The 263,012-nt window shown below is 42.3% G+C and overlaps 1 protein-coding gene and 2 pseudogenes across 5 annotated transcripts; all 3 read right to left on the bottom strand.

Annotated features, from left to right (window-relative positions):
- Window positions 1-11,372: 11,372 nt before the first annotated feature.
- LOC141411371 (protein kinase C zeta type pseudogene) lies at window positions 11,373-33,339 on the bottom strand (annotated as a pseudogene).
- A 14,241-nt stretch (window positions 33,340-47,580) lies between these two features.
- On the bottom strand, window positions 47,581-169,111 carry Cryl1 (crystallin lambda 1). 5 transcript variants are annotated; one of them, XM_074043673.1, is made up of 10 exons: window positions 168,982-169,085; window positions 164,707-164,758; window positions 158,000-158,107; window positions 151,296-151,346; window positions 134,021-134,147; window positions 78,629-78,790; window positions 71,521-71,715; window positions 55,153-55,258; window positions 48,465-48,571; window positions 47,581-48,122 (listed from the first exon to the last, which is right to left on the bottom strand). In XM_074043673.1, exons 3-10 carry the CDS (start codon window positions 158,080-158,082, stop codon window positions 48,009-48,011), a joined length of 945 nt encoding a protein of 314 aa, XP_073899774.1. In that variant the 5' UTR covers window positions 158,083-158,107; window positions 164,707-164,758; window positions 168,982-169,085; the 3' UTR covers window positions 47,581-48,008. The 5 variants fall into 5 exon arrangements, with proteins under 5 accessions (XP_073899774.1, XP_073899775.1, XP_073899772.1 ...); XM_074043674.1 differs by lacking the exon at window positions 151,296-151,346 and having other exon boundaries at window positions 168,982-169,083; XM_074043671.1 differs by lacking the exons at window positions 164,707-164,758; window positions 168,982-169,085 and adding an exon at window positions 167,704-167,834.
- Window positions 169,112-171,590: 2,479 nt separating this feature from the next.
- Window positions 171,591-171,690, bottom strand: LOC141413145 (U6 spliceosomal RNA; annotated as a pseudogene).
- Window positions 171,691-263,012: the final 91,322 nt, after the last annotated feature.

The raw sequence follows: 263,012 nt of genomic DNA on the forward strand, positions 1-263,012 counted from the left end.
GAGAATCTGATATTCCTCCTCCTAAACCTAAGAGGTTTTCACTGGAACCGGGCATAGCTGTGTTCTACATATAAATCCTATAGCGCCGTGCCCAGGGAGACCAAGACAAGAACAAAGCCCTCCAGCAAGACTGCTGCCCCTGCACAGGAGTCACTAACCAGCACCTCTGGAAACTCCGCTCACAGTAATTATTCTCAAGTCCTCAGGCCAAGCGATGCCATGACTTACATGTATCCAATTCTTACCCTGCTCCTGCCATGTGAAAAGAGCCTGGGGTTTATGCGATGCTGCTCTGCTAGATGAAGGGGACCAGTCATTTGTGGGGCACAGTGCCAGGCACCTTCATAGGTGCTTGGTCACTGTGTGTTGACTGAATGTTTAGTACAGCTGGGTCCCATTAGCTTTGAAGGCATACAAAGGATATGACACACAGCTGGAAGTCAGGCGGTCTATACTTCAGTCCTGGCTGTGCCACTTGCCACCAGAGACCCTGGGTTCCCTGTTTCACTTCTCTAGGTTCTGCTTGTGTGTGTGTGTGTGTGTGTGTGTGTGTGTGTGGTACTGAGGTTTGAACTCAGGGCCTAGTGCTTGCTAGGCAAGTGCTCTATTTGGACTGAAGCCACACCCCCAATTCTTTTTCTGCTTTGGTTATTTTTGAGATAAATTCTCTCCTTTATACTCAGGCTGGCCTGGACTGAGATCCTCCTGTTTACACTTCCCACATAGCTGGGATGACAGGCACACGCCACCATGCCCAGCTTTTTTGTTGAGAGGGGGAGTCTTGTGCTCACTTTTTGCCCAGGTTGTCCTCAAACCACCATCCTTCTGATGTCTGCCTCCCAAGTAGCTAGAATTATAGGCATGAGCCACGGTGCCTGACTGTGAGTTCTGCTTCTTCTATAAAATGACAGAAACGGTCAGTAGACTTCCACTCAAATGCCTTTCACAGTTAGTTGGTGGTGGCCGGTGAAGAAGGTTGTGGCCAGGCTCTTGGAAGGAGAGCTGGCGGGGGAAGGAGAGGACGATGCTATCTGGCAAGACCCTAGACATTTGCCACCCATCATTGGACTGAGTCATCTCAAAGACCTTTTAGTTTTATGAATCTGTAGCCAAGAAGGGTGGTTAGATTTGTAGAAACTGAATTTTAGAATTATCTCATGTGGCACATTGTAATTTCTGTGTTTTATATCAGAAAGCATCTTTTCCTGTGTTCCTGGGACCCAAGAAAAAGAATAAATCAGAGATCCGTATATTGGGGCAGGACTAGTGTTAGTTCATAGGCTGCGCAAACTCCCCTGAAGCTCTCCTGGCATCTTTAGGAGGTAAAGAGAGTTGATTACTTAGCACAATATTATTTCTCCATTTTACAGACAGGCTTAGAGTCTAACAGGCAGAATTATCTGCCTCAGGTCATTTGTAGGTCTGGGTATGTAATTAGGTCATTAAACCCATTCACGTTTTCTTTCCCAGTAGAAAGAGCCACAGCTCATTCAGTGTTTTCTCCTTACAGCCCCCGGACCTTACCACCGCCATTGTGAAAAGGAAAAACCTTGGTGAATGAACTTTAACAGAGTCTAACTGAGCAAAGGACTCCTAAATCAGTCAGCCCTCGGGAGCAGAACAGGTTCTAAAAATTCCTGTGACATGGTCAGAACAGAAAACAGAGTGACACATGGGGCATAAGCTACAGCTAGGCATTTTGCCTTAACTCAGCTGTCCTGAGATTGAAGCCAGCTGCCAGAAGTGACTGAGCCTCGATTCTCTGTTATAACACTCTCCAGCCATGTGTCCTTTAATGACAGGGACACATTCTGAGAAGGGCATCCTTAGGTGATTGTGTCCTTGTGCAAACATCCTAGAGTGTACTCACACCAACCTAGACTGTCTAGGCCAGTCATTTGGTGTGGCGTGTGCATGCGATCAAGAGACGGGTTCGTGCGAGATGGATGAGTCTGGCATACTGTTTAATAAGTAGGAGGACTCGCTAAAGTAACGACTAAAAGCCTAGGTAGTAAGTACGTAAGCCAGTACCATGGTCTTTACTGCCATCACCTAGTCGGATACTGCTTGTACCACGTTGCTTTCTTTACATAGGACTGATCGTGCAGTGGTGTGTCTACGCCAGCGTCACCACACATGGGTGATGTGCCTTCCTGTCATGTCACATTGGCTACATCACCATGTGAAAGGAATTTTTCTCTTAAGGACCATTGCTTACTGACTGGGGGATCACTATGGAGTTCAAGGTCTATTGCCCGACATTAGGCTCTCATTGGTTTCTGTCCTGAGCAAGGCTGCAGCTTGTTATGTAAGAATTCGAGGACAGAGAACTCGAGGACTCAGGCCTCGTTTAGTTTAATTTCCCACCATGGATGCCTGGTTGCTGGCAGGGATTCTCTGTGACCTGCTTCCCATGAAAGGCTGTTTATTCTTTGTCACCTCTCTATGACTCTCACCTCATTGCAACTATTTCCATGTAGGAACTTTAGCAGACCAAACTCAACACACTCCTGCCCTCTCTATTCTGTCTCCTAAGGCCATCTTAGCTAGGGGACAGCATAGAACATGTCTACCAAGCGTGTTTGTTGTAGGTCTGGGGACCAAACTCAGGGCCTCATGTCTGCAAGGCAAGTGCTCTACCACTGAGCCACATCCCCAGGTCCCCTGAGTTTAAATGTCACAGGAGGTTGAGGTGTTTCTGAGAATAGAACCCACTAGAATATGCCAGTGCTTTGCTGAAACACCCCTTAGAACAGTAATGGTCACATGGTCACATGATAGGAAAACTATTGCCTTGGAGTTGGACCCAGATTTTAGTTTCAGCTGGATGATCAGTTTCCTTGGAAATAAAATGGGCAGGATAAGGGTGGTTGTGAGAAAAAACGGACAGGATGTTTATGAAGTACCTTCTATAACATATGGGCTGTCACAGGGGTGCTACTTTCTTCCTCCAGGAAGAAAAAAATCATGTCACAAAATGATAACTTCAAAATTAGCACCAAAATATCCTCAAAGTTAAAAGTACTTGAGCAGTCACCACTTAGTCTCTCTCTCTCTCTCTCTCTGTGTGTGTGTGTGTGTGTGTGTGTGTGTGTGTTTGTGAGGGTGGCTGTGTTGTTGCTGTCTGTGTGTTTTGTGAGTGGTTCAGGCTGCAGTGGGGATTGATGGAGGCTACCCAGAGTTCTTGGAGCCGGCCAAGAAAGGAGGGGACAGGGTCAAATGGAAACTCTTAATGAGGGAAAAGTCTTTTCCGATAAAGTGTCATAAATTTAAATTACTATCATAAACAGGAGGTCAGCAGTGTGGGCTGAGTAAGGCTAGAAACCCTTGAGGTGCTAGACACTCCACTGTGAGGGGACTCATGGAAGGGATGCACGGAGCACTTGCCCGAGCCCCTCAGAGGGAACGTTCTGGAGTGTCAGGAAACCTTTCTTTTATTTTATTTTAATTTTATTAGTATATTATTGTTGTACTGGGGGTATATTGTGCCATTTGTAAAAGTTCTTACGATATATCATAGTTGTATCCACCTTTCATTGTTCTCCTTTAACGCCCCCCACATGCTTAGAATACTTTCAACAGGTCTCATTTCTCCATTTTCTTATGTGACTACATAAGAGTTCCACCATATTCACCTCCTCCACCCTTTCCTTATCTCCTCCCCCTCCCTCTGGCACCAACCCCCAGACAGGGCCTGTTTTACCTTCTTCTTCTCCAGTTTTGAAAAGACATTATTGTTTATTTAAGACATCTATACTGAGAAATTCATTAATGACATTTCCATGTATTTTATCCTGAATTGGTCACCTCTATTTTTCTCCTTTCTACCTTAGTTCCCTTCTTATGGTGATTTCAACAGGTTTAAAAATTCTATATTTGTTCTTGTTTAGAAAGTTCATCATCCATATTCATCTTCCTCACTTCCTTCTTTTACCACCCCCATCAATCCCCTCCCCAGCAGCCTGTCACAAAATGATAACTTCAAAATTAGCACCAAAAAGTCCCCAAAGTTAAAAATACTTGAGCAGTCACCACTTTGTGTGTGTGTGTGTGTGTGTGTGTGTGTGTGTTGCCGTCTGTATGTGTTGTGAACTCCAGGACGAGTTCCTGCACGTCCTGGAGCAGGTCTGAATGACCTAAGAGGTGTGTCCCAGGGTTAGCCTGGCACCCCCAGTGCCCAGTCTGAGGCCAGGGGCACAGAGGAGTTCCCAGCTGACACTGAGCTCCTGTGAGGGTGGCTGAGAATGGGGCCAGCCCAGACTGCACCCCTGACTCAGAGCTGTCCTATGGCACTGCTAAGGGCTTGGGCTAGTGGGCCTTTACCAACCCCGGGTGTGAAGGTCTCACAAACCTCACCAGGCACCGGTGGTCACGCCTGTAATCCTAACTACTCAGGAGGCAGAGATCAGGAAGATCCCAGTTCAAAGCCACTCTGGGCAAACAGTTCGTGAGACCCTATCTTGAAAAACCCTCACACACACAAAAGAAAAGGGCTGGTGGAATGGTTCAAGGTGTAGGCCCTGAATTCAAAGCCTAGTACCACAAAAACAAAACAAAACAAAACAACAACAAAAAAATAGCACCCTTCCCAGGGACCAAAGACTTTGTAGAGAGAACTTGGGGTACTAGTGTCCTCAGCCCCAGCCTCTACTCTCCTTTCCACAGGACAGTCCTGGTATTGAAGATGACAGATGGAGGCCAAGGCAAGGCTGCAGTGAGTGATGACACTGTCCAGGTCACTGCAGGGAGCTGCCCTCACGGCTGCTGGGGACCTTAGGTGGTACTGTATGACAACACTGTAGCACATGCATACAAAACCGTGGCCTCCTCCTGTCCTTTGACTTGGGAGATCTGCTTTCTGGATTTGTCACAGGAAATAGCAGACCATCTGACAAAGACTTTGAGGAAAAGACTGACTAATAAAATTGATTCCTGGTGCATATCATGGGCCCCATCAGAGGGGCCCTGGTCCTGTGCTCTAGGAGAGGTCTCAGAGAGCAAAGTGCCATGTAGCACTAACTTAAAGGGGACCCCAGATGACTCACAGTGACACTAGACAGATGCTCAACCCAGGGAGAAAGTTGGTATTAACCACCTGCCTCCACTATACTCAGGACATAGGATGTTCTAACTGGTGAATTTACCACTGAAATAGAAGTAAACCCGGTAAGGGAAGTTTCATTCCCTGCCCTCATGGGCTGTGGACTGTAACTCACATTTGGTACACTGTAGGTACAATATTACATAGAAAACCCACTCAGAATATAACAGGATATGGGTGAGTTATATAAACAACATACATCTGCAGGGTTAGACAAAAAGGCTAGAAGAAAACGTCCCTTCTCTCTCAACATGTCTGTGTGTGCCACCTGTGCCAGAACACTTTCTATGGCCCCACTGTGTGAGCTTTGATCATTCTCTATTCTGCACATTTGCTACCTTATATTGCCATGCAATTAAAATCATTGAAACGTTTAGCAAAGTTTTGTCTTTCTAAACTATGGGTCAATTTTTAAAATCATATAAAATCTGTATTTGGGACAATGTTTCTTACTCTCAAATATTTCCACATAGAAAACTTGTTCAAGGTAAGACCAAATGCCAGAACTTTCTGTCCCACATTAAACTCTGGTCATATTTTTAGTAAGAACTGGGGTTACTGGTGTTTAAAACTGAAAAGCCCTTATTTCCCATTTCAACATGTGCACTGTTGATACAATCATCAGCTGATTCCAGCTCTACTGCTTCAGCTGGGAAAGAAACACAGGTTTCCTTCCTCAACTGTGAGCTCTGACTCCCTTTCCTCCCTCTATTTGATCAATAAACCTTCGTTAACTCACTGTAACAGGAATAATTGTAAGGGAAAAAAGAATGTGAAATACCACCCAAATTACTAGCTACTGTCTCCACATCTCCCATTTAAAATATTCACTAGGATTGCATTATACATACACCAATTCCAGGAGAACGTCAACCGTGCAGTCTACAGAATATAAATGCAGTTATTTGTATTTATTAAGTGAAAGAAAGCAATTCATTGTGTAGACCTGTAGATGGTGGAGTCAGACCTCTGCCAAGTGTATGAGGACTGTAGCAGAGGCCTGAGCACAGACACTTCAGGGGTAAGCTGAGAAACGCTAAGAGGAACTGCACCCATGGCTTCCACTCCAGGCCCTCAATTTTCCCCTCACTTCAGCTTGCTGATGATTTGTTCTGCTATGGTTTTGATAAGTGCATGCCCAAAACACAGTTCCCAGTCTGTGTCACTATTGGGAGGTAGTGGAACTTCAAAGAGGTGGGGCCTAGTGGGGGGAAGTTAGGTTCCAGGGCACCCCAGCCCCTTCCTAGCTTTCTTTGCTTTCCAGCTGCCATGAGATGAACAGAGCTCCCACCAGGATGTGCTGTGTTGCCACAGGCCAAGGCAGCAGATGACTGAAAACTCTGAGACCAGGAATCAAAATGAGCATCTCCTTTGAAATTGATTGTCTCGTGTGTTTCGCCACAGCAATGGAAGGCTGACTAGCACAGCAACCCACATGGGCATTGGGGTACTTGGTCCTGGGAGAAAGGAACAGGCTTCAGGTGTGTGTGGGGGAGAGGTTGGGGGGACTCTCGTTTCATCTGTGTGACACACACTGGGATGGGTAGTCTTGCCCAGGCCGGGGAAGGGAGGGACCCTGTGGGAGGTCATGAAGGGAGGGTGTGTAGGTAACAGCATGTCGTAAGGGGGCCACGAGCACTGCAGAACACCACACAGCAACAGGATGCCTGTGTACCCCCACTGAGCCCATTCTTCCCCCACGCTGCATTCCTCCCTCCTCACCCCACCACCACCATCATTAACACCTGCAAATGTGAATGGGACAACCTTGTGTCCTACCAGCATGGAGCAGTGCACAGGGACATGGACAGCGAGGTCATGTCCACACCTCAGATCCAAGTCAGACTGGCTGGGTTATTCTTACACTCATTGCTACAGCCAGAAATTAAATCTAGAATCGCATTCCAAAAGCACCTCATTGGGATTTCAGTTGGGACCATGTTAAAATGTTGTTAGCTAATTTGTGACATTTGTATCTTTGTATGATCTGGTTGTCCACTCTTCCAGTCTTCCTTGGATAGATTAGGATCAGGAAGCCAACAACTAAAAAACAACTTTGGAAATGGTGACAGGAACTGTTCAATGTCCCTGCAACTTTGCAAATCTCTTGCGTGATCATGAATTCATCATTGTACATGCTCACCCCTGCTCCCACACATGCTCTCTCACACATGCTCACACGCCCACATCACTCAGAGCCACCCCACTCCATGGGGCTGCACTGATTCCTCCTGTGGATGCTGCCCTGCTTCCCAACCCTTTCCCTGCCTCATGTTGCCCATTCCTGGTCCTCTAGAGACCTGCCCAGGTGTTGCTTGGCACTTCCCTACCACACCATTCCTGTCCTCAGCTTCTACTTGGGAGCTCCCTGGAGCAGGGCAGAGCTCAGCAGAGCTGGCACCTGGGCTGAGTCTGGTGATGCCTAGTGGTGTGCGCCCTGCTCACTGAGGCTGAGTGCCTCCCTCAGCAGGGTCTCCTTGCCTTGTCTTCCCTCGGTGCCACTTGGGCTCCTGGGCTGGTTTGCTGGCTCTGCGGCTTACTCCTGTCCTTGGCCACCAGCTCTGAGCTCCCTAAGCAGATGGCCCAGGCCCTGCAGGCTCTGCTTTCCTCCCAGAGCCGCTCCCTTTGCAAAACTTTTCGGAAAACAAGAAGAGCACAGAAAAGTGGTCTTGCCCTCCTACAGCCCTGCTCCCCTCTCCACAGGGGCCCAGCAAGGACCCCGTGGCTGCCATGGGACAGGCACAGATGCCTTCAGTGAGAGGCGCAGGGATGCTTTCTGACTTTGAACATGAGACGCTGTCCTCAGAGCCCGGCCCCGCAGGAAACACAAGTGCTTTGTTGTCCTCCTTCCAGAGGACTAAGCTGGAGGCCACTCACCTCACCCACAATGCCCAGGGTTTGGGGAAATCAGGACTTGGGGCTGCTGATCTGCAGGCAGCATCTGCTCCCATCAGCCTTTGCTGCCTGGTCCCCAACAGTGGGAGGGAAACAGGGGACAACACAGCCAGTGCTCCCAGGGCCCATGGGGACCCAGAAGAGAGGGAACTCCAGAGACAGGGCTGCACTCAGGATTCATCATGCCTCTGGGGAAAGTCCCTCTAAATTAATGTTCAAGGGATCTCACCTCCTGCACTTGGCATTGGGATGGTTTCAAGATGCACCTGTGACCTGAGAGAAGAGTCACTATTGTTGTGTCACTAGCTGATCACACAACGGAGGTCCATTTATCAAGTGAGCAAAGTATTGCAGACTAGTCAACATTGAGTCACAATTGTTTGTTTTTTTTTTAATTTTTATTTTATTCATATGTGCATACAATGTTTGGGTCATTTATCCCCACTTTTCCCACCCCCTCCCTTACCTCCCCACCTCCCCCCCACTCTCCCCCTACCCCCTCAATACCCGGCAGAAACTATTTTGCCCTTATCTCTAATTTTGTTGTAGAGAGAGTATAAGCAATAATCGGAAGGACCAAGGGTTTTTGCTAGTTGAGATAAGGATAGCTATACAGGGAGTTGACTCGCATTGATTTCCTGTGCATGTGTGTTACCTTCTAAGTTAATTCTTCTTGATCTAACCTTTTCTCTAGTTCCTGGTCCCCTTCTCCTATTGGTCTCAGTTGCTTTAAGGTATCTGCTTTAGATTCTCTGCGTTGAGAGCAACAAATGCTATCTAGTTTTTTTAGGTGTCTTACCTATCCTCATATCTCCCTTGTGTGCTCTCGCTTTATCATGTGATCAAAATCCAGTCCCCTTGTTGTGTTTGCCCTTGATCTAATGTCCGCATATGAGGGAGAACATACAATTTTTGGTCTTTTGGGCCAGGCTAACTTCACTCAGAATGATGTTCTCCAATTCCATCCATTTACCTGTGAATGATAACAATTTGTTCTTCTTCATGGCTGCATAAAATTCCATTGTGTATAAATACCACATTTTCTTGATCCTTTCGTCAGTAGTGGGGCATCTTGGCTGTTTCCATAACTTGGCTATTGTGAGTAGTGCTGCAATAAACATGGGTGTGCAGGTGCCTCTGGAGTAACCTGTGTCACAGTCTTTTGTGTATATCCCCAAGAGTGGTATTGCTGGATCAAATGGTAGATCAATGTTTAGCTTTTTAAGTGGCCTCCAATTTTTTTTCCGGAGTGGTTGTACTAGTTTACATTCCCACCAGGAGTGTAAGACGGTTCCTTTTTCCCTGCATCCTTACCGACACCTGTTGTTGGTGGTGTTGCTGATGATGGCTATTCTAACAGGGGTAAGGTGGACTCTTAGTGTGGTTTTAATTTGCATTTCCTTTGTTGCTAGAGATGGTGAGCATTTTTCCATGTGTTTTTTGGCCATTTGAATTTTTTCTTTTGAGAAAGTTCTGTTTAGTTCGCTTGTCCATTTCTTTATTGGTTCATTAGTTTTGGGAGAATTTAGTTTTTTGAGTTCCCTATATATTCTGGTTATCAATCCCTTGTCTGATGTATAGCTGGCAAATATTTTCTCCCACTTTATGGGTGGTCTCTTCAGTTTAGAGACCATTTCTTTTGTTGAACAGAAGCTTTTTAGTTTTATGAAGTCTCATTTATCTATGCTATCTCTTAGTTGCTGTGCTGCTGGGGTTCCATTGAGAAAGTTTTTGCCTATACCTATTAATTCCAGAGTATTTCCTACTCTTTCCTATATTAACTTTAGAGTTCGGGGTCTGATATTAAGATCCTTGATCCATTTTGAGTTAATCTTGGTATAGGGTGATATACATGGATCTAGTTTCAGTTTTTTGCAGACTGCTAACCAGTTTTCCCAGCAGTTTTTGTTGAAGAGGCTGTCTTTTCTGCATCGTATATTTTTAGCTCCTTTGTCAAAGACAAGTTGGTTATAGTTGTGTGGCTTCATATCTGGGTCCTCTATTCTGTTCCACTGGTCTTCATGTCTGTTTTTGTGCCAGTACCATGCTGTTTTTATTGTTATTGCTTTGTAATATAGTTTGAAGTTGGGTATCTCACGATTGTTTTCAAAGTGACTTCCACTGAAGTTAGATAGTGGCTGGTGAACTGATTGTCACCTTCTCGGGGTGGACTTCAACACTGATGTTGAAAGCCAGGCTCACAGGCAGCTCAGGGTGAGGTTTTAATTGCATCTCATTGCTAGTCTCTGCTCTGCTGGGGCGGGTTGGAGGGGAGCAGGCTCCTGTCAGATAAGGCCAAGTGCAGGTTGAAGACAGTGAGCTCGTGTGCCTTTTCCTGGAGCGGCCAGACGGGATTATAGAGTTGTAAGTAATTTTTACAACTGTATAACAGAAAAGTTATGGCCATCACCCGATGAATGTACAAATAAAACATGGCATATCCATTCAATGGCATATTACTCAGCCACAAAAAGGAACAAAGCACTGACAGTTGCTGCAGAGCCTTGAAACCAGTCACAGTGGGACAAATAATGCGTGATTCCATTTATATGAGCAGCACATGGAGACTGAAAGCACATTTGTGGTTTCCAGAGAATGGGGAGTGTTGTTAATGGTTACAGGGTTTCTTTGTGGAGTGACAAATGTTGCAAATTTGACTGCAGTTATGGTTGCACAACTCTGTCACTGTATGACGGGCCACTGAACGGTACACTTCACGTGGGTGAATCACGGTACGTGATCTGTATGGCAATAAGACTTATTTAAAAACAGCTTTCTTTCATTCTATATGCCCATTGAACACAATCCAGGGTTAGTTTTTAAAGGAATCTTTTGAGTTTACAGCTCAGCCTTCCCCACTTGGTGAGAAATGTGAGCACAGATATGGTGAGGGCTCATAAGAAGGCAGCAGTGACCCCAAATACATTGGTAGTTGGCAATGCTGTAAGTGGGCTAGACTCTTGAGGTGGAAGTGAGGTCCCGAGCCACCTGTGCTGCGCTGATTCCCATGTGCACTTCTCCAGCTCTGATCTTCACCCTCTGTTGCAAACTTCCACACCTGTGTCCCCACGGGAGACTCTCATACGTAAGCACGCCCTCTCATCTCCTTCCACCTCACTCTTGCTCACTCTTGGGGACGCACCTGCTCAGCTGCTCATAGCATTTTTAGTTGCACTCACGTTTTCACCATTCCTGCACAAACCCTGTTAGCAAGTCCTGCCCTTTACCTCCCCAGTGCCTCATGGGTCTCTCTCCATTGCCATTGCATAGCTCAAGCCAAGTTCTCCTTGGTTTCTCTAACTCATCCTTCTGAAGGCCACCCCAAAGTCTGTTTCCCCCCACCACACCCCCTGCAAACCACTCCCTGTGCAGGAAACTGAGGATGTTTAAGACTAAAATATTTTATATTTTCAATACTATATACTCTATATTTTATAGCTTGTAAAGCACAATAATAAAATAACACTAGAGACTCCCTCTCCCTCAACTGAAGAATTAGCAGAATGTTCTTGCAAAAATTAAATCTGAAGATTGGGGATGTGGCTCAGTGGTAGAGCACTTGCCTGGCATGTATGAAGCCCTGGGTTTGATCCCCAGCACTGCCAAAAGAGAAAAAAAACTTAACGTCTTAATATGTTACTCTCCTCTGCTTAAAACTTCCAGTGGTGGCTGAAGGTGTGGCTCATGTGGTAAGCAGAGTGCCTACCTAGCAAGTGCCAGATCCTGAGTTCAATTCCCAGTGTCGCCAAAACCAAAACCAAAACAAAACCCCCCAATGGCCTCTGTTACAACTAAAACACAACACTTACTCCTTAGTTCTCTAAACTCTCCTCTTTCTGCCTGAGATCCTATCACATTGGTCTTCTTTCCTGCTCCTAGGACATGCCCCGGGGCCTTTGCACTCACTGATGTCTCTGCCCTAGATCTTCAGAGAGCCAAGTCTTTGTGTCATTCAAGTCTCACCTTTCTAAAGAGACCTGTCATGACCCCCTTATCTCAAGAATACTTCTACATGAGTCCTGATTCATTTTCTTCAGAACACTTGTCACTACCCAAAGGTACCTAATTCATTTTTTTTTATTCTTTGCTTCATGAGAGCGGACAGCTCGCCTGCCTGGATAATCCCTTTATGTCTAGGACATAATTGTGCGCAATAAACATTTGTTGAGTAAGTACACAAACCAATACACTTGAACTAAGCTATAAAGAGTGAATTGTGGTTAACACTTCGTGTTTGATTTCTCTTTGAGTTCCTTGTTTTAGAGTTCATGTCATTCTTTCATGAGAATGATCAGCCCCAGAAACCCTGAAAACGTTAGCGCTGTGTGGGAAACCGGCGTTTCTAAATCTAGCTTGGTTTGGAGCACTGGTGACAACTTCAGGTTTGCCTGCACGCCCCCCACCTGAGGCAGGTAAACAGGTGGACCATGTTCTCTTTCACAAGAGGCAGCCATGAAGCAGGCCCAGCCTTGAGTGCTGTCTGCCTGATTTAGCCACATCATATGATTCTATGACATTTATACCGTGTGTTTTCCTGGGGGCCATTGATAAACCGCACATCTCCTTTCTACTTTCGCGCCTGCTAGACGAGAGGTCGTTTTAGATCACAAGACATCTCGCATTCCAACTACGTCTAACAGTTATTTGATGGCCCAGGTTCCACACACTTCCATCCCTGGGATCTGGCATGCTGGGGACTCAGTGCATAGCAGTCACCTGGGTGGGTTAAAAGTGCAGCCTCTGGGCTCTGATCCAATTTGGTAAGTTTGAGGTAGGACCCAGATTTGTACCTCCTAATCCATCTACATCAAACTCAGGCCGGCTGCCAACTCTGCTCAGACAAGCCCCCAGGGACCTGGCTGGGACTTGCTGGGACTCACAGCTCGGTGCCTCAGGCCTGGGGACACCTGTTACCACTTGGAGCAAAACTTCCAGAAACTCTGGTGTCCCTGTTTGCCCGTGGGTATTGGCTCTCTTTTCCCGGTTCACTGTTTACCAAACGATTCCACACTGCATAGCTAGATAGCTGATTATTCATTAAAAATTTACACTGATACATCTTGCCAAAGGGTGTTTTTTAACAGGCTTTTTTTTTTTTAAGGCACAGTTGTTTTTTTTTTAAAGGAGCAGAATAAGGCATATTGAGGGTTTATTCTTTCTGCAGTTTCCATCAAGGATCCCCTCTTGGCGCTGCACATTGTATGGGCTTGGATAAACGTACAATGACATGTACTCAACCATGGCACCCTCACACAGTCACCCAGAACCAGTTCATCACTGTGAAATTCCTGGGACTCCCTGCCTGCTCATCCTGCTTTCCCTCCTCCAAAGGACACCTCTCACTTTAGTGGGTATCCTCAAAGGATGAAAACTAGCTTTACCACCTCTACACTTTCTTGTTTTCAGAAATGTCTTCAGTCTCAAAGGGTGGTTTTGGATAGTCTTTAGACTTGATATAATTTATTGGGTTGCACCTGAAAGTTATCTAGCTGGGCCCTCCCCCCACAGCCATTGGCTGGGTCACATTCCGGTGCTGCTCAGGCCTGTGCTGTGAGCTTTCCTTGAGGTGCCTGCGGTCCTCACTCATCTGTCACAGTCACAACGAGGGTGCTGGCTGGGTCAGTACCCAGACAAGAGGAGATTCCATGGAGGAGGTACTGGGATTGTATAAAATTCATGTTGGCCCAAGGCTGGGGCTGTCTTCTTTACAGCATCAATTTCCCAAAGTACTGTCTAACCAGCTATGCACTGAAGGCCAAATTTAGGGGCAGCTATGGCTGCCCAGCCACCTGCCTACTTGGGTATTGTAGGGGAGGGGTCCTCTAGAAGGGCCCCAGAGGTGGTGACAGACATACCTTCAAAGAATTTCACAGGGGTTGGGGGGGAAGTGGCACAAACAATGTATACACATGTAAGTAAGTATAAAAAGGATAAAATAAAAGGACGAAGAAAAAAAAAAAAGGATTTCAAAGGGAGCTTTATTTCCTCCACTAGCTCACTGGCTGTGGTTTGCGTGTGGTGTGTCTCCATGTGTTCATACGCTGGCCGCTCTGTCGGTCCTCGGTGTCATGCCGTGAGCTGGTGGAGCCTTTAAGAGTTGGGGCCTTGCACAAGGTGGTTTGACATTGGGGGGCTGCCCTCGGAAGGGATCAGTGGAGTTCTCTCAGGACCGGGTTAGTTTCTGAGAGAACATGTTGTAATAAAAAGATCCATCCTTACCCTCTAGTCCTCTGGCTTCCTGTCTTACCATCTGCCTTCCAAACTGCTGTCCCCTGATGCTTTCCGCCATGTTGTGTTATACTCACCAGTGCAGAGCAGAGTCTGGTGCTGTGCTCTTTCAGCCTCTAAAACAGTGAGTTTATTAGACCTCCACACTGGGCATGGTGACTCATGCCCACATCCCAGTACTCAGGAGGCTGAAGCAGGAGGATTGATAGTTCAAGGCCAGCCTGGGCTACATAGTGAGACCCTATCCCAAACAAACAAAATAGACCTCCTTTTTTTATGCATTACCCAGCCTCAGCTGTTTTGTTACAGCAAAAGAACAGATACCCACTATGGTATCAGCTGCTTCTGCTCATTCCCAGTGTTTAAGCTGAAGGAGTTTTTACCCTCCAGCTTTGTCTGGAGCCTCTACCATTTTTATGACCAAGAGTATAAGAGACAGATGAGCTATCTATGGCTCTCGATAAAGAAAACGACTATTTATTTGTGTTTAGGTTATTGTGGACCTTAACCATCGGCAAGTAGAGAGTGTGATTATAAAGTTTCCATTCTCGCTGATGTTTTGAAGCCTGTGTGTGCGTGTTTAATCTTTTTTTTTTTTTTTTTTTAACAGAAAAGGGCTACATAAAGAATAAGAAGTTGGCTGGAGGGAACTCGTGAGTATGTGTCATGGAGCTTAGTGTCAGGTTCTGTCTGCTCACTGACACCTAGAAGGCTCTCTGTCCCGGGGTGTCCTTTCTTCCTCCACACTGAGGTATGACTTGACACGGTGCACCACCCCTCCTAAGTCAGGACACCACCAGCTCCCCACCCTGTGGGAATGTATTTCCCGGGGGTCTTGGACATCATGTGGGGGGCGTCAGGGTGAGCAGCAGGTTCTGGCCTTCCAGCAAATGCACCCAGACATCTTGGTGACCATCCCCTGGCCCAGCAGTTACAACAGATGACAGATCTGTCGCCTGTGATCACACAGTGACTTGGTCTCCCAGAAGACTAGGGAGAGGTGGGCTCCAGGATTGCTTCCTCCATAAGGGGGTACAGTGAGTCCAACTCCTGTTTTCAGCTAGTCCCCGGGGGGGCCTGATGCATCTGCACCAGGTGGCTGATCCCCTCTCTCAGGTGGCTGGTCCTCACTCCTGAGGCATTGGCAGCTCTAGGACTCTCAAACCTAGAGTCCTGTGTAGCTGGGCCAGGGCTCAGAGAATGGCAGATTCCATGTTCTCCTGGAGTCACACATCAGCTTTTACGTCTGTCACTTTGCAACAACTCACCCCTCACCCCCCCTCGCTCTATGGACTCAAGAAATCACCAGCTACTTAGAGAGTGCAGCCCATGGTGTGGGGGGATGGCCAGGCAAGAATGAATTTTGCGTCAGGACCCTCTCCCTCTCCAGGCAGATCCCTCCCACTTTGGTGACATGCTCTGGGCTCTCAGAGGAGGGAAGAGCAGAGAGGGTCAGGCCCTTGGTAGCACCTGCCTGCCTCTGGTTATTAAAGGCCACCACAAAAAAGCCCCAAATACCACCAAAAAGGGAGCTGTAAACATATGTCCCCCACAGGTTACTCCAGAGGCACCTGCACACCCATGTTTATTGCGGCACTATTCACAATAGCCAAGTTATGGAAACTGCCAAGATGCCCCACTACTGACGAATGGATCAAGAAAATGTGGTATCTATACACAATGGAATTTTATGCAGCCATGAAGAAGAACAAAATGTTATCATTTGCTGGTAAATGGATGGAATTGGAGAACATCATTCTGAGTGAAGTTAGCCTGGCCCAAAAGACCAAAAATCGTATGTTCTCCCTCATATGTGGACATTAGATCAAGGGCAAACACAACAAGGGGATTAGACTTTGAGCACATGATAAAAGCGAGAGCACACAGGGAGGGGTGAGGATAGGTAAGACACCTGAAAAAATTAGCTAACATTTGTTGCCCTTAACGCAGAGAAACTAAAGCAGATACCTTAAAAGCAACTGAGGCCAATAGGAGAAGGGGACCAGGAACTAGAGAAAAGGTTAGATCAAAAAGAATTAACTTAGAAGGTAACACACACGCACAGGAAATCAATGTGAGTCAATGCCCTGTATAGCTATTCTTATCTCAACCAGCAGAAACCCTTGTTCCTTCCTATTATTGCTTATACTCTCTCTACAACAAAATTAGAAATAAGGGCAAAATAGTTTCTGCTGGGTATTGAGGGGGGGGGAGAGGGAGGGAGCGGAGTGGGTGGTAAGGGAGGGGGTGGGGGCACATATGAATAATAAAATAAAAAAAAAAGGATAAGGAAAAAAAATATGTCCCCAACCTTGCTGTCAAGTCATTTGGACCATAAATACTTTCACTGTTTTTAATAATAGCTCTGTTGAGACATACATCACTTACCAGAAAGTGTTCCCTTTTAAAGTTTACAGTGCAAGGTTTTTAGTATATTTTGAGCTTTGCAACCATCACCAATATGTAATTTTTAGACCATTTTCATTACTCCAGAAAGAAGCCCTATCACCTCACTCCTGCCTCTCCCCAGCCCCTGGCTACCACGCTACTATTTCCCGTCTCTATGGATTTATTTATTCCCAGTATTTCATATAAATGGGACATGCAATATGTGTTGTCTAGCCCCAACTTCTTTGACTTAGCATGATTTTGAGGTTCATCCATGTTGTGCCATGTATCAGTAATTTATTGCTTCTTAAGACTACATAATGTTCTATTGTGTGAATATACCAATTAGGCTGGTCCTTTTGTCCATGGATGGATACCTCAGTTGTTTCCATTTTCTGGCTATCATGTACCTTACAGCTATGAACACCTGTGTGCACATTTTCCTGAGGATGTTTGTTTTCTGTTCTCTGGGTCTTCCTAGGAATGGAATGGCTGGGTTACTTTCTTTTTAAATGAATGGAACTTCACTCTGATGTGTGAACTCTTGCTCGTATGCGATTATAGCCAAACATTCTGGGAACGTGGCCTGATCTTTTCCTTGCACAAGACAAAGTGTGTTTGAAGGTGTGGCAGATTGCCTGCTGTTGCTGAGCTAGGGACAAAGCACTGGCTTTGTTTAGTCCCCTTCAGTGTCTCCTCTGCCCTGCTCTGCCCCTCTGCTCTGCCCTGGTCAAGCCCAGGGTGTTTTAGGATACTTCTACCCTTAAGTTCATCTATATATCAGGGTAGTCTGTCTAAGGTGGCATGTCACCCCCTGCCTTAACCTCTCTGGGAGACCCAGTCACCTATGGGGTAACCCCAGCACACATGGGCCAGGACTTGTATGACCTTTACTTCTCTAGCTGCAATGGGAGCTACACAATCAGGAGTGTCCTGAACTTGAACCTTGCCAGTGAAAGCCCGCAGGAGCAACTTATAGGTGACCAGACACTGCTTGCTGTGTTTTGGTCCCATGGAATCCTTTCCCTTAAGTCACCCAATGGTGCGTGGAGTGTCTGTGACATACCAGAATTTGGGATTTAGCAGCAAATGAGACAGACACGATCCCACCTTTCCTTTATAAATCAGCCTTCTTACAGGCCCCCATTAACCTAGCAACGCTTGCCTTCCTTCTGGAAACTTCCATAACTTACATGTTCCCTCTCTGCTTGGACATTACAGGAGGAAGCAGGAGAGGCTCCATGAGGTATGGCTCAGATCCAACCTCAGCTTCTCAGGAACTGTAAATTGTCAGCAAGTTATGCGTCCTTTGAGCTTAAACTGCCTCGTCTGAATGATGGGGATGAGGCAATGGCAGTGTAAATTGTGTGTGTGCGGTGCACTGCCTGGCTGGGAAGCTCACACTTTCTTCCACCGCTGTGTGAGAAGTTAGCAGACTGACTCTAGGGGGTGTTATCCCATTGCCTGGCCGTTGATTTAAGGCATTCTCAGGGGCAGTAACAATTGTTGACTTTGGAGTCCCTCCTTCCTGGCACAACTCCTGAGAATAAATCACTGGCTTGCCCTCCCCTTGTGTTAATCACCTGAGAGGCAGCGAAGCACTGTCACTATGCTGCCAGCTTCGTGTTTTTCTAGTAACAGGCAGAACGGCCCCAGGGCCCAGAGAAGGAATGAATGGCTCAGATGGGCCCCAGGTGACCACACTCAGGGCCCCATCCCTAAAACCGATCTGCTTTCATGGTGGCCTCCCCACCCCCACCCTGGGCTTACACACAGTGCAGAAGCCTGCTTGTGTGGAGAGCACTTCACAGATGGGGACTGTCATGTGAGCAGCCGCCTCTGCTGTCCAGGTCAGATGGACACCAGGCACAGCCGTTTGTAGGGGTAGAGGATACAGTAGAAGCAGGTACAGGAGGCTGGGGCACACAAGGGGCACCTTAGGTCACGCTTTACCCTGCAGACACTTTGTAGGGCAGAGAAGAGACACTGCTGACCCCCTGCAGGGGAGGGCTGGGGGAGAGAGGCTAGGGACAGCATGTGTCTACTGCAGTAGTCCAGGCCAGCATCTTAGTGTCCCCTCCACTAGGGCAGTGATTGTGCCAAGGAGACATTAATGTCAACTCAGTTGAGCAAACACTGGGAAAGTGCTGTGTGTAAAGTGGGTGACATTTGGAGGCATTGCTCCCTGTTTAAAGTGGCCGGGTGTCCTTGTCACAGTCAATGCTGCTGCCAAGTGGCAGGGGCTGTGTCCACTGCTGAGAAATGGGGGAAGAGTGGGAGAAACTGATTTCATCGGTGATTAAGTAAGATGTAATAGATACGGCTAATTACCAGAAGAAGAGGGACGTACAGTCTCTCCTAGGATGGAAGCTTCTAGAAAGCATGATTGTCTTGGCACCAAATCTATGAGGGGAGAGCTGTCTTCTAACTTTACAGAAGTCCCTGTTCTGCTCATGTCCTAAGTGGCCATCAGGGTGTGTGGTGGCCCCGGCCAATGTCAGGACCCAGCTCCCACAGTGAGTTCAGTTAGGAGCATCAGAGTAAAAATGGCTGCTCTCGTCCAAGGAGAGCAACGTGTTTCATCTATGGCTTCATTTGTCCTCAATTCCTCAGCTGTGGACTGCGTGATCCCATATGAGCATGGGGCCATGAGCAAAGCTCGGTTGCAGGAAGTGAGTCCACCAGAGGGGCTTTTAGTGGAAAGAGATTGATTACGAGTTATTGAACGGCCAACTGCATGAGCAGGACACTCATCACCCAAACGCTTGGGGCCAGTGCTTCAGAGTTTAAAACTTCTTTTCGGATTTTCATCTCTAGAACGAGATAGACTGGGGACAGGACCCAAGTTGAACCATGAAACTTGTTCATGTGTCGTACACACCTTCTACACTAACCGGAAGCTGATGGTATACGAGATCATCAGTGTGCCTGACTCTTGACTGGAACTGTCACATGAGGTCAGCTGTCGAGTTTACCAGTGGTGCTGCTGGTGCTCAGAAGACTCCCGATTTTGGAGCATTTTGGATTTCAGATTTTCAGCTTAGGGATGTTCATTCAATCTATATTACATGAGAATTGAAAAAATAGACTCAAGGTTCAGAAATGAATCCTACAGCAACACCTCAGAACCAGGCCATGAGGAAGCTCTACCTCTCCCAGCTCTGGAAACTTCCAGTTCCAGAACCACCTTGCCTCTTCCTTCACCTGATCAGAACCACAGCCTCTCTCCTCTGGCTCCTGAACCAAAGCCCTGCTGTGATCTGAGTACCACATGTAGTGATACTCCCTGAAGCTGTTTCTGCGACCTCTGCTGAGCCAGCATCTGCAAGCTGAACCTGCCTGGACAGCAAGGTGGCGGCCTCCCTCCCTCCATCAGGGCCACCCCCCACCCTGCCCCAGGCCCTGCCCCTGGGGCTCCCCAAGTGCCTAATCAGCTGAACATAGTCATGTGCAAGTCAAGTTCAGTTTCTGCAAAACAGGAAGGAAAGTGGAGAGTGGAAAGAACCTTGACACCAGCTCCATACATGAGCTGCTGGGGGTCACAGGGAATACAGAGACTCAGACTGGTTCCAGACTCAGGAACCATGGAAATCAGGTCTCACCACCATTCCTCCCTGGCATGTGGTCTGACAGGCTGGTTGGTTCACCTTGTACCCCAAGTGCATCCTCCTAACAACCTGTTCACTGCTGTCTGCTTAAAAGAGTCTCTCCCAGCCCTCAAAATACAGTTCAGTTCTTTAAGGAAGACTTCTCTGACTGCTGACATCAAGAGGGTTCCCTCTCCCTGAGCACTCTGTCCTATCACTCACTCCAAACACCTTAGCGTGTGTGTGTCCTCAGTGTGAGAGCCACTGACTGGCCTCTAGTTGCATCCTGTATAACAACCTTAAAGCTCCCATTAGATCAAGAGTCCTATAGAGGTTGGGTATAGTGACATACGCCTGTAATCCAGGCACTCAGCAGCTGAGCAGGAGGATCTTGAGTTGTAGGCCAGCCTGGGGCTACATAACAAAAGCTTGAAAGGATTAATAGTGCCAGCCCTGTGTGTGTGTGTGTGTGTGTGTGTGTGTGTGTGTGTATGTTTTATTGTACTCAAGACCAAACGAGTGACTGGGTGCTGATGGCTCACGCCTGTAATCCTAGCTACTCAGGAGACAGAGATCAGGAGGATCGGGGTTCGAAGCCATCCCAGGAAAAGTTTGTGAAACCTACCTCAAAAAAAACTATCACAAAAAAGGACTGGTGGAGTGGCCCAAGCTGTCAGAATGCTTGCCTGTCCCAGTGCTACCCTCCCCTCAAAAAAAAGATGGAAAGAGTTAACACTGTGAGCTACCGGTACTGTTAACTTAATGTCTTGCTGCAAGTGAGCCCAAGAACTTGACTATCCATTCGGGTCTGGCCTGCAGGCCTCTGGCTCTGTGGAGATGTGACGAGCTGGGTTCTCTTGGGCACACAGCTTAAGTGAAGCATGCGCATGGAGCAAGAAGACTGGGGATGGGCCACCCAGCGTATGCTTTGAGCTTGGCTGTCGGAACTAATTAGAGTTGGTGCAAGTGAAAATGTCTCGTTTCCGTGCTTCTCCAAAACAAGCAGAGTTGAATAAGAGTCCTCCTTCAACACCTGGAAGAACATCCTGTTCTTCCTTTTCAGGAGGCCATCAGGGTGGTTGGTCGTGGCCGGCTTGGTCTGGGATGTTGCAGAGCTCAGTGCTGGGTTCAGATGGGAGAGAGGAGAGAGCTTGGGGAAGCATCAACAGTTTCCCTGCATCACACTCCTCACCTAGAGAAAGGAAGAACTGTTCCGTAACTAGATACAGCTGGAGAACTTATAAGAATTTATTTACCTCAGTTCCAGAGTCCACAAGCACAGTGTCCATGTCCGCTGGACTCTGATGAGGGCCTCTTGGTGGAAGGTGTGACATGAGGGGAGTGTGTGCACGACAGACATGAGGGAAGGGGCCAGGTTTGCCCTCAAACTAGCCCACCATCAGGAACCCAGATGCCTCTTAAAGAACTCTCTGCCTCTCAAGACTACTTTGGGGACCAGGCCTCAGGCTGACTTTTGGTGGGGACAAACCACACTCCAACCACAGCAGAAAACAAGCAGACTTTTGATGGATGCTGACACTTGTCTTCAACACAAATGCAACTTCACTCAAAATCATTATATCTGGTCTGCTTATTCAATAGAAAATACTTTTTCCAGAAAAATCAACGTGGTGTTGTTTAAGAAAGCAGAACTGAAATGCAATCAATGAAAATCCTTCAGAGTATGTCCAACGAGACAATTGCAGTCTGGGTAATTTTGTGCCTCTGTCTGGATTCTTATGCAGACTAAGTACAAATGTGTCAGAACCACACGCCCTTTTATCTGTCTTTCCCATCACTGACTTGCATATATTCACTGGGACAAAGTTGTGATTCACCATGAATTTTCTTAATTCATTTCTATTACTTTCTCATTCATGACTTTTCAAAGAAAAAATAATTTTTTCTCAGTGCTGGGCATTGAACCCAGGACTTTGTGAATGCTGATGCCACAGGCAGTCCTCTGTGTCAGTTCTTTTTTATTTGGTGGGACTGGGGTTTGAACTCAGGGCTTTGAGATTGCAAAGCAGGCACTCTACCACTTGAGCCACTCCTCCAGTCCATTTTGCTCTGGTTATTTTGGAGATGGAGTCTGGAGAACTATTTGCCTGGGCTGGTCTTGAACCTCAATTTCCCGATCTCAGCCTCCCACGTAGATGGGATTACAGGTGTGAGCCACTGGCACCTGGCTTTTTCTTGACCATACTAAGGATTGTAATAGAGTTTTGTTGTTTTCTTTTTTTGGTGGGACTGGGATTTGAACTAAGGACTTTGTGTTTGCAAAGCAGATACTCTACCACTGAGCCACACCTCCAGTCCTTTGTGCCAATTCTCACCTGAAGTAAACAGCCTAGTTGTTTTCCAGACCCTGTGTGTAATTAATTAGCAGCGAAATGTGACAGATGATCACAGTGGGACTCTAGTATTAAAGTATGAAAGACAGGCAATGACCAGGGAGCGGTGGCTTATTTGGGGATTGTCAGTAAGGAAAATAAGTGTGACTTGGGAGATGACACTCTTTCAGAGAAGTGATAGGGAGGTTTGCAGGTGATGCATTTGGTTCCGGTGTTTGGGATGTAACAATGACCCTTGAGGCTATAAGAGTTTGATGCTTTAAAACAGCACGGTCCATACCCAGAACTTAGGCCTGTGGGTGCAGATGGAACATCAGACATGGAGTGTGTGAGCGGGCATCTGTGTGCTCAGAAGCATGGCGACCTGGTCCGAGGCAATCATGTGGCAACATCAGCCTGCCCTAGTTGGCTCAGGCTAGTACAAAGGAGGAAGCCACTTTGCAGTGTTCCAGCCGGGTCATACCCTTTTGCCTCCCCCATGAGTGCTCACCTCTCTATGTAGCTTGTCCCCCTTTCGGTCATGGCACTTGCAAAGCAGCTGCAGAGGAGACACAAGCTTTAAGGCTGGGATTGGATCCAAACCCTCAACTGCCAACTGCATGAAGTCGCTTCCCCCAAAAATGTGACAGGCCGACTGGTCCTCACCCTGTGCAGAACAACCCAACTCTGCTGCCTTGTGTTATCCTTATTTCATCGTACTTTTTACTTTAGAGAGGGGCTTGGTCCGTAGCCCAAGCTGGCCTCGAACTCAACATCCTTCTGCCTCCTGCCTCTGCTCCCTGGGTTGGAATTACAGGTGTGCACAACCACACCCAGTTCCTGACTTGTTTTAAATGACAAGATGCAATGGAAAGATGGCCACAATTTCCTGACTACCATGCCTTTTGTAGAAAGAGTGATACTTCCTCCTGTTAAAAGTGCCATAGTTGGTAAGTATACAAAAAAATTAAATTCAAACATAAATTTGTATAAAAAAGAACTGTTCTTTTAGGAACTATTAAGAAAATGATAAAAGTCACAGACTGGGAGGAAAATCTGCAGGACACAGTATCTTGCAAGGGACTTCTATCCAAAATATATGAAGAATTCCCTCAAATATGCAATAGCAAGTGTCAACTAAAAACTGAAATTCCAAAAAGAGAATTTCTGGAAGGAGATGTATGAATGCCCAAAAGGTACACAAAAAGATCCTCAACATTATCACCAGAAAATTTTAAATTAAAAGCACAGTAGGATACCATCACTCTTGAAGATGTAAGTGTAGGTAACAGCTTTCTGAATAGATCACCAACTGCTCAGGAAATAAGAGCAAGAATTGACAAATGGGATTGCATCACATTGAAAAGTTTCTGCACAGCAAAGGAAACATTGAACAGAATCAAGAGACATCCTACAGAATGGGAGAAAATCTTTGGCAACTCTTCATCAGATGAAGGATTAATATCCAGAGTACATAAAGGGCTCCAAAAATTAAACACCCAAAGAGCATATAATTCAATTAATGAATGGGAAAAGGAATTGACAGACAGTTCTCAAATGAAGAAACACAAAGGGTCCATAAACACATGAAGAAATGTTCAGCATCCTTAGTCAGAATGGAAATGCAAATCAAAACTACACTGAGATTCCATCTCATCCCAGTCAGAATGGCCATCACCAAGAAAACAAACCCATTAAAATTGTTTAAATAGAGGGAGAATAGTAAAAGAAACAGTAATAGAGGGGTGAATTTGATCAAAGTACATTGCATGCATGTATGGAAATATCACAGTGAAACCCCTTTGTACAATTATTGTACAGTGACAAAGAGAAAGAGAGAAGGATGGCGACAATCCAAAAGAATGACTATCGTAAGTGCTGACAGATGTGGTGCTCCTGAGACTCCTACACTGCTGATCAGATAAAAATGGCACATCACATGGAAAAACAGATTGGTTGTTTCTTATAAAGTTAGACTAGCACAGCTGCATTTTTTTTAAATTATCAGGGGTACATTTTATTCCTCAAGACATTACATGCTTACTTTCCTGGAAAAGCACACCAGTGCATCAAGTTCTGTTTCTGCAGAAAATGTGCACCTTCGAAATGGTGTGACAGTGTCCCCCTCAGGCAGGACCACTGCAGCTGGACACAACACAGGCACAGGAAGCAATTCCTCTAGCACTAAGCTGGCCTCTGAGGCCCAGGTGCGAGGGACTGCTCTTCCCAGAAGCACACACTGGATGCCTTCCTCTGGGTCTTGGCAGCCAGCATCCCTCCGTGACCGCTCGGATCTGTGTGCCCAGCCTGGCATGCAGATGGTGTGGTTAAGGATGAAGTTACGGGGTCATTCATGGGTGTGTCCATGACAAGAGATGCATGCCAGTTCACATGGACCCCTCAGTGGAGAGCAGAAGCGGGTTGATGTACTTGAAGCCCTTGGACTGGTCAATTCTCTTATGACGTCCTCGTCACCTGGGGTCAGCTGCACAGGCTCACTGTGAGCCATGTGTCACCTGTGATCTGTGGCTGGAGGGGAGGTAAGGCCTGCTTCTCCTCCAGCAGGTTCCTGTCTGTGCTTTGGAAGAAGGTGTGGGACTTGATGTCCGAAAACCCAGTCCGTGGCCAGCAGCCAAGTCTCTCTTTGGGGTCCTTATTTAAAAATCTTTTCAAGACGTGAGGCTTTAATGGAGAAGAAGTGGGGGATAACTTGGAAAAGGTAGTCCTCTATGCCGTGTCAGGGCTGTCAGTGATGATGCTGAAGGGGGAATGCTCAGCCATCATCTCAAACGTGAGTACACCCAGCACCCGCCAGTCCACACTGAACCCATATCCCCCAGCAGGATTTCTGGGGCGATGTAGTTTGGGGTTCCGCAGAAAGTGCTTGTCGTGTCACCAGGGCCCAGACCTTCCTTGCACATGCGGTAGTCTGATGGGGCTGAGCAGGGAAGTGTCAGCTTCAGGTTCTGGTAGATGATCCCTCTCTCGTGCAGGCAGGTTGAGGGCGATGCAGATCTCAGCAGTGCAGAACCTGGCATGGCCCTTCAGAAGTTTCCCGTCTCTGCATGTGGCACAGGAGATCTCCCCTGCTGACTGGACTCTGTGACAGGAACCTCTGGCTTGCTGTCTGGAAGGAGGCGTGTAGGCCTGGGTTGTATTTTTCCCAGAGAGAGCATTTTGAGATGTAAGAAAAGGCTCCATAGTTGTTGGGCCTTAGAGAAAACACAACTATATACTTATTCCTTCTGTGCTTTCTAAGAGAACTGCGGTGGGAAGATAGGCAGGGAGTGGTGTTATGGTAGGTGAGGAGGTCATTGCTCCTTGACTAAAGAGGTGGAAAGATCTAGGAAGTCACAGGTCTCAGAATTATTTATATGCGTCATGTTTTGACTTCCAACTCTTTCCTCTTCCATAACAAAGGTTTTTAGCAAATTCATAGGACTGCTGTGGCTTGAGCCATACTTCCAGTCCTTAGTAAGGCTCTTCAATGTCCCTTAAAGGTCCATGTGTTGAAGACTTGGTCCCCAGCCTGTGGCTCTATTAGGAGGGTGGAACCTGCAAGAAGTGGAGCCTACCAGGAGGAAATTAGTTCCCTGGGGACATGCCTCTGGAGGGATATTGGCCCTGGTGCCTCTTCTCTCTTTTTGCTTCTCAGGTACCCTGAGGTGAGCAGTTTCTTCTGCCACCTGCTCCCTGCCATAACGTGCTTTCTTCCCATAGGCCCAAAAACCATGTAACCCACCACCACAGAGTGAAACATCTGAAAATGTGAGCTCAAATCAATTTTCCTCCTTCTAAGTGGTTTATCGCAGATATTTTGTCACATGACAAAAAGCTGACTGATAAATATGATTCAAAAAATTCCCTTTCTGGACGTATAAATAAAAACACAGTTTTACAAAAGACTTGTATACCAACAGTCACAGAAAAGTTATTCATAAAAGCCAAAAACTTTTGTGTGGACACTAAACAACTCAAGTGTCCATCAACAGGTGAATGAAAAAACTGTGCCCTGTCCAAACAGTAAACGTCATCCACATTCAGCAATTACAAAAAGAGCTCCTGGTACCTGACCACATGGATGACTCTCAACCCCACTATGATTCGAGCAAAAGAAGCAGACACACGGGACTTCATACTGTGACCCCCCTGCAGGAAGTCCTAGAACTGTAGGAACTCACCTCTAGTGACAGGGATACTTGCCTGGGGTCAGAAGTTAGAGGGAGAAGAAGTCACTTCAAAGGGCACTGAGACGTTCACCCGATGAGTAAAATGTTCCATATCTGGATTGGGACAGGGGTTACATGGACGAACACCTTAGTCAAAAGTCACCGAAGCAGGGCTGGAGGTACAGCTTGGTGGCAGCACACTTGCATAGCTTGGGCTCAATGCCAGCAACACACATGCACACACACACACACACACACACACACACACACACACACACGCACGCACTTCACCGAAGGGTAAGGGTATGTAAATTCGTTGGTTTGCACACAGAACAGACTTCTGAATCTATCATCTGTGGAATACTCCATCTCTTCCAGGGTGGCATTTTTCAGTGTGGATGTGACAGCAATTGTTCCTGGATTCAGCATCCATCATCATCTTGAACAGGACCCATCTTTACCTGGTTTTTGTATACTCTTCGGAGGTCAGGAAGTTACTTGGCTTATTCAGCAGATTCTGCATTCACTCCGAAGTTTCCATTTTAAGCATGGCTTTGAATTTCCCCTGTAGCACTGCTGTTCTGTTAGAGTTCTTCACAAAAGTGCATCTTAAGAAGAAAAATTCAGGACGTTGTGCCATAGACAGGTGCACGGAGCCTGGTCTTAATTTCCATTGTATTTTCAATTTGAAACCATGTGCAAGTGACATGTCATGTACCTGTTATAAAAAATGTCTTTTAAAAATGAAAAAGAGCCTGGTGCCAGTGGCTCATGCATCCTAGCAACTTGGGAGACTGAGATCAGGAGGATTGTGGGTTTGAGGCCAGCGTGGGCACAAGACCCCATCTCCAAAATACCCAGAACAAAAAGGGCTGGAAGTGTGGCTCAAGCAGTAGAGCACCTGCTTTGCTAGCGTGAAGCCCTGAGTTCAAACCCCAGTCCCGCCAAAAAAAAAATTCATTAATTAAATTAAATAAATAAGAGCTAAGAACCTCAAACAACGCTCCTGCTCCAGCCCCATCACACATTTGGCCACAAGTTCTCTTTGCTGCCCCTGGCCCCTCACCGTGGAAGGGAAAGGCAGTCCATGCAGAAAAGGTATCCCAGGTTACTCCTAATACCCAAACATCTCACTTCCTCATCAACCCTCATAAATCACAGCAAAGGTGAATATGGCAAGGAATTGTGAAAGGGTAAACACAGAAGGAAATTCATAGGTGGCCCCAGGCACGCTGGCCAGGACTGTGACTCAGCCTCAGCAGCAGAAGGACCTGTTCCCCGGGATGGGCATGTCTGTGCCATGTGGATGGTGACAGCCTCTCACCTTCTACTCACTGGCCTTTACTGGGACCCCACAGACAGATGGAACAAGCACATTCCAATGGCCAGATAGGTGACCAGAAAGATGGAATAGAAATCAACTTCACATTCAGAGTGGAGGTGCAAATAAAAACAGTTCCTCGGGGAACCCGAATTCTTGTCCATCATGAAAGGAACTCGGTAATATGTGCCAGGACTTTTTAAGCTCCTTTCTCTGCTAATAATTCATCCTAAGTAAATAAATATTTACATAGCTTTATGTGCAAAACAGTTCATAGAAAATAATTTGTACTACCCCATATACTGACAACATCCTAGCTATTCCATATGTCCACTATAATATAGGGAATTTTAAAACAAATTATGGCAATATGATGAACACTATTCGCACAAAACTAAATTGCTGATCAGCCATTCTAAACTTGTCCTCCCAAAAATCACAATAATGCAGCGTTAGAGGTCTGACATCAGACTGGCTGCTTGCAAATCCTGGGCCCTCTGTGGGGTGCTGGAACATTTCTTCAACCTGCCTCCAAGCCTCCGCTTTCTCTATAGAATTAAGAAAAGTCCTGACATAATAAGAGCTAAACAAACACGGATGTTGGCGACTTTGATGGCACACAGAAGTCACTTAGGGCCTTTCAAAAACACTGTGGCTTGGCTATCACACCCAGAAGTCCTAATGTGACTGGCAGGTGGTATAGACAAGGCATCCTGGATGTTGGAAGATCCTTACACAGGCTGTGATTCTGGTCGTGAGAGGGTAACTTGTCTTGCTAATGTCAACTGCAGAGTGTCATCAAAATAGAAACAACAGTTGGCAATCCTGGGAGACCCACCAGAAGCAGAGGTGGGGGGCGTGCATGGACAAGCACACTAGTGTGCCACACAGTCTGCCTTGTCTTTGAGGGCTCTGCTCTGTCCAGTAGCCTAAATGAGAAGCCAGAGGGGTGTTTGAGCAGAAACTGGCAATAATATTGTGCCAAAGACACAGAGGTTGAAGTTCAGAACTGCCACCACAGGTGAAAATGGAAAATAAAAATCCTGGAAAGGAGAATGAATGCATGGCAAACCATCAAATCAGAGTGCAACTCTTGTAGCTCTGTGGCTACTTTAGGAACTGTGTGTGTGACATGGGGGAAGAGATGGCAGGAACCCATCAGAGAACGGTTAGCTAGAGGTCAAAAGCTGCATCTCGTCAGATGCTGGGTGCTCTGCTCTGAGTTCAAGTCCCACTTAAGGTTTGGCAAACACTGCAGGCTCTTTCTGAAAAACTAGAACCACACTTTAGATGTAAGGACCATGTCCCAGGAGAATGACAAAACCTGAAACCATACTTTCACAGATCCAGGTGTTCATCAGTCACTTAAATGCCTTCACGAACCAAACAGTACATTTGAAAAGAAGGTAGTGGAATTCAGGCTCTCTACCACATACCCACTGCCGCCCAAACTGTAATCATTCTTTTTAACAGGCAGCAAGCAAGCACACTCAAGATAATAGAAACAGGCCTATGTATAACCTAGATATTGAACTTATCAGACAGGCAATTTTAACCAGCTATTATAAATGTGCTGTGGGGGCTGGTGGAGTGGCTCAAGAGGTGGAGCATCTGCCTAGCAAACATGAGGCCCTGAGTTCAAATCCCAGTACTGCCAAAAAAAGGTAAATGTGCTAGAAGATTTACAAGGGGGGGATGGAAAGAAGGGGCAAAGAGGCAGGATCTCAGTAGAGAAATAGAAATTTTTTTTAAAGGAATTCTAGAATTGACAACTCTAACTAGAATTTAAATTCATTGTCTTCACTAAAGACTCCACACAACAGACGAGGGGATCATGGACTTGCAAGCAAGTGACAGAAGTCATCTACTTCCTGAAGTACCAAGAGGAAAGAAATTTAAACCAAATAGAACACCTGAGTCCTGAGGAGCAGTCACAAATGGCTGGTCTAACATGTACAACTAACTGGAGGACAGAGGGAGAGGACAGAGAGAGGTCAGCAAATGAAATATTTAATGAGGCAATGACCATTTTCCCCAAAGTGAAACAAGACAACCCACAGATCCAGGTTGCTAAGCACCCCAACCTAAAGGACCTATCATGGTCAAGTTTCCAAAAATGAAATAGAAAGAAAACATTGGGGGGGAAGAAAAGACACATTAGATTCAGGGCAATGGCAAAAATAACCATTGGCTCCCATCTCAACAGAAAGAATAAAAGTTGGAAGACACTTGAAAACATCTTTAAAGTGCTGGGAACATACCAGTCTGCAGTCCTGTGTGAAGCAAATATCCTTTGAAGATATACACAGAGTAAGGATATTTTTTGGCAAAAACAGAAAATTCATTGTAAGCAAATCCTCCCTGCATGAATATTTAAGAAACTCTTCAGGCTGCAGGGAGATGATCCCAGATGTAAATCGAATCTGCAAGAAAGACTGGCCATCAGCACAATGGGAAACCTGTGGGTATGTGTTAAAGGTCATTTTTTCTTAATTATTTAAAAAATATTGTCTATAAGATGCAAAAATAATAAAAACATGTTTGTTATATGATTTATCCCTAAGTAGAAGCTGTCGAAGCTAACATAAGAAGAAATAATGTGAATAGCCATTTTCTATTAAGGGAACTGAATTTTTCATTTAAAAACTTTCCCACAAAGAAAAATGGCAGGCCTCTATAGCTTCACAGGTGAGTTCTACCAAGCATTTAAGGAAGAAATAATATCACTCCACCAAAACTCTGTCTGAGCAGAGAGAAATAATTAGAAGGACTGTTTCACAGGTCATTCTATGAGACAATCACCCAAGACCACAAGCAGCCAGAGGCTGCAAAAAGAAACCAAATGAGCTATGTGCCAGTGTCCCTCCTGATCGTCAGTGCTGTGATCCTAAAAAGGGCCTAGCAAATTAACTTTGGCTTATGTATGATAAAGGTGTTAGCCCCTATTTCTTTTATTTTCTGTTTTAAAATTGACATATATTTTACATACTAGATCTTAAGTGGATATGGTTTGAAAAGTATATACAATATACAACCTTCTAACTATAAGAAAAATCAGTCAAGTGCTGGTGGCTCATGCCTGTAATCCTGGCTGCTTAGGAGGTAGAGATCAGGAGGACCACAGTTCAAAGCCAGCCCCTGGCAAATAGTTCATGAGACTCCATCAAGCAGTAGAGTGCCGGCCTACCAAGTGTGAAGTCCTGAGTTCAAACCCCAATACTGCCAAAAAAAAAAAAAAAGTCAAGATAGAGAATATTTCTATGTAGAACACTTCTAATTGACCCCTGAAAGGCCTGTGACCTTCAAAGGTCAATATTACCTTGTTATGATTTCTGCCCTATAGAGTATTTTTAAAGGTTAATTTCATATAAACATAATGCATTATTAATTTTCTTGCATGGTTTCTTCTCAACACTGGGTCTTAGAGATTTACTACATAACTTTACTAAGCTACGTAGTACTCCATTATGTGAACATATTATCTTTTATCCATTGACCTGTGAGAGAGCATTTAAGGTTTTTTCAACTTTGAAGAACAAAGCTACATGCCAGGCATGGTGGCTAATACTGTAGTCCCAACTAATCAGGAGGCAGAGATCTGCAAGATAAAGGTTGAGGCCAGTTCAGGCAAAAGTTAGTGAGACTCCATCTCAACCAAGCAAGCCCAGTGTGGTGGTACACATTTGTAATTCCAGCTATGAGGGAGGCGTAGCAGGTGGATAGGCATCTAAGGCCAGCCCTGGGCAAAAATCTGAAACCCTATCTGAAAACTAAAGCCAAAAAAAAGAAAAAAAAAAAAAGCTGGTGTGAACATAGTGCTTATGCTTTTGTGTGTATTACACACAAGACCAGAAAGATCCCATATAGACACTGGTTATTCAGGGCTGCAAGATTATAAGTGATTCTCTCTTCCTTTGATTTCTTCCTTTACACTGTTTACATACTTTCAAGTTTTTTATAATGGACATGCAAGACAGAATCAGAAACAATGAAATTAAGAACAAATTTCATGATATCTGAAGAGCGTGGGGTTCCAGGCCAGTCGTGACCCAGCCCCATGGGGCCAATACCCCAGGTCTGTGCCGGGATCACCAGTGACAATCAGGGGTGCCCTCAGTGTCTCCTGCCGCCCCGGACATCTCTCTGGGCAGATCTCCACTCCAGGTCCAGCCTCTTCTGGAGCCCTGGAATCTGTGGCTTGACTTTGCTTCTCCAGTAGTTGCAAGTCACTAGTGGCTTGGGAGTGAAAGTACAGCCCGATGTCTTTCTTCTAGATTCTGAGTGAGCCTCCTCGGTTTCCCTGGGAGCAGTGGGGACAATGTGACTTTCCCTGATGGGACAACTAGAGAAATGCACCTGAGATACTCCATAGGCGCCTTACAGTCAACTGGAGATGCATCCATTCCACTTACTGGAAATTTAAAGATAAAATGTTTTGTATGCAAACAATACACAGGTTGGTGGTGTAGTGGTAGTAATAGGTGAAACACGTCCACCACAATGCCAAATTTCTTGGGTGTATCCTGGCTTTTCTCTGCCTGTGGTTCTAGCACCTACATTGTATCCAGTTTGCACAGGAGAAAACTGAGCCCAAGTTGGGTGCCAGTGGCTCACGCCTGTAATCCCAGCTACTCAGGAGGCAGACATTAGGAGGATCAGAGTTTGAAGCCAGCCCCAGGCAAATACTCACGAGATCCTATCTGGAAAAAACCCTTCACGAAAAAGGGCTCAAGGTGTAGACCCTGAGTTCAAGAAAAAAGAAAGAGAAAAGAAAAAAAAAAAAAAAAAACGAGCCCAAGAGAGGTAAGAACACTCTCAGTTCGTAGTTGCCGTTTCATGGCGGCAGAGCAGAACCTGAACTGAGGTCAGTCTGACACCAGAGCAGGCTCAGCGGTCCCCTCAACACAAGAAATGTCCACGTCTGGATCCTCAGGACCTGTGAGTGTGACCTTCTTTGGAAAAAAGATTTCAGAATAACTCCTGGATTAAATGCAAAGACAGTGCCCTTCTAAGAGCGGGGTGGAGGGACATTAGAGGAGAGATGGGAGTGACACGGGCCCGAGAACACCCGCAGCCACCAGAAGCCAACAGGCAAGGAAGGCCCCCTCCCCTGGAGTGCTTGGGGGGACTGCAGCCCTGCTGCCCCTTCACTCTGGACGTCTGGCCTCTAGGACTGTGAGAGAACAAATGAGTGTGCTGTAATCCCCGTTGGGTCACTGTCATGGCAGTGCTGGGGCATCACATGACCTCAGCCCTGAGTTTGAACCCAGCACTGTCTCCACCCCATCAAGAGGCTCACCTGCTGTGGTGCAGTCATTGACGACTCACTGACCCTTCCTCACACCATGGCCTACTTCCTATTGAGTCTGCTGTCCTGAAAGATCTGAATTTGAGCAAGTGCCTAGCGAGCTCCACTCCTGCCACCCTTTCATGTGGTTAAGCTCCAGGTGCTTAGGACGGTGTGACCATGGAATCTGCCACGGAACATTCCTGTGCAATAAAGACAAATGGTTCCATCTGTGGGGACAGTTTCCTCTGGGGCTTTCCACAGGGTCACTCTGTCACCTCAAAGTCATCCCAGTAATTTTACAATGAACAGAGCTCTTGGTTTTGATCCATGATGGAATTCATCCTTTCAACGACTCCCCCTGGGATCAGGAGTGCTTGCTGTAAGTCAATCAATACATCAGTAACAAAAGTGTAGAGTCCCTCTAAAACAGAGGAATAATCAATTTTCAGAGTAGGAATATGAATTTCAAAAATGTTTATCCTTAAGGTGAATTTTTTTTATTTTGGTGGTATGGGATTTGAACTCAGGGCCTCGCATTTGCTATGCAGACACTCTACCACTTGAGTCACTCCACTGCCAGCCCATATTATGATTATGGGTTTTTTTTTTTTTTGGGACAGGATCTTGTGAACTAATTGCCCAGGGCTGGCTTCAAACTGCTATCCTCCCGATCTCTGCCTCCCAAGTAGCTAGGATTACAGGTGTGATCCATCAGCACCTGACTCGTAAGGTAATTTTTAAAATGTTTACAGCAAAGACTGTAAATCCACAAGAAGGCATCTTTGAACCACCTGGATTGGAACAAATGCTGGTGCAACCTCACTCAGTCTTTCCCTTCCTCACAGTGTTTTACTTGCTAAGGCTTGACTTTAAGCATGTGGGTGAATGTATTGAATGCACAGCAAAGAGAGGCTGATTTCCCTAGAGAGATTCCCGAGACTCACTGGGAAGAAACCACTTGAAGTGCAGGCCTCAGCTGATGGAAAGCAGAAACCAATTTTCCCCTTAGTTCATCTGCAAATGCGAGCCAATTTGGGAGGGCTGGAAGCCATCTCTGGACTTCTCTGCTCTGTGCTGTTGACCCTCCCCTCTATTGCCTGGTTATTCATACTGAAAACATTTTATATTCATACTTTCTCTAAAAGCAAGGAAAGATTCAGGAAACAGGGGTGAAAGAAGTGACTTTGAAGATCCTGGTTCTGGGTTCAATCCCCTTTGCCATAAAGATAATTTTTGGGGGCAGCACAGGGGTTTGACCTCAGGGCTTCAAGCTTGCTGGGCAGGTGCTCTACTATTTGAGGCACTCTGCCAGCCCCCAGATGTTACTTTTAAAGTAAGATTTCATATCGCCACAAATTCTTTCTATACCACCATGGCAGTTTTCAGTTGTAGATGCAGACAGGTAAGGCAAAGTTGCATTTAGGATCAGAGGAGAAATACTCTGTTAAGCTAGTACTTATGGCTTTTGGTAATATGACTTCACATACCCTTCATATGTTTGAAAAGCCCCAAATTTTCTTGTAGAAAATTTCAAGCATCATCAAAATAGTAAATATTTTCAACCTGAAACACACCTCATTGGACGCAAGCAACTTTTTCCACAATGGTTTGGAAATAAGGAAACACTGTTCTGTGACTCTAACCACTGCTGATTGAATTGAGGGGGCGGTGTGATTGATTACATGCATGAGAAATCTTCATAAAGGAGGATGATGGAGGGGTGAATTCAACCGTGCTACATTGCAAGAACCTTTGTAAATGCCACAACAATAATAAAAATAATAAAAATATATAAATGAATCTTAAAAACAAGCTAAACAATCAAACTCAACGTCTCCCTATCTGCCTGAAAGAGTTAAGCATCTTCCCAAAGTGCTTAACAAGGAATGGTTAGCTCAGCTGTAAGGCATATTTGAGTGGAACGCGGGTATTTCAAGGGAAGTAATAACATTTGCCCTGACGCTTGGAAGACCTTTTTTTTTTTTTTTTGTGGTACTGGGATTTGAACTCAGGGCCTTCAGCTTGAGCCACTCCACCAGCTTTATTTTTGTGAAAGGGTTTTTTTGAGGTAGGGTCTTGCAGAAGAACTATTTGCCCAGGTTGGCTTCAAACAATCCTCCTGATTTCTGCCTCTTGAGTAGCTAGGATTACAGGTGTGAGCCACCAATGCCTGGCTTGGAAGGGGATCTTGATCAGGCGCCTTGTACTTTCCTGCATCATGCTGGAAAGTTTTCTCAACCCCCAGCATCGGGCAAGATTTATTACTGGTTTAGTTTTCAGATTCCACATGCAAGCTTTTCATATGAAAGGCCAACTTTCTCTGCTCACACCATTCTCCTAGCAAGGCATTGGGATACAAGCTTCTAGATCTTGGATCTAAAGCGATAATGTCAATGTGTAGGTCGCTGAAACCCTGTGAATATTAAGTTTTGACTCAGATCCAAATGGATGACTTCATAGCAAATTTAACATGACACAACTCAGGATTTTCAGAAGAGTTCCGTTTACTATCATTGATTTGGAGGGTTCCCTTTTTCCTCCTCATAGAAAATGCCATTTTCTTGAAACACAGTTGCTCTTCAAATTGCATAAGAACCACAAAACTGAGGAGAACTCTGACACTTGTTATATAAGTAACACTGTAAAGGATCAAGGATCTTTAATATGTTTTTAAGATTCTTAGCCTTGGCCAGATTCTGGAGGGTTTCACATGCATACAACTATAGTGCAGGCTGTGGCTGACTGCAAGCTTCAGATGCGACACCACTATATGGGGACTGGGAGGAGCTTGGCACAGTAGGCCAGCACTGGCAGGCACAGGCCGGCTCCAGTCCACTGCCACACAGCATGGTGCCTAGGTCAGCGGGGGAGTCCTGGGACCTGCCACTCCTCTGTGAAAGGTAGGTACTATTGTCAGGGCCTGGGAAAGCCACTTGCATGAGCCTGCAGTGCCATATGTGGGTGTTCCAGTGTGGTGGGTAGAGGTTCCCAGATTTAAAATTGAGATAAACTTGGGGTTGTTAATAAAAAGGTAAAGACAAGGATTTTTTGTTTTTGAGATAGGCTAGCCTTGAACTTTCGATCTTCCTGCCTCAGCCTCTCAAGTGCTGGGATCACAGGCATGTGCCACCATGCTGGCCTGGAATTATTTTCTGAAGGATGGAAGTGTTGCATTTCTAGTCTTAAAGGAAGAAAGCAGTGAAGAGATGGAAGAATCAAGAGGGAGAGGACGTGATTTACAGAAGCTACTTATAGGATTCTGGTATCAACTCCTGTGTCAGTTGTTTGAATTGCAAATGTCTTCTTCCATTGTAGGGCAGGTATTGCACCAGAATGACACAGTGTTACTATAATCAAGCTTATAATCTTTCCCTTTATTGTTAATGTTGTTGATATCTTGATTACAAAACATTCTACCGTCAAGATTAGAAAAATAAGAACATCTGTGTTTCCTTCTAGACATGCCATAATTTCTCTTTCACATGGAGGTCTATAGCTTTCCTTAGCTAGTTCTGTGTATGGTAGGGGGAGGCAGATGTCTAATTTCATTTTTCCCTGTGTGGACACCCATCCTTTCACTCCTGATGCTGCCTCTACTATGAATCAGTTGTCTATGTCTGCTTGAATTCGTTTCTGAGCACCTTATTCTGTTCTAGTGATCTATCTTGATGTTCACATTACACCATTTTAGTATAGCTTTATAATACCTCTTGATATCTGCTATAGCAAATATCTGTCTCATTACTATTATTTTATTAGAATGCTTTGACTTTTCTTGCCCATTGCATCTCCAAATAAAATTCAAAACAACTTATCAAGCTATACACACACACACACAAATCACACACACACACACACACACACACAAATCACACACACACATACACACATACACACACACATTGGGATGACATCAAGTCATCTGTAATTGCTCCAAGAGCAATTTTGGGAGTGTTATACTTTGGCGCTGGAATGTCTCCCAAAAGCCCATGTGTTAAAGACTTTGTCCCCCATGTGCTACTACAGAGAGGTGATAGAACCTGTAAGAGGCAGGACTCTGGGAGGAAGTTAAATCACTACGGGAGATGCCCTCTCTCTTTTTTCACTTTCCAGCGATGAAGTGTGAGTGGTTTTACTCTGTCCTGCATTCTCTGCTATGGGGTGCTGCCTGCCTCACCACAGGCCCCAAAGCAGCCGGGCCAACAACACATCGTGGGCTGAAACTTTCCAAACTGTGTGTCAAAGCAATTCTCTCTTCTTCAAAGGTTGATTTGTCTTGGTATTTGTGATGGAAAGCTGACTAACACAGAGAGAGTTGACGTGATTTTAATTCTGAGCTTTCTAACATGTGAACATGGCTTACATATCCATGTGTTAATGTCTTCTGTAATATTTGGCCATAATGACTTGAAGTTGTAACCAGAGAGGTGCCCCAACACTTCGGCCTCCCTTTTCCTAGACATGTCCCCTCTTCTCTGATGCTATGACAATCTCTCCTGTGCTCAATTATCCATTTGTTACTTTTTATATAAGTACAAATTGATCTCTGTATATTGATTTTATATCCAGCCAATGTGGGAAACTCTCATATTAATTCTAAAAATGAATACATAGGACTGGAGATGTGACTCAATGGTAGAGCACTTCCCTAGCACGCACAACTCCCTGGCACTGCGTTCAATGCTCACTATCACAAAATAGATAAATACCTAAAAATTCTTTACATTTTCTATATAGAGAAGTATATTGCCTGTGAATAATGGAGCTTTGTTCCTTCTGTTCTAGTTCTGATAGCTCTTCTTACTCTTGATTAATTGCCAGATGATGGACAGATGTGTTGGCTTTGTCTCTTTGTTAATCTCAGAGCAAATGCTTCCTGCAAATCACCCTGTTGCATAAAACTTGCTCAGGTTTTTGTTGATCTCTTAATGGAAGTACCTGTCAACTCCTTGTTTGTGAAGAGAATTTTATTGAACATACTTTATTGCAACAACTGAGAGGATCTTCCCCCTCTTTTGTGTGCTAAGATGGCTGCTGTAGTTGAAAGGTTCATGTATTACAAAGCTAATCTCCAAATGCATGTTAATGATGCTTGGAGGTGGAGTCTTTGGGAGGAGATTAGGAATAGATGAGGCCATGATGGTGGGGCCTCTATGATGGCATTAGTGGCTTTATAAGAGACCCTCTGTCTTGCCATTTGACACCTCTGCCATGTTGTAGTGCAGCAGAAGGCCCTCACCACATGTCAAGTGGGTTGCCAGTGCCATGTTCTGGGGCTTCCCAGCCTTCAGAGCCATGAGCCAAACAAACTCCTACTCTTTATTTATTTATGCATTTATTTATTTTTATAGTACTGGGGTTTGAACTCAGAGTCTCTACACCTTGAGCCACTCTACCAGCCCTTTTTTTGTGATTTTTTTTTTTTTCGAGATAGTATCTCATGAACAATTTGCCCAGGCTGACGTGGAATGGTAATCCTCCTGATCTCTACCTCCTAAGTAGCTAGGATTATAGGTGTGAGTCACCAGTGCCTGGCTCTGCCTACTCTTTATAAATTACCTGATTGCAGGTATTTTGTCATAGAACAGAAAATGGACTAAGATGATGGTAAATGATAAATGCTAACTTTCTAATGTTAAGTAATCTTGCTTCTGTGGCATAAAATCAACTTGATAGAGTTGTATTACTCTGATCATGAAACATTGGCTTGCTTTGCTGCTATTTTTGTATGGAGATTGGCAGAAAATTGTATTTTCTCATACTGTTTTTGATCAAGTTTTAGTATGACTGTTATCTAGCTTTATAAAATTTCTCCAGAATAGTTTATATGATATTGAAATTAATCTATCAGTGAATGTTAATACATATCCCCAGAGAAGCTTCCTGGCCTGGTGTTTCTCATTTGGGAAGGATTTGATGACTGAGTCAATTTTTTCAATGGTTAGAGTACATTCTGTTTTTTAAAAAATTTTTGTCTTTTAGAATGAATTTTGATTAAAAAATATGTTTTCCAGAAATAGTTTTTTTCCCCAGCTCTCCCATTGGTTGGCATTTGTAAGTTGTTCATGGTACTGTCTTGCTTTGTGTGACTGCAGCAGCTGTAGACGGTTTGGAGAGCGTGTAATGCCAGCGGGCTCCTCATTATCACTGCCTAGATCTACCTGCACCTTGATGGTTTTCTGTAAAATTGCAATTTTATAATTCAATCATTCTTTTTTTTGTTGGGGGATTATGCCCAGGACCCCTTGGGCACTAAGCATGTGCTCTGCCACTGAGCTGTACCCCTATGCTGGCCTTCCATCATGCTTAAGTGAATATAGAGAGCAAAACCTGCCCTTGACTATTTGTTTACTCCGAGGCATATTGCTTGTAAGAAAAGCAGGTTAAATGTTGAGCTCTTCTCTTTATTTGCCTTTTTTCAGAATAGGGAGTTGTTGGTAACCAGTCCAAAGGTAACCTGTGAGATTTTTAAATGTATTAGTAATATTACAAGCTCAGGGATACTGACACATTGGTTGGGTTTTAATGTGCTGCAGCTCTACTGAGCCACTGGACAAGTTGCAAACACTGAGGCCAATGAAACCTGTAAAACCAATGAGTGAGGGTGCTGGGGACCATTCCCTCCATACCCTGGTCTTGACCAGGTAGAAGTACCAATGTTAACAGCAGGAAGGTTTTTAATGTAAAAATAACATATGCTTTTGGAGAAAGAGTATAAAGAAAAACCATGATAATCAGAAACATCCAAAACCAAGGGCAACCTTAACATCTTGATGTACTTCCTTCCAGGTGTTAATGGCCTTTTGTCTTTTAAGAAGATCTGGCTTCACCTATTTTAAAGTCCCAGAGATCAGTGTGTTGCCTCTTTCAGTGAGAAGCTCCAGTATTACCAGCTTTTACCACCTGAGAAAGCACCTTTATAGATCTAAATTCAGAGTGTGAAGTTGGAGCCCTGGTGGTCCTGCAGATAGGTGGCTCCTCTATGCCCATCGAGACCACAAAGAGATGCCACACAGCCCTTACTGGGAGCTCCACTTGGCCTCACAGTCTGGTAATCACCTGCTTAATAAGAATCTTGCAGCCCAGTGCTAAAGAGGCAAAGAGGGAGAATCCTTGGACACATGTCTCCTTGTCAGAGTTCCTGCTGGACACTCTAGGCTGTGACCTCCCTTGGAGATCACTGGGCCTTTTCTAGACATCTGTGCAGCATGCGTCTGTTTCATCAACGATGCTATTTTGCACCATACTTACATCCAATATATTAGGAGTTATATTTACAGTTTGTAGAGTTTGTTTTGAAACAGTGAGAGTAATACAAACAAAAAGGAACAGAGAAAAACCTAAAGAGAAAGTGACAAATTCCAAACCAAGTGACTATAATTCTCTTCAGTTCAATCCACTGATGGTGCTAAACTCTCTGGATTTTGTCCAAGTTAGGAGAAAGCCAGTAGAACTAGAAGCCATTTGGTGGCCACATGGGTGGTGATTTAATCAATGTCTAATAAGTTTCCCCTTAAACCTAGACATGAGGTTATTCTCAGTGAGGCATAGTAGGACGTCTTCCAAACACTTTCTGAGAGTGGCTATAAGGAGCCATGCTGCAGTTCCAGGCCACTCCAGTTCACAAGGTGTTTATTCAGCCATGCTCAGCTCCTCCCTCAACCCCCTTTGCTCAATCTTCCCTTCAACAATTACACTGCCTGTGTGTCCAGTCCAATCCAAGGGAAGGGGTCAACCTCTGCCAGGCTCATTTCCTCCCCCTTTTCACTTTCAGCTTTTGTGGGAATATAATTTATTTAATGGACAAAACCAACTTATTTGGAATAACAGTTAATAAAATGTCCTCTCACTTTTTAATATTGACAACTGAGACATCATTGGCTTAAAAAAAAACTTGTGTTTTTCCTCAAATGTGGAAGCTGGACCTATAAATGTACACATAAATATATATACAATCTTATATACATATTCCTATATATATGTATATCCATATATATATAAAGAGAGAGTGAGAGAGAACAAGATTGTATCAGTGGGTCTGTCTGAGGCACTATGGGAGGCCAAGTGAAAGAGAATGTTAGGGAGTGAAAAATATTGAAACATTGCATCTGTGTATGACGATAATATAACACAACGCACTGTATGCTACTGAACAGCAGAGGAGCAGGATGATAGAGAAAGAGTAAGTAATGGGGGACTGTTAATCTGATTAAAGAACCAAATGTGTATGTCTGAAATGCCGAGGTGAAACACCCTTGGACTATCAATATACACTTTAAAAAACGAAGGGCAGGAAGGTAAAACAGGTCTTTGCAAGAGGTGGGTACCAGAAGAAGGGGGGAGGTCATAAGGAAAGGATGAATGATGGCAAATATGGTGGATGAATTTTGTATTCATATACAAAAATACAAGAATGAAATCTGTTGAAATTGCTCTAAGAAGGGGGGAATGGGGAATGAAGGAAGATGGAGGAGGTGAATCTAATTAAGATATATTGCAAGCACATATGCAAATATCACAATGTATCCCCTGCACAACTATTTAGGCTGATAACAAAAAAAATAAAGGGGGCTGGAGGTGTGGCTCAAGTGAAAGCACCTGTTTCGCAAGCACGGAGCCCTGAGTTCAAGCCTCAGTCCCACCTCAAAATACAAATTAGTAAAATAAAGGAAAAGAAAAGAAATCTGCTGATGCCCCAGTGCTCTCGCCAGCTCAGCTGGGGCTTCCTGGGTGCTACTAAGACCCCTGGTGCAGAGGTCTCTTTTTGCCCCCACAACTGTATCCTTCATGCATTCTTTTTCTCCACAACTGTGAGTTGATCACTTCTATAGCTCAAACCCTACACAACACACAGCATGGCCTGAAATATCTTTATTGACTAAGGAAACTGTGGTGCTATCATCCTGTTCACCTGTCTAAAGATAACAAGGTAAAAATCTAGAGGCCTTGAGGGGCCGGGGCTTTGCCTCCATCATCACCATGCTGGCAAAGCATTCCCCTCCTGTCTGACCCAAGTGCCCCTTCCACCTGGCAGGCATCACCTGAGACTAAGAGGAGTGGACATAAGGACAGTCACAGCTCAGCAGCACCCTTGTACTCCTCACTCGAGCTTCCCCACCCCAGTAAAGGGCAGCTCTCCATCCTTCCAATCCCAGTCCTGCAATCATCCTTGACTTCTACCTCTCTCTCCTCTCACCCTCCACTGTCAGCACAGCCTGTCAGTGGCACCTCCAAGACAGAGCCATAATCTGCTGCTTCTTACTCCTACCATTACCACCTCCTTCAAACCTCTGCAGCCATCTCTGACCAGGAGAGTGACCAGACAGCCTGGTCTACCTCCCCCAGGCCTCCTGACAGTCCCTTCTCAACACAAGGCTGAAAAGTGTTGAGTCTTGAGTCAGTGATCATCTTCCACTCCAATGCTCCTTGCACAGGGTATGGGTGTCAAGGCCCACCCTTGCCCCTCTCTCCTCTCTGACACCTTCCTTCCTCCCTCTTGCTGCTCAGCCACATGAATCTCCAGCTGTTCCTTGGAAGCTCCACTTTGACTCCTGTTTCAGGGTCTCTGTTCCCTCTCTCTGTAGCACCCTTCCCCAGATCTCACAGTGGCCTCATTCCTCACTTCCTTGGGTCTCTTCTCAACCAGCGTTCCTTGATTACATCTTTCAAGATAAGACTGATAGGCACCACCTGTACTCCTGGGGCATTTATTTTTCAGTTTTTGAGGGGCAGCAGATGGAATCCAGGAGAACCTCGTGCATAGCATGCAAGTGATCTACTACTGACTTGTACCCCGGCTACTCACTTTATTTTATTCAATAACCACTTTCTGACATATTCTATACATTGCCAGTTGAGTTCTTTTCTTTCCTCACTCTAGTACTACAGTAGAAGTCCATGAGAGCAAGGTTTTTTTTCTCCTGTTTTGTTTATTGCTCTGTCTTCAACATTTATAGCAGGTCCTGGCATACAGCTGATATTCAGTAAATGCTCATTGGATGAATCCAGTGAAAATGAACAAACCTGGCATTCTGGCCTTGACTTCAGTCTTTCAAGTTTGATATCACAAGAACATCCTCTCATCACTCATCCTGTACGTGCACTAGGCCAATGGTTCCTGGATGTTCAGGCCACGTGATTTCTACTTGGACAAAGACCACAGATTAAAGACAAATGGGGCTGGGAACTGTGGAAAACGAATGCCAATGTGACAGTCTAGGTCACTTATGTGGTTCCCTGTAGGGATCCATTCTCTGATAAGACCAATGAGAATCAAGGCCCACACCACCCAGAAGGACACCACGACCACCTGGGTTCTTCGTTGCATATGATGTTGCAGTTCATTCATTCAACGCTGGGTGCAAAGTAAAGCTTCTGACACAGAAGCCACAGTTGCTGCTCAGGCTTGTGACTCACGTCAAAATCCAGCCCATCGTTTCACAGTGAAGGAGGCCATGACACAAGAGGACTTGGTCCCATTCGCCCGTGGCAAATCGCCTCCATCAGACAGACCTCTCAGCCCCTCCCCCTGCCAGGCTACTGGTGAAGTCCCAAGACCACTGATGCTTATTCAGGGGGCAGGGGATTGTGTTAGTTCAACAAACTGAACTTTTAAACCAAGAACTGGATATGCATGGTAGGGACCCCACTGCTTACCCCTCAGTGAATACTCAGGACAGGGAGACCATTTGGCTTCTGCATACATGGATCACTGTGGGTGCTTTGGGACAGACATTTGGACTCAGAGACCAACATGAGAACGGTGTGCGCATTACACCATGTGCATAGAGATTTCTGTCTTTGCCATGCTGAGACAATGACTTAGGAACCAGCCAGGATAATATATGATTGGGCCAACTCTTCTAATTAGTTTCCTATTTTCTAATAGTGATTCACAGTTGAGAAACCTTTCAAAGCCATGCAATGAAAGTCAACATCCCCAATGATGTCACCTGATCAGTGCAGGCCCCCTGATTTTAAGTGACGAGAAGGACACTTCACCTAATCCCAAAACTGGTCCCAGTGTCATGAGAAAAACATCAGACAAACCCAGACTAGGGACTTGGCTGGGTTCCTCAGGACTGTCAAAGTCATGAAAAGAAGATAAGACTGAGAAGCAGTGTGCAGGTGGCTCAGGCCTGTAATCCTAGCTACTCGGAGGCAGAGATCAGGAGGATCACAGTTCAAAGCCAGCTTGGGCAGATAGTTCGTTAGACCCTATCTAGAAAACACACAACACAAAAAAAGGGCTGGTGGAATGGCTGAGGTAGTAAAGTGCCATCTACTAAGTATGAGGCCCTGAGTTAAAACCCCAGTACTGCCAGGAAAAAAAAAAAAAAAAAGATCGAGAAATTGACACAGACCAATGGAGGCTGGGCAAACGATGCTGTGCAAAATGGAATCTGGATGTAATACTGGACAGGAGGACATGAATGGGAAAATGGGTCCATTTAGTGGAGAAATGCTACTCCACTAAACCCACTGAGCAAGCAGGCACTTTACTACCAGGCCCCAGTGATGAAATGGGTGACAAGCTGGAAGCAGAAAAGCCTGCACGAGCTGAGCTGCCCTCTTAGTGTGACGATACCTCTAAAAGACATGATTCCTTGGTGTTGTGTGAGGTGGACTCACATTCCAGATAGTTCATTCGAGAATAATTCCTGACTCTCCAGCTGTTTCCAGAACTGTCTTCCTGAAGCTTGGTCCAGAAAACATATGTGCACTCAGTTGTTCTATTTTTTTTTCAGCTTTTAGGTGAGAATCTCTCAGTATTCTCACAGCCCATCCCTTCCTTAGCTCTTCCTTATCGTATTTTGTGACAGCTACAAGCAAAGCCATGAGCACTTCACTGCTGAATGTAGTCATGCCTAAGTACCCTTTGGGCTCAGTTCCAGACAAAATCTGCAGATCTCAAGTCCTTCATATAAGATGGCATAGTATTTGCACAGAACCTATGATGATTTATAATACCTACTACAATGTAAATGCCATGTAGACAGTTGGACAGTTGTCATGATGTGTTGCTTAGACAAAAACAATTTTAAAAAAGCTTGCACATGCTGCTTTTAGGCCTTTCTGGAATTTTTTTCCCTAATAGTTTTGATCCTTAGTTGGCTGAATCCTCAGATTCTGAACCTGCAGACATGGGAAACCAACTATATCTCAGAACATGCCTCACAATCACACAGAAATATTTGACAGAAAAAATGGAAAATAGAACTTGGACACAGAAATGAATGTGCTCCCAAATGGTGCCCACCTCCGGCCCTCATGTGGCATTGCTGCAGGGGCCTCTAAGATGGCTGTCTGGTTGTCCTGGGGCCTCACCTCTGTGGCCTTGGCCCAACAGCCCACCATGGCCAGTCCCTCCAGAACCCTCATGGCTCACTGATGCCATGAGCTGGACAGACTGTGGTGTGGTCCATCACGCTCCACACGCTGTTAAGTCATCCTTGAATCAGTGCCCCACACTGGGTGTGGGGACTGCGTGGCTCTGGTAGGCTCATGACGGAAGGGCCTGGGCTGCTCTGAGAACTCTGAAGTGATTCAGCAGACAAGACTGGGAGTTGCATGGGGGAAGGTGGCAGGGCCCAGCCTATGCTGCAGGGAACCCAAGGGCTGCCTGTGGTAGTGTGAGGCCAGCTGGCAACCCCATGAAGAGGCGGCAGGATTGAGTCATCAGAGCTCAGGAGTACCTATTACTTCATCACACAGAGAAGGGGTGGCCTTCCTGGCTCAGAACTTCTTTCCCATCTGCTGCATTATCTTTCTAATCTGGGACATTGAGGTTTCCTGCCTCCCTCCTTACTTCCTGACCTTGCACAAGCAGTTCCCTGACCTGCCAGCACCTCCCCACTCCCATGATAGGCAGTTCTCCCAGGAGGACTTCCAAGTTCACTGCTCCATAGTCCTCACCTGGACCACAGCAGCCTAACCTACAGTTTGATCCCTTCTGCTGTCAGAATGAACTTGCTGAGACCCTGACCTGATTGGGTGGTTCCATGCCTACAGACTGCTTTGGTCCCAGGTAAAGGTCTAACCGTTGGTGGCCTTGTGCTTTTCTTACTCAGGCCCAGCATGCCTGCCTCCAGAGCTCCTTCCTGACCATAGTGAGCTGAGCTTCTTCCTTTCCAGAGTAGCTTGGTCCTCCCACTCCCTTCCTCTGCTGACTCCTACCACCTGTTACCCAAACCAACTCACGGGCCACCTCCCAGAAGCCTCCAGGGTGCACCTCGCAGGTGCCATGCTTCCGTGTGCATGGTTCTTCTGGGGCACCGAGCCCGTTTTATGCTTATTTTCTGCTGTCTTAGAATAACTTTTAGAAAGGCAGGGGCCACATGCTCAATGCCTGGCATGTCCCACTACTCAGTGTGTGTTGTGAAAATACCTGAGTGTGATGATTGAGCCTGTGTCACACCGTAGCAGAAATGACTACTTCCACATGGCTTTTGACTAGAGACACTGCTTCCAATACCACAGGAGCCTTGGCCTGAGGAAAGAAAGCTTCCTCCCAGGTGGACCTGGGATGCGGTCACCTGGGCTGAGAGCTATCAGGGAACCCTGCAGCAGCATCCAAACATCCCTGTGATATGTGTGGCCTCACTAGTGGAGGAGCACTGGTATTCCCCAGTGTCCTGAGCTAGCACTACAAAAAACTTCATGCTAAAGAAGGGATGGAAACGATAGGTTGAACAAAGGTGTCTTTGCCATAGAACCTTGTGACCTTTGATTTGCTACAGATGTTCAAATCACAAGGGCTGGGCAGTTGACAATATTTCTCAAACATATTTGACCAGAGTGTTCAAAACCCTAGTACTGCAATCCCCCCCAAAGTAAAATAAAGACCCCCCCCCCAAAAAAAACCTCAAAACAAAAATCAGGCTGGGCCTAACATGCATTAACATGCATGAGGTTCTGGGTTCAAACCTTAGCACCACACAAAAAAAGGACTGGGGGCATAGCTCAAGTGGTAGTGGTGCCTGTCTAGCACTGGGAGGCCCTGAGTCTAAGCCCCAGTACTGCCCTCTACCAAAAAAAAAATTACATACATTTATATATATATAAATATATATATATATACGGCCAGAGAACCACAGGCCACCATTGGACAACTTTGGGAAACACTAGCCCAAATTACTAGACTTTTATTGGATGACAAAGGACCAAGAACAAAGTATTTGCTTATTATTCATCTATCATGGTCATTCCAAAACATGCTGATGGTGAGGACTAAGTGCTTCGTTCTCAGAGCTGAAGAAAAGAGATGTCTTTATGGAATCAAAAACTTTTATTCAAAAGAAGCATTAGCAAAATAGAGATCATTGCTTCACAAGTGCAGAGAACTCAGAAAGAGAATAAAAAAATGATTACAAGAATATTTCCGTACTTTTAAAATGATCTATTAGCAACTGACTGTAAAGTACAGCTGTGTGTAATCACACTGGAAAGACGAGGTTAAAAATCTTCAGACTATTTGCCCAGGTGGGAGGAAACCCACACCTCAGATCTGGAAGACTGCTGTGACAGCCCAGTCCAGGGTTAGGCACAACTTGATGGAAGAACTTGGCCTCTACGACCTCTGAATGTTCAAGCCAAGCACCCCAGGGCTTCTCATTGCTTTAGAGATTAGAGCAAGTGCTTTTGATTTTCCCCAACAGGACGTTCAAGAGAGGAGTGACACTGGCATTTCAAGAAACTCACTGGGGCTGCACCTGGCTTTTCAGCTTAGCAAGTCTCATGAGACAGTCATCCCTCCACTGCCTCCTGGCAGCTAAGTGCCCTGGGTCATCAGGAACCTTCAGACACAGGTCCTGGGAGGAGGAGAAAGCATAGGAGGAAATCAGTTGCCTGAAATGGAACTCTTTCCTAACTATGCTAACTGTGCAGACATTGCTTTCAAAGACACCAAGGCAGAGAAAACACAAGCTTTCCAAGTCTTGAGAGATTTTGGAGACAGATAAAGTGAGCTACTGTTCACAGGTCACATTGCTCATAAGTTCTCCTGGTGATCAGGATGAAAGTGTGGGCAAAGGCAGGAAAAGGAACTATCAAAATCAAGGGCCAAGGTTCCAGTTACCTGCAGGAGGCAGAAGGGAGGAAACAGCTGGCAATGTGATAGCCCACAGGCTGCTCTAGGCCGGGAGTCTACCTACCTGGTTAACTTTCTCCACTGTGGCCCTGGAAAATTCTGGAATGGGTCCAAAAGTCTTCAGGACACGTTTCATGCCTTCACTGTATCTGTCACAGTAGCTTATCATACCTGAAATGGTATGAACACAAGAATCCATCATATCAGCAAAAACATTCTGTGAACTGCAAACTAGGAGGCCTGTTTCAGGGGTTTTGCCCTGGGGAACAGGGTATCTACATTTTTCTCCTCCAGGCATAAAGGAAACACAGAGGAAGGAGATGAGTCAACCAGAAGGCTTGGAGCAAACTGGACCCTCCCAGTTCCTCTTCACACATGCTTTCTCTAGGAAACTTGAGCCCCGAGAAGTGCTGGCGTCATTCCTGGCCCACGGCCTCTCCCGGTCCATGTCGGAGGCACTCAGCAGGCCAGCATTCACATCTGACTTGCTGAACATCACTGTCCTCCCTCATTTATCAGAACCACCTCCTTCAACAATGGGTTAAGGTTATTTGTGTGCAGGCATGAACACATGTTCTATGAACCAATGATGTCCAAACTCAAGTCAACTCCTACTCATCCCACTCTCAAGGCACAAATCCAGTTACCACTTTCTCTGGTAGCTGCAGGGAAGCAGACAATTGCACACGGGGTTGCATCTTTCACTTGCTCAAGCTTGGGTGGAGGTGGCCTGTCAGAGCCCCGTGTATGTATCCTCTGGAAGCAATTCTTACACTGCAGGACTTTGGTAAAGAAACACCAAGAAGAGTTTTATCCGTTAGAGAGAGAAGGGAGAAGTGCAGCCATGCATGAGCAGACTCAGATGGGCACAAGGGGATAGCACAGGCCGGGTCAAGCTTTAGCACCTCCGGCAGTACACACACAGCCATGGCTGCTCGACGTCCTCCCCTCCTCTCCATCCTGACTGCTGGGGCTGCTGGAGCAGAATGGAAACAAGAGAGAAGCCAGGCCTAAGATTCTGGAGGCTCAGGAGTCCTGAAATCCTGCCTGCTCCAACTTTGGCCCATTTCTTTTTAATATTATTTTTTTATGATGCTGGGGATCAGTCCAGAGCCTGTGCATACTAAACATGAGTTCTGCCACTGAGCTCCACACTCAGGCCCACAAAGCCCTGATCAGCAGTGGGTCATTTCAGCCAAAAAAGATAACAAGGGCACAATTAAATTAGAGAATTTGCAGACACCCCCAAAAGCATGGCCCTCACCCTATGAAAACTATGATTACTGCAAAATAAAATGATCAGTGTTAGTCCTCTTAAAAAAAGACAAACAACTCCTTTTGGGTTTATTTTTTGACCTACATGATGTGTGTGCCTGAATTCACTGGGTTTCCATTTTAGCTCCTTCAAATAGTTTTCCTTCCCTCTCAGTGTGCTAAAAGTTTAAGAAAAGAGAAAGCCCAATTAATTTTCTGACACTAACACTTGAAATTACTCAGTAGATAATTTTTTAAAGAAATGGTTTTACTTCTTTTTATGTAAGTGTTAACTTGGCAACTCAGAATTCTGGAAATTTCTGTAACTGTTTTAGGGATGGCTGAAACCACCTCAGATGGTTTATCATTTCTAGAGACCAGAAAAAACAACCTAAATATTTATTTCCTTTCAGAAATGAAGCATTTACTTCACTTTTTCTATTTGCTCACTTATTCACACCCAAAATTATAAACATTTTGACACAAAGGCAGAAACACAAAAATGGAGTAAGCTGGGAAGATACTAAGTGAGAAGATGTGTGAGCTTTCTATCACTATGACAAAATACCAAAGGTAAGCAACTTAAAAAGAGGAAAGGTCTGTTTTGGCTTATGGTTTCAGAGGTTTCAGTCCATGCTCCCTTGGTCCTATTGCTCTGGACCTGATCAAGGCAGAACACCATGGTTGGAGTCCATGAGGAGGAGCTGTGTACCTCATAGTGGCCAGGAAGCAGACACAGGACGGGGCTAGTCTCCCAACATCTGCTCAAGGGTGCCCCCAGTAACCTCACTTCCTGCCACCAGACCCTACCTCCTAAAGGTGCCACCCTCCCCCAGGAGCACCACAGGCTGGTGACCAAGCCTTCCTCACATGAGCCTTCTGGGGACATTTAAGATCCAAACCTCCCTGAAACCATCTGAATTGCCCATAACTTTCTAGAACGAATTTTCCCTACTGCCTTTTGTGAAACTTTTAAGGGCACATTTGTTTATTTAACATAGAATAAAATATGGTAAAGCTGTTTAGAGTAAAACTTATCCCTCCGTTCAACAAAATTCTGAGTGGAAATTAAAATACCAATTCCATCAGAAATGGGGAAAACTCAACACAGTGCCTTCCCCTTTCATCCCACTAGCTGGTCCTTACCTATGTTCCAACCCAGTCTAGCCTTCCCTGCATCTTTCCTTCCATGTGTCCGTGCCCTCTGTTTGCTTGAGCTCTGCTCTTCCAAAAACCCTTGGAGAACTTAGCTTTTCAAAACACTCTGAACATAATTTCTGAAGAGATGCTTATATGGAAAAAGAAAAAAAATGGAGCCAGGTGTGGTGGTGCACACCTATAATTCTAACTATGAGCCAGGTGTGGTGGTGCACACCTGTAATTCTAACTATGAGCCAGGTGTGGTGGTGCACACCTGTAATTCTAACTATGAGCCAGGTGTGGTGGTGCACACCTGTAATTGTAACTATGAGCCAGGTGTGGTGGTGCACACCTGTAATTGTAACTATGAGCCAGGTGTGGTGGTGCACACCTGTAATTGTAACTATGAGCCAGGTGTGGTGGTGCACACCTGTAATTGTAACTATGAGCCAGGTGTGGTGGTGCACACCTGTAATTGTAACTATGAGCCAGGTGTGGTGGTGCACACCTGTAATTGTAACTATGAGCCAGGTGTGGTGGTGCACACCTGTAATTCTAACTATGAGCCAGGCGTGGTGGTGCACACCTGTAATTCTAACTATGAGCCAGGTGTGGTGGTGCACACCTGTAATTCTAACTATGAGCCAGGTGTAGGTGGGAAGACTGATCCAAGGCTGGTCCAGAGCAAAAACGCAAGACCCTACCTGAAAAATTACTAAAGCAAAAAAGAGCTGGTGGCGTGGCTTAAGTGGAAGAGCACCTGCCTAGCAGTGTGAGGCCCTGAGTTCAAATCCTAGTACTGCATGAAAAGGAAAAAGAATGGAGTCTGATGAGACTCAGTTGAGCTTATCTTGGTGGTCTGGGATTCTTCAGCTGTGGAGCTGTGAAGCCACTGGTTTTCCTGACACTATTCTGGGCACACTAGTGTTCAGTTTCTTGGACAGCACTCTTGCTGCCCACACCAGATGAATCTGGTTTCACCCAGCTGATGACCCTCACCTACATAAATTCACCGGTTTTAAGAAACAGGGTTTCACAGAACTTATTAAAGCAGATGAAAAATGCCGAAAGCACAGAGCAATTGTTATCTACTACCCCTCCTGGGATCAAATTCCCAAACCTGAGTAAGGACTTGCCCAGGGCCCAGAAGGTAGAGCCAACCTGGAACCACTTCCCTCAACAAGTCCCCACCTTCAGCTCAGCTGTTTCCACAGCAAGTGACAGTCCCACACAGATGACCCCAAACCCACCAGGCAGGCATCCTGGCCAATCTAGCCATGAGAGGAAATTTCTGTGGCGAAATGGTAAACAACCAGTTCACCTGGAGGTGAATTCTAGGGGCTGGCAGATTCTGAGACACCGTTGTTCTCAGAAGAAAATACCAAGACAGCTCAGACAGCCATCCGGGACATAGTAGGACCATGACTTAGCAAAGAAACAAACCAGGCCCAACAAAAACTGTCCTCATCGTATTTATTCTGTATTTCTCTCTCATGTACATGTGAAACATTTGGGGAGAATTAAACAAACTGAAACCAAAAAAAATCCTATAAGAGCAATAAATTAAACAAGACGAAACTGCATGAAGGTAACATTTATTAAAGACCACACCACTCAGTTCTTCCTTCTGGCTTCATTCTCACACCTGGAAGGGGTTGCTGTTGTTGTTCCTGCTTAGCAGTTGTGAAAACTGAGGTGCACTGACCCCAAGTTGTACAGCCAGTAAGTGGGAGAGCCAGGGCAAGGCCCCCACCATCTGGCCCCACCAGTTGGAACCACCACTCTCACAGCCTGTGCTTCATGGGGAATACATCGAAAAAGTAGCCAGAGGGGCAGAGCAAGCACCTTGCACTCCTGTTTCTTAGATGCTGCTTTCTTAGACTAAAAACAAATCCTAAAGTATTTGCACTAGTTCTAGATGAACAGTAGCTTCCAAGACTAAAATCACTCCTTAACTTGAGCTGCTTGGCTCTATGAAAACAGTATTACAAAACAGAAGCATTCCCTCACCTACCTATCGACTTCTGGCCAGATCTTCTAACTGTCCACCTGCAGCCTTGGAATGCTCTGAACTTGAATGCTGCATCCGTCGCATTATCACAGAAGCCAATTAGGTTTCTTATCATACCAGCTTTGTTTGAAAAACTGGGCCTCCTTCCTGTCTGCCACCCCACTCGACTCCTGAGTTTCTGTTGTCACTGGCTTCTGTTTCTATTTATTTCAGACTCAAAGCTATTCTCAGTTCTCTCCCTATTGATTTCTCATACCTCAACTATCTTCTTTTTCTCAAGAAAAAAAAAAAGAAAGTAAGTTATGGTGGTTTATCAGGCAGTGTCCATATCTACTTCAAATGCTTGAGTGTATTCAGCACTTAGAAGGTCCGGCTGGAACATCTGAAATCACCCATCATCTTAATGATGTTCTCTTAGTTCACTTGTACAAGGGCGTCTTTCTTCACTTGGTCTTCCTGTGACCACGGTCATCCTTTCTCATCATCTTTCAGCATGGTGGGGTGGCTGGGAGCCTCCTGTACTCCTTCAGCTACTTTTAGCAAAGTGTGATGTCAGGAAGACCCCCCCAGCACATATTGGACTACAGCACACATGGCCAGTCCACTCCTGAAATCATTTGCGTCTGCACTATGTAAGACGAGTCTAGAAAAGCTGTCCTTAACATTCACTGGAAAGTGAATATTATGCTTCCTTAACTACTCTGGGGGAAATTGAGATAGTACCAAAGCATGGCAAAATTACAGGCCTGAAGTCAGATCTATGAGGTCACTAACTCCACTTCCCACACCAAGCAGGAGTTCCTCTCCATGTGTGACTTTGGCCCCTCACCACTCACAGTACCACCTCCTCCTGGTCATCAGGTACTACAAACTTCTTCATGCCACATACCGAGAACAAACCTGTCTACCTGCCATGTCTAGTTTTTTGTTCTGGTCCTGACACACACACACCCGTGACACACACACACACACACACACACACACACACCCCTGACACACACACACACCCCTGACACACACACACACACACACCCGTGACACACACACACACCCCTGACACACACACACACACACACACACACACACACACACACACATACACCCCCGTCACCCTTTTCCTGGATAAGTTACAGTTTCTCACTCTCCTTTGTTAAATGCAGACAATGGAGCTGTGACCAACATTTCTTTTCTCTTTCCACATATGTTTTACCAGTTAAAGATGTCACTGTTAAAGCAATATACAGTAATTGTATAAATGTATAACAATACAGAAAACCAAAAAGATAATAAAAATTTTTAAATGTTACAAGACCATAGGAAAAAAATTTTAAAAATAAAAATTACAAGGGCTGGGATACAGCTCAGTGGTAGAGGGCTCGCCTAGCATGTGTGAGGCCTAGGTTCCAACCTCAACACCACAAAACAAAAAATTTTATATTGTGCCCAGCATGGTGCCGCACAACTATAATCCCAGCACTGAGGAGGCAGAAGCAGGAGGAATGACAGTTCAAGGCCAGCCTGAACTACTGAGTTCGAAGTTATCCTGGGCTACAACAGAGAGATCTGTTTTAAAAAAAAAAAACTAAACTAAAAATTTTATTTTAACACCAAGAGATAGCCATGATATCTATGTGACTTCTTTCCAGATTTTGATGATAGCTTTTTTACTTACTTTGCTTAAATTTGGTATAGGTTTTATTGGTTAGTTGTTTTATAAACAACATCTTCTTTATGGATTGTTTAAAGTCTGGTTCAGGGAGTTTCATTCTTATCCTCCTCAAGTTCTTTCTTTAGGCGTTACCAGTCATGGGCTTCTGCTGACTTCCCCCAAGACTTCTGAGGTCAGATGTCAGGCACCTGCCTGGACAGCCCTGCTCTGCACGCCTGTACCAGCCTGAGTCCTGTGGCAGCACCTGCCTCATGGCTTCCCAGCCTGCCAGAAGGCAAAGCACACCTATCAGTTGCCCATACATAAGCCAAAGCCACCTCGGGCACTGGCTGTTTACACTCCTATCTTCTAATCTTTTTTTAATCCTTTTCTTCTTGCCTCCATAGACAACCTCATTGCCTTCTCCAGAAAAATTCCACTTTTCTTCCCATCATGCCACATCCCTCTCTTAGTTTCCCCCCAGGAGCTGCTGAACAATCAGAGCTCTGAGTTCACTGGTTCACTGTGGATCTATTCCTCCGTGCACAGCGCTCTGTGTTCCAGCCTATACCTGTGAGCTACCAGGGGCCATAGTCTCCCAGTGTGCCATTTCTACTCAGCTTAAAAAGACTGCTATAGAACCACGCAAATACTCACAGCACAGAACCCCATGCTCAACACTGGAGTCCCGATGCATACCTTCAGCATTCAGGTGCATCGTTTCCAGGGGTCCGATGAACGCATACCGCATGCCCAATCCGTCTGACATGACAAGGTCCAGGTCACTAGGAGACACTATTCCTTCCTATGTGGGGAGAAGCGGGAAGCACACAGATGAGTTCTCTGGAAAGGCAATGTCTCTGCTGCCGCTTCCATCCTACCTTCTTTAGGGTAATATCCCTTAAATACTCTCCAAAAGATTCTCTAGAATTGTATTTGCATTGAATTTGCACAACAGAGCTATCCTATATACATGGGTCCTGAAGAGATTATTCTATTAAATGGTCAAATACCCATTTCTCATCCCTGCAGTTAACCTGCACCCCCTGTCCTCCTCACCATGCCTGCCCTACAGCCCTACAGGATAAAGTATGGGAGGAAAAGGGCAAGAAGGATTTTCTGGATGTTTGCTTAGAAGGTGGGGAGTAAGTCTGAGACATCCAAAGATCTGGAAGGCACTATCAGAACTCATCTGCCTGCAAGTCTGGCCTTGTTCCATGTTCAATGAGTTTGTAAAAAGTACCGTATTTTGAAGAAGTGCAGCTTGGAACCATGGGTATGTGTGCCAAGGTGGGGCTCTAGAATCTTCTGCAAACACACATGGCAAAGCCAGAGGCAAGTTGCTCTGCTCTTGGCTTAGGCATCCAAGAGATCACCTATGCTCCTTGGCCTATTTTTGATCCAGCCTCTCTCAGAGGGCACAGGGCAGGGGCACATAAATAAATCTCTGTGTGATCTCTGGACCGACTGCCAGGCCATTCCCACCTGAGGTCCTCTGTACCTTAGACATTTCAACCGTCAGTTGTGAGGGCAGATGTGAGGGAAGCCATGACACTTGGTCAGACTGGCAGCATTCCTGTGGGAACTGTAGCTCTGGTCTCCTTTCCTGAGCACTTTCTTTCATAGAGCACTGTTGGGCATGCTGTCTGTCAGAGGCCACTAGCTGTGCCACCTCTCCCTTTGGTAGTCCTCAACTGGGGGCCCCAGTTCCCACACCCCACAGGCACATCACATACCATGCACTTGGTTTGCAGTGACAGGCTGGGAGCCACCAGACATATCCCCTTCACTCTGGGTTTGGGTCATTCCCTGAAAGGGCTGCCTGATGTCCTACTTGAGAAGAATGTCCTCATCAGCCTGAGGGAGGGCTCTGAGGGTCAGTTTGGCTCTCTGGGCCATAGGGAGGCATTTTCTGGCCTTCAGGCAGCCCAGGATGTTTGGGCCCTGAGGTTGGAGCAGTCTAGTCTGTCCTGGCTTGCTGGTACTTCCCACTGCCTAGACTTCAAAGGCAGCCAGAGACCCTCGATGCTTTAGAGAGAAAAGCTGCCACCTGCAGGTCTCAGGAGCCTCAGGTCTCCCTGGGTGTCTGGACCACTCCCGGTTGTCTGAGAGTCCATGGCAAGACCGACTGGGGAGGATGGAGCTGAAGAGCCAAGATAAAGACAGAGCCCACCATCTATGAAGGGCAAGTATGACCTATGCCCAACTGACCAACTCTACTCCTAAGAGTCACTTTCCATGTAGCAGGCAAGTGTGTGCATGCGTCTGTGAGACACACACAAAACAGACACCTGCGTAGGTCACACACAGAGCCAGCATGCCCTCCTTCCTAGAGACAGACACCCTGACTTCCACTGCCACTTCTCAGCCTTCGAAACTGACCATCTATGTCTACATTCAACAGGAGTTTGCTTTTGGCCTATTTCTAATATTCCAGCTCATGGAGCCAAGAGATATGCATTCTTGTGCTACTTGCATCTGTTTCTCAGTATATTTATAAGATGCACACAGGACTGGGCATTTGGCTCCGTAGCAGAGCACTTGCCCACTATACCCAAGGCCCTGGATTTGATCTCTAACACCAAATAAATAAGCACCTGTGCTGTATGTATCTGTAATTTTTCCATTCTTGTTGATGTACAAAAGTCACAGCTGACTATCCATCCTTTTGCTTGTGAACATCTGAGTTGCTTCCGGTGTGTGGATTCTGTACACAGGACAACAGAGAACATTCTGGAACACATCTCTGGTCCATGTCCAAGTGGAATAGCTGGGAACGACAGCAGGCCACCCTCCATCTTCCGCTTTATGAGGCAACACTAAGCAGTTCTCCAAAGCAATGTCTCATCGTCACTGCCTCTGGCACCATGTGCAGAGTTCTTCCCACCATTCTGTGTCCTCCTGTCACTGGGTGATGTCATGCCTGCTGAACTATGCTGATCTGCTAAGGTGCGATGGTGTCTCACTGCACTTCTTGTTAGTTCTCAATCATCCTACCATGGGTTCAGTTGAACTGCCAGGGATGGCAAATAACTTATTAAATGCTGACAGGTGTCTCTCCTTTCAGTTCTCAAAACAGAGCGGTAAGGTCAGAGGGGCACCGCAGAGGAGGAAATCATTCACAGAAGGCCCACGGTCCTGCACAGAACCACTGAGAAACCCATCAGATGGAAAACTACCAATCCCACCTGCCTGTCCCTGCTTCACAAGCACTCAGGGCAGGAAAAGTGGCTCTGGCCTTTCTCCAGGCTGCCTGGTGGCTGGGCTGTGTGTTTCTGCACCCTGTGGGCTCTGGAATGCTGTGAAGGGCAGCCAGGCATGGCTCTGAGGACACCCCTCAGAATCAGTTTCCAGGTCAACATTCCAAAGTCTAAAGTTTTCACTGTAGCCTTCAAACTGTGAAGGATGCAAATACGGAAGTCACCGTACACTCACAGTGCTGTTTGGCTTGACATTTTTCTTTACAGTTGGAGTTGGTATATTTAGAGCTGCTTATAAAGGGATTTCAAAATATACAAAAGGTGAGCCACTCAGAGTAGTTAAGTTTTGTTTTGTCTTTGCTGGGGATCAAACCTAGGACTCATATATGCTAGGCAAGTGCTCTCCCACTGAGCTACAGCCCCCGCCCTGGAGTGACTGCATCTTGACTCATGTCATCTCGCTAACTGCACCCTAACTCCAGCTTGAAATAGGGGAGAGCATCATTGGAGGCGACACACACTCTCCAATTCCCAGATGTTCTCCTCACCTTCCGATTTCATCTAAGGGAGGGGGTCTCTTTTTTATTAGTCACTACCCCCAGTAGGACAAGTTAGGATAGGAAATAACCTTGATATATTCACTTCCGCATTTCTTCTTACCCTGCTTAGAATTTCTAAAGGATATTTCTCAACAAATGTGTTTTTACCAAGAAGCTAAATCCAGAGAAAGAAAGCAACCATGGGTAATTCAATTCCTTGCTGACTGAAATTTCACAATGCCAAGGCAAAAATGTGAAGCTATATTCAGCATTGTGATAAATGTTTCACATTCAGTGTGTGTTGAAACTGTTTTGCTCCTGAACTCAACTCCAGCCAAAGCCTATGGTATCTGTTACCTAAATTATCCTAACAATAAGAAAAGGCAGAAACAGTGTTAATGTTGAAACACTGGACTGCCTGACATTTCTGGGGAGATCAGTGGAGTATGGCACACTTGTTTGAAGGCTGCACCCCCACCCAGAGGTAAAGCATTTGTCTGAGCAGTTATCAGTACTTCCTTCATATTGCGGCAAAATTCTCAAGTCATGTGTACAAAGAAGAGTTCTAAGAGGTTAAGAGATTCCTAAAAACTCATATACAGCAACACACTAAGATCATGGTTAGTTCAAACCCTGCTTTTGTAACCATATCATGAACAATCACAGGGGAAAAAGGCCCAGGTGGAGGGGCAAGGAATCCCCTTTCATTGGAAAGCTTCTTGCCTCTTCTTTCTTGAGCTAAAATCAGGGACTTACCACAAACAACTGACACACACAGGGCCCAGGCACATGCTTTGCTAAAATTCCATGCCCAAGCTGGGTGTGGGGGAGGCCACGAGACAGTTACAGTAAAGTAAGAGATGATAAAGATAGATAGTATATGAGGTACTCAATTACTATGATCCACATTTTAAGTATAATTAAAGATTTAGGGATGTATCAGTCAGGGTCCTTCCAGAAAAATCTGTGGATACTCAAATTCCTGAATTAAATTGTCAAAGAAATTGCATAAAACCATATACATCCTTCCATATTCTTTCAATCACCTCTAGATGACCTTGAGCACCTAAGGCCATGTAAACGGTATAAAAATAGTTTTTATGCCATATCGTTTAGGAAATAATGATAAGAAAAAAAATCAGTCATTTTCAGTACAGATGCACATTTTTTTCCACAGCTGGTTGAATCTGTGATCCGCAGGTACAGATAGCTCACTGTATTTGAACAAACGTCTAAGTGTGAAGAGATTTATTTCAATGAACTGGCTTAAGTGGGTGTGGGATGGTGAGTGTGAAATCCTAGCACAGCTCTCAGGAGGGAAGGCTGGTCACCCTGCAGGCCAGAGTTGGCACTTCTTCAGGGAAGACTCATTTCTGCCTTCCAGACTTTTCAGGCAATGGGATGTAGCCCACTAGACTATAGAAAATAATCTCCTTTATTTAAAGTTGATTAATCTATAAAATATCTCCACAGACAGAGTCAGACTGTGCTTGACGGAACAGCTGGGCACTCTGGGCTGGCCAAGTCCAATTCTGTAAGGAACAAAAGCTCAAAGCCTGGTTTTCACCCTTAGGCATTTAGGATCTGCCACTTTTGCTTGGGGTGGGGAGAGGAATCAGCAAGATTTACCTAATGATTAACAATGAAATGATGGTGGATCTGGTCCTCTGATAGACCCAGAAGACAGGAGGCAGGTGATGGTCTCACTTGGATTCAGTGGACAGCGTTTGATGAAGGAATGCCTGACTGAGCTCCAACTACTCAGAATCATCTCTCCTCTCTAATCATCCCATGCTTCCAATTTTCTTATTCAATCCATGTAGTTTCTACATGACTTTTCATTTTTTCTCATTTTTCTTCATGCCACCTTCCCTTGTCTAATTCTTCTTTACTAATTCCCAGTTTTTTGTTTTGCTTGGCATTTCCTCCCACTAGGTCCCAAATCTAAAGTTTTTGTGTGCAAATACTCCTTTAACTCCGTCACTCCCAGGAGCACAGATTCTCCACCCAGGAATGCAGGTGAGGTTCCAAATGAATCCCTACACCCCTCCTCCCCCTGCCTCTAGGTTATTAGGGTACAAGTCCATTGTCTTAACTGAGAAACAAAAAGGGAGAGGAATAAGAAAAGGCTTTACCTCAGGTAGGCTAGATAATGAAATGCACAGTGAGACAGAGGGGACTCTGCCATCTTCAGTCATCTGAGGTGACAAGAAGGAAGCACCAACCCCATCAGATGCCAGGGAGAAGGGATGACAGACAGAGGGGCCACCTTGATCTCTGCAAAGATGAACTAGCTTAAACTTGGGCAATTCCCTTGTCCCCACAAATGTCCAGGCCTGGCTGTGTGAGAACAGCTGGTGGCACAGAAGTCACTCCAGAATGGCTGAGGGTGCTGAGCTGAGCATCCATCCCTGCTGTCCTTGCAAACAGCCCAGGGAGGAACAGAATTCCAGACCTGGAAGTTTAAATTGAGAGCTACCACAATGACTCAGGAGGTTCTCATGAGAAGCGAGTTAGAATTGTGACTTAGTCCCCTCCATCAACACATTCTTATATGCTTTTGTTTTCTATTTTCTTTGCCACACACTGATTCTCTTCCACACACCATGAAACTGGCTCTGAAGCAAGGAAGAAACACCCAGGCAGCATCTCCACCCACGCTGCCTTCCAGAGAGAAGGTGAGGCGGACAGGAGATCTCAGTAAGGAGAAAAGAAAAGGCGGCCAAGTGACGCCACTGTCACTCACAGGCTTGTGGTGGGGTTGTGAGTGGACAAACTCTTACCAACACCTACAAATTTTCTTGGAGGAGCGACACAGACATTCCTGCACAATGACTCAGAAGATTTTGCCAACTCTAGAATAGTGGACTGATAGGACACTGAGTCATGTCCATAAAACACCATCCTGGAAGAAAAGAGCCCTCCTAGAGGACTGGAGAGCCAAGCTCAGTGGGAAGAAGAGAGGAAAGGGCCAGTGGTCACTGCAGGTCGTGCAGTTAGAGACCACAGGAGAGGTGTTTGGCCACCTATAACAAGTGGTAAAAGCACCTCTCTCTGGCAGGGCGAGCCCACACCCACAGATTTCTCCATGCAATGACCCAGAGGAAGAGGCTCATGTGCAAAGGGGTCACAGAGGTGCCATCATGACAAAAAACCTGAAGCCCACCAAACCACCCCCAATGGAGGAAGCACTCAAAGTTTTAAAAATTCAACTAAATGAAGTCTTAGGATGTCATTAAAAGTGAATAAAAACCTGAGTGAAGTGTTCACAATAACTAGAGGCTAGACAAGAACACAGAGGAAAGCAGTTTGGCCTGGGGGAGGGCGAACAGGTGATAGTTTTCCCTTTGAATTTTTTTTGAAGTTTTAAAAGAGGCACAAACCAAAAAAATGGAGGGGAAAGGAGGGGCCCAGAGAAAATTCCCTGGGTACTTTTTCTTAGTATGCTATGTGTATTACAATGTTTTCAGGGCAAAACCAACAGCAGCAAAGAATCTGAAGGAAAGGAAAGGTTTTCCCCTTAGTAAACACAAGGACAAAAAGAATCGCTCTCACTTGCATGACTGGAAATAATTTACTACCTTTCTGTAAAGGCTGAGCATCACTTATCTGAAACCAAAGGGCAGAGACCAAAAGTACCCTGGATTTCAGAGTTTTTCACATTTTAGAATATTTGCGTGGACTATCAGCTGAGTATCCCCAATCAGAAAATCTGAAACCTGAAGCTTTCTGGACTCCAATGTGAAGACCACAGAACTTTACATTTTGGAGCATTTCAAATTTCAGGTACTCACATTAGGGATGCCTGACTTGTACCTTAACTGAGGGATCCTCTGGGAATAAAGTTTTTTATAGAGAGGTTTGAATCAGAGGGTAAGTCTGCACAGCCCACTTCTGTCTGTCCCCTGATAATTCCTGCCAGAGCTTTATGCTCTGTGCTGTGCTGCTCCCTGCTCCACCGTGCTGCACCCCTGCCCAGCTTCTACCTGCAGCTGGTAGCAGGTGAGGAAGACCATGTCCCACAGGAAGAGAGCCCTGCAGAGTTCACCTCCCCTCCTCTTGGCCTTCTCTCTTGGGGACATTGTTGCCCCATTGTCCCTGCTTGCTAACTTCTCAGCTGCAAACTGGAGGAGCTGAAACCCACTTTTACTTTTTTTTTTTTGGAGGGGGGATGGTACTGGGGTTTGAAGTCAGGACATCATGCTTGCTTGGCAGGTGCTCTACTGCTTGATCAAAACCATCAAAACCCACCATTTCTGACAGATTGATCGCCTGCTGGTGAGGCTTAGTAGTAGAGTAGTGAAATGCTGTTACTGTACCCCCAGCCCACAGCTGGGGGTGCCATTTCCATCTGCTTCTCCTCAGGGATGTACTTCTGTCTACACAGGCCCTCTACTCCTAACAAGACACCATGATCATAATTTGCATCCCTGCTTAGGAAGTCATAGGGCTGGCAGGTGGCTGGTGACAAGTGTGTGAATGGGACAAAGGCACAGGGTGTTGGCCTCCAAGCAAGTCCAGGTATAGCAGAATCTGGCTTATGATTTAGAAGAGCCATTATCACCTTCTGGACAGTTATAACCTCTCATTCTTTTATTCTGATACTTATGTTTTAGTGAAAAGTAAACTGAAACTTTTAAAAATGATTTCAAATTTCATGTCACTTTGGGGATAGCCAGAGGTAGTAGTGTCTTTAACTAGGACTGTAAATCATAGCTATATCGTGATCATGCCTTTATCTGAGTGGAAGCACATGTATCTACCATAAACCCAAGTCTGAAATAAAGAGAAGCCATAAAGAGACACATATATGTAGGCAGAGAAATAAAGGAGAAAGATAAACAACCAAGGAAGTGAAATAGTCTGTATCTCATGAAATGAAGACTCCATCAACTGAAAGCTAAATTGGAATTTAATGTTCCATGAAGGAAGAAAACATCAATCATAACATGTAGGTTGATTTGGGGCATGTTAAACTGTAACCCCCAAAAGAGTTCATCTTAGAACAAAGGAAACATAATATATCAAGACTCTGGGCTTGAGCCTTAGGGAAGTCACATAAATCAGTGCTTGTTGGACTTTGATGTCCACAGAATCTCCTGGTTTATTACAATGCATTCTGCTTCTGTAGGCCTGGGAAACTCCAGCAGCTGCACTTCTAGCAAGCTCCCAGGTAAGACCCATGCTGCCCTCAGGGACAACACCTGAGCAGAGAGATAGGAAATGAGCCCTTTGGCTCAGAGATCACTCTGAGCAGCTGTTGCGCACAGAAAAGAAAAATGGATTCAGAAAGCAGCATCATTGTAAACTGTGCACACACAGTGCAAGCCGTCTGTACAAAGGCCATTAATCCTCACTGAATCCCAGTAAGAAACAGGCCCATTGCATCTCCACTCCAACTCCTGATTATCCTCAGGTAAATGGTATTCAACAGAAGACCCTGAAGAGTTCAACACAAGATGACTTATCTGCTAGTCTGACCACATGATCTTTGAGGTACCCTTTATTAACTGGAACAAATCCTTCTAGCAGTTGCCAATCATGTCTGAAATAAAGTCCGATGACAAAGTTCTAGAACCCCAAGAAGCCCTGCTCAGATGCCACAGACCATAGTCTCTGTGACAAGTCAAGAGGTGGGAAAATGGGACCAGCACCTGTGAGGCAATACTACAGACCCCAGCTCCTTCATTTCTGCAGCCTGGGATGAAGGGGGTCCCAGGCTGTCTCCTCACCCTGGTATGCTGATTATCCTAAATTAAAGATGCTGGACACCAGCAGATGCTAGAGATGCTAAAGACCAGACCGACAAAGGAAAACAATTGCCTTCACTTCCCACTGAGGTTTTGTTAACTAAACAATGCATCACCTGAAGGAAGATTGAGACTGCCACCACACTTAGATAGACTTTGTCACAAGATATTGTCTGTCTCCTAGGCCTGCTTAACTTTCAAGAGAATCATTTACAAACTACAGTCTGTCTCCCAGGTCATTCTTTTCCCCTATAAAATTTTTAACTACCCCTCAAAAGGGGCCTATGTTTCCCCATCTCCCTCTACCCTATGAAGAAGGGCACATGACCCTCTGGACCTCCTGGGCTTACTGGGTACTCACTGTCCTCTGATTCCCCCAGGCATGTTAATAAATAGGTATGTCTTTCTCCTGTCAATCTGCCGATTGTCAGCTCATTTAGCAAACCCACTTCTTGCTCCTATACAGTCCTAAGAATGAAAATCCAGCTGAGGGATTACAACACCCAGAAGAATAAAACCAAGGTAAGCAATTTCCAAGGCTCATCATCAAAACACACTAGCAGCTGAGAACCTGTTAAGGGCTTCATGATTCATTCCCAACTCCTCCAACTACCTTGCCCTGATGAGGCAACAAACTCAGCTATTGTCTGGCCAAAAAGTTTTTCATCACAACACAACTTCCCTCATTGTGTTAATGCCTCAGGAATATGAACTTGAAATTACATCCCCAGCCAAAAGGATCTTGTCACCCAATGACCCTGGCTCCTGTCAAGGGAAATAATTGTTACTAGTGTGGCCAGATATATCCGTTTGGCATTTGCCAGTCCACAGAGGGCTTCTCTGTCCCAAATGTGAAACCAAACTAGAAGAGGGGAAGAAATGGGAGGAATACCAAGAGGCAATACTACAGACCCCAGCTCTTTCATTACCTTGGACACCAGCTACTTGTTCTGCTCCAGAGGATCTGAGGTGATCACAGGGCTGTGTGGGAAAAGTCTGTGAACTGGCTAGGGCAAGACAACGTGCCATGCCCTAGACTGCAAAGACAAGACAAGAAAGTGCTTCTCATTCCCACCATTTTCTCCTTCTCACCTAGAAATGATGCTACAGCATGATACTCCCCTCACCCAAAACGGATGTGTCTGCATGGGAGACTTCTCTTCTGCTCACCCCCATCTCCTTCCCCTCCTCCTCTCCTTAGAATCTCTCCTGCTTGCTTGAATGAAAGTATTCGAATATGCCTTCCAGGGTTAGTGACTGAGAATGAAAATGGGGGAAAATCACTGAAACAGTTTAAGTTATCATTTGGGTCTTAAATGTCCCCCAAAGGCCCATGTGGTAAAAGCTTAGTCCCCTGTTTCTCTTTGACACTATTGGGAAGTGGTGGAACCTTTAAGAGGACCCCTTCCAGTCACTAGGGATGTGCCCTTGAAGGAAATATTGGGAGCCCCAGCCCCTCCTCTTCTTCTATTTTCTGTGCCTGATCACCATGAAGTGATTAGGCCTCCTCTGCCATGTGCTCCCACCATGATGTACTGCCATGATGTTTTGCCACAGGCCCAAAACCAATGACACCAACCACCTATGGACTGAACCCTCCAAAGCCGTGAGTCAAAATTAAACAACTTCCTTTTTAAGTTGATAATCTCAGTTATTTTATAACAGTTACGGAAAGCTGGCTAATACAGTTTTGCTTCTCAAAAAAAAAACCTGATAAACCTCTAGCAAGATGACAAAGGAAAAAAAAAATCAGGCACGAATCAATTTCAGGAACAAAGCCAGGGAAGTCACTACAGACTTAAATGTATTAAAAGGAATGCTCAGAAATTCAACACCTTAGAAGAAATGGCTGATTTCTCAATCACCACAAACCACCACTCAATAAAAAGGAAACAACCTGAATGGTTTTATAACTATTAAAGAAGTTTAATTTGTAATGTAAACATTCTTGCAAAAGAATTCACTGGGTCCCGATGGCTTCTGTGAAGAATCCTATCAAACATTCAACAAAGCAATTACATAATGTCTTATAGAAAACAGAAAAAGGAGGAAAATTTTCCCGACTCATTTTAGGCAGACAGTATTACCTTGGCATCAAAATCAAAGATGGTACAGAAAAACCTACAGATGAATATCTCCTATGAATTAAGATGCAAAAAAATTCTTAACACAATATAAGCAAATCTAAAACATATAACACACCACATGGGAATATACATTGATGTAGCCATTATGGAGAACAGAATGGATATTCTTTAAAAAAAATTAAAAAGCTGAACTTCCACGTGATCCAACAATCCCACCTCTGGGTATATATCCGAAAGAACTAAAATCAACATGTTAAAAACAACATCTTCACTGTTCACAGCCAAGATAAGGAATCAACCTAGGTGTCCATCAATGAATGAAAATGTGGTGTATATACACAGTGGAATATTATTTATCCTTAAAAAAGAAAGAAATCCTGTCATTTACAATTAAATGAATGGACCTGGAGGACATTATATTAAGGTAAATAACCCAGGCACTAAGACAAACATCACATGCTGTCACTTACATGTGGCACCTAAACAAGTTGAACTCATAGAAAGGATGCTGCCAGGGAGTGGGGAAAGAGGGACACAGAGACATTGATCAAAGGGAATCAAGTTTTAATTAGCCAGGAGGAATAAGTGCTCAAGATCATTTGCACAATAAGGTGACCATAGTTAATAATAATGTACTATATATTGAAAACTGTTTGAAGAATAGATTTTAAATGTTCTCATTACAAAAAGATTATATCTACATATAGATTATATATAATAATATAAAATATATACATATATATAATATATATATATATAAAAAAATATATATATATATATTTCCACCCATGTGGGATGGAAATACAAGTCCTTGCTCTGACCAGGTCCACTGCCTGTCCTCATCCAGCCCAGACCCCAACCTGGGCCAGAGCCTGGAAACCCATGCCTGGGTTTTATCTACTTAGAGCTGTTGGAATACAGATGACAGGGAACAGCATTTCTCTCTGGCCTGGCCTGCCCAGCACTCCAGACACCTAGACAGAGGCTCACAGGTCTGTATCTAACAGGCTCCCTTCACATCCCAAACCACCTGGTACTTTTCTTACCCTGAAAGTTGTATGGACCCCATCCCTAACCAGTGAATGCACCAAGCTTAGATGAAGCAGAAAAGGCCCTGACCACTTTCAATGTGCTCTGTGATACAGAGAACACCAAGACAGAACATGTGCAGGCATTCCTGGGTAAAGCCTCCTCTTGCATGTGGAATCCCATTCTGTTTTCTTGGTCCTGGGTCAGTGTCAGATACTTCTGGCCACTGGTAGAGCCCAGCCCAGGCCTCACTTGCAAAAAGAAGCCCTGCAAGGTCCATGAGCTTCTAAACTTAGCATGAGTACAAGTCATAAGCCTCACTGTGTAACTCCTCCAGGCCTGTTCTTTTTTAATTGTTTATTCATTTACTCGTATGTGTATACATTGTTTGGGCCGTCAAGGTCTGTTCTTTTTGGTATTAAAGTTGCTAAGTTTTGAGGCAAACTTGGGAAACTTCAAATCTAAGTTCAACCGTTGAAACACCCCAAAATGTAAGTTCACTGGCTCTGATGCTGAGTCAGAGGGATGTCATTTAACCCTCACCTGCACATGCCTCAGAGCACGTATGCAAACTTGCAACAGGGGAGGGCGGGGCTTTGAAGAGGTTTTCTAACCTTTGCTGACTTGCAATACCTGAAGAGGAACCTGGCACAAGCAGCACGGACTTTCTTGTAAGACTCCATACAAAGCCGATCACCACCTGTAGTCCCAGTTACTTGGGAGGCTGAGATCAGGAGGATCATGAAGCCAGTCTGGGGACACAGTTTGTAAGACTCCATCTCAATCAATAGTTGGGCACAGTGCAGTGGCATACACCTATCATCGCAAGTTACGTGGAAGGCTGAGATCAGGAAGATTGAAGTTCTAGGTCAGCCCCAGCAAAAAAGCATGTGAGACCTCATCTCAATAGAAAAAAAAACTGGGCATGGTGGAGCACACCTGTCATTCCAGCCACAGCAGGAAGCTTAAAAGGAAGAATCTCCAAAATAACCAGAGCAAAAAGCGTTAGAGGTGTGTCTCAAGCAGTAAAGCACTTGCTTAGGAAGCACAAAGCTCTGAGTTCAAACCCCAGTACTGCCCTTGCCCCCTAAAACGAACTCCATATAGTAGTCAAATATCCTTAAACCAATCCATCTCATGGGAACAACACAGGCACATGGCTGCCTTCATAAGAAGTGCTCAGTGCTGGCTCATGAGCATGTGGTGGATTTCTCCAGGTAAGCTTGAGGTGTGCAGAGCCTCGTCACCCAGCCTTGGCTCTGTGGAAAGCACGGCATCCACATGGACATCTCATGCATCCATGCCAGCAGCTGCCAATGTCCTGGGCCCTCCCAAATCTGCTGAGTTCCTGGGAGGAACCAAGGTGCCACCGCTGAGCAGAGACGGTGAAAGTAGGGACAATACCAGCAGTCCCAGCCTCCTCCCATATCTCTCTCTGCACATCTTGCCCTGCTGGAACTCAGGATTCCAGGAGCTCTGTTCCCATCCCATCCTTCCCCACAGACTGGAAAGCCATTCCTGCAGTTCCCAGATTGTCTCAGTCCTAACAACCTGCAGATCTCCTTTGCTTTTCAACAAAGACAATCGCCTAACTTTCATGAAAGGCAAGAAGTTGGGTTCTATTCATACCCCTCAGCCTTCCCTTTTCTGTTGCCTCTTCTCGTGTTGGCACCCATCATATCCTGCCAGATTTAGCACTCTCTCTGGGCCTGAGGCTCCATAGCAGCCTACAGAGAGACACATGCAGGATTTGCTTTCTTAGGAAGTATGTCATCCATGCAACCCTGCAGTGAGGACATCACAGCCAATAACATCAATATAGGGGTTAGGAGGGGAGTCAGAAGACCTGATGGCTAAGAATGACGGCTTGGATGGTGATAATGAATCACGTCCCTTGACCACTGACATTAACACAATGGCTGTGACATATGGCAGGGTCTTGCTGACCCATGGCCCCATATTTGACCCTGGATGCTCAGAACACCCAAGAACTCCCTTGCTTGACATTTGAGGGGAGTTAATGATGCATAACTCAGTCTCCAGAAGTTTTCCAGGACTGACCACCCCATTTTATTGGGAACCCAATAAAGCTTAGGTCCAGCAGAGAGCGCTTTTCTTTGTTTTCACTGTGCTTTGCATTAATACACCCCCTCATGCTTAAGTTGCCTCTATGTCCATCCTTGAATTCTTTCTCTGATGTAGCCAAGAATTTTCTGGCCCCCCAGATCAGGTGAGCCAAGTCTAGTCACAATATGAAAACACTCAGTCTACCGCAAACCCCAAGAAACAAGACAACAGAAATTATTAAGAGCTCTAGAGAAGCAAATTCAACAGCTGCCCTCCTCCAAGAATGAAAGGCAAGATGGAGATCCTGCTAGGGTTTTTGGAACTGCTGCCAGGCTCCCAGAATTCTGTGGTACCTTCTGCCAATTTTCTTACACCAGTGTCTCCACATTATTTCTGGAGTTGGCTCACATCTTCCAGATAGACAAAGCAAAACTTAACTTAATATTTGTAATATCTTACAAATATAAAGTTAAAAGTGCTACAAAACCCCACCACATTTTATTGCAGTATCAAATTTTTCTTGTGGTCTAGTAAATTGTTGCCCTATTCCAGATAAGTGAGAATATTTAAAATAGATCTCAAAGGGGATACTTAAAGTTCAGAGTTTCTTTAAAATACCCTAACACTGACTGATACTTGAAAACAGTCTGCAAGTACTAAGAAATGAAAACTGGCATTGTAACAAAGGAAATCCCAGCACCACATCTCACAGGTGTGGGAGAGTTCACCATCCAGCCCATGGTGTGCTTAGTGCCCAGAGCAGTGGGGCCAGATGACAAGTTGAACAGGAAAGTGGGAAGGTCACGTACATCATGCACATCTGCCAGGGTTAGGAGGAAAATCTGGGCATAGCTTCCTGGTTCCTGTCTCAGATGAGGCTTGGTGTGCAGCCCTGCAAGACCCAACATGGAACAGCGGGGCCACAGGTACAGGCAGCTAAAGGCAAGCACTGCCCTCTTCCTCTGTAGACTGTGACCTCAGCCCTCTGTCATGCGCCTGCAGCTTGGGTGGGGCCACATTGTTCTAGACCCATACAGAATCTGGGCAAGAGTCAGGAGTCCTACCCCAAGACTGCCACTTTCCACTCCATTGTCCAGGGACCATTGAGCCTCAAACAAATGTGTAGCTAGGTGTGCACTCACATGTAAAATCTTCAAATAAAGCAAGAGGCTAAATAGATACAGAGGTCCCTAGGTATCCATGGGAGACTGGTTCCAGGACCCTCCAGACACCACAATCTTCAGATGCTCAAGTCCTATTATATAAAGATGTATCGTATTTACACGGAACCTACACACATCCTTCCATATATTTCAAATTACCCTTAGATGGTGTACAACACATAATACTTTGGAAATGCTATGTATATAGCTATGCTATATTGCTTAGAGAACAATAACAATAAAGCTGTATGCACATGTTCACAACAGATGCATTTTAAAATTGTTTTCATCTGTGGTTAGTTGATTCCATGAATACAGAACTCATGGATATGTATGACCAACTATTTGTATGTAAGATAAGCCTATTACTAACAAGTTTAATATTTATTCATTTTTTCTTCCCCAGGTTCTAGAAACAAGTTGTTTTATTTTAGGGAATACAAGTTTACTTTGTGCAAAATATAATTTTTTTCCTCCTACAAAATTTTAACACTAGAGTTCTATTAACTGGTAGATCACAGATTGTATCTGTCATATTTCTCATGATAGATGTTTTTTACTGTTGAGCAAATAGTTCAAAATTATATTATATGGAATTTGCATTTGAGTTTTGCCAAAATTAGTTTTCATTGGAAAGGAATTCTGAACTATCTCCAAAGCAGTTTACTCATCAGTTGAAAGTACTCCAAGCAGAGACTATTGGGAAACCATTGTGTGTGGTGGAGAAAAAGAAAAGCTCCCTTGGTTTTTGGAGGGAATAACTTTAAAAATACTTAATTGGATAAGTTAACTTGGAGAAATTAAGAATTAAATTTGTCAATTTTAACACTGCTTCCTCATCTGAAATATATTTCTATGATGTTCTGGTAGCCAAAAAAAAAAAAAATTTTAACATTGTAAGGTGAAATCTATCTGTGGAAACGCAGTGTTGCCACACAGGTAATTTTGTGAAGATACTGTGAAAGGGCAGGAAAGAGGGTATCACTGTGTCCTGGCATCCAATGCCTGACTGTAAGCCAGACAATGAACAAGTACATTACATTCTAGCTCCAATGCTTGTCCTGTTCTCCAGGAAACAGCAAGAAGCACTCAGTGCCCTCTGATTTTCCCAGCTCCCAGTGCACGGGGAAATGACTGCTACTGTCCTGCTCAACCATGGAAGGAGGGAGGGAAGCAGGGAGAGAAAGATGAAGGAAGGAGGGAAGAATGGGAGGGAGCAGCGTAGAACACACCTCCACCAGCCTCCAGGCCTCACTGATGATGGCGTATTGCAGGCGGTTCAGGACGAAGCCGTCTATCTCCCTCAGGACTCGCACTGGGGACTGTCCGATCTTCCTCAGCAGTGCGTGGGTTCGGTCCATGGTGGCTGGAGATGTCTCAGGGTGAGGGACCAGCTCAACCAGAGGGACATAATATGGTGGATTCACCTTGGGAGGCAGAAAGAAGAGGAGGATTAAGGGCTCTGAGTGTGTGTGTGGGGTTACTCTGCTCATGGTCAGGTGAGGTGGGGGCATCTTTGGAAAGTGTCAGTTCAATGACGAGACACTTGAGAAGACACTCATTCAAGGAGAGAGAAAAAAGAATGAGTGTAGCATTATATGGCTTTATTTTGTTGTTCAAATCATAACCAGCACATGAGGTGCATCCTACCATGACTAATCCCCAGATCCTTGGCCTCCCTAGGAGACAGTGTTTTTGTTAGCAAGTGTCCTATATTCACAGCTTCTTTGCATCCCACCCTCCAGAACCACTTTTCCCACCCTAGTCCCTATAGGCACTGGCATTCTCCTGTGCAGGAGTTAAGAACATGAATAGCACTCCTTAAAGCTTGGGATTTCCCTGATTCCTTCACAGTGCACCCCAAACATCTACTTCTCCACCTCAGCACCTCACACCAGGCAGTGGCCTGAGCTAAGAGGGCCTCTGTCCATGAGAAGATGCCCTATGGTAGGGGGGAGGGCCATCCACAGGGAGGATGTCTGTCTGCAGGGAGGATGTCTGTCCACAGGACCTCTTCCATCCATGGGAGGGAGCCAGGGGAAATGCTGGCTTTCTTGGTTAACACTGACTTGGCTATTCCTTACCAAGAATTATGGAATGTCTCAAGAAAATGTTGCTTGGTAGCACCTGGCTGGCCTTGTCACTGAGCCAAATGGACTATAGCAGCCTGTTTTCCCTCCATACATGGGTGATGACTATAGACCTTAACATTTCCTAAGTTACTACACAAGCTTCCATCCTGAAATGATTTCCACAGCAAAGGAAAAAAGAAGTGGACATTGCCTTACAGAGGCAGCTGGTGTACCCCTGGGCTCACCTTTAAATAAATAAATTATAGATCAATGCCCCAAACCAATCACCTGCCTCCTATTGAATTCTTATAAAAACATTAAGCCCCGACCTTTTAAAAACTCAGGTTTATAAAAACTGGAAGTGCACCTGCATCAGAGGAACTCTACTTAGTACACAGCAGGGGTGCTGGACTGGGAGTCTTTAACACTGCAAGCATCACAGGAAACAAAAGGAGAAAGAGATGGACGCGTATTGCTCTATGACATGGATGCTTTCTGAGAAAAGCTTTGCTGGTGATTGTGTCTGTCGTGTGTACATGCAAACCTAAGACAGCAACATCAGTAGGTCACACAACCTCTGGGACCACTGCTGGGCATGCAGTCGGATGTCAGCTGAAACATTAGCATGATGCATGACAGCTGGCAAGAAGCACTTTCACAAATGACTCACCAGTTCACTTGTCTTGGTCATGCAGCTGTCCTCTAAGTGATGGTGCTACCCCCAGCTGCCAGAGTTACCCTCCACCTGTGTCCACTCCCTGGGCATCACCACCACCTAGGACACCCAGATACACTGTGGGCAAAATTTCCAATTGTACCCTGGACATCATCCTGTGGCACAGCATAGGCACGCACAGGTTGCTGTCTCTCTCCTGGGAAAATGGCCCTCATTGAGCTCTCATCTCCAAGAGAACGTGTCACATCTCCCCCACCCAAGGTAGCACCAAGAGAAGTGGCCTTGGTTCCTCATCTCTCTGACTTTGCGTTAGTGTTACTAAAGTCTTGTGAATTCCATCCACATCTCTCAAAAAGTCCACCCCTGCTGCCAGCTTGGCTTCTGACCCTTTCTTCTCTGGCCTCCCCCTGGGTCTCTGTTTCTCTGCCTCATCCCCTATGGCTGCCAGAGCTATCTGTAGTGAGACAGAAGCCTGACAGATTCAGGGGCACCAGGAAGAGCATGGCAGTTGGGTCTGGGGAGAGATGAAGCCTTCTGGAGACAGATGGTGGTGACAGCTGCACAGCAGTGAGAATGGACTTGATGACACTGAAATGAATACTTGTACATGGTTAAAGTGGCCAATTTTGTGGTACATGTACTTATCACAACTAAAAAAAAAAAGAGCCTGGTGCCCATGGCTCATGCCTATAATCCTAGCTGCTCAGAAGGCAGAGATCAGGAGGATCACAGGTAGAAACCAGCCCTAGATAAATAGTTCATGAGACCCTATCTTGAAAACACACATCAAAAAAAAAAAAAAAAAAAAGAGCTGGATGAATGGCTCAAGGTGTAGGCCCTGAGTTCAAACCCCAGTACCACAAAAATAAATAAATAAATAAAAATTTTAAAAAAGAAGAAATCACCACCTTCCACTCAAAATTCCACAGTGTTGTCCCATTACCATGACAGGACAAGAGGCAGCAACTAACAAGTACCTTTGGAGCCCTTTGTGGCTAGACTCTTTCCACCTCCTGAAATGGACATAGCCCACACTTCTGGGTCTCTGTACCCAAGCTGCCAGTGGCCGAGCAAAGACCTGGAGATGCCTTGGACAGGGATAATGTCACTCTGCCCAGAGCACCCTTGACCTAACCAGTGAGGTCAATCCCTGTCCCTATCAAAGAACTAGACAGAGAAGGTGCCCTGGGGTTTCATGCAGTAGGTAGAGGAGAGGAGAAAGCTGAGGGCAGTGCTGCATAGGCTACAGGACAGATAAGCCCCAGCATTCCTCCTTTTTCGAGAGGCCCTTCTGATGTGGACTGAGGGAAGCTGGGAGCCATGCCTTGCAGATGGGAAAAGAGTAGCACAGGAAAGAAGTCCTTTCTTGAAAGGCTGAGCACCAGGGGTGCGTTGTGGGTGGGGGCCTGGGAGGGGCTGCGGCTGCCAGGCTCTGAGAGCTCAGCTGGGCCAGGCACAAGGGGAACATTCTTCACTTTAGGGAACTGAACCCGAGCCCAGCACATGTGATCTCAGATAGCACCGTGCCAACAGAGCCTTCCTTCACCCTCTCCCGGGATGGAACCAGCCAGCCCCACAGGGGAGGTGACCAGCCGTCCTAGGAGACAGCCATCCATTGACAATTCATCCACACGCAGCATGGCAGGAGGGGAGGGGCGGGTCCTCTTCCCCTTCCCTGTAGGAAGCAAAGGTGAAGAAGAAGGAGAGGACTGAAGATCTGTATTTCAATGCTGTCCGTAAGCAGCGCTTTCCTCTGGCAGAGATTGCTGAAAGGCGTCCTCTGGATCACAGCAGTGCCAAGCCTGAACCAGGTGCCACCAAAATGCAGACAGATGCTCAAATGAGCACAGAACACAAATGCTCCACAGAGGCAAGTTCATGAGCTGCATACGTAAATGATCAACACCAAGGCAAACGTTTCTGTGTCAGGTAGGAGGGGACACCCGAACATGTACAAGTGAGCTGGCCTAGTAGTGTAGCAACCAGGTGGTGGAGTCAGGAGGATGACAAGTTCCAGGCCAGCCTGGGCAACTTAGTGAGACTCCATGTCAAAGTAAAGTGGAAAAGGTCTGGGGTGTTAGTCAGTGCTAGAGTACTTGCCTAGCACACTCAAGACCCTGAGTCCCATTCCCAGCACAGGAAAGAAAGAAAGGAAAGCGAATGGAAGGAGGAAGAAATGGAGGGAGGGAGGGAGGGAGGGAGGGAGGGGAGGAGAGGGATAGGAAAGGAGGAGCATGCAAGGTGACTAGGGGGATATTCTGGCATCTTATGGAAGGAAGTAGGAGGCTCAATGGCTGACCTGCTTTGGAGCCAAGCATCGTGGCAAATGACTCCACTCCAGGGTGCACCTCTCCCATGCACACCTCCTTCCAGACAGCCTCATCCACAGAGCAGGGCACTGACAGGCCAAGGAGACCCTTACCAGCTCCACCAGACCATCTTGTTCCCCAAACAGAGATCAGGGAGGAAAGAGAAGGAAGGCCTTTTTGAATCACTGAGTGCTTTGATGGATGGCTGACACAGGTTGACAGAGCTGCAGTGGGAGCAGCTTTCAATCTGCAGCCAACATGCCCCCACCTGCCGCATGGTCCTCTCTACACTCCTCTCTACAGGGCGACATGAGGAAAGTTGCCACAAAACACAGTTGGGAGGAAAAGTGTCCTAAACAGAGAAAATGGGTGCACAAGCACCCATCTTCCTTCCTCCTTACCCCTCTGGGCTTTTGTGTGACTGTGCCCACTGCCACTTTTGCTGGCCATCTAGGAAGCCACGCTAAAGCCCCAAATGAACTTCCTAGTCACTGGCAGCACACGTCCACCTATCAGTGTCTGGGGTTGAGATGACCAGAAATCCTGCCCCACCCCTGCAGACCACATGGCTGTCATCTCATGCTGGCTGGCGGCTTCCCTGTGCAGGGGTGGAGGTGACAGCTTTACCAATGGCAGCTTTACCACCTGTGCCTGGACCTTTCAGACTCCCTCTCCTCCACCCTATTTCCTGTCCAGGCAGAGGTGAGGGAGGGTTGCAGGGCTGAGGCTGCTGGGCACTCCACCTCCCCTGTCTAGGCAGGGGTACTGGGGAAATTGCAGGTCCTCAAACACTAGCAATGGCTTTTCATTGTGTAGGCCTGATATACCCCTAGGGTCCAGCAATGGTCAGATCTTGCATGACAAAGAAACAGGAGACAAATTCCAAAGGTGGCTAACTTGCTTTAGATAACATAAGTTTTAAAAGTTAAAACACTTCATAAAAGCAAAAAATTAATTTTTAAAATAAGATTTGGACTTACTTTAACTTTTGTTTGTCTTTGATTAAATAAATAAAGGCAAACAATACTGGATAGGAGAGTGACAAGAGAGAAATGCCACTATTCAAGTTACTGACCATTTAGCTGGTCAAAGGACAGTGCTGGGGATGACAAAAAACAAGGTGAATCAAGAGTGATCTCACCCATTGGATAGCTTAAAATCCAAGAGTCTTGGGAAGAGTCTTGTCAAAGGAGGAGGTAGTTCTGAACCATTTGATTTACTTTAGGCAGTCTTTTAAAAGTTTTTAAAAATCCAATTTAAAAGCAGAAATCCTGGTTAGATATTGGGAGCTTTCTTACAAGCAACCATCTTCCACTAAAGCAACGAATAACAATCTAAACAGTGGACTGCGACTTCCAAAAGTGTTTTCATGACATGTACTGAAGCAAAGTAACTTGATACTTAGGGCTTGCAGTTAGAACCCCTCTTGGTTCTGACTTCACTAATGTTTGAGTGGTAACTAAATGTGGCTGTCTGTCCTATGTCCTGTTGCTCTTTTCCTCGCATTTGGCAACCATCCTTTACTCTTTTCCTTGTACTTAAGAACACAGCTTTGAGAATGGTACTCCTGGTTGCCCCACCCTTGGCATAGGAGACCTGGTATGCACCACCCTGATTAGTCTGCTGCCTCCCTGCTCTCTACTGCTCTTACTCAGGAGACTTCCCTGCTCTCAAACCTAAGCCCTGGTCACTCAAGCTTTGAGCACAGCCCCATGTCCTGTGTTGCAGGTATTTCCCTCTCTGAACTGTTCTTCACTGTAAAAGGACCCTACCAAAGCAGGATTTCCACACATCACATGGTCACTCTGGACCTAAGCCAGTCCCAATTCTTCAGAGTAACTCTCATGATTCTTTACAACTCACTACTGGTCCACCTTTCCTAATCTGAAAATCCAAACTCTGAAATATATGGAAATCAGATTTTTTTGAGCACTGACATAAGGCTTGAGTTTTAAGGCTAGTGGAGTGGTTCAACTGGTAGAGCACCTGCCTAGCAAGCATGAGATCCTGAGTTGAAACCCCAGTATTATTCAAAAGAAAAATCTTTGAGTTTTAAAACACTTCTGATTTTGCATTTTGGGGATTAGGAATGTTCAACTGGTAAAGTCTATGCTAACATTCCAAAATCCAAAAGACCTCCCCACCAAGTCTGAAACACTTCAAACATCTCAGATAAAGGACACAACCTGTATTTTCCCACTGCTCCCCAGCTGGGTGGGTTCTCCCAGCCTTGGGGCCACCCAAAGATCCTGCACAGCCCACCTGTTCTTGGCCCCACCTCAAACACCCTTCAGCCCAGCCCAATCCTATGTAGGGGACTCAGCTCCTCAGTGTGGCTTCTCCCCAAATTTAACCTCTGATGGCCTGGGCATGCCAAGGGTGAGGCTACCATTCCGTACTACCAGCTGAAGTAGATTTCTGGTCCCAGCAGGCTGTCCTAGCTCTCCAAAGTCATGCTGAGCTCCCATCTGGACTCCAGTGTCCTTCATTGGGGGAATCCTTGAATATCTTCTCTCATCCCCCACCCTCCGCATTTACACATTAATCTCAGAAAGATTCACAGAACGCTCGCAGGTAATTTGGATCCTATTTGCTCAGTACACGCCATAATGCACTCCAGGTAAGGATGCTAACTAGCTAATTACAATGGATGGGTAAAGGAACAACAGGGAAGGGTGAGTTTGAAGTCAGACCTCCTGAATTGGGATCTCAGCAATGAGACCCACACTTGAGCAAACCTGATCCTCCTCTGAATTGCCTTCAATAACCACACAGGACAAGTGACCACAGGTACCCACAAAATCCCACTTAACATGAACATCCATAATGCAGCACCTTTAGCTAGGTGGTGGCCAGCCACATCAGGCCCTGTCAGTTACTCAAGGGCTAAAGCCTCACACACTGCTCCTCCTATGCCAATGAGCCTTAGGTGCACAGATAAAGAACTAAGGACTTGGGTTTTATATATATATATATATATATATATATTTTAGAATGCCACTATTGTACAACTCTAAATCCATCAAGAATTGTTGAATTATCTGATTGCAATTAGCAGATTGTATAGTGTGTGAATTGCATCTCAATAAAGCAGTTCAAAATACTAACAGATTCACTGAAATTTATTGCCCCTGAATAAAAGAATGAGATACAATCAATTCCCCAGGCTTAAAACACAGGAGCTTATGGGTACCTTGGTGGTAGAGCACTTGCCTAGCATGTGTGAGGCTTTGGGTCCCATCCCCCGCACCGTAAAAACAAAAAAAAAACTCCAAACACTCACAGGATGAGCCACGATGCATTGCTTCACATGTGCCAGACCCACAAACAGCTTGGAAGGCAGAAGGCAAGAGGTGGAGCTGCTTAAGACGACTCTATCATCAACGAGGCCATCCAGCTGGGTGAAAATCTTCTTCTTCAGTTCCAGGTTTTCAGGTACACATTCCTGAAAAGGACATGCTTAATGTATCACTGCACACATACAGGCCAAGCAAGGATTGTGTCTGTTCACTCCTAGAGTGAACCAACTTGGAAATGGTGTGGTTTAGGACACACCACTCCAACATGTAACATTTGCATTTGACAGAACAGCTGAAGCACAACAAAGTTTGCCCTGACCTTCTCCCCTGCAGCTGCTGTAAAAGTCTCTGTCCTTTCCCCAAAGCAGCCCATAAGACCCTTGTTCTCCTATGGGGGAAGCACACAGAGCAAAGAAATGTCCTTGTCTCTGAAGGCACAGGGGCTCAGGGAAGAACCTGGACCAACAGCCCCTGCTCATCCCCCTGCCCCCAGTTGGGACCATTGGCTCAGGGCCACTTGACCAATCAGGCCTGTCCACTCTTCACCAAGCTTGAGTAACAGCGCACAGGCTTCCCTGTTTCTTTGGACCTTTACTTTTGAGAGTTCCCGTGTTGTGCAAAACACACTGTTAAGTGAATGTGTGTGCTTTTCTCTCACTAATCTGTATTTTGTCATAGGAGCCTCAGCCACTGGTGAGGAAAAGACTACCTGTTCTCCACTACAAAAAACCACTAGGGAAAATTAACAACAGAAAAGGCTGCTGAAAATTTTGAGAAATCATAAGAACGCTGGAGAGAGCCGATGAATATGCGAATATGTGGGTGTCTGTTGTGTTTTGTAGTTTTGTGTAATTTGAAAATTCTCATTATGAAAAAATCGGCAAGGCTGGGAGTGTGGCTCAGTGGTAGGGTACTTGCCCAGCAAGGCCCTGGGTTCCATCCACAGCACCCTAGAAGTCTGCTATCTGAAAATTCTCACCATGAGGGTTGTATACAACAGAACTCACCCCTCAGCCCCTCCAGTGAAGGGCTGTAAAACTCAGTGGTTTCATCACCACATACTTGCGCTATCTGTTCTGACCATCAGATCAACTGATCTTGAAGGCAAACTCATCATCCCTCTTGAAATTAACAAACATGTTACATCTGTAACTCCCTGAAGGCTTCTTGACAAGGGCTCTCTAATTGGGAGTCTGGGAGTCCTTTTGAAAAAGACCTTTGTTTCTAACAATCACAAATTACCTGAGTGGGTGGGGGAGGGGACAGAGGAGTAAGTTCAGATTAATTACTGCAGACACCAACCACACCATCCTGAAATTCTAATTGCAAAGTCAGATGGGAGTGAGATAACACTCTTGTGGAGGAGGTGAGGGCAGTCAGTAAAAGAGAGTGGTCGGTGGAGGAGGTGAAGGTGGTCATGGGAACCTGAGGCTGGGTGGACCTCAGCCTGTACTGGACCTGAGGGACAGGAACGTTGGAGCTGCTCACATCCTTTGCCCTCCTGTCCCCTGCACATCTGGGGGTTGCGCAAGGGGTCACTCTTACCCAAGGTTTGGTCCTGCTCACTGGGGTCAGCTGCTGCTGAGGGCACAGCTGCATGGACAACCAACATTCCTGGCAACTTGAGCATCATTTTCTTTTTCTCAGTATGGTTCAATAACCACCAATCAAAATCAATGGAGTGCTTGTTAAAAATACAAATTCTCAGACCCCATCCCAGACCTACTGAATCAGAATGGGGTGGGGAATGGACAAGAACCTGCATTTTTTTTTTTTTTTGGCAGTATTAGGGGTTTGAACTCAGGACCTTGCACTTGCTAGGCATGTGATCTACCACTTGAGCCATGCCCCCAGCCTCCTTTGCTTTAGTGATTTTTCAGGGACAGTCTCACACTTTTTCCCATGCCAACCTCAGACCATGATCTTATGACTTATGCTTCTCCATAGCTGGGACCACAGGTGTGAACCACCATACCTGGCTTGTAGGTTGAGATGGGGTCTTGCTAACATTTTTTTCTGGCTTGGCCTCAAGCCTGTATCCTCCCAATTGCTGCTTCCCAAATAGCTAGGATTATAGGCATAAGTTGCTGTGCCCAGTCCAGGAGCCTGCATTTTTAATAAGCTTGGAACTACTATTTTGATGAGCGGGCCCAAAGTGCGATACTCCCTACCCTTGAGAAAAGTGGGTACTCTCTAGATGGTGTGCTACCAAATGTGCCTTCCATAATCCTCCCTCCACTCTCGTGTCAGGGTCCCCTCCTCTTCCAGCAACTCAGGAATAACCAAGTATTCCCAAGTAAGTATGGGAAATAGAAGCATATTGTCACTGTGGTCACTTTGTGGTCGGTCTTCTAATCACCCTGCCAATTTCAATGAAATGTTAAATTTATATATCATATAATGGAATGAATGAAGTAATGGAAACAGCCAGAAATGTGCAACAATAGAAATCCAGTGTTGAAATTCTGCTAGAAGGTATATCAGAGTCACTTGTCAAAAATAAAGAAACTCTTTTCAGGTTTGGTTTAATAATAGCTACTAGGTAACACTACAGTTAACTACTGTAGTTGAAATCAATTATATAAGTATCAGGACATGTCAATTTTGCTTCTAAATCATCTACATGGTTTAAAAAGTTTTATTCAAAGGGGAGGAGTTATTATTCTGTTTATTTATACTTTAAAAAGACATAATCAGGCCACATGAAATTTTATTAGGAACAAAAGGTCACATAAGCATGCATCTCAAAGACAGAAGAAAAAAACAGAGTCATTTAAGAACTGTAAAGCCCATTGTGTTCAGCCCCCTTATCAACAGGGGAAAAGAGCTACAGTGGCTGGCTGGTCCTATTGAGTCACTCCTGAATCAGTTAAGTCTGTGGCTGGGTTAGGTTTAAATGGAGCCTTGTAGCCAGCAGGCCCTGTGTGAGCTAATAAAGGGCCTGCCGGTGAATGGCCCCATTGTGAGTCTGTCCTGCAGATTCCCCCTGAAATCCTATGCCTTTCTTCAGATTGTCTGATTATCAAAGAGGCACGATAACTTGAACCAGAGGAAACCCAAACCTGCTACAATTATGTCAAGGTTTAGTGGCATGTTGGCTTAAAGTACACTTGTTTTTGGTGCGGTCTTTAAGGGTAACCCAATTGTGTGTGATATTTGGGACATAGTTCACAGGCTTCTGTCCATGGCACATTTCCTGGCCATCCACTAGGGTCCCCTGATCTGAGAAAGGAGTGGGCCCCGTTACTCAGGACCTCATCCTGGCAGTATGTTGAAGCCCTGAGGGGCCAGAGGAGGGAAACATATCAAATGGGTGACTGGGAGAACCAGCTGTTCGGCTCTCTGGGAACTAGCCTTCTGTGCCTTCCCAAGCAACCCTGTCTTCAGGCTCTCCTGGAGAAAGCCACCTGGTAGCTGTTCTCATTGCTATCACTCCTGCAGGCAAGCAGCTTGCTCTGCTAGTGAGACTTGGACAGCATCTCCCAACTGTGTGTGTGTTTGGGTTTTGTTTGTTTTGAGGGAGAGAGAGGCCATAACAAACATATAACAAATGCCATCACAGGTATGCCCGGATTCTGACCAACAAAACAAAAATCTGTGAAGTGAAGCATAAGACCTCCCAATGGTTGTATTGCGCATGGTTGATCTTTTTCCTGTTTGCCGCAGCTGCAACTGACAGGTGACATTAAGTTTCAATGCTGTCCCTTTCCCCATCCCTTCTTGCATGGAAGAAACAAGATGGTGTAACTCTTACTTCTAACCTATTTTTAATGTAAGTATGCATACACATTACTGTTGTTTTTTTTTTTCTCTGTTTTGGTGGGACTAGAGTTTGAACTCATTTGCAAAGCAGGTGCTCTATTACTTATGTCACACCTCCAGCCAATTTTGCTCTGGTTATTTTGGAGATGGGCTCTCCTGAACTACTTTAACTGTGGCCTTGAACTGTAATTCTCCTGATCTCAGCCTCCCAAGTAACTGGGATTATAGACATGACCCACTGGTGCCTGGTTAAAAGTCAAAAGTTTTTTAAAGCCTATTACAAATGGTAAAGAGATCTCTGCAGTCAGCCAGAACAAATCATACCCAGCAAGGGAGACCTTTTCAAAGTGAAAATCAGGGCTGGGTGTATTTTGGAGCTGACTTCCTGGGGCTTAGGTGTTCTGCTCATAAGATTACTGTTGTTTGTGTTAGAGGTTAGGCCTGCCCTGGTGACCACACAAAACCCACAGGGACAAAGGTGGTACAGGTCAGGACTGTCCTGCTGTGTGTCTCTTCCCATCCTCATTCCAGTGAGATTTATGTTCCCTTATAAAATGATTTATTTAGAATTTAGATGTTTGGCATGAGAAATATTTCACTTACACCTGCAATTATCTTATAGTTTTACTGTGTTTCTAAAATTTCTTACAAGGAAGAAGTGAGATTTTAAATATAAGTTGTTGGGGATTTTTTTTGAACCAAGTGCTGGGACTAGCACAAAATTAGAAAAAAGATTCTGTGGTTGAGGTATAAGGAATTAATTTTTACAAGGAAATGGAAAATAAATCCATCAATGTGGAAGATGTCAGTAACTCATAGTAGCCAACAATCATGTACACCATTTATTACTAGAGACGAAGAGCTTTAAATTTTCACTGACAACTTTCTGTCTCTAGATTGGACACATAGATTTCTCCCAATGACCTGTTTATGATGGGGCAATTCTCAAAAGGGTCGGGGAAGTCTGCTTGTGGTTTGGGGAAGAAACCCTGAAGTTTAAACACACTCTTCCTCCTGAGAAAAATTAACTAGATGTTTTGAACATGTCATTATTGCTTTGAGTAAAACAACGATTTGCATTTGGTATATTTTGTTAGGATATGAACCACTGTTTCATGGAAACAGTCTCATTTTTGAAAACTCAAGTACGTTTTGCAGTCCCATAACTTAGGTTTACTTGCAACTATAATACACTATTTTCAACAGGAACAGCAACTTCAAGTCATAGCTGTACCTTGGGTCATTAAGAAGTGAAGCCATTTATGCCTACAGTTGCAAAAGGGCAACAGAACTTCAAAAGTTATTCTAATGGCACTTTTTCTCATTTTAAAGTGATACATTCTCTCCAGTTACAGGGATAAGAAGTTTGTAGTAAAGGAAAGTACTTTAAGAATTGAGGTTTCCAAGATGATCTGGATTTAAAAGCTTCAGTAGAAATTACATAGCTTTTTAGAAGACATCCCATCTATTTCCATTATCGTAGAAATACACACAATTATATTTTTAACCACAACATTTGTTTGATTTAGCCTTGATAATCAGATATGTTTGCTTCTTTTCCTGATTCCTTTCTTATCTGCTCAATCTCTCTTATCTATGTCACTGAAGGTAACCAAAATCTTATTCTCTTTTCAAAAGAGTTATAATTCTGCCTGTTATACTGAACATGTTTAATTTTATTTTAAATTTGTTTTCTTTTTAAAAAATGAAATCTAATTGCTTTTTTTTTAAACAATTCTCATTTGATCACGGGTTTGACATGAATTACTGGGTATCATGATTGCCCTGTCCTGTTCTCCAAAACATTCATAAAGTCACCAAAAGTTTCAGAAAGCCACCAAGCAGTGGTGCCAGACACCATAAAACAGGTACATCTTATGCATCCTGTGCCCCAGGTACAGTCCTCCTCACCCTCAAACCACGTAGCTTCCTGGAAGGTATCAGAGTCAGGGGAAGGCATGGTGGGTTAGCACTTCAATGATCTTCCTTACACGCTACACAAAATAGAGCCTTTGGGAGTACACAGCAGGGCTTTGTATGAAATGATCACATCTATATTTTGGTTTCATCTATTGCTCCTAACCATAGCTCCCTTTACAAGGCAGCTATAGAAACTAGAAGACCTCTTTTCCATGGCATATCAAAGAAACTCTAATCTCCCCCAGCCTTTAGCTGGCCATAAAGAGTTCTTGACCTTCCCTTGGCTTATAGCAGGTCCTAAGACTCCTAATTGCAGAAGCGTCCTGCCCACCCCCTGGAGGCACGAATGCTGCAGAGAGGCCGAGGAATACCTGGAGCAGTAAGGCTTTGCTGAGTCCCCCACCCAGTCAGTTGGCATTAGATCACATCCTTTTTGTCCAATCACATTTCAGCACATTGTCCATGCTTCAACCACACTTACGCAATGTAGCCTCCAAACAAACACCAAGGACAGGACTCAGGTGAGCTTCTGCACAGAGGAGAAGCTCATTCTCTCCAGGTAGATAGTGTCAGATCTACTTGAGAAGAGGACACTCAGCTGTTGCTGTGGTTCATGTGAGGGAAAGTGTTGACTGCCCTGAGAGAGCAGAGTTGGAGGACTGACACTTTGTTGGTGACTGACACACTTGGTTTAACAACAGTGCTGAAATCTTACCTCCCATCAGGAAAACCAATAGAGGAGTGTCAAAAAAGATAAAATGTATGTATGTTTTTGTTTACTTATTGGCTTGTCTGTGTGTTTTGTTGAACGCTTACCTTTGGCCTACAATAGAATTCAACTAAAAATAGTTACTCACCAGATTCCCCAATAGGCACTACAGTAGCTATGAGAAAAAGAAAATGCATATGGCCCTGAAAACAAAGGTAGATAGGTAATTTCCTGCCAAATCTTTTTTTTTAAATTAAGAGAGAAACTGAGAGAGATGTTGGGGGAGGAGGGTGCATACCTGTAATCTGAGTGCTCAGGAAGCTGAGGCAGGAGGATTGCAAGTTGCAGACCAGCCAGAACTACATAGTGAGACTCACTCAAAAAATGCAGAGGGCTGGAGGTATGGCTCAAGCAGTAGAGCAACTGCCTAGCAAGTGTGACTCTGAGTTCAAATCCCAGTGCCACCAAAAAAACAAAACAAAAAACAGAGGGGGAGAATTGGAAGAGAGAAAGAGAATGGACATTCATGCTACTACAACTTTCTCCCATAAATCCACTGTGGACTTCTGGTCCGGCAATATGACAGGCTGGAAAACTTAGTCCTCCCTCCACAAATACTGGATAACTCTCCATAAACTCACCCATCTTTTAAAACGAAGAGCTGAACTGTCAGAAAAGTAATGAAAATACCAGCTAAAAAAATCAAAGCAGCCAGAATTACAGCCAGTTCTTGGGTGCCCTGGGGTGGAGAGTCAATGTTAGTGCTCAGTGCTGGGGATGGGTTAAAATGTCTTCAGGAAGGGCTGAAGCCATGGGCCATGTGGCCCCTAGGAGGAATATGAGACACTCCAAAGGCAATATGTTCAGTGAATCTGTTGACTTGTTTAAACAAAACAACAGTCCACATGCTGAGGACAAAGATGGAGATGCTGGTCTGGTTCTGACCTCCAGACAGGAAGGTCACAGGTGGAAGGAGAGTAACTTAACATGTGAATTCGTATTGATAAGCCTGAATCTCATGAAGGTGTGAGGTTCAGTGTGATACTACATATGTGGTCTTTACACATGACGAGCCTGGTAGAAGCAAGCACAAAGTGCTCTGTGAGGCCACAGGGAAAGAGGCCGCATCTTTCTTCAGTTTCACAGGTGACAACTCCACTGAAAATACTCACAATTCAAAATGTAAACACAAGAAACCACCGAAACAGAACACAGATCAAGACCAGCTAGCACAGAATTTCACATGGCTGAAAGAAAGGAAGAGTTTACTAGAGTAAGTAAAACATAAGAAAAGCTTCAAACCCAGAAAGACTAGGCAGATTAGAAAAGGCACTAATTAGAACATCTTGAAATTAAAATAAAGCCACTGAATTTTTTGAAATTAAAGGTTAAGCAATAAAGTAAAGATAGCTGAAAAGAAAATTAGTAAGTACAAGATAGAGCTAAGGAAATTACCCAAAATGCCATACATGACAAAATGTATACAGCAAAAAAATGACACCAAAAGGAGACTCAGGGCTGGGGCCTCATGGATTAAATGAAATCCTAATGGAAATTAAAATATGCTTATAATTGAACAATAACCAAAATGTTGCCCATCAATATTTGTGGAGTTCAAGCAAAAAGTTTCCTTTTGTCTTTTCTTTTTTGTTTTTATTTTGAGACAGGGTCTTGCTAGTAGCCCAGGCTGGCTTCAAATTCCCAATCCTCCTGCCTCAGCCTCCTGAGTGTGTGATACATTGGGATTACAGGTGTGAACCACCATTGCTGGCCCAAGTGAAATATTTCCTAAGGAAAATTTTACACTTGAAATATTTTCTTTAACAAAAAAGAAAGCCTAGACCTAGGCATAGTGGCTCATGCCTGTAATCCTAGCTACTCAGCAGGCAGATATAGGTAGTTTGGTGCTATCCCAGGCAAAAAGTTAGCAAGACCCCATCTCAACCAACAAGCTGGGCATGGTGGCACAATCCTGTCATCCCAACTACACAGGAGCCAGTCCAAGGCTACCCCATGCAAAAATGGGAGCAATAAATAAAAAGTAAATAAGGGCTGGGAGTGTGGCTCAGGTGGTAGAGCACATACCAAGCAAGCAGGAGACCCTGAGTTTAAACCTCAGTACCAGAGAGACAGAGAGAGGGAGCTAGCAAGCTTGGCAAGCCTTTGGAAAAGATTCTTCTATCTAGCCATTAATTAAGAACTGGAGTTTCACAAAGCTCAGTCTCAGCCCTCTTCCCCCCAACCTACCCCAACCATCCACTGTCCCTAAGAAAACCAACAAAGCCTATAGCTTAGGTCACTCATGACTCATTTCTCCTTCTCAGACCATCTACATATGGATACTCCATAGACATCTCAAATTTACGTAATATGGTCCCCACTTCTGGTGCCAATTGGCATATAAATTTGGCAATTTAGAAAGCAGAACTTTAAATAAGGTTAACTTAATGAACAATCCAGAGGAAAGGGACTCTGCCATAAAATTACTACGTTTGGTCTATCAAGTCTCATTATTTTGTAAAATATGTACACATTAAATTTATGCAATAAAATTTAATTTTTAGTATTCTAGTGCCAGGCAACATTTTTTACTGACTATCTACCATGTGCTTAAAGATGTCATAAGGCTATTCACCCTCCTCAGTAAGAGAATATTACACTTAGGGCAGACAGGAGTATGAATAAACATGGTACAAATCCCAAGACTAGAGGTGAAGACATTTTATATTTCTGTATTTTAAAAAGCTACATCTCACATGCAGGAGAAAACATAATCTTAGTATAGGGTGGGGGTGTGGCTCAGTGCTAGAGCACTTGCCTAATGCATGGAGGCCATGGTTCAAATCTCAGTACCGCAAAAACATCTCTAGAATTGACATTGAGAAAATGGTTATATTTAAACAAACATCAATATTCTAAAATAGAACTCAAAGATGTAGATTAAGGTCTGTATTTTTTGTTTATGGCTATATTTCCAACTCTGTGAAGAGTGCCTGACACAAAGAAGATATTTGGTAAATACTTGTTGAATCAACTATTGAAAAATTCTGGGATTGTAGCTGTTGACTTCATGCAATGCCCAGGCTTGATGACTTTCCTCATCTAGTGTGCTCTATCACTCCATTATTTTAGAGGAAATATCTAATGTGGGCCAGAGGAAGAAACACAAGGCAAATCCTGCCTTTAAGTGGCCTAGGAACACCAGCCCACGCTGTATCCGCACGTTAAATACAGACTCCTCTGGGCTAGGAGGTAGCTCAGTGGTAGAGAGTGCTTGCCTACTATGCACTAGCTCCTGGGTTTCATTCCCAGCAGTGCAAAACAAATAAATATAAACAAGTTAAAAGAAAATGAAATAGACTTCTCTTTGCTGTGAACTAAAAGTCTGTGCGTTTAGTCTTGGTTCTTCTGGCTCAGGTTGGCTCTGTTGGGGGTCTGGGCAGTAGTCTCTGCCCCCCTCTAGAGGAGCATTTGGAACCTTGAAGGTGGAGTACATGAAGAGGACCCATTGACAGGACCTCAGGAAGTGGTCCTGGACCAACTACAACACTGATACACAGAATCAACATACCCTGTTAAGGAACTGGAACCTATAAGGAACTTTGCCAGCTGAACAAGACGAGACACAGTCTGCTTGTCAAGGAACACATGGTCCAGGGGATGACAGACACAATAGTAGGGCAGGTGCTGTGACAAAAGTAAGCAAAATGATGCTATCATGCCACGTCAAACTACCATGTCTATATGCTGGTCAGACTTGCTAACAACAGACACTTAGAATGTGTTCTGGTCACAACCAGAAGACTGATGATAACAGAAGGAGCAAACATCTCCATCAGATCTTATTTAGCACAGAGCCCAGGGCCAAGAACCAGGCCAGCAGTATGTCCACAATACTGGTAGGCAGACATCCATCCACTTCTGTCAATGGTGGACTAGGTTGCTTGTTACAAACCCTTCTGCTGAGAATAACTGAAAAGGCTGGGGAAAATGTAAGAATTAATCTTTTAAGGCTGGGTGTGGTGGCACACATTTGTGATCTCAGCACTCAGGAGGTGGAGGCAAGAAGATCCTGAGTTCGAGGCCAGCAAGACCCCGTCTCAAAAAAAAAAATAACCATCATTTTGAAGATATTGGAAACACCCAAAACAGTGAAAAAATTGTTGCATCAAAATCCAGGTAGCAGAGAAGCCTAGCCTTTCATGTGGCTTCATTTTCTGTTAGATCCAATTGCTTATTTCAAAGGCACAGGGGAAAAAAAAAAAAGGTTGAAATGATAAGCAGAGCTTTTAACACACTTAGCGTGCTGGGTGAATTTTTGGCATTCAGGGCCTAGAACGGCTCCAGGCTTCCAACTGGGGGGCTCCATGGGCTATTTCCCAGCAGCAACACTAACAAGAAACAGAATAGTCCTCATGAGGACTGAACTCATTGCAATCCACGATTAAACTGGGGAGATGTGCTCCTGCCCATTTGCCTTCTAGAAAAGTACCTCTGGAGGAACTTGCAGCAACCAGAGCCTTGGGTTTTCATAAGCAATGTCTCACACTCAAGAGAAGAAACAAAGCAGGATTAGGGAAACTTGACATAAGACCAAGTGAGACAGCAGACTTTAGAAAGAAACCCATCCGACATTCAGAGATGGGTGTTACCAGGCATGAACTTTAAAATAACTGAAATTAGTATGTTTAGGGAAGGAAATGGTTTTGAACAATTTCAGCATATTACAAAATGATACAAAAAATCAAATGGAACTTCAACACCTGAAAAATAGAACCAACTTCAAGGATGAATTTAAAAGCAGATTATATTTAGCTAAAGAAATAATTAATAAACTGGGAAGTATAACAAATAAAATATCTAGACTGAAGAATGGAGACATAAAAGAAAAAAATAGAGAAAAGAACATAGGAAATGTTGAAAAGTTCTAATATACCAGTAAAAGCAGTCCTAGAAAGGAAGGGGGGAGGGAAAGGAAAGAGGAGCAAAGGAGGAGGGGGAGAGAGAGAACATGAAAGAAGCAGAATGGAGCAGAAAAAACAAAGAGATAATTTCCAAAACTGATTTAAAAGTCACTGTAAAATGATTATGACAATCTTATCCAGGGAGAATGACATATTGTAATTAAAGCCAGGTATGGTGGTACATGCCTAGAATCCCAGCCCTTGGGAGGCTGAGATCACCTGGGATGCATAGTAAAACCTTGCCTTAAAAAACCATCCCTCCCAAAAAATGCATAGTTGCCCCTAGGTATCCATGGGAGAGTGGTTCCAGGACCCCCACAGACAACCAAATCCATAGATGGGACTTTTATCCTCTAATATTTTTGATCTGTAGTTAGGTGAATCCCTGAACGTGGAGCCCATGGATACAGAGGGCTGACTTTATTTGGAATGAAGGAAAAGCAGTGCATAAAAATACTGTCAAAACAATGGTCTTGCTGCCCTGACATTGAGCATTTTTTTCTTTAATTTTTCCAATTTTTTACATTAACTTTAAGGCAGGTCAGTGTTTAAGGACAGTGTGAAGAACTATGAAGATCTTACTCTACAAACTAGGCAGTTAACCTGCTAGTTTCATGGATGCTAGAAGAAAACATGAGACACTGGGGTCAGAGACAAAGGACTGTACCATGTACTGGCTATCCAACTTCCTGTTTTCATTAGTCTCCCTCACCCCCAAGTTCCATGGGGTGATACAAAGGGACCCAGGTGGCTTCTGGGTTCATGCTACAGCTGAGGAACCCTGAACTCAGGGAACACAAATGTTTTCTAACAGACCACAAGCAAACCTACCTATCCTTTGCCACAGAGGGAGACACTAGTTCTGTCTTCCAAGTCTGTCAGTTACACAAATATCCCTGAAAAGATCATCAGGGCAGAAGAGCAGTTGGTGACTGATCACAAGAGTGCAGAAACCAAGATCCAGCCATGGAGAACGAACTCCAACAGCCAGGCCTCCAGGACACTGAGAAAAAGTGCTTTCTAATCTCTTTCTTCCCATGTGCCCTGAAAAGAAAAACAGGTAATGAGTTTCCCTGATATAAGATAAAGAGTCTTGGTCCAGGAGCTGATTTAAGGATAAAGTAAAATTCTAAGCCTGTCCTAAACCTTCAGTCCAAGAAAGGAAAGAGTCCCTTCTCGCTAAAGATTTGGAAGGGTTTCTCTAGCACTACCTACCACCAAATGAAAGGTGCTCATCAATGCAAGCACAATGTCATGTGGACACGGTGTTGGGAACACACACAGACATCAACAGGTAAGAGCCTCTGGATGGACAACGTGGCCACATCCTTCTTGTTTGGGACAAAGCAAACATCTTCTGAAGCCATGAGTCACAAGTCTGAAATTAAGGGGGACAAGTTCGATTTTAAGAACTGAGCGCTTAGGTGTCAGCTACTTTCATCACCTTACTGGTCATCAGTTGATTTGCTGGTCCAGCAAGTTCTACCCTTTCTGTTCACATGGGGATGCTCAATCCACTCAACAAAAAATAACCACTCTTATGGCTCAAGGGTAGAGTGTCTGCCTAGCAAGTGCAAAGCCCTGAGTTCAAACCCGAGAACTGCCAAAAGATTAAAAAGAAAAAACAAACCAGAAACAAAAAGTAACCCCCCTTCTTTAAAAAATGTGCAAAGTATCAATCACTGGGCATCTTTCCCCCATTTTCCCCAGCTACACTGTATATCATTCAAACCAGGCCACTAGAATATGTGCCCACCCCCCCAACTGCATACTAAAAACTCTCAGTTGAAGAATAAGTAAACTATCTGGGCACAGTGGGGCATGCCTATAGTCCCAGCTACTTGAGTCCAGGAGTTCAGGGTTGTGGTGCACTATGCCAACTGGGTGTCCGTGCTAAGTTTGACCTCATTATGGTGACTTCCCAGAAGTGGTGGGACCACCAGATTGCACATGGTGACCAGTAGTGGGATTGTGCTATGACCCAGTCATGGCACTCTAGCCTGGGCAATAAGGTGAGACCCTGTCTCTTTAAAAAAAAAAAAAAAAAGTTTAATAGCAGCCATTCTGCTCTTATTTACTGTGTGCTGCTTCAAAACAGCTTAGGGTATAGCTAATGTGCCTCACCATTGCACTCACTTGAGCAATACTTTTGACTGAAGATCTCTGGGAAGCGAGCTCAAAGACAGGACCAGCCGAGCTGATTAATAATGTCCACACATCTGTCCATCTTGTTTGATCCAACAACAGAGTCATCTAAAAACTAACTACTTCAATGAGCCATCTAAAAACTAACTACTAAGCACTAAAAAGAAAGCAGCCATTCCCTCATGCAAAACTATTTTATAATCTATTTTGAACATTTTTCAATTGGCAATAACCATGCTGAGGACAAACCTCACTGGCTATGATACGGCCACTATCATATGTTCCAACACTAGCTGGAACATTTTTTAGCACTCGGTTTTCTTAGGTCTGTAAATATGGCAGAAAGATTCAACCAGCAGCCAAAACATTCTGTTTCATGTTGCAACAGCTTTTGGTGTTGACGATAGCTGGATAAGATTACTCCTGGCCACAAGACAGCCTGACAGAAAACCCTTGCAGTATAGAATGAGGCCCACTGATTTTCCAATCCACTTAGGACTGCGATAAGCTGACATAAACCTCTTGAAAGTCTGAATGTCTATAGGAAAAATGAAGGGGGGAACAACTGAGGCTCTTTATGACATCAAGGGTCAACCCACCATCTGATTCATTCAGTATGTAATACAAGTGCATTTTAATTCACTGAAGCGACTGGAGAGGTAGCCCCAAAAATCTCATTACTGAACTTAAATAAAAGGCATTGAAATAAAAACCCTCATGCCTGGAGGGGAGCAGGAATAGATGGTGCCCACCCCATGGAAAGCCAGAAAGTCTCCCCCAAGCCCCAGGGACAGAATGCCTAAGACTAAAGTTAAACCAGAACCTCCCCAGGCTGACGAGTATTAAGTAGCAAGTAACAGAAGAATACTTTTGGGAGAAGGACAGAAGAACACAGAACGAGATGCATTATGAGGGGCGTGCAAAGGGAAGACTGAAAGTGGAGGATGAAGTAGATATGGACGGAAAAAGGTCCTCAGGCCAACCAGCCCTCATCTTGGACACACAGCATTACTAGAGGAACTGGAAACCTTTCCCACACCAAAGGTAACCATAGCAACTACAAATGTTAAACCTTGCCCGATTCCTAGCCAGATTAACACAAATCTCCACGATAAAAGTCTAGAAGGAAGGGAATGCCAGTTTCCAGACATTAGAAACTCTTTATCTCAGCATCTATGATGGCTGATTTTCAAAACCAAAATAATGGTCAGGCATGCAAAAAAAGCGAAAAAAAAAAACCAATTTCCATCAGAAGACACACTGACCATCAGAAGCAGACTCAGATGTGACTCAGATAATGGAAAAGTCTGACAATAAATTTTAAATAACTATGAGGAATACACTAAGGGCACTAATGAGCAATGGGAGTATATGCAAAATCCTCTAAGTAAATCATGAGAGAGTGACAAAAAGAATGCTAAAATGGCAAAAGAAAGTCACAGGGACAATGTCTTCAACTCAGAGGAAGGAGTCTGTAAACTTAAAGATTAGATGAGTTAATAAAAATCATCCAAAATGAAAAGCAAAGAGAAAAAAAGACTAAGAACAGAGCATCCAAGACCTCCAGTGAAAATATCAAATGATCCAATACATGTGTAATTGAGATTTCAGTAGAAGAGACAGAAAATGTGACAGATGAACAATTAAAATGAATAATGGCTAAGAATATTATAAACTAATGAAAGTCACCAAATCACAGGTCCAAGAAACTCAAAGAACACAAAGCAGGATAAATACCCTGCCTTTCCCTAAAGCTTCTATACACTTAGGTATATTATTGATAAGGAAACCTAGAGAAAGATCAAAGCTGGGGAAAGGATCAAAGACGAGTAAAGCCCTTCCCCTTAGGCGGGGCCCCTGCATCCAGCTATCTCATTAGAAACTGTGGATGGCCTTCATCCACAGCTGTGCTGACATGATATATTGTAACTTTGAACAGCTAACTGCCAAGTCTGCTTCTGCACTCCCTGCTTGCCTGCTGCTGCTTTTCTCAGTATAAAACCTCAATCACACTGAGCTCCAGGCCTGAGCCATTTTGGAGATACCCAGGTGCTGGCCCGATAGCATAATAAACCTTCCTTTCCTCCAACCACCTGGGTTTGAGTCTTATTCTCACTGGTCAGTCATACTGTCTGTAATGTTTTCTGCAATATTATATTGAAATTACTGAAAACAAAAGACAGAAATACTGAGAGCAGTCAGAGGAAAATGTCACATAAATCCAGAACTACCACAGACTTTTTGTTAGAAATGATACAAGATAGCCAACAATGCAGTGGCATCTTTAAATGTGGAAAGAAAAACTTGTCCATCTATAATTCTATACCCAATAAAAGTATTTTTCAAAATCCAAGAAGAAACAGAAATGCGTCTGAGGAAAACAACTGAGAGAAATCATCCTCAGCACAGCCAAGGCATTTATGATAAAGGTTGGAGGAAAGTCTGAAGGCAGAAGGAGAAAAAGAAACCAGACAGAAAACTGGATCTAGGCAAAGAAATGGAGAACACTGGAAATAGAATAACTGAGGGCAGAACAAAGTTTTTGTGCTGCCAACTGCTCTGGAATATAACTAACCAAACAAGAATAGTAACAATGTATTATAAAGTCACATGTACAAGTAAATGTAGGAGAACAATGGCGGAAAGAATGTGAGGCAGAGTTGTAGTATACTTTAAGCATTACTAATTACCAAATAGTGGAGATAAAACAGAATCATGAAACTGTTCAATTAGCACAAATTCAAGGAAAAGAAAGAACAGATGAGATAAACAAAAAACCCTAACGTTATATTTAAACTATCTGTAGCAATAATCACATTACATAGTCTAAACACATCAATTAGAAAGCAGAGATTTTCAAATTGGATTTTTAAAAATTAAGACCCAATTCTAAGCTATCTAGAAAAAATAAACGTATAGACTTAGATAGGTTCAAAGTAAAAAAAATGGGAAACTGCTATGTGGCTCACGCCTTTAATCCTAGTTATTTGGGAAATCACGAGAATGGAGATTTGAGGCCAGTCCAGGCAAAAAGTTCGAGAGACCCCATCTCAACCAATGGCTTGGTGTGGTGGTGTGCACCTCTCATCACAGCTATACGGGGAAGCACAAATAGGAGGATCACACCCAGGCATAAAGCAAGACCCATCTGAAAAATACCGAAAGCTAAAGGAATGGCAGAGTGGCTCAAATGGTAGAGCGCTAACCTAGAAAGCCTGAAGTCCTGAGTTCAACCCTGAGTACCAGAAAGAAATAATAATAAGACAATGGGAAAACCTCTACAGTTTGGATGTGGTTTGTTACCTAAGAACTCAGTGTGATGATGTTAGGAGGTTATAAATCATGGTAGGAGGAAGAGCCTGGTGCAAGAGCTCCTTTCAGAAGTGATATAGTTCTCACGGGACCCTGGTTAGTTCTTGAGAGAGGGTTCTACAACAGAGCAAGCCCAGCCCTCCCTGGCTTCTCTGTGGTTTCCTGTTTTGTCATGTGATCTTTCCCTCTCACATGATGCCATCACCATCATGTGACACAGCCAAAAGGGCCCTAACCAGAGCCAGCACAGTGCTGTTTGAATTTTCAGCCTCCAAAACTATGAGCTAAATAAATGTCTTTTCTTTATTAAGTGCCCAGCCTCAGGTATTTTGTTATAGCAAAGGAAAGTAAATATAAAACAGACTCCTCATAAACACTAACTGAAGAAATCTGGAGTAGCTATATCAATATCTAAAAAGCAGAGTGAAGAACAAAGAATAGTATTCAAGATAAAGAGGAGAAAATAAAATGATAAAGGGATCAATGTTCCCAAAAAATATAACAATCCCAAATACTTATGTATCTGACAACAGAGCTACAAAATACATGAAGTTAGGGTGGGGATGAACAGACAGAGTACAGAGGATGTTTAGGGCTGTGAAATACTCTGATACTATAATGATGGCTACATGTCAAGGTCCATTTGTTCAAAGCCACAGAATGAATGCTACCAAGAGTAAACCCCCAACATGAGTAATCATGATGGGTCAAAGTCAGCTCATCAATGAGAACAAATGTACCACTGTGGCAGGGATGCTGAAATAGAGAAATCTACAATTATGCTGGAGACCTCAATAAATCTCTCTCTCAAAAAGTAAAGTAATGGCCGACCTGAGGAACATTTTTAAGCAACTCCATTTACTCGGCATTTACAGATGACTAATACATGCTTTTACCAAGTGCACATGGCATAGTCACCAAAATAGAGCATATTCTGGCCATGAAATAAACCTCAAATTTAAAAGAATAAAGATCATAGTAGCGTGTTCTCTCACTGTAATTGAATTAAAGTAGAAATGTGCAACAGAAGCAAAACTGGGGAATTTCCAAATATTTGGAAATTAAATAAGACACTTCAGATCAAAGTGAATTCTCATGGAAAATTAGAACATTTTAAATTTGACTAAAATTCAAACAATATATAAAATAATTGATTTCAACTAAAGCAGTGTTAAGAGGGAAACTCATAGCCTTACATGTTTATATTAAAGAAGAAAAAAAATCTCAAATCTTTCATCCAAGTCTCTCCCTCAAGAAACCACAAAAAGAAGAAAAAATTAAATATGAAGAACTAAGAAGGAAGGAAATAATTAAGTAAGAGCAAAAATCAATGAAACTGAAAACAGAAACAATAGAGAAAAATCAATAAAATCAGAGCTATGGGGAAAACAATAAAATGAACTGCAATGCAGACTGAACAATAGAAAGAGAGAAGACACAAATGCTCATGTCAAAATTGGAAGAGGGGACATAATTCATCCTATAGCCATTAAAAGAAGAATAAAGGAGTACAATGAGCAATTCTTTATATCAATAAATCCTGTAACATAGATCAATCTTGAAAGACATGAAGTGCCAAAACTCACTTGAGAAGAAGAGAAAGCCTTACTAGTTTATGTCTAATAAAGAAACTGAATTTGTAGTTTATAACCTGTTAGCACAGAAAACTCCAAATCCCAGAGGTTTCACTGCCAAATTTTGCTGAACATTTTAAACGAGCTACTATCAATCTATATAACCTTTCAGAAAATAAAAGAGGAGGAAACATTTCCTAACTAATTTTATGAAGCTAGTATCAAAGACATTACAAGTAAATAACAATATCCACCCTGAAAACAGATGCACAATTCTCAACCACAAAGATTAATACATCATAAGCTGATCCCATCAATGTAAGGCTGGCTTAATGTTTTTAAACCAACTAGTGTAAAAGAACTTGTAGAAGACCAATCATGATTGTTCTAATAGATGTAAAAAAATCATTTATTAAAAAAAACTCTCAGCAAAGTAGGAAAAGAAGGGACTCCTATAACATGATAAAGAGTAACTATAAAATCCCATGCTAACATCATACCTCTCTGTGAAAGACTGAAGACTTTCCCTTCACTGTTGGGAACAAGGCAAGATGTCCTGTCTCACCAGTTCTATTCATGTACAGGATTTCCTAGCTAGTGCAATAAGGTAAGAAAAAGAAGTAAAAAGCTTATGATTTAAAAAACTGTCTTGATTCATATAAAACATGAATGTCTACGTTCATGCTAAATTCCAAATGTCTAAATTCCAAAGCATCTGTGAAAAACTTCAAGGACTACTGAGCCCAGCAAGACTGGAATTTTACATTTTACTTAAAGAACTTGAGCATCCATGGATTTTGGTATCCACAGGGGTCCTAGAACCTTCATGAATACCAAAGGAGGACTACACTATGTTCATTAACTAGAATACTTAATTAAGATGTGCTATTAAAATGTTAGTAGGACTATACCATGTTTATGAACTGGAACACTCAATTAAAATGTGCTAGGAAGATGCTAGTTCTCAATTTGTCTACTGATACACTGAAACACCAGTAAAAATCCCAGTAGGTTATTATTATTATTTTTTCTTTTATTATTCATATGTGCATACAAGGCTTGGGTCATTTCTCCCCCCTGCCCCCACCCCCTCCCTTACCATCCACCCCACCCCATCCCTCTCCCCCCCACCCCCTCAATACCCAGCAGAAACTATTTTGCCCTTATTTCTAATTTTGTTGAAGAGAGAGTATAAGCAATAATAGGAAGGAACAAGGGTTTCTGCTGGTTGAGATAAGGATAGCTATACAGGGCATTGACTCACATTGATTTCCTGTGCATGTGTGTTACCTTCTAGGTTAATTCTTTTTGATCTAACCTTTTCTCTAGTTCCTGGTCCCCTTCTCCTATTGGCCTCAGTTGCTTTTAAGGTATCTGCTTTAGTTTCTCTGCGTTAAGGGCAACAAATGCTAGCTAGTTTTTTAGGTGTCTTACCTATCCTCACCCCTCCCTTGTGTGCTCTCGCTTTTATCATGTGCTCAAAGTCCAATCCCATCGTGTGTTTGCCCTTGATCTAATGTCCACATATGAGGGAGAACATATGATTTTTGGTCTTTTGGGCCAGGCTAACCTCACTCAGAATGATGTTCTCCAATTCCATCCATTTACCAGCGAATGATAACATTTCGTTCTTCTTCATGGCTGCATAAAATTCCATTGTGTATAGATACCACATTTTCTTAATCCATTCGTCAGTGGTGGGGCATCTTGGCTGTTTCCATAACTTGGCTATTGTGAATAGTGCTGCAATAAACATGGGTGTGCAGGTGCCTCTGGAGTAACCTGTGTCACAGTCTTTTGGGTATATCCCCAAGAGTGGTATTGCTGGATCAAATGGTAGATCAATGTCTAGCTTTTTAAGTAGCCTCCAAATTTTTTTCCAGAGTGGTTGTACTAGTTTACATTCCCACCAACAGTGTAAGAGGGTTCCTTTTTCCCCGCATCCTCGCCAACACCTGTTGTTGGTGGTGTTGCTGATGATGGCTATTCTAACAGGGGTGAGGTGGAATCTTAGCGTGGTTTTAATTTGCATTTCCTTTATTTCAGCAGGTTATTTTGCTGGTATCAACAAACTGATTTTAAAAGTTATATGAAAAGTCAAAGTAGGTATGTGGAACCTTAAGCATTTTACAATGTATACACATATCAAAACATTACATAGCATCCCATAAATACATGCAATTTTTGTGTTTTAAAATAAATTTAATTTGGGAGGCGCAGACAAGAGGATTGAGGAGGCCAGCCTGGACTACATAACAAGACCCTGTTTCAAATATCCAAGGGCTCCACTACTCAGTGGTAGAATAATCCCTTGGCATGTACAAGGCCTGGGTCCCAACCCTAGCACCATAAATTAATTGATTAATTAATTTAAATTTAGAAAAAGTAAAGGGACCTGAGTAGCCAAAACAAACAATTTTGAGAAACAACAAAGTTAAATGGCACGTTTTCTAATTGTAAGACTTTCTTTATAGAAATTAAGAGAGAGTAACACTGACCCATAGAACAATATAATATAAAGAGAGCCAAAGATAAATTCTTACAAATATGGTCATCTGATTGTTTTACAAAGGTGCAGAGACAAGTCAATGAAGAAAAGAGTGTGCAACAAATGGTGCTGGTATAAATGGATTTTCATAAGCAAAGGAATGAAACTTGGGGTATACTACATACCAACCAGTTCAAGTGGATCATAAAAATATAAAACTTTAATATTATAAATGTATTGACTAAAACTTAAGAGAAGATCTGTGTGACATTGTGTTAGATAACGAATTTTAGATATGGTTCTAGTATCAGAAAGAATAACAGAAAAAAGTGGATGAGTTGGACTTTTTTGAAACAAAAATATTTTGCTGTGTTACTGTTTATAAAAATGCAGACTACTCCTTTGATGGGATTGTAACTTATGATTTTTAGAGAGGAATGGACTCAGAACAATTTCTGAATTGGTAAGATTTAAGAGATACTTCAGTGTTATAATTTTAAGTCTTTAAACCTCACAATGGAAAAGAGGGAGCAAAGGAACACAGTTCGTATTTTGGTTTTTTTGAGACACGCTTTCCCTGTGCAGCCCTAGCTGGCCTCAAACTCGAGACCCTCCTGCCTCAACTTCCCAATTGGGAAGGTGGGATTACAGGCATGTGCCATCATGCTGGGCAAATGATTCTTTATTATGGCCCAACTCTTCTTAAACAACCTCCCCAATGAAAACTGAGGGCAAGGACTAGATGCTCAGCTACTGAGGACAGAAGACTTCCATTTCACTGGTAGTTTATGTGTATGCTTTGGGTATCACCTGGAAGTGCTCAGAGTGAGTACTGTCCTCATTTTAGAGTACAGCCTGGAAAACAGACCCAGAATGGTTATTTACCTTGCCCAGGGCAACGCTGAGTTAATAAAGCAAGGACCCCACTTCCTGGCTAGAGAAATCTTTCCCACCACTCACCAGTGCATTCCCAGCCTCCCGCTCTGCCTTTGCTTCTCACACAGGATTCCATCATTTCCACCGTGCCCCTTCTGCTTCCAGAGCTGATAACTGGAGAGAGGGAACACGTGCCCTATCCTCTGAGGATGTGATAACTGAATCTATGAAATAGACTGACAGCAAGCAGACGGTCAGGAACAGGGGTACAAATGCATCATGTGCACACAGCATGGCAGGAAAATAAGTGGGTCCTCAAAAGAACATGGGGTGGGGGGAGTGGTGAAAGGATGAATAGAAAACTCTCAGGAAATCAGAACAAAATATTTGCAAATTGTATTTCTGACAAAGGACTTGTATCCAAAATATAACAACTTCTCAAAGCTCAAAAATAAACCAAGTGGTAATACCTCTAACCAGTATGTGGGAACTTGACAGATACCAAATGTGTGTGTGGAAAAACCTCAACATCATTCATGTTTAGGGAAATGCAAATTAGTCACTTCAGTTAGATCTTTTCTCTAGCTTACACACATACATAAGTGACATGGATTTTTGGGGGGGTGTTGAAATCAGGACCTCATATTTGCTAGATAGGCACTCTGACACTTAGCCACACTCCCAGCCCTTTTTTCTTTCATTATATTTCAGATAGGGTCTTGTGTTTCTTATCCAGCCAGCCTGTTTATGCCTCCCATGTAACTGGGATGACAGGCACACCACATCCACCTTTCTGTGTTGCGATGGTGTCTCCCTAACTTTTTACACAGATTGGCCTTGAACTGCAATCCTCCCAATCTCTGAATCCCAAGTAACTGGACAGAATTTTTTTATTTTATATTTATTTATTTTGGTGGTCCTGGGGTTTGAACTCAGGGCTTTGGCTTGCAAGGTAGGTGCTCTACCAGTTGAGCCACAGCTCCAGTCCATTTCACTCTGGTTATTTTGGAGATGGGGGTCTCATGAACCATTTGCACAGGCCTCAAATCTCAATCTTCCCAATCTCAGCCTCCCAAGCAGCTAGGATCACAGCCCTGAGTCACCAGCGCCTGGCTACAATGGTGCCCATTTTATATATCATTTAGCAATATATAATCCCTATATACCTTTAACAGCTCCATGGGTTTCAGTGGAACGGACATGCCAAGACTTACTACTTCTCTGCCTATGTACACTCAGGTTGCTTCTTGCTTTTGTTATGACCAACAATGCTGTGCTGAAATCTTTGCTCTACCTTGTACATGTGTGTGTATGTGTTCCGCAACATAAGTTTCTAGAGCACAGGGATCCATAGTTTAATTTTTCATTACTAATTGCCAAGTTATCCATCCTCTGGGGAGGATAGCTGGCGGTACCAATTTACCCTCCCAAGGAAACACAGAAGAATCCCTACTTCAGCACGTCTTCATCAACACCGGGTGTTGCCTCTTTAATCTCTGCCAGTCTCAGAGGCAAACAGAACAGGCAGTTACTCTTTTCTAAATCATAAATGTTTGGGAGAGCAGCACACACAGAACAGTGCACATATGATGGACATGGTGCTGAGTTTTTACAATGTGGACACTGTGGGCCAGCACAGAACCCTCCCCAGCAGCCCCAGGACCCTCGGCCTTGTGTGGACACCCTTCCCCACTCCAGGGGCAGCCACTGTTTTGACCTCTGTAGTCTAGTATTGCTTTATTTTCCATTTTCCCGAGTATTTATAAGGTTTACCAACTTTCATATATTCACTGACCATTTGCCTATTTCTATCCTTTGCCTACTTTTCTGTTGGGTTCTTTGTCCTTTTTTTTCCTTTCTTTTATTGGCAGGGGGAAGGGGAGATAGTCTTACTATGTAGCCTAGGTAATCCCACCTCTGCCTTCCAAGTGCTGGGATTAGAGGCATGCATCACTATGTTTGGCTCTGTATATTTTTCTTATGTAATACATACATACATATATATATATATATATACACACACACACACACACACACACATATATATCTCATAAATACTTGGATACATATATATTATATATATAATATATATACATATATATATACACACACATATATATAATATGTGTGTGTGTGTGTGTTAGTAGGGATTGAATCCAGAGCCTCATGAATGCAAGGCAAACACTCAACCACTGGCCCTGGAGTTATTTTTTAAACAGGATTTGGACACTGTGAATATTTTTTTCCTGATCTGCTGCTTAGCTTCTAATATTGTTCACAGTATCTCTTGCCCCACGGAAGGTTAATGTTTATAAACCCAGAATTTGTTTTTGTAGGCCTATTGGTTTTATATATCACTGTTGAGGCCCTTCTCCTTCCAAGTAACAGGACCTATGTTTTCTTCTAGAAGCCTGAGTGTCTTTAAATGCTTATATAAGCTATCTTTTGCTTGTTCGTTTCATCATTTCACATATACATATATAAATACATATCCATCTATATATAATGGTAAGATTTACTAATCTTCAGTAAAAAGACCAGACAGTTGTGGAACACCATCTTTCCTTAGAGAACTGTCTCGAGTACCAGGGTAAAAACTGGCATGATTAGTCTCACGTGGACACAGGCTTGCACTCAAGCAGCTCAGAGTCAAATAGGGAGACATCCAAACAAACAAACCACCACAGCACAGCAGGGTCCATCCCATGACAAGAGCACAGAAATGGTTCAGTGGTGGGGTAGAACCCAATTATTTTAAAAGCACATAAGCACAAGAATGGACTTTCTCCAAGTTGCTAAGGAGAGTAAGCTTTGTCTCTGGTTGTTCAATAGGAAATGGTGTTTAGGGACCATTCACTAATATTGAATCCAGGGATGTGTGAAAATGAAGAAGTCCTCGCAGAATGACTGCCCTGTCAGATCTGGTGGCCTCGTCTGGACAAGGCCTCTCCTGAGCAGGAGCCTGCACTTGGGGCATATGATGCGTCCCCATGCTCACAACTGCACGGAATGGTGGGTCAATGTGGGGGTCTGGAGCTGAGCAGGACGCCAGGCATTGGCTCAGGTGCGCTGGCAGAAGGGGGCTCTAGACACTGACGGTAAGATAACTATCTTCAAGTAGGTGGGTATTAGAATGTGCTGTCAGCACTCACACAGTAAAAGCAACGACCAAACAGCAACAGTGCCTGAAAAGAAAGCAACAAAATAAACCACAACAGGTTTGAGCTTTGCCCTACAGACAGTCTGGGAAGCCAGCCAGGCGCCTCAGGAAGAGAACCTTTTCCATGGCTTGCCAGTGTGAACATCCTTGTGGTCACCTCATCTCATGGAAGCCATCACATACCAGCACAAGCCATTCAGCAGCCTACATCTAAAACCTTAAGTAGGCAGTTGTTTCACTCTTGGCTGTATTTTCAAGGTGAGAGCACACATTTCGTCCACCAGGCTTTGTTTGGGCCTGTGGCTGTGCCTAAGTCCAAGGCTCTCATTGTAAGGGGGCCTCTGGTGTGGCCATTGGTTTCATTCTACAGGGGAGGGGGTTACTGGGTTTATTCCTCCCTGAAGCAAAGGGCATTAGGTATGTTTTTCTAATATGTACAGGAAATGTGCCTTCCCACGGCCTTCATAACCAGAAACAAAGCCAAAGGTGACTAAGTTGCCTTAAATGTGAGAAAGCACAGGTAACTGTTGGCAGACATCATTACCATGACTAATTTTCCAAGCATTTCAAACAGCATCTGATAGGTGGTAAGCAATTTCTACACCCTTTTATTTAATTCTCAGACTAGTCATGCTATAGTTTGGATCCAAAATGTACCCCCTAAAGTCCATATGGTAAATGCTTTGTCTCTAGCCTGGGACACATTGGGAGGTGGTGGAAACTTTAAGGGGTGAGGCCTCGTGAAGGGTCATTGGGGCATGCCCTTGGAAGGGGCTAGGGGACAAGGGCCTATTCCTTCCTCTTCCTCTTTGCTTCTTGTTTACCCTAGGTGAGCAGCCACCTCCAGCCCATGCTCCCGCCATGATACACTGCCTCACCACAGCCTTAAAGCAATGGAGCCCACACACCATGGCAGAAACCTCCAAACTAAACCTTGATGCTTTCTGGATTGACTTATCTCAGGCATTTGTCACAGTAATGAAAAGCTAACACAAATCATACACTTGTATTGCTCACATTTTGTAAGTGAGAAAGGCTTCACAGAGCTCATAGGACTAAGGAGGAAACAGGAGTGGGACTTGAAAGCCACCTCTATCCAGCTCCCAAGCCTCCATCAGGACAACTGCTCTCTCTGGCATCCCATTGATGAAGCAAACAGTGTAGCAACTTACACATCACTCACACCTGCCAGGCAACTGCACATGAAGGGCTTCTAAAAAATATGCATGTTTTTTTACCTCCACAAAAGTAAGATATGTTTGCTACTAAAAATTTAGGTGTGTCTCACTCTAACTCTAAGAGATAAAGATCACTGAAACTTGTATTTTCCCCAAAAAACCAGACTGATGTACATACAAGCTTGCAATCTGGAATTCCTCATCAGGGTAGTATGAACAGCTCACTCCAAGTGAAGTTTTGTTATGACACACAATGCTTGATTTTACTCAAGAAAAAAAATGTAAGCCTCTTTCCCCTTCTTCCTTGGCACTCTGAAGGGAGCCAATCTGTATAAAGACCTTACAGCATCTGTCTAGTGAGCTTGTTGCTTCAGCCTCCAACAGGCTGGGGAAAGCTGATCATTCCCTTCCTGAATTTGGCATTAAACTTACCTCAGACCCCAATTACTTCCAACAGAAGGTAGAGGATCCTCCAAGGCAAAAGTCACCCATGTGCTTGCTAAGCTGAGAGCCCATTTGTCCTGTTCTGAGCAAAGACTGTTGGCTCTCTGTCATTTAATTTCAAGGTTAACCATGGAGATGCAAATTTCATCAACCCCATCAACCCATACCCAACAGACTGGCAAAAACTAAAGACTCTTAACAAAGATGTGGAGAAGTGAAAACTTAATACAGTCAGAAAAGGTGTAAAATGACACACTTTAGACACTATGACAATAAGACATAAGACAACATGCATAAAAGCTGGAACTACACAAGCCTGCAAGCCAGCTCTGCTAACATAAGCACATATGCAGAGAGCTCGCTCACATGTCCATGGGAAGCTAAAAAATCCTAACGGACATCAAACGGAGATTGTATGAACAGTAGCCTATCTGTATTAACTGACGTTAAAATGGATAAAAAAAGGAGTTTCAAAAATATGTACATGTGTCTATGTATATATGCATTATGTAAGTTACATGTAGCATTTAAATAAAATTTAAAGCAAGTGTATCCTCCAAAAACTACAATGAACTCTTTATCTCTGGTACCCTTCTTTAGGAATGGGGCCTTTGCAAATGTAATCATGTTAAGATGGGGTCTTATATGGGGCCTCTGGGGTTACAGAGTGAATGCCAAAAACAGAGACTAGTATCTTTATATGGGAAAGGGGACAGAGAAGAGGGCCATGTGAAGGCAGAGACAGACTGGAGCAGTACGGCTGCCGTCCATGGAATGCCAAGGACTGACCACCACACCAGAAGCTGGGAAGGGGCCAGCCGATTCTTCTCATAGCCTGCAGAGGAAGCGTGGCCCAGCTGACACCCTGCATAACAGAGAGATTCATTTCTGCTGTTTTAAGTCACCAAGTTTGGGTAATTTGTCCTGGCAGCCCTAGGAAACTCATATAGGGAGAAATCAGCCCTGATTCCTGGGACTAGACCTCTGCCACCAGGAGTGTCTCAACATGTACTCACCAAAGCTACTGTATCAGTCCCTCAATTTTCCAGTTTGATGGGGCAAAAAGACTGAGACACTTACCTAGGTTTTGGATTGTGGGTATATTTTATGTGTATGCATCAGCCATTCATACCCTTTGGCCATCTTAACACTAGGTTCCTTATACCTTTCTTCATGTACAGTAGTTCTTTATATGGTAAGTTTTTTGAAATAGTTTTTTACTGCTACAGTTCTCCCAATCTCTGTGTGCTGTCTGGTTTCACTCAGCATCTGCCTCACAAAAGTGCTTTAATCAGGTGAGGATTTGTCACTTTGCTCTAGATTCTTCTTCATGTTCAGAAAGCCAGACAACTTTCAAGAATATGAAAGCATTCTTCCAGGGCAATAGTATCATTCACACACTGGGAGCCAGTGGCTCACACCTGTAATCCTAGTTATTTGGGAGGCTCAGATTGGGAGGATCGCAGTTTGAGGCTAGCCTGGGCAAACAGTCCATGAGACCCCATTTCCAAAGCAACCAGAGCAAAATGGACTGGAGGCATGGCTCAAGTGGTAGAATGCCCACCTAGCAAGCATGAAGCCCTGAGTTTAAAACCCAGTCCCGCCAAAAAAAAAGCCATTCACAGCCACCTTCACTGGAGGCCTGAAAGAAAACCTCTTCACATTTTTCAAAGCAAATTCAATGATAAGTCAATTAAGATTTTTACTGAATCTTACTTTTATAAAAGACATACAGATTGAGTATCCCATAGCTGAAATGATTAGGACCAGAAGTGGTTTGGATTTGTTTTTTTCCCAAAATTTTGGAATGCTTGCATACACATGAGACATGTTGGGATGAAGTACTAAACATGGACTTCACTTATATGTTAGGGCCTAGTGTTAGGAAGTCAGCTCATTGGAGTGTGCCCTTCAAAAGGGTATTAGGACTCTAGCCCCTTCCTGTCTCTCTCTCTCTTTTTGCTTCCTGGCCACTAGGAGGTAAACAGGCCTCCTCTGCCATACACTCCACCAAAGATGTCCTGTGCTGCTACAGGACCAAAGCAACTGGGCCAAAAAAACATGGACTGGAACCTCTGAAAATGATATACATGGTAGGGCCCACCTCCCACCTCTCCTTGGGGCCCTGGCCAGGAGTTAAGCATTATCAGAGCCCTGTTAAATACTGTTCAAACACTGTTACTAACAAAACTTTGTTGCAAGCACCCTTCTGAATGTTTATTTTTCCTTTAAATGTGCTAAGAGTTTGGGAGCTAGGGTGGGCTTAGCCCTATCTCTGGAGGCTTCCTGGCTGCCTTGGGCAAAGGACTGCCCTCAGCTGGCACTGGCCACTTTGAACCCAAAGCATAACCCTGGCTCTAGAAAGCACTGCTCCAAGAAGCAGCTTACACCAGACTTTTGTCACCATAGCAGCCACTTCCACCAAGGCCAGAAGGGGAGCACTTTCTTCAGTTTAGGGCCCAGCAGATGACCTGTGACTGGTGCAAACACAGTACTTCATTTGCATAATAAACTTCCATGACTGGTAACAGACTGTATCATGATTGGTGGAAATACAATCCTTCATTTGCATGAGGGGACTGCCATGATTGGTGCAGACACCTTTGTCACACCTTCTGGCTATAAACAGAGATTGCAGACACCCTTCTGTGCTGCCCCTGGTATTGCCACAGCAGGTCCAATAAAGACTTCTTTTGATTCTCATCATCAGTAGAGCATCAACAGAGCTGGTGACAGGAAGAGAAGGGAAGTAGTGGGGGAGGTGGTGGCTGTGACTAGAGCAACAGCAAAGAATTCCTGCAGTAATGGGAGCCACCCACAGGAGCCACATGGGGACCAGGGGTAAGAACAGTGGCAGGGCATCCAGAGCCATTCCCACAAGGGCAGCAGCAGAGCAGGGGCCTCCCCTGCTGGGTGGAAACACCAGTGTATGCCCACAGCAGAGGAACTGTGCTTGCTTTGGTGGCTCACTGGGGCTGCAGTGGCAGAGGCAAAAATGCAGCAGGGTGGCTGAAGTTGCCTGGGAATAAAAGTGACAAGAGTGACTAATCAGGGTCACTGGGATTCACAGCATCAGGTCCTGGCTGAGCTGAACAGCAGTGACACTCAGACCTCAAGTGTCTTGGACTTGGCCCAAGCCCCCAAGTCCAGAATCTTTTGTGTCACCCCAGCTGTCAAAGGCTTTGGACCCTGAACTCCCAAGGTGTGGGAGCTGTGACACTAGAGGGTGCCACCTGCTGTTACCCGCTGTCATGCACTGCCCCTGCTTGCCAACACCGGCCAAGGGTCTGGAACAACTGAAGGCGCTTCTCCTAGCCTACCCCAGCCATGTGGTTTGTGACAAAATAATGAACCAAAATAAATCTAAGTTGATTTCCAAGTTGATTGTTTTATGACAGGGACAAAAAGCTGACCTGCACATGCCTTCACTAATACGCTGCAAGTAATTTTATACCATCAATAATTTTGTTCATGAAATAAAGTTTCAAGGTATGGGACTTTCCACTTGTGGCATCATGTTAGTGCTCCAAAAGTTTTGGGCTCTGGATCATTCTGGACTTTAGATTTTTGGATTGGGATGTAACACCAACTTAATGTTTATATAGAAGAGTGCAATCATTTCTTTAACAGTCCTGTACAAACATTTATAGTCTGGACAATACCCACACCTTAAAGGAGCTCAGACTTTTAACTATCCCAGCTGTTCCCTAAGCTTACTAGCCTAAAGGACAAATAAACAAAGTTTCACAGCAGAGAACAGTTTGGACAAAGCAAAAAACTAAACTGGGAGTCACAGAAACCGGCAATGCTCCCTGCTTCCCGCTGACCTGCTGCATGGTCCCCAGCAAGCCACTGGGCCTCTTAGACCACTGAACGTCAAAGAAACAAACACACAGTGATTCAGCAGGGCCAAAGGTTTTCAGGGGCTGGGCTTGGGTGAAAAGTTCCTAGGAACTCCTTGGGAGTAACGGGAAGGTTGGGTTTCATTCTCTCCCTCATGAAATCAAAGAGCCCTCAGCAAGCAGCTGGAGGACACGGCTGGTGCACTTCAGAGGGGACAATACAGCCCTTGAGCAAGGGTCAGAGAAAACAGAGGAGGTGCCAATCACACTGCGGCTTTGCAGGGTCCAAGGGGTGGGTTCCAGCCATTCCCATTTTGCAGCGTTATTCTGAAGAATCTCTTCTCAGTGAAGACCTGGCATTGGCCCATAGAGAGTTTGCCAGAATACTGGCAGCCATGACAGATGTGCTTCCCGCAGGCATGGCCTCTCAGAGTTCCAGCTGTCCAATCAGCAGAGGGGACGAGGAATTCTTAAAAAAGCATGAAAGAGCACAGGAGATAAGGGAAAAGATTGGTGAATTTGACCATGTTGAAATTTAAAAAAGAAAAAAAGAAGCTTATGTGTTTAAGAGACACCAGAAACAAAGCAAGACAGCACAATGTGTGATATTTTTTTTAAAGAAGGGATTTAGTATGCAAAATATAAAAACAATTGCTGTAAGTTCAGAATCACAGTACAGTATTATACATTGCTCACGGCTACATTTACATGGAGTAAAAGTACACATGGGTGAGAGTAAGCAGATGCATAAAAATACAAATGGCAAGTTTCATACAGTGATCCTTTGGAGGCAAAGGAACTACAATAGGCAGTGGTACTTGTGAAGTTTGGGGGGTTTCTCTTAAACTGGGTGGATATGGATATTCCTATTATATTATTTGGTATCTTTTTGTATGTCTAAAATATTTCCTTAAAAATGCTACAAGAGCCAGGAGCTGGTGGCCCACACCTATAATCCTAGCTACTCAGCAGGCAGAAGTCAGAAAGATAGAGCTTTGGAGCCAGTTCAGCAAATAGTTTGAGAGACACTATCTTGAAAAAACCCAACACAAAACAGGGCTAGCAGAGTGGCTCAAGTGGTAGAGTGCCTTCCTAGCAAGAGTGAGGTCCTGAGTTCAAACCCTAGTACTGCCAGGAAAAAAAAAAAGCTTCAAGGCCCACCTTAAAAATATCTGGGAAAATAGACAAACACTGTGACAATGAAATATATTAACTATTTGAATTTTGCAAAAGAGTTAAAAAGCCTACAATGTGCCACTTTTGCAAGGAGGGGCACTGTTCTCTGATTCCATGTCTCCTCAGAGCTCACTTTGTATGTGGAAGTCTGAATTAGCTATCTAGTGAGTCCCAGTATAAACCAATTACCACTGGTCAGATTCACTCCCCTGGCTTTCAATGGAGCAAGTGAGAAGTTGGCTTCTGGGTCTTCTTTCTAGAAATGCCAGCATCACCTCTCTGTACCCGCTTTTCCAGGTTCTCAGTGTGCTGTGCATCAGAGCACTAGCTCTTAGGCTTCTAGAAACTTCAGTATGAAGTAAGCCACAACGAATGCTGACTCTAAGCCCCACTCCCACGGACAGCAGCCCTCTTGTAATTCCACCCACAGTTGGGTTTTTCAACAAGTCTTCAGTGTTTGCCAGAGACACAACAATAACCTACTTTCTGAGGCCTTCTGCCTAAAATAAATGGTGGCAGTCTTTAACCATGTGTGCCATTTCCTTCAGAAGATGAACCACACAGGAGATGTCAAGAAGACAAAGCCAAGTTCAAATCTAGGAGTGGTCTTTTCAATTCATTTCTTCTCATAATTCAAACCCAAGCCCAACAGTGATTTATAAATACAACTTTAATTTTTCTTCTATAAATCTGCAGACAAAACAAGCACCCAAAACCTATAGCCAGGTTGTAAAAGCTCCCAGAAAGCCTTGAGAAGTTCAAGTGTGGGTCAGCATGCAACATGTCACATGTACCATAAGGATGCCCTGAGATACCTGGAGTCAAACACCTCAGTCAGCCCACCTTAAGCAGTAAAGAAACAGATCGGCTCTGTCACACAAAGGCCAGAGGTCAGGCAGGCTCAGGGTTCTATCCCACGGCCACTGTGGCTCAGCCCCAGGCTGGTTACATGACTATACCGCCAAGGGTGACAATTTCTTCCCATGGTTTTCTTAGAAGAAGAAAGAACCCAAGTCCCAGGATACTTGTGAAACTGGGGTGGAGCCACTGGCTTCCCTTTGCACCAACACCTGGTGGCACAAGAGAGAGCTACCATGACAGGGTGCAGTTGATGGCTGTGGACAGGGAAGGCCTGCCCTTAAAGCTGAAGCCACTCCTTCTATCAAATGCGAGACAAAAGCCAGGTAAATTGGGTCTTGAGGGTGTCTTAGTCCATCTTCTGCTGCTAGTAACACACCACCACAGACTGGGTAAGTTATGAAGAGGTTTATCATGGCTCACAGCTCTGTTCTCAGGTTGATGGCCTTCTTGCTGCCGAGTCCCAAATGGCTCAGGGCCACATGGTGAGAGGCAGGGAACATACAAGCGCTCTGCCCAAGCTGGTTTTTATAGCAGAGCCACTCTCAAGACAAGTTAGGAACCCAGTCATCACATGAAAACATCAGTCATTCACAAGGAGTGAGCCTTAATCACCTATTAAAGGTCCCACCTCTTAATAATAATGGAGATTAAATTTCACCATGAATTTCAGAGATCAATTCATATTCAGTGCAGAGCAAGAGGTCAATCACAGTACTTATTATTTAATATACGAATGCAGAAGTTTAGGGTCCAGTCCAATCTTTCCCCCTCCTCTGGCAGTAGTACTGGGGTTTGAAATCAGGGCCTGGCACTTGCTAGGCACGTGCTCAACCTCTTGAGCCATACCCTCAGTTCTTTTGCTTTAGTTATTTTTCAGATTATGTCTTACATTTTTGCCTGGGCTAACCTCAGACCATGATCCTCCTACCTATTATAGGTGTAAACCACCACACCGAGCTTATTGGTTAGGATAGAGTCTTGCTAACTTTTTGCCCAGGCTGGCCTTGAAACATAACCCTCCCAATCTCTGCCTCCTGAGTAGATCAAGTTTAAACCTTTACAGATAATGGTCCTCAGGATGGCTGTTGACAGCAAGACAGCCTGGAATTCTGGTATAAAGCTCAAACTACCTTCCCTATGTAACAAAGTTCCTTCTTCCCTTAAATATGCCAGGAACAGAAACAGTCTCATCAGCCCACTGTCACCAAAAACACAATAATCACAAAAGAGGCTGCTGGAGAGGCACTTGGACCTCCTCTCTGGCACTGGAAAACCTCTCCCCAACCCCACAACTTAGCACAGCCCTGGACACAAGTTCACAAGGAGGCTAGAGCTCTGGTCTGCACATAAGTGTGTTCCACAGAGTCCAGGAAGCTGCCCAAGCTAGAAGAAAGACCCAGCCAAGGTCGCCAGCCACCTGGATTGAAGCCTCTCAGCACGAGGACAGTGACATCAGTCAGTCTCCTGGGAGCTTTCTACTTTTCTTGGGACCAATACAAAAAACCAATTCTTATTCTCACTAACAACAGATGAGAACAGAAAGGAAGGGGGAGCACTTTTGAATGACTACATTTAAACCCCAAACTTCATTTCTCCTAGAGTCTTAAGACAAAAACAATAAAACAATTATATACATGCCCTTTTGGAAAGCAAATGAGATGAGAATCTTTTCTCTTTCAAGTTTCTAAGAGTACAAGTTTGTAGTACTATTGTACTAGAGGTAGTCCAATAGTCTTACTTTAAGGAGATTATATATACATGATTTTAAGATATATATAACAAAATTTCCCTCTACACACAGAAGTTGTTTTAGATATTGAAAAGGTATTATAATTGTGGAATAACAATTATATCTGGTATATTATGATACTGTGATACACCAAGCCAAATGTATCACAGTATCATAAAAGAATATTGTGTGGCCAATGCAAGAACAGCCCTGAGAATTACAAAGCAACCTGGAACATTTATGTTCAAGAATTGCTTCACTTTGATGACAAATGTATACCAATATAAAAGATTTACATGAAAAAAGAAATACAAAATTGATATTAATGGTGACACAGGTTGAGTATCCCCTGTCCTAAATACTTGGAACCAAAAGTGTTTAGGATTCAGAGCTTTTCAAATTTTGGAATATCTGTACAGGCTTTAACACTTGGGCACTTCTAATTCAAAAATCTAAAAATCCAACATGCTCCAAAATCTCAGATTTCACAATTACACAGCCTAATTTCCCAATTACACAATTATACAGCCTAATTTCCCAATTATACAATTACACAGCCTAATTTCCCACTTTTGACTGAGATGTAGAACTACAAACTATTGCACTTTCCCTCCACGTGAAGGAGAACAGTGCAAAGCCAGTGATGAGTGGCCATGGACCTTGGCCTTGGGACTGAGCAGACAGCAGAGCAGGGGCAGAGGCAGAGCCTCTGGGTTTCCTGTCTGCACACTGCTGTTGGAGCACCCCATTTTTAGGAGTTGCTAAACAGGTACAACTGATGTGGAAGTTTCCAGACTTTCAAACACTAGTGAGTCACTCAAACAAACAAAACATGACTTTCAAACCTGTGCTTGCCCACATTCGCTCCTGAACTAGTCCTAGGCTGGAAGAACTGAGGAACCTGGTTATCTCAGGGACCTGGGCCTGGAAACAAGAGCGTGCTTGTGTGCCAAGGTCACTGACCCAGGGCCTGCAAAGCTGACCTGCCAGCATGCCAGCCTGGTCTCCATTATAAAAAGAACAACATGCCCTAGAACAAGACTCTGGTTAAGGTGGGGCTGGGGGAAGTGCAAGATAGAAATTCCCATAAAATTCTATAAAGATTAAGAGAAAAGAGGAAAGCCGTAAATGGGGAATTTGTGAGGGCAGCGGGACTCAAGGTAACTCATGTTTCATTTCTTATTTTATCATTGTTCATACAATGAAACAACGACTCTCACCTATTCTAATATCTTCTCAGGAAAGTACCAAACACATATCAAGTTCATTGACTAAAAGTGAAGGGACAAGTTTTGTGTGGCTCACTCACAGTGCTGTCAGTGAGAGGTGCAGGTTTCCATTTCTTAATCTCTAAAGAAGGGGATTCCTACTTGTGAGTTGAGATAGCACAGACACAGATTGAAAACATCTGGCACACAGAGAAAAGCACAGGATCTATTCTGAATGCCACAAAGGACAGTTGACATCCACGACAGATGTCACAATAGCTACTGAGGCTGTCCACTTAAGGGCTAAGGGCACTCGAGTTTTAAGGCAGACACTACATATTTTTCATATCTTTCACTTTTAGCCATAACAGTGGTGATTAAAAGGCTTAGTAGGTGACTCAAGGCCACCAGAAACCCAGCAGCAGGTGGCCTCAGTGCTACCCTGTCCTGCCCTTCCCCCCCAGGGTGCAGGAAGAGGAATTATTAACTTCCCTCTAATATTTGAGTCATGAAAACAGCAGATATTCCACAAGCAATGAATTAATAGAGCAAAAAACACATTAGAGTCTTGCCAAAAGCCATTCCAGCCCATATTCGACCTCACACATAATTCACATGAAATCCCTGTTCATATAAGTGACTATAATTAATAGTTCTTTAGCCAAACCAATTAATTAAGGGTTGGCTTAAGGAAAGAACGAGAGGATCACTTGGGAAGAAATAAATGCTCCTGCCTTCCCCCTACCCCCCAACCACAGGGGTCCCTAGGCTGCTGAAATAGAAGCAGCTATGGCTCTGCTGTGCCCAGGGAAGGACCCGCAACTCTGCTCCCAAAGGCTCATGGATAGGCTGCTGTTGGGGCTCAGAAAATGGTGCCTCGGAGAATGGTGCTTTGACATGCTGAACATACCAGGTTCAAGGAACCTGGAGGGACTTTGGAGCTGCCTCAAAGTCAAGGTCTCCCCACTTTCCCTTGTTTCTCCCCCAAGTGCAGGGAGATCTCTCTGCAGTTCCCTTATCTGACGGAAGGATCTTCTTCCAAAAGAAGTGCAATTGTCTTCAAACCCTCTCCCTTAGGAATCTCATCAACTAAAAGTTGTCACACAGACCTCACCCATCCTCCTGAGGGTGGCTCTAGAACACTTTTTTTTTTCCACAAGACAGCAGCTTTGATGCCGCTCTGTGGCCACAGCCCTGAGTCGAGAGGAACCCTGTCCCAGGTTGTTGTGTGTCCTTTGGGTTAATTCATTTCTCTTGAAAATCACTTAGCACTGCCCTAAAATTCCCTCTCTCCTAAGAGAGTACTGATCTCTCATGGGCTTTTGTACTTCGCATGGTGCCTGTACACGCTCATGCACCTAGAGGCCTGCAGCCTTTCCTCCTACAACCTACTGTCTGTTGGTCTCAGTGGACTCAGTTAGGGACAGTGTGGGCATCCTGGACTACTTTGCTTGGCTCAGAACTCCTTCTAATGTGTCGCTTCTCCAACACATGGAGAAGGAGGCAGTAGGCAGCAGAGTTCTTACTGTGCCTAGCTCATAGAGGCAAGTCCAAGTTCTGCCTGGGAGCTAGGACAGTGGGGAGTGTAGGACAGGACCCAGCCTGGAGAAGGGAATGGTGGGCAAAGGGTCTCTCAGCACTCCCTGGCCCACCACCACCCCTCCTGTCATCTTCCCCTGGAAGGGCCAGTAGAGCACAAAGCTTCCAACTGAGTCTAAATGCTGTCTTTGTGAATGGATAATCCATTCGGCCATTAGTAAATCTTACCAGGTTCCTGCCACATGCCAGGCACTGTTTTAGGTGCTGAGGAAGCAGCAATAATAAACACAACAATCCGAAATACTCCTCAGGTATTGAGGTGCCAGTTGTTGGGGAGTGGAGAGTGCACAGGTATAATGCTGCTTAATGCTACCGGCCTCGCACACTTGCTGTAGGGACTGCACTGGATCCTATGCATACGGTGAATTGTACAGGATTCACACACTCCACTTACCATTAGCAGCAGGTCACTGGTGACAAGCAAAGAGGGGCCATGCCACCCCTGGGGAGACCTGTGTTCCATGGCTCACTCTGGCAAGGCTCAGAGTTATGGGGAGAAGCCCATGGCCCTAAGAGAGAGATTCCTATCCACCAACTAACAGCTCTCTGGTAAGATTTTTGAATGTCTGGGAGTCATTCAAAAAGCAAGGCAAGGAAGTATAAAAGCTGCAAGAAGAACCAGAACAAACTGCAGGCAGGGACCTCACTAAAGGAAGGGGCTCAGTCCATGGAAAAGGCAACAGGAAACAGGCTGTATCCAGAAAGGATCCGGCCTGGCCTGTGTCACCCACTCTGTGCACAGGGCAGTGCCTGGCATAGGAAAGGAAGGGCAGGCGCCACCTCTTCACTCACATGCTGACCCTCAGAGGAAGTGGGCAGTAGCTGCCCCCTTGGTGAAACAGCACCAGTCACTCATATGCCAGCACGTGTTCTCCTGCAAGTGTGCACTCTATATGGCTAACCGCCAGGGCTTCTGAATAACATGAAGGCCTTACTCCTAAAAGGCAAGTCACCAACTTGAAAGAAGACTATACATTTCTTAAATAAGAAATGAACAGAAAATGTATTGGCTCACAGGTCTGGAGGCTGGTAAATCCAAGATCAAGGTGCCTGAGTCTTGTGAGAGCCTAAAAGAAGACTTTAGATACTATTCCCACCCCCAGTGGGTCAAACAGATGCACAGCCAGCAAGTCTCTGAATACTGACTTTCAAATGAGAATAAACAAGCATAGCTGTGCAGAGTCAGCAGATGCGAGTCCCCAAGTGCCCAAGCCACTGGGGGAGCAGGAGAAGCCCTGAGAGCTGGGAAAACCAAACAAACAAGGGTGGGATGGAGGCTTCCCATAGCACTCACTGAACACCAGGGTCCCGTGGACTTGCGCCAGTATGGAAGGAGCTCTGCCCCAGGGTCATTGTCTTTCATCAATATTAAATTCCCAGTCAGACTTCCTCACATGCCTTATGATCAAATCTTTAAAGGGCAGAGTCCCTGATGTGTTCAGTAACACACACAGTACCTAATGGGCTCAGGCAAAACAACCGCACACCAATACCCATAAGGGAACACTTTGGAGAAAGTAATAGAATTTACTATTTTCCAAGCAGAAGATATGTATGCTGTGCTGGGATGTGGCTCAGTGGTATAACACTTGCCTAGAATGCGTGAAGCCCTGGGCTTGATCCCTAACACTGCCAAAAATGTGTGTGTGTGTGTGTGTGTGTACATGTGTGTCAATGGTCACTTTCAAATGGGCTTACTGTGTCTCTAACCTGATAATAAAATCAAACCATTATTTCCCTAGCTTGAACTTATCTATTCTACTTAACAGATTTTCGCTTATTTTACCTTTGAGCACTAATGGAGCAACCTACAACTTGTACAGCATAAGAGCTGATTAGGTTTCAAGCTAGACGCATTACATAATCAATACAAAGTCGAAAGTTTGAGTCAGAAATATTATCATTCCATTCTTCCAAAAGAGTTGGGTGGGGTTCTTTTAAAACAGGGACTTAGGCTTCTATGTTTTAAAGTTAGAAAATAACTAGGGTCACTTATTTAGTTTTACAAACTATTTTAGAAACCATATTAAGGGTATGGTGGCTCATGCCTCTAATCCCAGCCACTGAGGAGGCAGAGATCAAGAGGATCAAGGTTCAAGGCCAGCCTGGGCAAAAAGTCAGACACCATCTTAACAAATAAACTGGGCATGGTGGTGCTGACCTTTGGTCACAGTTACATGGGAGGTCACAGGTAGATGGATCTCCAGTCCAGGCCAGCCCTGGCAAAACCACAAGACTCTATCTGAAAAATCACCTAAAAGCAAAAGGGCTGGAAGTATGGCTCAAGTGGTATAACATCTGCCTAGCAAGCACAAGGCCCTGAGCTCAAACTCCTCAAGAAAACACACCAAAAAAAAAAAAAGGAGAGAGAGAGAGAGAGGAATAGCAACAGTGGGACACTGATGTACTCAAAAATTGGAACAATGTTTTCATCTACTGATTAATAATAATCCTTTTAGAGGGCAATACAGCCAACAAAGCACGTTAACAGACAGGAAGGGGAAGAGGAGCATACAATGTCACCCAGCAACATGTGTCTAGAAATTCTGTTTTAAATGGACCTGCCCTTAAAACAGCAACCCAAAGCATGGACAGAAGAATGACACACAGGGATGAGGAAGCAAGTTTAAGTTAAGGCACTGTCCAGACACGCAGCCGCAAAAAGCTGGTTTTCTACACCCCAGGTGATTTCACTGCGACATCCACTCAATAAACTCTTACAGACATCAGAAGAACTACAGACCAATAGAATAAGTGTTAATAATACAAGCAGTACCCACAAACACTCTTAAGAAAAGACACACTGTGACTACAACTATAAAAATGACATGTGAAAGGAAACTGGGAGTGATATCCATGAATGTAATGAGTGGGCGTTGGGGTGGTCGGATTAGACAGTTTCTCCTTTCTAGTTCCTGGACTTCGTTGTTAACATTCCTAACGCTTTGTTGGTTTATAGTAGCACTGGGGTTTGGAATCAGGGCCTCAAGCTTGCTATGCAGGCGCTCTACCACTCGTGCCTCTCCACCAACCCCTCCTAATGCTTTTTAAAGGGATGGTCTGTGAACTAACACATCCTGAACTCCTTCTAGCAACTGGCTTGCCCTGCTGAACATGGTGATGGGGAACCAGGAATGCTGGGCTGGCCTCGGCTCCAGCCCTGGGCGATGCCATACTCCTTGCTTCAACACCATTTGCAGCTCACCCACAAGCCAAGGGCCACTGGTGTCTATCACCAACAACTGTATCTTCCTGCACTGCAGGAAATACCAAGTCACCTCACCAATTCTCTCTTTACTACAATCACACCTAAGCCGAACTCAAAATCACAACATGGGTAGGTCCCAGTCCTCCAGACTTAAAAGACATCAATAAAGATGACAGCAGTGACTAAAACTCTGTACTACTACACTGTGCCCTTGCTGTGTAAAGCAAAAGCCAAAGTAAAGTAGAACTTCAGACTGTTCTGACTTCAGGTTTTCGAACATTCTGTCCTGCTGTGTGCAGCTTCACTCTAGTCCCAGAAGGTCAAGATGAAAGAGAAGAGATCAATGTTTTCCTGATGACCTTGCAGGTGCCAGCTTATGGGCACAGGCAAGTCATCACCCCTCTCATCACCTTGGGGCCAAAAGGCTGCACAGGCACATATGGTTCAGGGAACAACCAGGCTGGCCATTCTTAGGCTTTACTTGCAATCAGATAGAATGTAATGAAGGTACCCCTCCTTTTTTTCCTTCAGTCCTGGAGTTTGAACTAAAGACCTTGCACTTGCCTGGCAAGTGCTCTATCACTTGAGCTACATCCCCAGCACTTTTGCTTTTAGTTTGTTTTTCAGACAAGGTCTTGCGCTAACTTTGTCCAGGCTGGTCTCAAACCACTAACCTCCTACTTCTACTCTCTAAGTGTCTGGGATTATGGGCGTGAAACACCATGCCCAGATTTGCCCTCTTCTTCTATAACTTTATTTTAGTTTCTTTATATTTTGACTAGTCACTTTTTCCAGTCCTGTTTGGTCATTGGAAGAAGCTAAATACAGTCACATGTCACTCACTGACAAGAATACCTTCTGAGAACTGCATCGTTCAGTGATTTCAACTTGTGTGAACACTCTCGAGTATAGATGCACAAACTTAGTGGACTAGGCTAACACTTCACAGTCAGCTTTCAGTATCCCTGGACTCTCTTCCATGAACTTAAGCAACCATGAATCAAAACTATTCAAGGGCCAGGGCTGTAGCTCAATGGTAGAGGCTTGTCTGACACATGCAAGACCCTGGGTTCTGCCCCCAGCATTATAAATATATATATATTAGAAAAAATTATGCCTGTACTGAGCATGTATATACTTTATCCTTGTTATTACTCCCTAAACAATACTACTTAGATAGCATACACATTGTATTCATTATCATAAATAATCCAGAAATGACTTAATGTATGGGGAGGGTTGTGTAAATTCAATACAAACACTATGCCATTTTACATAAAGGACTTCATTGTCCTTGGATTTTGGTATCTGCAGGGGGTCTTGGGATCAATCTCCCTTGAACGCTGAGGGATGACTGTGCTTGAGAACATTCCTGGTAAGTAAAGCATAATTCCCGCAGCATCACCGTGAGGTAGGTGCTATGATCTCCACTTGACACAGATGAAACTGAAGGACAGAGAGGTCAGTTTCCAGCTGAAGGTCACTGCTGATAGAGCTGAGACCTGAGTTCTAGATCTCAGAGCTTTCAGAACCAAACTGTACTAGAAGTGGGGGTGGGGGTGATGAGAGTGTTGCAGAGTGGAGAAGGATGCTGGGGAAAGGACATGCTTCCCACACTCTCAGCAGGGGTCAGCAAACCACACCCTGGGGTCAAATCCTGTCCATGCCCTATTTGCATGTGGCCCACTAGTTAGCAATGGCTTTTATGTTTCTGAAAGACTGTAAAACACAAATACACATAAATAAATAAAAACATGCTACAGAGACTGTACCCAGCCCTCAATGCCTAAAATATTTATTATCCAGCCCTTCATACAAAAGATTTGCTGACCCTTGTATTAGAGTAAGCTTTATAAGCACTTGAAAAGATAAACTGAGGCACATTAAAATTTTAAACAGCTTATTTGAGCAAACAGTGAACTGTGAATCAGATATCACCAAACCAGAAGAGGTTTGGGGTTCTGCCAGAGAAGGAAAGGATGGACACAGAAAGAGAGGAGAGAAATTACTTGATTGGTTAAGATTGAAGAAGTTGTTTTATGTGGATTATCCCAGTGGAAAGTCCCTGATTATTTGACTAATCTTCAGTGGCCCTTTGTGATTGGCAAAGGTTAGGTTTCCTTTGGTTTACCCAGGAGCCCATGCCATTGGACCCATCTCAGCACAATGGGCCCCAATGAAGTTATCTTAGCACACAAATGAATACTATGCATATAGACTGTCTTGATTTCTGCTCTTAGTCTTCAGGCCATAAAGATTATCTCAATGTTAAACTATCTTATTTCCTAAGCACTAATGTTCAACTGTAAAAATATATTATTTAGCTAATAATTGAAGTTTATTTCTAAATGTTTTCCCAGACTACAGATGTACACAAGTATATTAGTATACTTGTGTATACTGATGTATACAAATATATCAGTATGGAAGGATAAGGAAAAAGTGGTCATAATATTATCAGTAAATATAAAATTTAAATTTTAAAACAGATTATAATACAATTCCTGCTGAAAATTCAAGTGTTAAGTCTGTAATGTCTGATTACAAGAGTTCTAGAAGGATAAATGAACTCCAAACTTCCAAATGCTCATCTCTAGGGACTGGAAAAAATAATTACACCTTCTATCTTAGACACATCAAACTTACAACGTTCCTGCCTCAGCCTCTTAAGCACAGGGATTACAGGTACACACTACAACCCCCAGCTCACTTTTGAAATTCTTAAGACAACAATAAAGTGTTTGGATAAATGCTTTTCCTATTTTAAATATAAACACTATATTCCAGTTTACAAAATTAAGAACCCATGGGATCCCACTCCTTCCTGGACTGTACAGAGCAGAGATGAGTGCTGCTCCAACCCTAAAATTTTCAAGTCAGATAAATCACAAAAGCCTAACTTGAACTCATTAGGGTTCAAGTCTAAAAAACCCAAATATAGCTCCCCCTTACTCATTGTGGATAAGTTCCAAGACTTGTTGGGGATTTCTGGAACTATGGATAATACCAAACCCTATATATACTATGTTATATACTATACTATGTTTCCTACCCATATATTCTAATGGTAAAGTTTAATTTATACATTAGAAATGTAAATTTATACATTTAATTTATATATTAGACCATATATACTCATGGTCAAGTTTAATTTATACATTAGAAATGGTAAAAGTTTGACAGCAATAACTAATAAAATAGTGCAATTTGGCTTAGTTAGCATTTCCATTGCTATGACAAATACTTGAGAAAAACAACTTGAGAGAGAAAGGATTTATTCTGGCTCATAGTTTCTAAGGTATCCGTCCATCATGGCGGGATAGCAGAGCAGGGAAGCTCACATCATGGCAGACGGGAAGCAGAGAAAAAGAATGCCCATCCAGGCCCCATCCGGAGGAATCGTGCTACACTCATTCAAGGCAGCTCTTCCCCGCTTTGATTAATTCTCTCTGGAAACTCCCTCACAGATACACCTAGAAGTATGCTGCACTAATCTCCTAGGCGCTTCTTAATCCTCTCGAGGTGACCATCATGACTGACCATTACGGTATGTTGTAAGTTATGAACATGGGATCTGTCTTGAAGGAGTCAATATAAATATCTGTATTTTCAGATCCTGGTTGCCTGTGGGTTACTGAAGACACGGAAAGCGAGGCCATGGATGAGAGGAACCACTATAGCCTGAAGTGTAAGACAGGCCCCTTCAAGGTCACATTGGGACAGACCCCTCAGAGGATACAATGGATAGGTTCCCTATAGCAGAACAGATCAGAAAGACCTTCCCAGGCATCAGCCAAGCAGGGAAGAAGTCAGCTAAAATTTGTAATGACCTGCTGAGGGCTGAGTGTGTGCTAGCGTGGGTACAGACACAAAGCACAGCTCACGTGTGCTGAGGGCTCCTCCCAACTGGGTCCTCAGGAAGGCTTGGAGGGCAGACAGCAGGGTACAGGGATGCAGGAGCCAAGTGGTCACTGATGCATGAGAGGCCACCAGCTTTGTCACCTCCTCCCCAGTAAGCAAAGACCCACTGCAGGGGAAAAAGGAAAACATCTTCCACCATGGGGAAGGAGCAAGAAAATGCCCCAGGTCACGAACTCTATTTGTAGCAATGTCACTAGAGAAGTGTTCCAGGCAGGGTCACTGCACAAAGTCAAGAGACATTTCTGGTAGTCATCACTGGGGTGGGAAAGGGGTGCTACTGACAATGGGTGGGTACAGGTGAAGGCTGTTGTTAAACACACTACAATGCACAGGACAACATGAATTACCTGCCCGAGCCTGACGCCAGTGGCTCATTCCTGTAATCCTAACTACTTGGGAGGCTGAAATCCAGGGGATCACAGTTTGAGGCTAGCCCAGCAAATATTTCATGAGACCTCCATCTCCAAAATAACCAGAGCAAAATGGAATGGAGGTGTGGCTCAAGTATAAAGCCCTAAGTTCAAACTCCAGTCCCACAAAAAAAAAAAAAAAATACCTGCCAAAAATCTCAATAAGTGCCTCGCTGAGAACTCTGCACTAGAACATGTGACCACTGAGGAAGCAGGATAATCTCTCCTGTACAGGTGGTTTGGCTGCCATGGGTAAGCAACAGGACCATTGAAAAGGCCCCTCCAGAGGCCAAGGCAGACAGAGACTGCTAAAAATAGAAGGGGGGGACCAACAGTAGCAGCCTCCATCTGGGGAGGGACAAGGACCTGGAGACAAATCCCGCTATGGGATAGGGCAAAGCTGAGGGGGGAGAAATACTGAGAACACTCCAGAGACCCTTCCTCCCCAGCCCAAGACAGTGGAGAGGCATTTGGGAACCGGCAGACCTAAGGTGACTACGGAAACAGCAAACACACCTGCAGTTGGCTCCACAACTAGATTGACTCAGTACCCCATGCCAACAACCCAGCAGGAAGAGTCAAGGTCAGCATTCTGTGAAAAGTTGTTAGAAACACAAAAAGAAAAGAAGTAGCCCTTGTTGTGAAACAAAGCAAATAACAAAGATTCAGTGATAAGCCAGACACCGAACAATCTGGCAGGAAATTTAAAATAACCAAGTCAATAGGTAAATGTTCTAGTGGCAAAATGAACAAATGAAGAGAGACAGAAACTGTAAGACAGTCAGATGAAAGAAATGAAATGACAATGACAAAGATAAAAGTGCCTTTAGTGGCCTAGTGGTCAGTCTCCAAAATGGTCCAACTATCCTTGCTTCTAGGAATTCATGCCTTTGTCCAGTTCCCACTCCCTACCCCACCAAACAGGCCTGACCTGTGTTTCCAACAGGATAAAGAAGGAATGACACCTTGTGACTTCTAAGACTTGGTCATGAAAGTTACTGCAGCTTTCGCCATGTGCTCTGAGATTACTTATCTGCTACCTTGTCATAAAGACTTGTCAGCAGCTCTATAGAGAGGCCCACAGAAGAAGAATGACAATCGCTGATACATTAATTTAGCCACCATGTGAATGATTCATCTTAAAAATGGTCCTCTAAGCCCAACGAAACCTAAGATGACAGCAGCCTTGGCGAATGTCAGCGTCAATAGAGAATGAAGCCAGAATCACTCAGCCAAAGATCCCTCATGTAATGTGTTTATTGTTGCTTTAAGCCATCAAATTCTGGGCTAATGTGTTAAACAGCAATAAATAACACAAAAATTTATTACTAGACACTTACAGAGATGAAAAAATAAACTAAACACAGACATAGAAGAAAGCAGAAAGAAAGGAAGGAAGAGAAAAGAGAACAAAGCATCCAAAGATTGCAGGAAAACATGAAAACATTAAATATTCCAATACATCTGTAACTGATATTCCAGAATGAGAAAAGAAAATGGAGCAGGAAAAGAAATTTGAAGACACAATAGTCAAGAGATTTCCAATATAAACAAAACCACAAATCCAAGAAGGTCAGAGAGTACCAACCAGGACAAATACCAAACACATTCACAAATACACACTCATACACATCATATTCAAATTGCTAAAAACCAAAGATACGAAAATCTTATGTGGAGCATAGAAGAGAGAATACATTAGACACAGATGAATAAAGATAAGAATTAGAGCAAATCTGCAAATCAGCAGATAATCTAGTGACATCTTTAAAGAACTGAAAGAAAAACAACACAAAATTCCATAGAGAAAAAATGCCATTCAAAAATGAAGAAAAAATAAATTTTTTTCAAACAAAAGCAGAACTAATTCTTTATGAGTAGATTTACACTATAAGAAATATTAAAGTCTTTCAACCAGAAGGAATATAATACCAAGAAAAATTTCAATTTATATAAATAAAAAAAGGAGGCTGGGGTGGTGAAAAATGTAGATAAATGTAAAGTTTAATTTTAATTGCTCTAAAAGTTAGTTGATTGTATAAAGAAAAATATTCTGGTTTATAAAAGGAAAGCTACGGCAACAATTACACAAAATATGGAAGGAATTATGGGAGCAATTATTGTAAGGTTCTTGTATAACACATGAAGGCAGACTATGGTTAATTAAAAAGGAACTCTATGTATCCTATATAGTAATCACAAAAAAATTTAATAAGTATAGCTAACAAGTCAATCAAGGAAATAAAATGGAATGATAAAATATATTCAATGTTAAAGCCAGCCAGAAAGAAGGGTGGGGAAGTTTTTTTAATGGAAACCAATAAGCAAGACAGTATATTTTAATCTTCAATTACATTAAATTTGATACACTAAAAACCTAACTAAAAGACAGAAACAAAGTGGGGAGTTGATGGTCATGCCTGTAATCCTAGCTACTCAGGAGACAGAGATCAGGAGGATCACAGTTCGAAGCCAGTCCAGGTAAATAGTTCATGAGACCCTGTCTTGAAAAAAACCTTCACAAAAAAAGGGCTGGTGGAGTGGCCCAAGGTATAGGACCTGAGTTCAAACTCCAGTTCCAAAAAAAAAAGACTAAAACAATCAAGATAAAAAAAAGTTACGATCCAACTATATGCCGGGTTTGGATTCACTGAGAAATGAATCCACCCTTATGGCTGTAGAACGTCCATGTTTTTTTTCCTCAATTGTGCATAGAGTAAGTAGACAAAAAATCCATTGGAGTAGAGAAATCCTGAACCATACTATCAAGCAACTTGGCCTAGCTGATATTTATAGTTCACTTCACCCAAACAACAGAATACATATTCTTTTTGACTACACACAGAATATCCACCAAAGTAGATCAGAATTGAAATCATATAAAGGATATTTTGGGACCATGATGGAATTAAATTAGAAATCAATAAGAGAAGATATCTAGAAAGTGCTCCAAAATTGTAAGCTAACAATCTATGAGTGTAAAAGGATGTCACAGAGAAATTAGGAAGAACTTTTAATTCAGTGAAGGTGAAAATACAATTATCAAAATTTGTTGCAGCACCCATTGTTGCAGTTATGACAGTGGATAAGTAACCGCTTCTTTTAGAAAATACAGGTCTCAAATAAATTTTCTGAAGTTGTATCTTAAAAGAACTAGAAAAATGAAGATAAATTAGATCCAAATCCAAATTAGATCCAAATCAAGCAGAAGGAAATAAAACTAACAACAGAGATCAATGAAATATAAAACCAAAATAACTACAGAGAAAGTCAATAAAACAAAAAGGTAGTCCTTTGAAAACATTCATAAAACTAATAAAATACTTATGCAAAAAAGAGAGAAAACACAAATTATCAGTATCAGGAAGAAAGAAGAAACACCAATACAAATTCTAGACATTAAATGACCATAATTAATACCTTTATTCCCATAAATTCAAAAATTTGGATGACATGGACAAATTCCTCGAGAGACAAACTTCCAAAGTTGACTCTAGTAGAAACAGGTCACCTGAATAGTCCTATGTCTGTTAAAGAAAGTGAATTCACTGTTTAAAATCATTCAACTGAAAACTAGAGGCCTAGACAGTCTCACTGTAAAGCCTGTAAAAAGAAATGCTCTTCCAGAAGACAGAAGAGGAAGAACATTTCCTAACTCATGTTATGAGGCCATTATCATGCTACTACAAAAACCAGCTGAAGAAATGATGAGGAAATAAAACTTTAGGGGCTGGTATCCTCCTAGATATAAGAATCCTCAACAAATATTAGCAAATTAAATCCAGAAAATATAAAATATAAGTATAAAAAGGATAGTACATCGTGACCAAGGGGGGTTTATTCTAAAATAACAACTCTCATAAGCTGGAATTAAAGGGAACTTCCTCAACCCGAAAAAAGGCATCAAAAGAAAAAAAAAAGGCTGGGGGAGACTCTACCATTATAATTAGCAGTAGAAGACAGAATGTTTTCCTTCATAATCAGTAATAAGGCATGAGGGCATGCATGTCTGATCTTATACTCCTACTCAGCATCATACTAGACAGCCAAGTCAGTATAATAAGTTAAAAAATAAATACATAAAAGTCAAATCAACTGGAAGAGAAGAAATAATCCTATACACAGACACATGAAATCCAAAACTCTACCAAAAAACTATGAGAACTAAAGAACAAGTCTAGACAGGTCATGGCATGGAGGTTATTATGTAAAATTTAATTGTATTCCTGTACAATGAACAAGTGCAAGTTAAAGTTTTTCCCAATAGTCTGTTAAATGCTTCTGCATATATCTAACAGAATATTCAGTGAAGACAATAGAACACATGAGAGAAAACTTTTAAAGTCTAAATAAATGGAGCGACATCAGACATGTGAGTTGGAAAATTCAATGTCGTCAAGGTACCACTTCTCCAAACTGAGTTACAGATTCACCAAAACCCTATCCAAAATCTCTGCAGGATTCTTCTTCAAGAAATTGACAAACTGATTCTAAAAGGTAAAGCAACTTGAGGAGCCACAATTTTGAAGAATTTATACTATCTGGTTTCAAGACGTACGTACTATAAAAATATTACAGACACATAGATCAGTCTAGAAATAAGCCCCCCCCATATCTGGCCAACTGATTTTGACAAAGGTTCAAGACATTTCAGTGGAGGAATACAGTCTTTTCAAAAATTGATATAGCAACTGAATGACCTTTACTCTGTATAAAACTTAAAGCTATAAAACCTAGAAGAAAACAAGAGAAAATCTTTGTGACCTTGGGCTGGACAAAAATTCCAAAGATAGGACAGAAAAAGCATACTTCATAAATTAAACGACTTAGATTGGAATTCATCAAAATTTGAAACTGCTTTTCAAAAACACAGGATTTTTACTAACAGCATAAAAGAATTATCAAAGCTCAATAATAAGAAATATCCCAATTTTTTAAAAAATAAACAAACTAAAAACACAACAGGATACAGGGGGAAGGGCACTCTGATAGTACCAAGGACTGCAGAGGGGGCAGGACAGCCACCCTGCTTATGGGAATGCATGGAAAATGGGTTCTTTATTTTTTAATTTCCTTACAAATATAAATATATGTTTACCATATGACCTGGCCATTCCATTTCTTGGTATTTAACCAAGAGAAATAAAAACAAATGTTCATACAAAAATCTAGACCCATATATCTATTCCAACTTTATGCATAATCGCTAAGAATGAGGAACAACTCAAATGATCTTGAGGTGGTGAATGGGCAGAGGTTGTGGTATGGCCATACAATGGAGTACTATACAGCAATAAAGGAACCAAATTTCTGACAAACATACCACCACATACAAATTCATATTCATTTCACTCAAAAGGCTGCATAACATATGATTTCACTTAACAAAACATAATGGAAGACAAAACCACAGGGATGAATCCATATGCGTGGAGGCCCAGGCTCAGGGAAGGGGGAGGAGAGGACCACCCTCTGTGGGCAATGGGAAAGCTCTGAAGCCTGTGTTGTGTGGCTACATGATGACGTCTCCACATCTTGGGGGGACTGGCTCCAGGACCCCACAGACACCAAAAGCCCAGGCTGCTCGAGTTTCTTTAATAAAATGGTGTCACTTTCTTAGAACCTGTACACACCCTCCTGCACACATTAAATCATTTTGATTACTTATACTGCAGCTAACATGATGGAAATCTTATGCAGAGCTGTATCGTTTGGGGATGATGACAAGGAAAAGTGTCCACTGGATTCAGCACAGAGGCCATTCTTTTCTAAACATTTTCAGGTCATGGTTGGTTGCATCCACAGATGTGAACCACACATCCACAAAGCTGCACAATGTCCCTGCCCCAACCTACACTCAAGGCCCTGTGATTAGACACAAGTTCCAGCCCTGGGGCTTGCTGCAGTACACAGGCCTGACTGTATGTGTGTTTGTCAAATGTACACAACACTAAAAACTAAACTGTGCCGCTTTATCATGTGTAATGATACTGTAGTAAACCTGATTTTAAGAAACAAGCATGGTGGTACTTGCTTGTAATCCCAGCACACAGGAGGCTAAGGCTGGAGGAGCCCAAGTTTGAGGTCAGCCTGGGCTACACAGTGATACCATGTCTCAAAAACAAAACAAGGGGCTGGGAAGGTAGCTCAGTGGTAGAGTACTTGCCTAGCATACACAAGGCCCTGGGTTCCATCTCCAGAACCACAAAAGTAAATAATTAAATAAACAAAACAATGGGGAAGAGAAAAGAAGAGACAAGGACAAGTGAAATTTCAGCTTCAGTGCAGACCCCATAACAAGCTCCGGGCTGGCCTCCCATGTGACCTGTGCCAGCTGAACCCCCTCCAGGCTCTGAAAGTCCTTATCAAATGACTAGCATTTTCCAAGTCATTGAGGTGAGGGCCAGATGCAAATTCCCATCATCTACGTGGACACAAATCATTTAACTTCTAGATTTCAGCTGTGGCCCTGACTCGGTGGAAGCAAATTCCATATAAATGTCACAAATCAATGGAAGGTCCACATGGCTCCCACCACTGCTTTGACCCCCAGCCTGCAGTGCCAGTGATCAGACAATGACTGTGCACTGTGCTAGTGAACTGTGATGTCTTTAGGAGTCAGTACTTTTACACAGTCTCTTCAGAATCAACTTATTTTTCCAACACAGATTTTCTTGCCAAGCAAGATTTGATTTCAAAATTGCAGTAAGTTCTAGAAATTCAGGTTTCTTTCTTGCCTGCTCCCACATTTCATTAGAGATAGCAAACTTGACCTATGCTCCCACCCTCTAGGGTTTGGTAGAAGATAATCTACTGGGGAAGAATTGCACTCAATCAAAGCCCTGATTTCAAACCTCAGTATAATCAAAACAATAAGAACAACAAAATGAAAACATAAAATGAAACACTAATAGTCACTAGTATAAAATGTGATTGTCAAATATATCAAATAGTTGGATGTGGTGGTGCATGCCTATAATCCCAGCACTTGAGAATCTGAGGCAGGAGGATTTTGAGTTCAAGGCAAGCCGGTTCCAGGCCAGCCTGAGCTACAAAGTGTGACCATGTCTCAAAAACCCAAGGGTTGGGGATGTAGCTTAGTGGCAGAACGCTTGCCTAGCATGCACAATGCCCTGGGTTGATCCCAAGCACTGCAACAAAAAAGAAAAAGAAAACATTATCATATAAAGAAGTTGTGTAACTATGCCCAAGGAAGTGAATCATGTAGCAAAAATTCAATATCCATTTAATTTCCTTACTCACCTTTCCCTCTGATTAATTTCACTTTCCCACTGCACCCCATCCTTGGAGGATTCTAATCCGAGTATACATTGAAACCCAACTCTTTATTTCTTAAGGGAAACACTTGCATACATGTGTCAGGATAAGCACTCTAGAAAAGTTAACTCCTCTCATCTAAGTAGCTCTGGGGTGGCTTCCACCTTTTGTCTCTTCTCTCCACTGGCCGTGTCTCAGATCGAGTAGTCTACTCAGCAAGCCCAGAATGGACCCAGGCACTTCACTTCCCCATTTGTCTCTTTCTGAGCCATGGTCGATACCTCTGTCCCCCCTCTCCAAGCTCAAATCCTGTCTTCCTCCAACCTTCCTGCTGCTGTGTGTCAGAACCACTCCCCTGCTGAGTTCCTCTCTGTGTTACTGGAGGAACAATTTCTGAAGAATGCAGTCCCTTACAGGAATTAAAGCCAGACAGTTTGCGTCATCCTGCTCTGTTTCCCTGTCCTTCTACTGCCTGGTTCAGTGTCACTGTGCATAATATATGTTTCTCAACATGTAAGCACATTCACTTTACCGGTAACACAGACAGCCTTTAGGAAGGGGCACTTTTCAGCTCTTACTGTGCATAAAAAGCTATATTGTTTTGTTCCATGTTGTTTGTTGATTGCCAAAATTGTGTGCAAAGAGCCATGTTATAAAGTAATTCCCATTCTGGAGAATTTTCTGTGTGCCTTATAAGGTGGCATAAACTTGTCCCTTAAAGGAAACATTTGCCTTAGACTAGAGTCATTAGGTGTCTCATGTTGTGCAGGGTTCTCTAGGTTTAGAAATGTTGGAGTAGGTGCCTTAGTCTGAACTAATTCAATCAGACTAGCCTTTGACATTTACAGAAATCATCTGGTAGACTATTTGTTAAAAGTAGAGGAGTTAAAGAAATTTAATATACACTAGCACGGTAGTGCATGCTTAGAGTCCCAGCACTCAGGAGGATGAGGCAGGAGGATGACTTGAGCCCAGGAGTTCAAGACCAGCCTGGATAACATAGCAAAAAAAATTTTTTTAGCTGGGCATGGTGGCTCACATTTGTAACCCCAGCTGCTTGGGAGGCAGAGATTAGGAGGATCACAGTTCAAACTCAGACTCCCCACCATAAAAAAGAGACCCAAAGTAAAAAAAATTAGCCAAATGTAGGGGTACATACCTATAATCTCAGCTATGTGGGAGGCATAAGTAGGAAGATCACAGTCTTAGGCTGGCCCCAGGCAAAAAAATCAAGACCTTACCTAAAAAATAACTACAGCAAAAAAGCACTGGGCATGAGGCTCAAGTGATAAAGTGATTGCCTATCAAGCACTAGGACCTAAGTTCAAATCCTAATAACCACAAAAAAACTATTTTAACATAGATATATTCATTATTCCTGGTGCATGACTTTGCACCTGCCTGTGCTGGGGAAAAAAACCCAAAAAACCTCTATAAAGAGGACTTTTAAAAAAGAAAGGAACATAGCAAGTGGAACCACAAGGACCCATTACAGAGGAAAAAACCCTAAATGTTTGAGAATTAGTTAACTGAGGCTGGGGATCACAGATGGATTCAAAAAGCTGTTATCAAATGTGTCGAAGAAGCAAAGATGACGTAATCTGGGAAATGGCGGGAGACACTCAAGAGCAACTGTGGCAGTGACAACCATTGGAGTGAATGCCGATGTCACGGCAGACACCAGAGCAGGATACTGAGAGCCATTATACCATGCTTAAACCGCCACCCTGTAACTGACGAATTAGACGAGTGTGTATTTATAATATGCCACCTCTGCCATTAAAACACTATATGCTCTGAGCCCTCCCATCAGTGGGTTCCTCAACCACGGACAGAAAATGCTTACACACACAAAAACTGCATCTGTTCTGAACACGTAAAGCATTCTTCCCCTCATCATTCCCAAAACAGTGCAGCGTAACAGCTGCTCCACAGCACTCACACTGCAGCAGGCACCACAGGTCATGTGGACGTGACTTAAAGTAACCAGAAGACGTGCGGGAGCTTCTACACAGCCCTGCGCCATCTTACATAGGCACTTCAGCATCCTTTGATTCTGGTGCCCAAAGCGGGGCTGGGTCCAATCCCTGGGCATGAATATATCTTGCTTACCACAAAAGGAGCTTGTCTTTTTAATCCTCTCCTTAAAAGTGGGGCCTTGCCAATCAGGAGGGTCCTGTAGATGTGGGTCCAGATGGAAGGCCTCACTGCATGGAACCAGTGGTGCCTCCTCACTTGTTAAGTAGAGCCAAGAAGCTGCCAAAACTGCAAGACCCTGTGCAACAGGTCAGGGCTGGCCCTGGGCCCACCTGGCCAGAGGGTTCAGAGACAGGAGCTCCGGGGCAGGAGATGCCCACTGCCTTTGCCACTGTCAGGACAACAAATCTGAACTATCCTACCTCAAAAACCAAACCTACATGAAGAAGCTGCTCTGCCAAGCCTGGAAGCTTCTGCACACTCCAGAAGCTCCATTAGCTCCTACAACATCAGGCGGTGTGGGAACAGGACACCTGGAAGCCTGCTGGGTGCCCTCTGACCCCAGTGGGTCCTGTGGCTGCTGCAGCCTTCATTTCAAAAGATGGAGACAGGTGCACAGGCCCTTCATCACAGGGGACACATTCCAAGGCCCCAGCCACTGCACACAGGGCTGAACCCACTTACTCTGGGTTCCTATACATTTATACACTGGTCCAGTAGGAGATTAACACCAGTAACTAATAATAACAACATCCTGTAGAGAGAATTCAGTAAGTGTGGGCTCTGGGAACTGACACTGACTTTGATGACTAAAACCACAGAAAGCGAAATGGTGGCTAAGGAGGAACTGCTACATACCAGGAAGAGGGAAGGAATCTAAGAGCAACCCCTCAGTATCTTCTGTTTGGATATACATTGGCTGAAACAACAAGCCACAAAGACCTGAAAGCCATCTCCTGTGGTACGATCTCAGAACAGTGGCTGGCCATAAAACACACATGGCCTTTTTGACTCTCTCTCAAATTCTCCACTCGAGTATCATAGGGACATAAGACATGCACATCTCAGAGCGCAAAGTATGGAGAGGGGTTTTAGGTAATTCACTTGAGCCTTCTAGCATAAGGGTGACCTTTGCAACAAGGAGGTAATTCCTGAGGTTGGGGGTCCTTAACTCAGGGGCAGGCTCAAGCTGGAGCCTGTGAGTATCCCCGCAACCCCAGAGCAACTGCCTCTCCAGCTCTCAGCTGAGCGAACAGCACCACGGGAATTCCTCTTTTTTTAAAGTGAAGTTGTTGGAAACACTAGATGTAAATGAAAGGTTTTCTTCTGGACAATTTCTATTAAGTTTTTACTTAATTACATATGAGAACAAGAAAGTAATCTTTATTTAAGTTGATAAAGCACAGTAAGTGCTGAGTCTAGAAAAATCTGTTTTTGCTCAAAATTGCAACACTCCTAAGATATGACATTGTCACAGTAGTTTGATCCTGTATAGAGGATGTTTTGATGTCCCTGTTTTCTGACAAATAAAACAAAATTCTGACGTTGAAGGTACAAAATGTCCTCGCCCTGTTGTGTCAGAGAGGAGGGAAGCTGGCTCCTGGCCTTACACCCAGGTGCTGGTCCTTCTCTCACCTGAATGTGCACAGCGCCCTCTACTGCCTCGGCAATGTTGGCGCAGCCACTGATGAGGGACAGCTGCTGTTCAGCACTCAGGGAGCCTTTCAGAGCGCCGCACTGCTCCAGGGACTTCATCTCCTTTCTGAAAAGAAGCACAGAATAGGCACATGGGCAATCAAAAACAAATTTAAAACAAAGCTCAGTGTCACCAGACATCAGGCACAGGCAAAGAAAAATCACAATGAGATACCACCACACCCCATTACAATGGGTATTCTCAAACCAACAAATATATAAATAAAAACACAAGTAAGAAATGTTGGGAAAGTAAAACAGCACAGCTGCTGTGGAAAATGGTATGGAGACTCCTCAAAAAATTAAAAATAGGATTACTACACTGTGGAGCAGTGTCACGTCTAGATACGTGCCCATGAGGACAGAAAGCGGGGTCTGAAGACATCTGTACACCTGTGTTCACAACAGCACCGCTCAGTACAGCCAAGAGGTGGACAGATTGACAGTCACATGTTTATAGATGGACAAAAAAGCAAGAGACAGTTTCTAAGCACAATGCAATACTATTCAGCCTAAAGAGCTGGACGGAGAAATGAACTGTGCTGTAGCTATCCATAAAAGGAATGTCATTCAGACTCCTAAAGGAAGGAGATCCTTGGACTTGCCATGACATGGATGAACCTTGGGTACATCATGGTGAGGGAGATAAGCAGACACAAAAGGACAGATACTGTATGATTCAACTCACTGATATGAGGTCCCCAGAGAAGCAGATTCACAGAGAGAGAGATTCACAGAGACAGAAAGCAGAATGGCTGGGAGTGAAGGGAATGAGGAGTTGCTACTTCATGGATACAGAGCTTCAGTTAGGGATGATGGCAAGTTCTGCAGATGGATCAGGGTGATGGGTGCGCAACAGTAAGAATATACTTAATGCTGGACTGGACACTTACAATGGTTAGGACAGTAAGTTTTGTTACATGCTTATTTAAAATTTTTATTACAAGTTCTAAAGATAAAGGGTGAAACAAGTCCCATAGGAGGAAAAATAGGAAAGCAGTGGTTCTCTTCCTCATTCCTAGATCAGCCCCCTGGATTGAGGTGTCTTGGCCAGGCATGGTGGTACACAACTGTAATTCAATCACTTGGTGGGAAGGAGGGCTGAGGCAGGAGGATAGAGTACAAGTCCAGCCTGAGCTACATGATGTCAATTTCATTTGCTCTGAGCCTCACAACTGTGTACCCAGTGCTGCTTATAATTCAAAACCATTAAACCAGGCAGGATATACATATAAACACACACAGCTGCCTAAGACACAACATCCACTCACCAAAATACTTCACAGACTTCGTACCAGCAAGTCAAATTGTTCCTACATCACTTCACATTATGGTTTTTGCCTCTCTTTAAACACATACATCTGAACTGTACATGTTTATGGTCTACCCTGTGATGCTTTGACATGTACAAATATTGTGTAATGTTCAAATCATGGTAAAAATATGTCTCCTCAAACAATTATTATTTCTTTATGGTGAACACATTCGAAATCCCTTCCTCTAGATTTCTGAAAAAATATAGTGTTTTATTACTTGTGGTCCCCTACTGTGCACCCCAGAACTTCTTGCTCCTGTGTAACTGCAACTGAGGACCATGGGTAAACCAGTCTCTACCCCTCCCCCAGCTTTCCCCTACAGTTCTAGAAGATCAACTTTTTTAAACCCCACCTGAGCGAAGCCATGTGGCACTTGTCTTTCTGTGACAGTTTCCATCTTGAAGCTGCCAAGGTTCTTCAGCCCACAGCCAGCAGGAGCACACTGTAGGGGACAGCCAGGGAAAGGCACACCAGGGAGCACAGGGCATCTCAGAAAGAAGGAGCCAGAGAGTACCTGTCATAGGATTGAACGTGCCCTAGGAGATTTGGGAAGCTGTCAAAGGGGCCACTAGAGACTAGTACCTTGGTAAACCTCCTCCAGGTGCAAGTGGCTAGACCCAAAGGAGCAGCACTCACACACATTAGCCAAGAGAGGGGCACTCAGTACTTGTGGTTGGCACAGCGATCCTGCTTTTGTCCATGCTTAGACAAGCTTATGAGATGAATCTCAATGGGTCACAGTGCACAGCGGCCTTGTCTTGGGTGGCGGTCTGTCTGACTACTCTGTTCATCACGTGACCACTCTGCTCTTTGGTTCGGTTTCTGCTCCCTCTTTCTTAAAGCTGGGCATTTTATATTTGACATTAGGTATAAAAGGCGTAACTGTTATTACTGCAAAAACTAACACAAAGATATGTCAAAATATAAATAAACTCCTATATTATGTCATATGGTCTCTCGCTCAAGGGAGGGAAAGGACAAAAAGGCACCTGTAGGTCATCACCACATATGGGCTTAGACTTACTTATTTTTATTTAGACAATACTATGCTAGTTTCTGTAATCAAACCCACATCAATAAGACCTGACATGTCTAATACAGTGTGTTACCCCTGTACAAATGGGAAAAAGTAAGTTTAATGTTCTAGAACAATATGGCTGCTAATTCTGCACAATGCCAACTCAACACAGTAAACTGGAACACTTTTTTCAAATGGCCAGCACAGCTAAAGCTTCCAAACATCCAAGTATAAATATATTATACATTCATTTATTTACATAAAGAGACTAGTAAATAGCAGTCACAACAATGGCTTTTCCAAGTCTTGTGTCATCTAAACAAAAGTACAATTTGATATAAGAACTTTTGTAAATGCCACAAGGTACCCTCACTCAGCACAATTAAAAAAAGAAAAGGAAAAATAAATAAATAAACAAAACTACAGAGACAGCCAGCACACTGGACTTAGTTTTTTTTTGGCAGCATTGGAGTTTGAACTCAAGGCCTTACACTTGTTAGACAGGCGCTCTACCACTTGAGCCACTCTATCAGCCCTTTGGATTTAAATTTTTTAGGAGGAGAAATACATGAGACTTTTGTCCTGTAAGTAATTTGGAAGATCTGCAATGTGTCACCCAAAATACTGTCACATACATATACATATGTATAAGAAGTCCTCCTCAGCACTCATTACACACAAACAACTCACAGTGGGGTACTGGGCACCCCGACCCCCACCCCAACAAGGAGATTTTCTAATTTCACACAGAACACATTCCTTGAAGTAGAGGCTTAGAAAACCAAAGCTAAGTGTATTTTTCATTCAACGCATCAGGAAGTTCATATAAGCTACAAAGGGTCTTTTGTGGCATGCTGGTGACAGATTAGGAGTTCAAAGATGTATGTTTGGCAGCTAAAATGAAGGGAGAACTGGTTTATAAAGTAAAAGCAAGCAAATATTTAAAATACCATCAAGGATGGGGTGTGGTTCAAGTGGTGGAGCACTTGCCTAACAAGCAGGGGGCCTCATTTCAGTCCCCAGGACCACCAAGAGAACTGTAGCAGAACGGGTCACAAGAAAAGGGTCCCTGATAAGCTAAAAAGGGAAAACACATGCTAGCTGTCCCCAGGGGTTCCTGTGACAAGCATGGGTACCTGCAGCAAACCTCCACGAACACAGGCCACGCACTGCGTTACCATGGAGGAAAGCATTGCAAGATCCAAGATTTTTCCTAAATCAGAGTTTTCCTGTCACAGAATGCTTTTGATTCATCTTTCAAAAATTTGTAGTTACACAGCTATGTGCATATACTAAAAACACTGAACGGTATAACTTTAAATTAATTGATTATATGATACATAAATTATATTTTAATAGAGCTCTTGTAACCCAGGCTGGGTAGGAAGTCACTATAGTGTCCAGGCTGTGATCCTCCTGCCTCATCCTCCCAAGTGCTGGGATTACAGGCATGTAATACCATGCCCAATTTGATTTCATTTCCTTGTAAGATATAGCCAGGAATGGGATAGCTGGATCATATGGTAGAGTTGTCTTTAATTTTTGAGGAACCTCTCCATCTGTTCTCCCTAACTGTTGTACCAGTTTACATTCCCACCAAGAATGTATAAAAGTTTCTTTTTCTTCACATTCTTCACAGACCTGAAAAAAAAAAAAAAGAAGTCCAAAAATCCAGGAGGGTGCACACCAGACCCTGAGCAGCCAAAGCAGTCTTGAACAAAAGTAATGAAGCAGGAAGCTCACAATACCTGATTCAAAGATGTACTTCAGAGCCATGGTGACCAAAGCATAATGGCACTGGCTTGTAAGCAGGCAGCAGCACTGGAGCAGCACAGAGATCTCAGAGGAAAGCCCACACAGCTGCAGCCACGTGGCTCTGACGCAGGCTCCAAAAGCTCACACTGGAGAAAGGACAGCCTCCCCAGTCAACGGTGTAATGCAGAAGGCTGAAACTCTCACCCTGTGCAAAAATGCACTGAAAATGGACCCAAGGCCTAAATGTAAGACCTGAAACTTTGAAACTACTAAAGGAAGGAAGATATAGGGGAAACTTCAAGGCATCAATACAGGCAGTTATGTTTTTAGACATGAACTCCAAGGCACAGGAAACAAAAGCAAAAATAGACAAATGGGATTATATCAAACTAAAAAGCTTCTGTACAACCTACAGAACAGGAGAAAATCTTTGCCAACTATCTATCAGACAAAAGATTAACATCCAGAATACATAAGAGAAAAAACAAGAAAAGTAATCCAATTTTTAAATGAAAAACTTGAGCTGGGGTACAGCTCAGTGGTAGAGCTCTTGCCAGGCTTGGGTTCCAGCCCCATGACCACACTGTAAAATTTTTTAAATAAAATTTAAAAGGTGAATAATTTGAAAAAATAGAAATGACCATCAAATACATGAAAAAATACACAATACCATAATCTATGCATTATTTTTAAAGCCTCTAAAATATATTTACCCAATAGTCTTAAGTATTTTGAAGTGAAAAGTGTTTTCAGAATATTACTCTGCCATACAGGCAGAAGCCAAAGTCTAGACTATTCCTTTAAAATCTAGTATTCTTATACACTGTGTGAGTTTTACATTTCAGGAAAAAAGGAAAACATTCCACTATCTGTGTTTTAATAGCAATGATAAGTTATTCAATGTGAATCTACAAATAAACTCATAGCACACAGCTATTAACTATTTACATCATGGTTCTTGTTTGTGTGGACAGGACACATGAACACCCTACCAATTTAAGGGTTAGCAATGCTAAGGCCTATGCTTTTGAAATCTAGTGTTGCTGTTGGGAAAAAAAAAAAAATTGAGGGCTATGGGCATGGCTCAAATAGTAGAGGGCTGCAAGTGGGAGGCCCTAGGGGGAAGATACATAATTCCTGAATCTAATCAATTTAGCTTTAAAAATAAAATAAACTACAGATACTTAAGAAATAGATGAAAACAAAAGAAATGTTTCTTTTTTCTTCCTCCAAGTTTTGCCTATTCATTTTGGTGTCCTCTTGGGGTACCACCAAGGCCCAGGGAGTCTACAGAGTTGCCCAAGGACATGATCTGTCTGAAGCATGACTGGGGCTGAAACCAGTCTTCTGGATATTTTCTCTTAAACTGCAATTAATAGGAACCACTTCTTCCCCACTCTTCCCACTGTACTACATTGTCTCTCATTACAAAAAAAAAAAATCTTACCCCAGCCCCACCAAAAAAGGAAAAGAAAGAACTTTGTCTAGTAAAATTCCCTTACAGGGCACAGTTTATTGACTTGCCCTCTGAAAACTCAAGGCCACCAAGGGAGAGGACAGTGTACACATTTCCCCACTTCAGACTGCAGAGCTTGAATTAGAGTTCCAGGCTCCCATTTTCCCATCAGGGTGCCCCATTACACCTGCCAAACAGGCTTGCCATGCTGGGTCCCATATGAACTTCACGGACTAGGCCCAAGCCTGGAGCTGACCCAGAGATCCTACAGGCTAACCGGCCACTTGCTCCTGAGGTGGCACAGGGCAGTATTCAGTGAGGATCCACCTAGTGGCCTGGGCCAGGGCAGAAGCAGCAATACTGGAGTAACCACAAGGGACTCTATGAAGACAGGACATGAAAAGGACCTGCTGCTGAAACAGCCACCCTCAGAACTACAGTGCATCACCAGAGCCTGTGTTGTCTGAGTGTTGGTGGTTTGAGTGTCCTCTGAACAATGTCCCACACTACCACTGAGATGTTACAGAGCTGCCTTCCTGTCCCCCATCCCATCCTCCAGTCTCCTGGAAAGAGGAAAACAGAACACCTCTGTCCTTAACCTTGAGGGGCCCAGCACTACTTTGCCTGGAGATTAGACAGCTCCTTGCTGAGGTGAGCTGCAACAAAGCTGCCTTGCTCAGTTTTGAACTCCAAGTGCAACTTCTATCAACTCCAGCTATGGCAATGGCTAAGCCCAGGAATCCACAGCACTGGTAAAAGTCAACCGCACTGCCATAATACAACAGAGTACAGACGCTCAATCCCTGCAGAGCTGTGTCTTATTGCCAGACAAAAGTCATGTGTCAATTAAAAGCATCTGATGCTGCAGACCAGGGAGTGACAGACTAAATATAGTGCCTACTCCTTTTCTGGAGCCATTTTCTTCTCATGATTTAAGAAATGCAAAAAAAAAAAAAAAGTAGCTAGTAAGCACAAAGCCCTGGGTTCAATCCCCAATACTGCACAAAAATAAAACATTTTAAAAATTAAAAAGTAGAATAAACATCTCCATGTTTCTACCACCCAGAATGAAGCACCATCAGTCCTGCCATATTTGCTTTTTGTCATTTTTTAAATAAACAAAACATTACAGATAACTTTGGTTTTGGTGGTAGTACTGGGGTTTTGAACTTGGGCCTTGCACCTGCTAGGCAAGTACTCTATCACTTGAAGCCAGTTCCAGCCTTACAGATAAATTTCTTTGAGCTGCCACCCCCATCTCTCACACTATCTTTCTTCTGAAATCACAGAGTGTCTTTATTGTTATTTATGTTTGCAAAGCTAGGAATGGAATCCAGGGCCTCATGGGTGTGCTAGGCAAGTTTTCTGCTGTGAAGCTATGCTATCCCTCTCAACATCCCACCTCCAGCCCCACATTAGCCTCTTTTAAGTGCCTAAGCCTGGCAATCTAACAAGGACCCAACTCCATCCTTCAGGAATGAAGGGCCTAATATGCCTAAAAGGGCCTCCATCAAGCTTTTGTAGGCCAGCCATGGCCTACAGAATACTTTCATTAAGTCAAAGCAACCTTTTGGCCTTTCTTCCAAAAGTACTGAGTCAGATTAGATAAGTAATGGGTGCAAGGAGCCTCTAACTTCCTAGCTCCTGCCAAGCCATCCCTACAGAGGAGAGGGAAACACAAAGCAGTAATCAGAGGTGGCACAACCCCAGCCTTCTGCCAATCACACCCAGGATGGAGACTGTACAGAAGTGACTGGATCATGGCCCTACCTGCCCTAGGCAGGAAGTGGGGAGAGGGGAGAGATGTGATCCCCTGGAGGTCCCTGCTGTGTGTGCCTGGGAGAAGCCAGTGAAGGGTTGCAGGAGCTTCCCAGCACATCCACATAGACTCTCAGGCTCTCTCAAAGCTAGCACATGTACATGCCACTCACCAAGTCCACCATTTGGCAGTGTTTTGTGCCAATTAATTCATTCTGACTTTTTATTAACTATTTTGTAAAAACTTATGTGTTGAGCTTTGTGAGAGAGGTACATAATCAACTGGAAAGGTAAGACTATCAACTGGAATTTTCTTTTTCTTTCTATAAGTACATAGTAATTATACATATTAATGGGGTTCAGTGTACTATTTCCAATCCATGCACACAGTGTATACTGATCAAATCTAACCGCCCTTTTCCCACCTGCCCCCCCCACTTCCCAATCACTATCCTGTGTTCAGACTGACATTTTTTACTTCCATATGTGAGAGAAAAAGCACTATTTGTCTTTCTGTGTCTGCCTTATTATAATAACTCAAAATCCTGCCATTTTGCTGCACTGACAGGATTTCATTCTTTTCTGTGGCTGTGTGCAGCCATACTGCATTGTGTATAAGCACAACATTTTCTGCATCCATCCCTCAGTGTGCTTGCAGGGTGGTTCCATATCTTAGTTACTGTGAATAGTACCACAAACAACATGGCAAGTGCTACCTCTATGATATACTGACTTAATTGCCTTTGGAAATGTACCCAGAAGTGGGATAGCTGTATTATATGGTAGATCTATTTTTAGTTTTGGGGGGGACCTGCATATTGTTCTCCATAATAGCTGTACTAATTTATATCCCTGCCAACCATGTATGAGTCCTTTTTCCCCCACATTCTCACCAGCAGTTGTTATTTATATAGATAGATAAATGGAGATAGATAGATAGATAGATAGATGATATGGATAGATAAGTGTTAGATGATAGATGGATGATAGATAGATAGATAGACAGACAGACAGACAGACAGATAGATAGATAATGTAGCTGGAGTAGAACTTGTACACCTCCTAGGATGGTGCAGTACCACCTGTAAGTTTTAACAACAGGCAGGAGTGTGCTAGTAAATGACTGCAATACATGAGTACCACCTCTAGAGGTCAGCCTAACACTATGCTGCAAAATAAGATACTTGCATCCCAACCAGTAGTTAAATTTCTATCTAAAATTAGGGGGTGAGGAGAGGAAGGGAAGGAAGGAGAGAAAGAGACAGAGATAAAGACAGAGAGAATAACAGAAATAGAGAAAATGGGCCCTCATCAAACACCAAATGTGTCAGGGCCTTGACCCTGGACTCCTCAGCCTCCAAAATTGTGATGAAATAAACTTCTGTTGTTTTTTTTTTTAAATAAATTACCCAATCTCAGGTATATTTTTATAGCAGCTCAAATAGATTAACACACCCAGTAATAAAAGTATATACATGAAAAAATGTAAAATAAAATTAGAGGAAAATGTTAACAATTCTCACTGTAAAGTAGAATAAGGACAATTCTTCATATTTCTATTTTTAAGTTTTATTCAAAATGAATATTTTAATAGGTAAGCACAGTGGAGGAAATGGAACCCTGGTACCCTAATGGTAGGAGTGAAATAAGGTACAGCTCCTATAGAAAGCAGGATGGTGGGTCCTCGAAAAATTTAAAACAGGGCTGGAGTGGCTCAAGTGGTAGAGCGCCTGCCTAGCAAGCACAAGACCCTAAATTCAAACCTCAGTACCACAAAAATAAAGAGAAATTGGAACCAGAGCTACAGTATGATATGGTATATATCCAAAACAACTGAAAGCAGGATCTCAAAGTGATATTTGCACACCCAGCCAGTGTGGAAGTGTTCAAAACAGAATAAGGATGGAGAGACCCAAGTGCCCGTGCACCAGTGAATGGGTAAGAAAAGCATACAGTGAGCACAATGGAATATTGCTCATCCCTAAGAGGAAGAAAACCCTGCCACACACCACAGCGTTGAGACACTTTGAGAGCGATATGCTAAGTGAAATAAGCCCTTCCTAAAAGACAAATCCATGTGGCTCCACCCTGCGACCAATGTAGAAAAAGGAAAGTAGATTGTGGTGGTAGGGGTTGGAGTAAAGGGAGATGAGGAGATGCTGTTTACAGGGTTCAGAGTTTCAGTTTTAGAAGATGAAAAAAGGTTCCAGAAATTGGGTACACTACAGTATGAACCAACTTGGCACTACTGAACTGAACACTTCAAAATCATGGTAAAACTCTGTGAGAACTAGAATTCAAAATGAATCAATTTAAGGAATAATCAGCTTAAAGATTTTGTAGAGTGAGTTAGAAAAGCATTTTGGGTAGTGTGTTCCAACTGATTCACAGAATAATCAGGCAGGACTTCAAATTCCACATGGTAAACATTTATCTCTGCTCCCTCCAGAAGCCTCACTAAAACCAGGTCAAAGATCACAGAGGACAAAATGACAAAAGCTGTTAACTTTCTGGAGATGGAAAGTAATGTGAAAGTGGTAAGGTGATGGCTGAGTGGAGTAGAGGAAGCTGGAACTTCAGTGTGCAAAGAGGCAGTGCCACTGGGAAGCAGTCAAAGTGCCCCCAGGTTTCTCTACATGCAGATCAGGCACACAGGAGGCCTGGCAAGGTCAGAATTTGCAGGCACCAGACAGAACAGACATTGTGAGTGAGGGCCTGAGTCCCTACCACTCACTCCTAAGGACATTAAACCAGAGTGGGCAGACAGTGCTGGGCAGGATGCAGGGGTGGAAGGGGGCGGGGTTGAGATAAAGTGTGCCTACAGAAAGGTGAGAACACACACACACACACCTCATACATATTACACACAACTCATACACACAATGGACTCACTAATTTCACACACCCCCATGCTAAACCATGCACCACACAGCCACTGTGCCACATAGCACATTGCATACACTTACTACATGTCACAATCCACACACACCATATATGCACACCCCGCAACACACACACACACACACACACACACACACACACACACTCTCTCTCTCTCTCTCTCTCTCTCTCTCTCTCTCTCTCTCTCTCTCACACACTACCCTCCGGAACCTTTGTTTTGCAACCAAAATGGTGGGCAGAGATTGGAACATCCTTTTCAGGAGAAACGGAGGACTCAAAAGAAAGCGATGCTGACATATGAAGATCCCAGGGAGAAGCTGGCTCCTGGCTGTGGGCCAGGAGGTGGCTAGTCCTGTCCAAGCACACAGACCCCTCTGTGTCACCAGCGCCTCCATCTTCAATGAATGCTCCATGCGGTGTCAGTCACTAAACTGAAGTTAAAGACAGGCTCAAAACAAAAACAAGCTGTACAAGATGCCCATGGAGCAACAGCAATGTCAGGACTGAGAGAAAACTTCATAACCTGTTATGACCTCAGAAAGATTAGAAAGGTTTGTGAGGAGAAAACCTACAGAGAGGGAAATGGGAAGTTAAATATGGGGTGGTAAAAGCAGAAATTTTGACAAAAAGCTGGAAGACAAAAGTGCGGACCTCACTGAGGAAGGTCAGTCAAGAGATGGTCGAGAGACGAGAAGGTACGAAAAAGATAGATGGCTCTAACACCCCAAGTGGCCTAGTACGTGACTAATGAGAGTCTGAGAACAAAAGGATGGTGGGAAGAGGCAGGGAGGAAGTTATCAAAGGACCGGAACCTGAGAATACGTGTTTCCAGGTTAGGCCCAGGGCCTGCATGTAGGGAGACCTGGCACATAGGGAAACTTCACATGAAGACTTGTCTTTATGATAGCAGTTAATTAATAAGAATTCTAAATACAGGTTGAGCATCCCTGATCCCAAACTCCAAAGGCCAAAACTGAGCACTGCCATAATGCCACACACGGAAAGTCCCATGCCATAAAATCATTTCATGCACAAATCATTAAAAAAAATTGTACAAGAACACTCAGACTGTGTGCATGTATTGGCTGTAACATAAATGAAGTCCATGTTTGGACTTGGGTCTCTGCCCTAAGACATCTCATTATGTAAATGCAAATATTCCAAAAAGTCTAAAAGCTGGCAATCTGAGATACTGTGGTCCCAGGCATTGAGGTGAGGGCCATGCAACCTTCATAGCAGGTGGGCCCTCAGCCCAACCTCGGGCACTGCCACAGTGTTGCGTGGCCTCTTTTCATCCTCATCCCTGCAGATCATATGGTGGTGTCAACCAGCTTGGCCAACTGCCTAAACTAGGACAACTCCTTAAAAAAATAGCTACAGGAGCCAGATGTCGGTGGCTGACGCCTATAATCCTAGCTATTCTGGAAGTGCAGATCAGTGGGATGGTGGCTCAAGGCCCAGGCCAAAAAAAACCAAGCGAGACCCTACCTCAAAAAAATACCCAACACAAAAAGGGCTGGTGGAGTGGCTCAAGTAGTACAGTGTCTGCCTGGCAAGCATAAAACCCTAAGTCCAAACCCCAGTGCCACCAAAAAAAAAATTCATCTGCTTACAGCCTTCTCGGGCTGGCTCCCATCGCACACCTCCCTTGCCTAACTCCCTACACACCCTGGAAGCTAAATAAGTGGACACAGATACCAACATGTCAGAGCTAAGTATTTTATTGCATTTAATTTCAACTCCCTTATGAAGAACATACTATTAGATCTCCACATCAACTACAGTTTGGGTACTGAGTCCCCAGTGGCCATGAATAAGGGCTTGGTTCCTAGGATGGCCCTTAGCTTACTCTTGGGGGGGACTGTGGGCCACCAGCCCCTTCTTGTTCTCTTGCTTCCTGACTCATGATGCACACCTTACCTGCAATCCCCACCCAGTACCCTAGAGGTCCAAGGCAACTGGCCAAACAATCATGGATGTCCCCCAAAGCCACAAGCTAAATAACCCATTTCTCTTATAAGTTACTTATTTCAGGCATTTCGTTATAGTAGCACAAAGTTGACTAATTGAGCATCCAGAAGAAAGGAACCAAGGCTCCGAAAGTGGCCTGGCATCTAAGCTTGAGCCAGATCTGACGCCAAAGCTCGTGATGAGGGTCATGGAGTCCCCCCAGCCCCCATTTGCCCTGTACCCCACATTTCTTTTTGTAGTTCACTGTCTGCTTCCTGCCTATAGGACAAGGAAGACATGCAAGCCCTGAGGAATAAAGGTGGTGGCCTGCATCTCTCCTAGCAATCTCAGCCTGTTGTGGACTCTCAGGAGAGCTGTAGGCAGCTCCCGCCCTCTCCCTGAGTCCTGAAGAGCTGAGCCAGCGAAAGGCAAGGGACAAGAACCAGCATGGGGCACCCAGTGAGACCAGGCTCGCCCAAGATTTCTCCAGCCACAGAAATCCTGCAGCACCACAGGCAAATAGCAGAGACAGTAAGGAAAAGAAAGGCCAGGCCTCCCCTGCGTGGATGGCTTTGATAACCATGCTGCTGCTGTCCCAGCCCTGATCTGGTCTCTGCCAATGAGTACCCCTCAGAGCCCTCCAATTTCACATGAACAGGCTAAGCTGGTGTCCCACAAAAAGTATGTGACATAGCCAGAAGGCCCTCACCAGAGCCTGAATGGATGGGGCTATCTACTCAGAGGTGGATTTTTAGCTCTAAACTATACACTAAATAAACCTCTTTTCTTTATAAAAGTACCCAGTCTCAGGTATTTTGTTACAGCAACACAAAATGTACTAAGTCTGAGTAAATGAGGCAGGAATCACACCATTCTTAAGTCTAGATCCTTAATATTAACTGTCTTCACAGCCTTACTTACTTACTTACGTGACTGTCAACATACAAGGAAGCACACAAGGTTGTAATAAAAGCATGCATCCGCCACATGTTCAGTAAAAGTCACTCATAAGGCTTCCAACTAAAGAAAGCCAGAGTATTCTCACTGCTGCCCAGGTTTTTTGTTTGTTTGTTTGTTTGTTTGTTTTCAGCAGTACTGGGGTTTCAACTCCAGGCATCACATTTGCTAGGCAGGCATTCTACTCTTCAGCCACTCTGCCAGCCCTCTCCCCAAGTTTTGAAATGTGCAGTTAGCACATACGACTTTTACAAATCAGATAAAGCAAAGCTATTTCTGTTTGGGAAGAAAAACAAATAAGGGCAATGAAGCAATCATTTGAGCTGTTCTAATGACAGCCAAGTGACAGCAGAACCTGTGAACACAGAGATAAGTCTGGGTTGAATGACCCAGCTGAGCCCATCACCGTGAACTTTTAACCATTGGACCCTGGGTTATCCTGAGCCTCTCCGTCACGCAGCAAGGTTTCATCACCTGCCCCTTGGACCCTACTTTTAAGTAATTAAACTACCAGCGACAACTGTATGTAAGGATAGGGTCTCTCAGCCAAGTGCCAGTGGCTCACGCCTGTAATCCTACCTACTCAAGAGGCAAAGATCAGGAGGACTGTGGTTCAAAGCCAGCCCCAGACAAATACTTTGCAAGACCAGATCTTGAAAATACCTGACACAAAAAAGGCTGGAGGTGTGGCTCAAGCGTTAGAGTGCCTGCCTAGCAAGTGTGAGGCCCTGAGTTCAAACTCCAGTACCACAAAAAAAAAAAAGATGAATAGGGTCTCTGTTTAGTTTCTGTAATGTCCTTCAATAAAACAGAAAACATTTCTCCTATATGTCTTCCACATTATTTTTTATATTTTTATATAGATTGTTTATATTTGCTGATAATTGTAGTAAATTTTTTTCTGTCTGTGGTCAATGTTTAGAAAAACAACTGCTTTTTCTTCTACCTGACATGTTTGGTCCACCCTTGTAATTTTGCCTACAAAGTCTATGTTCAAATTTTGCCTTATCTGTATATTCATGATCAATTTGGCTGAAACTATTCAAGTTCTCACAGATGTCAAGTCTTACTTATCTATCACTGATCTATTCTCTTAACTGGGGGACAATAAATATTACAGGTTCTGTAGGTACAGAAAAGTCACATTTACAACATGACTGTAGAATGAAAGACAATCTGTCAACAAATGGGTACAGCTATGTGTCAATAAAACTTTATTTATGGAATGCTCCTAGAAGACAGGAATTGGGACTGAAGACTTGAGATTACTTCCTGCAGAAGTGGAATTCTCCCGGCAGCAGGATGGCTATGGAAAGACAGACCCTAGAATCAGGGGTGGTTCTAACCTCCGAGACCTAGCCAAAGATTGATGTATCAGTTACCTGCCATCCTCGTCACAATCCTGGGGCTTCATCATCTTGGCTGGCCCAGCAGGGCTGTAGTGAGATGGTGGTTGTCTTGGAGGCTGCTGAGCTGGGTTGGCCTCACTCATCTGTCTAGAGCTCGTGCTGGGTAGGGCTGACGAGCACCTGGCCTGACAGGAGGGAGAAGGAGGAAGGACGCCCAACAGCAAGTGAGGCGTATCAGTGCATAGGCACCTTTCTGACTTTCTGTTGAGTCATGATGGCTAATGTCCTGTTGGCTAGTTCAAGCCCATAGCCAAGTCCAGGGTCAGGGAGAAAGAGCAGAAAAGTGACATTGCACCATGGTAGCACAGGCCTATCATCTCAGCGGTTGGGAGGCTGAGGCAGGAGGATTATGAGTTTGAGGCCAGCGTGAGCCAGACCCTGTCTCAAAAAAACAAAAGTCACACTGAAGGGGATAGCAAATAGAGAAAGGAGCAATTTGTAGCCATTTTATGGCCCACAATCCCAGTTATTCTAGTCAGGGGCCATGTGAGGAAAACTAAAAGTGAATTTCAAACAGGAGCACAGAACAGCCTAACCCAGAGGAAGCCCAATGGAACAGAGTTCAAGATAAACCCTGGACCAGGGCAGGAACAAGGGCAGCAATCCAAAGATCAGACATTGGTCATGGACAATGCCTGAGCCCAGGGCCAAGGTCAGTTACTTCAGAGACAGAGGGCAGGCAGCCACCTTGCTTGAGAGCCCACTTCTGATGGTTTATGAACTCCCATCTGTGTAAATTGCTGGGTCGTTTTCAGAGGGAGCTGAGCACCTGCATGACCACTTCCAGGGCTGGGGAGGTGGCATGGGAGAGGCTGAGACCACGATTTCAGGCTGGGACCCAAGCCAGACAGGGCAGTCTGTCCAACCCTGGCATGGGTGGGCAGTCGCTGAGATGTACACAGGCCTGCACCAGAGTGTCCTGGTCCCCGGAGGGCTCAAATGGCCTATGCACTACACAGAAATGACACTGGCTGCAAATCATGAGAAGCACACACCCAGACTAATAGGTCATATTATAATTTTGTTTACTTGCCTTCTGCTCTTTGGCCTCTGAAATTCTTGCTTGAGACCTAATATGAGCCAAGCACTGGGTGCACAGTGGAGAACAAGGGCAAAGTGAGGTGTGGCTGGTGCCAGTCAGGCTGCCCTCCCAGTGCAAAGTGTGAACACGCTTTGTTGTGAGTTTCTTATTATGCCACCTTGTTGGAAAAAAGATTAGTCTTGGATAACAGCTTTTTTTTAATGAAAACTAGGGTTTGAACTCAGGACCTCAGGCTTATTAGGCAGGTGCTCTACCTACCATGACTTCAGCCCTGCATTTTTTTAAAATTCACTGAGTTCCCTTGGCATGGTATGAGTTGTAAAAATTCTTTAATCTTCTAACATCTTATTATTTTTTTAAAAGAACCAATTTAACCAGTTTATCTTCACTTTTACAAGATTGTAACCAACATGTACTATTTCTACTGTTCTAGAAGAGTAGTTGCAGGGTATGATAGCATACACCTGTAATCCTGGCACCCAGGAGGCTGAGGCAGGAGGATTATGAGTTTCAGGCCAGCCTGAGCTACAAAGGGAGACCCTGTCACAAAAACTAAGGGCTGGAGATGTCAGACAGTGGCAATGCTCTGAGTTTGATCCCCAGAACAACAACAACAACAACAACAAAAATAGTGTTTAATAGGTCTAGCATACACAGGATTTTCTGAAAATTTCTAGTGAAATTTCAACTACATGGCATTTCCTACTATAAGATGTTAACAAGAATCAGAATGTGCAAGAATGGGAGAGAGGGTAAGAAAAAAAAAAGCCTATGAAAAAGTATGCCCAGAATAACAGCTCTGGAGGCTCTACAAAATGTCCCTGTGACTCAGAACCTACTAAGTAATGCCTAGGACCTTCACTCTCCAGGCTCTGCCTCCTGCCTATTTCTGCATCCATAATGGCCGCTACAGAAGTCATGTGGCATCGAGAAATGAGACACAGAAAGCAATGCAAGGTTCTATCCTAATGGCGCCAACAACCTAAAGTGGTAGATGAAGAGCACAAAACAGGGTCAGGAAAGATACCCAATGGCCACAAACTATATAATTCAACCCAAGGAGATCCCATTTATATAGTATTCCTCCCTTATCCATGGCTTGGCTTCTTCAGTTTCAATAACCCATGGTCAATGACAATCCAGTTCACCTACCTTTTATTACAGCATATTGTTATTCTATTTCATTAGTAAGTATTATTGTCAATTCATACCGAGCCTAATGTATAAACTAAACCTTGTGATAATATGTGCATATGGGAAAAACACAGGATCTCTAGAACTCACTACTGACCATGGTTTCAGGCAGATCTGTTGGAACAGATCCCCTGTAGATAAGAGGATAGTGCTGGTTCACCTGATATTCTTTTTGCCTAATGTGGCCCAGGTGGTTGTAACCTCAGGTCTACAACATCTGAGGACCATGAGGCAGTATAGTACAACTGTCTAGCAAGGCCCAAGTACTAGAGTTCAAACCCCAGTACTGCCAAAAACAAACAAACAAAAACAAAAATCAAAAGAAAAAAAATACAGAAAAGGAAGGAAGGAAAAGAAAAAAATAGCTCCTATCTAAGCCAACTTGTAGGCTAAGCGAAAGGCATTTAACCTGGTTTTAAAAGGAAAAAGAGGGGAGTGGTTCAACGGCAGAGCACTTACCTAGCATGTATGAGGCCCTGGGTTCTATTGTCAACACGGGGTGGGGGGCGCCTAAAACAGTGCAAAGGATTTTCTATTAGGAACTTTGGGGTTTTCTCTTATTTAAAACTGGTTTAGATCAGGCTCCACAAAATACAAGGTAAAATAACAGCATTGAAAACCCGTTAGCCCACAGGCCAAAAGTTTCGGTATGGTCTGTAAGCTAAAAATGCTGTAAGCTAAAAAATGTTTCGGTATGGTCTGTAAGCTAAAAAAAGGTTTTGACGCTGTTAAATGGCTTTTTTAAAAATATCAAAAGAATAGTAATATTTTGTGACATACAAAAAGTCCACGAAAGCCCAAGTTCAGTGTTAGTCCGTACGTGCATGTTATGGAGTACAGTCACACCCATTTGTCTACAGATTATCTATGACCACCTTCACTCTCCAGCCAGAACTTGAAGCAGAGGCCACACAACCCCTCAAATGCTAAAAGACTGACATCTGGCTTTATAGGAAAAATCTGCCAACCCTGGAACTCGCTGGGGCTGCTTAAAGCCTGGCTTAACCAGAGATTTGGGTTCTCCTGGTCCCTGGGCAGCCCTTTCAATACTGGGAGAGCTAGAAAGCTACTGTCACTCAGCTCCAGAGCCACCAACCACAAACACGATGGTCAGAATACCAGTGCCAATCTGAGGCCTGCTGCAAAGCCAGTGTTGCCATTCAAAAACACAAGGCTGAGGAACTTTTCTCAACTATGTTTTATTTCCAACGTGGGGCTGGCAAAGCTCTTCCTTACACCAGCTATTAACATGGAGTGAAATACGAATTTAACAAAGCACAGGTGCTCCTCTTTGGGTTCCATCAACTGCAGATGGAAAATAATTGGACAGACTCTCTTCTTATCATTATTCCCTAAATAATAGTCTAACAACTATTTCCATAGTACTTACCCTGCATTGGGCTAGTGTACTCGTGAGAGGATTTATGTCTATGGGAGGATGTGTGTAGGTCCTAGACAAACGCTACGCCAGGTTATAAAAGGGACTCAGTGGAGAAGCTGAGCATGACTATATATATGATTTTACTTATTTAAAAATTTTAGTCCCTAAAATTCCCCCAATGGCTTTTTGATTATCAATAAATTACTTTTTAATGCTCCAGAAAAAATATCCATTAAACCAAATACTAAGCTGTTTGTGTTGCCATGCTTCCTACTTTTTAAAAACAAGTTGAGCTGGATGCTGGTAGCTCACAGCTGAGATTTGGAGGATGGCAGCTCGAGGCCAACCTGGGCAAATAGTTCACAAAACCCCATCTCTAAAATAACCAGAGCAATATGGACTAGAGGAGTGGCTCAAACAGTAGAGCATCTGCTTTGCAAGTGTGCATCCCTAAGTTCAAACTCCAGTCCCACCAAAAACAAAAACAAAAACAAAAAAACTCCTATTCAACCTGACGAAATTCTTTGCCTCACAGTATCTTTTTTATACTTAGTAGTCTCTCAAGAGGTGAACTGTCTCCTGGATTACAACAGCAGGACTACATGGCTTTCAGCAGTTTTTGCTGAGACTTAAAATTAAAGCCTCTCTGAAGACTTCTACTTCCCATACCATGGTGGAGAAGAATCACTGAAAGGTCTCTTTACAAAGCCAATGGATCCTGCATAAGAATAATTTTTATGCATCAGGAAGTCACAACAAACAAGGAAAAATTTCAAGATTTCCCATTAAGCTAAAAATTTTTTATTTTTTTTTTTATACAAGAATTTGGGGTTGGAGTGTAACTCAGTGGTGAAGCATGTGTTTAGTATGTGCAAGATCTTAGGTTCAATCCTCAGCAGCAATAAAAAGGAAAAAAGGAAAGGAGGGAAGAAGAGGGATGGGAGAGAGGGGAGGAGAGGGAAAGAAGAAGGAAAGAAGGGAGGGAGGGTAGAAGGAAGGAGGGAGGGAAAGAAAAGAAGGGAGAAAAGAAAAAGAACTCAAAGAACATATACAGATGGCAAATAAGCATACAAAAAGATGATCAAGATCCCACAGCATCAGCAAATTATAATAAGAACACACATTAGTCTCACTAAAATCCATAACACTGTTAGCACCAAGCAGTGGTGAGGAAACAGCAACTCTCACTTATTGCTGGTGGCAAGTGAAATGGTACTGGCTTCTTACAAACCAAATATATTTTGGGGGGGGGGCAGGTACTGGGGTTTGAACTAATGGCCTACACCTTGAGCCACTCCACCAGTCCTTTTTTCTGATGGGTTTTTCAAGATACGGTTTCAAGAACTACATTGCCTGGGTCTGGCTTCAAACCGTGATCCTCCTGATCTCTGACTCTTGAGAAGCTAGAATTACAGGCGTGAGCCACCCGCGCCCAGCTCCAAATACATTCTTACCATTCCAGCTGACAACTGTGATTCTTAGTATCCACTCAAAGGAGTTGAAAACATATCCACTCAAGAATTTGCAATGAATATTTACAGCAAGCTTTATTCGTAATTCCCAAAGCTTGGGATCAACAAAGATGCCCTTTACATCCAGGCAACAGAGTACATTCAGTGCTGAAGTGTAATGAGCGATCTATGAAGCCATGTACAGACAGGGAGGAAAATTAAATTGTTTTTATCAAGTAAAATAATTCAATCTGAAAGGGGTACAAACTATGTGGGTCCAACTATCTGACATTCTGGAAAAAGTCAAACTATGAATAAACAATAAAAAGATGAGTGGTGCACCTTGCACTGGTGGCCCATGCCTGTAATCCCAGCTACTTGGGAGGCTGAAACCAGGAGGACTGTGGTTCAAGGCCAGTCTGGGGAAACAGTTCAGGAGACTCAATCTCCAAAAATGAGAGAAAACTAGACTGGAGGTGTGGCTCAAGCAGCAGAGCACCTGCTTTGCAAGCATGAATCCCTGAGTTCAAACCTCAGTCCCATTAAAAAAAAAAAAAAAAACAGATTAGTGGTTACCAGGAGGAGCTGGGGCAGGAAGGATGAATAGAGAACAAAGGAGTGTTAGGGCAGTGAAACTATTCTGTATGGTACTATAATGGTGGACACATATCAGTATAAATGTATCCAACCCATGGAACATACACCAAGAGTGAACATAAGGTCAACTATGGACCTTGAGCAATAAGGATGTGTTTATATATTTTCACCCATTATAACAAAGGTACCACAGGAGGAGGCATTGAAGGTGGGGACACTGTATGGGGATGGGTGTCTGTGGGAAATCTCTATAACTTCCTCTTAGTTTGCTGAAAACCTAAAACTGCTCTAAAAACTAGAGACTATTTCTAAAAAATACTAAGAATTGTTAAAAGCTACACACAAAACACCACAGGTGAGATTTAGCCAGCTGGCTCTGGTTGCCAATCCCTATTCTAGTTAGTATACCATGTTTTGTATTACCTACTTCTTTACCCTTCCTTCCCTCCATTTAATGAGTCCTTCAAGTCAGAAATCTTAATCTACTGTGTTTACTGCTTAATCCTCAAGGCTTAAATGCACCCAGCATACAGGAGATACCCACAACCAGTATTTTTAGTGCTACTGGGGTTTGAACTTGGGGCCATGGGCTTGCTAGGGAGGCATTCTACCATTTGAGCCATGCTTCCCAGCCTTCAGCCAGTATTTTCAAATGAATTAAAGTAAAAATGAGAAAATTCTTTTTTTTTTCAATTTAAAACCACACAATATAGTGTGAAGCACCACAGTGAAGGCCACCAGTGCTCTACCAGAGCCCTTTGGGTCCCTCTCATTAGCATGAGTTATCCCCAGTTTTGGAGCACCTGCTGCAAAAGGTTCACACCTACCCTTCTGCAGAGTCCTCCTGGGACCCAGAGCCAGAAATGCCTGGAAGTTTATAGCATCCAGGAAGGCCCATAGCCAACAACAGATGCTCCTGCAGCATCTCACTCAAGGAGTGACATACCACAGGATACTCTATGCTCGACTCCCATGGAGCCTTCTTGAACCAGGAGCTTATTTATTCACCTTTGTCCTATCTCCTCAAATCCCATACAATTTCTCCGAGGATCGCTTTCTTTATAAAATATTTCCTGGACGCCCTCATCTCAGAATCTGACTTGAATGATTCTGATCTAACATACTCTTATGTACTAGAATTATCAGATACACATTACAAAGCAATTGTTTATGATATACTTGATAATATGAAAAAATGTAACTATAAAGAATAAGAGACTTGGAAATGAGCAGGTATATTTGGAGAAAAGAGAAACAAACTTTTAAAATGAAAAATTATTTAGATAAACTCCATAGATGGTTTAAACAGCAGATTAGCCAAAGCTAAAAAATGGAATTGATGAACTGGAAGAAAAATCTGCACAGGGTATCCAGAAAACTCAGGGAAAAGAAAGGTTAAAAGATAGAAAAGAGTGAGGTGCCATTGAGATCCTAGCTATTTAGAACAGAGATCAGGAAGATTGTGGTCTGAGGTCAGCCCAGGCAGTTTGCAAGGTCCTATATCAAAAATACCCAACACAAAAAAGGGCTGATGGAGTAGCTCAAGTGGTAGAATGCCCACCTAGCAAGCGTAAGGCCCTGAGTTCAAAAAAAAAAAAAAGACAGAAAGGTAGTCCATCCAGCTCTGGATGGTCTAATGTCTATACCCTCAGAAACCCTTCAGGAAAAAAAATCCAGCAATGTCGTTTTTAGGTAGGAACCTGCAGGAGACAAATGCAAAAATATTAATGGTAACATTGTTTACGATAGCCTCAACTGGAAAAGATATAATATTCATCAAGAGGATGATAGGTAAATAATTTATAGATAATCCACAAAGTAGAATATGATATAGCAGTGAAAAATTGTATACTATGACTATAGACAATAACCTGGAACAATCTCAAAAATATTTGTATCAAGCACAAGAGCCAGCCAAATAACATAATGCCAAGGGACTCATATATACAGTAAAAGTGTTTTCAAGGCAAGGAAATGGTAAATACAAAATACAGCATAGCTGTTACTTCCGATGGGAGGGAGATGACAGCCAAAAGCTACACAAGAGGTCTTGCTAACAGTCTAGGCCTTATATTGAATGGTAGGGTCACGTGTTTTCAGTTCATTATTATTCTTCCTAAACTCACATCCATGATCTAGCTTTTCTATATAACAAATATTACATTAAAAATAATATTTGATGAATTTATAAAGCATATATTACAGACAGATGCTGAAGCTGCTTAACATGTCTTTGAAGTGAGCCAGAGCTGGAATCATGTGTTACTGCTAATTTTATGTGTACTAAGCAGGTTACTCATCATTCATAAACATGAGTTTTCACATAATATCTGCCTCATCAGGTTTGTTGTAAGAACTTAATACACTGAGACTACTAGGCTTGGGCTGAGGAGGCAGCTGGGTGGTAGAGCACTTGCCTAGCATGTGGAAGGCCCTGGATTCCATACCCAGCACTGCAAAGCACAAGGAGAGATTACTAGTACACATGCCTGGAACATAGTAGGTACTGAAATGCCAAGCAATTTCCTTCTAAGACGGTCCAGTCTGTGTGAGAGGTTTTGTTCTGGTTGTTTTATTTGGGTGTGTTTATTTGTTTGGTTTTTGTTTCTTCAATTGGTATTTTATCTTGGCACTGCCTATTTGTACCTTACGTAAGAAGTAATTTCTCTGGGTTCAGATTCTGAATCTATGAAACTATAAAGTTGAACCAGAATATATCATTTCTTAATGCCCACAACCTACTATCATACCCTACATATTAATCTTTTCAAAAAGTAAAATTAGATGAAGTAAGCATATTTTTGCTACACAAAAAGGCAAATTTGGGCTGGCAGAGTAGCTCAAGTGATAGAGCACCTGTCTAGCAAGTATGAGGCTCTGAGTTCAAATCCCAGTGCTGCAAAAAAAAAAAGGCAAATTCAAGTTGTATCATGGATGGCTTTCAAAGAAGGATAATAGCTAGCTAAGCCAAGCCCACGTGAGATGTCAGCTTGCTCAGTGATAGTCCCCACAGGTGATGTCCATGCAAAGAGAGCTGCTGCCTTGTAGCATGCTGCCACAATTTAGCTCCCCTTCCTTCCACCTCCCTTACTCTCTGTCTTTGTCTTTGATTGCTATTCTTCTACCCACTCCGACTACTATCCCTTATACTCAGTGGTCAGCATTCAGTCACTTTATTGCTCTTGGAACATTAACTAGCACAGCTGCCGCCATCTTCTACATCCTTATAAATAACTCCAGGTCTGTTCTCTCACAAGAGTGCTACAACGTAACTAAAACTCGGATGTTTTCATTTGGGCGCTGCCATCATTCCACCATACATCAAGACAAAGCTCAAAAGCACTGTTCCTAAAAGGCAATGCCCATGCAGCTCTGGCTATTACCTGCTGGACATGGGCTCGACCAGCACAGTGAGTGCAGGAAGCCCAGTCCTCCAGCCCTATGTGACACAACACAGGACATCTACAAATCAGGGACTGAGCCGAACATTCACATTGGGCTCCTCCATACTCCCCCCTTGCATCTTCTCAATCTGAAGGGGACTTTCCTCACAATGGGAGCTCCTTCTCCAGTTGGAATCACATTCCAGTCACCTTTAACTTGGCCTTGGTCATTTCAGAGGCACTGCAAGAGCTATCCAATCAAGAGGAGCAATCATGAATTGAGGTCTGAAAAACAAGACCAAGAGAAACAGGGCCACCCCAGTTCCTCCCAGAAGGCACCAGCCAGCCTACCTGATGCTGTCCAGGGCACTTGTTATCTGCTGTTGCTCAATGTCATAGAGTTTCACCTGGAAGCCTCCGCTGGCAAACAACATGGCCCAGCTCCGTCCAATAAGTCCACTGAGGAGAGAAAATGAAGACAGATTCAAGTCAAGTTCACAGTCAATCTGCTTTCAGTACTTGTGCCAAAGAAGCATGTACAAAGCATGCGGTATCCCGCTCTAGGACATTCAGTATCTTCCAGTGCATGTCTCAGACTGGGATTGCTCAGTGGTAGAGTGCATGCCTGGCATGTACCAGATCCTGTTCAATCCCCAGCACTACACACACACAAAATACACATCTTAATAACTGTATTTATTTAAAACGTTCTGTTTCTACCTAGGAACTCCTGAACCCCTAACTCCAGTGCCAGCACTGGTATTCCAGAGAGAGCACAAGTATATCAGGTATTCATCACATACTCATGTTCTGAAACAAAAAAATGACAGGAGGTGGCAGGGTGTCATGGGACAAAGACACCTAGGCAAAGGCCCTTTAGCCTGCTGTCTTAGATAAGTCACATAATTTGAAGACCACCAAGTCAGCCCTCTGTATTCACAGATTCCTCTTCTGTGGAGTCAACCCACCACAGAGGGAAAAAAAAAATTCAACCCACCACAGAGGGAAAAAAATTAAGAAAAAGGTTGCATCTATACTGAACATGTAGCCTTTTCTTCCAGTCATTATTCCTCAAACAATACAATGTAGCAACTATTTATGTCATAGTAGGTATTATAAGAAATCTAGTACTGGAGGTGTGGCTCAAGTGGTAGAGCTTCTATCAAGCACAAAGCCCTGAGTTCAAATCCCAGTACTGCCAAAAAAGAAAAAAGAAATCTAGAGATGATTTGCTTACGTATACAGGAGGATACAGACAGGTTTGGCCCCAATACTACTCTATGGAAGGGACTTGAGCACTGATTGGTTTGAGGACATGCAGGGACTCCTGGAACCAATTCTCCATAGATCCCAAGGGACAACTAGATTTGCCCTGGCTTTCTCAATTAATCACTGCCACCTTTGCATCTTAGCCAGCACTTTTCAGTTCTTAACTCTTAATCTTTATAATGGCCCTACAAAGTAGGTGCTATTATCATTTCCATTTTATCATGGGAAGACTGAGGCACCACAGGATTAAGTCCACACAGGCTAATCGTGCTCTAACTCAAGCCCTCACCCTTAACCCCTTCACTTCACCCACGGCTCCAGACTTACTAGAAAATGAAAAGACAGAAAGGTCACAAAAATTAACACAGGTTGTTCAAAGGGTTAAAAACAACGAAACAGAACACGTCTAGAGTGAAATCTTGTTTTCTAATATAGGACTCCTTGAGAAATGCCTCATGCTAGGCCTAAGCCAGGAAAGATTCATGATGAGCCTGGAGCAGTCCATGGCATCGGAGCATCGGAAAGTGAAGAAGTGTCAATCTTCCCTCTGAAGGGCCCTCTCAGTGCCCATCAGAGGGACATGGAAGCCCATCAGAGGTGCTCCTAACAGCCAAAGCAGGAACAACTTGGGCAACACAACAGAGCATGCTGGGTTATAACACACAGTATGGTGTAAATACCCATGAGTTCATTCTGAAATAAACACACATTTGAATAAATAAATAAATGTTAAAGAAGCCAAATTTTGGCCCTCAGAGAGGTGGAGCATCGCTCCCTACCCTTTAGCAGATGCGGGCTCTGCAGAGCACCATTCTGCAGAATCACAGTATGGAAAGGGGAAACAGAGTAACTGGCAGTGGAGACACCTGACAAACACCGTCTCTGCCAGGTGCCCAGGGTCAGTTTCCACAGCGGCGAGTCATGCTGACGGTCTGTTCCCTTGAAACGTGATGAGAACGGCACTTTACCCCTGTGATCTTCCTCCCATAACCCCGATCATGCAACAAATGTTAAACAAGTCAACAGAGGGCCATTCTGTAACTACCAAATCAGCACTCCTCAAAATTGTTGAGGTCATCAAAAGCAAGGCAAGTCTGAGAAGCTGTCAGTCTAGACGAGTCAAAAGAGAAGCGACATGTTCAGTGGACCCTCGGTGTCAAGGAGGGGTTGGTTCCAGGACCCTGCCACCACCCGTATACGTGCTCGAGTTCCTTATGTAAAATGGCTCGGTGTAGTACTCGCATATAACCTAAGCACTGCCTCCTGTAGAAATAATCTCTATGTTACTCAATAGCTAACACAACGTAAATGTGATACAATGATCACATTGTGCTGTTTAGAGAATGACAATAAAACGTCTGTACACGTTCAGTACAGACACCATTTTCTCCCACATAATTTCAATCCATGGTTGTCTGAATCAACAGATGTGGAAGCCATGGAAACAGCCAATGTTATTCATATTATCATTAATGAGCACGCTTTGAAGACTAACTCTGCCATGTAAATACAAAGCACTTCTACTTGAATTTGGTTGAGTAAAAGGACAAAGGGAAAACCAACATACATTTAACGTAATGGAGGGGTTACCAGGAAGTAATACAAAGAACCACCATCTATATTTGGCCTCTTGCACTCTGTCTAAAGTTAACACTAATTTATTCAGTCTTTAAAAGAAAGGGGTTGAGGGCATGGCTCAAGAGGTAGAGCACCTGCCTGGCAAGTACAAAGCCTTGAGTTCAAACCCCAGTACTGCCAAGAAACGAAGGAAGGAAGGGAAAAAAAGAAAATGAAAGGACAGACACAATGTCTCACTGCTGTAATCCCACCTACTCGGGAGGATCACAGTTCAAGGCCAGCCAGAGCAAAAAGTTATCAAGATTGCCATCTTGATCAATAACCCAGGAGTGGTGGTGCATCGTCTGTAATAATACTAGTGGGGAGGCACAGATAGGCAGATCACAGTCCAATGCTAGCCTGGGCAAAGAGCATGACATTCTATCTGAAAAATAACTAAAGCCAAAAAAGGGTTGGGGATTTCTCAAATGGTAGTGTGCCTGCCAGGCAAGTACAAGGCCTTGAGTTCAAATCATGAAATAAGCCAGTCACACAAGGACAAATACTAGATGGTTTCAGTTAGTATGAATGATCTATAGTAGTCAAATACATAGAAACAGAAAGTACAGTGATGGGTACCAGAGACCCCCAGGGGAAGGAGTACAGAGCTTCTGTGTTGTAAGATGAGAAAGTTCTGGTGACAATGACTACAATGTGAATGCATTTAACACCACTGAGCTGCACACCTAAAGATAGTTAACATGGCATAATTTGTTTTGTGTGCATTTTACCACAATTAAAAACTCACACCAGGTGTGGTGGCTCATGCCTGCAATCCCAGCACTCAGGAGGCTGAAGTAGGAAGACTTTGAGTTTGGAGGCCAGCCTGTGCTACACAGTGAGGCCTTGTTTCAAAAAGCAAAAATTCAAAAAGCAACATTTTTTAAATGAACAACCAAATTATCCTTCAAAAGGCTGACTATGAGTTTGGACAAGGTTTGTCTATCCCTTCACAGTGCACAGAGGCACTTTCTTCATGATGCAGAAATCACATTATTTTAGTTTTCTTTCCATCTCAGCTCCAGTCATCCCCTTCCAACCCTCACCATTTGTCCCTTTGTTCTCCTGGGGATTGGGTCTCAAAAGGCAGTCTCAGTCCACCCAAGGCCTATTTCTCAAGACAGTCTTTTCCCTGGGAGCAACTCTATGCAGATCCCATGTTACATGTGTAAAGTGGATGAAGACATGGGGGAAACAAATGACCAACGCGAGCCTTGCCAGGTCTGGAGATTAAGCACCCGTGTCTGTTGTCTTGCACTGCTAGATCACTGAGGAGGTGACAACAGATGTCTGAGTGCAGGAGGGAGGTGAGAGGGGTCGCAGTGCATGCCAGCAGCAGGGATCTGTGTCTTGTCTATTGGGTAGGGTGAGCTCTGTGCACCAGTATGACCCTGCTCACCTTTGTATTCCTGGCACAAAGGACAGTGTGCCAGTCACTGGCAACAGAAAGCTGATGTGTGTTAGGAACAAACACTAGATAACGGTCAGAAGGCTCTTCCCAGGGGGTTAACAAGAGGGCAACAGCAGCTGGTTGGAGAGAGAGGTGGAGTGCCCCCGATAAGCTAGACACCCTGCCAGTTCACGGTCGCACGGAACTTTCAGTGGGCAGGATGACTGTTGTACGACAGCTCAGAGACACGGGGCACCAAAGCTTTCGGGAAGCAAGTTTATTAAGCAAGCCTGCAAACTCAGCGGACTCGCATCCAAAGGCTGAGCCCCAAGAACAAAGGGGGCTTTTCTTATATGCTGTTCAGAGCAGGTTACAGAAATGGGGGGGTGGGGTACAGTTTGTCCCATACATGGTCACATACTATTTCATTGAGCATTTTGACATCTGGGGCGAGGTGACCCTTCTCTGGTCTCACCTCAGGTGACATTTCCCAAATCTGTTTTGTTTGTTTCACTGTTGCACTCATTGTCTCTCATTATCTCCCTCCCTCCTCCCTGCCTTCCTGCCACATGATAAACTAAATAAGGACTCCTGCTGTGGAAAAAGAGAAAGCAGGGAAGAGGCACAGCAGCACTACAAGGCAGAGATTTTTAAAGTACCACTAGGGACTGTCTTACTGGGGAGGTGACATCTCAGCAGAGTTGAAGGGGGTGAGGGGCCCAGCCAGGAAGGTATGTGGGAGAAGGGTGTCCCCAGCAGAGGAATGGTATGTTTGCAAGGTCCAGGTGGACAAGGCTGGTACTGCTGGAGTGGAGGCAGAGAGGATGAGAGGAGCACACTGTGAAAGGGAGAGGATAGTCTGATGAAAAGGAGTTACAGAGGCTGAGAGGGCAGGCTGGCAGGCTGCACAAAGGAAGAAGGGTGGGGTCCTCCCCTTGGCTGTAAAAGCTAAAGGTCAAAGACTTTCCACAAGGTGTTCTTCTCATCAAGCAAATCTCCTCCTACACCTTCACCTGAATTTGGAATATATTTGGAAAGGGTTTTTGTGGTGGTTTGGTTGTTTTTTGGCAGGGCAGGGACCAAACCCAGGGCCTCCTTCATGCTGGGCAAGGGCTTTACCACTGAGCTCTCCATGGCCAGCAACTCCCCTTACCCCTACTTCTTTTTTTTAAGTTATGGTCTCACTATATAGTCTAGGCTGGCATTGAACTCCTAACAATCCTGCCTCAACCACCCAAGCATTGAGAATACAGACATGCACCACCATGCCTGGCTTTTCTGTTTCATTTTACTTCCTTAATGCTAGAACATTCAATCGCTCACCTGGATTGCATTATTTTTCTAATGAGCAGTGTACATAAACAATTATCTAGTGTTCTTAAACAACGAAGGACAGGAATGCGAAACAGGTCATGTTAAGGGGAGGGTCCTAGTGGGAATTGGAGGGTAAAGGAGGGTGAACATGGTTGATATACTTTCTATACATGTATGGATATGGAATACTGAAACCTGTCAAAGTCAAAGAAGGTGAAGGGTAGCCGGGCACAAGTGGCTCATGTCTGTAGTCTATAATCCTAGCGACTCAGGAGGCAGTGATCAGGAGGATCGTGGTTCAAGGCCAGCCCAGGCAAATAGGTCGTGCCCTATCTGGAAAATATCCAACACAAAAAAAGGGCTGGTATTTCAAGTGGTAGAGCACCTGTCTAGCAAGCATAAGTCCTTGAGTTCAAACTCCAGTGCCACCAAAAAAAAGAGAACTCTCTTGATGTTAGAGCACTCGTTGCTCCTGTTATCAGATGTGTCTAGGCTGTGCACTATGTTTCTATCTTTCTTTTTCTTTGCTTTATTAATAAACCTTCTTGGTTTCTACCTCAACATGTCCTAAAACTCTTTTTTGTAACATCATGAACTTGGAACCCAAGGGCCAGGAGGAGGCCTCCTCCCTTTGTAGATCTCCTCCCTGGAGCCTCACATGTTCCACTAACAGTCTGATCTTACAGAAGTCAGTTACATGCCCAAGAAAGCTTGACTTCTCCACTTATAAATGCAGAGGGTTCAGGGAGCTTTGAAGGGAAAGAGAGAATTACATTAGAGCACTGGTTTTCATCAAAGACATGTTCATACCCCCAGGCCACAAGGCTCCTCATGTTTGAGTACTGGTTCTGAAATTCACTAAATGATCTTAGTAACGCTGTTTGTTGTTTAAAAAAAAAATCAACATAAGGCAAGGTTTCCAAAAGGAAATAATATTTATACCATAAATATAGAAAACTTCCTGTAAGTCCTGAAGAGAAAGATGAATACACCATATAAAAAGGGGATAGAAACCAGGTACGGTCACCTCGCCTTACTATGAAAGTGCTTGAATGGAGTGACAGAATTATTTGAGATCTGTTGAGAGGTACTTATTTAGCAGAAGTTGTGTGGCATTATGGGAAACATGAATCAAGCACCTGCCCAACAGCACTGACTCTATATCCCCCAACGTGGGTTCCTTGGAACCACATACCTGCTGATTCCAAGGGTCTACTGTAATTAAAATGAGCTTGAAGACATATGCTACTGCTTGAGTCTAATAATAGCAAGAAAACACCATATCAATCTAATAATGGCAAATAAACCTTATACATCAGAATGACAGTGAAAACTGGCACTTAGAGCTGTTGAAGCTACGTGAAGATAGGCACTCCCACACCAGTGAAGGGAACTGGTGTGGAGTGTCTGGAAGGCAGTCTAACAGCCTGTATCAAAACTGACACTGTTGCTGGGCACAAGGGCATACCTGTAATCCCAGATCTCAGGAGGCAGAGGCAGTAGGATTGAGAGTTCAAGTCCTGATTTAAAAAAATAGAAACAATAATGAACTCCATGGTAATGAATATCTTTGGTCAAATAAAAACAGTGAACTTTTTTTGGAATAGGGTCTCACTATATAGTCTAGGCTGGCCTCAAACTCCCTATCCTCCTGCCTTCATCCTCCCAAATGCTGGGATTATGGATTGTGCCATTATACACATACACCTTTAGAAATCTACTGATCTAATAGAGGTATGGAGGTCACAGACCCTACCCCAGAGCTGGAGAATTCCTTGCCTTTGTTTCCCTCAGCTTTCTTGTCCCTAATACTACTTTACTTTAAGCCCAAATATAATTAGCCTCCTGTCCTCAGAGCCTATGCCATTAACTTTCTAAACCACTAGATACCTGGTGACCAGATAATGACAGCCAGTGATACAGATAATTCAAAGTCCTTTGCATTCTGATATACCTTAAAGCTTCAAAATGTGTAAATCTCAGTCACTACAGGTGAACATTCATTCTATTACACAGCAGCAAAGCCGCTGCGGAGAAAGGCTAAGTAATAACACTGGTCCAGTTAACTTCAAATAAACCCACTCTAGATACTTTTCAAGCTATCTTTCCATTGGATGCTCCTGATCTAAGTCAACCATGGAAATTGTGCCAGTATGAGCTCTCAAATGTTTCCTAGGAAGGGCACATGAGTGTTTGAGCTGACTCAGAGGCAGCTAGGGGATCCTGAGGTTTTGACTGTGGAAAAAGTAATAGAAAAATTTGCAGGAAAATACCTAGAATAGCACTTTGAAGAAAATATGCACCCCACAGAGGTTCTTATAAAAAAATGTAAGTATTCACTCAAAATAAAATTCTGGGAGTCTTAAAAATGATTCTAGTGCATAGGACCCCTTGCTTGACATAAAACAACATCCTCCCCAGGGAAAACATCAACGTATATACATGCAATCTCCGTGATAAACACTCAACCATCTGTGCATTGGGACCAGGTATGGTAGATACACAAACAGGGGCCCAGTTTCTACACTAAGGGGAAGGTTCCAGAAGCAGAATTTTTCTTGGAGGAGCTGGTTCCTGAGCTGAGTGCTGAAGGAGTGTGCCTCCTGGAATATGAGAGGAGAAGGGCCCGTCAGGCACCAGGAACAAGCACAATGTGGCCCTTCCCCAGCAGGTTTCTATTTCAAACAGCTCAAGGCCTAAAATTTGGGCCTACAAACACCCAACAGTATGTAAATGAACACCAAACTCATATTTCAGAGATTGGAAACCGGGTTATGTAAAAGTGAGGCTAACAGAAGAATGCAAGATGTCCTCCCACGCTCACATTCACAACTGTTGCTAAAAGCTGTCCTTCCAGATTTTCCTCTTTTTCTTCCTGCAGTCCTGGACCCAATCTCAATCTCCCCACCCTTCATCGCTCAAGATCCACTCTTCCCCCACCATTCTGAGAGGGCTCACAGGGGTAACAGTGCTAAGTGGTTCTGAGGAAAACAGGTAAGTCAAGATGATTTCTAAGAAATACTTTTAATCTAAAAGAATCTAAAAACCAAGAAGATGGAAAAAACATGGCATAATGGGTTCCTGAAACTGAAATATTTGTATTTTGAATTTTTTTTGATGGTACTGGGGTTTGAACTCAGGGCCTCAGGCTTGCTAGGCAGGCCACTTGAGTCACTCCACCAGGCCTTTTTCTGTGATGGGTATTTTTGAGATAGGATCTCTCTGACTATTTCTAGGTTGGCTTTGAACCACAATCCTCCTGATCTCTGCCTGCAGAGTAGCTAGGACTATAGCTATGAGCTACCAGCACCTGGCAATATATATATATATTTTGACTAAGGATGAAACCCAGAGCCAAGTGTGGTGGTACATGTCTGTAATCCCAGCATTTGTAAGGCTGAGGCAGGAAAATAAAGAGTTTGAGACCAGCCTGGGCTACATAGGGAGATGCTGTCTCTAAGAAAAAACTAAACAAAACAAAAAATGAATGAAACTCAGTTGGTTTTGTTTGATTTGGTTCTGTTTTGTTTGAGACAGACTCTCACCCGGGCAGGCCTCAAACTGGACATCCTCCTGCCTCCACCTTTCGAATGCTAGAGTTATAGGCTGGAATTGTAACAGGTGCTGAAACACTGATTTTGCTGAAAAGCAATGACTTCTTACTTGGGTCCATGAAGTAATCACAAGCAGGAGAAAGGCCTGGCATCCCTACCTCCCTTTTGTATCTATGTCCTTTGTTCCAAGTCATTCTCTCCTGCACTATCGTGTAATCCAGGAAAGACAGGACAAATCCATAACATGTTTACAAGGGCAGATGGAGAAAATTGCCCATAAGGAAAGAAGCAGTAGAGACCCACAGGACAGTCCACCTACCGGGCCACAATCACTTGTATATCCTGAGTTTGGAACCCCTCCCAAAATAAGGACTGAGAGAATGATCTACTGGAACACAACTGTGACCAGGGCTCTTTAATAATTATGCATACCTCTCCCCCTGCCCAAATTCCTTGTCTATATAACCCTAAAACTCAGGGGTTGGAGATGTGGTATAAGTGGTAAAGCATCTGTTCAAACTCAAGTACCACCATAAAATAAAATAAATTTAAAGCTTGTCTGTGCTCTGAAGGTGGCTGAAGATGGGCTGAAGTGCTCACATCTCTTCCCATGGTGTGTCCTTGGCCACTTAATAACCCTCTGTTTTCTGACCTCTTTATTTGGCCTGAGGCCAGTGCTGGGACCTGACATGGAGAAGGAGGCCCAGGAGTTGGGCCTGGGGGCTAAAAGTCCAGTTTCAGAATTACAGGCATGCAACACCATGCCTTGTCAGCCAGGATTTTAACAAATCATTTTGTGTTCCAAGTCTCATTTGTTAAATCACGTATGGGGCCAGGAAAGAAAGAGCTAGTGAGAGAGAGAGGGAGATTAGGGAAAAGCTGAGACCCCAGGTAATTCCCATGATCCTTACAGTTTGCCAATCCTCTTCTGGTTGCTCATCAAAATCCCTTAAGAAATCAGAAATAAACTGACTGCCAATTGCAACTCCTCTGGAGACTGTGAACCATCCACAGCCAAAAAATGAATAATCAACTCAGTACTGCACTTAACATCTATCAGAACACCAGCTGTAAGATATGCAAAACTCTAGCCCTTGACCTTCCATGGCTAAAATGCAAGATAGGCATAATTACCACCACAGGTGCAAAGTGCACTTTTCTGTATTTCCTCACACCTGGACCACAAACACCCACAGATCCAGAAAGGACAAAAGTGCAGTTAATACCACTGTTCTATGTGAAAAACAAGTGACAAGCATCTTGAGGCCTTCCCTCAGGGAGCCCTACAGGAAAAACCCTGACCTTGAACTTGGTCTCCAGACTGGATTGTAAACTGATGAGGGGAGGGAGTGTCGGGCCTGCCACCACCCCAAAAGCATAAATGGACATGCACAAGCCTAAGCTCCACCAAAAAGGTGTTTTTCACTATCAGTAACAAGTATTCACATGTTGATAGAATAGCTACACGTGACCCACCCATTTCTTAAATAGAAAAGCAGCAATTAGGAGGAAAAAAAAAAAGGGGGTGTGGGAGCAGCAATCAGTGGGATTTAGGCTGTTCGACTGACACCGCCTCTCCTTTCGGGAAACACCATTTGTCCACGAATTAGGAATATTCGCTGGACAGGGGTTCCTGAGAACCTTGCTTTAACTCTCCTAGCTGAGCTACTCCGGTCTCCGTCATTTATGACCCCAGTTTTCTCACTGGTAAAACTGGAACAAGAACACAGTTCCAGCGGGATCGCAGCCAGAACTGGTTTCACTAATACAGAATGCTCAGCCGGCCAAGGCCAGCCCAGGCAGAGGTGGCAGGTGCCTGTAGTCATCAGACTTAAATAGGATGTCACAGGCCCGCGAGGCATAAATGTGAAAAAATACCCAAAGGGCTGGGGGCGTGGCTCAGTGGTAAATCACCTGCCTAACAGGAGCGAGACCCTGAGTTCGAACCTCAGTACGGGAGGGAGGGGGACATATCTAATTGCGCGGCACCTGTGTAAGGGTTAGATTAGCCAGGGGGCCCGGCGTCATCCCGCACAACCCCAGGTCTTCAGAACCAGCACCACACGGGGTGCTTCCGCCTGCCAGGCCTCCGCCGCTGCCCTGGACGCCTCTCCAAGCCTCGCAAGCTCCTTGGGGCTGCCAGGGCAAAGGCTGGTGCTGCACCCTCCCGCAGGGACGGAGGCCTTTACCTTCCAACGATCACCACGCCGCCGGCCTCAGAGGACGCCATGGCCGGGAGCCTGTCTGGGCCGGGGACCTCAGCAGACCACAGACAGCAGAACGCAACGAGGCGCGTGGGTGCCAAGGGCGGGGCGGGTCCCGCGCCTATTGGCTACAATGCGTCGGTGGGCGGGGCAGAGGGCGGGACGTAACTGGCACCCATTGGCTGCGAGGCGGGCGGGGCGGAGCGATCGGTCCAGTCTAGTGCGTGCCCGCGCGGCGCCGCTATCCCGGACGCACGGGGGCCTGGCTGCTGGAGCCCGGGACCTGGCGGAGCTGCCCAAGCTGCCCGCGGGGCAGGACCAAGCTCCTGGAAACGGGATGGAAAACGCGGAGACTAGGCAGTTCTAACTAGAGTAATTTTTGCTTATTTTTCAGTTTCTTAACTGTGTACCGTAAAATCAGCGTCCACAGGAGGGGACCCTGCCAGGCTGTTCCCCCAAAACACCCCAAAGAAACCTTCACCAGGATTTCTTGTTGGTTAGTAACGCCTCTTATAAGAGGTATAAGGAAAAGGAACTGCCAAGCCGGGAGTGGTGGTGCATGTCTGTAATCCCAGCCCTCAGGAGCTGCAGACAGAAGGAACGCAACTGGAGGCCAGCCTGGGCAAAAAAAGTTAGTAAGACCTCATCTCAACAACTAAGCCGGGAGGCGCTGTGATCCCAGGATTTGGGAGGCTGATGCCAGGGACTCATGAGTTCCACTCCAGCCTGGGCTCCGTTGCGAGACCCTGTCTCAGAAAACCAAGAGATTAATCAAAAATCAAAAAGGTTAAAAATAAAACGACATGAAAGGAGAAGAGGGACTATCTGGGAAGAGGAAAGGGACCAGCTGGAGAGGGGACAGAGGATAGGAGAGGGTAATAGGGGTAATATGGTCAAAGTGTATTGTATTCATGTATGAAAACATCATAATGAACCCATCTTACACAATTAATATAAGCTAACAAAAAAGGAAAAATTAAGAAGAGAGAGAGAAAATGCCCTGACCTCTGACTCTTTTGAAGCTGGGAACAGACAGAAAGAGGAAGAAAAAGAATCACACATAGCATGACAAAAGATTGTGTCCAAACAGCACAAGTGGAAGAGGAAATGTCACAGCGTCATCAGAACTCAAGCTGCAAGCGAACATTCAGAGGATAAGTGGAAGTCTTCCTTTAATTTGCTGTCTCTGAATCAGGAACCTGGGAAGAGAAATCTCAGAGGGGAGGGATAAGGTTTTAAAGAACCATTTCACAAATTACCAATAAACATTGGAAAAGATAGTCACCCTCACAGAAGAGAGATGAAAAATAATGCAATGAAAATAAATCGTCTTTCAGCTCTTCGAACTGACTAAATACCGTGGGTTAATCAAATTTCCATATCTGCGGTAGAGTCTTTTGAATGTACACTTCTTCCACCCAAAATTGAAGACAGGATTAACCTGAGACAGCTTTTCTGGAGGAGATGTCACATATATTGTTGGAAGAGCACTCAGCCATCCCCCCCGGCCCTGGTCATCCCTGTAGTGCTGTGCTGTGAGTGTACCAGGCTCCAAGGCTTCCATCTCCTGAGGTGAAGTCATTGTGACACTAGACACTCAGGAAGCTAAATAAGTCAGGGCCTGCAGAGTGTGTACCCCATGTGCTCATTACTGGGGGCCAGCAAAGTTTGCTGTTTACTAAAAAAAGAAAGCAACAACAAAAAAGTTCTTGGCCCTTTCACATTGCAAATGTAGGGGTCACATGACCCTCCATGTAACGTTTAGGAATTGGGGCTCCAAGAACCCTTCTAAAAAGCTGTGCATGGTGGTCTATAGTCTCAGCTACACAGGAGGCTGAGGCACAAGAATAATTTGAGCTCAGGAGTTCAAGGCCAGCCTAGACAACACAGCAAAATCCAGCCTCAAAAAAATAAATAAGATAAAAGTAATATTTAAAAAGAAATCTTGTGGATATGCCAACACTCTGGCATAGGTTGTTGTCTCTAACCCAGGGGTCTCATGTCTCTTGTCAGCATCCACAAAACTAGAGCAGGTTAACTTGTTGGCTAGCAGTTAGGCAAAAATCTCAGACCCTTGATACTGGATTGTTGATCCTAAGTTTATGTCCAAGCAAAGTTGATGACTGAAGACGCCAGGCTAGGAGTTAGGAATAAGCAAGCTTAAGGTTTTTTGAAAGAACAGCAAAGCACCTGCACGGAGGGGTTTTGTGAGAAAAGCTAAGGCATAGTACAGCTGAAGTCTACGGGTGACATAGGGCTCTGCCTGGCCTAGGTACAACAATTCTACCTTGAAATTATACTCGTGATTGATTGGTACCTAGTCAACTTCTCACTGAACCCAGCCACCTGCCTGTCACCATCCTTATCAAACAGAACATTTTGGAAAGGACTGGTCAGTTCATCCTGGCCTTGGGGCCCACCACCCACATCCTGTAGCTGCCTTCTGTTATCTTGGTAAGGGGCTTGTTATTTCTCTGAGAAGTCTGTTGTTTCTCATGCCCCTTCAGGTGTCTGCTTCTGAAATGTCTCCCTCATCCAAAATGGAGTCACCACTGTCATTGCTCCCTTACACCGTCATGGTGCTTGACATAGTTCAGGACTTGGACCATATGCACCTTTTGTCATCCTTACACAGGGGCCATGCTAATCTTCTCTGTATCGTTCCAATTTTAGAAGATGTGCTGGCCAAAATATTTGATGAGACAGTTCACCAAAGAAAAAGAACAAATAAGCACAAGAAAGACACTTAATATCAGTACTCTTCAGGGAAATGCTAATTAAGACCATGATGAGATACTACTGTAAATGAATGAATGAATAGCTAAAATCAGAACACACAAAACTCACAATTCCACGTGCTGGTGGGAGTATGGAGGAACTGAGGCTCACATATAGCACTAGAGGATGTGTGGCAGATGGTGAGGCCCTTTGGGAAAGTGTGGCAGTTTCTTTTATAAAGTCACACATGGCACTTCCACCTGTCAGTGGCCTCTTCCCCATCAGCACAGAGGTGACTACAGTTGAGTAAATGTACCTTGTATTCAACATTTGAAAGGAATACATAGCAGAAACCTACTTGTTAAAGTCAGAAAGAAAGAAAGCTATTGGCTGGTGGCAGTTCTTCATGATCAACAATTTATTCTATGTGATCAGGTCACGGGGGTAGGATTGGGAGTGGGACTCTGAAGAACCAGAAGTTGGTCAGGACTGGGTCACAGCACTGGCATGCCTCTGTGTGATGGAGATGAGAGCTGTGTCGATTCTGCTTTTCCAGAAGGTGGCCATGAAAGCTAGATTTTCACCTCTTGACTAATGTTGCTCCATGGGATTGAGCCCTGAGGACTTTCTCCCATTTTGAAGGACATGAACAAGATCCCACAATATGTAATTCTGATAAAAACTAATTGGACTAATGGTTAGAATATATATATATATATTTTATGATACTGGCTTTGAACTCAGGACCTTGCATTTCCTAGGCAGATGCTCTACCACTTGAGCCATGCTCCTGGCCTTGTTGGTCATTTTTGAGATCGAGTCTCACTTTATACCAGAGCTGTCCTGGACTGTAAACCTCCTATTTATGCTTCCCTGTATAGCTGGGATGACAGGCACACATCACCGCGCCCAACCATTGGTTGAGATGAGGTCTCCCTGTGGCCTCAATCCACATCCTCCAGATTTCTGCTTCCTACGTGAGTAGTTAGGATTACAGGAGTCACCACAACTGGCTCAGCCTATGGGTTGGGTTGGTAGCACTGAGGAGGTTCACTGGGGAGATTCAGCCAATCACTCTTCTCTCCAGTAACCTCGGCTCAGTGGTAGGTATCTTGCTATGTGTTGGAACCTTAATGCCCAGTGCTGGAAGATGGGGCCGGGTGGGAGGGGTCTGAGCTTGACCTTCCTCTTTCAATGACCTGAACAGCCCAGGCATTCCCCAGAAGGTGAGCAGATGCAAAGTTGAGCTATTGTACTTCCATGCCTCCAGAACCATGAGCCAAAATAAAATGTTTTGAGGTTTTTTCTTTTTTTTTCTTTTTGCTGTGCTCGGGATCAAACCCAGGCCCTTGTAAATGTTAGCAAGTGTTCTACCACTGAGCTACACCCTGTGAACTGAACATCTCTCAAGAAGCCAGGGCCAGGCATGGTGGCACACAACTGTAATTCCACCTACTCAAAAGGCAGAGATAGACGGGTCAAGATTCAAGGCTAGCCTGGGAAAAAAGTTACCAAGACACCATCTCAGGCATGGTGATACATACCTGTAATCACAGCTATGCAGGAAGCGTGGATAGGAAGATCACAGACTGAGACCAGCTTCAAGCAAAAAAAAGCCTGCAAACTCTTTGACCTCAGCTGACTAGAACATCATGATTCTGGAGAGATGAAGTGTTGCAGATAAAGAACCAAAGTTATTTGGGGCTATCTTTAGTACTTTTGGAGGGGGGTTGGTGTAGGTGTGTGTGGTTCTGGGGTTTGATCTCAGGGCCTCACACTACCTAGGAAAGTGTTCTATCACTGAACCACTCCTTCAGCCCTTTTTTATATTAGTTTTTTTCAAGATAGGATCTTGTGAACTATTTTCCTGGAACTGGTTTTGAACAATGACCCTCCTGATCTTTGCCTAGGATTACAAGCATGATCCATTAGCGCCAGGCTTTTTTCTGTTTTGTTTTCTTTTGAGACAGAATCTCACTATGTTGTCCAGCTGGCCTGGAACTCACAATCCTCCTGCCTCAGCCTCCGGAGTGCTGGGATTATAGGCACGTGCCAACCTCTCCAGCACTTTAGTGCCTGTTAATAGCCATTTAATATCAACCTCTGTATCTGACCTAACGCCCACATGACCACTAGATAAAATTCTTGGAATCTATGCTAAGCCTGACAGAGGTTCAGCCTCCACCAACCCTAATATTAAGAAGGCAATAAGATATGAATCTTACAGAGAGATTTCCCTGCTTTGCTGTAGCCCATCTATCTGGTTCCCCCCCCCCAGCACACATACACATACACACACATGTGTTTTATTAACACATTGATTCATGACTTTCATTTATTCTGCAACTATCAAAGCTTATGTAACCTCTTCCATGATGGACCATGTCATTTAGGGTAACATGAGTCTGTGTTCCTGGGCCATGCTCACTCATATTTGTCTCAGAATAAATTATTTCCTTTAAAGCCCTTAAGTTTTTTTTTTATTAATTATGCAGTCTCTCTCTCTCTCTCTCTCTCTCTCTCTCTTTCTCTTTTGGCAGTACTACAGTTTGAACTCAAGGCCTACACCTTAAGCCACTCCACCAGCCTTTTTTTGTGATGGGTTTTTTTTGAGATAGGGTCTCACGAACTATTTGCCTGAGCTGGCTTGGAACCACAATTCTCCTGATCTCTGCTTTCTGAGCAGCTAGGATTACAGGCGTGAGCCACCAACGCCCAGTCTCACGTATTCTGCTACAACAACAGAACATAGAATAAGACATATCTTTTAAGAATTAAGTACATAAAGTGTTAAGAGCACAAAGAACACAGTATGTGTGTTTTTGAGTTGATAATGTTTATGTTTGTGAAGTTCGGCCTCAGACACAGCCTTATAACTCCTATTAAAAGTGTATAGTTGAGGGCTGGTGGAGTGGCTCATGCTTGTAACCCAAGCTACTTGGGAGGCTGAGATTGGAGGATTGAAGTTCGAGGCCAGCTAGGCAACTAATTTGTGATAGCCCATCTTCAAAATAACCAGAGCAAAACAGACTGGAGGTGTGGCTCAAGTGGTAGAACACCTGCTTCACAAGCACGAAGCCCTGAATTCAAACCCCAGTCCCACCAAAAAAAAAATTATATATATATATTTGAGAAGGGCTGGGGTATAGTGTAGTGTGTGCTAAGTGTGTACTTAGCATGCAAGGTGCTGGGTCCAATCCCTAATACCCAAAACAAAGTACAGCTGAGAGACTGATTGGACAACACTCTAAGATGAGATTTTCCTTGTTTCTTGCATAGTAAATTGTAAGTTTTCTTTATTAGGTTTACAAGACTTATGTTAGGTCACATAGGTGAAATACACAAAGAGGATATTGAAATGTCACATTTGTGAATGCAGTTTTTAAAATGTCATGGGGCTGGCATGGAGCTCAGTGGTGGAACACTGCAAAAAGCATGCATAAGACACTGCAAAAATAAAATAAAAAATGCTGTGATAGTATTTAATTAATTTAGTAAATTCAAAGACCTCTTAAAAGTGATTGTATTGGGACTAGTGTGTTGGGACTTCCAGTACTGGGGCTTTTCCCTAAAACTGGTAACAAGCTTTGGTGGCCATGTGATAAAGCTTGAGAAGCAGAGGACTTGGGGAAGGCAATGTGTCTTCCAGCTGGTATGCCACTCCATGAAAAGAGCAACAAGCATTGCTTTGGGTACCCAACAGCTCTGAGGGCCTTGATATTAGCTTTTTATCCTGCAGATTTGAATTTGAATACTTTTGAAGACATGTGGATGGCCAGGTTATAAATATTGTCAAGCTGGTGTCTGGCAGGAGTGGCCAGAAAGGGATCCCCAAGGAGCAGATGTCAAGGAAGGGTCTCATAAGAGAACCATGGGCTAGAATGAGTGAAATTTGAGCCCTTCCTGGTAACTTGATCATGCTTGTACCCAAGGTTCCTCCAGGTCCAAGGAAGCTTCACTTACAATAATAAAAATTCACATCAGTGTCACGCTTCTAGCATGTGAAGTAATCTGCCATTGTTACCCTTCTGTATCCTCACAAATTTTTAACAGTTATTTCCCTCATTTTTACAGAAGAGAAAACTGGAGGCTCAAAAGACAAGTTCAGCTGGACGCTGGTGGCTCACACCTGTAATCCTAGCTACTCAGGAGGCAGAGAGCAGGAGGATTGTGGTTCGAAGTCAGCCCTGGAAAAATCGTTCAAGAGATCCTCTCTTGAAAATATCCAACACAAAACAGGGATGGGGAATGGCTCAAGTGGTAGAAAACCTGCCTACCAAGTGTTAGGCCCTGAGTTCAAACCCCAATACTGCCAAAAACAAAAGAAGTTCAATAGCATTCATTTTTTAGCACTCATTGACTAAGTATTTATTAGCATGTCTGTGTGCCAGTGACTATTCCAAACCAGTGCTGTCCAAGAGAACTTTCTTCACAACGGTGGAAAAGTTTAGTATCTGTACTTGCTACAATGCTTTGAATTACTTTTGTCTGTTTTTTTCATCCTAGGACTGGTCTCAAACCTTGATCCTCTTACCTAAGGCCTCTCATATAGCTGGGCTTCCACCATCCTATTGTGCACCACCATGCATGGCTTATTTGTTGAAATGGGGTCTTGCTAACACTTTGCCTGGGATGTCCTGGAACCACCATCTTCCCATCTCCACCTCCCAGTGGAGGTTAGGATCACAGATGTGAGCCATTGCACTCAGTTTGTTTAGATTGTTTTTAAATTTTGTTTATTTAAAAACAAAAAAAAAACCTGGGGAATTAAACCCAGAGCCTCACACATGCTAAACAAGCCCTCTGCCACTGAGCTACATCCCCCAAATACCCATATAGACTTGGTCTCAGCCTGTGACAGTTTTGGGAAGTGGTGGAATCTTTAGGAGGTAAAGCCTAGTGGAAGGAAGTTAGGTCACTGGTAATGAACAATGGCATGTCCTTGAAGGGACCCTAGGCTCTCTTCTCTGTCTCTCTCTTTCTCCTTCTTCTTCCTTCTCCTCCTCCTCCTCCTCCTCCTCCTCCTCCTCCTCCTCCTCCTCCTCCTCCTTCTTCTTCTTCTTCTTCTTCTTCTTCTTCTTCCTCTTCCTCTTCCTCTTCCTCTTCCTCTTCCTCTTCTTCTTCTTCCTCTTCCTCTTCTTCTTCTTCCTCTTCTTCTTCTTTCTTCCCCTTCCCCTTCTTCTTCTTTTCCTTCTTTTTCTTCTTCTCCTCCTCCTCCCCCTCCCCCTCCTACTTCTTCTTCCCGACTACCATGAGTGAACAGCCCTCCTTCACCATGTACTCCCACCATGATGAACTGAGCTGCCCAAGCCCAAAGCAACAGGGCCAATGATCATGAACTGAAGCCACATGCAGCTAGAGGCTATGATATTAGCTAGCTAAATTACAGGCAGTAAGCACGGAGCAGTGACCAAGACAAAGGCCTCCAATCTCATGGAACTTACATTCTAGTGAAAGTTACAGAAAACAAACATGGAGATAAATAATGGCATAATATATAAGAAAATTAAATGAAGGTTTGGTAAGTGTTACATGGGAAACAAAGCAGGGAGAGGTGAAGGAGATGGCAAGGCTTCTTTCAGAAGGTGAGATTTTGGGTTTTCACATAGCTCTACTGACCAATAGCACTCCAAATCCTATTATCTTCACCACACATTCTCCTTTTAAATAGCTCACTCTGGCAGGGAGCATGGCCCAAGTGGTAGCTCAAGTGCTTCCTAGCAAGCATAGGCCCTGAATTCAAATTCCAGTGCCACCAACTTTGCCCACGATGGCTCCTCTCAGGAACTGGTGTGCTTATTGTCAGCACTGCATCATGGTACGGTCCTCAAATGCTCTGTCATTCATTCACTCAACTTTGTTTTTTTATTATGCAAGTCACTTTGTTAAGATATGTTTAATATTTAGTCTCCAACTAGAGTCAATTTCTTCAGGTTAAGGCCCATGCGTTTTTCCTTACTAAGCACATAATAGGTTTAGTCTTTAACCTAATGGTGTTCTGAAAGCTTTCTTCTGTGAATTTCCAAAAGCAAGGGAAGGAACTGTTTTGTCCTGTTTTGTTTACTCTTCTAGTGTGACCATGGTGCTGGGCTGATCAGGATGTCCGTCGCAACTGTAGCTCTAGGACTTAATTGGTCAACTCTCTTCCCACCCCATAGGTTGCAAAACCAAATCCATGAATCCCAAGCAGAACATGGAACAGGAAGATGAGATGCAGAAAAACAGCAGCAGAAGTTGAGATGAAATAAAATTCAAAATAATGAACAAGTCAAGCACAGTGACACATGCCCGTAGTCCCAGCTACTCAGGAGGCTGAGGCAGGAGAATTGTTTAAGCTCAGAAGTTTGAGACCAGCCTGGGTAGCACAGAGAGACCTCCCTGCTCAATAAATAAATAAATAAATAAAAACTTATATTTCAGGGCTCTGCTTAAGCATAGGAATTGAAATTGCTTCTTTAAAAAATATTAGTCACCTTAGCAATAGTAGGGCCAAAAAAAAGCCCATAACATTAAAACATTATAGCACTTTGATGGATCATAGTATTATATAAATGACTAGAAATTGGATAAAAGTTAGATAGGGATATGTTATAAAAAACATTTCAAGCTTTGTAAATATGTGTTTCATAACAATAAAAATATTTAAGCTGGGCATGATGGTGTATACCTGTAATCCCAGCTACTCAGGAGGCAGGGGCAGGAGGGTTTGAGGACAGACCCGGCAAAGTTAGAAAGACAAAAGCAAAATTTAGGAAAAAAGGAGGAGGGGCTGTTGGGGGTGTAACTCAAGTAGCAGATGCTTGCCCAGCAAATGCAAGGCCGTGGAACTCAATGCCCAGTACAACAAAAGGAAAGTTAAAAAAGTAAAAATTTTATTTAAGCAAGTATAGAACTCATTTGTAGAAAGTAGCTGCTGAGCGCAATCTAGAGCACTCTGCAACGCGTGTAAGGCGCCTCGGAGAACAACACATGAAGTGTAACCGAAGCCCAGCTCTGTTTTTCTCTTCTCCTGCCTTTAAAAACCAGTCAGTATAGGAAGTTCCTTGATTAAGAAAGCTGTAAATTGAAGGGTAACTTAAGTGGCAAATTCAGACTTAATCAGGTATTAAACCTGCCCTGCCTGCTGCTCTTTGTCATTCACTGATGCTCACCATTGTCAGGATGCTTTCCAGTTTCTCAGGTCACAGAGGAGGGGTACTGGGGTGCTGGAGGATGAGACAAACTGTTCTCGGTCCACTGGTTCTCTAGTTAGATGGCTTTGTGACTTCTGGACCTCGTATTTTTTTAAAACGTTCTCTCCCGGCCCTTTCATGGAACCTCTAGAGGGACCCTCTAGGCCACTGGGACTGTAACACCTGTGACTGGGGACGGTCTAGTGTTCCTGCCCTCCCCTTAGGCCTTCTTGCGGACTGCTCTTCTGAAAGAAAATGTCTGCTTTTAAAGAGGGAGTTCAGGGGCTCAGTTGAGAGTATGTGACAAAACGTTTGTCCCATAGCAGGTGCTGGGCTTGGTTGTCATCTCTTGGCTTACTGGTGCCACGGCTCTGAAGCTGAATGTCTTGGTTGACAGCTTTACTCTTCGCTGGTCAGAGAGAGACAAGGGGGAGAAGACTGCCTGGTTTAGCCAAAGAATAAAGGGTGTTAACCTTGGGCTCCTTAGCATGGAGAGAGACAATAGGAAAAATGTCAGTTTGAATAAGGAGCAAAGGATACTGGCCATACCAGAAGTTTGTCTCCTGTTTTCTAGCTACAGTTACATTTTCCCCACTGTCAATTTGTTCCTTTAATTTTTGTGAACCAGGGAGCATTACAATCATGTTTCCTGTCTTTAGTTAATTTGTGGGTCTACAAAAATCGTATGTTCTCCCTCATATGTGGACATTAGATCAAGGGCAAACACAACAAGGGGATTGGACTTTGAGCACATGATAAAAGCGAGGGCACACTAGGGAGGTATAAGGATGGGTAAGACACCCAAAAAACTAGATAGCATTTGTTGCCCTTAATGCAGAGAAACTAAAGCAGATACCTTAAAAACAACTGAGACCAATAGGAAAAGGGGACCAGGAGCTACAGTAAAGGTTAGATTAAAAAGAATTAACCTAGAAGGTAACACACACACACACAGGAAATTAATGTGAGTCAACTCCCTGTTTGGCTATCCTTATCTCAACCAGCAAAGCACTTGTTCCTTCCTATTATTGCTTATACTCTCTCTACAACAAAATTAGAGATAAGGGCAAAATAGTGTCTGCTGGGTATTGAGGGGGTGGGGGGGAGAGGGAGGGGGTGGAGTGGGTGGTAAGGGAGGGAGTGGGGGCAGGGGGGAGAAATGACCCAAGCCTTGTATGCACATATGAATAATAAAACAATAAAAAAAAGTAAAAAAAAAAACTTGTGGGTCTAAGTAAGGAGTCAATGCTCCTTAGCAAAAGCAGCTTTTAAGCAAGGGTTGCAGGAAGAGAAAAAAAGAAGGGAGGAAGTCTCCAAAAGGGAGGAAGCCCCTGTCTGGTGCTTGGGTACCAAGTTCCTGACTTCGTCACGAAAATAGAATTTTAAGACACATCAAGGTAGAGCCCAAGAAAGTTAGTAGTAAAGCAAAGCAAAACAAAGGGCAATTCACTCTCAGACATTGGTGTGGCACATCTGATTACAGGTGCGTGAGTGCTATCACATCCGGGGTATTCATGGTGAAAAAGTAGACTGGGAGCTTGGCTCCACTTAGGAAAAGTGCTCCTCTTTGTTCTGACACATGGTATAGATAATTATTCTTGCTGTCATACAGTTTTATCGTTGGGCCCAAAGATTTCAAGGTTAGCCTGCTTATTAAATTTAGGTCATTATGACATGGATGTCTGAGCATCCCTGCTCAGGGATGGGACCTGCCAGATCCAGATGCTCCGTTCAAGATAGGTGTCCATCCTTGAGACAAGTATTTCCTTTGTAGACACTTTTTGTGTCCAGAGAAGTCATTTTCCCAGGTGTTTTCCCCAGAATGAGTGTCTTTCTTTAAGATATCCTCACTCAGTTCCTAGAGCACACTAGCCATTTGGGTATGCTGGCAAAGTCAGAGGGAGAGAACTGCTCTTCCACTCCCCGCCTTTTGTTTTTAACTAGTGTTCACAGACTTTAAGCAAGGAAAGCGGTATCTATGTTTTTAATCAAGCTATTTATTAGGACAATGTTTATCTGTAAATTTCCTGATTGGTATTTCCCATGCCTCAATATCCCTGACTATCCTGCCTCATTTTCCCCCTAATCAACTTTTGTTCCTTATCTCAAGGAAAGCTGATGGGTTGCAGTCTTCTGTATTTGTTTCAAGCTGAGTAGGTGTGTGGCCTTGCTTAACCAGGGACCTGAAGTTGTGTCCTATCCTGTCAAGGAGTGACATGGGAAATTTAGTTGTTGAACTGTCAGTACCACAGGTTACCAGGAGCATTATCTGGTTTTTCTCTGGAAAGGATCCCATATGACAAATTAAGGAAGAGAATATTTTATAAAAACAGTATAATGAATCAGCAGAGTAATATTTCTCATATATGAATAACAAAGTCAAGCAATGTCTTTTTATTAAGAAATTTTATAGAACCATGAGGTTAATAAACCATTAACACTTAAGGCAGGATCTGATATTGTTTTGATTTTTTTTCCCTTTCTTTTGGTAGTATGGGGTTTGAACTCAGGGCTTCATGCCTGCTAGGCAGGTACTCTACTACTTGAGCCACTCCACCAGTCCCATTATTTTGGTTTATGAATATAAGTCCTGCAGTGTTGTACATTTAACACCTAGATTGGAAATAACTCCATGAATATGGACCGTTAAAATATGTTTGGAATCAGTGGAGACTGTTATTTTTGTTTAAATCAAAGTCCTTTGTTAAAGGCATGAGTTAACCTTTAGTGTAGAGGTGTCTGGTGGAAAGGCTTGCTTTCAGCATCAGGTAACTATGCATAAGAACACTTTCTTTAACTTCTCAGCTTTATTTACTTTGGAAGGGTTGGCACAAGTGCCTCCATTTTTATTCTGACAACTTTCTCCTTGCTACTGTACAGTTTTTGTTTTGTTGTTGTTTTGTTTTTTGCCTTTTTGGTGCTACTAGATGTTTGAACTCAGTTTCTCACACTTGCTAGGGAAGCGCTCTACTGCTTGAGCATCTCCATCAGTCCCAGTTTTTTCCTTTTTTTTCTCTCCTTTGATAGTGGTATTGGGGTTTGAACTCAGTTTCTCATGCTTGTGGGGCAGGCACTCTACCACTTGAGCAACTCCATTAGCCCTGTTTTTTTTTTTTTTAAAGATATGCATTGATTAACCACTTGTTCCTCACTGCAGGGACGACGAGAGTCTTTCCAGTTAGTTTGATGGGATCCCACATCTGGGGAGGAGAAACAGACTGCTGGGAGTCAGTGCCAATGAGAGCCTTTTTTAAGGCAAGTTTAAGCAATTGAGAGGTTTAGAAGTAGTGTCTCTTAGAATGAGTTTACCAGGAGTCCATTTTTAAGTTTAATTTTTCTGACTTGTAGGTAATGCCTTAGTAACTCAAAATTATTTTGTTAGAAGTTATGCTTTTGTAGAATCCCAACAGGTAACAGTTACATAGTTTTAGGAGAAGAAAACATAAGAACAAAACCCAATAAGGGTAAACATCTGAGGGCTGGCAGAGTGGCTCAAGTGGTAGAAAGCCTGCCTAGGAAACACAAGGCCCTGAGTTCAAATCCTAGTACTGCAAAAAAAAAAAAGTAATCATCTGAAGAAAAATTTGTTTGTTTGGAAAATAAGTAATTGTTAGAGACATTTCCAGTGAACTTGATTTTAGATGCTTTAGAGAAAGAGCCAAACTGTGGATGGGCAAAGACTTAGAAAACTCATGGCTAAATTGTTGCAGAAAGTTTAGCTGTTGACAAACACATTGAAGGACAGTAATTGTGATTAACAGCATGTCAGGACCATCACACTTTTTAATTATCATTTTGAAGTTATATTTACATTTTCAGTGTAAAGAATGACATATGTGTACCTATATATATATGTATGTCAACAGATTACTATATATATGTGTACATATATGTATCCTTATTTAATTTTGTCTTAAGAATAAATGAATTTTAAATCAGGTACTTTCTAAGTGATCAATATCCAGTCCTTTTAATTATTTGAGTGCACTGCTTTGAGTCCAGGTTTGGGCATGTCTAGACACTTAGCTTGAAGATGGTAGTCATGACCCAATTAGGAATTCATGAACACAAACCTATAAAACACTGGCACCATTGACCATCTTAGTTTGGGGGACACTATAATAGTGAAGCATTTTTTAAACTTTGTATTTTAGAACCTTGTATACTTGGGGAACATAAATACTTTTAAAATACAAAGGACTCAGGGCAACTAGCATCATAGTTACACAGAAGCTCTTTACATATTGGTTTGGTTTTTCTACTTTTGAAGAAAAATCAGACTCTTTAACTCTGCAGGACATAGGTTTATAGCATTGACAAAAACAATAGCCCTCTTATGAGTCAAGGGAACAATTATTTACCTCAAACATACTTTTTTGATGCCTAACTACAATCTCACACATACAAAAACGTCCTTTAGTTCAGGCAAATAGATGAAGGCCAGGCATACCGCATATTGTTCAATAGAGAGCACTTGTTGGTTGCCTTGTATGTGTTAAACTTTTATATCTTTAACTCTGAAAACCTTAATGTATCACTGAGATAAAGTTTAGACATACAGCTGTACACATTTTTAGACATAGTCATGTAGGGTGAAGTAGAGTCACCTAAAATAACAGTTGTTTGTAAAGCAGTCATTTAAGACTTGAACATAAACAGGTACTCAAATGAACCTTGACTCAGTTAAGACTCAGTTTTTTTAGTAGTCAAAAGTCCTATAAAATCATCACAGAACAAAAGCAATTAACTTTGATAAAACATGAAGTCTTTGTCCTTTAAGTTATTTTTTGTAAACATTACAAAAAGCAGAACAATATTTTAAGGAAGCATTGCTATATTAGAAACAGAATTAGATTTTAGTTTTACATCAGAGTATTAGAAAATCCTTTAAGTATAAACCATTTAATTGTAGCCAACGCAATTACACATAAGCTCTTCAGAAGCTCCACTTTTTATATATATTTTTAAGAGATACTTATTTTTTATATTCTTTTTTATTCATTATATGGGGGGGTGGGTTCATAGTGACAATTCCGATTAGACTTACATTGTACATTATTTACATTGCCTCCAGTGTCTGTCTAGATATACTTACTACTTGAAACTCTTTTTGGCCCTCTACCCCCAGTATTTTTTTTAATTGGGGATAATCCTTTACTTTAGTTCGAAGCCATACTTTATAGAACCTTTTTCTTAGTTAAATTTTTTTTTGCATATTACAATACCTTTTTATATCTCCTTTTTTAATTTGTATTTTTAATTTAAATTTAGACAAAAGTACTTTCTTAACCCAACAAAATGATTTTAGTAGTCTTATTCTTAAAGAAGACTTAGAAGTAAAGCAACTTTAAATTGTTTTATGTATTAGCAACTTACAAAAAACATATTTGTTAATATACCCAAATACATATATTTCATTTTTTAAAGATACATTCATTATACAGGGGGGATACACTGAGACAGTTCTGAATAATCTTACACTGTGTATTGGTCTGATTGCCCCAACTATCACCCGCTCATCCCCTTCCCTACCCCTCTTAAAACAATTGTAAGAGGTTTTTATCATTCTATTTCATATATGTACACAAAGCCCATCAACCAACCATAGTCTGTCACCTTCATCTCCTCAGTTCACCCTTCCCTCTCCCACAAGTAACCTCCCATGGTAACCAATTTACAGACTTTTGCCTCCATATGGAAGTAGCAGAGAGCAGAACTTAACAAAAACCTTAGCCAGGGAAGCTGCAGGGCTTGAGGACAGGATCAGGGAGCCCTCTTGTATTTTTATTTCATCTCATGCCTATGGAAGGCAGCAGTTTGGTTTCTATCTCAGGAGGGAGAGAGGTTTGAGGAAAGCTAGCAACAGCATCAGTACACAGAGGGAAGAAGCAGGAGAGGGAGGCGTGAGATCTGAGCAGAGCTTGTGTCAGCACACATAGACAGAAGCAGAGAGAAAAAAGAAAGCAAGCTTCTCACCTGGATGATGTGATCCCCTACAAGCCATCAAACAACTGTTACCAAAGCCAGCAATGCACCAGAGAGGAGGTCTCCACAGGGAGGTGGCCTTCACCTGGCTCTTGGGTACCAAGTTTGTGATATAGCAAAAAAGAATTCTAAGACACATCAAGGTAGAGACAAAAAAGAGTTTATTAGTAAAGCAAAGCAAAGGAAAGAGAAACATAGTACACAGACTCTGCAGACATGGGTGTAGGCACATCTGATAACACGTTCAATGAGTGCTCTAACAGCAAGAGTATTGATGGTGAAAAAGTAGGTTGGGAGTTTGGCTTGAATTTACCTTAGGAAAATTGTTCCTCTTTGTTCTGGCATGTGATATATCTATTCTTTCTTGCTGTTACACTGTTTTTATCAATTGGGCCCAGAAATTTCAAGGTTGACTCACTTGTTAAATTTGGGTCATTATGACATGGATGACTGAATATCCATTTAAACAAAGGATGGGTTCTGCCAGATGCTCCCCTTAAGATAACTGTCATCCTTGAGGTAAGTATTTTCATTTTTAAACCCCCTTGTTTCCAGAGAAGTAATTTTCCCAAGTTTTTTCCCCCTGAGGACAAGTGTCTTTCTTTAAGAGATCATTGCTTGTGCATTCATTATTTGAGCACGGTGGTCAGGTCAGAGGGGGAGAGAACTGCTCTTTTTTTAACTAAATATTGCAGCTTATTGAGAGACTGTAAGACTTAAAGCAAAGAAAGCAGTATCTATGTTTTTAATAAAGGTATTCATTAGTATGATGCTTGTTTGTAAGTTCCTGGCTGCTGTTTCCCATGCCCCAATTTCCCTGATTGATCCTGCCTCAGAAGAAAGGCAGGAGACAGTTCCTGAAGTTCATGAAACATAAAAGAAATATCATTGTGATAAAATGATTTCACAAGACAAAGGTGTTGCTTTGTTATTAGCTCAGTGGCCCCAGCCAGAAAGTTCACGTAACGGTGAACGAAGAAGGAAGGAATTACTGCACGAGATAGCCTTTTCTTCTTGAACATCACAGTACTTTTGATGTATTTTCTTTTGGGGAACCAAAGATTGAAGATTGTGCACACGTGCTAAGGAGACTTTGGGGAAGACAGAAAGATGCTCCTCCAAACTGAAAAGTCCCTCCTCACGTTCCCTAGTCATGTCTGAACCCTGGTCCTGGGTGACCTAGGGAAGCTCAGATCATATCTGTATTCAACCAACCACAGATGGAAAATATTTTTTTAAATTCCATCTGTAGTTCAGTAGAAGAGCACTTGCATAGCTTGAATGAGGGGTTCCATTCCCACTGCAGCAAAAACAACAATAAAAAATTGCATCTGTAAAGAAAAGCACAGACGGTTTTCTTGTCATTGTTCCTTAAAGGATACAGTATAACAACAATTTTCTTGGCTTTGACATTGTACTAGGTAGTGTAAGTAATGATTTAAATACATGTGAGATGATTGAAGTTTATGTGAGGATGTGCACAGGTTCTATGCAAATACTACTACATTTTATTTAAGTGCTTGCCCAGCATGCATGAGATCTTAGGTTTAATCCTCAGCACTGAAAAAAAAGAAGGAAAGAAAGGGGATGTGGGTAGGTCATGGGGCAGAGGGATTAGTGCCCTCATTAAAAACAAACAAAAAAAAAAGGCCCACTTAAGACCTGTTGTCCCCATTTCCATATGAGGAGCCCACGAGAAGACTGCTGTCTCAAAAGCTGGTCCTCACCAGATAAGGCATCTGTCTTGTCTTCATCTTGGACTTCCCAGTCCCAGAAGAGTGAGGAACAAATGTCTGTTGTTTACAAGCTAGCCAGTCAGTGGTATTTTGTCAAAGCAGTCTGAATGAAATGAGACATGAAGAGACAGTGTTTTGGAAGCCAGCACACACACACACACGCGCACACACACACACACACACACACACACACACACACACGACAAATACACATATATACATACGTATATTTCATTGGTAATTATCTTTTCCTTTTTTTTTTTTTTTGCGGTATTGGGATTTGAGATCAGGTCCTTGTGCTTGCTAGGCAGGCGCTCTACCACTTGAGCCATGCTCCCATTCCAAATTTATTTTTATTTTATTTCATTTTTTTGGCAGTACTGGGTTTTGAACCTTCATGCTTGCTAGGTAGGAACTCTACCATGTAGGCCATGCCTCCAGCCTTTTTTCTTTTCTTTATCTATTAAACGGCACTGGTTTACTTCCACTAATAATCAGAGTTTGATTTTATACAGGCCCTAAGTCTACTGATAGCCCTATCCAGCCTTTGTGTAAATCAGTAAAAGATACTCCTCACCAAGACAGTCATCCCAATCTGCAGAAAATTGTCACATTTTGATTTTTTGAAAACAAGACACTTTACTGCCATCTTGTGGAAAATTGTTTTTATTTATTGTTACAAGTACCAATCTGTGATGTCTGCGGTGTGAATAAGAGCTCGTTAAATGTGTCTTCATTGTGCAGTACACAGCCTATACAATCATGCAGGACGGAAATGTGAAGAGCGTAATATTGTCAAGGTACTTGAATGTAACTATGCTCAGATTGATGGTGGTATTTGTCAGAAAATTAGTTTTTAATAACCATTTATAATTACAGTGACTTCTTTCCACATGATTTCTGAGTTCATTTAGAAAAGATGTCATGTACGTATTTTATCTGGGAGTGTTAGAAAAAGCAGTGAGAGGTGCTAGAGATCCTAAATTTGAATCTACCCAGAGGCTGATAAGCATGCAGTCTTGCTTCAGGAAATTGGATAATTACTAGGGATAATGATCTTTGAACTTTTTTCTTCTCTTTTCTTTGGCACTGGGGAGGGAACCTAGGGCCTGAAGCATGGTAGGCAAGTGCTCTACCACTGAGCTGCACCCCCAGCCTCCTTTGACTTCTTTACTGGGATTTCAGAGATAGTACTCTCAAGGTTGTTATGGAGTAAAGACACACTGGCCATGAAAAAAAATTCTTCTTGCTTTTCTCACCGTTAAGTACATGACTTGGTTTTAAAAACAGAGAACAATGATTTTCGAATAAATGAAGTTAAGTGGGGCTGGGAGCGTGGCTCAAGTGGTAGAGCGCCTGCCTAGCAAGCGTGAGGCCTTGAGTTCAAACCCCGGACTGCCAAAAAAAAAAAAAATCAAACCAAAACAAACTGCTGTGTGTTGAGTGAGACCTCCAGGCTTTGGAGATGATTCTCAATGCAAGTATTTCGAGGTGGGACCTTGAAGAGCTGGGTAAAGCCCTCAGGAGGGAGTAAACAGCTATCTCAGGAGTGAATTCCTGAGGAAAGCACAAGGTTGGCCCCCTTCCCTTTTCCTCTCACCCTCTCTTGCTTTTCCACCTCCCACTGTGGGGGACACAGCAGGAAGCTGCCCCTTGATCTTGGACCTTGAAGCTTCCAGAACCATGAGCCAAATAAACTCTTTTTTAAACAAATAATCCAGTCTCTGTTATTCTATTACAAGAACACAAAACAGATTGACACCAATCATTTCTCAAACCACTCCCACTTCCCTGAGCACTGAAGACACACCTTTTTAGAACTTAACGAGGCTTCAGAGAGGTGACATCCAGCTCTTCATGAGAACTGTGAGAAATACATGCAAGTTTGGCATTAATTCACTTCCCAACATTGTTCTGTATTGTCAAATTTTAGATATTTCCAAGAAATTACATCATACATCTTTGAAAAATACAACCAGGTCACTAATAACTCTTCAGACCATGATTTGGGGCTTACCAACACAGATATTTCATTCCCAATTGTCTGTAAGTGATGCAGCTGGGCTATTTTCATATTCTCTCTGCAATGGACTGCAGAACCCTGCAGAATGACTTTCTGTGACAATGAATACCTGCCATATCATGCTGGTCAATGCAGTGTGGCTATTGAGCACTTGGAATGTGGCTAGTGTGAATGCGAAGTGACTTTTTTATTTCATTTAGTTTGGCCTCATTCATATTAATTTGAAACAGCCCCCCATGGCTAGTGGCTACTGTGTTAGGTAAGATGGTTTGTTCATGTCTTCCATCTGCCAGGGTTGCCTGCTTTCGGGCCTATCCATTTATGAAATTTCTCTCCAAAAAAATGAATGGATGGATGAATAAATGAATAAGTGAACATGTTATGTTAGGCCATGAATATAGCTGGTAAAGTAGCTGAAAGTAGTACCCACTTAATTCTGCTGCATTGTCTGTTTTTCTTTTGTTTTGCTTGCTTTGTGGTGCCGGGGACGGAATCCAGAGCCTTGTCCATGCTAGGCACTGTACCACTGACCTGCGTCCTCCGCCCAGTTCCACTCTTCATTTTTTCTCTTTTTGGCAGTACTGAGGTTTGAACTAGGACCTTGTGCTTGTTAGGCAGGTGCTTTGCCCAGTTGAGCTACAAAGCCCAGCAAACAGATCTCTACAGATTTTTGGTCTATTTTTTCCAGTTCCAATTCCATTGCTTGTTATCATTAAATATCTTCATACAATATCCCTTTGGGAATTTGAAGGTCTCATTTTTGGTGATTTTGGATGCTGAACAAGGCTGGTTTTCTTTGGGCTAGAAAGGACATGTCAGTTTCTTTCCAAACCACATTCTGGCCTTCCCTGGTCCTACTTTCAAGTTGAAAAGCTAAAATCACATCTGTTATTATGAAACCGATTTAATTACTGACTCAGCAGGAAAAAAATGGCTATTTATACTAGGAAATAAAGGTCTCTCTACTCAGGCTGTCTTGAAGGCAGACACCCTGCACAGGGCGCCCTTTTGGAAGCTGCCCAGGCAGCAGGAAAGCCCAGGCTACAAGAGCACAGTGTGCTGGGCTCATGTGAAAGGGACAGAGTGTAGCCAGCCTTGGAGGAAGCCCTCGGCAGGGTCTCCAAGGCCATGGGCAGCAAGTGGAGGCAGTGCAGGCCAGTTTTTAGTGGGGTCCATCCATAAAAGTGGCTTGAACATTGAGCAGAGTATTTTCCCCTTTCTTTTTGCTTTCTGACCCACACCCCTCTGTTTTACTCAGCAGTCTCCTTTCACATTGAATACAAAACTACTGCTTTAAATCTAGAACATTCTACTGACTCTTCAAAATGAAAAATTGATGAGGAATCTCAATTTTAATCCTAAACTAAAATGTAAATCATACTAAGGGAATTCCTTTTGACAATCACTCAAATCTCTTTCGTTGAGAACATGGGTCAGATTACCTGGCAATAAGGTGCTAGGGTAGAAGAGTTCTGACATGTGAGAAGAAGCTTCATGAAGTCAAAGACTCAAAGGCAGTTAGAGCTGAAGGGGCCAAGCTAATCTCTTCTTTCACAGGCAACAAGACACAGCTTAGGGAAGGAAGGGACTGAACCAAAGTCACACAGTAATTCAGAGGCAATGCCATAGGGAAAACCAGAGTCCCTGACTTAGAAAGGCACTTTCTTTCCATCAAAGTACCCCAACCATGGAGGAGAATGAATGCCACTTCCCTTCTCTGACCAGGGCCCAGGCCTCCTCCATTAACATTGCATTGGGAATTCTTTAACATCTTCAAAAAATTTTAAATCAGTTTGACATTTTTCATTTCATTAACTTAAAAGGTGAACAAACTATGCATTTTCAATCTTCTTAGTCTAATCTGAAACATGTTGATACTAAAGACAACGAGATTTAGGATTTCAAGCAACTAAAAGTAAAATCTATTGTCAGTTGAAAGATATTCTTGGGCTGGAGGCTCACTTAGTGCTCCAACTCACATTTAGCATGGGTGAGGCTCTGGATTTGATCCCCAGCACATAATTAATTCTTCAAAACTTCATTGCACCACACACACACACACACTCTCTCTCTTATACTGCATAAGAGCAGCACCAATGATAAAACAGGCTCATGTACCGTATGTGCTGACTGTTTTTAAAAGGCTTACGAGAGTGGATATTATATTCTTATAGTGGCTGACACACAAAAAGTGTATGATATTCAAATTTCAGTATCCACAAATAAAATTTTATTTCCATGCTAGTTTATTTACATATCATGTATGGTGGCTTTCACTTCACAATGGCCGTATTGTTGATGAAACCTGAAATATTTACCTGGTTACCTGCTACAAGAAAAGGTTAGCTGACTCATCACCTATTTATGTTCCCATAAATAGCAACAATTAATTAAACTGACTACTACCAAGTCCCTGGTACAACCAGGGATACAACCATTTTTGTATCCCTGGTTGTACAATACAACCAGTTTTTTCAATGAGTTCAAGGTTGTTTATTTCTCATTAATTCTTGTATATTCTGCAGTTTATCTTGCTTACATTTCAGCATTATAAATAGAAACAGACAACAAATAACTTGGCTAAGGTCACCAGCAGGCCTCAGGTACTGCTGTGGGTGGAACATGGATCTTGAGATCCTTAGAGCAGCATCTGCTACTTCTCCCTGAGCAGTGGCTGATTTCAAACACTTTGAATAGATAGCATTTATTAACCAGTCATGGCTGGTGCCCTTCCTGTGCACAGCATTCTATGGGTTTCATGTTATCGCTGTCAATGTCAGCATTTTGTGGTCACATGATTCATTATTCTTCATTAATTGATTATAAATGAAAGCCAACTCTTGAACTTTATGCTCTTAATGAATTACTGCTTTTGATACAATATGAGAATTTCTTGTTGCAATTCATTTCTCAAAGTCACAAAAGGCTTTATTAAATTCACTGACAATTTTATTGCTTTTGTTTCATATCCCAATCATTTCATCTATATTTTATCATTTAATAAATAAATTTAAATATGGAAGTAATGATGTCCTTCATGTCAGCAATCTGGAGCTTTTCATTTGCATTATTGAAATGTTCAGAGTGTGCTCTTCATTACATCCCCCAACTGTGCTTGGTGACTCCAGTACACTCTGAAGGAAGTGCAACTATGGAGGAAGTTAGTGAAGAGACAGGATGAAGGATGTTAAACAGTCTACAGTTGTGAGCAGTATTTAAAACAGGTTTTAGGGAGTACATATAATTCATAAAATTTTAGTTCAATTATAAAACATTTTATTAGTTGTTTGTGCTTAGCTATAATGTCTTCCAAATTTATATTAATCTCTCTAACATGTGCATTTAAAGATGATAGTGTTTAGCACACCAGATCTATTCATAAATTTAAGTATTAAAGTAATTCAGAGGAGTAATACAATTTTTTCTGATCAGAATATATCATTTATGAACGATTAGTTCCAATAAACCCATAAGGCAGGAGGCATTCAAAAAAGAATTAGAAATTGTACAGAGTTTACTAATGACTACAGAACATGCTATAGATAAATATAAATGGGTAATGACAGCCAAGCCTCAAAAAGACTGTTGAAATATATTAGACATTAATTCCTCTACTACCATCTACAGAATATGTTTAAAGATTATAATAAATTTCTAATACCATGTCCTAGTTCAGAATTCATGTAATCATTAGCAATAGTGAGAAATTGCAAACAAGAATCATGAGCTTATGAATCCACATATGCTAATGACCAGGACTTAGACTTCATTGCTTCAGGGAATTCTTTGTCAAGAAGATAGGGTCCTAAATCAATAAAACAGATACTGCTTTTTTCAAGAACTTTCTGGTTTATTCCTGAGAGCCACTTCATCCAAACAAGCAGCTCATTTGCTCATTTGAGCAAATAAGTTTCCTACCAGCATAAAATGTGCTCATCTGGACAAAGGGTTCACTTACCAAGCAACAGTACAATGGTCAAGACCCACTAGAAGGCCTTGCTGGATCCGCTAAGACTAAACTATTATGTCACATGTCTTTCCCAGCTTCAACCTGTTCCTCATTGTCATGGACAGTTCTGTCACCTTGAACTTAAAATATTGAAACTCTGACTCCAATAGAACAGGGTGGCCTTTTGAAGGTAATTAGGTCATTAGAGTATGGCCCCATGATAGAGTTATTGTCCTTATAAAAGAGACATGAGAGAGCTTGCTTCCTCTCTGCTCTCTGCCATGTGAGGGCACAGCAAGAAGATGTCCACGTGTGGACCAGGAAGAGGGTCCTTCCCAGAACCCAACTGTGCTGGCATCCTGACCTCAGATTTCCAGCCTCCAGAACTCAGAAAAAGCAGTGTTTGCTGTTTAAGACATATAGTCTGTAGTAATCTATGACAGCAGCCCAAGCTGACCTAGACATCCACTTTGAATGACCTACTTTCATCTACTTGAATCCAGTTGTCAAGACTTTATGCATTTCTTCTCTGAACCTTTACCCCTTGTCTAAGAAATTATTACCTACCTCTTATTGTGGTGAGTTTAATAAGCTTCACATTGTTTGGTCAGCAGATTACATCAATGGTCTTTTGGGAGGACCAGGAACCAGTAATGTAGACTAAGAGTATCTTTAAACTCAAATGTAAATTTCTCTAAGTATTAGAAGGTATTGCTACCAAATCAACCTCAAACTCTGCCACTCTTACCCACGTTCTCTCTCTTAGACTTCAACAAACAACTTCTATAACCTTGTAGTCTTCTTGTCCCATTCAACAGCCACTACCCTTGATCTTTTAGGTGTGGAGAGACATTCATTTATCATTTTCCTGCTAACTTGACAGGGACTTATCCGTGGTGCAAAAGGTCTTGCTCAACTAAAAGCTCTCCTCTGGGCCTTTCCTTACAAACCAGAAGTCTCCTCTCTGAAGTAGGTCACAGCTAACTCAAGTATGGATTCAGTATCCTGCTGTCTGAGTCAAGTTCAAATCTGAGATGTCCTTGAAGTGCTGAACTCCTTGTGGATCCAAAATTGTACTGAGAAGATGAAGTGGAAAATCTGTCAAGTTCAGATGAATCCATCCAGTAACCAAATTTGTACAATATCCTCTCATACCATAAAAGTTCAGATCTGAAAGTCAACAGCCTGAGAGTAAAAGTATTCATTGTGCTTTGTACCAATCTTCCCAATAATGACATCCACTGTTAGAGGATATATTGGCTCCTGGATTCAGTATCTCCAGTATTTATTCCCTAATACCTGTGAAACCAAATTGCATGTAACCTTGAGTCCTACATGAGGCAGCATGTTTGCAGTTGTAGATTTCTGTTCTCTGTATACATAGTTCATCTTCGTTACAAGGTCAACGATGTTCCTGGACACTGAGGCCCAAGCTTCACTTGAACACCTTCCTACCCTGTGATACTACTTCACCAGAATCGTAAAGACCTTACCTTTCTCTGTGCTAAGATTTACTTTTACCTAGTACGTGGATGTTCTGCTGTTCTAGAGAAGAAATGAGTGCCAGTAGAGGGGTTTTTTTTTTTCTCTTTTGGGGAGTGGGGTTTGGTGCTGGCATTAAACCCGGGCTCCATGAATGCTGAGCACATGTCCAACCACTGACTGGCACCCCTAACTTCTCCTGCAGGGTGTTTTAAAAACGCATTAAATATTCAAAGGAAAGTTACAATTTTGTCAAAACTGTGTTACCAAATACAGATTTATCTACAGAAGGTAAATCCCTTTCTCCCAACTGACTACAGTTCTTTTAAAACTCACCTAGACTAGAAATTAAAATACATTTTAAAAGATTCTCAAATCCCATTAATGACAGAAAAATGGGTTCCCCCTGCTTCTGCAACTGACTTAACTGGTCTTCACGAACGGACCCATTTCTTTGAGAAGTTAAACATAAGCAAGTATCTTGAAATTTATAATTAGCTCTTAAGTAACCCTTCTCCTGGCTCTCTGCTGTCACCTACCTGATTATAATATTTTATAGCTTTCCTTATATGAGTATCCCAGACAAGCTTCTCCTTTAATGTGTGAATGCCATGGAGACATTGACACCATAGCTCACCATGGCCTGTCTGGAAATTCAGCAGTAAAAATCCTACTTCCCTTGCTCAAGCCTCATGGTGGAGTCGTTAGTGTAGTCCCTGCTTTTAAACTCTTCCTTACATTTAATGTTTCCTGTTATGGTTTGAAGGTGACCCCTTCAAAATTCAGGTGTTGACAACATGCTGGTATTAAGCATTGGGACCTTTAAGCAATGTGTATTCCATGAGGGCTATTCCCCCCATTAATGGGACTAAGGCCCTTTGAAAAGAGGCGTCATTCAGCATTAGCTTGTTCTGTGTTGTCCTTCTGTCTTCATCATGTGAGGACGAGGCATGAAAGCTCTCAAGTGCTGGAGTCTTATTCTTGGACTTTCAGCCTTTAGAATTGAGAGAGAATGGATTTCTGTTCTTTGTAAGTTACCCAGCCTGTGGTGTTCTGTTGTAGCAGCACAGAGTGAGCTAAGACATTTCTATTGCTTTGAAATTTTTGTCACAGATAATGGACAACATTTATCAGCAAGTGACCTCTTGTAGAATTGTGGAATTGTGACCTTCTGCCTCACATACCACAGGTCATTGGTGTGACACATCTCATCTTTCTCCTCTTCTCTCATTACTGGAAGCCAGGGCAACTGGGTCTGCTCTGCCTGGTCCAAGCACTAACTAGACCCTAAAAACACGTATTAGAAGTCTCCTTCACAGAAAATATGGAGTAAATCTTTATTTTTTTGATAAGTTATTTCAAAGAATCATAAAAATATCAGGCAGGATATTCCATAAAAGAACCCAGGCTCACTCACACCAGTTCTAAATAGATTGCTCCTCTCAATTGAGGACAGTGATGGCACTTCTCCAGAACCTCCAATTGACAACTGTCTGATATAGGCAGGCAGTCTACACCTAGGACCCATATGAAGCTCATATAGCTACAGAAGCTCATGCTTTAATTTGTGTGCTTTTGTTCTTTACATTTTAGATATTTCCTGCCTTTCTTGCTCTGGGGAGTGTGTGTGTATGTATGCTTTATTGAGATATAACTCATACTATACGCTTCATTGACTTAAAGGATTTAGCACAATGTTTTCTAACGTATTCAGAGTTGTGCAACTATCCATGCAATCAGGTTTAGTACCTTTTTAAAATCTCTCCTCAAAGAAACCCTGTACCCATTTGCAGTCTTTCTTCTTTTTTTCTTACTACTAACTCCAACTGTAAATAACCACAGCTTCAGTGGTTATGTCTTTCTAGGTATTCTGTTTTGCACATTTCACACAAGTGTGGCTTTCATGATTTCTTTCACTAGGCATAGTAGTTCCAAAGTTCACCCACATTGCAGCATGCATTCTTCCTTCATTCCTTCTTACAGCTGAATACTATTCTATTTTATGGATACACCAGATTTTATTTATGCATTCATCAGTAGACATTTCCATTGTGTCCAGTTTTTGGCTCTGATGAGAAGCCATTCACAACATTAATTTGGGTATGTGCTTTTGTGTAGACATATGGTTTCACTTCTCTTTAGTATATGTCTCAGAGTGGGGCTGACGATCACAGAGCAGGTCTATGCTTAGCATTGTGAATAGCTGTCAACCATTTTACGTTCTCACCAGTGGGGTATAAGTGTATTACGTTCTTCACAGTCTCACTGTCACTTGTTCTTACCTGGTTTTTTTTTTTTGTTATTATTATTGTAACCACACCAGTGGATTTGATTTTAATGCAAACCCTGATTTTTCTTGCCAGGTGCAGTGGCTCATGCATGTGATACTAGTTATTCAAGAGGTGGAGATTGGGAGTATTGTGATTTGAGGCAAGTACAGTACATCAGATTTGGACTGAAATCCATATATCTAGAGGCAAACTCAGTTAGAATCCTTTGTAGTGTGTAGAAAATGCTGCAGTATGGAAAGCTGTATCTGATCTCCTGTGGGTAGGCATGGTGGATCTGAGTACTGAACAATGGAGAGATTCTTCTGATTTGTAAAAGTGCATATAACTCTCTCTTAGGACAAAGAGAACCTGCTGAGATGGTTAATTTAAAGAAGAATTTTTGATGTTTAATCATTCTATTTCATATATGTATATAAAGCCTGTTTACCATATTCTCTCACCCTTCTCTCCTCCACTTCACCCCCACCACGGGTACCCCCCCATTATACCTATGTTACAGTCCTGCCTTTCATTTTTAATTAAAAGTCAGTGCTCAAAGGGGTTTCTCAGTGTATCCCAGCTGTAAAGTTGCTTAACTTTGGTCACTTCAGTTTCCTCTGTTACTCTCCCTTATCCCTTCTCTCCCACCTGACAGTTTTCAATAGCTTTCATTACATATCCTTATATCCTCTACCTTCACAGATATTAGGTTTTACAATATTACTGATTCTCTATCATTCTCATTTCTTTTCCCTCCTTCCCTGAGTTCCATGGAGTAGTTGCACTGTTGCAAACATGTTCCCCATCTGAGTTTATATATGATCATGCTTGTTTATGTGTATATGTTTATCTTGGATCTATCTTTCACATAGGAGAGAAAACAGGCAGACTTTGTCTTTCTGAGCCTGGCTTACTTCACTTAACACGATGTCCTCCTATTGCATCCATCTACCTTTAAACCGCATGTCATTATTCTTTATGCCTGAGTAAAACTCCATTTAAAAAATCCATTCATTTTTCCTTAGACTGCTTCTCTACTGGTTTTACATAAACTTACCTTTTATTCACGGTCTGCATCTTAATAATAACACTGATAGCAAGTCATATTAGTGAACAGTTAGTAACTTTCCATAACAAAAGTGTTTTAAATTAATAACATTTATTTTAGAGGTTGCTGTGATGTTTAATTGAGATTAGGCACATAAAGTCCCTAGCACAGAGCTCAAATCTTACTTTTTACTAGTCATAGCATTATTCTTTTTGCAGTAATAATAAAATGGTTATCTGACTTATTTTGCCAATGTTGATTTAATGAAAATATTTTAATAAAAATATTGCAGTGCCTGAGCTGCTTGTTCCTGTAGAATATCATCAATAAGGCATGATATGGTAGATTTCTTCATCCGACACTAGTTACCTGCAAAAGAGTTGCAAGTCAACTTCGTGATGTCAGTGTGGATGGAGTCTTACACAGTAAAGTCTGGAGTTTGTAAAGTCAGACTGTGGCATCTGTACGTTCCATATTTGGAATTCAACCAGTTTCAGATTGAAAATATTTAAAACAAATACTTGCCTCTGTACTGAACATATCCAATCTTCTTTTTTTGTCGTTATTCCTTAAGCAGTACTGTCTGGCAAGTATTTGCATCATGTTAGCTGGAGAAAGTAATGTCAAGAGGACTTAAAGTAGGAGGGAGGGTGTGCACTGGTTCTATGCAAATACTGTGCCATTTCATGTAAGGGACTGGAATGTCTGCAGAGTTTGGAATCCACAGGGCATTTGGGAACCAGACCCCTCCAATACTGAGGTCTGACTGGATCATGTTTGGTCACTCTCACAGTGGTGACTCCAACTCTGATCTTAGAGAATGTGTTTACCCATAAAATACACGTACCAGACCCCATATGCACACACTTCTTGAAGTTGATTTTGTATGTTGGTAAGAAGTCTGAGTTTTGGATGTATACACATGAAGTGAACTTTGACAAGATTTGAGTGTGGAGCAGATGAAGTATCAGCATGAAATTCACTCTGCAAAAGCCACCAGTTTAGAGCCTCCTATTCTAACAAAAATATTTTTAGAGTCCATTTACATTATATATGGACAGTTTTGATGACTTCTTAGTGATATTTGAAGACTGTGAATGCTGTCATGGTAGAAACCCCAATCAAATCAAGTTTCTGACAGAATGGCTTGTCACTTGTTTAATCTCTTCCCTACCTGGTTTTGAGTATTTTAGAAGCAGTCTTTTCCTTTGATGACATGTGTCTGATCTGAAGTACAAGATATTTTTTCTTCTTCTGCCTTTTTGAGTATATATCATCACTCACAGTGAAAACTTCAGATCAATTAGTCTTCAGTATGAGTCTTTCCTGGAACTCAATGAAGCTAAGCTTCCACGAAGGTATTGTTATTTGTATTGGTTTTTGTATCATTTGTTTTATTTTGTTTTCACATTTTTGAATTGGCATACATAATAATAAAAAATTTCATTGTGATAATTCTGTACAAATGTACAGTGTATCTTGAACAAGCTCACCCTCCCTGTTATATTTCCATTCTCCCGCTTTACAAACAGTGTTTGGTGGGTTTCATTATTTTGTTTCTGAAGAAACTGCAGACTTAATAATCCTTTACACTATTATTATAATTACTTTTTCTTCTTTTCTTTTCCTAGAAATTACAAGTGCAGTATGATGTTGCCTTTAACCTACTTTCTTGACTACAACCTTCACATAATTACAATACTAAAGTTCTTTTTTGAGATGCTGTAATTACACAAGAAGGAGTGATGTCTAATGTTTTCAGGCAAATGAGTCTTTGCTGTCTGATAATAGTTTGGGGGCAATATTTCTTTTCTTTTCTTTTTGTGACACTGGGGTTTGAACCCAGGGACCTCACACTTGCTAGGCAGGCACTCTACCACTTGAGCCACTCTGCCAGCCAAAGGGCAGTGGGCAATATTTCTCATTTAAGATTAGCAGAAAGTTGGATGTTTCTGAATCAATATGTTGCAGGCCTAGGCTTATCAGAGGGGCATTGCATGAAAGCTTCTATTTCCTGTGACTTTTACAGAGGCTCATATGAGAAGTGAGTGGCCAAATCTAAAATATGTTCTCACTTTAAAATAAAATTTCTCCAAAGGTGTCATTGTGAGTCAGCCAGCACCTGTGACATAAGACCCTTAGTTAAAGCAAATTCCTCTTGGCCCTCAGACAGGTATTCCTTCCGTGAATGTTAATGGACTATCCACTACTCACCAGGCCCTGCCCCAGGCACTGGTCATATCTCTCATTCAGGGCTCTGATGAAGTTTGTTTTTTTCATGGAACTTTCTCCTTCCTTCTAGAAAACAATGATGGCTATGTGATCAATCATGATTCTCACCCAACTGAGATTTTAGTTGGGGTAGAGTATGCCTTGATCAGAGAACTGCCCATGAAAATGAAAAATTAAAAGGAAATAAATATCCTCATTTTCCATTGTTTCACACTGCTCCTTTCGTTGGTGGGTGTGCAGTGGCCATGGCCTCCAGCTCTCTGATGAATCATTTCATTAGTGGAGCAGCAGAGCCAGCCCTTCCCCAGCCTGAGCAGGTCACACTGAGACTTGACCCTCATTATTGACACAGAGTCACAGTAAGAGATGAGTAAAACTCAAGACAAAGCTGCGAAATGGTGGTAAGCTGCAGAGGTGGTAAGCTGCGGACTCAAGAAACGATGCCAATGCTAATCAAGACAGAGGGTAAGGGGTATCTAGAAAACAGTATGGGAAAAGAACTGAAACCAATGGCTAACATAAATCCTAAAGGCAATGAAAGGAAAGAATGGCTCGAGGAGTGGCAAGCACCAGAGTGCTTGACTTGCCAGTGTGAAGGACTGAGTTCAAGCCCCAGTACTACAAAAAAAAAAAAATTAGAGAGAGATTAGAGATAGATTGCCTTCAATGGAACAATAAAAAACCTGAACGCAGACATCTCAATGGAAATGATGAGAGGCAAAAGGCAATGGAGTGGCGTCTTCAATGTGCCAAAAGAAGAGAAATTGCTGGCTAGGAATTCTACATCTGAAGAAAGTATCTTTCAACATGCACAGTGAAATTAAAGTTTTAACAGACAAAAAAAAAAGAGAGAGATAATTGTTAACAGCTAAAGCACACTAAAAGAATTACCAAAGGGACTATTTTAGGAAAGAAAGTGACATTGGATGAAAGTAAATGCAGCTAAGAATTAAAGGCACCAGAAGGGGAGAATGTATGAGTAAATATTAAAAATATTGACTCTACACAATCATAGTTATGCTCCTTGTGAGGCTTGAAATATCTGCAAAGTTTAGAGACAGGGAAATACAGAAAGGACAGGAGGAAGGTTAAAAAGGATTAAGTTAGCCTGAGACTCTTGCATTGTCTTAGAAATGTAAATGTAGCAACTCTAGGTAAATTCTAGTCAGACAAGGAAATATATTGTGATCATAAAGGTTACCAACAAAAGAATTATTAAAATTCTTAACTATAGAGCAAATAAAGTATGACAATAAAAAGAGTTCTTCATTGATCTATTAGAAAGCTAAAGTAGAGAAAAAAACAGATAGTATGGAACTAGATAAAAATAGTAAGGTGTTATATTTAAACTTATATATTTCAACATTTATGTTAATGCTCAAGGGACAAATATTCTGAAGGAAGGACAAATGTAGCAAACTTGATTTTGAGGGACTAGTGACAATGTAATAGAATAAATTAAATGAAGACTTGACAATTTGGAAAAAAATGATAGAAAAGCCAGACTGTGCAAAAACCGGTCAAAAAGTCCAGGAGGAGTGTAGGGCTAAAAGATTGAGATAAGTAGATTGTGAAGCAAGAGCAGTGCTGATGGAATATACTAATACTTCATAACTATTGAAGTAAAAATCTTATGAATATGGCTTCAAATACAGATTAAAAAACAAACATCATTAAATATCTTATTATAAGTGAAAACGTGTAGTTCTGCCATATAATATGCCAATCCCACTCTTGGGGATATACCCAAAGGAATGTGACTCACGTTACTCCAGAGGCACCTGCACACCCATGTTTATTGCGGCACTATTCACAATAGCCAAGTTATGGAAACAGCCAAGATGCCCCAGCACTGACGAATGGATTAAGAAAATGTGGTATCTATACACAATGGAATTTTATGCAGCCATGAAGAAGAATGAAATGTTATCATTCGCTGGTAAATGGATGGAATTGGAGAACATCATTCTGAGTGAGGTTAGCCTGGCTCAAAAGACCAAAAATCGTATGTTCTCCCTCATATGTGGACATTAGATCAAGGGCAAACACAACAAGGGGATTGGACTATGAGCACATGATAAAAGCGAGAGCACACAAGGGAGGGGTGAGGATAGGTAAGACACCTAAAAAACTAGCTAGCATTTGTTGCCCTTAATGCAGAGAAACTAAAGCAGATACCTTAAAGCAACTGAGGCCAATAGGAAAAGGGGACCAGGTACTAGAGAAAAGGTTAGATCAAAAAGAATTAACCTTGAAGGTAACACCCACGCACAGGAAATCAATGTGAGTCAATGCCCTGTATAGCTATCCTTATATCAACCAGCAAAACCCCTTGTTCCTTCCTATTATTGCTTATACTCTCTCTACAACAAAATTAGAGATAAGGGCAAAATACTTTCTGCTGGGTATTGAGGGGGTGGGGGGAAGAGGGAGGGGGCAGAGTGGGTGGTAAGGGAGGGGGTGGGGGCAGGGGGGAGAAATGACCCAAGCCTTGTATGCACATATGAATAATAAAAGAAAAATGAAAAAAAAAAAAAAGAAAATGCGGTATTTATACACAATGGAATTTTACTCAGCCATGAAGAAGAATGAAATGTTATCATTCGCAAGTAAATGATGGAACTGAAGAACATCATCCTGAGCGAGTTTAGCCAGGCTCAAACACCAAAAATTGTATGTTCTCCCTCATATGCAGACATTAGATCTAGGGTAGATACAGTAATGTTGTTGGACTTGGGTCACACGCTAAGGGAAGAGCACATACGGGAGGAATGGGGATAGGTAGGAAACCCAAAACTTGAAAGTGTTTGATGTCCCCACTGCAAAGGAGATAATACGGTAACCTTAAGGCAGCAGAGGTCAATATGGGAAGGTGACAGGGATGTAGTGAAGAGGTCAGGTAGAGATGACTCAATTTGTGTTGTAATACTCTTCTGCATGGAAGCAATGCTAGGAATCTGTCTGCATAGCTGATTCTGATATAGAATCTCTGCAGATTCTTCTGCAGAGATGATATGACAGCTTAGAAAAATCATCAAATGATGTACTCACACTGTTGCAGAACAAATAACACCTCTGTGTTGGTGACTTGAGTGACACACAGTGCCTCCACCCAGAAATACTAGGATGAGGCAGTTACAGTGCCAACAAAACCCAGTGACAATGGCCCTCTCCATAAAGATGCATTTTGCATTGTGGGCAGTGACCCACAGCTCATTGTGTATCTGGGGACATGAGACTAAACACACAAAGGTTCATTAATTTTCTAGGGGTGACATTTGATATCAGTGACACTAAGTTCATTTGTAACACTGTGCCACCCTAACCATCATACATATTCATGACTCTCTGTGTCCTGTAAAACTGAGACTCTGCCAGTGCCAAACAGCAGCTGCCCATTTCCTCTTCCCACAGCCCCTGTTAAGACAGACTACCATTTGTCTCTGCTATTGACATTCTGTAGATCTCATATAAGTGGACCCATACAGTTTTAGGCTTTTTATGATGAGCTTATTTCATGTCATATAATATCTTTGGGCCTCATTTATATAGTAGCACATGTCTGGAGCTCCTTTTTAAGGCTGAGTAATATTCCATTGTGTGTATATTCCGCATTCTCTTTTTCCTTTCATTTATGGATGGGTACTTGAGTTGCTTCTACAGCTGTTGTGTTTAATGCTACTGTGAACATGATGTACAGGTGTCTGTTTGAAACCTTGTTTTCAGTCCTTTGTGTATACAGCCACAAGTGGTCATTTTATTTTAAATTGTTTGAAGGAAATGCCATATTGCTTTGCACAGTGACTGTACCATTTCACACTCCCAATGGTGTATAAAACATGCTGCTTTTTGTCTTTTTGATAGTATTTCCCCTACTGGTTTGTGGTGTGATTTCCATGTCTCAATGATCAGTGACATTAGTGGTGTTGAGAGTCTTCATCTGCACACTGATGACGTGTGTGTCCTCTTTGGAGAAATGTGTGCTCAAATCCTTGCCTATTTCTAAAATGATGTTTTCATTTTCAAATGAGACATAGTGATTGTACATGTATATGGGGCATAGGAAAACATTTCATTACATGTATACAACATCCCTACTTTCCTATCTGACTTTCATTGTCTTAGTCTCCTTTTTCTTCACTCTAGCTGAAGTTTTATCAATTTTGGTCTTTTCAAAGAACCGATTTTCAGTTTCATTGATTTTTCTCTGCTGTTTTCCTGTTCTCTAACTCTCTTCTTACCTTTGATATTTCCTTCCTTCTGCCAGCTTGGAGTTAAGCTTGTCCTTTCTTTTTCTCATTCCTAAAGGAGGATTGTTGATTTTGTGATTTTTCTAGTTTTGTAGCAGTTAGAGCTGTCATTCCCCAGCACTGTTTTCACTGTTTCCACTTGTCTCTGAGTGATTTCTGGCTTTCCTCGTGATTTCGTCTTTCATCCACCGGTTGCATAAGAGTATGTTGTTTAATTTCTACAAGTTTACTTCTGTCATTGATTTCTAACTTTACCCTGTTGTGGTTGGAAGACACTTTACAAGACAGCTCTCATTTTCAATATATTGAGACTTAACTTGTGCCCTATTATGTGGCCTATCCTGGAAGATGTCCCATGAGCACTTGGGAAAAATGTGTGCACTGTTTTTGTTGGGTAGAGGGTTCTGTATGTGTGTGTTAGACCTCATTGGCTTATTGTTTTGTATATGATGGCCAATATTGTCTATAAGGAGATTAATCCTTGTGTGGGCTCCACAGCTACAGTGACTGTATTTAAGTCATTTCTAGTTGTGTGATCTTGGGTAGTTACTCAACTCCTCTGTGTATGGGTTTCTTGATCTGGAAGAAGGGGTTAATATAAGAATACATCAGAGCATTGTTGTAAACCTTAAATATGTTAGCTCATATAAAGTAGATACAGGAATAACATGGAATAAAGTGACCTGTCCTCAATACAGGATAGGTACAGAGAAACTGCCCTCTGCATATAAAATATATTTAAGAAGTGTATGTGTTCTAATATGTCAACTAAAGTAGCATCCTTGACATTCATGATTTCCCATGGAAATTGGTTCCCTTTCTTTTACGGGTTGCTTTAATGTCATAGTCACAGGGAGCCACATTTGCCCACCAACTGACTAATGGCAGCAGGGTGCTGGTGTAAAGTACTTCTCTCTAGAAAGACTGTTGTCGTATTTTCTTTCTTTCCACCTCTGTTCACACCTCAGGGGATGTGACCACATGCTTTAATGACGTATGTCTGTGTTCATTCAGCCAGCAACTCATGAGATCTGTCCAGAGAAAGAAGAGCAAGTTCACACTGGACCTTGATAGTTCTCCCACTATGCACAACCTGTAGTCTAAATCTATAAATAAAAGTTTGACCTAATTTTGTGAAATGGAAATGTGCAATTATCTGGTTAACAGCACAATGTTAGTTTGGTTGATTTCAGTGACTAAATTGGATAAAGAAGCACTAGAAGCAATATCTGCTCATCTTCTGTTTCATCTCTGTCTGTGCCATCTGGGTGTCCTAGACACTTAGCAGTATGCAACTGACACATTCGGTGTCCATGAGCAAAAGTGGCTGGATGCTACTTGGCTGTAGCTGGTTAGTTCTAGGGTGGGCACCTGGGTTGATCAAGTATAACCACAGCCTTTGCAGAGCAGATGAAATAGACTCTGAAGGCACTAGAACTCACATTGGGCTACAACTTAGAAGCTTAGAGCACCCCAGCCCCCACACCACCTCTCTTCCTGGCTCTTCCTCCTCTCCTGTGCAAGACTTTAACTTCCTCCCAAAGCCTCTTCTTATGCTTAAGCTGGGTCACTTCGGATTTTGCTGCTCACAACAATAGTTTTGTGGAATTTATCTTTCAAAAATGTACTTGTAGTCTCCAGTCTAAGAAAATAGACCCAAGCAGTAGGAGGAGACAGAATGTTACATTAAGAAAATAATTCGTTTACATTTTAAAGATGTCTTAGATTAACAAGGGTGGATCCAAGATGGAGTCTAGCAATCTAATGCATGGCATAAGGATTGTATGTCATAAAATTGTACTGTGTATGAGATTCACGTTAAGAGAGGAGATTTTAGACACTCTTGCCACAAAAACGAGAAAGAAATGAGTGAAGTGTGTGAGGTGCTGGTGTGTGAATTCTCTTCACTGAGGCACCCTTTTTACTTGTTATGTGCCCTGTAGCATCCTGCTATATACCTTATGTATACATAATAAAATTCACTTTAAAAAGCAAGTACATAAAATTGAAAAATAAGAACTCTTTACTAAAGGCAGATCATTTAAAAATACTATTACATTGCAATTTAAGAAATAAACCAATTGGGTTGGAGGAATCAAGAAAGCTTAATTGAGGATGTGAGGGCGATCTGGCTGCGACATCTGTCACCCCATTGATCGCCAGGGTTGATTCGGCTGATCTGGCTGGCTAGGCGGGTGTCCCCTTCCTCCCTCACCGCTCCATGTGCGTCCCTCCCGAAGATGCGCGCTCGGTCGAAGAGGACGACCATCCCCGATAGAGGAGGACCGTTCTTCGGTCAAGGGTATACGAGTAGCTGCGCTCCCCTGCTAGAACCTCCAAACAAGCTCTCAAGAAAGCTTAATTGAGGAAATGATTTAGTTTTTAAAGGTTTCTTAGATTTTTGAGTGGTGTCCTAAGATTTTTATTATCTTCTTATATTTTTGAAATGATGGGATTTGCCTGGAGATATGACTATTATATAAAATATATAAGAAGACTATTGGATGTATTTTATTGTATAAAATTCTATTGACTAAAATAAGCAAATCAAAGACCCTAATCCAGCATGGGAAATTGTAAAATAACATTGCTAAGCCTTTTGCAAACCTTTGGGTTTAAATTCAAGGTTAGTTTACCATAATGTGTTTTCACAGGGAAAACACACCATATTCTTAGAACCTCTCAAACTTAGAATAAGCTTATGAGAGTCACTCTCATTATTCCTAAAATGCTGAGCATTTCTTATTCCTTTGAACTAATATTTGCATTAAAGCATTCAATCACCATGCAGAGGCATTTAAAAATACTTGGTAAGAGTTTTCCCCTTGACTATTCACTGCAAATTCTCGCAATGCCATAGGGTGGTGCTGGTGCACAAAGGTTGATCCAGAGTTTTCATTGTTTTGTTAGTTGCTATGTGTGAAATTTTATTTTTTTACAACACTTGTAACCTTGTTAAGTCTGATAAATTTCCTATGAAACATAGTATTTACTTTTGTATTTCTGTTTAAAATTCCTAGAGTGTGGTTTAGTAGCTTAGTCCTCACAGAGTTGTCCAAATTAGTAGTAGCTATAATCATTTGTCAACTGGAGAGAACATCTCTCAGAAAAGGTGAGTTATGGGACCTGGTATCTATACTGCGACCTTGGTTACTGCATGGACATTTGTAAAAGAAGTGTGCCATTTGTAAGGCATAAGATATTAATTATCATATGGTTTCAGTGGCTATGGATACATAGGGGAGACACTTGGAATGTTACTTATATGTTTACAATAATTCACTAGTTTTTCCTCAGAGAAAATAAGCAGTGTTACTCTAAAACTAGCATGTTGATAATTTTAACTCAAGAAACATTTGTTTAGTCAGTCCAAGGGACAGGGTTCATTTATATTCTAACAACTTTATCAGTGACAATTTATGTCTCATTAACACTGATAAGAAAGTAATGAAATATGTCTACAATAGACAGAACTATGCCAGGTTGTGTGAGAACAAAGACATTAATAAAATAATTTTGTTTCATATTTAGAACTTTTAATCTAGTTTTAAAATAACATGAGTATATAAAATCAATTAAAATATAATTCTGGACCAGAATTGGAGAACTGTCACATAGGAAGACGTAATGTTTAAGATTCAAATCAACTTAAGGACTGTGACATGAAGTGTGAGTAGGAGTTTCTATAGTGCAGTAAGATTCAGATGGCACAGATACAGAATCAGAAGCCACTTGCAAACTTCTGATTTAAAATAAAATGTTAAACAACCCTGATTGAAAAACTGTTATTGATATTATTATTGGGCAATTCATTGAAAGTCATAAGCTATACAAAATGTTTAAATGTATTTAAGAGACAGTAGGCCAAAGTATATTGTTTTTTCCAATACACCTAAAACTATAAAGCAGATATATATTTCCCCTCTATTGACAAAATTGATGCTTCTAAAAGGGTAACATTCAATTAAGTATGTGATAGAACAATAATGTGGCCATTTTGTGAATTAGCCAAAATGGCAGCCCCGCCCTTAAACAAATTCCCACGCTCTAAGGCAGCCCCACCCCTACCAGAGACTACAGCACCTTTACTAACTTCCTTACCCTCCCCCTTCTATAAAAGCCACTGCTCTCCCAGGCTCTGGGCTGCGCCATCTTTTCCCTGGCCAGCCTGGCAGTTTGGGCCTGCCATTAAACCTTGCTCTATGGACGTGAGTTTTCTCGTGAGCTTTCTTTGAGAGCGGCATTTTTCCTAACAGTATGTGTCACTTAATTATAAACTAGTCCAATTCTGGCCTATAAAATTCAGTCCAATTGGTTGTACCTGAGCAGTAAATAGAGACTCTTTGTCTCTAGGAGAGTGTGCACACTGAATTTTCCAGTCGTGTCATGCGACAGGAAGCTTAGTAACAAACCAATCAAAATTAAAGAGACATGAGTTTTACTAAAGTTTGCAAAGGTGGTGCTGCCAGAAATGTCAGAACATGTGACATTTCTGAGTGCATCTGATAGCGTTAGTTGCATGTTTAAAGCCCAAGGCTTATTTCAGGTCCACAGAACTCTTCTGCTGTACAATTTACATCATAATCCCCTTTTTGCAGATGAGAAAACTGAGTCAAAGATTAATAATGGATCTATGATCCCACACTGAGGCAAGTGCCAGAGCGAGGCTTCTGATCACATCTGTCTCACTCAACTGCTATTCTGGTAACCACAGACAAAAAGGTATAGATTGATCCCTGAGAAGCTGAGACTGTGGGTGCCATTAGCAACAGGAGAACCTGACTTGGGGAAAAAGAGTTTAAATCATATGTAACTAACACAATATCACTTATATTTTAACTAAAAAATAATTCGTAAGTCATTACATCACACAAATCTTTGCAACTATTGAATGTAAATTACACAGACACTGAGGCCTTGGGGTAAATTCAAAGTCAAAGAATGAAGAGAGATGGGTCAAATCCAGTTAGAACACAGCACTAAGAATGCTTCAATCCATTTGTACCTATGTGGGAATAAAATCCAGTTAAAATACAGCACTAAAAATGCTTTAATCCTTTTATGACTATTGGGAATAAAAGGTGTACCTAACTCTGACTAGAGGCAAGTGTTAAGTACCTTGTACTTCATACATTGTCCCCAATGTGTGAATGAAGGAAGGCTGTGTGGAGGAGATGATGTTGGAGCTGCGTCTAATAAGTGAGTGTTCAGTGGGCCCATCACGTACCAGATGACAGGAAGAAAATCCTAGTCGAAAGAAGTAGTTTCTACTGCAGTGGTTTTGGTGTACTCAGGCCCAAAGAAGCCAGATGATTTCCTTACTGTTAAACAGATACTTAGTGCAAAAATCAAGACATACCACGTATCCCCGGAACAGGCTTGGCAAATACTTTGCAAAGGTAAAATAGGGCTCACTGTCTGTGTGGTAAGCTAAGTTGGATTGGAAGATAGCCTCCTTCATCTATGCACACATTGTGTATGGCTGTGTCCACACTGCACTTGCAGAGTCAAATATTTGTACCAGACCATGTAACCCACAAAGCCTAAAATATTGACTACCTGGCCCTTCAAAGATTAAGTTTGTCAACCTGTACTCTAGGATTCTGGTACAGTTTTCTTTTCTTTATTCTACATTGGAGGCTAACATTGGTAGATGTGTGAGATTATGTATAAAATAGGTTAAGACTGAAGGCGTATTTTGAAAGTAACACTCATAATGGTGATATTTGATGTTCCATCCTAAGATGAAGTAAGGCTTCTTACAACATGAATGTTACAAAACACAGGAGAGCATTTGGGACAGAATCCAGAAGCATATCCACATTTAGGGTCCAGGGACAACATAAGAATATCAAGGAAAAAATAGCAGAAAAGGAACAAAATAGGAGAAAATCTGGAGACTACTGGAATGGTAGATTTCAGGATGAAGCAAGGTGCAAGGGAAGAAGAACCAAGGAGACTCTTAAATTGGAATTAACATTTCACTCTAAATCTCTTTAGTTCATAGGACTAAAGCTATGAATACTGATATCAGCTCTGTTGGCACAAAATGCTGCAATTTATCTTTTCAATACAATTTCTGTTCTTTTGTATTATACAATCCACAAAGAAGAAAAAAAAGAGTTTTTCATTAGTTTGCATATGACTAACAAAGTGCATATGATGCACTTTTGGAAATGAGTGTTAGAAATGAGAGCTAGAATGTCTAGATGTCCACAGGTAACACAAACAAACAACAAAAAGCCAGTTAACAAACAGATGAAGTAGAAGGAGGAGCAGCAAGATGGCAATAGAGTTCTCTTTCAGGGCAGGAGTGAAAAGAAAGTGGAATGAAACCTCTTAAAATCCTAGAGTATAGGATTCAACTAGCCAAATTTAGAATTTTATACCTAGCCAAACATAAATCAAAAGTGAGGATAATAAACACATTTCAGACTTGTGAGTTTGGAAAAAACTGACCCGCCAAGTATGATTTCTAAGCAAACACTGGAAAATGTCTTCCCTAAACTGAAAGGTAATCCTGGAGAGAACCCCTCAGGATCAGCAAACAGGATCCAAACCAGAACAAAGGTAGGGGAATCCTCCTGGCAAAGGTAAATTAGTCTTGGAGTTACTGTTGATAGAACTTGAAAATGCCTGACCTTGGGAATAAAAACAACCAGAGCCATTCAGCTATAAATCTGCAGTTCTACAATTACTGATGGCCCAATGTCACCAGTGGGCTGGGGATAAAACACTTTTATATATTAATATGGTTTTACTTACTCTATTGGCTGAAGAGATGCTGAAACAATGCTACCAGTCTGGTTTTATACAATTTGTTCTTTGCTCTCATATTTGAATGTTATAGGATGGAGAATTAAGGACTGTAGCAGAATTTGAATACCACATTTCTATTTGAGGATTTCTTAGTAACTTATATGGGAAAATGAAATAATATGCTGGATGAGCATTGCTAATCTGGAAATCTGGAATGCCAAAGTCCATAAGTGAAAAATTCTACACCTGACCTCATGGTATGGGTCACAGTCAAAACACAAGCACACTAAAAACATTTTTTATTTTTTGCAGTACTGGAGGTTGATCTCAGGGTGTCGTGCTTAGTAGACAGGTCCTCTACATCTAGAGTCATACCTAGGCCTACACTAAATATATTATATAAAATTATCTTCAGTCTTTGTGTGCAAGGCAGATGTGAAACACAAATGAATTTCATATTTAGATTTGGGTCCCATCCCTGAGATATCTCATATCATGTATATGCAAGTATTTCAAACTTCAAAAATATGAAATCTGAAGCACTTCTGGTCCCACACATTTCGGAGAGGAGGTCATCTCCTGTAATTATTGAGTATAAATTTGGGAATAAGGCTCTAGGCTTGTGTGTGTGTGTGTGTATGTGCGTAATTTCAGTAATTGTCACTGAGTAATTTCTCTGTGGTCATCTTTATTTTTTAATGACTATAGAGCATCGGTATTTGGGGGGATATTTTCTGTTTAGAAATGGCTGTAGTGATGTCATGGCATTGTTCTCTGAAGCCCAGAGCCAATGAGGCCATAAGGCATTGACAGAAACTGAATGAGCAGCGAGCAGTGTTTCAGATCCACTGTGCCTCAGTACCACTGTCTACGCTGCCTCTTGTCTCTCCGCAGCACACAGGAGACAGTGAAATGAGCCAGGCACAGGAAGTCATGCACCACGTGATCTCACTTAGAGGCAGAAGCTAAAGATGTTGTTTTTATAGAAGTAGAAGGAAGGACAGAGGTTCTCAGAGAATAGTGGGGGAAGAGAGAGATGAAAGTTGGTTATTAGGTACAAAAATATAGTTAGATAAGAGGAAGGCAGCACAGTAGGGGAACTAAAATAATGATAATTCACTGTATATTGCAAAATGTCTACATGAAAGCATTTTGAATGTTCCCAACACACAATGCTAAATATTTGAGGTGATAGATATGTAAGTTGTCTTGATTTGGTCATTACACATTGTATAGGTTTATCCAAATATCACATTGTACCCCATAAGTATGTGTAACAATTATGTGTCAATTAAAATAATAATAGTAAAAAAACAGGAGGCAAAATGGTTTAAGCATGTCACCTTCTTGCAGGTGACTATTCAGATTAATATTACTTTCTACAAGAACCACTGCCCATCTTAACACAGCTAAAAAACATGCATGCTTTTATTCAGTCAATATAACTCACAGGCATCAAGTCAGTTTTTTCAAAGTGAAATTTTGTGGGAGCAACTCAATGCAACTGATAAAATCTAAGAGGTTTATATGACTTTATTGTTTGGAGAGTCATGTATAAAGAGTCAATAAAAACAACAAATTTCAGAAAAAAGCCTTAGAGAGCACTATAATGCTATGAATTAGTCAGAACATAAGTGGATAAATGAAAAAGAAAGTTAAGTTGTTCTGAATTCTATTGAAGTTTTATTAGATACAGTCTAAGTCTGTCATATTTTGACCCTAAGGACAGCTCCCTTACGATCTTTACTGAAGTCTAAGTGAGGTGTGGAGGGGTGATAAAAATTGTCATTTAGAAATATCCATACAAAGATTCTTTCTCAGGTTCAGAATTTTCTAATCCCAGGGGTTTTTTGTCTGGATTTGGCAGTACATAAAGAGGTTTTAGTTGTCACCATTTGGGGCATGCATGTTCTGACTGCTATCTAGGAGTCAGAGATGTGACAAAACAACCACAAAAGTTATCAGCAGAATGTTTGCAATGCCAAGGTTGAAAATGTGGACCAGCCTGCAAGTCACAAATGCATCCAGCCTCTTAGATTTGTGGGCAGCAAATGTCCTCAGTGCTGTACAGATTTCCATAATGCTACCATCCTATAAGGCAGGGTTTTTTCCCCCAGTGTGAGGAGTGCTCTTCTATGACAATACCAAATGTAAATAAAACAATACAGATCCCAAGGCCTAAATGGGCATCACTGATTGGCTTTAATTTAATAATCACCTGACACAGATATATCCAAAAAAGTTCCAACTTTAATCTCAAACCTTGGGGGTCAGGCTCCACTTGGCACTGGAGACACCACCAGGCAGCTGCTTTGCAAGGAGCTAAAGCTAATTAGAATGCCTGTATTAAATTGGATATTTTTGAGAAAACTATAGAGTCATGGGCTCTCTATAGAAGGAAATGTTTACAAGATATGAACACCTGTATCACATATCATCAGGTGCACCCATACCTCTGTAAGCAAAATACATAAGAAAGCAGCTTTTTATAAGTTCCTGAAGAGTTTATAAGTTCCTGTAAATGTTACCAGAGTGCTGAACTGGAACTGGGTTGTCAAAAATACAATTGTGATACTGATTCTTTCCTGGGACTTAAATTTTCTCAAATTAATTCAACTTTTTGCTTCTCATTGATAGTATTCCTCTTGTTTTTAGCTATGATAAGTTAAAATGTTGCCATAATTGTGATTAATGAAAGCCCTGTACCACTTGAAAAGGAGGTGTTGATTTTCTGACAGTCAGAATGTTCTTTTTCTGACTAGGCTGTGACATCCCTGCATTTTCAAAATAACTGCAGAGAGCTTTTGGGGTTTACGATGAGGTTATGTACTCACAAAAAACACTCAATGGGAGAATGGGTGATCAAAGGGTATTAAGACCTGGAAGGACAGGGGAAAAAGGTTCTGGTATGCTAGTGCACAGTGGCATCATCCAGATGACAGTAATGACGTGTACATGTCACAAGGCTACAGGAAAGCTTTGTACCATAAAGAAATGATAAATGTCCTAGGATAAAGATATGCTTAACCTGGTTACAAAATGCATACATGGATTGAAACACCGTGTTATCCATTAATATGTATCTTTTTATGTTATTATGTTTTTTAAATTAAAAATGAAAGGAGGAAAGTAAATTAATATAAAAACTCACTTGTCTCCATTCTAGCCTTTGCAAGTATAAGCTGAACTTGCCAAATTCTTTTTTTCCCTCACGATTACATGATATTTATTTCCAAATACAGCATTTGAGTTAAAAATATTTTCTTTTTAAAATTTTTTATTAGGATATATTAGTTGTACAGGGAGGAATGTTTGTGACAATTCTAAATAGACTTATATTGTACATTGATTAGATCACCCCACCATCTCTTCCATGGACCCACTCCCTCCTCACTTAAAACAACTGCAAGAGATTTCATTGCTTTATGAAGTCCATCAACCATATATCTTCACCTTCATCTCCTTCATTCACCCCCCTCCTCCACAAGTATCCCCCCACACTGTGTCTATTTTACAGTCCTGTCTTTTGTTATTAAGTTGATGTTCAAAGGGGTTTCTCAATGCATCCCCACTGTGAGTATACTTTGATCCATTCAATCCCTCCCACTATTCTCCCTTACCCTTTTACTTCCCAACCCAATTTTCAACAGCTTTCAATACACATTTTTATATCCTCTACCTTCACAGATGTTGTTTATGATAACGTTGAGGCTCTATCATTCTCTCTTCCTTTCCCTCCTTCTCTAAGTTCCATAGACTAGTCCCACTATTTCAAATATGTTCTACATATGAGTTTGTATTGATAATGCTTGTTTCAGTGCATATGTTTATCTTTTGGATCTGTCATTCACAAATGAGAGAAAACACGTAAAGTTGGTCTTTCTGGGCCTGGCTTACTTCTCTTGGCCTAATGTCCTCCAATTGCATCCATTTACCTTCAAACCACACATCTTCATTCCTTATGGCTGAGTAAAACTCCATGGTGTATATATTCCACATTTGCTTGATCCACTCATCAGTTTTAGGGCATCTATGTTGCTTCCAAAGCTTGGCTATTGGGAATAGTGCTGTGATGGACATCGGTGTACAGGTATCTCTATTGTATCCTGACTTATGTTTCAGTGGGTAGATTCCCAGGAGTAGTATCATTGGATCATACGGCAGATCTATCTTTAGCTTTTTGAGGAATCCCCATACTGCTTTATATAATGGCTGTACTAATTTGCATTCCCAACAACAGCGTATAAGGGTTCCTGTTTTGTAGCATCCTCGCCAGCCTTTGTTGTTGTTATTGCCCTTGAAGATAGCCATTCTAACTGAGGTGAGATGAAATCTTAGTGTAGTTTTGATTCGCATCTCTTTTATAGCCAGGGAAGTTGAGCATTTCTTCATGTATTTACTGACCATTTGTATCTCTTCCTTTGAGAATTTCCTGCTTAGTTCATGTGCCCATTTCTTCACTGGGATGTTGATTCTTTGGGGACTCAGTTTTTTGAGTTCCCTGTAGATTCTGCATACTAGTCCCTTATCGAATGAATAGCTGGCAAAGATTCTCTCCCATTCTGTGGGTTGTCTCTTGAGTGTAGTAATTATTTCTTTTGCTGTGCAGAAGCTTTTTAGTTTGATGCAGTCATGTTTCTTCATTCTTTTTCTTAAATGCTGAGACTTTTGAGTTTTTGAAGATCATTCCCTAGACCCATATGTTCCAGTGTATTTCCTACTACTTCTTGTAGTTGTTTCACAGTTTCAGGCCTTCTATTGAAGTCTTTAATCCACCATGAGTTGATTTTGTTACAGGGTGAAGACAGGGATCTATTTCAGTGTTCTACATGTGGATCTACAGTTTTCCCAGCAACATTTGTTGAAGAGGCTGTCTTTTCTCCATTGCATGAATTGGGCTCCTTTGTTGAAGAGCAGTTCTTGACAAATTCTTGAATCTCTTCCTGTGCTGGCATTTAACACCTGAGAGCTGAGAAACAGGGATGGACACTGATTTATTGCCACAGAAAATTCAGAGAAAGGTGAATTTAAAAACAAACAAGACCATTTGATAATAGGTATTCTGGCCAGGCTTCAGAACTAGATAAACTTTTTGTGGGTTTTTTTTTTTTTTTGCTTTTTATTTTCTTATTTTCTTCTCTTGTAACAAAGTCTCTCTACTACCAGAACTATCAGCCTTCCTTATATAAAAACAAAACACAGAACTTAGATAAATTCACGTTAGATTCCTGTTGTTTGAGTCAGTTTGTCTGAATTTCAGTTAAGGGTCACATCCACTCTGGAAGTCCAGGTAGACATGTTAAAAGGAGGAGATTGTTGCTAAGTCAACTAAGACTCTAGATATTCATTCTGTACACTAACTCTGTAGACCTGCGCAACATGAGGGAAACATGAGAATTTTCCTGTGAATTTGCTCCAGGTGTCTTCTAGGCCACTCTCAGGAAACAACTACTTCTAGTCTCTGTGATAAAAATCCTTGAACTCTCGACTCTTTGTGTGTTCATCAGCCCTTTCCCCTGACCCCAACCTAATGAACACAAGAGGAAAGGGCCATTTTTTCTCAAACTCATCTTCTGTGCAATGCACTTCTTGTGTAGAACCTGAGTGACAAAGGGTCATCACTAGCAAGTGCTTGTCACTTCTTTATGTAAACATCCTGAACTCTGACTCCTGAACATTGAATGCTAGATCAGGGGAGAAAACAGGTTTTCTGTATCTGAAAGTTACTTTGATTCTACTTTCTGGTAAGGGATGCCCGGTAATCTGGTCTGGCACAGTCCTTCTCAGTCTATCCACTCTTCTTGGTGATGTGATTCTGCCTGACTTGTCCTTGAAGAGTTCTGTGGTCACTCGATCACTCCCAGCAATCACTGTGCTATTAGTTGTCCCTGACAATTGGTCATAGGTATCTTGAGATTTTTAGAAATATGAATATGATTATGTTTACCCAAGAAGCTTGTAAGAGAGCAGTTACTGCATTGCGTGTAACTCTGCATGTTCCTGTGTGTAAATGTGACTATTTGTAGTATGTTGTACCCAGCAAGAGATGCCTTCTTCTTCAGTGTGTATTGCTGGCTCCTCCTTCTGAAATCCAAGAACAATACTGAAGTGAGCCCAAAGAACGGGGGCACCAGTTGAAAATCTTAGGTGATTCTTGCTGCAACAAGGCAGGACCTAAATATGTTTAATTGATAAAGTTGGGGTCATGGGTCACCTTGGGAGACAATGAGGCTCTACCAGGTGAGCTGTGAGTGAATATTTGAGCTAGGATGAATCTGCAATGTCATCTGGTGAATTGGCTGCCAGTGTAAAACTGCAGGAGAGTTTCTAAGCTCTGTTGATGCTAGTGCCGGTCAGACAGCTTCAGATATCAAGGTTTTGCTTTTGACTACAACTAAACCAAATTGAAAATAATGGTAGTGATGATTTCATCCTCCCAGGAAACCCTCTTAATTACCTATTATCAATCAAATGGTAGGTATGTATTATCAGTAACAGTTAGACTGTTATTAATAGGAATGGGGAAAGGTTGATCAATGGTTGAGTTGGATGGGAGTAAGAAGTTCTAGCATGCTAGTGGACAGGAGAGTGACTATACATAACAGAAACCTACCACATCTTTTGAGAAGCTAGAAGAAAGATTTTGGAAATTTTTACTACAAAGAAATGGTAAATGTTCAGAGAGACAGATATAATTACCCTGATTTAAACACTAATAATATATACTATCAATATCACACAGTAATCCATAAATATGTACAGTCTTAATGTGTTGGTGATGTAGCCATTAAAATAAATTTAAACAATTAAAAAAGTTTTTTAAAACTGTAAGACTTTAAGCACAAGACATTTTGAAATATTACTATCACTGTAGAAGAAACAGTTAAGAACTATAGCTGCTGAGAAGTTGTAAATCATGCTTTTATTCAGCCCTGTTTAGGTTGGAAGGGAGAAGTCCAGTTTTTTAGGGCACAGAGGGGAAACTGGGAGAAATCACAATTAATAACTACAAATCCATTGCTTTTTCATAGACTTGGGAGGAATAAACCAATGACCTAGTAAAGGTGAGAAGGGTATGTGGTGTCCTTGTAGGTGCTAAACTTTTTAAAGAATGGAGTAAAAGTAGTTTTATTGAAAGAGAATGATTAATATCAAACATCCCCTCAGGAGTTTAAAACACAATGCATGTTGATCTGTTTTCAATGCACTAAATTGTGAATTTGTCTTTGTTATAATACTTCCATACTCATTCTATAGGAAAATTAATACTTTACAAATCTCATGGATATGTTTAGTGGGAATATATCACTGGTGTAGTTAGACAATGATTTTGGTCAGCCACAGGTGTGGCGTTGAGAGAATGTTTCTTTCTGAAAGATAAAAGTGATGAATTTCAGGAAATAGCCTGTTGAGAAGCAAAAACTCCACTGTTTCTATCTTATTTAAGTTCTAAGTGTGACCATGAGCCAGCATGCAATTCTGTTTTATAATACTGCCTAACTTTGTTACTTTTCCAAGAATCTGTGCTACAGCTGGAGGATAGATATGCATGCTGAATTCTAGATGCAACTTTCAAGAAGTTAGGGTCATATATGAATAACTGCAAAAAATTAAAAATTTTCCTTTGATTACCCAATGATGGTTTTTTTGATATTGGTTTTGTTTCTTGTTTCTTGTTTTTGCAGTGCTGGGTATGGAACCCAGGACCTTGCACATGCCAGACAAGAGCTCTACCACTGTCCTGCATCCCCAGCCCCAATTATGGGTCCTAATGACCAGAACATGATTCTGTACCACAACAGAGAATATTGGACTTAGTGCTGGAAAGGAGAAAAAGAGAAAGGTTTAGAAACTGATGACCCTACATGTGTGCAAAGAACATACACAAAAGTAAAACCCAGTTAATGTTCCTTTTTTTGTATTTTAAATAGTTTTTTTTATTATATTCATATGTGCATACAATGTTTGGGTCATTTCTCCCCCCTTCCCTCCACCCCCTCCCTTACCTCCCTACTCCCTCCCTTACCCCCCCAACCCCTTGCTACCACGCAGAAACTATTTTGCCCTTATCTCTAATTTTGTTGAAGAGAGAGTATGAGCAATAATAGGAAGGAACAAGGGTTTTTGCTAGTTGAGATAAGGATAGCTATACAGGGAGTTGACTTACATTGCTTTCCTGTGCATGTATGTTACCATCTAAGTTAATTCTTCTCAAACTAATCTTTTCCCTAGTTCCTGGTCCCCTTCTCCTATTGGCCTCAGTTGCTTTAAAGTATCTGCTTTAGTTTCTCTGCATTGAGGGCAACAAATGCTGTCTAGTTTTTTGGGTGTTTTACCTATCCTCATACCTCCCTTGTGTGCTCTCGCTTTATCATGTGATCAAAGTCCAATCCCCTTGTTGTGTTTGCCCTTGATCTAATGTCCTCATATGAGGGAGAACATATGATTTTTGGTCTTTTGGGCCAGGCTAACCTCACTCAGAATGAGGTTCCCCAGTTCCATCCATTTACCTGCAAATGATAACATTTCATTCTTCTTCATGGCTGCATAAAATTCCAATTCCATTGTGTATAAATACATTGTGTATAAAAACATTTTCTTAATCCATTTGTCAGTAGTGGGGCATCTTGGCTGTTTCCATAACTTGGCTATTGTGAATAGTGCTGCAATAAACATGGGTGTGCAGGTGCCTCTGGAGTACCCATGTCATATTCTTTTGGTTATATCCCCAAGAGTGGTATTGCTGGATCATATGGTACATCAATGCTTAGATTTTTTTAAGAAGCCTCCAAATTTTTTTCAGAGTGGTTGTATTAGTTTACATTCCCACCAGCAGTGTAAGAAGGCTCCTTTTTCCCCCACATCCTACAAACACCTGTTGTTAGTGGTGTTGCTAATTATGGCTATTCTAACAGGGTGAGGTGGAATCTTAGTGTGGTTTTAATTTGCATTTTCCTTTATTGCTAGGGATGGTGAGCATTTTTTCATGTGTTTTTTGGCCATTTGAATTTCTTCTTTTGAGAAAGTTCTGTTTAGTTCACTTGCCCATTTCTTTATTGGCTCATTAATTTTGGGAGAATTTAGTTTTTGAGTTCCTTATATAGTCTGGTTATCAGTCCTTTGTCTGATGTGTAGCTAGCAAATATTTTCTCCCACTCTGTGGGTGGTCTCTTCAGTTTAGAGACCATTTCTTTTGTTTAGCAGAAGCTTTTTAGTTTTATGAAATCCCATTTATCTATGCTATCTCTTAGTTGCTGAGCTGCTGGGGTTCCATTTAGAAAGTTCTTACCTATACCTATTAGTTCCAGAGTATTTCCTACTCTTTCCTGTACCAAATTTAGAGTTTGGGGTCTGATATTAAGATCCTTGATCCATTTGGAGTTAATATTGGTACAGGGCGATAAACATGGATCTAGTTTCAGTTTTTTGCAGACTGCTAACCAGTTTTCCCAGCAGTTTTTGTTGAAGAGGCTGCTATTTCTCCATCATATATTTTTAAGGCCTTTGTCAAAGACAAGTTAGTTATAGTTGTGTGGCTTCATATCCGGGTCCTCTATTCTATTCCACTGGTCTTCATGTCTGTTTTTGTGCCAATACCATGCTGTTTTTATTGCTATTGCTTTGCAATATATTTTGAAGTCGGGTATTGTGATACCTCCAGCATTGTTCTTTTGACTGAGTATTGCCTTGGCTATTCGTGGCCTCTTGTGTTTCCATATAAATTTAATGGTAGATTTTTCAATGTCTATGATGAATGTCATTGGGATTTTGATGGGAATTGCATTAAACATGTAGATTACTTTTGGGAGTATCGACATTTTTACTATGTTGATTCTAGCAATCCATGAGCATGGGAGATCTCTCCACTTTCTATAGTCTTCCTCAATCTCTTTCTTCAGAAGTGTATAGTTTTCCTTGTAGAGGTCTTTCACATCTTTTGTTAGGTTTACACCTAGGTATTTGATTTTTTTTCAGGCTATTGTAAATGGAATTGTTTTCATATATTCTTTCTCAGTTTGTTCATTATTAGTGTATAGAAATGCTAATGATTTTTCTATGTTGTTTTTATATCTTGTTACCTTGCTATAGCTATTGATGGTGTTTAGGAGCTTCTGAGTAGAGTTTTTTGGGTCTTTAAGGTATAGGATCATATAGTCTGCAAATAGGGATTTTTTGGCAGTTTCTTTACCCATTTGTATTCCTTTTATTCCTTCTTCTTGCTTAATTGCTCTGGCTAGGATATCCAGTACTATGTTGAATAGGAGTGGAGATAGTGGGCATCCTTGTCCCATTCCAGATTTTAGAGGGAATGGTTTTAGTTTTTCACCAGTAAGTATAATGCTGGCTGTAGGTTTGTCATATATAGCTTTTACAATGTTGAGGTACTTTCCTTCTATTCCTAGTTTTTTTCGAGCTTTTATCATGAAATGGTGTTGGATCTTATCAAAGGCTTTTTCTGTGTCTATTGAGATGATCAAGTGGTTTTTGTCTTTGCTTCTGTTAATGTGGTTTATTATGTTTATTGATTTTCATATGTTGAACCACCCCTGCATTCCTGGGATGAAGCCTAACTGGTCGTGGTGAATGATCTTTTTGATGAGTTGTTGAATTCGGTTTGCCATTATTTTGTTGAGGATTTTTGCATCAATGTTCATTAAGAAGATTGGCCTATAGTTCTCCTTTTTGGAGGTGTCTTTGCCTGGTTTTGGGAGAAGTGTAATACTGGCTTCAGAAAATGTGTTAGGCAGTTTTCCTTCCCTTTCTATTTCATGGAACAGTTTAAGGAAGGTTGGTATCAGTTCTTCTTTAAAGGTCTGATAGAATTCAGTAGAGAATCCATCAGGTCCTGGACTTTTCTTTTTGGGGAGACTCTTGATGCTGCTTCAATTTCATTTTGTGTTATAGGTCTATTCAGGTGATTAATTTCCTCTTGGTTCAGTTTTGGATGGTCATATGTGTCTAGAAATCTGTCCATTTCTTTAAGATTTTCAAATTTATTTGAATACAGGTTCTGAAAGTAGTCTCTGATAATTTCCTCGACTTCCATGGTGTTTGTTGTTATCTCACTTTTTGTATTCCTGATTTTACTAATTTGGGTTTTTTCTCTCCTCATTTTAGTCAGCTTTGCCAGGGGTCTATTGATCTTGTTTATTTTTTCAAAGAACCAGCTTTCGTTTCATTAATTCTTTGTATGTTTTTTTTTTTTTTGGTTTCAAATTCATTGATTTCAGCTCTTATTTTTATTATTTCTCTCCTTTTTGTTTTGGGTTTGCTTGTTGTTGTTTTTCTAAGAGTTTGATATGTATCATTAGGTCATTGATTTGAGATCTTTCAGTCTTTTTAATATATGCACTCATTGCTATAAACTTTCATCTCAGGACTGCCTTTGCTGTGCCCCATAGGTTCTGGTAGGTTGTGTTTTCATTTCCATTGACTTCCAGGAACTTTTTAATTTCCTCTTTTATTTCATCAATGACCCATTGTTCATTAAGCAATGAGTTATTCAGTTTCCAGCTGTTTGCATGTTTTTTGTCTTTATTTTTGTTGTTGAGTTCTAGTTTTATTGTGCTGTGACCAGATAGAATGCATGGTATAATTTCTATTTTCTTATATTTGCTGAGGCCTGCTTTGTGCACTAGGATATGATCTACTTTGGAGAAGGTTCATGGAAGAGTTTTATTGTTCCATCTATTTTGAATGATAGTTTTGCTGGGTAGAGTATCCTAGGGTTGAAGTTATTTTCATTCAGTGCCTGGGAGACCCCACCCCAAGCTCTTCTTGCTTTTAATGTCTCTGTTGAGAAGTCTGCTGTGATTTTGATGGATTTACCTTTGTATGTTATTTCTTTTTTCTCTCTTACAGCCTTCAATATTCTTTCTCAAGTCTCTGTACTTGTTGTTTTAGTGATAATATGCCGTGGGGTAGTTCTATTTTGGTCAGGTCCATTTGGTATTCTGGAGGCCTCTTGCACCTGTATGGCATAGATTTCTGTAGATTTGGGAAATTTTCTATAATTATTTTGTTGAATATATTACGCATTCCCTTCGCTTGCACCTCTTCTCCTTCTTCAATGCCCATGATTCTCAAGTTTGGTCTTTTGATGGAGTCAGTGAGTTCTTGCATTTTCTTTTCACAGGTCTTGAGTTGTTTAATTAATAGTTCTTCAGTTTTTCCTTTAATTACCATTTCATCTTCAAGTTCTGAGATTCTGTCTTCTGTTTGTTCTATTCTGCTGGATTGGCCTTCCGTTTTGTTTTGCAGTTCTGTTTCGTTCTTTTTTCTGAGGTTTTCCATATCCTGGCTGTTTTCTTCTTTATTGTTGTCTATTTTTGTCCTGAGTTCATTTATCCATTTATTCATTGTGTTCTCTGTTTCACTTTGGTGTTTATACAGTGCTTCTATGGTTTCCTTTATTTCTTCTTTTGCTTTTTCAAATTCTCTATTTTTATTGTCTTGGAATTTCTTGAGTGTCTCCTGTACATTTTGGTTGACCCTATCCGGTATCATCTCTATAAAATTCTCATTGAGTACTTGTAGTATGTCTTCTTTTAAATTATTCTTGTGGGCTTCATTGGGTCCTTTGCCATAGTTTATCTTCATTTTGTTGGAGTCTGGAACTGAGTTTCTGTTCTCTTCATTCCCCTCTGGTTCCTGTACTAATTTTTTGCTGTGGGGAAACTGGTTTCCCTGTTTTTTCTGTCTTCCTGTCATTGTCCTTGGTGTTGTTACTGTCCCTGTACTGTGTGTAATTAAGTATTTTCTAGCTTGTACTAATAACAATGGTAATATTGAGAATGGAAGAGTGAGCTGAGATGGAAAGCAAGAAGTTAAAGAAAAGGGGAAAACAAATATACAGACAAGAGGGGAGAAAGCAAAACAAGGTATCAGACAAGAGAGTTTCAAAGGTATAAACAGGGAGTAAGCTGAACAGACAATAGAGTGACAGAGAGAGGATTGAAAATCAAAGATAAAAAAAATAAAAAATAAGTAAATGAAAGTAATATCTATATATAAAAATGAATTAAAATAAAATGGAAAATAGAAAATTAAAAAAAAAAAAACCAAAAAACTTCCAAGTTTATATGCAATGCAGTTTCAGTCTTAATAATTTGGATGTCCATCTCAATCTCCAGTCCTGGAGTTGGTGCCTCAGATGTTGTTCTGTAGTTGTCTCATCAAAGGGGATGCATAAAGTAGAACAAAACTACACACACACACACACACACACACACACACACACACACACACACACACATACTAAGCCCCACCAAGTGTCCCCAGTTCAAATGCAATACAGTTTCAGTAAGTTTTTCGGCTTGCAGGTGTAATTCGGTTGTTCTCTCATCAAAGGTAGGGAGAAAAAGAAAAAAAAGCGTCTGGAGGCAGTTCTGAGAGTGGTATCTGCAACTGTGGCTTGCCTGCCTGCTGCTCTCAGCCTGTAGCTGGGGCGTTATTTATGCAGATCTCTGGGGTGAGCTAGCACTCACCTGGTCCCACAGGCTTTGTTTGCTCAGAGTTCTCCTGTGCAGGGGCCTCTGCTACAGGCTTTCCCCTTTCCAAGCACTGGGAAAGGTGACACTGCCCCGCGTTGTCAGGCCTGCGTGTTTATTTACAGTTCACGTGGGAAGTGGGTCTTCCCTCCTCTCACAAGCGTCCCCGCTCCTGGTTGCTGGGCGCACCCCGCTCCCGCCAGAGGCTCTCCGGCCCGCCCAGCTCGTTTATTTACAGTCCCGGGAAGGATTCCCTTCCCCCAATCTTCAGTGCTCAGGGCGCCCCACCCTCTTTCCAGCGTGTCTTAACTGTTCTTATTGCTTAGTACTCAGTTTCTCTTTTTTTTCCCCGGGTGGAGGTCAGTCTGTCCAGGGGGCTATGCTGCTCTGGCTCAGGCTTGTCTGTGGGGGAACCGCGGTACCGCGAAGCTCACCTGGTCCGCGTCTTCCCAAGCCGTATGGGCGCCGGCCACTGGCGGCCCCAGGGGCCCTTCTCGTTTCTCCATTTAATGTGAAGTGGAGATTCTCTGCGCCGGCTGGAGATGTGGAGGAGTCAAAGTTTTGCCTTTTCTCGGTGATTATGCCTGCAAAGTGTGTCTCCAGCGTCTCTCCAAGATTTCACTATAGGAGGCTCGCTTTCTGCTTCCTCCCTCTAGCTGCCATCTTGGAATTTCTCACCAAGTTCAGTCTTAATAATTTTGGTGTTAGTCCTTCAGCCTCAGTCTCGAAGAGTTCGCAGCATCTGAGAAGTAGTTCTGTCATTTTCTCATCAAAGTGGAATAAAACAAAACAAACAAAAATATCCCAAGTTCAAATGCAATACAGTTTCACTTATTCCTTCAGCATTCAGTCCTAGTTCTGTTGTTGTCTCATCAAAGGAAGAGAAAAAAAATGGGAGTCTGGGAACAGCTTTGTGAATGTCTATCTGAGGCTGTGTCTCTCCTGCCTCCTACTCTCAGCCATCTGCTGCTGCAGGCTTTATTTATTTGGAGTTCTCCTGGATGCATGCCCCTTTTGTTTTCTCCAGTATGCAGCCCTACCTTCCTTTTGCAATTGCAGTCCTTTTTTATTTAGCGTTCGTGTGGGGATGTGCCCTTACCCCACTCTCTGGTGGAGCGTGCCACACTTCAGCTGCTGTGGATGCCTTCCCCTCTCCAAGCACACTGGGGTAGGAGGTGCCACTCCTGCCCTCTCCAGCTGGCTTGTTTATTTACAGTTTGTATGGGCAGTGTCCTTCCTTCACTCTCCGGGGCTCAGGGCACCCTGCTCTCTTTTCTAAATGTCTTTTTTTTTCAGCTGCTTGTTTATTATTCAGTTTGTTTTTTTCTCTTTTTTTCCCTGGGTGGGGGTCAGTCTGTCCAGGGGGCTGTGCTGAGCTGGCCTAGGGTTGTTTGTGGAAGTACTGCATGCTGCTTAGCTCACCTGGTGATCTGCTTCTCCCAAGCAGGTTAGGCGCTGGCGTCTGGTGGCACGGGAGCCCTCCTGGTTTCTCTGTTTAACGTGGCGTGACGATGCTAAGTCCAGGCTGGGGGTGTGGAGGTGTCGAAGTTTTGCCTCTTCTTGGTGGTTTTTCCTGCAAGGCGTATCTCCAGCATCTCTCCAAGATTTTACTTTAAGAAGCATGATTTCTGCTTCCTCCCTCTAGTCACCATCTTGAAATCTCTCCTGCATATATGTTTCTAATAATTATATCCTCTTGATAGTGTGATTATGGTCATCCTCGCTTTCCTTTGTTATCCTCTTACATGGGGTATCTTTTTTCTATCATTTCTCTTTTAACTAGCTTGTGTCTTTGGGTCAAAGTGGGCTTCTTTTTCTCTTTCTTTTCCTAGTGGTATGAGGGTTTGAACTCAGGGCTTTGCATGTTGCTCTCACACATGAGTCATGCCCCAAGCCCTTTGCTTTATTGTATTTCAGATAGGGTCTTCAGCTTGTTTTTGTTTTGCCCACGTCCAGCCTCAGATCGTAATTCTCTTACCTCTGCCTCCCACTTGGGATTATAGGCATACACAACGATATCATTTGAGATGGGGTCTCACTGATGTTTTCCCCCCAAGCTGTCCTTGATCCTCCATTTCTGCCTCATGAGTAGCTGGGATTGCAGGCATGTACCACTGTGCTCATCTAAAAGTAGTCTCTTCTAAGTAGCTTACAGCTGTATTGTGTGTGTGCTTTTCTAAATTCATTGTGTCAGTGTTTGTCTTTTCATTGATGAGTTTGAGCCATTTACATTTAAAGTGATGACTGATAATCAAGGACTTACTTCTCTTTTTTACTTTTTTGCCTATATAACTTATACCTTTTTATTTTTCAGTTCCTCCAATTTTTTCTTCTTTCGCTTTTTCAGGATATTTGTTCCATTCAATTCCTTCTTCTCCTTTTCTACATTTTGAAACTTTGTTACTAGTGATTACCCAGTTGCTTGCAGCAAATGTCCTAAATTGATAGCTGTCTACTTTGAATTATACCAACTTAGTTTCAGTAGCATATGTTAACTGCTCCATTGTCATCTTCAGAATTGACAAATTGTTGCGTTATGAGCCCATGAATATGGATTTGCAGATGTTGTTTCATAGTCATACAAGACTTGACATGGGTGTGGTTGGCCATCCCCAAGGTTGGCAGATAAGGGACAGGGGATGTGGAATGGTGGGCTTTTGTGCAAAATGCTAATCACTCAAATTCATCATCATCATCATCATTTTTCTTCATCAGGCATGTACTTGATATACTGCAAGGGTCTAACCCTATTCTAGAGTTCTGAAATAGTGATTCTGGTGGTTCTTTTCAGATGATTGGCTGTTTTGTGGAAAGTCTGATGCCTGGAGTTGCCAACTCTACATATTTCATGATCTCACTCCAAAATATGCAAAACTTGATGCAAAGATGTCCACAGAAATATGAAAGGCTAAGATTCCTCCAAGTGAGAGCACTTCCCACATTTCATGGCTTTTTGCAATAAAACATGGCTTTGTAAAGGACAGAGCCCCTGCAGATGTGAACCCCATCCTTGAGAATATGATTCATTCTTGACAGAAATTCTCCAGTGTGTGTCCTACTGAGTGGGAGAAGGAAGTGTGGTCAATGTCTCCTGCTGGGAGAGTCTGGAAACAGGGAACTCTGATGATTATTGAAGAATAACTCTACTCCTGCAGAAGACTCTACTCTGGCTTTTACATACTGAGGGAAACAAAACAAGGGACAGTGACCGAGGTTCAGGTGATACAGGAATAGTGATTAGCTGTTACCAAGTATCAAACAGGCTCAAACACTGTTTCCAACACCTTGTGTTCAAAATATCAGATGCTAATTCCAAGCAAATGAAAGTGGTCTTATTTCCTCTCTGTGGTTGGCATGAATTATTCTAAATTGGCTCCCAACATTCACAGCCCTTGGGTTGCATGCTTTGTATCATCCTTAAGTTGAATGGGATCCATAAATATGAGATGTCACTCTTAGGATTGCATTGCATTATCTGGAAAGGGATTTTGCAGATAACCAAGGTCCTAATCAGTTAAAAATTCAAGTTAAAGTTAAGATCATTCTCAGTGGGTCTGATCTAATCAGATGAGCCCATAAATAAGACCAGATACAGCCACAAATACTTTGCTGCAGAAGCCTTGAAGAAGCAAGGTTTGTAAGTGTGGCAAAGCCCTATGTTTGGCCTCTATGAACTTGGAGACCAGCACACAGCAAGCAAGAAAACAATGACCTCATGTCAATGAGGTGCTACAATGGAACGACTCTTCCCCATGTCCAGTCAGCTTGGGAGAGGACCTGAAAATCCCTCAGCCCCAGCATTTCTTTGATTTCAGCCAGGTGAGATCCTGAGTAGAGAATCTAGCTAACTAGGACCCAAATTCCTGGGTCATGGAAACTTGAAATGGCAGATTGTGTTTGTTCTGCTGCTTGGTTTGTGGCAATTTGCTGCACAGTGACAGAGACATGCACGCCCATTTTGTGTCAATATCTCCTCTGCCATGTGGACTGAGCAGGATAAAGACAGGCTTGTTTGTTGTATGTAGAAAGCAAGTAGGTGGTCCTGTCACAGGAACTCGAACTTAGCATGAGTCCAGCAATAAGGTTAGCTCAAAACAGAACCAAGAATCCTACTGAGACTCTTGCAATGTGTCCTTCATAACAATCTCTTCCAATTTTTTGATAGGGCCATTAAGTCTTACTTACAATATTAAAAACTGAAGTGTTATTTTGGTAAAAGTGGGACCTAAGTCACTAGGAGAAAAGGGACAATTTTTCTGTGACAATAGTGGTATTTGATAATAACCTGTGACAATTTCCTAAAGGGTTGTAAGTACTGGGTCACCTGAGCAAATGCAAGTCCTTTTAGTGACAGGAAATCTACATAGAGAGGGAGGCAGAGACTCAGGAACCAGCATGGAAACATCAATTGAACATATGGCTGGTTTCAGTTTGTCTTTTGTGATGTGTAAAGGTCACTTTAAACCTTTTTTTCCTTGTCTGTGAATAGATAGTCTAATGGACAGCCTGGATTTGAAGTGTTGGTGGGGAAGTTGTCACTTTTGTTAAGGAGCAGCAGTGGTGTGTTTGGGCCTGGACTGCCATCTCAAAGGGAAGGCTGGGACTTTAGTCACTCAGGTGACTCACCCTAGAGGTGGCATTTCCTAAGCAGCCTTGCCTTTCCTACTTCTAAGAGTTGACCAGATATCCTGTGAAAGTATATAAACCAAGTGTAGGAATCCATTGGTTTCTGAAAGAGAACTTTCTTATGAGAGATAGGATGGTTTCTTCCTCTTTGGTACACTCGCCTGCAATGAAATACCACAGGCCTGTTTTGGGGGAAGGAATTTCGATTTGAAACCATGTATGATTCAACTCCTGTGTAAGTAAGAGAAATTTCCACCCTGAAATAAACGTGGGTTAGGCTTAATGCTTTTACAGGGCCTTGCTGTGGTGCTTATTTTGAAGCCACGCTCTGGGTATTTTTTCATTATCCTTGTGTGAAGTACAGTGATTTTTGCCACATAAAGGAGGACTTTTGCTGTTTTTGGCAGCACTGGGGTTTGAACTAAGGGTCTCATGCATGCTATGCAGGTGCTCTTACCACTTGAGCCACTCTACCAGCTCTTTTTTGTGAAGGGGCTTTTCGAGATGGGAACTATTTGCCCAGGCTGGCTTTGAACCATGATCCTCCTGATCTCTCTCTCCTGAGTAGTAGGATTGCAGGTGTGAGCCACAGTGGGTGCCTGGCCTAAGGAGTGCTTCTTCAGTGCTGCTTGTTCTCTTTTCAGAGCAGTGTCTCCAGCATTAAGTGGCAAACACTTGGTAGTTCTTCCATTGCTTTATCTCACTAAGAGTCATCGCTCTGGGAGTCTGTCTTTCCACTCTCACACTGCCACAGCCAACAAGTGAACACTTAGCTGATATTACAGTATATAAAATTATCTTAGCTTGTAGCTGCTGTGAATGTTAAATTAGAAGCTCCATATTCTTCAAATTACTTTCATGAAGTTTTGATGTGTATAAAAAGGGACCAGGAATTACATTTTCATATGATTTAATTTCTGTCAACTTTTTTGCATACATTTAAATGTTACTTTTCAAAATTTGCACTATTTCTAATTGCATGATTTGTTTGCATAAAATAAGATGACTCTGGAATATTTCTTGATAATTTGGAATATTGTTTGATGATGATATAATTACAGGAAAAGAGGAATCAATTACATTGGAGAGCTATTTCACAGGCATTGAGATAAGCCAAATGAACAATTCTATTCAATGACAGGCATTTCTTCATGTGCTACAAATATATGACCCTGTGGTCAATGTGTATCTTCTTTCAATGTTTTCTTTGAACGTGGCAACATCTCGCTTGTTGGATGCTCTTTTTCTGTGGTACAGGGTGATAATTCATCTTGTATACATGTGATTTTACTCCCTGGGTGAAATAGTACAGTTTGTAGTCATTGCAGTCACTTGCCAAGGATGAGCCCCTATTTGAGTTTCAGGTTCCCCCATCAATTTGGTAGTCCATTGACAATCAATGCATCCTCCATGGTAGGGAAAGACCTCAATGTTTGACAGCCTACATTTGGATCTTGGCTGCTTACCAGCTGTGGGATTTAGCCAAGTTAATTAATTTTTCTAAACTCCATTTTCCTCTGAGAAATGTAATAAAATTTATCTCATGAGCTTGTTATGAGGACTGGATGAGAAGAGACTGTGAGTAATGTGTTGAGTTGTATGGCTGAGCCGGAACAGGTGGCTGATGAGTGGTGGCTGGCACCACTCTGACTGTGACAATCAGCATTGAGGACAGCTTTTCTCATGCATTTTGAGTAGATTTTACTACTTTAACTCCTGTAGAAGAACTTGATCTTCCTTGCTTCTAAATATATTTTTTATTTTTTATTAGCTTATAGGGGGATTTTTACATATGTGCTTAGAATATATTTTAATTAGATTCACCCCTCCATTGTTCTCCCCTATTCTCCTTCCCTTTTCTTAGAACAATCCCAACAGGTTTCATTATTCTATTTTCATATATGAATACAAAATACATCCACCATTTTCTCCCTCATTCACCCTTTGTTTATGCCCTCCTCCCTTCCACTGTATCCACCTCTAGAAAAGACCTGTTTTACCCTCTGTCCTTCATTTTTCAAAGTGTCTATGGGTGTCCAAGAGGGTTTCCTCTTGGCAGTTCAGACAAGTATACACCATGCTTTGGTCAGATTAACTCCCTACCATTACTTACTTTTCCTTTTACGTGTAAATATTGGTGAATATGTTTTCATTTCTTACCTTGACTCTCCTTTTCAAATGTGTCTTTGTTAGTGGAGTTTAGATCTCACTGCCATCTTCCTTCACTCGTGAAGGCCAAGGCATTCCAACTCGGAGTGATTCAGAATAGAATATCCATGTCATTGTCACTCTGCCACTCCCCAAAGCCAGGGCAGCATCCGAGGGAACCTGACCACCCTCCCTGTCGTGTGAGCGTTTTGAGCCCTCAGGAGTGTCACTGCCTGTCCTCACTGATTCAGAATTAGTGGCAGTTTGAAAAAGTCAAGACCTCAGAGAGAAGGAAGTAGAGAGGCTGTGCAAAAACAAGAGAAAATCTTGTTAAATCCTTTTTCCCAAGGGCAAGTTAATTCTGTCGCTGCATCTCCTGAAGGATGCAATGTGGAACAGGGGTGGATTTGGTCTTCAGTCTAGAACAGCATGTAGCTTTGAACTCCAACTCTATCCCACAGTGACCACCCAGCTTCAGTGATCCTTTGAGTTCAGCATATCTGTTGCCACATTTACAAAGGAAGAAAGAGGTGAAAGTTTGTATTTGCCTGGATTGCTCTGAGAAATAGTGAAACATCTTCACCACAGGACTCATGTGATGTGATGTGATTTCTCCATTGTGTCCCTTCTCCTGACTAGACTGTGAATTACAAAGAAAGAATAAAGCACCAGCACGTGTCTTCATGTGCATTGTACTCATTGCTGCTCTGATGGTCGGGGGATAGTTGTCTCAACCTGTCAGATGTACCTGGTGCTGACTGAGTGGTTTTTGCTACAGGTGGCTCAGCCCCACGGCATGGACTCATAGTGCAGTATGTCCCCAGCACTGACCTTCCCACACTCAGTGCTTCCTGATCTGCCATCTCCTGCCAAGAGCATCCTGTCTCTCCAAGCAGACTCCAATCAATGACTTATGACAGGAATTCTCTGTAATATAGGAAATAGGTACGTCAAAAGTTTGCATTCTGTCAATGTGAATTCTTTGCTCATTTTCTTTTTTTTTTATTTTGTTCTATTATTCATATGTGCATACAAGGCTTGGGTCATTTCTTCCCCCTGCCCCCACCCCCTCTCTTACCACCCACTCCGCCCCCTCCTTCTCCCCCCCACCCCCTCAATACCCAGCAGAAACTATTTTGCCCTTATCTCTAATTTTGTTGAAGAGAGAGTATAAGCAATAATAGGAAGGAACAAGAGTTTTTGCTGGTTGAGATAAGGGCATTTACAGCCAGGGGATGAAAATAAAAAGATCTGTTCTACTGACAATTGAAACAAAATGACAACTGTATTTCCAAATTGCAATGGTCCTATGTGTGCATACATTCCCATAGTAGACTTAAAATTACATAAAATTAAAACTTATCAAAAATACATATTCACTGGTGGTGAATGGAAAATACATCAAACATTATGTCTTCCTTACTATAATTTCTCAAATTTGCATGGATAAGAGGGTTGTGAGTTACTCAAAGTAATAGTGGTAAGGGGTGGGGTGTCTGGTTAGAAATAGTAAAAAGCTGTTTACTCAGGAGTTTATCAGAGAACAAAATCTTTTAAGTTCCTGTAACTTGATCAAGTGCAGTGAGAAGTAAACTCTTCTATATCTCTAGAAGACATATAACAGGGGCACAGACCAGAGGGCCCACACAGTGTGCAATGTCAGGACATTGAAAATGCATTTCACCCTGCAAAAGCCTTGCACAATAGCTCACCATTTTCAGCAGGAAAGCATTTTATAGATGCCTTTTATGTGTAAGAACTTAAAAGATCTTGTTCTCTGTTAACAAACTCTGAGTGCAAAAGGTAAATTATCACTTTCTTATGAACTGGCTTGTGATCACAATGTACATGAACATAAACAGGATATATAAGAATTGAGGAACTGAAAAATTCATATGGAAATCCCCAAAGAAATAAGGACTTGTTCCAAGCTTCAGGACGGGCCTGGCCTACAACACTGAAATTTAATTCAAGTGTTTTGGAAATGTACAGACATTATCAAGGAAAATACATTTTCTGGTCTTAATGATAAATGCATAAAAAATACCTAGGCCTGTGAAGAATGGGATAAAACCTAATCAGCACTTCCAAAGAAAAAATTGAGTGAAGGTGAATTTTCAAGTTATCGTAACTTCTCTTTTTATCACGCTGCACAAGATGGTATTTGGGTCACAGCAGAATTTAAGGTATTTGAGAACTCTCGAGGAATTCTTCTTAGATATTGAGGGCTTGTTACAATACAAATGAAGGGATGGGCTTACTATATTAAATTTTCATCCATGTGCTGATAGAATTGTAGAGATAAAAATAAAATATTTTTAGATATTAAATAGTAAATTATTCTGTGATGAAGAAGAAAAAAAATCAGGTACTTGGGTGGGTCAATAACATACTGAGTAGTGTCCATGAGGTTGCTAAAGATTTAACCATAACAAAATTGATTATGAAAATATGATAAAATACCAGATGACATTTATTTAAAAAAATACCCTCCATACAAAAGAGGAGATTCAGACCTCAGAATAAAAAGACCAAAAATGAGAGCCACATTTCTGTGTGACAATTACTCAAAGATCAAATGTAAAATATATCTACAGTGATAGATAGAAATTCATACTAAAACGTAGAAAATAGATAATACAGTAGAAAATAGAGTTACATGAGAATGGTAGGCTATTACTCATTTCAATGAAGACTTAATGGAAGGAAAAGTACATATGAGCAACTAGGGGAAAGTGGCTATAGCCACTTCTTTGTTAAAGTGAGGGAAAAATTTTGAGAAGACACACAGCACTCTCTATAACGTGCCAGAATACTTGTGAAAGAAATAGGCCAATACATGGATATAATACTCTTAAATTTTCAAAAGAGAAGCATTTGATTAAAATCCACTCAGCATCTCCAGAGCAAAAGCTAAGTGGAAAGGTGAATTATCAAGATGTTAGAACTGGCTTTTATTCACATTGCACATATAGGTAGTCAGCACATAATAGAATTTGAAGACTTGGAGAACTCACAAGGAAGTCTAAGAATTTGAGGGCATGTTCCAAGTGGCAGGTTGCTCCTTGTCCAAGATATTAAAATTTCACCAATGTTCTATAGAAATGTACACACAAAATCAAAGAAAAATATATCAGGTGTTGCGTAATGCATTGTGCTATGATGAATGGGGTAAACGCATGTAATTTGAATGGATCAATAACATATTGAGAAATGTGCAGGGGAGTGCTGAAATAAAAAACAGAACAAATGTTGATTCCAAAATATAGAAAAAATAACAGAACTTATTAATTTACCCTAAATATACCAGAATAATCATGAAGACAACTTATGCCTGAATGCACATGTACCCTCTGAGACTTTTGATAGCCCAGGATCAACTCAAAGTGCATCAGAAATCTAGAAATTAAAAAAAATATTATTATGGAAATGGTAAACTCTATTTCCAGAGTGGTTTCACCTGACTGTTAAAACACTGTGTGCATGAAGTATACCAGAACAACATATAATTTTGAGGAAGTTTTTTGCATCACAATGGCAAAATCAAGTTGCCCGCATGTTACTGCACAAGGAATGGCCAGTTAACCAAAGGAAATTTGTACAAAAGTGGATATAAATTCAAATTCAGTAAAAACTCAAAATACATACTGCTGTTTAGGGAAACTGTATTGATATCAAACTGAAAGGAAAAGGGAATTTTTGAAGTATGGAAAAATAACATGAATTACATATGTTAGCTAAAATTGAAATATTGTCCATTGTACATTATGTGGAAAAATAATCTGAAAACACAAATTAATCAATATTACCACACATATAAAGCAATTAACAAAATAAAGATGCCACAAAATACATAGACTGTGTTATAAGTTTCATAAGAAAAAATTTAAATAACAAATGGAAAAATATTTTCTCTGAGGGTGGAAGATCAGACTGAATTAGTTTGATTTCAGCTCAGAATACAGAAAGAATATCAGGAAAACCATTAATAGGATGGTAGCCTCATAACTTAATGAGGTAATTAAAAAAATACTCTGTTCCATGGACTAGGGTGGACCTAAACTGAGATGTAAAACATGTTCATACAGATTGAGCCTCATAAAAACCATAGTAAGAAAAAGACTACTCAGCTGTTATAGTACAAAAAAACCTTTGTATGCCATGGTAAGAAATGAGCAATTTGAACAAAGCTATAACAATAAAACTACACATCACCAACTGTGGGCAAAGGGCCAAATAACACTACATTCAAGAAGAAAAATACTTCAGATGGCATCACTGTTACATGTCTGAATAAGTATTAATGAACGACACTAAGGCAGGCACGAATAGACTCTTGTTGCACAGGAGAAAGATCAGGCGAAAATCCAGTAAGCATCTCTAAGGGCAAGAAAGAATGGAGAAGGTTAATTATCAGGTTGTCATCCTTGCTGCTAATATTGATGCACAGGAAGATGACCAGGACAATCCAGAAGTGAGTTATTAAGAAAAATCACAAAGACAACTCCTATGAACTTGAGCACGTGTTCCAAGTATCACGATGGGTGTGGACTAGGACACCAAACGTTCCAATTTCTCCTAGAAATGTACAAGCAAATCCAGTAAAAATATTCTCAAGTGTTACGAATTACCCTATGATAAAAGAGCAAAAAAAATCAACAATGTGTAATGGTAATAGCATTGAGAAGTGTGCTGAAACAAAAATAAACAAAATCAGTTCAAAAATCACGGAATATGTACAAGAAGTAGTATGTTTGAAAATTATCAACAGTGTACTAGAAATCAAAAAGGAAATAGTATGTCTAAATACAGAGATATGGTTCTGTAACATTGAAGAATCCAGTGTCAATTCAAAATGCTATAGAAATTTAGAAAGTATAACAAAATACGTATTAGATGGAAATGGTAAATTATTAGAGTGGTTTCAGCTGGCAGCTAAATACTGTATATTAAAGTTACCAAAGCAACATAGAACTTTGGAAAAGATTATGATATCGCAGTGACAAAGAATATCAAGATAGTCACATGTTACCTGTGCCAGGTATCACCATTTAAGTAAAGAGTTACATAAAGGTGATATAAATGTAAAGGAAACTCCTTGTTAAAGTACATTCCATTACTTAGGAAAAATATATTTAGATTAAATGTAGAAGAAAATAAATTTTTGAAGGTGCAAAAATAATATTAAGTCTATATGTGAGATAAAATTACCAAACTGACCAATGTATTTAATAGGAAAAAAAGAAAGAAAATCACATAATCAATATCCAATACACACACACAAAGGTCACAAAACAAGGATGCTGCAACATTCATAGTCTCTATTGTAACTTTCAGAAGAAAGAAAAAAAATGAAATCAGCGCCAATCCAGAAAAGGGAAAAACAGTTTCCCTAAGAGAGTTCAATATGAGACCAAGGTAAGTTAGCATTTAGGCCTGCATACCGAAAGGCTATCAGTAACACTGAGAACATGGTGGTAGTTTCAGACTTCAGGATAAAACTTCCAAAAATGGAGGCCCATAGTTCCACATGGTAGGATGGGCATGGGCCAGAATATAAAACATGTTCATAGAGGTAGATTGAAATACATAGAAAGAAACAGTCATTCAGCTATTACAGTAGAAAATACATTGGTAAGAGAATGGTAAAATTTGCCCTACTAGAATGACAACTGCTTATCATACTTTGAGGGAAAAGGGACCATTACCACTCCATAGGTGCAAACAAGGAAAACATTTCAGAAGGCATAAACAAAACTCACTTCCATGTGTCTGATTATTAATATATGATGCCAATACCTAGATATAACATACTCAAATTTTTACAAGAAATGGATCTGGTTAAAGTCCAGGCAGCATCTTCAAAAGCAAAAACTCAGTGAAGAAGGCAAATTATCAGGTTGTTATAAACTGGCTTATCACATTGTAGATGAAGGTGACCAGGACATTAGAATTTGAGGAACTAGGAGAACTTATAAGAAATTTCCTAAGAGATTTAGCACATGTTCAAAGCATTCAGACTATTATTTCTTGCATTCCTTCAGGTGTGAATGGCATACTCCCATATACTTCATTGCTGAACTATTAATTATTCTTATTCTATTTTATATCTGAATTTCATCTGTCTTTAATTTGGAGTTTCAATGTACTGACTTGTGTACACCTTAGTAACTGTAGTAGGCTCACCATTTCCCTGAGAACATGTGACCATCTTGCTTGAATTTTTCATCATGAAGTTAGAATCTCCTTGAAAATTTTAAGTTATTCAGTCTATCTTCCTTTATACAGAATTTAAGAGCTATCTTAGGTCCATTTTATAATTAATCTTTTCCACATAATAAACTTTAAAATTTGTCTTGATTTGTATTGGATTTTTACTTCATGCTTGACTATTGAAAGATACTTTGCCTAATAAATAATTGTATCTTTTTATGATATTGTGATATTTACTGCAGTGATTATTTAATTTATTTCATCTGAATTTTTCTCCATCTTTTTACACTTTAATTATAATGGTATATTATTCAGCAGTCTCTCCTACATACTTTGTAATCTATTATCTCTTCTCTCAAAGTATTTCTTTTTAACTCTTCAATTATAATATGTTCTGTGCTGTTAATATCTGTTGTATACTGTTTTGCTTATTTTTAAAAATTACATCTCCTACTTATGTAAATATTTTATATTGCCATCTAAGCCCATGTTGCCTCTGGGAATATGTACTTATCTTAGTTGATTTTCTCATTGTGAGTTCAGAATCTTCCTGAAAAAATTTCCATTTCCTAGTAACTTTCATTTATACCCTGTTTAGGAGTCAAAGTAGGTCTCTGCGACTGTTTCCTTTTCTATGTAGTACATTTTTCCTATTTTCTCTTGTTTTTGTATTTTAAATTTATCCTTGAATTTTAAAATTCCAGTTTATTATATCTATTTGTCTTCAGTATTTATTTTTGACGAAGTAATGGTTTAATTTACATCTCTGGAATTTCCTCTTTTTTCAATGCAATTTTTAATGGTTTATTTTTCAGCAACCCTTTATACATTCTCATAATTTTTATTGGTTCTTTCAAATTAACTTCTTCGTAACAATTCTTTTGTGTGTGTGTGTGTGTGTGTGTGTGTGTGTCACTGGGAATTGAGCTTGGGGGTTTATGTTTTCTATAGGCAGGTCCTCCAACACTTGAGCCATTGCCCTAGCCCTTTTTTTTTTTGGTGTGTGTGTTGGGTGTTTCCAAGATAGCATCCCATGAACTATTTGCTGGCTTCAAAACTTGATACTCCTGATTTCTGCCATCTGAGAAGCTAAGATTACAGGTGTGAGCCACTGGTGCCCAGTAACCAAAATACTTTCTATATTATACTACCTGAATGATTTTGTCTTTTGTCATTAAATGTATATCTTTAACTTGTACAAATGTTTAATATGATAAGCTGTGGCCTCATTCTCTATGGGAGGCTTCCCTAGCCATCTGGACTAAGTTTCCAGTGGCTCCTTGGCTAGGTTGAGTCCCCAGGAGTTGGGCCACAGCCCGACAGCCAAGGAGGCAAAAATGGCAAATTTGGTCTCTCTCTTTTTCTACCAATGCACCAGAAATGTTGTGGGAAATGGCAAGGGAAACAAAGTCACCAAGACCACTTTGCAAGAAGCAGGAAGCTTATTATGCTAATGAACTCAGGGGAGATAAATTCTCAAAGCCCTGAGCTTTGATCAGTGTCAGGAGATGAGTTATATACCCCACAGGTGGTTTATATAACCAGGGGTTTTTGCAGTATATTATTCACAGGTGGTCAGAAAGACAAGTCAGTTACAGAGAAACAAGTTGGCTACAGACTTTCCCCTCAACCCCCCTACAGAATGTGGTCACAGTTACAGGAAATCTTGGAGAGCCTAGCTGGAGGACTGTGACACTTTTGTGGTTGGAGAAAGCCGCTTGTATCCCCTAGAGTAGGGAATTCAAGGTAAAATCTAGACACACAGTAAATCCCAGTAAAATAGCCACATTGGCTCCAACAATCCCATCTCCAAAATAACCAGAGAAAAATGGACTGGAAGTGTGCCTCAAGAAGTAGAAGGCCTGCTTTGTAAGCATGAGGTCCTGACACAAAGACTAAAAACTTGGACACTAAGCTACTTATCCTAGTAGCCCTCCATTTTCTATCCTAGACTGTAGTCTTGTTCCCTGACCAATGTCCTAAAAATCTTTGCTTTCTCCTAAAAACAACAAACACAACACAACATAACAAAATAAAACCAAAACCAAACAAAAAGATAAAAAACATGGCTAGGATCATGGCTCAAGTGGGAGAATACTGATATCATAAGCATGAGGCCCTGAGTTAAAGCCCTAGTGTGTGTGGGTGGCAGGTGGGGAGAGTGGTGGGTTGTTGGTTGAGACATGGGAAGGGATAAGGATGGCAGACAAATGGACACAAGAGTTAGAAAGAGCATCCACTCAGCTTTGGAAAGAAAATATGGATATAACATGTGTATCTATATATCTATATTTTTATCCATATCTATCTATCTATCCAGAGAGAAAGAGAATGACTCAAGTGGTAGAGTGTCTGCCAAGCAAGCTTGAGGCCCAGAATTCAAACACCTGTCCCACCAAAATAATTTCAAAATATACTTTTGTGGAGAAGGTGGCATGGCTCAAGTGTAGAACACCTGCCTAGAAATTGAAAGGCCTTGAGTTCAAACTTCAGTTATTATTTGTGTTGATGGTGAGTGGCTCAAGTTGTACAGTGCTTGCCCTGAATTCAAACACCACTATTATACATTTTTGTGTGTATGTATGCCTTACATATCTATGTATATATTTATAGATGGAACTTAAAATATTTCATATGTGAAATGGAAAAAAATATATAATCCATATGTATATAAAGAGGAAGGAATTATTTTTTGAAAATCAATCTTTTGCCTGATAATTATTTCACTCTTATGGGAATGCATCTATGCATCTGGAAGGATTTTTCTTCTGCCCCTGGTAAAACACTGTAACACTTAACAGTCTTTTTTGTGAGACTGAAGTTTGAACTCAGTGTTTCCTGCTTGCCAGGCAGGACCTTTACCACTTGAGCCACATCCTCAGTCCTTATAAAGTTGTAGTGTAATATAAAAGTCTCTGATTCCCCACACACACTTATAATTCTCACTTTCTACATTTTTGTCCTGTCATCTGATATGCTCGGTGTTCAAAATGGCTTTTGTTTTCCTTCATCCAGTTGCCAGATGTGGAAATCTTATGTTCAATTTTCCACTGTTGGTTGCAAGTGTATGTGACAATTCACAGGTCACCAGAAAATGGTGTCATCTTCCATATTTATTTCTCTAATTGAATATAGAATAGAAAACCTGTGCTATAAACACCAAAAATATGTTCTACTAAAAACTGGAAGTCCCCCTAGAGTTACATGATGCCCTACAGATTTTCCCAAAAAACAGTCATTTAAACCAAGCAAGGTAGTGAAAAACACCTGTAATCTCAACATTCACTGGGGAAGTAGAGGTGGGAGCCTGGCTAGTTCTAGGGCAGCCTGGGATTTGTGGAAAGATCGTGTCTCAAAAAACATAAAAACCAAGACAAACCAAACTGAACCAAAACAAAGTGGAACCCATCTTCCTTCATGTAATTCAAAGAAATTGATGTATCATTAAGGTAGCACAGGGAGCTCGAGGATGGAATGGGCCATATATGTAGATCCAGTCAGGCATGGGCAGAGCAGTGAGATCAAGGCAGGTCCGAGTAACAGAGGGTGTTTAAAGCTGCCCTGGGCAGCACAGTGAATTTAAGACTTTCACTGGTCACTGGCTGCGAAGTGAGTTGAAGACTGGCCTGGGCTCCACAATGATTTGAAGGCCACCCTTGACTACACAGTGATTTAAATGTGAAACTGAGAAATATGGTGAGTTCAAGGATGGCCAGGGCAACACAGTGAATTCACGGTCTATGTGGGCTTCAAAATGAATTAAAGGCCATTCTGGCCCACGCAAGGATTTCAAGTTCAGCCTGCACCACACAGTGAGTTTAAGGTTGCCATGGGCTACACCATGAGTTCAAGGACATCCTAGGCAGCACTGTGAGTTTAAGGCCAACAGTGGCTACAGAGTGTGGTGTATTATTGGCCAGTCTGGGCTTCACAGTGAGTTTAAGACCAGCCTGGGCCAAATGTGAGTTCAAGTTCTGTGGGTATGCACAGTGATATTACGTCTTGGTTGTGTGCACAGTGAATTCAATTTTGATGGAATGCCAAGTGAGTTTTTTGCCAGTCAGGGCTCTACACTGAGTTCTTACCATTCTGCACACCACAGTGAGTCCAAAGCAGACCTGAACCACCCAGAGAGTTTATGGCCATCCTTGGCTGTACAACATGTTCCTGATTACCATGCACAACCCAATAGAGATTTTAAGGTGGGCCCAGTTGATACAGTACATTCAAGTCATTCCTGGGCTGCGCAGTAAGTTTAAGACATGCTCAGGTACAACAGACCATTAAAGTCCAGCCTGAGCCACACAGGATGGTCAAGGTGGGTTTGGCTGCATAGTGAGCTTAAGGCTGGCCTGGCCAGAAAGTGATTTCAAAGTAAGCCCATGTTGCATTGGCAAACCCTCTTTCAGAGCTTGCAAGACAGAAACCTTTGGGTCCATTCCCAGACCCCTAAAACAAAAGGAACCTCTTATTTTATCTATGTCTAAATCCTTCCCAAGCTTACTGCCCTAGCCTTTAGCAGATGAGCTGCCTAGTTTCTTGGACAGCAATCTAGATTGAGTTCATGATCAGGATCTGAAGTCAAGAAAAAAGGATGGAAATTCCAGAGAGAACCCTAGAGTTAGCCTTATACTGCCTGGGTTACTACAGATGAGATGGTAGTTGGAGAGTAGAGTCCCCTGATTATGCCATGCTGTGAGCAGGCACCTAACCCTGCTGTTCTTGCCCAACATCCTGACCCCCAAGAGACCTGAAATATTTTCCTCACAGGGTAAAGGTAAAGGCAGTTTCATCCAGGCTACTCCTCTTCTGCTGCCTAAATTGCCTTTGCCTCTGCCCAGCCAGCAGCTCCTCAGCCATCTCAAAGTTCCAGGGCATTTGGACCAACTGTGAGGTCACAGGGAAGTCGCTTCTGATTGGATCCTATGGCCAGGTGCTTCCTCTGCAGCCCTGACCCCTGGCTGGCTGCAACCTGCCTATCAGCACCTGGGTGCCATCTGCTGACCAGAGGATACCTATTGTCTTCCAACTTTCTGGGACCACCATGGACAAAGTTATAATGGGATATAATTTCTGATGATTTCCAAAAAAACTACCAAGCCTTAACTTGAAATGGAGTAAAGAGGAAATGACACTTAATAGAGAGTATTAAAACACAACATGGTATTTAAACATCCTTCAGGCATTACCTCTCACAGAAGCACATCTGAGAACACAACAGGACATTGGCTTAGGTGACCTTGAATCATTCACCACCAGGATCATAAGATTCTGTCTCTATTGTTTCTGTCTTAGTGTTCCTGTATCTCTCTTTCTCACACTCGCATGATACCCCAAATAAACTGAGACAACGTTCTCAGAGGACAGGGCTGGTGCTGTCTCCCAGAAGCTCCTCCCTTGCTCCTCATTGTTTCATAGCCTCTGTCAAGGCAGCAGCCTTTCAGCCCTTTCAAAGTTCCAGGGGCAGTTGCCCCAACTGCTGCATGATGAAGAGTATTGTGATTTGGTTCTAGTGAGAGGCACTTCCTTCATAGCCCCTCCCCCTGGAGCCTGCAGTAAGCTTGCTGGCAGCACTTCAGTGCCATCTACTGCCAAGAGGATTGTCTTTCTCCTCTCAAATCCCCAATTAAATCACAGGCATCAAGTCATACACAGTTCAATTGGGACATAATTTGTGATGACTTCTGAAAAACTAAGAAACAATATGTAGATTTTGTGGTATAGAAGAAATGACACCAGACTGAGAGTCAATCATTTAGGTTTCCTTTAGCCATTATTAGTACTTTTACTTTAAACAAGTCAGTTCACCTCTCAGAAGCACATCTTTGATCTCTTTAGGAAGTTGGCTTTGGTGACCCTGAAACATTCACTATCAGGAAACCATCTCTCTGTTTGTCTCTCTCTAAAAACAAACATACACATAGTCACACACTGAGACACACACACACACAAACAAACACATTGGGTATTTTCAAACAAGCTATACTTTATAGTTATTTTATTAACTTTATTTATTTTCTCTATTGAGCACCAATTTCTTGTAATACTTAACATTTACTGATTACTAAATACAACAATCTCTCTTGCATTCTTGTACTTAATCTTCAAAAATTATCTTACATGACAGGAAACATTGTACCCATTTTAAAGATGAAGTGGACTCACCAAAATATGAAGTAATTTCCATCTAAGCCAGCATACCAGAGTTTGAATCCAGTCAGACATCATAATCCTCATTTGAGGGTTCTGTTAGACCATCATGGCCAGGTTGAGAACTGCCTAGGATAACACACTTCCTAGGACAATAGGTCAGATATGGCCACAGAACAGGACCCTGGATGTGACGGTGAGCCTTACAACCTTACCGTATGGAAACCATTCCACTTGCTACTTTGAACGAAAACCTTAAGGCTAAAACACATCCAGGGCAGGCCACTGTGGAAATTTGCACCTAATTCAGCTAACTTTTCCTAGAAACAAGATGTTTTTGACACTTCTGTGTCTGTAAACCTACATTTATTCATTCACTGAGCAAATATTGAGAACTAAAAGAAAATAATGAAGTCAAAACCAGCCACAGGTCTGATGATTAAGCTGGCTTTGACATAATTATACTTTTCTAACTTTCCTCTAACAACTCAACTCATGGCAGCACAGCTCCTCAACTTTTTCCCTCAGTGCTAGAGACAGGATAGCTCTCTTCTCATTTAATGGCCAAATATTTGTCAACAAGAATGGGGTATGGAACCTGAAGACTTAAATAGGGTTGATATACTTACCATTCATAAGTATATCAACTTACTATTCAGTTTAAGAATATAGAAATCTTAAACTGACTGAAACTATCCTAAGAAAAGTTCTAAGGTAGCATGAAGAAAATTAGAGGAGATAAACCAAGTAGGGTTATAATATATACATAGGTGGAAATATCACAAGGAAATTCCCTTTACCTCAAGCTAAAAGGTCATTTTTAAAATTTTATCTTTTTTCTTTTCTTTCCTACAAAATCAGAGAATAGGAGAATAAGCCTTGCCCAGGGAGGAGTACTGGCACCCGTGTGAGGGGGAAGGTGCTGGAGAAAAGAGGTAGGAGTGTGAATATGGTGCAGTAAATTTGTATATATGTAAGTGATTGTAAAAATGATACCTATTGAAACTACACCTGGAATCAGGGGAGGGAGGAATGAAGAATGGTTGAGGGGGTGAATTCATGCATGATATATTGGATACATTTTAATAATCTGTGTTAATGCCACAATGTACCTACTCATCACAACAATAAGGGAAAAAATACTGTGAAAAGTGATTTTAAAAAAGAACAAATCAAATACAAAATTTGCAGATGGAAAGAATTACTAAAGATTGGGCTAGAAATTAATGAAGTAGAGAACAAAACAAAACTATATATAGAATCAATGAGACAAGTATTTTGTTCTATGAAAAGATTAATAAGATTGATAAATTGGAAAATAGAGGAAATAGATAAATTTCTGGACACATTTCACCTATTAAAATTCAACCAAGAGGATATAAGCCACTTAAATTGATCTATAAAAAACAATGACTTTGATTCAGTTACAAAAAAAGTCATCCAACACAGAAAAGATGAGGACCTAATGAATTCATTGCTAAACTCTACCATATCTTTAAAGAAGAACTAAAAGCAATACTCCTCCAACTTTGCCAAGAAATAGAAAGGGAAAGAACACCATTAAACTCATTCTACAAAGCGAGCATCACACTCATTCTAAAATCAGACAAGGACACGATAGAAACAGAGAATTATAGACCAACCTCTTCAATGAGCATAGACACAAAAATTCTTAACAAAATAGTCACAAACCAAATTCAACAACACATTAAAAAGATCATAGACCATGAATAAGTTGGTTTCACTCCACAGATGCAAGTATGGTCAACACATATAAATTAATAAATGTAGTACATCACATAAACAGAATCAAGGACAAAAATCATATAATAATCCCATTTGATGCACAAAAGTCCTTTGTAAAATCAACATCCTTTCACTAAATAAAAACATCCAAAACTTAGCAATCTCAAAAAATTAGCATAAAAATTCAGAATTTTCTAATGGTTTCTTTTTTCTCTTTTTTAGGGTGGGGTCACACTGGGGTTTGAACACAGGGCCTCACACCTGCTAAGCAGACACACTACCACTTGGGGTACTCCACCAGACCTCTAATGCTTTTTTGACAAACTATTTGCTTCTCAGAGTCTGAGTCTTTCAACGTACTAGAAGAATTCTAGTCAGAAATATGACTCTGGAATGGTGTCTCTTCATAGCCTTGTGTTCCTTTTTCAGTGCAGGGAAAGAGAATTTGGAGTCCTGAAGGTTTCTAGAGTTTCATCCCTCAACTTGCCAGCCTCATACTGTCTACCCAAAACTTGTAGCTTCCCCTTCATCTATCTAAGCCCCTGACTACTCCCAACAAGGATGAAAACCCTATAGATTTCTTAGATGTGACTGGCATCAGTGCCCTGCCAGTACTATGGGCTCTAACATTGGTCTAGGCCAAGGTTTATTATCAGATGGATGTGCTGCCTGTGCTCCTTCCACTGGTTCCTCTGCTGCATTAGACTATGCACTGGGCCTCCAGAGTTTCTGCAATCCATGCCACAGTGGCTTTTCTGTTTCAGGTCTCTCAGGATTCTTTTCCCTGGGTAATCTGCCATGGATTCTCCTTCTGGCTACCAAGCTTTGTTTGCCTCTGAACATGGGCTCCCATTATCGGCATTTCTTGGCATGCTTATGAGATATTGCAGGATTCAAAACTCTTTTACCATCAGCATCAACCATTTGAGCAATTCTGTAGGCAATCAGGTGTTCAATATGATGTGTCCATATGGAACAATGCCAGGTCATGTCACTGCTGCCATTTTGTCTTCACACCTCCATGTTAATTCTTATAATATTTGTAATTGAAATGTTTTAAGAATTCAATGTGATTCCTGAGAAAGAAATTACTGCCATTTTGAAACATTACACACAGTCTAGTGAGTACAAGTCTATATGGTCTTACTGTATTATTTCAGAGGGAGTTACCTTGTATTGTTTAAGTGAGAAATTTTAACAGAAAATGGGATACTTGAAGTCTTAAGAGTTGGATAGGTCAATGGGAGAAAACATAGCTTAGAAAACACTCCTGGTTGGATTAAAGAATTCACTTAAGAATGTTGTGGCAGAATGCATAAAGTATGAAAGGCCTTGAGCTCTGTGCTGCTGGTGGAGGGGGAGAGATGTTAAACTTTATTTCCATAATGAAGAAGAATATGTGATTCTTTTTCAGCAGAGAAAGTATGGAGCATGCTAGATGTTCTAGGTTGCCTTTTCTATTCTTGATATGGAGATCTATTGTAGAGGTGAAGTTAAACAAGCAGATCTGACATGACCTTAGCATGGTGATGAAGATGGGAGCTGAAATGATTAGAGAGGGAAAAAAGAAGATCAATTGTATCCAAATAATTTCTTGGTTTTCAGAAATACATTGATTTGCCCCCAATGAAGTTTTCAGATTTACAAAATAAAATCATAGGAAACTCAGTTAAAGCATGTAATTTAAGTATGTTGTAATATATTAATGGACAGAATATAAGAAACTAGTTATGGCCATTATGAAACAGTTAATGAAGACTGTGATTCCTTGATAGAGGATAACTAATGAGGTACATTATTTTTCCAAGCTAATTACCCAGAGGCTTTTGTGATGCATAACATCAGGAGAGGCACAAAATGGGACCCAGAGGCCTTACATTGTAAAGACTAATAATAAAAAGAGTTCAAATTACAATTGCAACTGCAGTTTGTAAGACAGAATGATGGAAAGGGAACAATTGCTTAGAGAAAGAGCCCCTGGGATCTGATGTCTCTGTTGAGTACTGATCTGGATAACCATTGGTTTAAATTCTATGAACCAGGCAGTATATGCCAGAAAATATGAATTACATTAAATAATTCCTGAACTTCCCATATGAATTGTAATTGTAAACCTTCCTATCATCTGTGGTGGAGATACTTCAAATTATAGGGTAATTACTATGTCTTCTGAAGGATATCACCTTAAATATATGTCTAAATTTTATCTAAAGAAATGTTGTTTTAAATCCACTCTAAAATAAGTTAAAACCCAACTTCACAAGGACAATAGTGACCTTAAGTAACTTCACTTCGTACCAGGAAGAAAAACAAGGCCATAATTGTTGGAGGGAATACTGAAAACTGAAATACACAACAATGCAAAATGTATGCAATCCATAATTAATTAAAACTTACCAGGTAACAAAGAAGATAGGAAACTATAACCCATAAACAGGAATACACACAAGTCATGGAGATTAAGAATTTCAAATATATAATAAGTCTCATTAAGGTGCATATGAAAAACATGAACAGGGTAAGAACCAAAAAGAAAGTTAGTAAAAACATTCCAATGCAACTTTGAGAGATAAAAATACATTTTAATTAAATAATCATGAGATTATCAAACATATCAGAGAAAAAAAATCAATGAATTTGAAGATGTAGCAATAAAGCTACCCAAAATAAAGTTCACAGAGAAAAGCTGAGTAGATCATCAGTTGCCAGTGTTCTGGGGTACAATATTAACCTACTGTGACTGGAGAAGGCTCAGAAGAAATAAAAGTATGAAAAAGGAAAAGTGATATAAAGAAGCAAACTGTTGCAATATCAAATTGAATGAAAGCTAAAATCTTATGGATTAAACACACTGAAACAGAGCTTGTGCAAAAAATTAAAAATCTAAAAGGTAGAAGGGAAGACTCTGTGTCTCTGCATGTGTTTCTGTGTGTATAACAAGTGCTTATTTGTCAGAGTTTAGGTGAGTAATAAAATAATTTATAGCTATAAATTAAAATAAAAAGCATCAATAACAACATTTTGTCAGAAAAATGAAGGTGAAGGCAAAATAATGAATTTTGCACACTAAATGAGCTGACAGAGCTCATCACCAAGAGAACTGCTACAAGAAATCCCAAAAGGCTTTCAAGAAAAAGAAAAATGATGCCATAGAGAAATTTGGATCTACTCAGTGTTGATGGAAGCTAGATGTTATAATGATAAGGGCAAATGCTAAAGTTATTTGTCTTATTTTTCATTCTTTTATGATGTTAATAGATGATAATACAGCAATTTAATATTTATGTAGAATGTGTCATAAGTAGAAGAAAAGTACATGCAAACATTAATACAAATGTAAAAGATGTGTCTTATGCTATATGTGAATTGGTTTATATCACTGGAAGAGAGACTTTGAAAAGATAAAGACCTGAGAGAATCAACTAAATAAATATAAATAGCTGAACCCAAAATAAAGATGAAATATAACCATTAAAATACACCTAATTAAAATAAATGCAGGAAAATCAGAGAACAGGATAGCAGAACAGGTTCTATGTGGGAGGCTTGATACCAGTAAGAGGAGGAAGAAGGTAGGAAAAGGGTGTAAGAGGGTGAATATGGTATAAATACTATGTACACATCAATGCAAATGAGCAAATGGAGAAAAGATACCTTTTGAATTTATTTCTTGAATGGGGGAATGGTGGAGAGGTGAATTCAAATATTGTAGGCATGTATGAATAAAAGATATATTGTTTAAAATGCCACAATGTACCCCTAACCAGCATAATAAAATTTAAAAATGCAGGCAAAGGAAAAAGAAGATTGAAAATGAAAACTAAACATTATAATCATGAATTTATAACAAACTCCATAAAATTTAAAAGTCTAAACTTGTAAATGAAATGACAGGGTAGTGTAAGAGTAAATAAAATGACAGAATCCAATTATGTACTGCTTACCAAACACATTTAATATAAGGATGCAAATTGGTTAAAAGTGGAAAGACACAAAAGTATATATGCCATGCAAACAGTACTCAGAAGAAAGCTGGAGTAGCTACATTAAGATCACCTAACAGAATCCAGAATGGAAAAAGATACAATTCATCAAAAAGTCATAACAGTAATGCTATGTATTGATGCATCCACTAACAGAAATTCCAAGTACAGGAAACAAATACTAACACAAGTTAAAGGGGAAATAAACAAAGCTAGATTCAGAACTGAGGACTACAGCTCTTCTCTCTCTACTATAAGATGTAGACTTTTGCCACAATTTCCAAAATGAGTAGACATAAGAATTTCACATAATTGGCATTTGTAGAATATTACACTTCCCAATAACAGTATACAGACTACATTTTTAATCATACATTCCCCAAAAGTCATAATTTACTTCCATGAAATAACTCTATAAATGTAAAAAGACTATCACACAAATTGTGTTTATAACCATAAGAGAATTGCAAGCAATCATCAACAAAAAAAGATTCAGAAGATATTCAAATATTTGAAAATAATGTAATTAAACCATAAGTAAAAGAAAAATTCACAATAAAATGTAAATATTTTGAACTAAAAGATGAGGAAAACATACAAATTAAAGAATTCACTAAAATTATGCATGTGTATAGTAAGGTTTCAGGATAGACGGTCAATATACTAAAATAATTGCATTTTGTCTTTAAGCACTTAAAACTTGAAATTTGAAATGAAGAAATCAATGTAGGGCTTGTGGCATAGATCAATGCTAGTCCTAACCCTAAGCCTAACTCCTAAACTGAAATGTAACCTCTACCCCTTACAGTCACGCTAACCTTCTAACCCCAACATTCTAAAACCTAATCCAAATCCTAATCCATAACTTAAACAAAGCCCTAAACCCTAGCCCTCTGATCCATGAACTCTACCCCTAACACTAAACCATGACTCAAACCTCAACTTTAAAGCCTAAAGCCTAACCCTAACCTGACCCTAACACTTAAACTTAATCTTGACCCTGACTCAAATCTAACTCATTTATCATAAGAGTAAATCCATGAAAGATTAAATAATTCATTCAAAGGTCTTAAGAGATATTATTTATCTCTTTAGTGACAGCAAAGCGATGATACAAATCCATCATGGTGAATTATGTAAAATACCTGATAAATTCATGAAATTAACCAGGTAAGTTAATTGTGGGGCTTTGGCAAAGTAATTCCATGTGGTTGTGAGGGTGGGGAAATCTTGGGTACATTTACTTTTAAATAATATCTAAAGATATTTGTCTATCTTTAAAATGCAGTGAACCTCAGAACTTAAGCTTTCTACTTTGGAAACAGATACAAAGATTCTGGCCAAGGGTTTTTGTTACTAAGGTGATAAATCATACATGCCAAATCTTGCCAAACATTATTAACCCACATAATATAAATAGAAATTGATGTCTTGAGACTATAAATGATATGTTGAAGAATATATGCTTCTTCTCAAAATATTGAATATTGAATTATAAGTCCCAATTGCTTGAGTAGAACAGATCAGTTTTCATACATGAAGGCATGTAAGGGGAGGAAGGAAAGACATTGCAGTAAACAGAAACTTAAATAAACTGAAACAGATAATGGTCATGTAACACTGTCAATAAAGTAGCCAACAAAATTACAAGTAACCACATATGGGTTAACCATCTCTGGGGGCACATCTGGGATTCGGAGATGGTGTCTCTTACCTCCTTGTCACCTGGAATTGGCATCCTCAGCTTGTGGGAGGATTGTTCCCACCAGGCACCAGTGGACCTGTTGTTCCGACAGAAGGAGTCACTTCTTCAGGTGCACCAGGGGTCGAGTCTCAGCTGTGCAGAGGAACCAAGAAAAGGCTCATAAACTAAATGGGAGTGCAGCCCATCAGACTGTTAAGAACCAGGATTCAAATTATAATCCTGGGAGGATCCATGATGGTGACTAGGGTGCAGAAGCAGAGAGCGTGAGCTCTGTAAATCAAAAATCTTGCTGAGATGCTGGAGCCATACTTGGCAGAAATAAAGCACCAGGAAGAATCAAAACTTTGACACCCTGAACCCCTAGCCTGAGCCTGTACAAAGTTTCTCTATACCATGTTTCACTGAGAAAACAAGAGAGCTCCTGTGCCGTCAAATGCGGGCTCTAAACCTGCTTGGGAGACATTCCGCAGACCAACAGGTGAGCACCAAGTGTCATGCAATATTCCCTCTGGAATTAACCCCTGGGATAAACCAGCATGGTCCCCTGGGCAGACTGACCCCTGCACTGCAAAAAAAAAAAAAAAAAAAAAAGCTGAATAAACAAGGAACTGAAAGCTAAGACACAGCAGAAGGGACTGAGCGCTGTAAGTGCACCAGAGAAAGGGGGAAGAGAAGGAGTTGATCTCCATGCTAACTTTCAGTAAACAAAGGCTGGAAATGCTGGAAAGGCTGACAATGGGCAGGTGATAATCCACTGCCTGAAATAGGGCAGATAGTAGTTCACAAAACTCATCTTCTGAGCCAGTAAGCAACATCCAAAGTCAAACAAAACTGTAAAATTGAAAAACAATCAGCAAACCATCATAACATGCTGACAGCAGGGAGCCAGCTGATGGATCTCTGACCTTGCCCCAAAGAAATGGGATGCGGCAAAGAAACACGCTTCCAGTAAACAAGCATGGTGAAAATCCAACTCCAAAGCAGGATGGCTGGTGGGTTACAGAGCTGATCTCCAGAACCTGAGGACAAGCCACACCTTACTGAGGGAGGAGCTGACTAAGTAGCTGCTGTTGAAAGAGAAGAAAAACTGGCAACACTCCCCTACCACCTGGCAAGACTAAGACAGAGCCACTGCTTAAATACCAACACCAGAACTGGATGCTGAAAGAGTAACACCAGAACTACTAAGACTGAAACTCTATTGTTCCTAAACCTGGAGTTTTTTTTGTGTGTTTGTTTGCTTGTTTTATTTCTTGTTTGTTTGTTTGTTCATCTTTCCCTGTTGATTGCTTTGGTTTTTTGCTTGTTTGTTTTTTATTTTGTTTTGTTAGTTTTACTATTGTGAATTAGTTAATACTAGTTAAATTACACCCAGACCAGGGAAAGTAATAGCATACATACACTAACTTAAAAACCCAATATACCCACAAAACAAAATTTAACTGAGGGAAAGAAAACAGGTGACTTGAAACCACCAATAGCATATCAAGAACATAGTTGCACAGTACCAAGTGTAGCAATGGGAAGACGAAAAAGGGATGGAAACCATTCTCCTCCCAAACATAATTTAATACAGAATTCAGAGGGAAATGAAGAAAATGGATACCCAGTTCCAGACTCCAACAAAACAAAGATAAACGATGCCAAGGAACCCAACGATGCCTATAAGAACAACCTCAAAAAAGAAATCCTGCAAGTAATCACTAAGAAGTTCATGGAGATGTTACTAGACATGGTCAACCAAAATGTACATGAGGTACTCACGAAATTCCAAGACACCAAAAATAAAGAATACGAGAACACAGAAACAAATAAAAGAACTCATATGAGCCCTCAATAAACACCAAAGTAAAACAGAGAACACTATAAATAGATAAATGAATTAAAGATGAAAATTGACAATATTAAAGAGGAAGTAACCCAGGACATGGAAAACCTCAGAAAAAAGAATGAAACAGAAACACAAAACACAATGGGAGGGCACACCAGCAGACTAGAAAAAGTGGAAGACAGAATCTCAGAACTTGAAGATAAAATGTAAATTAAAGGAGAAACTGAAGAGCTATTAGTGAAACAACTCAAGACCTGTGAAAGGAATATGCAAGAACTCACCAACTCCATCAAAAGACCAAATCTGAGAATCATGGGCATTGAAGAAGGAGAAGAGGTTCAAGAAAAAGGTATTTGTAATATAATCAAGAAAATAATAACAGAAAATTTCCCAAATAAAGAGAAAGCTATGCCCATTCAGGTATAGGAAGCCTCCAGGACACCAAACAGACTTGACCAAAATAGAACTACCCCATGACATATTATCATTCAAACAACAAGTACAGAGAATGGAGAAAGAATATTGAAGGCTGTAAAAGAGAAAAAACCAAATAACATACAAGGTAAACCCATCAAAATCACAGCAGATTTTTAAACAGACACCTTAAAAGTAAGAAGGGCATGAAGTGAGGTATTCTGGGCACTGAATGAAAATAACTTCAACCCTGGGATACTGTATCCAGCAAAATGATCACTCAAAATAGATGGAGCAATAAAAGTCTCCCACAATAAGCAGAAACTAAAATAATGTATCACCAACAAGCCACCACCTCAAAAGATTCTTAAAGGAATTCTCCACACAGAAAATGAGAGTATACAAAACCATGAGAGGACAGGTAGTAGCAAACCACAGTAGAAGAAAAGACAAGGAATCAGAGAGTAACACTGACTCAGCTGCACACAATCAAACCCTTAAACAACAAAAACAACTAAATGACAGGAATCACCACATACCTATCAATACTAACACTGAATATTAACAGACTTAATTCCCCCATCAAAAGACACCTTTGGCAAATTGGCTTAAAAAGGAAAATCCAGCAATCTGTTGTTTATAGGAGACCCATCTCATTGACAGAAATAGCACTGGCTTAGGTTGAAAGTCTGGAAGAAAACTTACCAAGCCAATGGCCCCTGAAAACAGGCAGGAGTAGAAATACTTATCTTAGACAAAGTAGACTTCAACATACATTAATCAAATGAGATAAAGAAGGACACTCCATACTAATAAAAGGTGAAACACACCAAAAGAAAATAACAATTATAAACCCATATGCACCCAACATCAGTGCACCCAATTTCATCAAACATATGCTGAAGGACCAAAAAGCACATATAGATTCCAACCCAGTGGTAGTGGGAGACTTTATTACCCCCCTATCACCAATAGATAAGACATCCAAACAAAAAATCAATAAAGAGATTCTAGAACTAAATCCCACCATATACCAAATGGACCTAGCTGATGCCTACAGAATATTTCATCCAACATCTGCACAATATACATTCTTCTCAGTAGGTCACAGAAGCTTCTCCAAAATTGATCATATCTTAGGGTAAAAGCGAGCCTCAGCAAATATGAGAAAATTGAAATAATCCCATGTATTCTATCGGATCACAATGCATTAAAACTAGAACTCAACAACAAAAACAATAGTAGAAAACACGTAAACAATTGGAAGCTGAACAACACATTGTTCAATGATCAATGGGTCATTGACAAAATAAAAGAGGAAATTAAAAGATTCCTGGATGTTAATGAAAATGAAAACACAACCTACTTGAACCTATGGGGCACAGCAAAGGCATTCCTAAGAAGAAAGTTTATAGCCATGAGTGCATATATTAAAAGGACGGAAGGATCTCAAATAAATGACCTAATGCTACATCTCAAACTCCTAGAAAAACAAGAACAAGCAAATCCCAAAACAAGCAGAAGGAGAGAAATAATAAAAATAAGGGCCAAAATTAATGAAATAGAAACAATAACAAAAAAAATACAGAGAATCAATGAAACAAAAAACTGGTTCTTTGAAAAAATGAACAAGATTAACAGATCCCTGAAAAACCTGACTAAAATGAGGATAGAAAAACCCAAATCAGTAAAATCAGAAATGCAAAAGGGGAGATAACAACAAACACCACAGAAATCCAGGAAATCATCAGAGACTACTTTGAGAACCTATATACTAATAAATTTGAAAATCTGGAAGAAATGGACAAATTTCTATATACTTCTGACCATCCAAAATTGAACCAAGAGGATATTAATCACCTGAATAGATCTATAACACAAAGTAAAATTGAAGCAGCAATCAAGAGTCTCCCAAAAAAGAAAAGTCTTGGACCTGATGGATTCTCTGCTGAATTCTATCAGACCTTTAAAGAATACCTAATACCAACCCTCCTTAAACTTTTCCACAATATAGAAATGGAAGGAACACTGCCTAACTCATTTTATGAAGTCAGTATTACACTCATCCCCAAACCAGACAAAGACACCTCCAAAAAGAAGAACTGTAGGCCAATTTCCTTAATGAATATCGATGCAAAAATCCTCAATAAAATAATGACAAACCGAATCCAACAACATATCAGAAAGATCATTCACCACAATCAAGTTGGCTTCATCCCAGAGATGCAGGGGTAGTTCAACATACGCAAATCTATAAATGTAATACAGCACATTAATAGAACCAAAGACAAAAACCACATGATCATGTCGATAGATGCAGAAAAAGCCTTCAACAAGATCCAACACCATTTCATGATAAAAGGTCTAAGAAAACTAGGAATAAAAGGAATGTACCTCAACATTGTAAAGACTATATATGACAAACCTACAGCCAACACCATACTTAACATTGAAAAATGAAAACCATTTCCCCTAAAATCCAGAATGAGACAAAGGTGCCCACAATCCACCTATTCAACATAGTCCTAGAATTCCTAGCAAGAGCAATTAGGCAAGAACAAGAAATAAAAGGAATACAGATAGGTAAAGAAACTGTCAAAATATCCCTATTTGCAGATTACATGAGCCTATATCTTAAGGACCCAAAAAACAACCCAAAAACTCCTAGACACCATAAACATCTACAGCCACGTGGTAGGATACAAAATCAGCTTACAAAAATCATTAGCTTTTCTATAAACCAACAACAAACAAACTGAGAAAGAATATATGGAAACAGTTCCACTTGCAATAGCCTCAAAAAATATCAAATACCTAGGAGTAAACTAAACAAAAGATGTGAATGACCTCTACAAGGAGATCTATAAACCCCTGAAGAAAGAGATCAAGGAAGACTGCAGAAGGTGGAAAGAATTCTCGTGCTCATGGATTGGTAGAATCAACATAGTAAAAATGGCTATACTACCAAAAGCAATCTACATGTTTAATGTAGTTCCCATAAAAATCCCTATGATAATCATCACAGAGGTGGAAAAAATCTACTCTAAAGTTCATCTTGAAACACAAGAGACCACAAATAATCAAGGCAATACTCAGTAAAAAGAGCAATGCTGGAGATATCACAATACCCGACTTCAAAGTATATTACAAAGCAATAGCAATAAAAACAGCATGGTACTGGCACAAAAACAGACATGATGACCAGTGGAACAGAATAGAGGACCTGGATATGACTCCACACAACTATACTCACCTTATTTTTGACAAAGGCACCAAAAACATACGATGGAGAAAAGACAGCCTCTTCAACAAATGTTTCTGGAAAAAGTGGTCATCTGCCTGCAAAAAACTGAAACTAGATTCATGTTTATCACCCTGTACTAGTATCAACTCAAAATGGATCAAGAACCTTAATATCAGACCCAAAACTCTGACGTTAGTACAGGAAAGAGCAGGGAATACTCTGGAAATAATAGGTTTAGGCAAAGACTTCCTCAATAGAATCCCAGCAGCTCAGCAACTAAGGATGGACAAATGGGACTACATGAAATTAAAAAGCTTCTGCACAACAAAAGAACTAGTCTGTAAAGTGAAGAGACCACCCACAGAGTGGGAGAAAGGACTGAAAAGCAAAAGCAGAATATACAGGGAAGTCAAAAAACTAAACTCTCCCAAAATCAATGAACCAATAAAGAAATGGGCAACTGAACCAAAGAGAACTTTCTCAAAAGAAGAAATTCAAATGGCCAAAAACACATGAAAAAATGATCACCATCCCTGGCCATAAAGCAAATGCATATTAAAACCACACTAAGATTCCACCTCACCCCTGTTAGAATAGCTATCATCAAAAGCACTACCAACAACAGGTGTTTGTGAGGGTGTGGGGAAAAAGGAACCCTCGTACACTATTGGTGGGAATGCATGCTAGTGCAACCACTCTGGAAAACAATATGGAGGCCTCTTAAAATTCTAAACATCGATTTGCCGTATGATCCAGCAATCCAACCTCTGGGGATATACCCAAAGGAATGCAACACAGGTTACTCCAGAGGCACCTGCACATCCATGTTTATTGCAGTTAACTCCTAACAAGCTTTGTGAAGTAGATTGGCTGTTTTTGGTGTATGGTGGCCCCCAGAAGGGTCAACAGACAAAATTTTAGTCAATAAAGGTTATAGGGTAATTGTAGAAAATCCTGGGCACCCAGATCAGTTTCCTTACATTGGATGCTGACAGGATGCAGTTATCAGTCAGCCCCATGGCTAAGACCTTGCCTGAAAGAAACCCTGTAGGAGCATGGTAGCTAGGGTGGCCACAACTTCTAAGTGTAGGTAGAAATCAAAGGAGCCTGAGGAACCACCACCACCATATGTGCCACTTTACCTACCCCTGCCACGGGCACCCAGTTCCACACCCTCACCTTCAACATCAGATGGGGAAGCTCGAGGAACAGTTACAGTTGTAAAGTCTGGCCCAGAAGCCTCATGGGCCTCAACTTCCCTGACCTCCCTGAGTCCTGTGAACCCCATGCCCACTACAAGTCATCCAGTTCTCACCCCACATTCCCCATTCAATTGGAGGCATCCAAATAGTCTCCATGAGGACCCCTCGCCTCCTCAGACTTCCACCACCCTGCAGATGCCCCTGAGGGAGGTCAATGTCTAAGTGTATTACGACCAGCACAGTGAATAAAAGAAGGAGGATGGACATTTGTCTACCAGCCCTTTACTACCACAGACCTCCTAAACTGAAAATACCATACTCCCTCCTTCACAGAAATACCTCAAGCTCTGATTAATTTAATAAAGTCCATAATCCAAACTCATAAACCCACCTAGACAGACTGCAGACAGCTTCTTCTGACTTTATTTAATAGTAAAGAGCAGTGCTGTATAAAGTGGTTGCGAGATCATGCCTGTGCAGGCACCTTCAACGCCCAAGCCATTGCTCAGGTTCAGTCTCCCTGAGGAGGACACCCATTGGGAACCTAATGATGATCAAGACTAAGCAGCTTAAATGATGTCAGGAGCCACTATTGGGAGACATAAAAGAAAGAGAGAAAAAGACCAAAAACATGAATAAAATATCAAAAGTCCTCCAAGGAACAGATGAGAGTCCCAGACAATTTTATGAGCATTTGTGTGAGGCCTCTCCTCCTTGTACACCTCATTTGATCTGAAAGCCACTAAAAACCAGTTGATGATTAATGCGACTTTTTTTTGACCATGTCCAAGGGCTCATAAATCAAAAATTGAAAAAACTAGAGGGATTCACTGGAATAAACACCAGCCAGCTCTTGGAGGTGGCCACAAAGGTTTTTGTTGCTCAAGATCAGGAGATAAAACAGGAGGTGAACAGGAAGATTAAAAAACAAGTGGACACCCTTGCTGCAGACTTTGTTACATGGTCAAGTGGGCCACAATGGGCTGGTCTGAGCAGAGGCAGGGGCAATCGCCATGGACTGTGGCCAGTGTCCCCAAGATGCCCCCACCCCAGGAAGCAACTAGGGTGAGATCAATGTGCATATAGATGCCAGGTTGGGCATGGGAAAAATAAATGTCCCCAAAGGGCCACAGACTCAGAAGGCCACTCAGACCAGAGGCCAAGGTGTCAAGGGACAGTATCAGCCCACCTGTGGGAAAGCCAGCCTTGGAGAAAACACTGTCAGACTGACAGCCCTGAAAGTCTCTGAAGAGAAACAGGACAGACTGCATTCCATTGTACTAGGCCCCTGAGAATTTATGGTCCAAATTAGGATAGGGGGCCATCCCACTGACCTCATAGTGGACACGGGCACAAAACACTCAGTTGTGAGCCAACCAGTGGTCCCCCTTTCACAAAAGCACACAACTATTATCGGGGCTGCAGAGAACCAGGCCTGTCACCCCTTCTTAGTGTCTAGACAATGCAATCTTGTGAGCCATAAGTAAGACACAGATTTCTCTATCTCCCCAATTGCCCTGCGGCCTTGATGGGCAGGGACCTATTATGCAAACTGAGAGCACAAATAAACATTGACTCTGATGGCACGGTAGCAGCAAAACTGAGAGGACCTGAGGCAGACTCTAACTCTTATGGTCACACAGTGGCGGCTCTATGGCCCTAAGTTAAGGCTTCCTGAGATTCCTGAGCTTCTACTCAAGATTCCAGGTATATGCACTGAAGACAAAAACGTCTCCCCAATAGTGGTGAAATTAAGGCCAGGGGCCACTTCTGTCAGCCAAGAGCCCTACTTCATTCCCCTCAAGACTCATGTTGGAATTCAAAAACACCTTGACACACTCCTAAAGTATGGATTGTTCAATGGTGCCAGTCATCCTGGAACACCCCCTTATTACCCATCCAAAAACCAGGGACCAAGGATTTTAAGCTGGTTCAGGACTTCAGGGCAGTGAATTCAACAATCGTTTTTCTGCACCCCATAGTCCAGAATCCCTACACACTCTTATGCCTAATCCCAGCTGAGAAAAAGTTTTTTTCCTGCCTAGATCTTAAGGACACATTTTTTTGCATCCTCCTAGCCCCACAAAGCCAGCGTATTTTTGCTTTCCAATGGGAAAATCCCAATACTGGGGGAAAGGGGCAACTAACCTGGACTCAGTGGCTGCAAGGTTTCAAAACTCCCCCATTATCTTCAGAACTGCCTTGAAATCCAACCTCAAAGCTTTCTCAGCTGATCAGCATGGCAACACACTCCTTGAGTATGTGGATTATCTCCTGCTGGCTGGACCTAGTCGGGAGGACTATATAAAAGGGACTCATCTCATTTACTCTCTTTTGTGGTAGGCAAGGTACAAAGTTTCTAAAAAAAAAAAAAAGGCTCAGAGTTGCCAAAACACTGCCAAATACCTTGGCTTTCACCTGTCACAGGGGCAATGCAGGCTCAGACCCAAGAGGAAGAAAGTTGTCTGTTCTATTCTGGCCCCCGAGGCCCACCTGCAAGTGGGAGAGTTTTGGGGAGCTGTGTATTTCCACCGAATCTGGATCCCTAGCTACTCTCTCGGCTAAGCCCCTCTACAAAGACACATAGGGGCAAGAACAGGAATCCTTGGTATGGGGAGAAGAACAAAAGAAAAGCTCTTAAAAAATCAAGAGGGTACTCACAAATGCCCCTGCTCTAGGCCTGCTAGATGTGATGGAACCCTTTTTCTTGTATGCCCATGAGCAAAAGGGGACAGCTGTTGGTGTCCTGACCCAGCTACTAGGCTCCTGCCATCGTCTGGTAGCTTACTTGTCAAAACAACTCAATGTCGTTTCCCAAGGCTAGATGCCTTCTTGTGTGCACTGGCAGCCACCACTGTCCTACTGGCAGAAGCAAACTAGCTTACCTTAGGGCAAAAACCTCAAGGACCACTTCATGACTCTCATGGAGTATAAGGGAAATTATTGGCTGACCAACTCTTGGATGGTCAAACACAAGAGTATGTGTGTAAAAATCCACGTTTCGCTGTAGGTTAATATGACTCTAAATGCAGCCACCCTATTGCCAGTTGACTTGGGCCCCCGAAACACGATTATTAGAGGTTATGGATAAAGTTTTCTCAAGCCAGCCAGATCTATCCAATCAGCCCATCAGCCATGTGGACATTAAATATTTCACAGATAGCAACAACTTTGTTCAGGATGGCATGAGCTTCACCAGGAATGGGATGGTAACTCTGGACTCAGTCTTTAAAGCCCGCCTGCTGCAGGCAGGCTGAAAGCTTTGAGGTTGGATTTCTGCACAAAATGCTAAACTTGTCACCCTCATGCAGGTGCTCCAGCTTGCTGCAGGAGTATGGATAAACATCCATACTGACTCTAAATATGCCTTCACTCCCATTCATGTCCATGGGCCCTTATATAAAGAAAGGGGACTCATTAGTCAGGAGGAAAAAGTATCAAGCATGGACAAGAGGTCCTTGGACTTCTAGATGCTATATGGGCCCTTAAACAGGTGCCAATTACACCCTGCCAAGGACACCCAAAGGGAGATCCAATATTTGCTCAAGGAAACTGGAGAGCCAACAGAGCATCCAAAGAGGCAGCCCTCATGAGGGGACAGGCCCCGACTGCCCTGACAGCTGCCTTGCTCCCATGTCCCTCAGCTGCATGCAACCCACAGTACACCACAAGAACATGCCTGGTTCAAGACTGAAAATGAAAGAATGTATAAATAAGACCCTAAAATTGCAGCTGGAAAAACTATGTCAAGAGCCCATCTACTGTGGGATCAGTTACTACCTATACTGAACAGGGCTTTTGCCCTTTAAAATCATTTATGGACATCCACTCCCCTTAATCAAGGGTATACGAGGTGAATCTCAAAGAAATAGGTGACCTCACCATGAGATAACAAATACAGGCTCTTGGGTTGACTTTCTCCAAAATCAATCACTGGGTCCAGGAGGGATTTCCCTTTAGCCTGACAATACCTACACACCCTTACAAACCAGTGGATGCCAGCTAGGTAAAAAATTAAAATGTCCAACTGTTAAAATCCAATTGGAGGGGTCCTTTTGTTGTTATCTTGTCCATCCCCACTGCAGTTTAGGTAGCAGAAATTGCTCCCTGGATCCATCACAGCCAGGTAAAGCTATCCTCTCTTGAATGGGAGAACTTCCCTGTCCCAAACTCATCATGCAAGATCACCCTACAAAACACTGATGCCCTTTCTCAACAGGACCTTTCAGAATCTTTGACTGCCTCCAGGCAGCAAGATGGTAGCCTTGCTTTAGTCATTCCAGAAGCTGCTACACAGGGCAGAAGACTAAAAATCACCTGCCTCTCCTGAAGGATGGGTCCTTTCCATGCTTTCCTCTTATTAAACTTAGTTTTCTCCATGGGGATCACCAAATCCCAAACTGTGACTTATACATACTTACTAGCCAGGCAGGAAATGTTGTCACCAGGAGATTGCTTTTTCATTCTTACTACTCTCGTGCAGGCGCTATCATTGGATCATGCACCCACAGACATACCAACTGTTTGTTGTGCTCCCATGGGAATCAACGTATCTGCATCAACTCCACCTACCACCCTCAAGAGCAATGGTTGGGGTTCCAGAGATTTGATGGTGCTCTGTGGGAGGAAATCAGGGACCTCATTAACCATACTCAGGTGTTCAACCCTAACAAGCCCGTGTCAGTGTTTTTTGATGTATGTACAGCCATAGGACAAGACAGCAGGGAGGCCTAGCCTGGGAAAGAGCTAGATGTGCCATGTTGGCTGTTCCTATGATGATGCAGCTAACATTATTGCCCTTAGTGGAGTTGTGTTTCATGGGCTACCTGGCAGATGGCAGAACACTCAGCCCTCCTGCTAAAGTAGACAACTATCCCTAACTGTACCCTTGGCACCTGTAAGTTTTACTAAACTGAAGCCCTCAGATTAAAAACAGGAACATACGATCAGCATAATGATAAATAAAAAGGATGCAGACCCGAGTACCCTGCTGCACTTCAAGCTCATCACAATCACCCATGAGAGTTCCTCATACCAAGTCTTTTATTCTTTCTATAAGGAGATGCAAAGTGAATTTCTTATCTCTATCAAAACCAAAAACCTGTTCCTCTCACTAGCCGAGTCCATAACCAAGATGCTAAATGTCACAGTATGTTATTTTTGTGGGGGGACCAATCTACAAATCCATTGGCCATGGAAAGCTAAGGAGCTAGACCCATAGAACCACTTTAATGAGACCGCTTTCCCCAACCATAGAAAAAGCATCTAGCTCTTAAAAACTATCTCTGGCCCAGTATGCCAGTTCTCCACTCTGGTAAGAGATTTAACTTGTTTAGGACAGCAGTTTTACAATGACACCACCCAAGAGACCCAATGGTGGGAAACCCCAAACCACACAAGACCACAGCCCCACCCCTTGGCCAACTTCTCTGCTCTCTGAGAAGCTTAAAAAATCTCCCTGAGATTGGACTATGAGCACATGATAAAAGCGAGAGCACACAAGGGAGGGGTGTTTTTAGACACCTAAAAAACTAGCTAGCATTTGTTGCCCTTAACGCAGAGAAACTAAAGCAGATACAACTGATAATTAAAAGAAGATCATAAAAAATCACGGACGAAATAAAAAAGATTGCCCATGTT

Source organism: Castor canadensis, chromosome 10, assembly GCF_047511655.1.
Source record: "Castor canadensis chromosome 10, mCasCan1.hap1v2, whole genome shotgun sequence".
In the NCBI taxonomy this organism is placed as follows: domain Eukaryota; kingdom Metazoa; phylum Chordata; class Mammalia; order Rodentia; family Castoridae; genus Castor; species Castor canadensis.

Excerpts from the sequence above, each read along its gene's own strand:
- Cryl1 (XM_074043671.1), bottom strand. The coding sequence starts at position 167,732 with ATGAGCAACCAGAAGAGGATTGGCAAACT. Across the intron at positions 151,347-157,999 it reads AGTGCCCTGGACAGCATCAG|GCGCCCCCCACCCCGTGTTG; the intron begins GTAGGCTGGCTG and ends GCACTGTTTTAG. Across the intron at positions 48,572-55,152 it reads GATGCACCTGAATGCTGAAG|GTATGATAAGCTACTGTGAC; the intron begins GTATGCATCGGG and ends ATACCATTTCAG.